Source organism: Squalius cephalus, assembly GCF_949319135.1.
Source record: "Squalius cephalus genome assembly, chromosome: 2".
NCBI classification, from domain to species: domain Eukaryota; kingdom Metazoa; phylum Chordata; class Actinopteri; order Cypriniformes; family Leuciscidae; genus Squalius; species Squalius cephalus.
Genome location: NC_137123.1, coordinates 29706831 through 29995188, shown reverse-complemented (window position 1 = coordinate 29995188; position 288358 = coordinate 29706831). Strand labels below are relative to the sequence as shown.

Here is a 288358-nt window from a genome sequence, read left to right as displayed (position 1 = left end):
ATTTTCAGAACCTTGATGTCATTTTTCAAAACTCTAGACACAAAACTCAAAACGGTTATCACTTGTAACACAGGCTGTCTAATGTTCAAAACACTGCATTGTGCATTCACATATTTAAAGAAATCTTGCACTTGCACAATCATTGGTTCAAAAAACTAATTTACTGTGAAATACCATTGAAACATAACTATAGATCACCCACACACAAGCAACCGATAGTTTCACTGTGTCATTGTTCGTACAATCATTAAATATTGTAGAACAAAATAGGTGATACAGGTTTCATTATGGTACTACATGTACAGTAAATACATCTCTGTAAAAGTACTGCAGTAGTAGAGAGAATACTACAGACACAGTGGAATCATTGAACAAAGTTTGTAATATATTGATGCAAAACACTACAGTAGGCTACAATCACAACATAGGTTTATTTGAATCAAAGCAAAAATAATTAGCAATGAAATAGAAAAGTAAAGACAGTACTGTAAAACATCAAATGCAGTGTTCCTCAACTTGCTTGCTTGTACTGTAAGAAACAAAACAGGAGTGATTATCTATACAGTGCAGTACTGTCAATACTGTATAGTCTGAAAAGGTGGTACAGTATTTGGGACCATATACACAGTCTGATGAAGCATTATGATAAAATATTAGGCTACATCCATGGATATTGTAGTCTAATTGGTTCATGCTCCACGCTAATTGGTGACAAACAATGAATCTTGTTATCTTGAAACTTTCATGATTTAAACATGGAAGATTGTTTGTCTGTTTCCATACAACTATGCATTAAGAGTAATGCAACAGTTAGCCTACTTATCATTTTGAGCAGTTGTGTCAATTGATAGTTAGATCATTGTAAGGAAATGAATAGACACTCATTTGAAATGTAATGTGTGAATTGCCTTTTGAAATAGTAGTACTTTGATGTTAAGTTGTGTCATATTGAACAGGTGATTTTTGTTGAATGAACAATTGATCTAAGTTTTATGTGTATTGTATCCATAGACTGTAAAAAAAGATGGACGACGCCCCTTCGCTCTCTTCCATTGATTAGAACTGAAGCCGCCAGTGTCCCAATATGGCGCTGACATATTGGAACTTGAGTCTGCGCAGTAATCTCGGGACCAGACCTGCGCAGGGAGAGTGCATTCTGTACACTTTTTTAAAAATTGATTGCAGTACGACAAGAGGCTTGTTAAAATAAAGTAAATACAATCTCCTCAGTCCTCCGAAGATCCCCCAAAAAATGTCCGTTGGTGCTTCAGTGACTACTTCGCTCAGAGAACCTGTCAATCACAGCTGTCAATCATGACGTTACACCACCGCATCACGTAACTAACTAAAAACCAACTTATTTTTGAAACAGACACTTGAACTTACATCAGCGTGATAAAAACGACAGCAAATGAAAGAAACCACCTTTGGGAAAAAAGATATTTGAAGTGTAATTTAATTTAATTTGGTCTCACGTCCCGTTGAATAACACAGGGAGGCGGGGCTTATGACCTATACTAGTACAGTCACCGGGGGGCGATCGAGACGTTTTGGCTTCACTTTTCAGGGCTTGTGCGGCACGCTTGATTGTGTTTATTCCACACATGTAGCTGTAACAAATTAAATGCATAAATAAACTTACATACAACAAGTAGCTCAGTGGGTAGCGCTATCACCTCACAGCAAGAAGGTCCCTGGTTCGAGTCCCGGCTGAGCCAGGAGTTTGCAGGTTCTCTTTGTGTCAATGTGGGTTTGCTCCAGTTTCCCCCCAAAAATCAAAAACATGCAGCATAGGTAAATTAACTGACCAATCCATGCTGTGCAACTTCACGACCCTAGAAGGGATGAGCTTTGTAAACAATGGATGGATGAAAAGAAGCAATGTTCCTGGGGGAGGATTTTTGTATAGAAAGTTTTATTTTTTAATGAAATAAAAAAAATCTTAAAACATTTTAAAAACTAGATGTTTTGAACATTCAGCATTTAGAAATAAGGGTTTCATAACATTTTCAAAATTATAGAATGGGAGTGTTCCTCTAACGCATAAACCAAGAAAAAACATTCATAAATAATGTTTCATAGCTTAATGGTAATGTTAGCAAAACATTCTAAGAACATATTTTTGTTAGCTGGGACCATCAAAACAAAGGGTAATTAAATAATCTTTATTCCTTCAAGCTTTTTGTATCTGCTTTATGGTATTTTATATTTATACATTTTATTGACAGATTTTTTTATATATAAGTACAATGTAAAAACATGTATGTACGCAATAAGTGCATTGTATCAAATTATTAATAGTAGTTAAGACACTTAATATTAAGCAGGACCAATACAGCTGATAAAGACACTGGCTCTGAAACCTCAGATAGTGGTTCTGAGTGAACGAGGAATCAAAGATGAAGAGCAACCTCTGGTGGAGCTCAAAATACAAAACACCTGAGAGAAGCTTAACTTCCTCTACAGAAAATAAAGTTAGTACTGAAGATACATATGTGCATGTCTTTTAAATAAGCTTAAATTTACATGTCACTGAGCATTGGGAAGTGAACTTTGAAGGCATGGAAGATTTGCATGCTTCATGCAAGCACAACTTGATAGACACATGACTCATCATCCTCCTGACACAGTGTTGCGAAGACTAAGACAGCCTTTGGTCTCACGATATCCTTCGATAGCTACAGAAAACACAGATCTTCTTTGCCAATGCTAAAATCCAGGTCAATCAAGGAAAACAATAATCTATGGAAGTTGCTTGAGACCCAGGTCCAGATTAACCAATTGGTGCAAAAAGATTAAATGGGTTCTGGGTATTTATTTGCATATATTTAAAATTATTTTTCAGTTTTAGAATTTACATTGTACACAGGAAATACTGTCCCTGAGAAAACATGTTTATATATTTTCCGATCTCCTTAATAGCCATACTTTATATCAAACAATAATGTGGTTTATTTTATATTGGGAGAAGAAGAAAGAAGAGTTACGAGAGGATACAAGTTTGGAAATATCTAATTTAATGTTTAAAAGCACTGAACAGTGAACGGAACCGCACTGAACTGAACCATTCTCTTTTTGACATGGCAACAATAACAACAACACAGGAAAACACTGCATCTAATACACTTTTTAAACACAGAGACAGTGCCATTTGCATCTCCGATAAATTATTTGGATGAATTATGATAAAGCAACCTGCATAGAGATCTTATGCGAACAAGGGTCAGTCAGGAGAAGTGTAGCGGACATTTAGGATATTAGTTTTTTCAGGTAAAATAAAAATGACTTTTTTTTACAGCTTATACTACAAACATTACACATTTTTCATTCACAAGAAAAGCACTTGTATCATCATCTCTCACAATGTGAAGACATTAATAAATTCTCATCAGATTTATTTAACAATAGGCTATCCAATTGTTTCTAGAAATATTTCACTGGATTATACTTGAAATAATTTATCTCATTTATAGAACAAACTTTTCTCTTCTTCATTTCCAGTCCCTATTAACATTCTTTACTGATAGTACTGAAAACCAAACTGAATCTGTCAGTGTTTTTAAAGGTTTGAAGTACATCTGAGTGAAATCAAGTGTAGCGTTAGTTCTGGCACGTCACGTTAGTCAAGCTCACATCAGCTGACAGCTGATTCACGTCTACCTATAGGAATACGACACCTATAACTGTATTAATATATAAACCCCTTCAGTATTATCAGCAGCTATCACGTTTCTCAGGAGCGAATTACCCTCCTCCATCCCCAGCTCCTCCTCTCATCAGTCAGGATTTGGCATTTTGATTTCCCTTTGAATCAGACTAATTGCTCGAATTATGTTGTACATTACAATATTGACAATGATATCTGCAATACATTCTTGTTGGTTCTGTTCTGTTTGCCCTAAGGGGAGTTATTGCTGCGCTCCCTGCTCTTATCCATGCTAGGCTGCATGGATGCGCAGGGAGTGCTTGCCCAGAACAGAACTATACCGCCAATCCAAACTGTATGCTAATTGTCAATCATCTTTGACGATATTGGATCTGACAGAAACGATCTGTTCTTCTCCAAAAAAAAAAAATGTTGGGCGGGACTTGATTTTGGGAATTGTTTGGATCTGGGCCTGTATGTCTAAAACCTCTCAGAAATGCTAGAATAGTTTAAAACTTTAACTTAAGTGTCAAAACATTCTTAGTAAAAAGTAAGACTTGTCTAAGAGTAGGAGACGTTTATAAAGCTAAAAGCAACTTTCAGTAAAGTATAAGACTGATCTTAAGTGCTGACTGCTGTGGCACTTAAGTGCTGCAAACTAAGGACTACAATGATGTCAACCCAAAATGGCTGCCCTCAACCTCTGAATCAGTAATAATATTTAATGCAATTGTTAAATCATTTAATTAAGACACTAAAACATTAATTTTGATATTTACATTTATTTTAAAAAATGGATTTGCATTAAGCAAAATTGTGACAAATTAGTATTGATGCTGTGGAATCCTTTTCTATTGATATATGTCTCATCATTTACAGTTGGACCGATGCTCTTTTCACAGTGTCAATCAACTTTTCAGTCCACAAAATCAATAAACATTTCCCTTAAGCCCTCTTTTCCCCTCCCCACAGTCCATGGCTCAAAAAATTTACAAAATAGCCACACCTTCACGGATTCAACCTTTCAAAAGGTTTACTCAGTCCACCAGACCGGGTATGAAACAGTCCAGTCTGTGTGTCTGGCGGTATGACACTAGGGTGTTGGTAATGCAGCGTCAGCAAAGACTGCGGGGTCAGGCTGCTGTGTGGCAGCTCCTTGCTGTAGTCCATCTGGAGCTAGAGGGTGTGTATCTCCAGCCGCCGGAGGAACATGCTGCAAGTGATGCCGTTTGCATCTTAAAGTTGCTCCCTGAGGTTTCAGTAACAAAGGAGCGTGGTGTGATGCTGTCTCCAGTGACAACGGCAGGTGTTCTCCAGGCTTTCTGATGGTCCAGCTTCATGAGGACAGGATCAAAAGGAAAGGGCCTATATCCATTGTGCTGATTAAAGTAGAACGCTTGTTTCCCCTTTTCCCATGCAACCTTAGTCCTGACCGTTTCCAGATCAGGCCATCAGGGCTGTAGATTTGTCTCCAGTGTTGGAATGGTTGTCTTTATCTTCTTCTGGCCCATGAGTAGCTCTGCCGGGCTCACGCCAGTGGTGGTGCAAGCACACGAGGGCGAGCAGAGGGTCTTTCTGCTTCAAGATTCTTTTAGTGGTCTGAACCCTGACTTTATGTACTGCAACACCAATTGTAGGTTACAGTTGGCTGCTGTTGCTGTCTTTATGGCCTTAAGCCTACATGGGGTTGCAGGCAGGATGTATACAATGGCTGTTATAGCACTCTACGTCTGAGTGAGTGTCAGTCTCCGTTTCCAGGCACTGTAGTGGACTCAGTGAGAGTGTGTTGGCCACTGTTAAGGTCTTCCCTGGTGCATATTCGGCCTTCAGTTTAAATCTCATAAGTCTCATGAGTAATCTTTGGCAACGTATTGACACGTTGTCCAGGAATTTCTGATTCATGAGTGCCACCAGAGGTTTGTGATCGGTGACCAATTTGAAGCTCTCAAGGCCACACAGGTACTTTTCAAATTTCTCACAGGCCCAGACGCTCGCCAAACACTCCTTCTCAATCTGTGCATGTCTGGTCTCGGCATCAGACAGGCGACATGAGCAGTATGCCACAGGTTTCCATTCCCCTTCATGTCGCTGCAGCAGTACTCCGCCTATGCCATAACTGCTGGCGTCAGCTGAGACAGAAGTAGGCTGGTTCACATCGTAGAACTTCAGGACTGGAGAAGTGGACAGGATGTCTTTAATCCGCTGGAATGCCTCCTGCTGAGAGTGGTCTCATGTCCATACTGACTTACTGTAGACAAATTTGGAATGTATTTCCCTAAGTAATTGAACATGCCCAAAATACGCTTTAGGTATTGCACGTTCTGTGGTGGTGGGAGCTCGTGGATTGCCTTGACTTTGTCAGGGTCAGGTCTCACACCTGATTTGTCAATGACATGACCCAAGAAGTGAAGCTGGTCCTGCCTAAACTTACATTTTTCTTTGTTTAGCTTCAGGCCGGCTGACTCGATCCTTTCCAGCTGAGACGTTGGTTGTGCTGCTCTGGAGTATCTCCATACACGAGGACATCGTTCATGAAGATAGCCACGCCTACCAGGCCAATGAGGGTCTTGGTCATTTTGCGTTGGAAGAGCACTTGTGATTCCGAATGGGAGTCTTTTAAACGCATATCTCCCAAAGGGTGTTATGAAGGTGGTTAACTTGGTGCTTTCTGGGTGTAGAGGTATCTGCCAAAACCCGGAGGCGGCATCCAGTGACGTGAACATGATTGCGCCACTGAGTTTAGCAGTAATTTCCTCAGCAGTTGGAAGGACATACCTCTCTCTCCTTACAGCCTCGTTTAACCTCTTCAAATCAACACAGATGCACACCTTCCCATTTTTCCTTGGAGCTGGCACCATAGGCACACACCAGTCAGTGGGCTCAGTCACAGGCTCAATCACCTAATTTTCCTCCATGCGTTTTAAATCCTCTTTTACTTTTTGCGCTAGAGGCAACGGGACGCGACGAGCAGTGTGCACTGTGTATGGCTCAGCATTATCTCTTAACAGAATTTTAACAGGTTTGGATTTGAGTATTCATCAAGCCAACGTGCAAACTATCGCAAATCAAAGTGAAAGTAGGCTAAGTCACAGACGCTTAACACACAATCATCGTTATTAAAAGTAAAGAAATGAAATGATCTTACCAGGGCTTCGGATTTAAATCCGTTTCGCAAAAACACATTTATGTGACCAGGTGTAAATGGAATCGTTTTGATAAATCAGATAGCTATCCGATCTGAGTAAACCTATTTTTTTACAGTCTATGGAGAAAATGCATGAAGTGGCCAGTAAATAAATCTCTTATTTGTAAACTTGTTTGCGTTCTATGTTGTTGCGCTTGCTTGTAGTATGTCATTTTTTTATGATTCATTCATCCATTGTTGATAATTAGACCAGTCCAATAATTTCCACATATGTCTAGCTTTCGATTATCAGAGCTGTTAACAGACTTGCTAACAAACACTCGTTTCTCTTACGTGTTTTTTGCGTTATGTTTTATTGCCTAGCTCATACCTGTCAACATTTGGTTTTCAAAATCCGGGAGATTTGTGAGGGGACCGTTGGGGGGGGGGGAGGAGATATGGGGGGGGGGGACACACCTCATGTACAGTAATTAACAGCTCATGCTGTTAAATGTACTGCACATGTTAAGGGTATTATTTACATTGCAATAACCATAAATGAAAAGCTCATTTATTAATATAAGACTCAAGGCCCCGGCGCGTAGTTAGGGGGGTTCGGGGGCATGCTCCCCCGAGAAAATTTGGATTTTTCTGATCTACATATGTGCAATTTAGGACTTTTGAAGGCGAAAAAATTATAAGAAATAGGCTATCTTTAAAACCTTGTCATTAGATTATTTGTCAATACCTGCTCTCTCCTCATCTTCATATTTCTTTTTCTCTCAGTCTTCTTATCCTGGCCTATTTCTTCTCCTCCTAAAGCTGAACTTAATCTTTTCATTTTCGTCTGTGTCAGTGACGAAAGTAAACATAGGCTCAACTGATATTTATACTTTTTTTTGAATCATTTTCTTAGACAAGTTAATTCACTCAAGGCTACCAGGAAAGCTGTAGCCTAAGTCAGTATTGCCATTAGGAACCTTCTGCAAGCTTTGGAATTTGAAAACGTCTGTTTTTAAATGTTAAAAGTAATTTTAAATAATACAAATTATAGACTACGTTTACCGCAGTTGGTGGAATTGGCAGACGTTCCCTTATTGTGCGCTGTGGAAACGCGTCAAAGCATTCTCAGGTATAATTATGCAGCATTAATGCACGAATGATTTTGAATGAATATTTCATCCATGTCGATATACAATGGTCACATAATGTTAAAACTAATCTTGCTATTGATATCTTTGTTAGACTACCGACCCTATAGAACAAATGTCCGGCTAATATCGAACCTAAAACGAACTTTACCGCGCTCAACCAGCGGGAGTGCATTTCACGAATTAGTAATCGCTGGCATTCAGCGGGGAGGGAGGAAAGTCTGCGTGAACCCGCGTAGATGCACTTTATGCAGTGAAGACTGTAAAGTGTTTGATAACTTTATTAAATTTCTGTGTATTTCATCCTACCTGTCAGAGTCCCTTAGATGTCATGTGCCCCTGGGCAAGTGACCAGTTGCCCTAATGGTTAATCCGGCCCTGCCTTCACCTGCCATGTCTATCGGCTCGCTTTCGGGTTATACTTTCCGCGACTGCGCAGCTGGTTTACTTTATAGGTTGCCAGGTTGAGGTTACAAACGGGTTGAAATTGTATATGGTGTGTGGATTGTGTGAATATAATGCATTTAATACAAGATCTGGCAACTGGTCAACATTAGACAAACTTATTGGTCCGATTATTCATAAAGGAGTTTGGGCCATGCAAATTACGGGAGTTTCCCGGGAGAAATAACAAACCGGGAGGGGTCCGGGAGATAGGGCTAAAAAACGGGAGAAACCCGGGAAAAACGGGAGTGTTGACAGGTATGTCCAAGCTTGCCTCACGAGCTAGTTTGCCAGCTGAACTCAGGTGTTGTGAGGTGTATTTATCACGTAGTCCTGAGGGATATCAGATAACGCTGGTGACGTTGATTCCTGAGATTATCATGAGAACAGTTTTCAATATCTCACATAATTATCAGGACATAAATAAGCCTAACGTAGAGGTTGTAAATAGTGTTTACGAGCACAATTTGCAAACTATTACGATAAATTGCAATAATCATGTCTAATGACATCATAACGGCCAATGTTATGAAATAATGCGACGTAGCCTACATTTAACTTTATTGATGTTATCTGGCATTTTGTAATGTTTACATTACAAAAAAAAAACAAAAAAAATTAAATTATACAGTAGGCCTAGACTATAGGCTATTTACTTGTGATTTAGCTGCAATCATGTAAAAACGTTATAAGCCAGCAAACGCGGTAGGTAGGCTATTATTATAACACTTGACATAAACTTATTATTATCTTATTACCATCATCAGTAGTTCAGTAGACTATGCAGTAGCCTAATAAGTATGAAATCGTGAAACATTACCTGGTCAATATCTTCGGAGTCTATCTGTGCCTGTTCCATGCCCAACACAGGTACCGGTGTACAGGGTGTGGGGGGGATATTTACGACAGTGCAAGTATTCCACAGCGACTCTAGGGGTCGCTGTTTGACAAAAACACGATTTCTACTTAGTGTTGCTTTAACTCTCCACAACCATGTGAGTCTCTGTTAGGGGTCAAAATAGGGACCCTATATAGGGACATCCGTAGGGACATAGCAGAATGACCTTAAAGGTATAAAAGCCACATTTACATGTGCACATTGTATGACATGCGCTAATGTTTACAGTGGATGTATCGCAATAGCTTGTAGACATGCAGTCGTTTGAGCTTTCCAGTTTGACCCAGAATCTGATCCAGATTGAGAAGCACCTGAAGAAGTTGCAACTCAGCGGCTACAGCAGGATGTCTCCGACTGGTTAGTTTAAAATATTGTGTCTGGAAACAGTATTTTAGTTGGTTTGTTTATGTATGCTGTTGCAGTTATTATCATGTAGCTAACGCTAGCCTACGTTGTTGGTTTTTCATATTGCTCTGATTTGCTATCGTTCTAAATCTGTATTAGCATCTATATCAGTAATCTTTGTAGTTTAGAGAAGACTGTACTCTGGCTCATTTTTCAATGACAAAGTTCTCAATGTCCACGTATATAGAAGTCATGTTACACACACAGCAAAATCCCCAGAGTAATTTTAACTCTCTGTAGAGAGGGACCAAATGTTCTCTGAGCAGAGTTAAAATAACTCTGAAACAGAGTTAAAGTTAATGAGATACTTAAGTGATTAATTAAGTGATGATTTGGCATTAATGGTGAACACCTAATGTCAACAAGCAGAATCACTGAAGGAAAGAGAAACAAGAACAGAAAAAAAGAGAAACACAAGAACTACAACTGACTTCAGCCACAGCCTTAGATGAAATCAACTGAAGACAAAATAAGACATTAAATCTGTCAATATCAGCAGAGGAGGATTAAACAACTCCACAAACAGCATTACCAGCTTCACTTATTACTAACCAGACTGACTTTATTTCTGTCACACGTCTACAGAAGTTATTATTGAGAATTAACAGAGGTTTAGATGTTGACGATTTATTAAAAATGGTTGGTCACCATTATCGTGATGAGTGTTTCCTTTAGTTGGGCAGTTTGACTCTTAGCTTATTTTTTTGAGTTTGTGGTTTTTGTTACGGCGTTTACCAAAACATGTAATTTGTTGCAAAGAATGCCAGAAGCAAAGATGTTCAGGTGATCTAGTTTTCAACAACAAAAAGTAGAATGATGCACTTACATCATCACTGTCCAAAAGTGGTCATTTGATGTTAATAGATATTATTCACTAACAATACTCTCTTGCCACAGATTGGACATTTTGAATTTTTTAAATACATAATGGGGGATTTTTTTTTCTTTTTATAAGACACAGACATCAAGAATCAGCATATGAATCTCAACAATGGTGACATGTTTCATGCCGCAATGCATCCTGGGAGCCATGAGTTTTATACTATTGTGGCTCCCAGCATGCATTGCAGCATTAATCATGTCACCATTGTTGAGATTCATATGCTGATTCTTGATGTCTTTGTCTAAAAAAAAAAAAAAAAAAATCCCTATTATGTATTTTAAAAATCTAAATTCAGAATGTCCGATCTGTGGCTAGAGAGAATTGTTAGTGAATATAATCTATAACATCAAATAATCACTTTTAGACAGTCATGAGATAAGTGCATTTTTCTACTATTTGTTGTTAAAAACTATATCACCTGGGCCCGGTTTTTCAAAAGGTTTAATCCGGATAAAATTGATCCGGATTTAGTAATCCTTTTTTTTGCGATCCGTGATCACGTAATCCATCTTACTTTTGAGCCAGTTTTTCAAAGCAACATCGGATTGGATCAATCTGATCCGGATAGGAACTTTTCAGGATCACCAAATCCTGTTTACTAGAGCCTTAAATGGAACCAACAGTGTAGCCTACTGGCTTAGCAAAGAACAACAGTTGGCAAAATACCGGTGGCCACAAATAACCATTGTTTATTTTAATTTTAAGAAACAGAAACACTGTAATAAACAGAAACATTTTACTTTCCTTATTTTGTTATAATGTTAAATTGTAGATTTAGTTGTTTTACCATATCTCATTAGATGTGACATGCTTCATATATGCTTCAAATATGAAGAAATGTATATCATCAGTAAACATTGATTTTGTGATCATTCACTTAAAAAAAAAACCTCTCTGGTTTTATTTGGTTCGAAAAATCACAACTGAATCCACCCTTCTGATGGGATCAGGATAATCCTGTTTTTTTGGATCAAATAGATCCCAAACCGAGTTCAAAGTTCTGAAAAACCCAAAGGGCAGGTTTGATCCAGATCAAATTTAAGATCGGATTACATGATCTGATCTTAGTTCAGAATCCCTCTTTTGCTTTTGAAAAACCCATTTCCAAGATTTGATCCAATCCGTGATCCGAAATCCCACTGGATTACTTTTGAAAAACTGGGCCCTGGGGCCTGTACCATGAAGCCGGATTAGGTGGCTAGCCAGCTATGTTTCAGCTTAGTTTCCGCCAACCCTGGGTTTTAGGTAGGCTACTATGAAAGTAGCTCGGCTTTAATCTGTGTTCGTTGCCATGGTATCTTACGCTGCACGGCTAACCTGCTCCGGGGCAGGCTATGTTCTGGATTCAAGATCTCAGACTGAAGTTTGACCAATCAGCTGAGAGCAAAGAAACATATAGGTGACGTAACTTATTCCAAGTGTCTGTTGCAATGACTTCACATTTTCTTCCAAATCCGGTGGACATCTCAGCGCAAATTGTTTGACGAGCACTTCGTAGAGAAAGAATTTTTAGCCAGACAAAATCCCCTTGCCTTTCCTAAAAGTTACTTGTATGAAAGATACAGATTTTCCGCGGAAGGAATGTCTTATCTTTGAGAACCTCTTGAGCCGCACATAAATAATTTAACACGTCGAATTCATGCACTTACTGTACCGCAAATATTGCGTTGCGTTTTTTTTTTTTTTTTTTTGCAAGTGGTACATACTTGCACGGTGGGTGACGCACAGAAGCTATGGGAAAACACGGTTTGTCAAACCATTCGTAAGGTGGTCCTCGCTCTGCAGGAGTACATGAAAAGTTTCATTAATAGTGTTCCCCGGACATTTATTGACATGCATGTCCATAAAAGAGGGCTTTTATAAAATTGCCAGTAAGATATATTGATAGGGTGACATCACATGAACACTTTTTTTTTTTTAAAGGGGGGGTGAAATGCTCATTTTCACTCAATCTCCTGTTAATCTTGAGTACCTATAGAGTAATATTGCATCCTTCATATCTCCAAAAAGTCTTTTGTTTTATTATATTTTTAATTGAAAGATCGACTGTACCGAGTCTTTCCGGAAAAAAACGAGCGGCTGGGGGCGGGCCGTGTGGGCGAAGCTAAAGATGTGCTTACCCGCCTAGCTAACAACACACAGAGACATTTGTTCAACAGTTTTACTCACCGTTCCAACGCACGACCGCGAAACTTTATCATTGTGACTGCTCGATCCTTAAGCATTAGACGATCTGCAAATCCGTAGATCTGGGCTTTGTTTATAAAACAATCATCGTCGAAATGCAGGGAACAACAGTCTTACACAACTCCGTTTATGCTCAAGAAAACAAACTCCATCCACGGGTTCCTTAACGCTGGGTTCTTTGGGAATCTGTGCAGGGTTGTCTTGCCCTGGCAACCAAAAACATTGACTTCCCAAAAGCTGGGCAGGGCGCTTTGATGGCGAACTGCTTTCACTCTCTTGCTCTGTTCTACGAGTGCGCGCGCCCGCGATCTTACCGGAGAAGTGCCCTTAGGACCCATATAAGGAAATTCCGCTCTATCTTACGTAAGACAGAGCCATACTCGAAAAAAACTTTCCGAAACTTGTGACAAACCGGAAGGAGTATTTTTGGAACAAAAATACTCCTTCAAACGTACAACTTAGTTTTTGAAACTTTGTCCATGTTTAGCATGGGAATCCAACTCTTTACCAGTGTAAAAAACTCAGTATGCATGAAATAGCATTTCACCCCCCCCTTTTCACAAGTGTATACAATATTTCACAAGTGTATACAATATAATACATGTTAAGAATTATTTTGAAATTTTTTTTTTATTCTTCTTCTGTTAATCTTTTGATAGGATTCCCAAGTCATTGCATGTATGCAGTCTATTGCTCCAGTCTCCACTGCTCTAGGGGAACATGAGGCAGATTATGTTAATAGGAAGTCCTATCACAGCCTTAATGTTCAGGTAGAGATGATGTGAATATGTGAGATGATTATTTTCTGTGAGATGAATCTTTAAATTAATAGTAACATTAACAGATATAACAATGATTTACTAAACATTTCGTCTGCAGACGACTTGTGGTCATGAACATATATGATCAAGTTTGGATGCCAAATGGCCTGGCTCCAGTGCTTGTCTCACAAATTTTCTGTGAGTCTGTGTTGTGTCAGCACTTTGAGGAAAGCAAGTTAAATTTGGTACAATACAAAACACTGTTAATTTGAACTGAGCTAGAAAAACCTACACAATAACCCCCTATCATGACCCTCAGACAGGGCCACAGCACCGCTTCAATGTGGCCGTCAGTAAAACCAGAGTGAAGATAGAGATGACCTTTGGCCTCCTAAAGGCACATTTCAATGGTGTTCGGCCCTTAAGAGTCACCAGAGCGGGCATCACAGATAGTGTCTGCATGTGCCATTCTGCACAATATAGCCACCAGTAGAAAGGAGCGAGAAACACCACAAAACCAGCTTCTCCCCGATGACACTGACCCGATCACACTTGACCACCCAGCTGGTGCAGATGTAGATGCAATCACCATACAATATTACACTTAATAAAAGTTTTATTGGTTTTGTGGGATGGGAGGGAGAAAGAGAGCAAGAGAAAGTTGCATTAATAAATATTCATACTAAAGTGTTACTTGGTTAAATAAGTTATACTAATATATATATACATACTGAGATCAGTTTTATCCAGCTGTTTGATTTTGTTTGGAGCCTCCTCAGCTCACAGTCAGCTCCTTTAGTGTGCAGTCTAGTTCAAGACTCCTTTAGTGTGCAGTCTAGTTCGAGTCTCCTTTTGTACAGGGCCCTGGCTGAGTCTGTTTCCACCTGAAACATAATTCCACCACAAACATGATCATTACAAGTTTTCTGGAGGCTCATCAAAATCACAAAAAGTTCCTTGACTTCCTACAAACACAGGACTGACTGTAATTTATGTCAAGGGTTTTAAATCCTTGTTCACATTTCTTCTGAAGCCCATTGAGGTAGAGGCTTCAGTTTCTGGGGCAGGTTGTGAAAAATCCTACAATAAAAGAGATGTGTAAGGGCCAGTCCCTTTATGCCACACATTCAAATGTTTTCCATAATAAAAAGCCCAGAGCATTCACCTCAGCAACTGTCTGAGAACACACAGACAGTGTCTTCATCATTTCCTCCACCCTAATAAATAAAAATAGGCCAATGTAAAGCATAACTGTTGTAAAGCAGGTTATGTTTCTGGTGTTCTGTCTGCTGCATACTGACCTCTGTGTGGGAGACTGTGTGTGTGTGTGCTGGCTTCAACAGGGACACTGTATTTCCCTCTACTGCAGAACATACAGTCAGCCATATTTAAAACTTAAAAAAGTAGTGTATTGCACACGTACCCAGTGTTACTTGCTTAGAGGAGCCAGCACCAGGGCCAGATTGTAGCACCTGTAATCCCATCCATAATCGTCCGTCCCTTATTGCCTACTCAGAGCCAACTCCTCCGCCAGTGTATTCTGGCTTTCTGAATTTAACTCTTTATTTCTGTTTTCTGCAAACAAGTGTTTGTGATAAAATGTTCACAAAAATAATAAAAGGTTGTGGTAAATACTCACCACTTTGAATTATATTTTTTATATTTTGTCTTTATCTGCTGCCAAGAACATTTGGAGTTGGGGTTGCATCTAAAAATCAATGAATATTAATTTTTCTTAGTACCAGTAGGCTACATGCACATTTTTATATTCTATGAAAATAGGCTATAGGCTATATTACACGTAGCCTATAGGCTACACATACATACATAATTTTACATAAATATAGAACGTATTTGTTTAACTTACACATTAACAATCAGCAATCTTTCTCCAACAGTCTTCTCTTGCTTTGGCAGCAGAGACCGTATTGTTTCGAGCTTGAAATACATATTTAAATTCATCGTAATTAGGAATGATTATCTCTTGCTCATCCGCGGAAAAATTGCGACCTGCGATTGGTTGTTCAGTGTCGACGTCACTCTTTTATGTGCACGCGCGCGTGGAGTAATCATAGCTTGAGGATCAAAGCCTGAGTTGACAGAGAAAGTTGATGAGCTGCATCATGGTACCAATAAAGCCTGATTGCATCGGTTTGGTTTTGTCAACTCAAAACTAATCCTGTAACCCCGAGTTTGTTCAGCTACCTTCATGGTACAGGCCCCTGATCATCTTTGTTTTTGGTTTTCTTTGTAACAATTTAAGTGTTTTGGTAAAAACCGTTACAAAAACCACAAACTTGCAAAAAGAGTCAAACTGCCCAACTGAATGAAACACTCATCACCATAATGGTGATCATACATTTTCAATAAATTGTCAACATCTAAACCTCTGTTAATTCTCAATAAGACCTTTTGTAGACGTCTGACAGAAATAAAGTCAGTCTGGTTAGTAATAAGTGAAGCTGGTAATGCTGTTTATGGAGTTGTTTAATCCTCCACTGCTGAGAAATTGTTGACAGCAGGTGTTCATCATCAATGCCCAATCATCACTTAATTAATCACTTAAGTATCTCATTAACTTTAACTCTGATTCAGAGTTATTTTAACTCTCTGTAGAGAGGGACCAAATGTTCTCTGAACAGAGTTAATTTAACTCTGGGGATTTTGCTGTGCATAACCCATGATTTTTTATAAAATTAACCCACTGGTTCTTCAGAGGCTCAGATGAAGGAACTAAAAAAAACTTTTGTGTTCATTTGTACATCCAAACACTGAGCAACTTCCATGCTTTGCTCGTTTGCAAGCCATGATCTCTATCAAGGAAAAAACAATATCGCGCTTACACGGTCGTAGCTCATTTTCTCATGAGCGGGCCAAATTCTCTGAGCGGGCAAAGCAGAGAAAGGGGAGGTAACCTTTCCCCGTATGACGACATATAGGGAAGATTCCAGATTGGCCCATCTGAGCTTTCATTTTCTCAAAGGCGGAGCAGGATACCGAGGGCTTGGTTTACACCTATCGCCATTTCTAGCCACTGGGGGACCTTATTAATGTTAAAAAACCTCATAAAGTGAAATTTTCATGCCATGAGACCTTTAATAAGCAAACATTCAATAGGTCTGTGTGGTATGTGATGTTAATGAAACATTTTCACATGTTATAATGCACTGTAGCAAATGCACTGTTGAAAGTAATGAGTTGAAGGTATGAATTCTTTATGTCTACATTGTCTACAAGGTTTCTTCTTCTTTCACCTATGGACTGTCATATAAGCATCAACATACATTGCATGCAACATGTCAGGCCCACATCATTACTATTCATTTTGTACCATATATATATATATATATATATATATATATATATATATATATATATATATATATATATAATTTTTTTTTTGGGGGGGGGGGGGGGGGTCATTTGTGCAATTGTTACTTTGTGTTGGGTTTATTATGCTTATTAAATGGGTTTGTTTGGTTTATTATTAGGGGCCAAGCACAGAAGGTGCGTAGGCACCTATTGTATCCGTTGGCCTACTTATTATTAATATTCTTCCAACTGGGAGTCTATGGCAGCCTTAGAACTGTTTGCGGGAAAGTTAAGTAAGGGAGCTCGCTGGACAGATCGCGGCTGTGGCCCTGGATAGGTTCGACTACACCAGGAGGTTTTGTCTTCTCGCTGTCACCAGCTCTTTAAATGATGAGACGATCAAGGCGTGTTACCGGCTTGGGGCCAAGGTGGTTAGGGATGTCCCGATCCGATCACATGATCGGAAATCGGGCCCGATCACGTGTTTTCAGACTGATCGGAATCGGACGTTACCTCCCGATCAGGACTCGGATATATATATTCTCATTATTTTTTAACACATCAATATTTATGCGGTGGCACAGAGTTACGCCGGTTTCACATTGCACGCGTTAGTAAGCAGCGCAGGAGCAGTGCGTATGGTGAGCAGGAGCAGGACACGTGCATTTTGCTTTCACACTGGCAGCGTTTGTCACGCGCGGCTGAACCGCGGGTTGTGTAGGTCACAGACAGAGTACTCCATAATGGATAAGTTGGCATTGCTTTTTTTCGTTTTCAAATACATTTAAGAGAAAAGACTTGTCAAGAAGCTTATTTTATTAATAATTTCATTTATATAACTTTTGTTTCATCTTTGATTTTATTGTTATGGCAACAAGTTTGTTTTTGGACATTTGTTTTCTTTTTAAATTGCTGTTGGTCATTTGATTGACTGTGTAAAACACAATAGATATCATCAATGCACTTTTTGGATAAAACTGCGGTGTATTTTGGCCATGATCAATGTATTGTCACTTTAATTCAGCAAAAGCGGCGCAGCAAAAATAGACTCGGCGCCGAAACGATCGCGGCACTGCTGCTCTGCTCTACTACGCACTGCCGCGCCGCCTCTGCGCGCGGTGTGAATGCTCTAAAGCCTGGTTTAATCTGTTAACATGGGCGGCGAAAAAAAATACGCGCTGCACGCTCTGCTAACAGTGCAGTGTGAAACCGGTGTAAGAGTTAGGAGTGCAGTTCCTAAAAGCACATTACTGGCTTTGCAACCACTGTAGCACTTTTATTTTTTATTTGTTTACATGCCTGCCGGGTATTTTAAGTTGAGGTGCTATTTGTTTATATATTAGACTTTTTTTATATTTACTGTTGCACTAAAGTCCAAAAGTGAAGAATTTATGTATTTCTTGATTGTTCAAGCTACCTCACAGAAGTGCTCTGTTTGTTAACAGAGTTGTTGAATGTTAAAATAAGGTGAATTAAATAAAAAATAAGGAACATCCTGGATCTGTTTTTTCGCTCTTCTTTATTCTTTTTTTATGTATTAAGTATCGGATCGGGACTCGGTATCGGCAGATACTCAAAATCAAATGACTCGGACTCGAGGGCAAAAAAACCTGATCGGGACATCCCTAAAGGTGGTTGATCCGAGGGAGCTTCCAGATCTCTCCGGTCTGGACTGGAGAGAGGCACTCTCCAGGTGTCTGGAAAGCTTGATCCCGTGGCACGCCATGATACCACCTGATCGTCACATCACCGCCCCGGTGTTCACTCCCGGTCCTGAGTCTCGTCCAGCCGAGCCTGCACTTCACGCCAGTCCAGCCGAGCCTGCACTTAACGCCAGTCCAGCCGAGCCTGCACTTAACGCCAGTCCAGCCGAGCCTGCACTTCACGCCAGATCTGCCGAGCCCAAGGCAGTATGCGTCATGCCCGCCGCCCCTGAGACTGTGAGCGTCATGCCCACCGCGCCTGTGACAGTAAGTGTCATGCCCGCCGAGCTAGAGACTGACAGCATCCCAGTTCCTGTCCCTGAGCCTGTTCCAGAGCCTGTCCCAGAGTCTTGTCTGGACGCCGTCACTCTCCCCAATAATTTTTTTGAGGGGGGGCCATAGGTCCTCGCCGTGGCCACCCAAGGGCCCACGGCCACCAGAAAAGTCTTCTCCGCCGTGGCCACCCGAAGGGTCCTCTCCGCCGTGGCCGCCCGAAGGGTCCTCTCCGCCGTGGCCGCCCGAAGGGTACTCTCCGCCGTGGCCGCCCGAAGGGTACTCTCCGCCGTGGCCGCCCGAAGGGTCCTCACCGCCGTGGCCGCCCGAAGGGTCTTCACCGCCATGGTCTCCTCCTCAGCCTGCTCCGCCACGGTCGGCGATACCATACTGGTGTCTTCTGTCTGTCCTGTCCCTGTTCTCCCTCCGTTCACTGACTCCAGGATGCCCACCCCCCCCCCCTCCCTCCCTCCCTCCCTCCCTCCCTCCCTCCCTCCCTCCCAGGTTCTGCCATCTACGGCGCGGGTCGCGCCTAGCGGGAGGGGGGAGTTATGTCACATTCACCGCCTTCTTCCTCGTCTGTGTCTGCACTACACTTCCCAGAATCCTCCGTCTTCATCACCTTCACCTGCACATCGTCATCATCATCCTCATCACCTGTGTTCACCCATCATCATCACCATCACCTGTTGTCGTGTCATTATCACCTCTGTATTTAAGTTCCCCTTCTCACTCATGTATTGGTCGGTTATTGCTTGTGCACTAGCACACTGTTTCGAGTTTGTTTGGATTTTGCCTATGGAAATAAAATATTGAGTATTTTGTATCTTCGCTTGACCTTCGTCTTCTTCTTCAACCCGCTGACGTTACATCAGTATAAGTCAAGTACACTTAAGTGTAATTAAGTATATTTCTGAGAAGTACATAAAAAGCAGACTGAAAATATACTTTCTTATATTTATTTTCTTATACTTCTTATAAGGATCCGATTTTGCCCTCAAAGTTGTGTCAAGTCACCTCATGACTTGAGGGCAAAGCATATGCAGCAGGTCAGTCTTGTGTAGCCCTGCACACAATGGCATTGTTGCAGGCTTACCAGGCTGACGTGCTGAAGGACCTAAATAATTGGCAGGGATTTTTGCCTGAAGCAGTCACCGAACTGCGGCGTACTACGGATTTGTCTCGCCACACCACTAAACAGAAGGCCACTCCATGGTGGCTATGGTTGTCTCGGAGAGGCATCTCTGGCTCAATCTGTTGGGGATGATGAAAAGGGAGAAATCTTTTCTTCTTGATGCCCCGTTATCGCCCTCTAGACTTTTTGGCACTACCGTTGAGACTTCTGACCCGTCTCTGGGAACGAGCCAGCTATGACCCAGCTAACAAAAATAAGTTGTCAGAACGTTTTGCTAACATTCCCATTAGGGTAGGAAAACGTTATTTCGTAATGTTTTTTAAACATTGAAAACGTCCATTTTTTTTAATGTATTAACAACGTTTTTTTCTTGGTTAATGTGAACGTTAAAGTAACATTCCATTCACTCATTTTGAAAATGTTATTAAAACGTTATTTCTGAATGTTTTTTAAACGTTGAAAACGTCCAGTTTTTTATATATATATATTAAGAACGTTTTTTTCTTGGTTAATGTGAACGTTACAGGAACATTCCATTCACTCATTTTGAAAATGTTATTTCTGAATGTTTACATCACCCTGATGTGGTTGGGCCATCCATCACCAGGCTTACTCACAGACACTCAAGTATCGCTAATTAACCTATGCTGCATGGGTTTGAACTGTGGTGGAAACTGTTGTAGCTTACCTGAAGGATATAACAGAGAACCTGCTAACTCCTGGCTCAGCCGGGACTCGAACCGGGGACCTTCTTGCTGTGAGGTGATGGTGCTACCCACTGAGCCACTGTGCTGCCCTGTTTTTATTTACATTTATATGAGGTCTGGATTTCAAAGTAACAGGATTTTTAAGTACCAAAACCTGTTGACACATTTGTCCAGAGTGTTTACATTTTTCCAGAGTATAAAGTTTCTAAGTGAATTAAATATTTGAATTACAAAAATAACAGAAAAGACTTTACTTCAAGATTCACATTTTACTGTGTAGTACACAACATTTTGTACGAGTCTCTGGGTAGTACACAGTCCAAATAATGGAATCATAAAGAGGAAAAATTAAATTTTCTAAACCAAAAACACAACCCCACCACAAGGGAAAAAAGAACACAAACTCAAACATACAACTAGACAAGTCAAATCTAACAAGACATGTGGAAAACAACACAATAGAAACCCAGCTAACAGGGAACGTTCCCATAACTTTCACTAATGTTATGTAAAAGTTATGTAAATGTTAGTAAAAAACTTTCCTGAAACAATGTTTCTGGAACGTTCTTATAATGTTTAGAGATAAAATACGTTACATTCTCGTAACGTTGACTAATGTTCTCATAATGTTGAGTGAAAACGTTCTTAGAGCAGTGTTCATGGAACGTGCTTGTGATGTTTTTTGTACTTGACTGATGTTCTCATAATGTTGAGTGAAAACATTCTTAGAACAAAGTTTTTAGAACGTCCTTGTGATGTTCTCATAATGTTAAATGAAAAACGTTCTTAGAACAAAGTTTTTAGAACCTCCTTGTGATGTTATTTGTTCTTGACTGATGTTCTCATGTTATGTTCTGCATAAATGGTTAGACAAAATGTTCTTAAAACATTTTTAAAAAACCCCGGATGTTTTGAACGTTTAGAAAACATTCAGAAATAACATTTTCATAACTTAATGGGAATGTTAGAAAAACATTCTAAGAACATATTTTTGTATCTGAGAATGTTGTTCTAAGAACGTTCTCAATAGTATGTTCTCAATAGTATCAATAGTTCTAAGAACTCTCAATAGTATGAGAACACCAGTCAAGAACAAATAACATCACAAGCACGTTCCATGAACGTTGTTATAAGACCGTTTTCACTCAACATTATGAGAACATTACAAGGACGTTCAATGAACGTTGTTCTAAGAACGTTTTCACTTAACATTATGAGAACATCACAAGGACGTTCCATGAACGTTGTTCTAAGAACATTTTCACTTAACATTATGAGAACATCACAAGCACGTTCCATGAATGTTGTTATAAGAACGTTTTCACTTAACATTATGAGAACATTACAAGGACGTTCCATGAACGTTGTTCTAAGAACGTTTTCACTTAACATTATGAGAACATCACAAGGACGTTCCATGAATGTTGTTATAGGAACGTTTTCACTTAACATTATGAGAACATTACAAGGACGTTCAATGAACGTTGTTCTAAGAACGTTTTCACTCAACATTATGAGAACATCAGTCAAGAACAAATAACATCACAAGGACGTTCCATGAACGTTGTTCTAAGAACGTTTTCACTCAACATTATGAGAACATCAGTCAAGAACAAATAACATCACAAGGACGTTCCATGAACGTTGTTATAAAAACGTTTTCACTCAACATTATGAGAACATCACAAGCACGTTCCATGAACGTTGTTATAAGAACGTTTTCACTCAACATTATGAGAACATCAGTCAAGAACAAATAACATCACAAGGACGTTCTAAAAACTTTGTTCTAAGAACGTTTTTCTCTCAACGTTACGAGAATGTATTTTAGCTCTATAAACATTATAAGAACGTTCCAGACACATTATTTCAGGAATGTTTTTTACTAACATTTACATAACTTTTACATAACATTAGTGAAAGTTATGGGAACGTTCCCTGTTAGCTGGGGAGGACACATAGGTCTGGACCTCTGTACAATTTTCATATTCAAAAATAAAATTTGAAGTTCTCTGAATGATTAATTAGCCGTTTAAAACTCCTATGAGTCTCTGCATGTATAATACAGTTTAGACAGTTTGCTAGATTGTTTAGTGGTGTGAAAATAAGGGAGTGTCACTGCGGAGTAAACTGGGCTTGAGAGACAGTTGTACGTAAGTGAGGCCGCGGGTTCAGCCTCCACCGTGTTGCCAGATCCAGTTATTATAAGCAACTTTGGAGTTGTTTTTTCCACTTAATGTGACCATTTAGGAAGTTAATTTCGTGGGAAATTGCAAGTTAGGGTTAACGATATCTTTATCTTATTTCCAAAACACAATATTTGAACTTATTTTGTTCTTTTTGGGGGAGGGGGGCTTGTTTGTTTTTTTCTGAGTAATATCTGGTAACACATGCATCGCCGGCACTTAAATAAAAAAAAGACCCATAGACAGCGCAGGCAAGTTATTGTTGGGATACCACATTCGGTAAGACAAATGCAGTGATTATCATGATATTACAGTATTATCTGTAAAAAAAAAAAAAAAAAAAAAAAAAACAATCAATTTTATTTGGTTTAGTAGAATAAACCTTTCACAACCTCTAACCTTTCACAAAGTCATACTAAAAACATTCATAAGAGCACAGACAAAGTTTTTATTTATTAATCCATATAGCAACACTTTTTAATGAAAACTAATACAATAATAAGTATTGTTGCATGAATATTAAACAAATAAAATTACCTAGCCTATTGTGAAGTATTAATAAATTGTGATGCAATAAACAAGGTCTCAGAATCAGATTAATATTTCAGGGTTCTCCTAACATTTTTCAACTTTTCATTCAAGTTTATGATACCATGCCATGGGGTTTGTTGGAGAAAGTAGCCTAACCCACTCAACTGTGATTCATGTTTTTTATTTATCATTTCATTTCAACTGGTGACATCATGTACACAAAGGCAAATATAATTTACTCTCATTTGAAAGAGGACTGTGGATACACATTCCTTTGCATGCGATAAGGACAACAAATGCAAACAACAACTATATTTGTTTGATGCGTTGATGTTCGAGTTCGAGTTCGATGCGTTGATGTTGTTGTCTACTCAATGGTTGTTTCCCCTAATTTCTTAATTAATTAATTAGGGCCCGAGCACCGATGGTGTGAGGACCCTCTTGGAATTGCTCTGTTTATTATTATTATTATTATTCTTCTCCGCATTGAATTGCATTTTTGAGGGCCTAAACATGCGCGAAAACTCACGAAACTTTGCACACGCGTCAGAACTGGCGAAAATTTACATCTGATATAGGTTTCAGAATTGGACGGGGCAAAATGGCTCGATAGCGCCACCTATAAAAGTTCAACGGAGTGCGCCTCCTGCAACGTTCCACGTACGTGCACGAAATTCGGTACATACGTGTAATGACCTAATACCTACAAAAAAGTCTCTTGGAGCATAGCCCTAAACACAACAGGAAGTCAGCCATTTTGAACTTCCTCTCAGATTTTTGTGCAGTTTTTGCCATTTTCAGGCCTCGTACTTTAACGAACTCCTCCTACAGTTTTAATCTGATCATCTTCAAATTTGGTGAGTGTAATCTTAAGGCCTTTGCGACGTTAAATTGCGAAGATCTTGAGTTTTCGTCGAAGGGCGGGTCCTCGGCGGCCTTACAAATTTCGATGTTTCGCCATGAAACAGGAAGTTGCTGTAACTCAGGCATGGAATGTCCAATCTCCCCCAAACTTCACACGTTTGATAAGAGTTCTGTCCTGAACACATGGCCATGCTCATATTCAGTTATAGTCATAGCGCCACCTGCTGGCAACAGGAAGTGACATGTTTAACACTGTTATGGACTCCTAATAACATATAAAAAAGTGCCAGCAAGTGCGAAACATGCTAACAACATACTAGAAGCATGCTAAAACATGCTAGCAAACTCTTAGCTAAGTGCTAAAGCATGCTATTATTGCAATTAAATAGGAATTTGCTGTAACTCAGGCATGGAATGTCCAATCTGCCCCAAACTTCACACTTTTGATAAGCGTTCTGTCCTGAACACATCTACATGATAATATTCAGTTATAGTAATAGCGCCACCTACTGGCAACAGGAAGTGTCATGTTTAACACGTTGATGCCATTCTAGCAACATGTTAAAAATGCCATTGAGGTCTAAACATGCTAGAAACATGTTAAAACATGCTAGCAATACTTAGCTAAGTGCTAAAGCATGCTAATTCAATGAAACAGGATGTTGTTGTTACTCAAGAAGGCAATGTCCAATATGCGCCAAACTTCACACTTTTAATAAACGTTCTGTCCTGAACACATGACCATGCTCATATTCAGTTACAGTCATAGTGCCACCTGCTGGCAACAGGAAGTGACATGTTAAACACTGTTGTGGACATATAAAAACATATAAAAAAAGTGCCAGCAAGTGCTAAACATGCTAACAACATACTAGAAACATGCTAAAACATGCTAGCAAACACTTAGCTAAGTGCTAAAGCATGCTATTGCTGCAATTAAATAGGAATTTGCTGTAACACAGGCATGGAATGTCCAATCTGCCCCAAACTTCACACGTTTGATAAGAGTCATGGCCTGAACACATCTACATGAGAATATTCAGTTATAGTAATAGCGCCACCTGCTGTCAACAGGAAGTGACATGTTTAACACTGTTGTGGTCTCCTAATAACATATATAAAAGAGCCAGCAAGTGCTAAACAGGTTAGCAACATACTAGAAACATGCTAGCAAACACTTAGCTAAGTGATAAAGCATGCTATTACTGCAATTAAATAGGAATTTGCTGTAACTCAGGCATGGAACGTCCAATCTGCCCCAAACTTCACATGTTTGATAAGAATCATGGCCTGAACGCATGCCTATGCTCAAATTCAGTTATAGTAATAGCGCCACCTACTGGCAACAGGAAGTGACATGTTTAACACGTTGATGCCGTTCTAGCAACATGTTAAAAATGCCATTGAGTTCTAAACATGCTAGAAACATATTAAAACATGCTAGCAATACTTAGCTAAGTGCTAAAGCATGCTAATTCAATGAAACAGGACTTTGTTGTTACTCAAGAAGGCAATGTACAATCTACCCCAAACGTCACACGTTTGATAAGAGTTATCTCTTGAACACATGTCCATGCTCATATTTAGTTATAGTCATAGCGCCACCTGCTGGCAACAGGAAGTGACGTTTAACACTGTTCTTGACTCCTAATAACATATAAAAAAATGCCAGTAGGTGCTAAACATCCTACCAACATACTAGAGACATGCTAAAACATAATAGCAAACACTTAGCTAAGTGCTAAAGAATGATATTACTGCAATTAAATATGAATTTGCTGTAACTCAGGCATGGAATGTCCAATCTGCCCCAAACTTCACACTTTTGATAAGCGTTCTGTCCTGAACACATGACCATGCTTATATTCAGTTACAGTCATAGCGCCACCTGCTGGCAACAGGAAGTGACATGTTTAACACTGTTGTGGACTCCTAATAACATATAAAAAAGTGCCAGCAAGTGTTAAACATGCTAACAACATACTAGAAACATGCTAAAACATGCTAGCAAACTCTTAGCCAAGTGCTAAAGCATGCTATTATTGCAATTAAATAGGAATTTGCTGTAACTCAGGCATGGAATGTCCAGTCTGCCCCAAACTTCACACTTTTGATAAGAGTCATGGCCTGAACACATCTACATGAGAATGTTCAGTTATAGTAATAGCGCCACCAACTGGCAACAGGAAGTGACATGTTTAACACGTTGATGCCGTTCTAGCAACATGTTAAAACATGCTAACAATGCTTAGCTAAGTTCTAAAGAATGCTAATTCAATGAAACATGACTTTGTTGTTACTCAAGAAGGCAATGTCCAATTTGCACCAAACTTCACATGTTTGATAAGAGTTCTGTCCTGAACACACATCCATGCTCATATTCAGTTATAGTCATAACGCCACCTACTGGCAACAGAAACTGACATGGTTAACACAGTAATGCAGTACTAACCACATAATTATTCACAAATTTCGATGTTTCGCCATGAAACAGGAAGTTGCTGTAACTCAGGCATGGAATGTCCAATCTGCCCCAAACTTCACACTTTTGATAAGCGTTCTGTCCTGAACACATGACCATGCTCATATTCAGTTACAGTAATAGCACCACCTACTGGCAACAGGAAGTGACATGTTTAACACTTTGATGCCGTTCTAGCAACATGTTAAAAATGCCATTGAGTTCTATACATGCTAGAAACATGTTAAAACATGCTAGCAGTACTTAGCTAAGTGCTAAACCATGCTAATTCAATGAAACAGGACTTTGTTGTTACTCAAGAAGGCAATGTACAATCTACCCCAAACTTCACACGTTTGATAAGAGTTATCTCTTGAACACATGTCCATGCTCATATTTAGTTATAGTCATAGCGCCACCTGCTGGCAACAGGAAGTGACGTTTAACACTGTTCTTGACTCCTAATAACATATAAAAAAATGCAAGTAGGTGCTAAACATCCTACCAACATACTAGAGACTTGCTAAAACATACTAGCAAACACTTAGCTAAGTGCTAAAGAATGATATTACTGCAATTAAATATGAATTTGCTGTAACTCAGGCAAGGAATGTCCAATCTGCCCCAAACTTCACACTTTTGATAAGCGTTCTGTCCTGAACACATGATCATGCTTACAGTCATAGCGCCACCTGCTGGCAGCAGGAAGTGACATGTTTAACACTGTTATGGACTCCTAATAACATATAAAAAAGTGCCAGCAAGTGCTAAACATGCTAACAACATACTAGAAACATGCTAAAACATGCTAGCAAACTCTTAGCTAAGTGCTAAAGCATGCTATTATTGCAATTAAATAGGAATTTGCTGTAATTCAGGCATGGAATGTCCAATCTGCCCCAAACTTCACACATTTGATAAGAATCATGGCCTGAACACATGTCTATGCTCAAATTCAGTTATAGTAATAGCGCCACCTACTGGCAACAGGAAGTGACATGTTTAACACTTTTATGCCGTTCTAGCAACATGTTAAAAATGCCATTGAGTTCTAAACATGCTAGAAACATGTTAAAACATGCTAACAATGCTTAGCTAAGTGCTAAAGAATGTTAATTCAATGAAACATGACTTTGTTGTTACTCAAGAAGGCAATGTCCAATTTGCACCAAACTTCACACGTTTGATAAGAGTTCTGTCCTGAACACACATCCATGCTCATATTCAGTTATAGCCATAACGCCATCTACTGGCAACAGAAACTGACATGGTTAACACCGTAATGCAGTACTAACCACATAATTATTGTGTACTAAGCATGCTAGAAACAGACTAAACATGCTAGCAACACTTAGCTGAGTCATGAAGCATGCTATTATCACCATTATACAAAACATTTTGTAACTGACTTTGACATACTCTTACTATATATACCTCCTTAAATGTACATTTCCCAACCATGCTCTGTCTTCCTAAAGCCACCGAGTGTTGATGGCACGGGTGCGAGGGCCCTTTCATCGCTGCTTGCAGCTTTAATTAATTAATTAATTTCTTGCTTGTTGTCCCTTCTTAAAGGGAAAATAAAACCACAGATAAATCTTACGCATCTGCGGTTACGGTTTAAAATCAGAACACTGCTCATGAGAAGATTTCTCTTTGATTAATGCATATGATAAAAATAAAAATAAACAAATAAAAATGATGAGAAAATATACAGATAAGACTTTAGTTTTTTTTCAAGCTGAAGATTGAAGCATAGAAACAGCAGTGAGAGATAACATCAATCTTGATACGGATGTGAATACACCCTTGAAAACGTTTGCATTTGTTTCCTGTATGCAAAGAAATTCTACATCTTCATGCAAAATCTTATTTTAAATTAGATGAAATTTGACTTCATGTACCTTGACCTTACCAATCATGCTTAACCTTATGGTTGTTTGATACAAATATGTTACTGTTGGTACTTTATCCTGTTAATGTTATGAATGAGGTCAGTAATTTTGCATGCAAACGATTTTGGTAGTTCAATTAAAAATGTACAAAAATCACAATTGCACTTACTAAGCCAGGATGCCAGCGCAAGGCACATATGCTTTTGTCACAATATATCTAAGACAGTGTCCATTGTCTTTTGAGTTTACCTGAAAATTGCTTTCAAGTGACTCAATCTAATCCAATGACTGATCTCCCACAGCTGTGCAGCGATTGCAGTTTTCTTAAAGTTGGCATACAATAAAAATTCACCCTATCTGTTTTCTAAATGCATGTTATTGTGAACAATTCATCTGTGCATACGTTTCATTTTTTAAGAATGTTATGACCTCATAAAGTTTAATCAAATTTAACTTCCAGTGAAAACTTCAGACTTCTCTCTGGTGACGTATGCAGGACTCTCCACTTAAACCCGCCCCTTCAAACTCACGTTCATATGCTCCTTTCGGTGCAATGCCACATCTAAATCAACCAAACAACAACCGACACATAGAACCAAGTCACCTGTCCGACATTTTTTTCTTTTTCAAAAATCCATTACACTTATGTACTGTACATCATAATATGGAAGAGAAGATCTCTCACTACTTCCATTTTATCGCAACTGAGACAGGCATCAATATTTATCCTACCAGACATTGCAAGCCTTTACAAATGATCTACATTACATTCTTTATCTAATTAATCCAATCCAATCTAATAAAGATCCTTCAATTAATAGATCATCTAATACTTTAAGGCCTGGTTTCAAAGACAGGGCTTAGTATAATTAGAACATGTACTGTAAGTAGCTGTCTTAGCAAAATACATTACTGGTGTGCATCTTGAGACAAAACAATGGCACTGATATATTTTAAGATATGTCAGTGCAAGTTGCGTTCAGTTAAAACAGCTCAAACATGCATTTTAATCTGGGACTAGACTTAACCCTTGTCTGTGAAGCCAGTGGTATGTATTTTACTTGTCTCATTCCAAGGATTACTTATTTTAATCTAGTCACATCACATCAAGTCACATCAGATTTTTTGGGTCAACTTCCAGTATCTGACTTCATTTTTTAAAATAAACAAATTTATCAGGATTTGAACATGGATTCCCTTGCGCATACACAAACATAAACGATTTAGATTACACCATCTTAGTTTTTTAAGTTATGTAGTTAACTAAACCATTTACTAAATAATGGTTGGAATAGCATTGACTGAACTGCATCAGTAGATCTTGTTTTTTACCTGACAGGCTTCAATCTTTTAGACACACACAGTATATGATAATTTTGGCATTTACACTCCTTCACATTTTAAGAGAGAGAACATTACGTGAATAACTAATAGCAGCTCTTCAACACAAAACCAACCGACACAGTGCTCCTCTGTGTGCTTCTGTCCATGTTGTGCATGTCAAATCATAATAAATAAATGTCATTTTTATGTTTCACAAGAATATCAGTATTTATTTATTGATCGTTATTTATTTCAAATACACTTTATGAATGTTATTTACATATAAAAATAACCATTATGTTATTCTGAAATTAAAGGCATTTCGGAAAAACTTTTGCTCGTGTATTTGAAGGATACTATTGAATCACTGAGGGTAAACATCATATTATGCAACAATGCATTACTTTATGGAGAGCTTACGACCTGCTAACTACGTTCTGCCTTAAGAACAAATAGGCAAGACTGAGCTAATCTAATCCCGAAGACCTTTATTAGCTGATTTGGTTGTATTTAATTGGCATTCCTGCTCTATGTTTCAATAGGGTTTCCAATCATTTCAGTAAATACAAGAGTAAGATTACATGTTAAGCTGCTTGAGTACTTTTTTCATAGATGGACCATTGACAAACATATATAAGGTTATTTTTACTATCAGAGATTTACATATCACAAATACATCACTAAACACTTGAAGTATTAATAGTCAACATTTGGCTAATTTTGGATTGTGCAAGCTAAATCAAACCACACACAAAAAAAAAAAAAAATCCATCAAAAACGTTGACCCCAGTAAAAGTGCTTTTAGAATTTGCACACTGATGCCAGGGCATAAACTCCCCTTGATGATGAGTCTGTAGGATTTGCATGTCTACGTCAACACCCAGTTAGAGCTATTTAAAAATAAAAAAATGCGCCCAACCATCCTTAAACTTCAAACCAGCACACAACAGAGTAGAGCAGAGATGAAGTTATTTCTCACTATATTTTTTCTGGTTGTCCTTTATAGACAAACAACAGGTGCAGTCAGAGTGCACATTTATGTGACCACTCCAATGAACTGCACTGAAGCTCGAACGTATTGTCAAACACATTATACAGACCTGTCTACAATTACCGGTGAGGAGGACGTCCAGATGGTACAAAAGGCAGCTGGAGGAGCTTATGACCAGAGTTGGTTCAGTTCACTGATTCAGAATACTGACAACTCGTGCACATTAATGAAGCATCAGGAATCAAGAAATCCAGCTTTATGGATTGCATTGTGTGGGTTTCCTTCTTGGCTGTGCACAAGTACGCATCCTTTTTTCTGTTCTAAGAACTTGATTTTAGTGCAGGAGGAAAAGACATGGGAGGAAGCTCTAGAGTACTGTCGGTTCCGTTACGTTGATCTGGCCTACCTGGATTCTAAGGTGATACCAAATCTGAGTAATGCCCAGACAGAGAGTGTGTGGACAGGCCTGCGTTTCCTGGATGGAAAATGGTTCTGGGTGAGCAAGGAGAATGTTGAGACCAACATCGGTCTGCCCTCATGTCCACGTGAGCCGTACCGGTGTGGAGCCCACAACAGCCAGCATGCGCAATGGGAGAACAGAGACTGTGAGGAGAAGCTCAACTTTCTTTGTTTTTAAAGATAAAGGCAAGTGATAAAGTATCATGTGAGAACTGTTTTCAATTTCAACTGACTTGTAATGCATGTTGACAACCCCAAAACGTAAAAGCACTTAAAAGTGTCTTTATAAAATAAAAGTGATGCACCATGGATGTTATTTACTCTGAGCACAATAGCCCATAATAGTGTATTCCTTAACAGAACACTGAATACAAAGAAGAATAGGTCTGCATTTTTTTTCTTTTTCTTCTTCTTCAAAATGTGTTTTAGGTATTTACATATTTGTTTCCTATTTTATTTGCTTTTTATTTGTTTTGAATGAAATGTTTCCTATATGTTTAAACAAGTTTGAAATACAGGCCGGTGGCTGATATGGAATGGCATAATAATTATTTTAACATTTAATTAAGTTCAATTTAATATGTTCATGTTTTCAATAGTAGTGGAATTTTATAAAAAAAATAATTGTATTTGCTTTTTATTTGTTTTGAATGAAATGTTTCCTATATGTTTAAACGTGTTGAAATACAGGCAGGTGGGTGATATGGAATGGCATAATAATTATTTAAAAATTTAATTAAGTTCAATTTATATATATATATATATATATATAAAAATAGGCCTATATTATATTTCAAATATATTGCAGATACAGGTACTAAAACAAAGTGTGTTACAACAACCTCTGATCTTCTCTGTATGTAATATAAGTCTTAAATTGTCAAGAGATGGAGAGTTCTTAAACCCATAAGCCTAATAATTTCTGGCTCTTGCTGGCTTTTATCTGAAATTCTTTATTGTGCAGTTGCTGCCCTTCTTTTCTCTTTGTTTGGCATCCATCACAGCAAAGTTAACACCAGAGGTCACTATCTCCTCTGGTATTAAGGGTTAGTCGCTATGGTTAGTTGCACGCCTGTTTGTTCACGTGAATATCCTGCATATTTCCATGTTTTACAAGCATTTTCCAAGTTCACATTCTTTGTTCATGCTTTGTTTTTGTTTTACCTTCGATACGATGTAATGTTGATTGTGGTTATTTTGCATGGATTAGTAGATTTATGAGATTTGCATTGTGTATTTGACTGTCATTTAAACTGCACATATATCTTAATGAAACGTTGAAGTCTATATTATATAAAAAATGCACATTAAATATAATAACATAAGTTTAACAAAAGTTTTGTTGTCAGCTCTAATTTATTTAGTTTTGTCATTTATATAGTTTGTGTTGCTTCCACAGTCTTTTAGGAAAGGGAGGAGTGACTAAAAATTAGCTCAGACATGTAAGAAGATCTAACACTCACCAGGGGGCGGAAGACACAAGGCTTTAATGAACGTTTAGACATGAATTGGATTACACCTCACATTCCATTGATATTGTTTAATGGTATGGCAATATTGATTGTATTTAGTCAGGAAATGCAGTTTGAATGATGTTTGCCATTACATCAGACCAATTTTATTTTGCCATGATTATTGATTGCTCCACTGCATTGATCAGATATCAAAATCAAAATGATCAAAATAAAATAAAATAAAATAAATAAGTCCTATTTATTAACTTGACAAATGTTTTACATGAGAGAAGTTTTAAGTTTTACGTTATGCTTTCCTCACTGTTCCATTTGACAGCCTGTTTATTCAGGTGCTATTAGTACACTGTAAACCCAAATAAGTTGGCAAAACTCAAAAAAATGCAAGGCAGACCCTGCGTGTCAATCACCATACTATCCATCCTAAACAGTATTAGAATAAGAGTGTTCCAAAGCATAGTATGTTGAAAAGAGTGTGCCAGAAGGCCCCAGATGGTCTACTATTTCCGGTGGATTTTCGAAGTGTGGATCCGTGCTCACTATGGCTGCGTTCCATGTTGCGTTCCAGTCCAAAATTGTCATGCCCTTCACTCGCTAACTTCCCTCCGTCTCGTTCACTCGGATGTACGTCATTGCTTACGATGCACGAGTGCCCACTACTGGCGGAAACTGCGGTGGGCTGAGCTGGAACGTGCTAAGCCCTTGATCACTTGGAATCAGCTATGGAGTTGATTTATTATTTATTTATTTTTCCCTTTAAGAATTTGTTTAATGCAGCATCCAAATGTTTATAGGTGTGTTTGGGTTGTTTTAAATTAAAAAAAATTTGAATTAATATATCATAGAGTTGTTTGTTGTGGTGGTGATTAGATGAGATCTGTGGGGACGTCAAAATCGTACTGCATTGTGGGACATACAGGTGCCTGAAGTGTAGCCTACATATGAAGGCTGCGTTCCAGTCCACTTTTAGACACGCACTTGCGAACTTCCCTAAGCACTTCCCCTCGGGGGAATCCCTGCCGCCATTTTGAAGTGCGTTCCACTTCGTGAAGTGGATGAGGGAAGTTTATATGGACAGACCCTGGCTCCCTCGATTTTGACCGAGGGAGCGAGTCTACTTCATATGTAAGGGTAAGGTAAGGTAAGGTAAGGTAGTTTATTTATAAAGCACAATTAAAAACAACGGGTAGTTGACCAATGCGCTGTACAATTTGTAAAAACATGCAAAAAGCAAATGTACAAAAACATGTATACAATATAATACAAATATCTAACTACTCTCATAAAACAAACAATCAACTAACTCACCTATTTGGTTTAGACAGGAAAGCCAGTGAAAAAACAGTGTACACTTCAGGCACCTATATGTCCCACAATGCAGTACGATTGTGAAGTCACCACATATCTCGTCTAATCACCAGCACAACAAACAACTCTATGATATATTAATTATATATTTTTAAATTTAAAACAACCCAAACACGCCTATACACGCCTATACACTTGGATGCTGCATTAAACAAATTCTTAAAGGGAAAAAATGTGAATAATAAATCAACTCTTTAGCTGATTCCAAGTGATCAAGGGCTTAGGGCGTTCCAGTTCAGCCCATTGCAGTTTCCGCCAGTAGTGGGCACTCGTGCACCGTAAGCAATGACGTACATCCGAGTGAACGAGACGGAGGGAAGTTAGCGAGTGAAGGGCATGACAATTTTGAACTGTGCTGCGTTCCAGTCCACTTTTAGACACGCACTTGCGAACTTCCCTAAGCACTTCCCCTCGGGGGAATCCCTGCCGCCATTTTGAAGTGCGTTCCACTTCGTGAAGTGGACGAGGGAAGTTTATATGGACAGACCCTCGTTCCCTCGATTTTGACAGAGGGAGCGAGTCTACTTCAAATGTACACTTCAGGCACCTATATGTCCCACAATGCAGTACGATTGTGACGTCACCACAGATCTCGTCTAATCACCACCACAACAGACAACTCTATGATATATTAATTATATATTTTTTAAATTTAAAACAACCCAAACACACCTATAAACATTTGGATGCTGCATTAAACAAATTCTTAAAGGGAACAAAATGTAAATAATAAATCAACTCCACAGCTGATTCCAAGTGATCAAGGGCTTAGGATGTTCCAGTTCAGACCATTGCAGTTTCCGCCAGTAGTGGGCACTCGCAATGACGTACATCCGAGTGAACGAGACGAAGGGAAGTTAGCAAGTGAAGGGCATGACAATTTTGGACTGGAACGCAGCCGGGGAGGTTGCCGCTTGGTCCCGATATGGCGCTGACATATTGGAACTTGAGTCTGCGCAGTAGCGATCTCGGGACCAGACCTGCGCAGTAGTGAGCAGGAAGTAAAGCCGCGAAATCAACGCTCCGCCCTCACTCTCGCCGAATGCACTCAGGGAGAGTGGATTCTGCACACTTTTAAAAAAATTATTGCAGTACGACAAGAGGCTTGTTAAAATAAAGTAAATACAATCTCCTCAGTCCTCCGAAGATCCCGAAAAAAATGTCCGTTGGTGCTTCAGTGACTACTTCGCTCTGAGAACCTGTCAATCACAGCTGTCAATCATGTCATTACACCACCGCATCACGTAACTAACTAAAAACCAACTTATTTTTGAAACAGACACTTGAACTTACATCAGCGTGATAAAAACGACAGCAAATGAAAGAAACCACCTTTGGAAAAAAGGTATTTGAAGTGTAATTTAATTGTTTAGTTGGTCTCACGTCCCGTTGAATAACACGGGGAGGCGGGGCTTATGACCTATACTAGGACCAGTCACCGGGGGGCGATCGAGACGTTTTGGCTTCACTTTTCAGGGCTTGTGAGGCACGCTTGGTCTTAGGGCGTTCCAGTTCAGCCAATTGCAGTTTCCGCCAGTAGTGGGCACTCGTGCAACGTAAGCAATGACGTACATCCGAGTGAACGAGACGGAGGGAAGTTAGCGAGTGAATGGCATGGCAATTTTGGACTGGAACGCAGCACAGGTAGATTCGCTCCCTCATCGAGGGAGCCAGGGTCTGTCCATATAAACTTCCCTCATCCACTTCACGAAGTGGAACGCACTTCAAAATGGCGGCAGGGATTCCCCCGAGGGGAAGTGCTTAGGGAAGTTCGCAAGTTTGTGTCTAAAAGTGGACTGGAACGCTCCTTTTTTGTAAAAAACTACAAAACATGGCGGATATGCGCGACCGACGGTGAGAGGTTTAGATAGGTTTGAGTGACTAATCAAAGTTTAACCTGCTAAAAAATATATTTTTTAATGTTCTCTGTGTTATATTTCATCTGCAATAACAATGTGGACATTTATACAGAATCCATTAACTTTTAAATGCATCATTAATAATGCATTAATATGAGGAGCGTCTCCACATGAAAGACACGTGACTGCAGATTAACAAGCTTCTATATTTCTCTCCGATACGGTAGGAACTGAAATGAAATTAAATGTGGAGGATTTTAACTGTGACAAGATGATTGGCAGGTCAGTTTACTGTGACAGGATGTGACAGGGAGCAACTGTTTAAGACGCAATTGTATGACGTGATAGTATGTCCCAAAGCTTGTCTACTGTTCTGCTACACACTCAAAAGTATTTACTTTTTCTTCACAAAAAGAGTACAAACTTTTAGGGCATAAGGCAAGGCAAGGCAAGTTTATTTATATAGCACATTTCATACACAATGGCAATTCAAAGTGCTTTACATAGAAGAAATTAAAATAATAAAAAGAAATAAGAATAATTTAAACAGTTTAGAAAATTAAAATAAAATACAGTACAGCACAGTACAAACAGTCGGACGAACAGCGGCACAGTGCTCATTCAGTAAATGCATATAGCTAAACAGATGTGTTTTGAGTCTAGATTTGAATGTGACTTGAATGTGTGTAGGAGCACATCTGATCTCTTCTGGAAGCTGGTTCCAGCTGCGGCTGGCATAATAGCTAAAAGCGGACTTGCCATGCTTAGAGTGAACCCTTGGTATTTCTAGCTGATATGATCCTAATGATCTGAGTGATCTATGACGGTAACAGTAGTAAAAGCGTAGTAAAAGTAGACGAATTGAGATGCAGCAAATCAGTTGCCTCAAATTTTTTAAGTTAAAGGGATACTTCACCGATTAGCATTAAGCTTTGTATCAGTAGAAACCCGGTAGTATTTTTGAATGACGTGCTTCCCTCCCTCATGTCCCCCTGATACAAGAGATTTCTGTATTGTGTGTCTGGAAAAAACCTCAGATGACGCAAAAATCATCATTTAGCCTCATCGGAGGCTTTTTTGGCCAGAGGCTAGAGACCACAGCCAGTAGTAGGAGCTAGTTCCGCATCTTTTCAACCCGCCCATAGGAGGTGGGATCTCACAATAAAACAGCATCTTTTCAGTTTCGAGTCAACTAGTAGCCTAGTTGTATCATTTCTTCTGATACTGCCCTCTGTAACCGGTAGGCGTGGCTTGGGAGTGGCCTGATAGGGCAGCGAAGCAAGTGCATTCTGGGAGTTGTTGTCTTTCATCCACATGAGCCAAAAATACATTTTCTGGCTTTTCTCAGTCTAGAAGGCACCAACTTCTAAAATAATTTAACATTTCTACTACATAAATGACCCAATTCATAATACACATTCATCTTTCCAGCAGTGAAATTTCCCTTTAAGAAATTCTAAGTTTAAAGGTTGTATCAGCGATTTCAGGCCCAAACATAAATGATCACATTCATCTAATCTTTCCTAACGATCCGCTAGCTGCCCGCCCCATAAGCAGGCCGTCAAAAAAACGCGTCTCTGTAGGCAGCCTAGGCTCTGAGATCTGCACACAAAAACAATTGGTTTCACCAACCACTCAACCAAAATAAATAGTGTTCCAACCAATCACCGACAGGGGTGGGTGTTGTGAGATTTTCGCGTGCAGCCGTGCACGAGCGCAAAACCTCACAACACCCACCCCTGTCGGTGATGTTTTCTCATAGCCTACTAGCCGAGACACCTTCTTTATGTGATGTGACGTAATGATGCAAAGACATGCTCGAATTTCCCGCGGAAATCCACCAGTACCACTGGAATTAAAAACGTTATTACAAGCTTACTGTTTTGAATCGAGCTAAGGCAAGCAGATCGTTTTGAACACTGGCTGGTTATGTACTTACTCAATTTTATTTTGGATAATTTTTAAATTAAAAATCCTCTCCCGTGGCCTCATGGGATAGTAAAGTGACCATGCACACTTCAGAATCTACGGTGGAAGAAGGTCATCTATGTACTTTTTGCCTACTCTTTTATAAATACTGTGAATTTGGATATATTTATTTTATCACATACTGTTTTTCGCCTACTATATAGGGACGTAGCCTATGTGATTTTGAATGCAGCCATATAGTGTCCCAGTGAATAAAATATATACTAACATGTATTTGAAATGCATTTATTTTGTGCCAAGTATACTACAGATACAATTACATTTTTATGTACTTACCCTGCAATTGTACAGTACTTTTGGAATACTAAACTGGTATTGGCTACTTAAAGTCTGCTAAATTGGAACAACAAATTTTGCACTAAATGCACTTTAATTGTGCAGAAGTAGTGAAGTCCAACTAAAGCTATACTTAAGTATACTTGATTGTGCTAAAGTGGAACTATTGCAAGTATACTTAAGGTACACTTTAAATATCTTGCATTTAAAGACTGATATTATACAGAGATCATGCAATCCTTATTAATAATGATGATATGAAAACACATATAGGCATAATATTAAGAAATGAAATAAATAATTAAGAAAACATTGTGCAATAATGAAATACTCCAAATAAAGTTTACTTATAATTGTGATAGCCTATGTCAATAAATATGTTAATGGATTTGAAGTGTCCTTAGTAGCCGAAATACATTTGTAATAAACCTCAAAGAACAGTCCTACGGTGGTCAAAAACTCTCAACAGCCAGCCGGTTTGATCAAAAAGGGTTTACACTTTATTTCAGATAGAAAAGATAAAACTCATATTCACGGGCACAGATAGAGATACGGAGAAGGGGAAGAGAAACACGGGAAGACCCGCAGGGCACACATCACTTCATCTACACACAGTGAGTTTCACGCATAATACGTCACACAGTGTTTTATACTCAACGTAACACCCCAGCCTGCACAGCACACAGTGGACACAAGTAAGGCATGTTTTCTCCGTTCTCAATTCCCCGACCTCCCTCCTTAACTCGCTGACCGTTACACAATCAAACCAGTCCACATGAATAGATTAAAAAACACTTCCCTCTCTCAGGGCAAAGAAGACCCATCCATATGGGGTGGATAGTGCAGGCGCTTCCCGTATCCTCAGCCAAGGACGCTAATCCACCATCCAGGAGCGGCGTTTAAGGCGTCAGAGAATTCTCATTCGCAGAGTCTCAGTGGCATGTGGGCGTCAGCCGAGCAGTATTCCGAGGTAATTGGTGACTCTATAATAATTTCCCCCCCTCTAACTCCACTTTCTCACTCAAAGGCAGCTAACTAACTATCTTCATCTCCAGAGGACCAATAGTCCCCGAGAGACAGCCAAAACGTTCTCCCCAGGTCACCACCTCAGAGCCCAAAAAAAAACCCTGCTTGCCCCACGCCTCTTTTTTTAAAGTCCCTTTGTGTACTCCTTGCACAGGTGAATGCCATCAAAGCAATCATGAGATCACCTAGTGACGACACACTACACATTTTTAATTTTTTTGTTGTTGTTGTTGTTGTTATTTTTTTTACTAGGGGTAATGTTTAATTTATTCAACTTGAAATATTAAAAATGTAATGTACAAATTAACATTGCTCTTCTCAGTCAGGAACTTTTAGCTACAAATAGATAAATCTGTTGAAAATATGTTTAATATTTAGCCTACTTGTTTGCTTACTGTAGATGACACTGTCGGTATCTTAATCTAAACATTAGCATGTGCATGTTTATGATCAAGTGCAAGGAACAAGTTATATATCAAAATTAAGAATTACACCAGGTTACTTTAAACAAGTTATCTTAAATGTAATTGTGGTCGTTGGATCAAGCACTCTGTTCCGAAGAAAAAAGCATTCAAGTTTAATTATTTGTAAATTGTTTCTAAATATTTAAAAATATTGCAAACCTTTGTTGGCTTACATTTATTTTAAATCACCATTTAATTGTTGATGCATATGTAAAGACCACTGAAAGTGATATTTGTTATCACTTCAGAGCAGAGTCCTGCACAGGTCCGATTTTGTAAATCCGCACCCGCCCGTACCCGCAGTGCTTCAAACCGCATCCGACCCGTTTTCCGACAGCAGCACTAATTAAAATCCGCACCCGACCCGACCCGCTTAAAATAGAACCGACACCCGACCCGCACCCGAAATAAAATAAGTTTAGCCAATCACATTATAGACACAATTACAAAAATGTTTATTGCCAGGTCATACAGAAGTTATTACACGGCAATTAACACAAGGACAACTTCAGCCGAAGCTGTAAAAAGGCCGGTACATGAAAAACATGGCTAATGTTACCACAAAACTGAGTAACGTTAGCCTTATCACATTTTACCAATCGAACAGACGCGGCTACAACACTACAGTATATCTGCCACGCAATTTCGTCTAGCCTACATCTAACAATTTTGGGTTCAAACCTACTGTCTATGGTTCAAACTCGCCCTGCACACCACACATACTTAACAGTGTTAAATTTGAAAAATACTGTTCGATAGAACTGCTTGGTTTGTTACCACAGTTCCTGCGTGCTTCCTCGGCGATGAAGTTCCACGTTTGCGGCTATCCAACACAAAAAGCATGCAGCAAATAAGCCTTTCACAATATTTTCTTCAGATAGGCTAACTTCAAATTTCTCCCACACACTGGACTAGATTTCTGATGACGTATTGTCGCCAACTTTACAATCTCCACTACACTAGCTATTCTTTTCTTCAACTCCTCAGCATCCATCTCGACGACTGCAAGCAGATCGCGCGCGCGGTTATGATGATTTTTTAAAAGTGAAAGTAGCCTAGGTAACGTTATAGATTCCTGGGAGGGCGTGGCGCGTGGGCACAAATAAACTGATGTGGATTTTAAATTATTTTATCAACTTGAAATACAGGCATATTTTTGTAGATGTGTTCCTAAAAATATGCATATATTTTTACGTTTGCATGTGATTGTTTTAAACCCGTGTTTAGACCCGTGTTCCCCCTGTGTCCGACCCGACCCGCATCCGTATCCGACACAGTTGGATATTTTTCACCCGTTTGAGCAAAATTTGCGGGTCACCCGTCGGGTAGGCCTACCCGCGGGTACGCGAACCCGCAGGACTCTACTTCAGAGTGAATATTATTGGGAAAGACTTCAATAAATCTGTTACTCATGCTTTTTTCTAGCAGATTATTTTTGAACATCTCCTCACAGTCTTTGGTCCATGCACCATCTGTTATCTGTTATCACCGACAGTATCTTTTATCAGGTCTAAGTTATACTGTGCTGTTGCGCTGGGCAGGTCTGTGAACTTTGACCTACAGTATTTAAAAAGCATCTTCCCAAGTCAAATTCACAGGTACAAGCCTCAATTTAAGTTGTCTTAACAGAGGAAAAGACGTTCAGCATATACACAGTAATTATAACTAATCATAGAAGAAAAAAACAGAAAGCATTTAAGTAATGTGATTCCAAGCTTCAGAAATGTTTCCTCCTGCTACTTCTACCAACATCTAGTGTTCCTTCTTATTAGTGATGATGGACAGATATAGAACTTATGAATAAGCACAGTACAATATAGTACAGTATGAATAAGCATAATTCCATGCCATTGGAGTGGACACATAAATGTGTACTCTATAACCTGTAGTCAGTCCATAAAGGACAAACAGGAAAAGTCCAGTGAGAGTCAACTTCATCTCTGCTGTAGTGAGCTGGTTTGGTTTAAGGATGGTTGAGCACTGAACAGTTTATCAACCTCACTGGGCTGCTGACACGGAACATGCAAATCCTACAAAATCCCACATCGTCCACATCCAACATCATCCAACTTATTTCTGATACAACAGCATATACTGCAACTGCTTTGTTTATTTAAAGAAAGCCAAACATATCTAGAGTAACTGAGAGTAACATTTTAGTTTATTAAAATAATCTGAACAAAATCTACACTATAGTCATGGCAAAAACTGGGCATAATAGCATGGTGAAAAGTGATACATAGTAGACCACACTAAAAATATTTATTTTATTTATTTTTTTCATCATTGTGCAATATGTCTTAGTGAGTAATATGTCTGCGTGTCAATCAGCACTGAATGTGTATCTAAGGTGCAAACTGATGACATCATGTTCATGCTAAGAAATGTAAATGTATAGACAAAGGCAAATCAGCATTTCTCTCATTTGAATGAGGATTATGCATGTGGAGGTTCTTTGCATGCAGAAATGGATCCAAAGCAATGCAAACAACAGCTACATTTGTTTGTTGTGTCATTTTCACAGCAACTGATATTTTACAAACAACCAAAATCAGCCACAGAAGAGATATTACCCCTTCATGTGATTTGGTGTAAAACATTTATAAACATGAGAGGGGGAGAAATTGCTTTTATAATGAAATGTGTTTTCTTTAAGTGTGGTTTTATCTTTGCATAGTCTGAACTTGCATATTTGAAAATAATCCAATGAAAACTCAGTCTGTTTATATTTCCCCATTCATTCTGCATGCAAATAATTCAAATTCACAGGATTGGACTTGATGTACATTGACACTTGTAATCATGAATTTAGTGTAAAGTTTGTTAAATTACAAAAACATTTTTCATGGTGTTTTTTCATACAAATATATTTTTGACCCTGGATCACAAAACCAGTCACAAGTAGCACAGGTATATTTGTGGCTAACAATAGCTAACTATACATTGTATTAGTCAAAATTATAGATTTTTATTTTATGCCAAAAATCATTAAGATATTAAGATCATGTTCCATAAAGATATTTTGTAAATTTCCTATCATAAATATATAATACATTTATTTTTGTGAGTGAATGCAGCACAATTGCGAACAGAAATGGACAACTTTGAAGGCTATTGTCTCAATGTTTAGAATATTTTGCTACCTCAGATTCCAGATTTTCAAATAGTTGTATCTCAGCCAAATATTATCCTATCCACCATACATCACTGGACAGCTTAATTATTCAGCTTTCATATGATGTATAAATCTCAATTTCAAAAACTGTACCCATGTGACTGGTTTTGTGGTCCAGGGTCACATTTGTCAATTCATTTAGCAAATTTAACATTTAAACTGCTTCCCATGCCTGTATGGATTTTAGCCATCCAGAATTTTAATTTGTAATATAATTATTGTAGTAAATAGTAGTATGTATAAGTGTACTGATACAGTTTAAAATGCAGTGTATGTACCTGCTTTGTTACCTTTTTTCATGTGTGCATAAATAACATATTTACATTAAAAATGTATTAGGCGTGATCTGTTTGGTCTTTGATTTCATTGCATTCAGTTTCTTTTTGCCTGTTTTCCTTTGACCCACAGTTTTCCCATGTGTTTCTTGGTTGATCTAATTCACCTGTCCCTCGTTAATTAACTTATCAGCTCCTTTGTTTGTCCTCTTTATTTAAACCCCCAGTTTCATTTTGTTCCTTGTCCTGGATTGCTTGTTGTGAGTGTTTAACATTTATGTTGAAGTGATTGTACTATTTAGTTTCTCCAAGATATCTCCTGTGTGTTTCCTTGTTTGAAATTACAATTAAAGACTATTTTGAGTATCTTCTTTGTCGTGCGCATTGTTACAGCCACCTAACCATGACAGAATCCAGGATCCAAACAAAAACTGAAGAATGGACTTACCAGCGGTGTGCATGTTCTGCCTGGAACAACAGAAAAGAACCCTTGAGGACCAGACAGATTTTCTACAACTGTCATGCTTGACTCCATTTCCCGACCGCTCATTAAAGGTATTCTATCACACCAGCCTTAAAGGAGAACTCCGGTCAATTTTAACATTGAGCTCATTTTATTGTACATTTGGAGTGCTGTCAATACAGAGAACAACGACAAAAATCGGTGTTGCCTACACCGAGTTATTCTATTTTTAAAATTTGCACCCTGTTGACTTCAATGGGGCAAGTACTAAACCTGCTTTTAGCCTCTTAACATCCTTGATGTGTCATTACAAGTGCACAGAAAATGTGAGTGATTCCTTCTGAGTGAACACGAGTGAGTCTGACTGCAGTAGATGTGAAAGATATGTATAAAAATGATGTTATTTAAGCCAGCGCAAATACCTTTGTTTACATCCTGTTTTTCGGTTGAAGTCCAAAGTAGTCGATTGCCGAGTTCACGCGCGTGATCATAGGTATTAAACCTATGCGTGTGAACTCTGCAATCGACTACTTTGGACTTCAACCGAAAAACAGGATGTAAACAAAGGTATTTGCGCTGGCTTAAATAACATCATTTTTATACATTTCTTTCACATCTACTGCAGTCAGACTCACTCGTGTTCACTCAGAAGGAATCACTCACATTTTCTGTGCACTTGTAATGACACATCAAGGATGTTAAGAGGCTAAAAGCAGGTTTAGTACTTGCCCCATTGAAGTCAACAGGGTGCAAATTTTAAAAATAGAATAACTCGGTGTAGGCAACACCGATTTTAGTCGTTGTTCTCTGTATTGACAGCACTCCAAATGTACAAAAAAATGAGCTCAATGTTAAAATTGACCGGAGTTCTCCTTTAATGAGCAGACAAAGGCACGCCTGCCCATCGATGGTCCTCGGGGGACCTTTTCGGACTTTGTTGAGTGGGTGCTAGCCACCTGTTGATCCTCGTGTCCTGAGTCCGTTCCAGTGAGAGAAATTCCGCGCCTGTTCCAGTGTGTGAGATTCCAGAGTCTGTTCCAGTGAGAGAAATTCCAGAGTCCGTTCCAGTTAAATTCCAGAGTCCGTTCCAATAAGAGAAATTCCAGAGTCCATTATCCCTGGCCACATTGTGATTGAGCCAAGCTCCCGGGTCAAGGCCTTGTCCTGGATTGTTTGTCGTGAGAGTTTAACGTTTATGTTAAAGTTGTTGTACTATTCAGTTTCTCCAAGTTATCTCCTGATTGGTTCCTTGTTTGAATTTACAATTAATGTTATTGAAATGAAATTAATATTCACTAAATGATTCAAGCATAAAGCAATTAAATTCCATCCCAACATTTTAATATTTTATAGAGACACATTGTGAAGTAATGAGAACCAACGTACCATTTTGTTCAGATGAATATTGGCCCATTTTCCAAACATATTTACTCCAGGTTGTTCTAATTGAATGACTCATAAATAATATCAATTATGTGTATTTATTTTGCTTTAATACATGTGATGTGTGTGCATATAAAGATGTGTGTATATACAGATTTAGCAAAAAATAGCAGCTCCTTACTAGAATTTTAGTAAATGTTGTTTAAGTGTTTCTATGAACCATAAGCAAAAGTATGCATATATACGTATCTATTGCTTATAGTTTATAGAAACACTTAAACATTTACAAAAAATAAACTAGTAAGGAGCTGCTATTTTTAGCTAAAAACTGTCATTTCATTAGTGATTTAATCTATGCATCAGTATGTTTTGTCATGGCAGCATATGACCAACCAGAAGAGGAATTTATATGTGGATGGTTTAATGTAGCTAATATACCCATTAATAATAGAAACAGATATAGATGACAACACTTTTCTAGTTTTTATTTGCTTTTCACTACACATGTGTTTCATCTTTATAAACTTACAAAACAAAAAAACTACCTTTCATAATTCTATTACTATCAAACTTTTCATTTGCATCACTTCTCACATAGTTAAATGCATTTGTCTATCATTTAACCCAGCTTATACCATGGTCTGGGTGAATACTCGATTCTGATTGGCTGCAGGGTGTCCGTTAAAAAGTGATAATGTACACCTAAATAAACCGTCAGGCGTAACCAAGGAAACCAAGTTATTGTTTGTAACTTGTAACTTTAGATTTCGATTGTAAAACTAATTAAAATATAAACTAATGTTTTAAAAATGTGTTATTTGGCAAGTGACCATGGTATAAGCGGGTTAATGCCCTTCGAGGTGTCCATTATCAGGTTTTAATGGACTTCAGCGGAGACTCTGCTGCGCGTCGGACGGTTCACGCCTCGCCGTCGTCCATTAAAACCTGATAATGGACACCTCGTCGGGCATTAACCCTTACTGATCTAAATGGTTAATCAATAACTCTATAGATTTCCATATATGATACATAGATTCTGTAGCATTTAAATGTAGTGGTCTTATTAATTTTGTGATCTTAGATTAATAATCTCTTTCTTACCAAATATAATGAATTGTTAAAAGAAAACATTTGCAATTTGTTAACATGCAGTACAAGGGAGAAAAGAGAGAAAGGGGGATGAAACAATTAATGACTTTGTCCTTCAGAATGATCAGGGGATCAACAGTTGGAATCAAATACAGCATTTTACATTACAGTATGCCATGTGATACTGTAAATAGAAGCCCTGGTGGAAACTGACAAATTACTGTAAAACCCTTCATTTAAAAAATTCAATTACAGTATATAGATTCAGTCATATGAACAGTGAAAACATTTACAAAATGGTAGCTAAAAACCTCATGGCCATGTATCTTCAACACACCTTTTGTTAATGTCACGGGTGGTTGCAGGAAGGCAGACAGAGACGACGATATATTTTCCAAAAACAAAGGATAAATGTAAAAAAACGCAGAACAGGTAGCAACACACACTAAATGTAATGGAGATCGGACGAAGACTGACAAAACTTAAATACAAACACAGATTAATGGAACACAGGTGATACAGATGAAGATTGACTAAACAGGTGATACAACTGAACGTCTCGGTTACGTGTGTAACCCTGGTTCCCTGAGTAGGGAACGGAGACGTTACGTTGTGACGACGAATGGGGTTTCGCTTAGAAAGCCTCTCACCTTCGAGAATTAGAAAACGAGCCAATGGCAATGAAATGCCTTGGGTCTGCGGAATTTGCATTGCGTAACTCCGTCCCACCTCGTGGGTATATAAGGAAGTACGCCGGCAACATGCAGTTATGCTTTCTCACTGAGGAGCCGAGACTGAACTCAGGCGTTTCCAGCGGTACAGTGGAAGTGGCAGAGAGACGTAACTCAGGGAACGAGGGTTACATACGTAACCGAGACGTTCCCTTTCGTGGTCACTACGAGTTACGTTGTGATGACGAATGGGGTTCCCAGTCTAATCACGCCACCTCGGCTGTCTTCCAGTGCCCTGCGTAAGTCTGAGCTCCCTGTCGTGATACTGGCATGGAGGAAGGACTCCTACTTAACACATGAACACCAAGGTACACTGGGAAGCATATCTCAGTGGAAATATGCAATTATTGCCTGCCCGAAGGGGGGGGGGGGGGGGGACTTAAGAATACACTTATGACATGAGAGGGGGCTGCATATGGAGAAACACTGGGGTGTCCACAATGTTTCAACCCCAGGGTGGCTTGCCAAGGGAAAGACACATGCTCGGAGAGGCTTACAGTCGAAATACACATGTGGGGGTCGCGCAGAGGGGGAACCATGCACATGGCGGCACCAAGCCAATCGCGAAAGCTGCCGGTGGCATAACTCTGGCGTTGACGTCAACAGTGCTGGAGGAAATCAGGGCCTCTCGGGGAGGCTCACCTGAGGGGAATATCGCACGTATCCAGTCCGTGGAGTGGAATGGCGAGCAAGCGAAGACACCTGAGTAGATCCTAGTACCGGCTGGTTGAAGAGAGTACATGAGAGGACACTCGCTCCACTCAGAGATTGTAGAATCTTGTGAATGTGTTGGGTGTCGTCCAGCCTGCAGCTCTGCATATGTCTGTTAGCGAGGCGCCATGCGCTAGAGCCCAAGAGGAGTGAGACAACCTTTGCTTGGAGAGAGCCTTTCCCTTCAGCTTCCCACCATAACAGACAAAGAGCTGGTCTGAGGTCCTGAAACACTGCGTTCTGTCTATGTAAGCATGGAGGGCACATACTAGACAGAGCAGTGCCAAAGCTGGATCTGCCTCCTCCAAGGGAAGCGCTTGCAGGTTCAGCACCTGATCTCGAAAGGGAGTGGTGTGAACCTTGGGAGTGTATCCAGGCCGGGGTCTCAGGATCACGTGAGAGCAAGCCAGCCCAAATTCCAGGCACGCTTCGTCAACGGAAAATGCCTGCAGGTCCCCTACTCTCTTAATGGAGGCCAATGCAACCAGGAGCACTGTCTTAATTGACAGGAACTTAAGCTCCACTGATTGCAGAGGCTCAAAGGGAGCACTCTGCAGGGCAGTTAAAACCACTGAGAGGTCCCAAGAGGGAACGAGAGGAGGGAGAGGAGGTTTCAGTCTCCTCGCTCCTCTCAGGAACCTGATGACCAGGTTGTGTTTTCCCACGGACTTACCCTCGACTGCGTCGTGATGTGCGGCGATAGCGGTAACATACACTTTCAGGGTGGAGGGAGACAGCCTTCGCTCCATCCCTTCTTGCAGGAAGGAAAGCACAACACTGATCTGGCATTTTCTGGAGTCGTCTCGGCGAGAAGAGCACCAGGTGACGAAGAGGTTCCACTTCAACACGTAGGCATGTATCGTGGACGATGCTCTAGCAGAAGTGATGGTAGCCACCACGCGTGGAGGTTCCAAAGACCGGGACGAGGGTGCCATAGGGTGCCCCGTCTCTGAGAAAGGAGGTCCTTCCTCAGAGGAATTGGCCAGGGAGGTGCTGTCGCGAGGAGTACAAGTTCGGAGAACCAGGTCCGGTTGTGCCAATGAGGGGCAACCAAAATGACCTGCTCCTTGTCCTCTCTGATCTTGCACAGAGTCCGTGAGAGCTCGTTGGCTGCACAGTTCAGGTCTCCTGGGATATAAATGGCTCAAAGCGACCTCAGATGCTTCTGCGCCTTCCTGCGGCTTCCTCCACGATGTGAAGGCTGCTGCCGGGGCCGTGCGGGAGGGGTGGGAGCTGCGGGAGGGCACCCTCGGCGGCGAGCAGGCTGAGGATTCTGTGCCGACGGCTGGGTGGAGGCAGCAGCGTGCCGTCGGGGCAGAATGTACTTAATAGCCTCAGTCTGCTTCTGGGCGGTCGAGAACTGTTGAGCGAAGTTCTCGACCGCGCTGCCGAAGAGACCAGTCTGGGATGTGGGGGTGTCGAGGAAACGGGTTCGCTCGGCCTCCCTCATATCGGCAAGGTTTAGCCAGATGTGTCGCTCCTGGACCACATTGGTGGACATTACCTGGCCCAGGGAGCGTGCAGTCACTTTCGTCGCCCGGAGAGCGAGGTCAGTGGCGGCACGCAACTCATCAAATCAAATCAATCAACACACAAGCTGAGAGTTCAAACACTGACACGTGACAGTTAACACAATGAATACTATTACAAACATTAATAGTAAATGTATTTCCAACATGACAACTATAGTTTGTATCACTGCAACATCTTTAATTCACCAACAAGGGTGATTTGAAACGTATCTTGCATTGTTTTCTACTGAAAGAACTGATTGTTAAAAGTACATTGAAAAAAATATAATTCTGTTGTTTTTCAGTGATTAATCCAAATGTTCTTATTTCATTGTTATTTTGTGTTTTTAAACAATGGTTATGCAGACTGAAAATATGTAATCTAATGTAAGCATGAGATCAGGTTTTGAAAGATTGGCTAGCAGTTTTACATGTGTGATCAGTTGGGTTGTTGATCAGTTTGGATTGTTTTGGATTGTTGAGTGTTTTGAAAATCTAAACCTTTAATGTGAAAATAGTACCAAAGCTAATTTTTTATTTTTATTATTAAAAATATTTAAAAAGTCTTTACAGGATGCCACATGTCTGACTTCCCAACTTCTTTAAATAAACAAAATAAATGATGCTGCAGATTTTGAATGTTCTGTGTCAGCAGCCCAGTGAGGTTGATAAACTGTTCAGTGCTCAACCAACCTTAAACCAAAGCAGCTCACTGCAGCAGAGATGAAGTTGACTCTCACTGGACTTTTCCTGTTTGTCCTTTATGGACTGGCAACAGGTAGGATTGGAGTTAAAGTGCACATTTATGTGACCACTGCAATGAACTGCACTTTTGCACAGAATCATTGCAAAACCTCATATAAAGGCATGTCTATAGTCTCTGACAATGAGGATCTTCAGATGCTTAAAGAGGCAGCTGGAGGAACATACACTATTAGTTGGATCAACAGCCAGGAAAACTCATGCAAGTCACTGAAGTATGAGGACACCCAGACTTCAGCAGTGAAATACTTATTTGAAAATCCTTCATTTTGTGCAGTCGCTGATCAGAGTCTTTGGACAAACAAATCATGTTTGGATAAAATTCCTTTCTTCTGCTATGAGAATTTCATTCTGGTGCAGGAGAATAAGACATGGGAGGAAGCTCTGGAGTTCTGCAGGACTCACTACACTGATCTGGCATATTTTAATTTTCAGTGGCCAGTAAATCAGATTAAGAATGAGACCAATAATACCCAGACAGACAGTGTGTGGACAGGTCTGCGCTTTCTGCATGGAACTTGGAACTGGCTGAATATGAGGGACGCTCAGAGGATCTTTCTGCCGCCATGCCCACCTGAGCCGTACCGTTGTGGAGCCCGAAACACTAAGACAGAGCAATGGGAGAACAGAGACTGTGAGGAGAAGCTCAATTTTCTGTGTCTCAAGAAATAAAGGCAAGTGATGAAGAAACATTAATATTTCAGATTATGTTTGATTCTAAAGCAATACGTGCAAAAATCAAAGCACATAAAAAGCACATTATGTAAAAGCACATAAAAGTGTCTTAATACACCTGAGCATTCTAATCAAATAAAATGCAAGTTGGTAACTAATTTACAATGTCTTTCTTGCAGAAAACTGAGCACACAGCGGCATTGTTATGAAACCAAGATGAAGTGGCTGCAATCATTTTTGTTAATCTAATGACTCGTTTTGTTTTGAAAATTGTTCCATTTTATTTTCTTTGTAATTTACTGTGATGTTTGTAATGGGAACTTCTAATAATATATTCTATCAGTTAGTAAGTGGACTTTTTAAAATATGAAAACCAGATTTTCCTTAGAAGAGTAGTACATTTAATTTGGATCAGACATGAAGAGACTGAGACAAATTACCATTAACATCTTAGACATAGAAAGATTAGATAGCCTCTAACCAGGATATTCAATTAAAAAAGCTCAAACCCATTGAAGGATTATTGTTATTTTAGAAATCATCAACTGTTGAGATGCCTCTCCAGAAAGTTACTGCAATCCTTGGATCATCAGTGGAAAGACCATTACTGTAGTTTGTGAATGCGAAGACTAAACAAGCACCTGTAAAGTCACTGCTGTGATGCTCATGTTACACAATGGTTAAACGATTGATATCTCCACCTCAGTGAACAGAAAATGTTTTGCATGTGCATGTCAAATAGACAAACCGATGATCATGTACCAAATGTCCATGTTTCAGGTGTAATGTAATCTCTGATTTCAAATGTCTTCATATTACTGTGGATTTGTACCTTACATTCAACATCATAAACTTCATAAAGCTTCATTTATCAAATGTACTCTCTCAGATAGAGTACAAAGGCATCAACACAGCTAAATTCAAACAGGGTTCAAAATATTGTTGGTGATTCCTTCACTTATACCACATTGGTTGCGATAGTAATTTGTGACCACATTGTAGTGTAAATTCGCTACTCACAAAATCTGCTCAACTCACAAGACCTTATCAAACATCTTCAGTAGCTATGTCTGATATCAACAGACAGTACAGTGAAAAAGATTGTGTTACTATAAAAAAATAAAAAAAGTTCACTAAATACAGGTATTCCACTAAATTTAATGACATTATAATTACCAATCATTTGTTTGTAGAATATTTAGGATTTTTTGTGCTTTATCAAAACACTAAGGTAAATAATGTATGAACTCACAAAATGAAACCCCATCCCTTCAAAATTATGTATTATCTGGGATAATAAGCACTTAATAATTGGGATAATAAGAAAACTAAACAACTTAGAGAAATATATGTCTACTACCTCAGATTTAACGTTTGATCTGTACATCAGCATCGGGGAATAACATTAGCCTATAATCTCGTTCACGGTAGAGAAAGCTGCTTACAAACTAACTGTGAAGACTTAAATGTAAACACAGCTTTTGTGTCTTTATCAGCTTTTCCATAGGCTATATAAATTTCTATATTCACTTGCTCCATTTCTGTAAATCCATTTTTTATGAATGAATGAGTCTCTCACCCGTTGCTCTATAGTTTTCTTCGTCAATAGCCACTTTTACCCCCTGCTGGTGAGGAGGTACACTAACAGCTATGGAGATTATCAATCGGCAATCTACCGATATTCCTGCCGTTCCCGGATGTCAAATGTTGAATTTTCTGTCAAATTTGAACCATTGAATTTGTGGAGGTGAATTTGTAAAGCGAAATAAAATGGACCGAAAATTGCCTGTCAAATATTATAGATTGTATTTTTAAACAGAATTAATATTTTGGAAGTGAAATCTGAAAGGTGAATATTGAATTTTTATTAATGAAAATGTGTGTGAAATATTTTGAATTGAAATATTCACAGCTTAAATATACAACCATGTTAAATTTCAGCCCATAAAAATGCAAGCCCTAAAAATGCAATGCATTAAAATGCAAGCAGGGTTAATGCAATGCATATTTTTAGCGCAATTTTCCACCGGACAAAATTGCGATTGTTAACTCATGATTTCTGTTCTGTCTGTGCGCACCAAACTTGTACTTCTATCTACTCCTCAACCAGACCACCTAGAGACTTCGGGTTTTCGGCATTATGTTAAGGAAGGTCTAATCTCGGGAACGCACAAAAAAAATCCAGGAAAAGATTTACTATCTCTTACGCCGCCTTCACACTGGCAGTTGAAATCAGCTCCGTAATACGCAATACGCCCCCAGGGGACGTCGTACACAACGGTGAAAAGCGTCGGAAGCACTGATCTATATAGAATGACATTATATATATATGTCATGATATAACGTTAGATCAGTGGTCGGAAGCCTCGGAAGCGAGTATATTTAAATATTGAATTATTTCATTGTATTAACTGCCCTAATAACGTTAAAACATCATGAAAATAAAAAAATGACATGACAACTAATCGTTATAAAATCATTATTTATTTTATTAAAAGTTAAGAATCCAGGTTTGTTTATCAGTAGCTACCATAGCAACGCAAACTTCCGTTGGGATTTTCGGATAGAAACCGTCCGTAGCCTTTTGCAAGAGTTCAATTTTTTGAACGCATCCGGATGGCCAACGGACACGATTTTTTTCGCACCGCACTCGTTCGCATAGACATAATAAATACATAGACGCCCTATTGGCCGCTTTAGAACGTTGCTGCGATACGTCAACGCGTCCGCCATTTTGTGGAGGGCAAGACTGCGCTGTAATCAAATGCAAGTAAACTGGTGAGCTGCGGTTTTTCTGTATAAAAACCAAAAAAAATTACATTTATCAACCGATTTCGGTGGTTTGTATGTGGTGTACAAAAAAGTTCCATCTGTAGTTAGTTAAACTCTCGATAGTTAGACTTATAATTTTTTTTTTTTTTTTTATAAGGAATGGCCAAAGCTCAGACTTGTCATGTATTTAGCTTTTCATTCTTGGATAAGAATTGTGAACACCCCCATACTGAGATATAATTTAATTTTCACATTAAATTAAATAAAGGTTTCTTATTGTGGGAAAAGCATATTCTGTCATTGACCCGATTTTAGCAATAACAAAGATAACTGATGGATCCTTTATGGTAATACATATGATATGGTACAACTACAGTGCAATGCAAATAGTAAATATAAGATAAAGTGAGAGGTAGGCTAATAGTAAATAGTTTAGTCAATAAAATAAACAAACAGTATACAGCAAATAAAATAGTAATGAAAAGTATAATTATATAATATCATATCATAAGTACTAATATAATAATAATAATAATAATATATTGATAATAGCATATAGTTTATGTATAATACTATAATAATAGCAATAGAATATGAAATATCAATTACAGAATAGACAATAAAAAATAATAAGTTAAATAGTTACTATGAATAGTAAAATAATTTAACAGCATAACTATAATAGATTGATAATCGCAAGTGGTATATTATTATAATAACAATAATAAATAATGTAAATTTATACATTTTAAAATATTATTACATAGGCTATATAAAATAAAATGACGCAACCCTGTCTCTTTTTGTTAAATTTCAGTTTTTAAAAGTTATAAGAAGCTATCAAGAAATAAAGTAAACGATCCAGTCAAACATACAGCAGGCTACACTGTTAGCCTAAATATATAAAGTTATGAAACTTCACTTTGCCCTCAGCCAAAACAATCTGCCAAGGAACAAATTATAGATTAATGAAACCAAAGATCGCCCGTTAGATAAACACAAGACGAATTATTCTCACTAGACTGACAGCGACGAACGTCAGAACTCAGAAGCACAAGCGAGGCAAGGCTGTTCTCGGCGGGGTACATGAGCGCTGAGCGCCCGCGGTGATCGCTGGATCTCACAACTCCGAAACCGTCAGATAACATTTTTAAAAAGGCGCTATCTTTATAAATAAACCACAGATTTGAGCTTTAAACAACTACATTGTCGACTGAAAAACTCTTAAAACTACATTTCGTGACACAATAACAGTAGTATTTTTAAATTTCGTGGCCTTTCTCCTCTGAAAATAAAAATAGTAAATGAAATGCAACCAGAAACAAATTTTCAGTTTTGCTTGTGAAAGGTAATTCCCTGAGACCTGTTTTCAATTGTGTGGCGATTTGTAAAGCCCCAAGCAGCACAAGAAATAGGCTTTTTTCTCAATTCTCGTTATGAGAGGTATGGGAAAGTTGCCCTCCGCAGTATGGCGGCGCCGTTGACGTACGATCCAGCGGCCAATAGGGCGTCTATGTATATTATGTCTATGCTCGTTCGCACCTGGTTCGGACCCATTCGCATGCGGTCTGCGAATCTCCATAGGAAATGAATGACTTCCGGTCGTTTCGCTGCCGTATCGGAGCTGATTTCAACTGCCAGTGTGAAGGCGGCGTTATAGTGTTGTGATCCCATGACGTCAGAAAATTGCGCTAAAACACTCACTGAGTTTTTATTACTTGTTTCAAGTGCAATTCAACAAGCTTTTTTGTTTCAAAAACATTTGTCATTATTTTACTTCCATACTATCAAGTTCCCGCAAAAATATGTTACCTTCTCCCGCTCCCACCCGTAACATTCATGTTTTGTCCCGCTCCTGCCCATAAAGGCCTGCAGGTAAAAGTATAAATAGATTTTTTCAGTATGTCCATGAAATTTCCATTTCCATGAAAGAGTTAGACTGTCTTGCAACAACCTACACATCCCAGCATAAACGCTCACAATATTGTTTTGTTATTAAAGCATCTACATTCACAAACCACTGTTAATTTTAACAGAAAAGCAAGTATAGGCTATTGCATGAGTGATTTGGCATGGCAGAAAGCGTGCAAAGAGTGCTCCCTTTATAATCACTAAAAAGCTGTCACAGTTAATCTCGATCTCATAAAGCTCCGTTATAATCAGTGAAGCTGACTGAACAATGAATCTCTCATAATGTCTACACTTTGTTTGTCAAGAGGATTCACAAGCATGCAGAACTCAACAGAAACCAGCAGCACTGAACAAAACCTCCAGCGTTTGAGTGGTGAGTGGATTCTAACGTAAACACCTCTGATTGGCCATTGAATTCAAGAAATCAACAGATATGCTAATTACTCACTGGATCGGTTGCCAAATCTGTTTCGCCAATATGCTATTATTATGGAGAAAACTGATCCTAGACCAGCAGTTATTATGGGCAGATTTTCCCTCTAAATGCAATCAGAAGAAGCAGTCAAAGCAGCAGGCAAAGCTTTTTCCAGGCTCCGCAGATGCTTGTGTCTGTAAATCATTGTTATTTTTTATTGTTGTACTTGTTGCTCTTGTGTAATAGGTGCATAACAAGATTTTTTTTTATTTATATTTATATTTTGAGGGAGTCCTGCAAATCATTTTATTCTCCCGCAACCAGCACACACATGGTTGTCTAAAACGTGTTTAAAAAACCACAAACATGGTGGATGTGCATCATCACAGCGTATTTAATCATTTTCACAAGAATTTCATGGACCCTAGAATATTTTGTTGAATGAATATCTAAACATGCAATCAAAAGAAAGAATAGACCCCCTGCTTTAAAACAAACAAACAAAAAAATATATTTTATTCTAGCTTCAAGCTTTCTTTTTTATCATCACTTGAATATAGGTAAGTTTCATTAAAGGAGTCATGACCTGCAATTTTCACTTTTCCACGAGAATCAATGTATGCTATGATTGCCTAACGATTATACACTGGCCGGGAAGCCGATATTTAAAAGTGAAGCGTTCGTTTACCCCAGGGTTCATAAACCAGCGCGCGTGCACGCGCACTCAAATACAAGATTTTGATTTCAGCCCCGACTTGACGTCATGACGGGGCAGGATATACCATATATGGACACCGCAGACCTGCCGCAGGAAGTGCGCCCTGGCGTCCCTCCTCCCCTCATATTCAGTCGAGAAAGAAGCAGAAACGTAGTGCACACTGAGTTGCTCTGTTGTTGACTGCCAGAATCAACATGTAAATGTGTTTTCTCTCCCAAGAACGGACCAAGCTGTCAGGGACCAGTGGATTAAATTCATTTTTAATGACGCGGTTCCTACAACCCTTCCCACTGGCTTAACGTTATGTGTCTGTGCTAACTAAACATTTTACGCCGGAATCCTTCACAAATTTGAGGCAATATCAGGCGAAGTTGGCATCGAAGCTCGGGAAAAGGGGCCATTTTCAACAATCAGACACTTGCCTGCAATTGAAACAGTAAGAATGTGTTTTTATTGCTCTACTCTGTGTAACAAACAGCAGCTAACTGCTAATGCGGCTATTGTATGCTAGCGGGAGTATTAGCTTCGAGGTAAACATGGGGAATGGCTGCTAACGTTACTTTGCAAACAACAAATGACTGAGATCATCATGAATTCGGCTATTGTATATTGATTGCCTAACGCTTATATATGAGGCGCCGTCTAGTTTGTGTGTGTGTGTGCTGTGCTCGCGTCTCATATGAGTATGTGCGCGAGTTTGTGTGTGTGTGCTCGCGTCTCATATGAGTATGTGCGTGTTGAGTTCATATTAGAGATGCACCGATTGATCGGCTGGTGATCGGAATTGCCCGATTTTCACGTGATCGGCCATGACCGGCGACCGGCCGGTCAGTCTGACATATGCCGATTTTATGCCGGTCAAATGCACTCGGGCACCGCATGATTAACCTTTTGAGCGGTGCGGTCTCATATATGGGATTTTTATTTCTGTAACCCTGAGAGTACGGTCACCGGTGCCACATTTATAATGTTCAGTGACGTCGCATAACTGCCAGATTCAAACTGTGCTTTCGCGCGTTGGCTGGCGCTGAGCCAGAGTCGGACGCGTTCAGCGCTGTCATATATCACAACTAAGCAGTGTTTTCAACCTCATTTTTATTTTAGGATTCAGATATTTAAATACACATAAGCACGAGTAAAACAATACATTTGGAGTTTGTAAAATACACACTGATGTCTGTGGAAGCAGCAATAACAATCTATTCAAATATAATTTGCCGACATGTGTTATTCATATCAGACAAACATAGTGGAAGTAACTATAAAGTTTACAATATTCTTCTCAGTTCACCGGCCACTTTCTTGCATTTATTTCGGGAGAAACTGATGAATTCACGTGCTGTAAATCCGACTGACAGGACAACATTGCGGCGCCCATCTCATGGATCAAGATTATTTATAAAGGTTTTTAAACGACCAAACATACTCACTTAAACGTGTTTGAGAATCGGAATATCAGATAGGCTAGTGGATGACATGGTAAGAAAGTTTGTGAATACTTTGTTTGAATAAAAAAGGAAAAGTGAAATAAAAGCGACACATCTGTCATACAGTAGGCTGCGGTGTATCGCGTGACGCGTCGCCATGGAAACATTAAAGGGAACGTTCGCCTTGAAAAAACTCACTCTGGGGGTGGGGGTGTCAGTTAGAATATTTTAAACTTACGCGTGAAAGGGTTAAAGAAAAGATCGAAAATAAATATTTGTGTGTGCTGTAAAGTGGTTAGAAAAAAAATTAAATCGGAATCGGCTAAAATCGGTATCGGCAGGTCAAACTCAATGAAAAATCGGAAATCGGAATCGGCCTAGAAAATTGTAATCGGTGCATCTCTAGTTCATATACATGTATGTGTGACTACTTAGTATGTATGCAAGCGTTTTTCATATATGTGTGCGTGAATGAAGTTTGATTTAAGCCCTAAACGGCGCCTCATACTTATACACTGGCCGGGAAGCCGGTCGCGGCCAGGTCGGGTTCATTCATAATTTGCGCCATGATGTCATTTTGTAATGATATGCTAAAGCGTCACCTGCGGTGTCAACCCCCTCCTTCCTGCCACCAATCAACGCGCCCCTCATTTGCATTATTAAAATGACTGTCCACGACAGCCAAAATATCGCATCAGATCTCGCGAGACAATAATGCCTTCAGAAATAAGGGTCTGAGGAGCTCTGTGTTTATTTTTTTTCCACTTTTCTTTTTTAGAAGGGCCTGAAAGACTATAATACAGCAGTAGGTATCCAAGGTAATACTAGGTCATGACTCCTTTAAAAAAAGCAACTTTTTGAGCAAAAAGATGAAAAGGTTACATTTTTGTCAAAGACTATATGTCTGGATGGGATTCAGAAAGATGATCTAAAAAAGATGGAGTAAATCAAGTCATCACCCCAAATGCTTGCACAGTCCTGTAACTCATCCTGGGTCAACATTTCATTCAGTAACATTAGGCAGTATTGATTTATATGCTGTTTAATGTTGATGATCACATTATTTTACGTATGCATATGATTACATATGAGATCGCTTGTTTGTGTTTTGATCAGGAGATTCAGTACTCTTTCATAAGATGCATCATAGCGCCCCCTAGTATAACAATGAAAACATGGAAACCCGGAAAATTACGTGTTTGGCAGGGAATCGCTTTCTCACAAATAACGGAAAATTCAGTGTTTAAAGAGTTTAACTTTAAATGCATCCTTAACACACGAGGAGTCTCCGGATGAAAGACCCATGACTGGCAGATCAACATGCTACTACATTTCCCTCCAATACAATAAAAAATTTAAATAAATTGAATGTGGAGGATTTTAACTGTGACAAGATGATTGACAGGGCAGTTTAAACGGTGACAGGATGCATGTAACTAAGCGAAAGAGCGGCCTGTTCAAAGACGCAATTACGACAAAGTAGTATGTCCCAAAGCTTGCCTCCTATTATGCTCCACACTCGCAAGTATGTACTTTTTCTTCACAAAAAGAGTACATACGGTTAAGGCATAGTATAAGTACCGAATTGGGATGCAGCATGAAGGATGGAGGGCGCTATGATCAGAGCTGTGTTTTTGTTGTATGTCGTGGGTTTTGTGATAGTGGAGATTCATTTTTTGTGGCAGAGTTTGCATCATCTGAAGTCCTCGCAGGAGTTGAAGTCATCTGAAGTCTTCATAAGTGGCTGAATCCAAACTGGAGCTGACGTACTCTCTGGGCATCCTGAGATAAAACACAAAAGCAAATGGAAAACAATTAGCGTAGCTGCTGTTCATAACATTAAGTAAAGATAACCAGTTACTGCTCGGGGAAGCCTCCCCGAGGAGGGAACGGAGACGTGAGTCAGAAGTGATTCTGACGAATGGGGATCGCTTACGAGAGCCTATCTACTTCGAGTGAAACTAAACGAGCCAATGCACATTGGCATGCGATAATTACAATCGCATATAATGAGCAACAGGTGCCTCGTATCCTTGTTTTTCCAGACCTGTGACTCGGCCGTACAGCGGAAGCTCAGCAACTGTGGCGAGGGGACTCACGTCTCCGTTCCCTCCTCGGGGAACAAGGGTTACCATGCGTAACCGAGACGTTCCCCTTCGTCAGCTCACTATGACGTGAGTCAGAAGTGATTCTGACGAATGGGGATATCTACCAAAACGCCACGGCTGCTGTTTTAAAGCAGAACAAATGGCCGTGTATGTGAGGTACACAGAAAAGCTAAATAAAGGAAATATTTCTAGGATTTGTTGACTGTTCTGAAAGAGTTGATGCTACTGGAATTCTTGAACACGTAAAGCACTTTTTGGGTGCGTGTGGAATATACACTTTACCCATTTGTTGCACAAAGTTATGATGGATCGGCTGTCATGTCTGGTCATGTACAGTGCCCTCCACAATTATTGACACCCCTGGTAAATATGATCAAAATTGGCTGTAAAAAATAAATCTGCATCGATTATCCTTGTGATCTTTCATTCAAAAAATGTGCAAAATTCTAACCTTTCATTGAAGTAAAAGAATTGAAAGTGGGGGGAAATCACATTATGAAATAAAAAAAATTCTCCAAAACACGTTGGCCACAATTATTGGCACCCCTAGAATTTTTTACGAGTAAAGTATCTCTGAAGTATATTCCCATTAATATTTACCTTTTTTAGTACACCAGGGTGACTAGGAACATGAAACTGTCCAGCTATGACTTCGTGTTTCACAGGAGTTTAAATATGAGGAAACACAAAGGCCAAATCCCCTTAATCATCCATCACAATGAGTAAAACCACAGAATACAGTTCTGATGCGTAGCAAAAGATTGTTGAGCATCACAAAATAGAAAGTGGCTGTAAGACAATAGCTAAAGAATTGAAAATCCCCATTTTGACCATCAGGGCAATAATTAAGAAGTTATAATCAACTAAAGATGTTATGAATTTGCCAGGAAAAGGACATGTGTCTATACTGTCTTAATGCACGGCGAGGATGAAAGTTTGAGTGGCCAAAGACTCTCCAAGGATCACAGACGGAGAATTGCAGAGATTAGTTGAGTCTTAGGGTCAGAAAGCCTAAAAAAAAATTATCAAACAACCCCTACATCCCCACATGTTGTTTGGGAGTGTTTCAAGAAAAATGCTCCTCGCTCCTCCAGAAACAAACTCCAGCATATTCAGTTGTCAGACATGACTGGAACTTCAAATGGCACAGGGTTCTGTGGTCAGATGAGACTAAAAAAATAGCTTTTTGGCAGCAAACACACTAGATGGGTTTGGTGAACACAAGGATAAAAAGTACCCCATGTGTACAATTTAATATACCATTGGATCTTTAATGTTGTGGGCATATTTTTCTGCTGGAGGTCCTGGACTTCTTGTTCAGATACATGGCATCGTGGATTCTATCAAATATCAACAGATAAAAAATCAAAACCTGATGCCTTCTGCTAGAAATCTTATAATGGGCCATGGTTGGATCTTCCATCAGGACAACGATCCAAAACAAACATCAAAATCAAAACAAAAATTTGTTGCAGAGCACAAAATGAAGCTTCTGCCATGACCGTCCCAGTTCCCTGACCTGATGAGTGGGCTGAACTGAAGAGGAGAAGCACCAACATGGATCTGGGAATATGAAGGATCTGGAGAGATTCTGTATGGAGGAATGGTCTCTGAACTCTTGTCAGTTATTCTCCAAACTCATCAGGCATTATAGGAGAAGACTCAGAGCTGGTATCTTGTCAAAAGGAGATTGCAAAAAGTATTTAATAAAAGGGTGCCAATAATTGTGGCCAACGTGTTTTGGAGAAAAACATTTATTTCATAATGTGATTTCCCCCCCACTTTCAATTCTTTTACTTCAATGAAAGGTTAGAATTTTGCACATTTTTTGAATGAAAGATCACAAGGATAATCGATGCAGATTTATTTTTTACAGCCAATTTTTATCATATTTACCAGGGGTGTCAATAATTGTGGAGGGCACTGTAAACGGAGTTCAGCAGAAACTGTGTCAAGACCATCCATCTGCGGTGTACATTCACTGTAAGGCCCACAAGTTGAATTTGGTTTTGGTTGATGCCTGCAAGGTAAATCTTACAGCAACTACGTTTTTTCTCATCCTTGAGAGTCTATATGCGTTTTTCTCACAACCAGGCACACACCATGCATACCAGAAGCACCAAAAGGAGCTCAGAGTTAAAGCTGAACTGACAGAACTCAGCGACACGAGATGGGCGTATCAATGGAAAAACATAGCCGCTGTAAAGCCCTGCCCTCCACCCTTTCCGAGCTCTCTGTTCCACCTTAGTGCAGGTTTGTTGAGGCATCCGGTTTCTTAAACCATCTCAAGAAGGCCACGTTCTGTGTGTGTCTTGTGGTGTTTTACCATGTTTTTAGAATGATCCATGTTGCACACAACAACACTATCTCAGGCCTCAGATGTCATGGAATCTACAATGAAGGGCCTTGAGAGCATGAGGACAGCTGAAAAGTGGGAAGAATTATGGATCGAGATTGAAGCTTTCTGTAATTCACTTGACATTTCAGACAGTGAAGATGTAAGCGATCGCACACATAAGTGAAATATTACTTGTATTGGCTGCCAGGCCAAATCACGCATACAGTACACTATTATTACAGAAAGATACACAGTGTATGTTCTCGCTAAATTGCTCTCAAATGTAAGATTGTTATATCATAATAGTAGAATACCCCTTAGTTCTTTCATACTTACAGTATAAATAATTTGTTAATTTTCCTGGTTGTTTCCTGAGGATTGAAGATGTGGAATTTCTTTGCATGAAATGGATGAAAAACAACTACCAAACAACTACATTTGTTTGCTGTTTTTATGATATAATTTTCATCTGTTTTACAAACAATTTGTCAGTCAGGGCAATGCCAAAGCTGCAATGTCCTTGAATGACTGAATCTGTATTGGACGATGTAGATTGACACTATGAACATGAATTGCACGAGAGGATAATATACGTCACAGCAGTCGCTCCAGCTGACAGTGACGTCACGTGCATATTCAAATCAGTTAATTAAACATGTAACAAAAATGTATCAAATTTATCAACAGTTCACAAGAAATTTGTTTTATTGCTCTTTTGTATATGCTTCATTATAAGTATTGTGCTTGGCAATTATTGTAATAAATAGGATGTATTAATTTATTTTATATTAATACATCAAGATTAGTATGCAAAAGGTTTCACATAGCTAATATTGTCATGGTTGCAGGTCTATAGATTCTTCCTTGTCTGTTGTGGTTGTGTGTGTGTGTGTGTGTGTGTGTGTGTGTGTGTATTGTCACCTGTCGCTGGGTAGCCATGATCACTGATTAATGATCGGCTTCAGCTACGGCTCATCAGCCTAGCTATATATTGGGTCTGTGTTTGTTCATTCCTTGTCAGATCGTTGTTTTGCTCACAGCCTGTTCTTTTTTCAGTGTCTCGTGTATCCTGCACTTCAGTTCCTGCCCGTTTTGTGAATTCTACCAGCCGTGTTTGGATACTTCTCACTGGACTTCTGCCTTGGATTAATTTCATCATTTGCCCATTGTAGTCCCTGCGCTACCGAGGATCTTCATCGGCACCACATCATTTCGACTCTGGCTTTACTGGTTTCATGTTTTTCCATTAATAAACTGTTTGTGCACTTGCAAGTGAATCTTGAAGACATTTATCCTGACATATCCTGACAAATATACCCATAATAAAATAGACATTTGCTTCTATGAAGACTTTAACATATTTCCTTTAAAAATGTAAAGTTTTTTTTTTTTTTGTTCAGGCTGCCTTCCCAACTTTTTTAAATAAACAAAATATATGATTGTGCTGTTTGATTTGCATGTTCCATGTCAGCAGTCCAGTGAGGTTGATAAACTGTTCAGTGCTCAACCAACCTTAAACCAAAGCAGCTCACTACAGCAGAGATGAAGTTGACTCTCACTGGACTTTTCCTGTTTGTCCTTTATGGACTGGCAACAGATAGGATTGGAGTTAAAGTGCACATTTATGTGACCACTCCAATGTCCTGCACTTCTGCTCAGACATACTGTAAAGAGTTTTATCAAAATCTGTCTATAGTCTCTAACAATGAGGATCTTCAGATGCTTGAAGAGGCAGCTGGAGGAACATACCCTATTAGTTGGATCAACAGCCAGGAAAACTCATGCAAGTCACTGAAGTATGAGGACACCAATACTTCAGCAATGGAATACTTATTTGAAAATCCTTCATTTTGTGCATTCGCTTCTGAGGTCCGTTGGAAAAAAAACATCATGTTCGCATAATTTTTCTTTCTTCTGCTATGAGAATTTCATTCTGGTGCAGGAGAATAAGACATGGGAGGAAGCTCTGGAGTTCTGCAGGACTCACTACACTGATCTGGCCTCTTTTCATTTTGATTGGCCAGAAAATCAGATTAAAAATGAGACCAATAATACCCAGACAGACAGTGTGTGGACAGGTCTGCGCTTTTTGAATGGAAACTGGTATTGGCTGAATGTGAGGAGTACTCAGACCGACCTCCCTCTGCCGTCATGCCCACCTGAGCCGTTCCGTTGTGGAGCCCGAAACACTGAGACAGAGCAATGGGAGAACAGAGACTGTGAAGAGAAGCTCAACTTTCTGTGTCTCAAATAAAGGCTAGTGATGAAGAAACTTGAATATTGCCTTTACTTCATTTGTAGATTATGCTTGCTTGATTCTAAAGTATGTTAACAGCTGATAGAGATATATAGAGATATAGACATACATATATACATACACACACATGTAGCGACAATGAGAAGGAACCAACCACAAACTAATCTTCTTCCAGAATATTAATTCAAACAGAATATTAATTCAAGATTTGGTCAGGACTTCGTATCCTCATCCATTTTGTCACGGGATCCAGGCGCCAACCAGTCGGGCTGTTTAAAACTGACCCCCAGCACTAACGAAATAACTGGTCAATACTATCTTTGTTGCCGAAATACTGACTGGTTAAGAGAAAGACAGAGACCAAGGTCCCACACAGGGAACTCAACATCCCAGAGCCATAAGTCACCCATCCCGGTGCCAGAGAGTCTGCAAAAGACCCTTCTAATGACCAAACTAACGGAAAAGCTTGTCAATGTGAGTTTTTTTTTAAAAGACAAATTGGTGCAGAGATGGCACAACAACATTCCAGACCCCCTCCTCCTTAAAGACCTCTGAACGAACAAACAGAGTTTCTTTTCTCTTCAAACCAGAGAACTGATTCTTACCAATAACTATACATCAAATCATTCAAGAACAATTTTCAATGGACAACATCATACATCATTCTATGTGTTTCTACGATATATGTGTCCGTTTAATATGCTTTAATCCCATATAATTCATGTAATTGTATAACTATTAGGTGTGTGAATGAAAGTGTGTACTGTTTAATATCAATGCTATCTTACGAACACAACTAGAAAGATGGCTTGAATGATATCTGTGTAATATGTTTTGATCTTCTTTTAATTAGAAATCATGCCTAAACTGTTGCATCTGGTCTTTTAGTTTCATTAGAGGAACCCCCAGGGAATACATGATTTATGACTTTGCAAACAAAGCCAGTGTCTAATTGGTCCACTCTCTTCAGGAGGGGGGACAAACTTTTAGTTTAAAATCTAAGTTCTCTCTGTGCGCTCTCTCTCTGTGTGCTCTCGCTCTCTGGGTTCACCCTCAAACGCTCTGCTATCACTCTCAAGAGAGATGGTCAGAAAAAGATGAAGATCTAAATCAGCAACCATGTAGGGCGAAAAGACAAAAGAACCCAAATTAAGATCAGAAGAACGGGTTCAACAGCTTTATTCAAGCCATCTTACTACTCTCGTCTAAATCTTCTTTTCTTTTCTAAGTTTTCCTTTATTTTCCGAATGAAAGTCTCGGTTTTAAGTTAAGTTTTGCTGCAAAGTTTCGTTCCACGATTCACGGCTGCAACGCACGCTTTCAACTTCAAAGACCTTCAACCATCCGGCATCCACGCCACAGACATCTATCCAGGCACGAGGAGACAACCAACCAACGAACCCCTTTGACGCTGACCAAAGGAATTCCCAAAAGGAACGCAAAAGCAAAGACGCAAGTACCTCCAGACTAAAACTGAACTGGTGCATTGATATAAATTTAATAACCTGTCTAAGAAACGATAGAAGGGTTAATTAATGATTGATGGTTCGTTCCAGGTCATGTCTTATAAGTGCATAGAATCGTGAGATTTCATCATCTCACTCTTCCCTCACACATGACTATTAACTAATTGTTAAGTAATATGCCATTTTGGTGCCATGTAAACCCATAAATGGCATATTACTTAACAATTAGTTAATAGTCATGTGCCTCAACAAGTAAAGTCATAACATAATGATACATTTGCAAATCATTAGTTAATGATTAATTAAAGCAGACAGCTGGAAGTTGAAGTACATTGCCTTGACCAACTGTGGTAATTAACACATTAATTTACACTTTTAGTTAATAAAATAAGTTATTAAGGAATTAATACATTATGACACATTTAATTAATAACAATTCATTTATTACTTAATCTATTAATCATTTAGAATCTTTATTAGTTGCTGATGCAGTAATCATTAATTAATGGTTTAGTTCTTCATAAATCATACATTAACACATGATTATCTGTGCATTAGTTAAGCATGAATTAATGCAGATTAGTGCACCCGTATTGTAAAGTGTTACCCAAACTAGTTTGTAACCTGTTGATGAAAATGTAATGTGATGCCGCCGGCGCCATTTTAATGACGGACAAAATGCACATTTGCACACATTTGCTGGTCAAAACCCCCTAACTGCATTTTAATTAGAATTTTGTAAAAAATGTAACAATATATTGATAAGTAGCCTAATACAACAACATATAATTTGTTTTTACCATCGGAAAATCATAAGCACGGTGCGCCCCGGCGCTGTTACACAAAGCGACTGAGTGATCCCCGTCACCTATATTTCTAAGAAATTTTTCCTTTGATTTGAATTCAAGGCTGTTAATATAAATGTAGTAAAATATGTTTTTGTTTTTTTTTAGGGCTTTAGAAGCCCTGAAACCCTGTATATCTATATAATCTTGATTATTATTATGGTTCTTATTAATAGTGAATAAATCTAAAGCTTTTGAGACTATTATTTTGTGTTATTGAATGTGACCATTTCTTCTTTTTATGTTGGTTTACTAAATAATCTTAATATAAAATTTAAAAAAGGGAGGGGGGTGCCCTTTTTCAGTTCCAACACATGCCCCTCAAAAATGTCAATGTGCTTTACACTAAATCATAAAACATAAAACAAAATATAGGAAATTCTTTCTTTTTTTTAAAAAAACATTGCAGACAAACATCATATATGAAAGGCATGTGAGTATATATCAGCATCTAATGATCTTTAAAGGCCAGAGAAAAGAAATAGGTTTTAAGCAAAGCAAAGAGGAAGGGATGGTGCGGATCTAATCTGGATAGACAAGTTGTTCCAAAGTTTAGGGCCTGCAACAGCAAATGCACGATGTCCCCTTTGCTATAATATGTATCTAGGGACAATAAACGCTGCACATTTTGAAGAATCTGAAGTCATGCCAAAGTAGTGGACCTTATACCATTATACAAAGAGTTGCAATAATCTAAACGAGAGGATAAAAATACATGAATCACCAATTCAAAGGCTTGAGGACAAAGCTTGGACAGCTGACGAAGAAGCATTTACACAAGCATTTACTAAAGATGAAAGGTGATGTAATTGAGGATGGCGCATATATCAGGTGGGCCAAAAAATAATAATCTCAGTTTTATTTTCACTTAGCTTTAAAAAGTTAACGGACATCCACACTTGAATATTGTTTAAGCAAGCCAGCAAAGGCTTAAGTAAATAATTTTCAGAGCGTTTGAGTGGGACATAAATCTTTTTATCATAACAATGGAATGAAAGCTATACATCATGTTTCCAAAAATGGATCCCAAAGAGAGCATACATAAAGAAAAAAAAGACAGGGGCCAGGATGGATACCTGAGAAAAAAAGAAAAGAAAAAAAAAGAAGAAAAAAACTCCACCAATCCATTTGTTTGTGGATGAAGCACATAAATTCTTTTAGATCTGTATATAGCCTACAGAGGAACACAAATCTCAGCTGTTAAAGGAGAACTCCGGTCAATTTTAACATTGAGCTCATTTTTTTGTACATTTGGAGTGCTGTCAATACAGAGAACAACGACAAAAATCGGTGTTGCCTACACCGAGTTATTCTATTTTTAAAATTTGCACCCTGTTGACTTCAATGGGGCAAGTACTAAACCTGATTTTAGCCTCTTAACATCCTTGATGTGTCATTACAAGTGCACAGAAAATGTGAGTGATTCCTTCAGAGTGAATACGAGTGAATCTGACTACAGTAGATGTGAAAGAAATGGATAAAAATGATGTTATTTAAGCCAGCGCAAATACCTTTGTTTACATCCTGTTTTTCGGTTGAAGTCCAAAGTAGTCGATTGCCGAGTTCACGCGCGTGATCATAGGTATTAAACCTATGCGTGTGAACTCTGCAATCGACTACTTTGGACTTCAACCGAAAAACAGGATGTAAACAAAGGTATTTGCGCTGGCTTAAATAACATCATTTTTATACATTTTTTTCACATCTACTGCAGTCAGACTCACTCGTGTTCACTCAGAAGGAATCACTCACATTTTCTGTGCACTTGTAATGACACATCAAGGATGTTAAGAGGCTAAAAGCAGGTTTAGTACTTGCCCCATTGAAGTCAACAGGGTGCAAATTTTAAAAATAGAATAACTCCGTGTAGGCAACACCGATTTTTGTCGTTATTCTCTGTATTGACAGCACTCCAAATGTACAAAAAAATGAGCTCAATGTTAAAATTGACCGGAGTTCTCCTTTAAGATTGGTTGGTATAGTACCAAGAGATGTCTGTTGCCCTCATGTGGCTGTGAAAGGAAATTCACCTCCTAAATCACATGTGTCAAACTCCGCTCCTGGGGTCCGTTCTTCGTACGTCGCTAACTCACTTAGCTGGATTTGATTGTTGGCGATTTGGCATGATCCTGGATTGTTTGGTTCTTCAACGCTCATCCTGGACTTGCTGTCATAGCAACATGTGCGCAAACTTAAACCTGCTCGGGAGCAGGCTTATTTCATGTTAACAGGATTAGACTGCGGCTTCATAAGCAGAGCTGATACGGGAAGTCCAGCGCAGCGCGATAGTGCACTTTCTGAGATATATATATATATATAGCCTATATATATTTTCTCGTGATTCGTGAGATTGTCGTTTTTTGTCGCTTTTATGTTTAAAAAAACAGGTTTATTTTTTTTATTTTTATTTTTATTTTTATTTCCAAGCCACTTAAGACCCAATGTTGTAAAGCAGTTTTTTTTTATTATTCTTTTTAGGTTATCATAATTTTTTATGAAGATCATACAATCATGACCATGCCGATTACAGATATGTCACTCAGGCTTCACTAACGTGATTGGTACTATAGACTATAGGCTAAACCATAGACTGCCATCAAGGCCTCAATGAAGGGGATTATGTGAACAGAAAGGGGGTTCACAATGTAAATGTGCAGCCCAGTTACTATTGTGATTCTTAATATTCCAGATTAGTAATATTATATAAAATAAAAAAAAGGCAGTTGACTAAAATCTTCCATATCACAAATGTGAAAGCAAAATGGCCAGGATCTGTGCATGACTTAATCATTTTCAGAGATTCACATGTATGCACATTATTTGCAAGTGGTAAGAAAAGTTCCACAATTAAATATCAAGCTCACTGTATTACATACACTTATGCTGATCCAAACAGAACTGCATTTTGTTCATAGGTGATTATGACATGTTCCTGCAGACAGGTGTTTTATGACCCCATTCCCTGACCCAAACCAGTTACAATGCAGCTCTAGCCAGGACAAGGGCACACAATGAAATGAACTTTGGCTAAGGGAAGAGTTCAGTGTCTGAAAAGTCTGAGGGTTGCACACCTGACAGGGCCTGTGATATTGTTGCATGTGCCATATTACACAACATTGCCAAAAAAAAAAAAAAACAAACAAACAAAAAAACACTTTTCATTAAATGTCTAATAAAAGACTAATATGCTTAGTTCCTTGAGTTTTATTTCAATTGTTCTTTGTAAAGAAATGCCAGTGGTCAGGTGCCTGCAACAAGAGATATTAGACACATGCCTCATGCAACAAATAAAAAGTAAAAGTTGGCTATACACTGCCCACCTGTAGGCCTATGTCTCCTCTGTCTGTGCAGGCTCTTCTGTAGGCCTTTCTGTAGATGTGGAATCCTGCAACTTATATTGCAGCCATAAAGCATACAAGTATAAATGAAGTAAAGTTATGTATGCACTTGCAGGTAGGCTAGTTCCTCCATATGACAGTTATCTGAGAGGGTTTATTCACTGTCCAGTGCAATGGAAACAAATGGACATTACAAAGTCTTATACTTTCTTTCCTTTGGAGAGTTAGAAAATGTCCACTTACTGCACATATTTCAGCCACCACTTTCTTGGGAACAGATACAAGTGTTGGTGTATTATGTAAAAGTGCACAAAAGAGGAAAACACAATGTCATTACAATGAACTACACTGGGGAAAAATGTGATCAATAACTCATGGCAAAATATTTTTACATTAACATAAGTTTATCAGTTTTCACTTTCACAAGTCAAAGCAATTCATCATTACTCAAGATTTAACAGTTGAAATGACTATACGGCCTTAATTTAATGCAGCAAAAATTATTTGACAGTGTAGGCTACTAAGATCTTTTCTTTTCTTTTTTTTTCTCAGCCTTTTTCTTGGTTGCTTTTATAAACAGAACACCATTTATTTAACAGTGCCTTTTATAAAAGAGACTACTGTATAATATAACTAAAAATTACCATTATGTAGAATATTTTTGTACTTCACTTTTATTAGTTCCCATGTTCTAGTGTGGTGACTCTGACATTACAATGCACAAAGTAATTATGCAATTATTAAAATAAAATAAAAATAAGCTAATAAGTGATAAAAACATCTAACATGGCCACTTCTAACGGATTTAAATTGTCTGCTACTTTTTGCCAGCCCTCTCTCCTGGCTTTTGCAGACTCTGAGGTGTTCCCTGGCGTTTTGATTAAACATTAAAATTCCGAATAAACTTCGACTATTAGTTCTTGCTCTGCTGAGGAGAAAAACTGAACAGCCAATAGCAGCGTTGCTGATCAATGTTTCTACTATCGATACATATCCCCTTTTAACCAGCGCATGAACGCGCAATTATCTCAGATAACACAATCCAGCGATACTAATCATATCCGGCAAGTGTGTTCGAAGAACCGAGTTAGCCAGATCATGATTCGCACGATGATATCATCTTGGATGTGTCATTTGATCTCGGATGTAATAAGCAACGTACGAAGAACGGGCCCCTGGAGGGCCACTGTCCTGCAGAGTTAAGCTCCAACCAGCTCTCACCTGCCTGGAACTTTCTAGTAATCTTGAACATAGATGTATAAATAGACTCCTCATTGGCAGATGGATCGTACGTCAACAGCTCTGCCATATTGGTCCAGGCAACTTGCCATATCTCTCATAATTGGACCGAAGAAAAGATCCCTGATATATTAAGGTTTTACAAACGTTGTGTAATCCAAACCATTTCTCTGGGAATTACCTATCACATTAAAGTCTGAACAGTTTTATTTGGTCATTATAACATTATGTTTACCAGTAGGCTAGGCCACCAAAGTCACACTTTTGATAGCTAGCAATAATGCTAGTTAGCTATGAAAACTGAGACTTTATAAGAAATAATATAAAGTTTACATGATACTTATAAAATCTGAGTTTATATCATAGTTTATAAGTGATACGATCTGAGAAAACCCAGTAAGGTCTAAAAATAGGTTGAATGTCAGGTTGTTGTTTTTTTTGGTTGTTTTTTTGTGTGTCAAAATTGTGTATTGTGAATATTTTCATTAAATTATTATTACATTTTGTCTACATTACTATTACATCATCTCTGAATATATCTTGGCAAAATTCACTAGTTTAGTGCAGAAAAATAGCTATAGTGGCAAGCTGAAAAGACTATGTCTTTCTCTTTAAGAACATGCACGGAGGTGCAAAAAAAACCTATAAAAAACTTTATAGTGTTTTTTTAAACTTTATTTTTTTTTTTTTTTACTTTAAACTTTATACTGTTTTTATAAAACACTGTTTTGTGTTTTTGTGTTTTTATAAAACTTTATAGTGACAAGCTGAAAAGCAAAAAAAAAAAAAAAAAAATAATAATAATTTAAACCATGACAATTAATTAAACCTGCTTTCTCAAAATTCCATTCCTGAAAATCATAGCGATCAGCTTCAGATAACCATAACTTTTGTTACAGACAAACGATTAAATAGGCTAAATAAAAACAGTGTGATGCAGAGTCAGAGACGTTTGGATCCATTTGCAGTATTTATTAAGAATGGTCAAACAGGCAGTGGTCAGAGTACAGCGTAGACAATAACGGAGGGAATCCAAAAACATAAACAATACCAGGCAGAGGTCGAGGCAGGCGGCAATCCAGAAGAAGAAACGGTAACTGGCAAAAGGTCAGGGCAGGCAGCAGACAAGGAAACAGGAGTCGATAAACAGTGTAAGATATTTGTAATTTGTAGTGATTACAATTTAGCTCAAAGGAATTATTAATTAATTTATAGGGAATTCAAAAGAGTCACTTATTACAACCGAGCAAATTACTCGTTCGCGGTTCATTTGAACTGGCTGTAACTATCAACTCTGCAACGGATATAAATATCCGAACTATAGTGAAACACTATATAGTTAGCAAGGTAACTTAGATCAGAAGTTTAAGACATTACATTTGTAAGCACAATAACACAAGTAATATTTCTCTTTAAAATCCAAACAAGACTTTATTGATTATTCTAACACATACAACTAATATCTAACACAGACACACACATTCATACGCGTTGCAGAAAGAAAGAGAGTAAGGAAAGATTAAGTTTTAAGAGTGAGTTTAAGAGTGAGATGATGTAATCCCAAATTTCTATGCACTTATAAGACACGACCTGAATGAACCATCAATCATTAGTTTAACCCTTTTATCGTTTCCTAGGTTATTAAATCTGTATCAAATACACCAGTTCAGCTTAAGAGTCTGGAGGCAGTACTTGCTTGTCTTTGCTTTTGGGGATTCCCTTTTGTTGTGTGTAAGGGGTTTTCCCGGTCCGTTCATTGGCTGGTCTCCTCGTGCCTGATGTCTGGGGCGGCCAATCACGTGTTGTGCTGGCGGATGAATTGAAAGTCTTTGTCTGAAGCTGGTTTTGTCGAAGAAGCGTGGCTCGAAATCTTGTCGCAAAACTTAACTTAGAACCGAGACTCACAACGGAAAAGAAAGGAAACTAAGAAAAGAAAGGAAATTGAGAGGAGTAGATGATGGCTTGAATGAAGCTGTTTAACCCATGTTCTTCAGATCTTGATTTGGGTTATTTCGTCTGCGCGTTTACATGGTTCCTAGTCTGAGAGAGCGAGAGCAGAGAGAGAGCTTTGTTTCTGTCTAAGATTTTTAAACTCAAAGTTTGTCCCCCCTCCTGAAGATATCGGACCAATTAAACACTGGCTTTGTTTGCAAAGTCATAAATCATGCGTTATCTGGGATCTCCTTACTAGCAGAGAGAACAGAGGCTACAGTTTAGACATTATTACTATTATAAGAATACGAACATTTTACACAGACTTCAATCAAGTCATCTTTTGAATCATGAGCATACGATCATATTGATATGAAACACAACACACTTTCATTCAAACATCTAACAGTTATAACAATTAAATGAATTATATGGGATTACAGCATATTAAATGGACACATGTATTGTAGAAACACCTAGAATGATGTATGATGTTTTAAGTCCATTGAAAATTGTTCTTGAATGAGTTTTACGTATACTGTAGGAAGAATCTCAGTTTTCTGGTTTAGAGAGAGAAAGAACTCTGTTTGTTCGTTCAGAGGTCCTTAAGGAGGAGGGGGTCTGGAATGTTGTGGGCTCGAGCAGCTTCTGCTGTTATCTTGATCGGGCTGAATTGTGCTATCTCTGAGCCAATCATTATTTTCCAAGCTATCTCACATTGACCAGTTCTTCCTTTAGTTGGGCTCATCTTCTTTGAAGCTTGCATGGCCATAAAGTTCTTAGCTGGGGTTTTTCGTTGGTCAGCGGAGACTGGCTGGCTGGAGCCTTCTTTTATGGCTCTGGGGTTGGTGATTTGGTGTCTGGAATGTTCAGTTCTGTGAGAAATTATGTTTGAACAATTCACCTGGAAGATTCATTTGTGTTTGTTTCACACTCAATCCTACAACAGTCACAGGTCAATACACGGAGAATCAATAACAGAGAGTAAACGCTTGGAAATGTTAGCCGGGGCAGAACAAGACTTCGCAATGTGTGAGAGTCAGAAGGCAGTTTATATGGAGATGAGAATTGGGAACACCTGTGCGGGTGATTAGACCTAGGTACGGGGCTTATGGGAAATGAAGTTCAATACTCCGGTGAAGGTGTTCTTTGATGAATGGAGAGAGCCACAGAGGTGCGATCTATGACAAACAGATTTGGAAAGGGCTTGAAACAAGCTTTAAAGGTTCATTCAAGGAGGTCACAAGCATCATTTTGACTAAGTGAGTTTACAGTTTATTCAATGCTTTACTTTGGAAAACAGTGATCATCTGATCAACCATCATATGTAGTTGGGCCAGTCTGGGCCAAAATGCCAGGGCGGAATTTTGTATATATATATTTTTTGTCCCAGTCCAGCCCTGTCTATATAGACTATAGAGTCTTAATCAGTTATTTGGGCGCAGGCGCGGGAGACACCCTAGTCAGATGGCATGTCAATTATGTCATTATAAAATAACACAGATTTTTATTATTTCTTTATGCTTTATATTAACAATGTAATGCTATCAAAAATGTTATTTTTACCTCAACTACTTATATGACTGGATATAGATCTGTCAAAAGTACAAATAATTTCGTTTGAGTAAAACTTTTTTCTTTTTTTCTAAAATGTCATTCAGTACATAAGGACCCTCTGGGGGCGACCATATGACAGGGACCTCTAGCCCTCTGGGACTGGATCAGCTAAGATGGAAATGGCTGAGACAGGAAGCTCTAGCAGTGGGAAGGCCATGGGCAGCAGCTCTGAAAATTACTGAAAGAACGAGCAGAGACAGAGCCCCCACGCCCCCGGCCGCACACTCTTACCATCTTCAAACTAAGCGCTTGCTTGCTCTCTGTCTCCCTCGCACATATTATTCAAAATCAATTGACACAATGGTAAAAGACTGGAAGACCGAAGTTTCACGTGGAGCATTCAGAGATTTTTTTCTGTTAACCGAAAACCGCAGTTTTCCCTCTAACCCATGCTGGGAATGTGAATATGAGTGCGCCCGCTGTGCAGCGCGCACCTCCGCTCATAAGCGCTGTACACAAGGCATCTATAGCCCAAAACGGCCTGATGGCCGGGTCCCTATCTCACAGCGACCCGTCCCCAGCCTTTATTCAACCCCTAGCAATACGGACCGGAGCCTGGGAGGCTCCCCCCAGGCATATCAAAATGGGTGTTGAACATGATAAAACACGGCTACTCGCTACAGTTTGCTCGCAGACCACCACGCTTTTCAGCCGTGGTCGAGACGAGAGTGAGAAAAGATGTTTCACATGTTCTCCGCACCGAGGTGCTCAAATTGTTAGAAAAGGGTGCTATCGAAGCAGTACACCCCTCGCAGAGCGAGTCGGGTCTGTACAGCCGCTATTTCCTCATCCCGAAGAAGGATGGTGGTCTCCGACCCATCCTAGATCTCAGACGTTTGAACAAAGCATTGGCGAAGCACCCGTTCAGAATGCTGACAAACAAACATATCCTCGCGCAAATTCGCCTGGGAGATTGGTTTTTCTCAGTGGATCTGAAAGACGCCTATTTTCATATCCAAATATCGCCTCATCACAGGCAGTTTCTGAGATTCGCTTTTCAAGGGACAAGCATACCAATACACGATTCTACCGATCGGTCTATCATTGGCCCCCCATACATTCACGAAATGTATGGATGCAGCATTTTCCCCCCTGAGACAGCGGGGAGTGCGAATACTAAACTACCTCGACGATTGGCTGGTTATAGCACAATCAGAGGCACAGCTAATAACACACAGATCTTGGATCATCAGCCATCTAGAATGCTTGGGTCTGAGGATCAATTTTTCCAAGAGCACACTATCCCCTAGACCAGGGTTTCTCAACCGGTGGGTCGTTGATAATTCTATAGGGGGTCGCAAGACTTCTGTGTTCACTAGCACAGCTAATAAATGGGCTTCACAATAGTCTCATTGCAATAGACTAGGTTTACATGCAACAAAATAATCCGTTAGTAAACGCATTGGCGGCTCAATCGGACTAAAAAGCCTCAATTTAAACACCTAATCATAAACGCGCACAGATTGAAACAAAGGTTTGGCATGTAAACAGCCAGTCCTCCAACGAATCTGATTTTCGAATGTCGTAGGCTACTTCATTATTGCAGTGACTTCTAACGCTGTATTCAGGGTGCGATTTGTGAGAAAAAAATATGTTTTGAATGTATGGATGTTTTGAAACATTTTTATTCATAAAAATAAATCACGAGAACATGAACTTCATCACTGCATTTGCAGGAATTGTGAAATATTTTTTCTTATTAACTCATGAAGTAGCCTAACGCAATATTTTTACTTTTACTTTAAAAAACATGCAAGAATTAAATCTCCCTCCCAGTACCATGGTGCCACTCGGCTAGACATGTCAAAACACTTATTTATGAATGGCAAAATTAAATGGCCCAGTTTTACTGCTGCTGTTAAAGTAATAACGTTAACTTTACATCGCGATGCTGAGCTACAGTGAAATGATAGAAAAGACAGATGCATTATCTCGTGTTTCGCCTCATTCGCGCGAACTGGACACGCCCGCGCCGCGCTAAACGCCTCATTCGCGCCGCAGTACCTCTAGACGCGCGTAAACGCGTCTTTACATTGAATTGAAATCACTCGCGCCAGACGCTCAAGAGTGAGTGAGTAATCAAATAACATTTGCTTTAGCCTCAATTAAGTGAAACTCCGTATGTGTGTGACGTTTGTCATCATAGAAGCAGATAATCATATTGTGATGTTTATTCCCGCTTCAGTAGGCTAATATCCTGAATATGCTGCCTTCCAGCTATATCAGAGCCAGCCAAAGAAGCGCATTTTAAAATAAAATTGACTTTAATCAAACCGCACGGATCCGTGATAAGTTTTGTGATCCGTCTCGGTCTCGTCACTATAGTGTCTCAAGTGTCACATTAACGTGAGTAAAAAAAAAATCATTTTGCCTCATAGTCTGTCTATTGAAAATGTTTCTGTGTTTTTGTGAAATTAATTATAATAAACATATAGGCCTACGGAGTAGTAGCCTATAGATCTGAGAGGCATTTCAGTTATTGAATTATTTCCAGCCTTAGTGGGTCGTATGACTGGCATACAAAAAAAAAGTGGGTCGCAGTAAGCAAAAGGTTGAGAAACCCTGCCCTAGACAGAACATTTCCTTTCTGGGTATAGTAATAGACTCTATACATATGAAAGCGCACCTCTCTGCGGAGCGTGCGCTCTCTGTTCGGCGCCTCGCGGCATCTTTCCGAGCGGGCGCCCACGCCCCCCTCAAAAGATTCCAGAGGATGTTGGGTCTTATGGCCTCGGCATCAGCAGTGCTCCAGCTCGCATTACGGCAAATGCGCCCTCTCCAACGCTGGCTAAACAGCCGTGTCCCAGCTCACGCGTGGCGCTCCGGCCACTTACTGATCAAGGCGAGTCGCGGCTGCATCAAAGCCCTGACTCCCTGGAAAGCTATCGACTGGTATCAGTCGGGCGTGAGTTTAGGTGTGATTTCGAGGAGAAAGGTGGTCACGACAGATGCCTCCAACCTAGGTTGGGGAGCCCTCTATGAGGGCAGGCCTGTCTCTGGCCTTTGGTCGAGCCCAGAGAAGCGCCTACAATTTGCTCCCGTACCTGAAGGGCGACCACGTCCTAGTCCGAACGGACAACATGACAGTGGTGGCTTACATAAACCGCCAAGGCGGCCTCAGGTCAAACACCTTGCACACCATGGCCAGGAGTCTAATTCTGTGGGCTCAGCACAACCTGCGCTCCCTGAGGGCGGCGCACGTGCCAGGCATTCTGAACCAGGGTGCAGATATGCTATCAAGAGGCAAAGTTTCCCCAGGGGAATGGTCTCTTCACCCTCAGACGGTTCAGCTAAAATGGATCACCTTCGGCGAGGCAGAGGTCGACCTCTTCACCTCCGAAGACAACGCTCGCTGCCGATTATTTTATTCAAAGAGCACGGACGCGCTCACCCACGAATGGCCAGACTGTCTGCTGTACGCTTTCCTCCCGGTCGCGATGCTACCTCAGGTCATCAAACGGATCAGGGAGAGCAAATGTGCAGTGTTTCTTATAGCCCCCCTCTGGAGGAACTGACTATGGTTCTCCGAGCTGCCGATCCTGCTGAGGAAAGATCTCCTCATGCAGGCAAATGGAGAAATCTGGCTCAGAAATGGAGAGTGTTCTCTAGCTGGTGCACCGCTAGAAACCTACACCCACACTCGTGCGAGATACCGAGTGTACTCTCCTTTTTACAAGAGCTGCTGGACGCGGGTCGCACCCCCTCCACGCTTAAAGTATATGTGGCGGCCATAGCAGCAGTCACGCTCCCGTGGCCGGGCAATCACTAGGGAAAAACGACCTGGTCGTCCGCTTCCTTAAAGGGGCAAGGAGGCTAAACCCTCCGCGTCCCCCCTCTGTGCTTATCTGGGACCTCTCCACGGTCTTGGAAGCACTGAAGGACGCCCCGTTTGAGCCACTTCAGTCTGCCGACCTGAAGCACCTCTCGCTCAAAACCACTCTTTTACTGGCGCTCGCATCAGTTAAAAGAGTGGGCGATCTGCACACGCTGTCTTCGAGTGCGTCCTGTCTCGAGTTTGGACCTACGACTGCATAGCTGTCCTTAGGCCGAGACATGGGTATATTCCTAAAGTGCTCTCTACCCCCATCAGAGCACAGGTTATTTCCCTGACAGCTCTCTCCTCACCAGAGGACGAAAGAGACGCAAATTTACTCTGTCCCGTCAGGGCTTTCAGAGTGTATCTGGAGCGTTCTGCCTCATATATATATTTATAGCCTCTGACCACGCCCATTCTGGTGGGCTATGATGCGTCAGGGCGCGAATTGCCCTGATTGGACCGCGCGTCTGAGCTGCCCTGTCATAGGTTCATGCAGTTGCCGCAGCACAGCCAATGGCCGCATCTGTGTATGCTGTGCAGCTACACTGCGTTTTAAAAAAATTTGGCTTCATATTCTCGAGAAAAGGAGTTTTCCCATAGCGTAAGCTACTTGCGCAATAGTCGTTGCCTCTTCTCAGGGAACCGAGGTTACGTTAGTAACCGAGACGATTTTTCTCCTGAATTTCCACTGGGTGTGAATTGTGCTATTAAAAAACATTGCCTTATCTTCTCTGAAAAGCGTTCCGCACATTCAGCAGACATAAACCACACTTTCAATAAACGAAAAAAACTATCTAGTTATGAAATGTTTTCTGTGTTGACACAAATCTTGTGCGATGTCCTAACTGCCGGGATAATCACATAACGTGTGTCGTTGCCGCTAATGACACGTCCGATTCGCGAACAAATGACTCATTTGAACCGATTCACTTTAATGAATGGTTAAAGCCATAGAAATATGTCTATGGTTAAAACAACTGATCTGTCCAACACTGACACGAGACGTCTGAATCGAAACTCTAGTAACTACATTAGTTAACATTAATAAAAACTGCTCTTCTACAGCATTTATTGATCTTTGTTAATGTTAATTTAAACATTTATTAATAGCCTACATTATTGTAATCAAAAGTTGTGAGGTGAAACCAGAAATAAAAAGTGGAAAGCAAGTTGTTGTTAACATTAGTTAATGCACTGTGAAGTAACATGGACAAACAATGAACAGCTGTATTTTTATTAACTAAGATTAACAAAGATTAATAAATAGGCTTCAGTAACAAATCTATTGCTGATCAGTGTTAGTTAGTTACAGTGTTACATGTTAGTTAGCCTATTAACTAATGTTAACAACTCAAACCATTGTGTTACAAACAAATCATTTACTCAGAATCTCTTAAAATGAGAACGTAAGTGTGCTTACACCATTTTTTTAGTAAGAGTGGTTTGCAAGATTTAGCCTTAATAAACTACAGTATTTTCAGGTTATTTACAATGTGTAGAAAAGTTACCTAAAAAAAAAAACATTTAGTTTAGACTGGAGAGAGGTGAAACCAGAAATAAAAGTGAAAAGCAAGTTGTTGTTAGCTAGCTGCTAATTTTATTCAATTGTATATGATAGAAAATTAGACTAGTTAAAATAAACTTTTTAATGCTACTTTTTTAATCTACTTTTTAATATTGATATGATTATATACCATAAGAATTATCAGGTCTGGCAAAGAAGGATTTAATCTTATAAAGCTATGAAATCCAGTGTTAAAAATCACAGCTTTTTTTGTAAAGAGGGCAAGAAAGGATGACAGTGTCTGTCGGCCACCACCGAAGACCATTTTTGACCCAGGAAAAACCCTGATTATACGGAGCATTAATAAAAAAGTGGCAAACAAGCTATGTAGAAAAAACTATGTACACATCCCTAGGCAGCAATACCGCAAGATGCAAATATTTATGCCTCAACCTTGGTGCCAGATGCTACCAGAGCTTGCCAGCCTAGCAAGACGCTAAGGACTGGAGGGATGGAGAAGCCACTTTTGTCAGCTTGCCAGATGCTAAGCTGAGAGCACTTCCTGGGTGGCCGTGACAGGGTGCTCTTGTCTCCACAACTTATAGGAGGACCTAAAAAAAAAAAAAAAACGGAAACAAAGTTAGAACAGATCTGATTTGGCCTTTTTTTCTAGCAGCATATGAAAATTCTAAAAAAGATGTGACATTCTTAAAGTAAAACATAATTAGAAATTTTAAAACTTAGGGAAACATGTTTCATAACTTGTCATCTTTACATAATCATTTTTGATGATCTTAAACCAATCATGGAGAAAGAGCCTGTCAAGAAGAATCCTCTCCTCAAGATCGGGATGCAGGCAGACGTTGATCAACTATTACCTTAACTAAAACTCTTCGTTGAAGATGCTCCCACAGCTCTCTAAAAAGTCAAAGAGATTTTTGCAGGGCAAGGGGCATGATGTTGTCAAAGGCGGATTGTCGATTGAAAAATAATTTGCAGTCTATAATTAATGTTAATATAAAATTAAAAACAGACTGAGAGGAGATAACAGAAGGCGCAGCCTATGTTGATATATGTTTTCCTGGCAAATTTCAGTGCCAGGAAATCAAAACAAATTAACATGTTAATTGACATTAAGTCATTAATCCTCAACAGACAAGTAAAATGTCCTATCATGAATTTCAAAACCATGTAGAGCATGTTTGGTCTGATAGTTTAAAGTGCTCTAAATCACATATGTAAGACAAGAAAAAGACTTTACCATAATTTGTTAGATAGATATTATAAAAAAATACCGCAAGGCTGTCCTTGCTTCAAACTCCCACAAAATGGCACCAAATCCTCCTTCCCCCAGTTTATCACTGATATCGTAATTAAAGCAGATGTCTGTTAAAAATACAAATAAATGTAGTTGAGATCAAATTTGCAGTTTCAGAGACAGATAGAGTGACCACCTGGTTATTGCTCTGTTGCAGAACAGTAGATGTGATTTTGCGGGACAATGCAGGACACGTGTGTGAAAGACAAATCTACACTGTAAAAATAAAAGGTGTCTGGAGGAACCTTTTGGGGTTCTTCACTTCGCCACACCGGCGGAACCATCTGTAGATCCTCTAGGCACCCTTTAAAAAGGGCCGGTTCTCTGAGGAACCACACAGGTTTCCTGAGGAACTCTTATATTAGGCACTGTGTGGAACCACTTTGGGTGCCTCCAGGAACCAAATTTCATTTTTGTTAAATATTTAATTTCACGTTGTTACTGTGGTTACCTTTGACTTCTATTATAATAAACAAATTTAACCAAATACAAAATAAGAATTGTTTATTACATATTTGATATTCATTTTTATACATACACTTCCATGCACATGGGGAAAAAAAGCTAACTATAGATTAATATCAATGAATACACAATAAAATAGTATAATACATAAGCAACATGAATAATCAACCATGTATATACAATAGGCTATACAAGAAAAGACATCTCAACAAAATGCATGGAAACACATATGTTCCACGAAATAAATCAATGTAAAAAAAATTACATTTTGACTAATTAAAAATGTCCAGCTTTACTTAACTTTAAAACATTTGTGTTTCAGTCCGATGGTAAGTCCAAAAGCTCTATCAGATGCCAAAAACAAACAACAAACAGTGCTAATATACACTCATTGTGCTGTAATATTCCTGAAAAGTATGATCCTAACCTTTATCTCTATACCGAAATCTCAAATGGTTAGTTATTAAATGTTAAAATGTTGAAGTCTGGGATGCCGTTAGACTGGAAACTGTAATGTACACTATGGCTTTTGAAAAGCTTAAATGTGTGACTTGAATCAACAGTGTTCATAAATGGTTGTTGAGTATTCTCATGAAACAAGATAGAGGAAGTAGAAGTAGAGGCTTCGACCCGGAAACAGTATTAAGGTGCAGTAAAATTATCTGTTGTTCTGTGAATATTCACTGGTGAATTCCAGTCATTTCAATAAGAATCCACACGATCAGCAATTTCGTTTGTGGTCAAAAATGTCACTATGGGACCAAGTTGGTGTGAGGTACTTAAAGAGTTAGAAAAGTGAAAAGGTACAGCAGATTCGTTTTCCGTTTGTTTTTCCTCTTTTCTGGTGGATGGTCCAGGCACTTCAATGATTTTCAGGTCTACAGGAGGATTTTTATTCTTGTTCAAACTTGTATTTCAGCTTACCACGATCCCTGCAAAGTACAAAATGTACTGTTAGTAATGTTATTAAAGTGATAGTTGTGAAATTTAAATATTTTCCTCAGCCTTGTGACGTTCCAGACCTGTTTGACTTTCTGTCTGTGGAACCCAAAAGCAGATCTCAGGCATAATGCAACCACAGTCACCATTCAATTTCACTGCATGAAACACAAGCAGAAAAAAATCATTCATGAAACCATTCTTATGTACACTTGTCTAGCTCAATTCAATGCAACAATTTATGTAAAAATGGTTAAGCTCCAAAAATGTCCCAGAAAAGATCCTAAAAATAATCAATGAGTTCACAACTCATGTGTTATGGGTTGTGTTGTAAGTCTTCTGAAGCCATATAATAGCTTTTTCCTTTTTTTTTGTCGAAAAAGACTAAACTTGAAGTTAGAATTCAGAGTTAAAATGTCTTATATTCAAATGCAAATGATAAAGATATAAGAAAAAATGCATAGCATTATTTGTGAACCAAACCTGTGATATTTTTGAGCATGAGGATTTTCAGAGAATAACTGATTAAAAAACACAAGTACACAGTCAAACAATACAATTTCACACAGAGAAAGTTCATAGTAATAAATTACTTGCATGTGATGCAGGTAACTTACTGTAATTCAATGTTGCCTCTGATATGTTCAGCTTATTTTAGAAATGTACTGGTTGTTCTGGGGAAACAAAAGAACAAAGCTGATTATTCACAACATAATATTTATTGACCAGTAAATGGCTTTAAAATGGTATGTGAGAGAATGAGGGAACATGTAGTAAGTAAAGTTAGGCTAAACAAAAAGACCAAACTATATTAACCTGCTTTTGTTATTCATAACAAACGCCAATAAAAACAGCAGGAATAAGCTAAATTAGTTAGGCTATATCAGCAATTTGAAGACACAGTTGTACAGAATATGTTGAACTGAATGACTAAATCAATCTAAGACAATAAGTCAATAATTTCCGTTTGTGCATTAGATCAACGTAGTTAGCATCGCGGCTAAAACCTTCATACCAGAGACTGTGCAATAAACGAGTGGTAAACACTGTAAAAACACTGTAAAAACGTAGTGTATAATAAATTTAGTTTATATGTGTGTTTCAATATATAGTGAGTAGACTCTGTATGTATATTTATTTGGCGAGTTTACAAACCTTGTAACGGAGAGCCGAACAAACGGCGGAAGCTTTGATGAGGAGAGCCGTTACTTTCAAACCCGATGACGTCGATCAGCTGAGCTCTGTTGCGCGCGAGCATCACTGAAGCGACGACAGCAGAGGAATAGCAGCAGTTTCGTGACAGAATAAAACTTCTCTCCTCCTGGTTCTTCTTCTTCATATTATTAATATTATTATTATTTAGTGTTGTTGTTTAAGGTTTAAATGAATCAATAAAATAGGCCTATATTAAATAAATGTAAGCTACCCAAGTGAAAAAGACGTAGGCTACTGTTAAATGTATTAAAAATGCATTAAAGTATATTTGTATTGTAGGTCTACTAAACACACACTCAAGTACATTTTTAATACATTTAATAGTATGTCTTTTTCACCTGGGTATGTATACTGAATCAAACTTAATAGCCTGTAATAATAATAATAATAATAATAATAATAATAATAGGATACTAATAATCTTATTCTGGCCTCACTGAACCATTGGGTTCCTCCAGATGCTGGCTTTAACATAAGAGGTCTTCCAGGAACCACTTAAATGTTAAAAGATCTTCCAATAACCCTTTTTTCGCATTCAAGTTCCTCTATTTTCCCCCAAAGCACTTCGAGGTCTCATAGTAATGAAAAGGTGACTCCAGAACCTTTGAACTAAATACAAAGTGCTTAAAGGATCCCATAAGTTCCAGCAAGAACCTCAAAGATTATCAATGCTCCTCCAGTAACCCTACTATAGGAGAAAGAGCTTTGAGGCACCTAAATTACATTATGAAGTTCCTTGAGTATCCGACAGGATATTTGAGGCTCCTTTACAGTGTACTATAGTAAATATTGATTTACATTTATTAGATGATAATGTTTTAAATCGCCAAATGAGCTTTGTTAATTGTGACCCTGGACCACAAAACCAGTCTTATGTCTATTTTTTCTAAAATTGAGATTTATACATAATCTGAAAGCTGAATACATAATCTTTCCATTGATGTATGGTTTATTAGGATAGGACAATATTTGGCCGAGATACAACTATTTGAAAATCTGGAATCTGAGGGTGCAAAAAAAACGAAATATTGAGAAAATCGCCTTTAAAGTTGTCCATTTCTATTGGCGATAGTGCTGCATCCATTCACAAAAATAAATGTTTTATATATTTAAGGTGGGAAAATTTACAAAATATCTTCATGGAACATGATCTTTACTTAATATCCTAATGATTTTTGATATAAAAGAAAAATCTATAATTTTGACCCATACAATGTTTTGTTGGCTATTGCCACAAATATACCCGTGCAACATAAGACTGGTTTTGTGATCCAGGGTCACAATTGTGATCGGCTCTGTGACTGGCTCTCAATTTGGCCAGGTTCGAGTAATACAATGTGATTTACTATGGGACCTATTCGGTCTACTAAATATGTAATGAACTGAATATTAGGCTAGTAGATAAAAATCACATTTTATGCTAAAATAAATTTCCTTAAGTATAGCGACTAGTTTATTTTCCTTTATGAGGCTATGGAAACAATAAATGTATTTTACCAGATTCAGTGCATTTTGAATTTGTATGGTTTTGTTGGATCTTTCAGATTGAATTAGAATGTTATCCAGAACGTGTCTAGAAGATCTCTTGGCTGGTGTAGCTGTATTTGGGTGAATGATGGATAAGGATTTAAAATGTGAAAAAATAAAACTGGCAAAAAAGTCACATTTTAGGACTTTCTATAATTATTAGAGTGTTTTATATGTAATGCAATGACATGTAATTAACAAGAATGTAATTAACCATTTCTTTGGTGAATCAGATCTTTTTCCCCATGAAAATGTCATTAAATGAATTGCCTGTGTCATTGTTAGACAGAAGGACATTCTGCAATATTTTTCAGGATTACCATAAAAACCATCCTCAGTATAATTTTTCTTTACAACACTCAAACTTGAAACAAAGTAAGAGAGACTGACAAGTTTTTAATGAGTTAAAAATCTGTAAAATTTACAGTAAATCTGTAAAATTATAATGTTTCATAAACAATGGCTAAGTGTATAGTCCAACACATTATAAAGCTAAAACATTTAGGCTTATTGCAAATGAGTGTGAACCTATTTTGATTAATATTTCAAGTTTGCTTGTTACACGCAGAGGTGGGTAGAGTATCCAAAAACTGTACTCAAGTAAAAGTACAAGTACTTATAGAAATATTTACTCAAAGTAAAAGTAAAAGTAATAATCTTAATAGTTACTTGAGTAAGAGTAAAAAAGTATCCAATGAAAAAACTACTCAAGTAGTGAGTAACTAGTTACTTCGGATCATATAGGCCTATATATATATATATATATGAAGACTTCATGATGCAAAAGCCTCTGAGTGCCATCTGAAATTTTCTTCTAAAACAATCATTTGTATCAAGCTCGTATATTTAAGTTCAGTAATTTCACTTTAATGACAATTAAAGGAGAACTCCGGTCAGTTTTAACATTGAGCTCATTTTTTTGTACATTTGGAGTGCTGTCAATACAGAGAACAACGACAAAAATCGGTGTTGCCTACACCGAGTTATTCTATTTTTAAAATTTGCACCCTGTTGACTTCAATGGGGCAAGTTTTAAACCTGCTTTTAGCCTCTTAACATCCTTGATGTGTCATTACAAGTGCCCAGCCAATGTGAGTGATTCCTTCGGAGTGAACGCGGGTCAATCTGACTGCAGTAGATGTGAAAGATATGGATAAAAATGATATTTATTTAGCCAGCGCTCATACCTGTATTTACATCCTGTTTTCGGTCAAAGTCCACAGTAATCGATTGTCGAGTTCACGCGCATGATCATAGGTACTAAACCAATGCGCGTGAACTCGACAATCGATTACTATGGACTTTGACCGAAAACAGGATGTAAATACAGGTATGTGCGCTGGCTGAAATAACATCACTTTTATTCATATCTTTCACATCTACTGCAGTCAGATTCACCCGCGTTCACTCTGAAGGAATCACTCACAATGGCTGGGCACTTGTAATGACACATCAAGGATGTTAAAGGAGAACTCCGGTCAATTTTAACATTGAGCTCATTTTTTTGTACATTTGGAGTGCTGTCAATACAGAGAACAACGACAAAAATCGGTGTTGCCTACACCGAGTTATTCTATTTTTAAAATTTGCACCCTGTTGACTTCAATGGGGCAAGTACTAAACCTGCTTTTAGCCTCTTAACATCCTTGATGTGTCATTACAAGTGCACAGAAAATGTGAGTGATTCCTTCTGAGTGAACACGAGTGAATCTGACTACAGTAGATGTGAAAAAAATGTATAAAAATGATGTTATTTCAGCCAGCGCACATACCTGTATTTACATCCTGTTTTCGGTCAAAGTCCATAGTAATCGATTGTCGAGTTCACACGCATAGGTTTAATACCTATGATCACGCGCGTGAACTCGGCAATCGACTACTTTGGACTTCAACCGAAAAACAGGATGTAAACAAAGGTATTTGTATTTTCACAGTCTTATTTTATTTTCACAGTCTTATACCTCAGCAGTTTTACATCAAGCTGCGACTTTCTTGACTTTAAAATGTATCTTTTAAATTGACAAACATCATATGTGTAAATCAGGGCACAATTCAAACGAGATCAAAATATTTGTTGTCTCTCGCCATTGACTCCCATACAATATTTTTCCGAAATAAGGTCCCATGGTGGTCGACCGGAAGGGGAGGGACTTAGGCTCTCTATAGCAGCGGTAGTCATGGCGACGGAGAGTGACAGTCGCGCAAGCCAATCACTTGTTTCGTCCCGGTAGGAATTAATGAGCTGTGTTTTTTGAAGATTAAATACACTATAGTCACTCAATTTTTATACTCTCTTTTTCAAAGTACTTACATTTTAATTATGTATTGGTATATAAAGACAGTTTAAGCCAATTTGAAAAAAAGTTCTTTAGACAATTCTTACCTACCCAACCTTTAACTCCTGCAAACACTTTTTTTTTTTTTTTTTTTAGGAATTGCTAATACACCAGATATTGTTAACATCTCTCAGAATGGCAAAACAGTTACACTATTTGAGGTGTCATGTGTATTTGACTTGTTTATGGAGGACTCATACTGCTCTAAGATTCTAAAATATCAGTCATTGATATCTACCATTGAGAACCTTGGGTACAAATGACAGCTTATTGTGCTGGTGTTTGGCAGTCTAGGTCATGTACACAGGCTGGCGATCCGTGGACTTAGCATTGAGGGGATTTCTAAAACAGGACCATTACAAACAAAACAAGTTCTAAAACAAGTACTGTTCAATCTCAGCAACCATAGCATGTCTATTTGGAAAAGGCGATGTTTCCTGTATTTAGAACTGTATAATCCATAACAATGTGCTGATTTGTTTTAATCTGTTGGATTATTAAAAAAAAATTGATTCCTAGTGAAATTTGATTTGTAATGTGGAATCAAATAAAATATGTAAAATGTGTGCGCGCGTGCCTGCTTGCTTATTTGCGTGTATGTGATTCAGGGATTACCTACTTTGTGGGGCAAAATGTAAAAATGCTGGGTAGGGTTAGTTAGGGCATAGAATATATAGTTTGTACAGAATTTAAACAAAAATGTAAGGACCCATAAAACGTGTGTGTGTGTGTGTGTGTGTGTGTGTGTGTGTGTGTGTGTGTGTGTGTGTGTGTGTGTATTTACCTACTTAATCATATTTTGTGGGCAAAAAAAATACACTGAAGTGACAATCTGATAAAAACCTCCTTTTGGGAAAGTCCTCACTTGTAAAAACAGTAATAAAAAAGATGAAATAGTTTTTTTGTTCAAGTTTTTTTTTTTTTTTTTTTTTAATGGAACAGTTTATTGAACCATTATACAAAGTATAAAAGAAAATCCCCCCAAAAATGTTTGTTTATGTATTTTATGTTTTTTAACAATATTTGATACATCAGGATTATATGACAAATTGAAACATATGATGAGAATAGATTCAGAGACCCAAACTGAACAAAAATATGCAATTTGGTGGAGTTTGTGTTATATATAAATTCTGGAATTCCAGTTATGTAATGTACTGTAATTCAATGAGAGCTTTATTATAACAGTACTAAAATACACATACATATCAATTATTTTATATCTCCAATAATATGTCTTAGTAAAATGATTTTGTTTGTTTTTTTAGGGGGCAAAATATGCACTGCAATACAGCTTTGATATGGAGATGTACAAATAAAACATTCATTTGATGCTCACATTTTAACATGATTTTTCTAAAATAAATAATGTATGGATTATTAAGTAAAAAGTTGTTTCAGTCCAGTAAATGTTCATCTTGAAATATAACTAACAATATAAAAGTTATTCTTATGTTTACTTTATAAAAATGTGTAAAGATTTCACAGCAAAAAATATGGGACTTTTTAAGTCCCAAAAGAATAAAAGAATATATAAAGAATTAACTATCAATCAAACAACAGAAGACATGTAGTAGATTGTGTACAACAGGCTTTTGAGCTAATTTTGTTGATAAGGCCATGCAAATGTACATATCAAATATGATACAGTAAGCTTTATAGGGTTAATGCAAAAGCCATAGCTAACAATAAACAATAATTTTACTGAATTTATTAATGTAGATTATGTTTCAATTCATTTCTACGTATGATACACCATAACATTTCAAGTTCTGTAAATTAACATTATGAAGGAATGAATTATATAAATGAACATGACCTACATTAAAAAAATCCTGCAAACAACTGTTGTTCGTTGTTAAATGTTAACAAATGTTAACTAATTTAACCTTACTGTAAAATTATATACACGGGCACGCACGCACGCACACACACACACAGAAAACAAAATAAAACAAAATATATTCAACCATGGCAAGTAGTTAACATAAAATAATGCATATCCACTCTTTTTAAGCAAAGTGTTAGGTCAAAAAAGCTTCAAAACATTCAAATGATTAAACAATTGATATATTATTCTTCAGTACTTCAATTCTTCAACTGGTCTGCTTGACCAACTTCATATTTATGTGAAGTTGTTCTGCTGGGAAACCTGTGTGAAATTGAACTTCATCTTCTGCACACCGAGTATTCTGTTCAGAGGGACATTTAATCAAGCTTGATTATTACAATATGCATCATTTTTAATATGCATTTTTTTATACATTAAATAGAGAATAAACCTATTGAATCTGCAATTACTGCAAAATCTAATTTAATTTGGGAAAGACTAACTTGTACATGGTGAATGTAAATTTATGTTACTCACTTTAACCTCTAGAAACAGATGAAGTTGAGCATCTCGTCACAGTCCCTCATCTCCAACTGTGCAGTTGTGTTGGTGTACGCTCCACAGCGGTATGGCTCTTTTGGGCATGAGAGCAGTGAGCCCTGGTATGGGATATGTGTGGAAGTCTTGCTCACCCAGTGCCATTCTCCCGCCAGGAAACGCAAGCCTGTCCATGCACTGTCTGTTGTGGAATCTTTGATTGTATCTTGCATAAGCTCCAGCTGATTCTGTTCTGTTGCGCTGGCCAGATCAGTGTACAAATCCCTGCAGTACGTAAGAGCATCTTCCCAAGTCATATTCATCGTAACAAGGCTCAAATTATAGTCGTAATAGCAGAAGAAAGGACGTTTATCTGGACAAAAACCATTATACCATTCAAGCTGTGTAGCATATGCACAGTTATCATTTTTGTTTGTGTAAATGTTTAACTTAGTGAAGTAATATGATTGTCCATCAGACCACGTCCAGATGTTTGGATTTCCGCTCCCTCTGTACAGACCAATCCAAGCTTCAGAGACGTTTCCTTCTGCTACTTCTACCAAAATCTGGTGCTCCTTCTCACTAGTGATGCTGGACATATCTTTATAATATATAGTACAGTATGAATAAGCATCATTCCAGGCCATTGGAGTGGACACATAAATGTGTACTCTATAACCTGTTGCCAGTCCATAAAGGACAAACAGGAAAAGTCCAGTGAGAGTCAACTTCATCTCTGCTGTAGTGAGCTGGTTTGGTTTAAGGTTGGTTGAGCACTGAACAGTTTATCAACCTCACTGGGCTGCTGACATGGAACATGCAAATCCTACCACATCATTGTTAACGTAGTGCAGGTACAACAGTCACAGTTAGTATTATTGTTTTTTATGGATTTGGAAACAATTTATGAGCTTTAGCCTGTAAAACTGTTTATGTGCAGATATCCCAGCATTTGTTTTGCATATATATATCCAAACAACTGTTGGATTTTACAGTATATATATATATATATATATATATATATATATATATATATATATATATATATATATATATATATATATATATATACTGTAAAATCCAACAGTTGTTCTAACTAACACTTTTTAGTTAACTGTAATTTATGTCTTAATTAATAGATATTTATAATATATTTTTGAGTACAATCAACTTGGCTGTTTAAATCATTTCAACTTAAATTACATTAAACTGACTTTTTTTTAAAAAAACTTGTTTTGATGAGTTAAAGCTATGTAAACAATATATGTTGTCATAACTTATTGATCATATAATTGTTTATAGTGAAGTAATCTGTACTATTCACATACTATGCCTCGGTTACTCAGAAAACCAAAGTTAATTGACTGGGGTGCCATTTTGTCAAGCAAAAAATAAAATAAAGTTTTTGAGGTGGGGCAATTCTTAGTATAGACTTTTTACTCATTTCCTACACTTCTGCAGTTATCTTTAGTTGCAATCATTTCCTCATTATCATCTTGAATGTTGAATTGTCAAAACAATAAAAAATCTGAGAGAACATCACATAAGCTGACTATAAATTTATGTTGATTTTTCTAAAATGATTAGTTTCCCTTTGGTTGGGCACTTGGAACTTCATTTATATTATTGTAATTATCTTCCTAGATGCAGCGATGCAACAATAAATCACAATTATTTGGTTTCAAAGCAATAGTAATAATAGGTTGCTTTTAAAAGGGGACCTAACTAAATCATATATTTAAGGGCAAATAATGATTTTACAATTTGTCATAAACACCCTGTGAAAATGTTTATTTGCTTGACATAATCCCTATATATTTGTGACAATATCTTGCAGTTGACCATGCTTGAGTCACACACAGATTTCAACATTCAGCATGCAAAACACAACAATGGTAACTACAATGGTAGCTATAAGAAAATAGTAAATCTAAAGAAAATTATCAAGTACTCACTACAATCTTAAAAATGAGGTTTCCAAAAGGGGGTTTTCACAGCGATGCCATAGAAGAACCATTTTGGGTTCCCAAGAACCTTTCAGTGAACCTTTCGGTGAATATTTTATAATCTGAAGAACATTTTTCCTCTATAAAGAACCTTTTGATAATTGAAAAGGATCCATGGATGTTAAAGGTTCTTCACGGAACCATAGATGCCAATTAAAGAACTTTTATTTTTTAATGTACTGTTCTTTTTTATTGACTAACTAACTAATCATTTGTCAGTACAACATACTATTCCTATTTCTCTTTACTTAGCCTTTGCAAGGTAATTCCTTTGCATGGGGAAATTAATGGAAAAATGCAAATGACAGCCATTTGTTTTCAACGTAATTGATGTTTTACATTAATGCCATTGCTGTTTACATTGTAAATCTGTTGGAGTTAGGTTTACCTTAGGTTTAACTCATGACTCACAATCACCTGCATGTGACAAGAGTGCATATGTCAAATAAAATAATTGTATTGGTTAAGATAGCAATACTTGTAATAACTGACTTGACATTCATTCATTGAAAATGATGTGGTATGTAATAAAACCCAAATTATAGTCACATTTGAGGGAATATCTAAAAGATATGCTTAAAAGTAAATGAGTATATCATAACCACCCTAGTGAAAAAAGAATATATACAAAAATGTATTTGAAATACATTCATTTTGTGCTAAGTATACAACAAATACCTGCTAATGTACTTTTGGTATTAAACTGGTATACTTAAAGTCTGCTAATTTTTTTTTTTTTTTTTTTTTTTGGACTAAACTAATTTTATACTAAATGCACAGTGCAGTAGTAGTGCTGAAGTCCAACTAAAGATTCACTAAAGTACTGATTGTGCTAAAGATGAACTATTGCAAAGTTAAACTTTAAATATCTTGAATTTAAAGACTGATATTATGAGATCATACTGTCCTTATTAATAATGATATTAAAATACATTTTATATCAGTAAGTCTTAAGTGGTATGTCAGTAAATTTGTCGATTGGATTTGAAGTATAGTATGAAATAAATGTATTTTAAATAGATTTGGGTATAGTTTTTTTTTCCCTTGGGCCATTATTCTCTTTGATTATTATGTAGTTATTTTGCTTTTGTCTCGAATGCTCTTCGGGAGATATTTGTTAATTGTTTTCCTATTAATATCCCAGTTTCCTTTGTTTTGTTTTATGTCTGTCTAACTTGAATACAAATAGCATCCTGTTTGCTTTTTCACCATCCATTTATCCATGCAAAGAAATTCACATAAACCTGGATGCACTAACCATAAAAAAAAAAAAAAAAAAAAAAAAAAAAAATATATATATATATATATATATATATATATATATATATATATATATATATATATATATATATATATATATATATATATATATATATCATTTATCAGTGCTGGACAATGAATATTCAAGCATTTATATTCTGTGTGAATAAAATTCACATGGAATACCAATCTGAAGATCCACTGAATGCTCATGAGGATCATTGGCAATGTCCATCAACTTCCTTTGGTTAGTGAAGACCTGACAGGAAAGTGAATGAGGAGAGGTCGAATGGGATCAATTCGTAGATCACACCCTCATAAAACTTCTTATACCCCTTTATAACCAATCTGTGCTTTTTCACCAAAGAAAATGCAGTTCTTGTTTAAAAAAATAAATAAAAAAAATAATTTCTCATAAGACAAAAAATGGGTGAGGGAATTGAGACTTTAACCCATTTGTGCCCAAATTTTTCTGAATGGTTTCATGCATATAATCGTGTTAATAGTGTCCTATGTGAACATGTTCTGCATTTATTTTCCCCAGGTTTTTTTTTTTTTTTCTTTCTTGAGAATCATATTTGAATGTGCGGCAACTATAGTTGCCAGTGGGCAAATATGTTGTATGCACCCCTCAATGTAAAATATGAATAGGAGGAGAACATTTGGCATTTATCTCAAAATAACTGCTTTCAACAGATCAATGTTTATTCATAAACAAATTTATTATGTATAAAAGTCGAAGAACATTTGATGCAAACCCAAAAAAACTGCATCTATCTTATAATCTCTTGAATATGAAAACGCAACAAACAACAAATCCATTTGTTCAGGGTCTTTTTGACCCACATTTCTAACTTTCATTTATGGGGATAACATGGATAATTTGACATGGTTTAGTGTAATATTTTTGCCCATCTTTTGGAAAATACTGTTTTAAAAGTAACAAATTATCACTTTAACCAGTAGATGGCTGCAGAAATATTTGCTATTTGACTAACTGAAAGACATCTTTTCACAAGTTTTTCCAGTTGTATTCATCTACATATTATGAAATCACAATTATAATAATAAAAGTTACTTTTTGTCAAAGTTCAGGCACTTTTTGTACTGAAAAAAAAAACTGTTTTTCAGTAATGTTATATTATGATTAGAATCAAATGAATTTTATCAATGGACAAAATTCATCCTCAAAATAAAATCAGAAACAACACAGAACACACATAGACAGAAATGAAGTGGCACACTTTAAATTTGTAGAATTAAATGAAAAACAGATATTTGAAATAAATGATAAACTCTAAAAACTCCAACTTTTCTCTTTGTAACATTCTGATCAGGTTTGATTCTAATTACAATGTAACATTATTGAAAAACTGTTTTTTTTTTTCAGTACAAAAACTGCTAAACTTTGACAAAAAGTAACTTTTATTGTTATAATTGTGCTTTCATTATATGTAGATATGAATCTAACTGGAAAAACTTGTGAAAAGAAGTCTTTAAAAAAAAATGTTAGTACTTTTAGAGCTCTGCAGCCATCTACTGGTTAAAGTGATTTTTTATTTTTTACTTTTAAAACTGCATTTTCCAAAAATATTTCACTAAACCATGTCAAATTATCCATGTTATCCCCATGAATGAAAGTTAGAAATGTGGGTATTTTATAAGGCGAATTTTACATAATTGTTTTTTTTTTTTCTTTTTGGAGAATTTTTCTTTTCTTTTTTTGAATATTTTGTGGAGTAAAAATGTCCAAATGTGGAGTAAAAACATTAATAAACTGAGTAAAATTACATTTGTTGCCTGGGGTCTCTCAGACCCCAAACAGCCTGACTGTAAACCGCAAACGAACAGCGCACAAGGGTTAAAGTTGTGGAACATAGTGCAGAACAAAGTGCAGCCATAACAGGGCATTGTGTATCAAAAAGTTAAATGAAAATAAATAAATACAAATAAAGAGAATGAAGAAAAAAATATATCTATATAACAAAAAAAAAAGGCAAATAACAAAAATAACAGTATATACAATTTATGAACAGTAGAGATGTCATTTAATGGGTTAAGTTATGTTTATGCACTAAACAAGACCAATAACCTTGATTTATTAACCTATTAACACATACCCCATTTTCCCATGATATATGTACTTACAAGGCATTTGCCCACCTGACTAAGTATACAAAAAAACTATAGATCTCTTGTAAGATTTGTTTTGTTTGGATGATTCTAGAGACCTTCATGATTATGTAGATATATATATGTCAACAAAAAATACTTATTAGTAATATGAAAATGACCTTTCTTTGGGAGGGTTTGCCTTTGACATGCTTCCTGGAAGTAGGGGTAGGAAGTTGACAGCCTCATGTGACAGGGAGGAAGTGAATACCCTTTTTTTTTTTTTTTTCTTGAAATCCTTTATTTGGTTGTTTGCTTGCATTTTCATTGAGAAATAAAACATGGACTACATCTAGAAAAATACTTACAAAAGGAAAATGACAACTATGCACTTGGCAACTATAGTTGCCTTAATCACTTAAGATGTATAAGCTGCATGTTTTGAATATTTAAAAATACAATGGAAAAATTATGTAAATGGGCATATATTTGTTTAGTGGATGACTGGGGAGAATGCAAAGAATGCAAAGTCAAATATAGCAGAAATGCAAAGAGGAAGCCATTTATAGGGTGTATTATAAATATTATTTTATTATATGATAAGTATTGTACAAAGCAGAAAATATGCCAAAACCGGTCATGTGTTGATGCAATTATCTGTGTTGTGTAAGAAAGTTAATAAGTCATCTTTGCTGCTTACTTTCAATAAATGCTTTTGTTGAACATGGGGAGGAGAATCTAATTCCAAAAGCTGTGTTTGTTCATTATATAATGAACGATTTTATCTCAAACTAAAAATGATGATGAAACAATATGGCATTACATCTACAATGATGAATAAAATAACTGTTAATTAAATCCATGTTTTTATAATAAGCTTTGTAAGCATTGTGATAAATACTAAATATAGCCTATAAGAAAATAGAGCTTTAAAGGCACAATATAATAATAATAATAATAATAATAATAATAAATTTTATTTATAAAGCACTTTTCATAAAAGAATCTCAAAGTGCTACAGAGACCGTATTAAACTAATTAAAATCAAAAACAAGATAAAAAAACTAGAGCTAAAATCTAAAGGCAGAAAACTACTAAAATATAGCAGGGAAAAATTAGTAAAGCCTAAGGACAGCTTAAAAAAACGCCTGCCTGAACAAGAAAGTTTTAAGCTCTTTTTTAAAAGAGTCCACAGACTGGGGTTCTCGCAGATGTTCAGGGAGGGAGTTCCAGATGCGAGGGGCAGCAATGCAAAAGGCTCGGTCTCCCATGGTGCGAAGTTTTGAGCGTGGCTGATGGAGGCGGTTTGTGCTTTGAGACCGGAGGTTACGGGTGGAAGAGTGAGGGGTAAGGAGATCTTTGAGGTATTGTGGGGCGTTGTTATAAATGCAGAGGTGGGTGATGAGGGCAATCTTGTATTGAATTCTTGAGGTTATGGGGAGCCAGTGAAGATTCTGAAGAATGGGGGTGATGTGTTCATATTTGCGGGTTTTCATAAGAGTTCGGGCAGCACAGTTCTGAATGAATTGAAGTTTCTGAAGATGTTTATTTGGTATACCAATAAGCAGGCTGTTACAGTAGTCCAGCCTGGATGAAATTAAGGCGTGGACCAGTTTTTCTGCGTCAGAAAAAGTGAGGAAGGGGCGGAGTTTAGAAATGTTTTTGATATGAAAAAAGCAGGTTTTGTAGATGGTTGATATGATTTGTAAAGGTCAGTTGTGGGTCCAGCTTAACACCGAGGTTGGTAACAGTAGTTGACAGAGGGATGTCTTGGCCAGAGAAAGAGATAGTGGTTATGGGTGATGACTGGACCTGATGAGGGGTGCCGATTTGGATGGCTTCAGTTTTTGAGCTATTCAACTGGAGAAAATTATGACTCATCCATGCCTTAACCTCCTCCAGGCAGTTAGAGAGGGCTAGAGATGATGTTGAAGAGGAAGCAGAAACTGTTGAGGGAGCAGATAATACTGGAAGGACCGGGGTGGAGCATAGGTTTGAGTCGGTTCGCAGGTATAACTGAGTGTCATCAGCATAGCAGTGAAAGGAGATGCCATGACGGCTGATGACACGACCCAGTGGCAACATATATAAAATGAAAAGCAGGGGCCCTAGGATAGATCCTTGGGGAACACCACAAGTGACAGGAGCTGTACGGGACCAAGCAGATCCCAGGTTGACGTACTCTGTCCTGTCAGTGAGATATGAGGTGAACCAGTCCAGTGTGGAGTGACAGAGTCCAATGTCGGTATGAAGACGGCTTAGGAGGATATGGTGGTCGATGGTATCAAAGGCCGCTGAAAGGTCAAGGAGAATAAGCAGAGAGGGTGATCCAGAATCTGCAGAAATTAGAAGGTCGTTAGTTACCCTCAACAGCGCTGTCTCTGAACTATGGGCGGTACGAAAACCAGATTGGAATGTTTCAAACAGTGAATGACGTTGTAGATGTTCTTGTAACTGTGCAGCAACAGCTTTTTCAAGGACCTTGGACAGAAACGGAAGATGTGAAATGGGTCGATAGTTAGAGAGGCATTCTGGGTTGAGGTTGGGTTTTTTCAGAAGAGGTTTGATTACGGCAATTTTAAGTGTGGGTGGGACATAACCAGAGTTTAATGAATGATTTATTATTTGTGTGATGAGAGGACTAATGGCCGTCATGTTTGATTTGATGAGCGCAGTAGGGAAGGGGTCCAGGGGAGAGGTGGAAGGCTTCATCTTTTTGATGAGACCCTCAACTTCGGTCTGTGTGACTCTAGTGAAAATACTGAAAAGAGAGGGTTGAGGGCCGGCAGATGGCACTGATGGAGCTGGGGAGCCAGAAAGCTGAGACCGAATGGAGTTGATCTTGTCTTTGAAAAATTCAAGAAACCTATTGCAGAGTTCTACTGTGGGTTCGGTATGAATTTGGTTATTGGGATTTAGTAGATGATTTATTGTTGAAAAAAGCTGTTTGGAATTTCCTGGATTGTTATTGATAATGTCAGAGTAGTAGATGGACCGGGCTTGTTTAAGGGCTGCTGCGTAGGCCTTCTGATGCTGTTTGTAGGCCAGCTTGTGTACCACCAGGCCAGATGATTTGACACGCCTCTCAATGGCACGGCCACCAGCCTTCATCTTGCGCAGTTCATCCGTGAACCAGGGGGCCGAACGGGAGAAAGACACAGTTCTTGTTTTGAGGGGGGCATGTGTATCCAGAAGGCAGTGAAGAGAATCATTGTAGTGTTCAACTGATTTGTTGACAGATGAATGGGTGAATGAGGCCATCAATTGGAGATCAGAGTACAAGATGGCAGGGTTGATATTTTTTATATTGCGAAAATGAATATCACGTTTAGGCTTAGGGAGTGGTGAAGGGCAGGAAATGTCCATTGAAATGATGCTGTGATCAGAGACGCCCAGGTCATATACCAACAGATTTTTGATGGAAGGAGAGTCAGAAATAACCAGATCTAAAGTGCGCCCCCTGATGTGAGTAGGAGCATCAACATGCTGTGTAAGATTGAGACAGTCCAATACATTTAGAAATTCAGCTGCCAGCGTGGAGGTGGGATTTTCAATATGAATGATCATATCGCCAAGTATAATGTTATTGGATGAAAGAGAGCAGAAGGAAGTGATGAGGTCTTGAATCTCAGCGATAAAGGATGGGTGAGGTTTGGGTGGCCGGTAAATCAGTACTGCATTTATCTTGGAAGGGGGTTTTGATTTAAAAGCCAGATATTCAAAAGAGGACACATCAGGGAGAGACAGAAGAGAAAGCTTGAGACTGTCGCGGTAGATTACTGCCAGGCCACCACCACGACCAGTGCAGCGAGCCCTGTGCATGTAACTGTATCCAGCGGGACAAGCTTCATTTAAGGATGAAAAAACCTCAGGTTTATGCCAGGTCTCAGTGAGGCACATCAGGTCAATATCTTTCTCAAGAATGTGATCATGTATCAGGCTAGATTTATTTGCTAGGGATTGGATATTAAAAAGTTCAGTTTTGATGTGGGAATTGTGGGAATTGTGGTCAGTGGACCTCTGGATGGGGCGGAGCAGGCTGAGATCCACTCCTCGCCTTCCATCATACACAGCGATCAGTGGTTTTAGCGCAATTTTCTGACGTCATGGGATCACAACACTAAGAGATAGTAAATGTTTTTATGTTTTTTTTTTTTTTTTTTTTTTTTTGTGTCCGTTCCCGAGATTAGACCTTCCTTAACATAATGCCGAAAACCCGAAGTCTCTAGGTGGTCTGGTTGAGGAGGAGATAGAAGTGCAAGATTGGTGCGCACAGACAGAACAGAAATCATGAGTTAACAATCACAATTTTGTCCGTAGGAAAATTGCGCTAAAAAAAATCAGTTGCTGTAGCATCCAGCTAGGGCTGTAGTCAAGACCACCTTTGTCGAGTCCAAGACAAGTCCAAGACCAGGACTAGTCGAGTCCAAGTCAAGACCAAGTCCAAAGAGGTTCAAGTCCGAGTCAAAACCGAGTCCAGGACATAAAAAAGTCTTATGACATTATCAAGACAATCATTGTGGCCTATTATTTGTTGATCTAAAAGCAAATGTGTCAAAGAGCCGACTCTATTTTAAAAAATATAGCCTATAGAAATTAAATCATTATGTAATAATGAAATAATGAATGATTTTAATTTTATTTAAAATAATTGACTAATTCAAAGAACAACAAAAAAATAATTATGTAGGCCTAAAGGCGCACACACATTCGTTTCGACTGTCTGATCAGCCTCACATTCTGTTCCTGTCAATCATACACGTGATGTCAACCAATTAAACTGCATGAGGGAGGGCCGAGCCAACTCACACACACACACACACACACACACACTAGAGATGCGGATAAACCGCGGATCGGGCGGATGACGTGACGTGACGAAAAATAATATTTTAATTAAATTCGGACGGGTGGCGGTTGAACCAATCAAATGAAAAAAGTTTGCCACTAAGCAAACCTGCAAGCTATGAGCCCAGCTGTCAGTACTATTGGAGGAGGCCGCCCATTAATTAGATGTGCATGGCACGCAGGCAAGTTTTCGGGTTGTTATGGACAATTAAAAATGTGAATTTTCACGTTGCACTAGCGGTGGACTTTCAGCGAGTTAAAACATTTATTTTTTAAAGAGCCGTATTTGTGCTTACTGGGAACATAATAAAGACATCTGGACTCGGTCGAGACCAAAAGCTATATTTGGCAAGACCAGTGGCCGAGACCGAGACAAGTCGAGTCCGAATACCAGCGAGTCCAAGACAAGTCCGAGACCATAGAAAAACGGTCTTGAGTCCAAGACCGGACTCGAGTACTACAGCCCTACATCCAGCACTCCACTCTGTTGTTGTTTCACACAGTCAACAGTTGTCATAGACCACAATTTGTTATCATTTGCAGCAGGTTCTGTCGCCAAAGATAACTCCAAGAAAAGTAAATACATGGGTGAATCAAATGGAGCTAATTATGTTATGAGAGTGAGAAATAGCTGAAGTTAGCTTGATTCCGACACGGACAATACAAGCGAGGTGAGTAAGGAATATTCAGGCTATAATAACACGTATATAGCAATATGCATTGGTGCCTCATAGCCCACCTGTTCTAGATTTTTCCTACCTGTGTGGGCAAACCAACAAAGTGATAATGGCTAGCCATTCTAATTGAGTGGAGTTTGCACTGAATGAATCTGCAATCATTGTAAAAATAGTTCCTGCAAGAAAAAGGGCAACCAAGTTGGCGTCAGAAAGGTTACAGATGAACACGATAATGACCAAGACCATCTCTTCAAAGCTGAACACTCAGAATATGAAAAACCGCAAAACAAAGTAAAGATGAAAGCCATCATGGTAGACGCTGGAGCGACATCTCATATTGTGAGCGACATCAGAAAGTTCAGAAGTTTTGATAGCTCATTTCAACCAGAGAATCATTCAGCGGAATGGTGCAACAAAGAGGAACAGTGGGCAGTGATTTATCTCCTAGATGATGCTGGAAAACAGCACACTGCACAGCTACGGGATGCGCTATACATGCCTTCGTACCCGCATGACATTTTCTCGGTAGCAAGAGCAACAAATGGAAGAGCCACAATCATTTTCAGCCACTTGATGACCAAAAACAGAAGCAGGTTTGATATCAATATCCATGAAAGTGGAAACTTGTACTATTTGCCAACACTAGAAGAGGGCATTGACAGTGCAGTGCAAAGTGTGTCATGATTTACAAACCTGGCATGAAATTTTGGGACATTGTAACCATGAAGATGTACAGAAGCTACAAGGTGTAGTAAGAGGCATGGAGATAAGAGGAAACAAAGTGAGACAGGAACAGCTATGTGAAGTGTGTACAAAAGGAAAATTCACGCAGGCCAGAAACCGGGAGCCAGACAGAAAGGCAAAGAAACCCCTAGAACTAATTCACACGGATCTGGCCGGCCCCATGCCAACACAGAGCAAAGAAGGACACAGATATGCACAGTCATTTACAGATGACTATTCAGGTACTATGTTTGTGTACTTCTTGAAAACTAAAGGTGACACAATACAAGCTACAGAAAAGTTTTTAGCTGACATTGCACCTTTTGGAGAAATCAAGTGCATTCGTTCAGACTGAATTCATGAGTCGAGATTTCCAAACGCTGTTGACAAGGAATAAGATTAGACATGAAACATCTGCACCTTATTCACATCAGAATGGCACAGCGGAGAGAGGATGGAGAACACTCTTTGATATGAGCAGATGCTTACTGATAGAGAGTGAGTTAAGATGAGTTGTGGAACTACACAATGCAAACATCAGCCTACGTGAGAAATAGGTGTTACAGGCAAAAAGCCAGATGTTTCCAAAATGCAGAAATTCGGATTAATATGTTTTGCTTACAAACAAGAGAAAAGCAAACTGGACTCAAGATGCAAACAAGGTGTTTTCATTGGCTACGACAAGAACAGCCCAGCTTATCTACTATACTATCCTAACACCGAAAAAGTCCAAAAACATAGATTGGTGAAGTTCACAACACAGACAACCAGTGAAAGAGAAACACAAACATCTGAGACACACACAAGATATGAAAATATGAATCCAAAGATCTTCAGCAGTGAAGTCAATGCTGATGAAAATGTTGAGGATGAACCAGATCATGGTTTTCAAAGTGATGTTTCAGAGACTTTGCCCCAACAGGCTGATCCCAATCAGTCAGGCAGAGCAACAGAATCCGTGATCAGAAAGAACCCCCCAAGAACCAGGAAGATATACGTAAGACAGAAACAGGATGTAAATGCAATAACGCTCTTTATTAGTAATAGCACACTGGTCAGAACACTGAACACAGACAACCGCCAACACAGCAGGACAGGCGGGCAGACACAAACGCAGGGTGGAACTGTGACGCAGGGACCTTGGTGGGCAACAGGTGCTGGTGCTCAGTCCAAAGATGATCCCTCGTGATGGTGCTCAGGTCCAGTGAATAATCCCTCGTGACGGTGCTCGGTGATCCAGTGCAGAGTGCAGAGAATCCAGGGACGAACACGACGAAGACATGGGGAATCCAAATCCACACGAACAGACACTTTTTGACATTTGACATTTCAGTGTCTGTTTATTTTCTTAGTTTGATCATGTTTTGGATGGGACCCAATCACCAGATGAGACCAGAATATATATATATATATATATATATATATATATATATATATATATATATATATATATATAATTATTATATATATAATTATTTTATATATATCTATTCAAAATATACTGGAACTGTTCACTTTTTCCATATAACTTTCACCCCCAGTTTCACAGACAAGGCTCAAACTAGTCCCAGACTAAAATGCATGTTTAACTGAAAGCAAATTACACTTGCGTATCTTAAAATATCAGTGCCATTGTTTCTTTTAAGATTCACAACAGTAATGTTTTTTCTAAGGCATATTTATAAAAGTCCTAATTGCACTAAGGCCTAATCCTGGCATGATCTAAACCCTATCTGTGAAACCAGGTTTCAAAGTTTTACATATTAGTCCAGTGGTTCAGTTCAACACTGTTCTCTGGCTTTATAGGCATAGACAGTGGCATTTAAAAAATAAATTACACCTGCTCCCTAGTTCAGGTATGCTACTGTCTACTGCTGCAACATGGCTAAGTGGTTCAACACGGAGTTCATCTCTCTCTTTCTCTCGTGTGTATAAAATAACTAACTTTTTCCCCCTTCTTTTTAAGCTCAATTGCAATAAAGATGGATCCGGGATCTTGGAAGCTTGTTAAAAGTAAGTTATTGATTTCATGTTACAACAATTTTGATTTCTTTGCTATCTTTAGTGTATAAATAAAATGTTAGTTTTTCCATTTAGATTTTTTTTTTTTTCCAGGGTGTTCCAGCTCAGTTGGGATCTGTGGACTGCAGTGTATTCATGCTAATGGTAAGTTATTACGGTGGTTTTGTTTCCCCATAGCAACATTTATTTTACGGATAACCCAACATCCATAATAATTGTCATCAAAAGACATCAGGCTGATCCCAATGAATTTTGTTTTTCAGGTGTGTGTGTGTGTGTTAAGGTTAGTGATGTCACTAGCCCAGGAGGAAGCTTGTGTAGTCCCCACCAGTTGTTTGTTGTAGTCCTTAAAGTGATTTCTGTAAAAAAAAAAAAAAAAGTCTCCCTTTGCTTTGACCTTTGATCGTCGTAACTTATTCATATTGCACATATTGTTTATGCTCTGACAGCAACATTACTCTAAAGTTTCTTTCTTTCTTTCTTTCTTTCTTTCTTTCTTTCTTTCTTTCTTTTTCTAACATCTGTCTTTCTTTATTTTCTTTCTTTCTTTTTCTAACGTCTGTCTGTCTTTCTTTTATTTCTTTCTAACTTATCTATCTTTTTCTAACATCTGTCTTTCTTACTAATCTTAAGGTTACAGGGGTTAAACACTATGTGATCTGATTCACAGAATTGTACTTTATGTATTTCTTTAAAGTGAACATTATCTATACTGCTTTTGGAGGAACTGCGATTCCATTGTGTTTTTGTGTGTGTGCGTTGAATGCTCTGTGCAGGTCTTGTGATATGCAGCAGCTGACCCCAAGACGCCTTTCTACGACCTCCGAGGTCATCACCGGACCATCTTGGACTCGGATGACAGTGTCGACTTACCCTCCTATCTATCCATAAGTGTAGAATTGTTTTAACTTTGTTCTTTTGCCAATGAGAAGTAGCCAACCTGTATGTACTGATGTCAATCATGCCCTTGGAAATGGTATAACTGGTGTGAGATTTTGTGTACAGTAGAGTCTCTGGCCTGCGACCCCGTGAGACTTTGACGCCTGGCTCTACCGATGAAACTATTCCTCAGTAAATTTGTACTTATTTGATTGAACCTCACGACTCCTGGTCTTCTTTCATCATATCTGGTCCTGGGTATTTAAGCTGTTATTCCCTAACACTAGAAACATTGTAAATCATGTTAAACCATGCTAGAACATTGTAAAACGTTTTCAAACTTTCTGGCTAGGCTTTTTCAAGCCAACTTAGTTTTTCTATGAACTTTAACATCTAGTTCAGAATTGTTGTTCATTCTGATTTCAGAACAACAAATATCAAGCCTGTTTTCAAAGTTACAGCTGTTTTATAAAACAAAGACAAGAATGTATTGAAATACTACAAATGTAAAACTGAACTTAAATGATAGCAAAATATGATTTTTAAATAAAGGTCATTGAGAACATTTTTTTTTTTACTTTTAGACAGGACTTTCATTATTTGTTTAATGTTTATGTACGTTTAATAAATATACAATATTATTATATAGGCATTCATTTATGTATATACTTCATTATTTGACAAACATGTACACAAATTATATTTATACACGTACAAATTCATAATTTCAAGTGTAGCTTTAAAATGTTTGTTTTTTGTACTATGTCTATGATCTTCGTTACTTAATTTATATTTGATAAACCTTTTTAAATCAATTACAAAATAATTACAAATTTAAGTATTTTATTTAAATAAGTACTGAAATTATATATTTATACATTGATATAATAATTTATTTGCCTTGCTAAAAGCGGCATCCACCTCCGACTTCCGGTTGTTAGCGGCAGCTACTTCCTGCTGCCAGCTGCCAATTTTTCGCTGAACCCCTAACTTACTGGGATTTCGGACTCTGTGCGCCGGAAGGGCAGCTGATTTTGCATAGTTTTTTGTGCTTGTTGTTTATTAATAATAATAATTTGAAACGTAGCAAACTGGCAGCTCCAGTAATGAAAAGATTTATCTTGAACTCTGACATAGAAAGTAGCATATAAACGTTTCTAAACTATTTAATAACAAACTAAAAAGGAATTTATACATGTATGATATCTCGCTGGATATAATATAATATAATATTATATTATATATATATATATATACACTGCTCAAAAAAATAAAGGGAACACTTTTTAATCAGAGAATAGCATTAAGTCAGTTAAACTCCTGGGATATTGATCTGGGGTGCGTTTCCCGAAAGCATCGTTGGCCAACTATGGTCGCAAGTTCATCGCAATGTCCATTGAACTCTATTGGTAACGACGGAACTTGCGACCATAGTTGGCCAACGATGCTTTCGGGAAACGCACCCCTGGTCAGTTAAGTAACAGAGGGGGTTGGTAATCAGTTTCAGCTGCTTTAGTGTTAATGACATTAACAGCAGGTGCACTAGATGGGCAACAGTGAGACAACCCCCAAAACAGGAATGGTTTTACAGGTGGAGGCCACTGACATTTTTTCCCTACTCATCTTTTCGGACTGTTTTTCACCAGTTTTGCATTTGGCTAGGGTCAGTGTCACTACTGGTAGCATGAGGCGATACCTGGACCCTACAGAGGTTGCGCAGGCAGTCCAGCTCCTTCAGGATGGCTCATCAATACGTGCCATTGCTAGAAGGTTTGCTGTGTCTCCCAGCACAGTCTCAAGAGCATGGAGGAGATTCCAGGAAGACAGACAGCCACTCTAGGAGAGCTGGACAGGGCCGTAGAAGGTCCTTAACCCATCAGCAGGACCGGTATCTGCTCCTTTGCATGCGAGGAGGAACATGATGAACACTGCCAGAGCCCTACAAAATGACCTCCAGCAGGCCACTGGTGTGAATGTCTCTGACCAAACAATCAGAAACAGACTTCATGAGGGTGGTCTGAGGGCCCGACGTCCTCTAGTGGGCCCTGTGCTCACTGCCCAGCACCAGGGAGCTCGATTGGCATTTCCCATTGAACACCAGAATTGGCAGGTCCGCCACTGGTGCCCTGTGGTTTTCACAAATGAGAGCAGGTTCACCCGGCCTCATGTGGCGAGAGCGTGCAGGCAGTTCCTGGAGGATGAAGGAATGATACCATTGAAGGGCCACCACACTCACCTGACCTACGTCCAATAGAACACCTATGGGACATTGTGTTTCGGGTCCATCTGACATCACCTGGTTGCACCTCAGACTGTCCAGGAGCTCAGTGATGCGCTGGTCCAGATCTGGGAGGAAATACCCCAGGACACCATCCGTCGTCTCATTAGGAGCATGCCCCGACGTTGTCAGGCATGCATACAAGCACTTGGGGGCCATACAAACTACTGAGTACCATTTTGAGTTGCTGCAATGAAATTTCAGCAAAGTTGACAAGCCTGCTGCATAATTTTTTCACTTAGATTTCCGGGGTGTCTTTGAATTCAATCCTCTGTAGGCTGATCATTTTCATTTCCATCAAACGATGTGGCATCCTTTCGTTCATAACACATTACCCAGTCCATATTAGTATAGATATCCAGCATGATATTTTTCCCCATTGAGATCTGATGTGTTTTCAAAGTGTTCCTTTAATTTTTTTGAGCAGTGTATATTACGCTGGACCAGCGCGGTTTGGATGGGTCATGGGTGATTTGATTCAGCTGCAGCGCCATCTCCTGGCGAAACACGGGAATTCATTCAGCGCTCAACTCAGTGCATTATTCAGTGCGGATTATCTAGTGATTACAATTTCAAAACACTGCTACATGTGCTTCAACTGTTCAACTGTTTCAGTATTCCACGAAGCCTCGATCTGCCCACCACTAAGTTAGTATTCTCAATCCGTTGCGTACATCGGTTGTACACTCGTTGTTGCGGTGCATTGTGGGATTGAATGAGTGCACTCAATAACGTCCACTATGGTTTCGGACACCACTACAAATGGCTGTTCCCTCAAATAGTGCCATATTTAAGGGTATAGGGGCGATGTCGGACACAGGTTTCGAGGAGGACCTGATTTGTCACACAGCCATAGTGGGGTCCTGACATCATTCGTGCGCGTTCTGATGACGCGCGTGTGTATGTGTGTTTCAACAGCTGATTGAAAGAGGTCGCAGTTTTCCAAACAGCTCTCAACACTAATCTGCTAAAAATATATATATTTCAGCGTCTGATGTGATTTATTTCTTTTTCTACTCCAAGACATTTTCGGAATGACTTAATTTGGTGAGTGTCGGTGGTTGTTGTCACCTCTGAGTAAGGACAGGAAAGTAATATTTGTTTTTGCCAAGTCAGTGCTCTGGCATTTGAGAGTATCTGCTTTGTTTCGATTCCTGAGTTAGCCACTTAGCTGGAGATATTGTCGATGACGATAGAAAGAAATGTAATGTTTAACCTATAAACAGTGTGTGCTACTATTTCGGTTTCGTTTTTTTATTGTGTCGTGCTACTAGACGTTTTAATTTATTGCTACTCTTTGTACTAGCAAAGCTAGCTAGCAGAGTAGTTAGCAGGTAACTGTTAGCTCTATCTCAATGACAGCTTCAGAGAAAACCCTTATGATGTTGTTTGTCGAATGAGAGAGCATACGTTGCTGTTTCTTTCTAGAATATTCTGTCTAGCTGAATAACACAATAAATACACATTTGTAATAACTGTGTAAACAATGTCTTTCTACAAAAATGAACTAAGAAAAATGAAATATTATTAGCAGTTGGCATGTCCCATCATATAAGCAGATTTAGGCGCTCTATAGACATAGGCTACTACTTTAATTTAAACATCCTTATATGAATATTCATGTCAGGTGTTTTTTTTTTTTTTTTTTGCTTCTTAAAAAAATACAACATTTACAAGCATAAAGACAATTTTATAAGATGGTTACAATACATGAAATTCTGAAACGAACGAATGTATATTATATTACAGATATTACAACCTCTTAACGAATCATCTTTCTTGAAAATAAAATAATATATATTTTCTTTAAAACTTTACATTTATGAATTTAACATTTTGCAATGAATAGTAGTAAAATAATCATAAACATGAAAAGTGTCAGAAATACCCTTTTACAAAATCAGTTAGTGGGCAATTGTTTTGTCAAAGTGGTGACAAAAGGAGCAATTGGTGAAATACTGTCATTCAACTTTATTTTATTTTCAAGTTTATAGTTTTATTGGGTAACCATTTTGGCCGAAGACATTTTTGTCGAACAAGCCCGAATTCTTCTCATCTAATGTCACTGAATTTATTATTTCAAAATCTTATACAGGCAGGCAAAGCTATCTGAGTTCTGTTTTATTATTTTAAAAGCTACTACCCATGAAAAGATTTGGTCAATTAATAGATTAGAGTTGTCAAAATTAGAAAGGATCTTTAGAGCCAGACATGACTAATAATGTGAGAAAATCAGGAATTGCACTGAAATTAATAGCATTCTCTCATCTACAGTTACACCTCCTTTGGCTTACCTTACCTTTCCTGTGGTTCAATACAGTCCAATCATGGATAAGATTTTGGAGGCGCTGGTGAGCTCCTCCCATCCTCTGACTGTCAAACGGGCTATTGTGAAAAAAGTGATAGAAGCTGCAGAAAAGGAGGTGACAGAGGAGCAGTGCCAGGCCTTGTACCATCTCACCACCCGCTTTATTCTCCTGGGTGAGGATGCTTTTCAGCGACAGGTTGGCCTCCAAGTGCAAGAAGCATACGCACGCTACCATCGCGATGAGTTTGCCCGCTTCTTCAGCAAGGAATACGTGCTTGGTCTCCTTCAGCAGGGCTACAGCTCTTTGGACAGCAGAGACCCTGCCATCTTGGACTTCCTTCACGGTTCTCTCCGACTGCTCATCAGCTGCCCGGCTGTGTTAGAGTTGGCACCGCTGCTACAGACGGAGGTCCTACGCATCATCTGTGAACGGCCAGAACCAGCAACCTGTGCCAAACTGGCCACCATACTGACGGACTTCCCGCAGTGTGTCCCACGAGAGAAGGCAGGAGTTCTTTTCTGTCAGCAGCTTGTGCGCACCTTTGCGTACTTCCACTGTCCTGCCACTGAAGAGCGGGAGTTGCGGGAGTATGTGACCCAAGTGACCAGGGTGAGTGCTTTGCTGCAGGGCATCTGGAAGGCTGAGCCGGCCACGCTGCTACCGTCGCTGCAGGAGGTGTTTGCCATCATCTCATCCACAGGTTAATAAGCTCTGATTCCTCTCATGATGGTATATTAGGTTAAGGGAATAGTTCATCTAAAAATTAACATTTATTTACTCACCCTCATGTCGTTCCAACCTGATATGACTTTTTTTGGTACTATACGGTTATCCAGACCACACGTGACCACACGTAAATGTACTATACGGTTAACCTAACCCTAACCCTACCCAAATAGGTGTGGTCCGGATAACCGTATAGTTCCCTTTTTTTTTTTTTTTTGGTGGAAAATAAAAGGAGAAAAAAATGATTGCTCTTTTACTTGTAATTAGAATGAATGGATATGGAGCTTTAAAGAGTATGCGAAAGCACAATGAAAATAGTTGTAAAGGGTGTAGTTGTAAATTTTTGGGTGAAATAATTTTAAAAGAGTTTTTTTTTTTTTAAATAAAAATGTCCAAATAAAATAAGTATTTTTAACATAGAAATAATAAAAATGCACTTACAATAAAATATGAAATATTGTGTTTACCTGCTTGTCATGTGACCATTAATCAACTTCAGAGAACCATGAACATTCAAATGTCTTGGTAAATTATTGAAATATTAAATCCCAGGGGTTACTTTAAGTAAAGATGACATCAGTCAATCCAATAGAATAGGTAATCTTCTTAATCAAGAAATGTGAGTCTAAATATAATAATAAGAAGAGATGGCTCTGTGGCACATCAGACTACAGTACAGAATATGGACCTTTTCACAACACTGGTAAATCTGAATCACATTAAGCATTTTTTGTTCTCAGCAAATTTGTTTTAAACCAGAGTACCTATGCATATGTTTTTTTTAAATCATTATGAATCTCTATAAGCATGTAAAAAAGAAAGTTGATCACTTTTCAATATCATACTGAGTAGAGTCGGAATTTGCAAATACTCATTTACTATTCATGCAGGGGTTTCTTACTGAAATATGTTATAGTTTGTGGGCATGCATTTCGAGGGCATGCATTCTGTGGGCATGCATGACCGAAAGGGGTGTTTAAAAAATAAAAATAAAAAGACAGAAGCAAAATAAGGTCATTCAAATCTAGTCAGAGAGGGTTCAAAATGGCCTTGGAAAACTATTTTTGGTGTAATTTTTTTTTAGAAACCTAAGTGGACCTTAGTGAAAAATAAATAAATAAATGTATGATGTGACCCTTAAAAAAAATCCTAAAAGTGGTATATACAGTACATCAAAATATGAAATCATATACAATGCTACCTCATAATCTCTGTACAATGTGTTTTTTATCATTTCAGATCCTTCATTTGAACCTTCCATTGCTCTAGCAAGCCTGGTCCAGCACATTCCTCTGCAAATGATCACAGTCCTCATCAAAAGCCTCACCACTGACCAGAATGTTAAAGATGCCAGTATGACACAAGCGCTCTGCAGGTCAGACTCTGTGTGTGTGCTGTGTGAGCTTGTGAATAGTGCTTTTGTGTCTGTTTCAAAGACTAAGCCCTTGATCCAGCTGCCATCATGTTGTTTTCTCTACTACTTTTGCTCTTAAAATATGTGGTAATTGCATTTATGCAAGTCATTTGGAAAGAGTGGAGTGTCCATAATGCCTTAACTGATTTTAAATGAGTAGTGGTTGTTTTGCTGTTGTTTTTCCAGAGTTGAATCAATGACTACGTTTACATGCAGCCAATAACCCGTTCAAAACCGGTATATTAGCAATAACCCGGTCGCGCACGGCCATGTAAACACCGGCAAAACCCCGAATATGCTCATATCCCGGTTTTTAAAAACCCGCATATGAACCCTGGGGTACCCCTTTTCTAACCCGAATATTTGGTCATGTAAACGCGTATCGGCATATCCCCATCAAAAGGAACATTGATTTGTGTTCTGCGCATGTTCAGTTCGCAAGGAATCTTGGTCTTTTGAGTAGAGACGGCGCATACAGAAACCCGCGTGCAGTGTACCGGAAGTAAACAAGAAGTAGAGGTAAACATGGCGAGACGCAGCACAGCAACACACTTTTGGAGCGAGGAGGAAAGCGCAAACAAAGGCGATCGCTATCTGCCCCGAACTATTCATTATCCACGTGCTGCTGCTATCGTTGTTGTCTTTGGATACAGGAAGAAGAATCGGAAATGACGCATATTGCGTCTTAAGGTTGTCCGTACGTCCAGACGCTAACCGTGCGTCGCCGTTTACATCGGGATATTGCCAATTGATTACAAATTCCATGTATACAGGAGCAACTCTCTCTGCTCACGCATGTAAACGGGTTATTCCGAATGTTTCAGAAACCCAAATAGTGACCTTAACCCGACCATAACCCGAACATTGACAGCTTGTAAACGTAGTCAGTGTTGCCAGTTTCTTTCCTGTGGTGCTGTTACAGTTATGTAAGGGTTTTATGTTGCCTGTCCTTACCCTCTTTTTTCTCTCCATCTTTTTTTAGGATGATTGACTGGTTGTCCTGGCCTCTAGCCAATCATGTGGACACTTGGGTCATTGCTTTATTAAAGGGACTTGCTGCTGTTCAAAAGTTCACCATTCTCATAGATGTCACACTGTTCAAAATCGAACAGGTTTGTGTATTTACTCATAAAATAGCTTTTAAAGTCACATTTTTAAAGAACAACTCCAGGATTAGAGTACCTGCCAAAAGTAAAGAATATGAAACATCATTTTTTATAAGGTATTAGATTGATTAAATTCAAATTTAATTCAATTGTTTCAGGACATTTACCATTAATCATTCTTTGATACCTAAGAATCGGTTAGTGAGACTTGCTTGGAGAGACTTTTCTTTGTGTTTATGTGTATGAATGTGTGTTTGTTTGTTTGCAGGTTTTTAATCGTCTCTGGTATCCCATTGTGAGACAGGGAGCGCTGGTGGTTCTTTCACACATGCTGCTTAGTTTCCAGCACTCTCCTGAAGCCTTTCACTTAGTAAGCCCACCATAAACTAGAACTCACCAAAACATTGCTTCACCTTTTCCACCTCAAAAATATTCTAGCTTTAAAAACCCTATGTGTTAAAAACTGAGATTTTTCCCATTTATAAGGGCTCAAAAACTAATTAAAGCTTCATAGATTACTTTTATTCTTCAAGAACATATTATATTATATATTAATAAATCTCTTATTTTATTTGTTTTATTTTCTGTTAATATTGTATCAAATGAGTTAGAGCATTCTAAATGTTTGTAGTGCTTTTAAAGAGCTGTTGTTTTAGTATATTTTGTAGCATTTTATTATAATTTCAATGTGATATGAATTATGTTACCCCTGTCATTTATACCAGGTGGTCCCTCATATAGTCCCGCTTGTGAAGTCTTTTAAGAGTGATGGCCTTCCCAACAGTAAAACCTTCCTGCTGCAGTTTGCAGAACTCGTTCACTGCATGATGTACCAATATTCTGGCTTTCCAGACCTCTATGACAGCATTCTTGAATCCATTAAAGTAAGATAAAGATGGGTTTAATCTCTCATGAACTAACTTAAGTTTGTAAAACAAAGGACATGTTACATGTATCACTGCTGAAATGATTTAACATTTTGTGCTTGTGTGTAATATCTCATTTTATACTGTTTGGTTCGATAAGGTTTTTTTATGTCTTGAAATCTCTTATGTTCACCAAGGCTGCATTTGTTTGATGAAAAATACAATAAATACATATATTGGGAAATATTACTACACTTTAAAATAACTGTTTTCTGTTTTAATATATTTTAAAATTAAATGTATTCCTGTAATGGCAAAGATGAATTTTCAGCATCATTACATCCTTCAGAAATCATTCTAATATGCTGATTTGATGCTCAAGAAACATTTCTTTTTATTATTATTGTTTTAAAACGGTTGTGCCGCTTTTGTTGAAACCAAGATGCACAGATTTTTTTTTAGGATTCTTTAATGAATAGAAAGTTTGAAAGAACAGCACTTATTTAAAATAGAAATATTTTGTAACATTATTAATGTCTTTACTGTTACTTTTGATCAATTGAATGCCTCCTTTCTGAATAAATGTATTCATTTCTTAAAAAAACTTACTGAATGCAAACTTTTGAGCAGTACTTTATACTTCATTATTCTATGTCCACCTCTGGTTCTGCTGTAGGACCTGCCAAAACCTAGTGAGGAGAAGATCAAATTTGTTCTGAACCAAAGTGCCTGGACCTCTCAGTCAAATTCATTTGCCTCAGGCCTGCTCAAGATCACCGGCAAATCAGAAACGGGGAAGACAGGACTTGTAAATCTGGGCAACACATGCTACATGAACAGCATCATCCAAATTTTATTTATGGCTACAGAGTAAGTTACATATTATCTGATCTCTGTACCAACCTTTCTATTGTAATTAATCCAACTGTAATTAAATTCTCTCTGCAATTACCAGTACATGTAATTGCATGTTTTTAATGATTGCTTGTAAACACAAGCAACGTGTAATGCATAATAAAATAATCCTCAAGCATTTAAATATTTATAGTATTATGTATTTTTTTTTTTAACTTTTTTTCAAATGCAGGATATTTCTCAGGTCTAATAGTCTGTCCTTTAAAGTTTCAGGCGACATGTTATGTCTCTGCATTTGAATGGCAGCAACAGCCTCATGAAAAAGCTCCAGCTTCTATTTGCCTTCTTGGCCCACACACAGGTTTGTTTTCTGTCTGTCTGTTTCAGAACGTTGCAACACTCAGCACTGCTGGGTGGGTGTGCTTTCTGTTTCTTAAATGAGAGCATTAAGAATACCAGTTAGTGATTATGTATCATTTTATATGCCCACCAGAGAGCAGCATATTCGCCAAGGAGTTTTTTGGAGGTTTCTCGGCCGCCATGGTTTACAGCCGGATCCCAGCAAGACTGCTCAGAGTATTTGCGCTTTCTTTTGGACAGGTAAACTCAGAAAATGGCAACAGAATCCTTTTCCAGAACTAAAAGAAATATATAGCTATTCCTGCATATGTTATATTTATGAGTTACTCTAGGCATACAGTTTTGCTGGAAATGCCAATGCTTAACGCAGGACTTAGCAGATTTTGAAACTTTGTTTCTCAAAACAAAGAAAGGGCTGTTTAACACATTCATTCAATTTGTCATTAATACTGCTTTATTTTGTCATATGATTTCTAAAGAAGGACCAAAACAAGCTGAACTTTTGCAAGAGCCCCTCCAGGGATGAGTGTTCAGTACTTCAGTATGCATACACTTAAAGGCTGATTTATACTTCTGCGTCGGACCTACGCCGGAGCCTCTACGCTGTAGGCTACGCATTGGTTTTCCTTTATACTTCTGCGTCGTTGTCCGCGTTGACGTGCAATCACACATGCAGAGGCAGCATGTGAAACTTGAAGGAGGGGTTCTAGCAGACCAATCACAGCGCTTGCGTCCGCGTAGAATTGACGCGTTGTTACATTTTTAGAGAGGTGCACGTCAGGGTACGCCGAAGGGTACGCATGCTACACACAGCCTACAACGTAGCTATGGCGTGAGTATAAATTGGGCTTTAATAGACACAAACACATGACAGAGAAAAAAAAGACTTCTGGTTCCTGTTGATCAGGAATTATTGAAAAAAGGCCTCTAACGAAAATCATATTAATTAAAAACCTAAATGGGATGTTCAACAAAAGTATTCATTTTCAAAGTCTTTCTATAGTGTTTAGTTATCATTGAAGTATAAAGTATAAATGAACAAGTGAACAACTAGTAAAACACACCTTAATTTGTACAAACATTAATGAGAAGAGTGTCAGAGAACAGCAGGTCATATAAGTCCATAAAGTGTGGGGGAAGTTGTCATAAGCCCTATTCAGACTGTAATTGTTTCTCATGGGGAAAATCTGTGAATTTATTGACATTCAGAATTTCTGCCACCACCTGCATAAAAATCCACATCTGAGTTTACAAGAAACCAGTTTACCAGAAAGTCTTTTTTGACCACTGCCAAGCACTGTACTGTGTATGCATTTTAAATATAGACACTTACTACTGAAAAAAAGTGAACAAAATAATGTAAACTTCTGAAAAGTGCCAGTTAATATGGCTGCAACAAGTATGCAATAAAATGTTAATAATATAATCCTAGTCGATCAAGTAGCTTGGTCAAATGTTTACCTTATGTAAATAAGAGGTTGTGTTTAATTTCTACATTTTTAACATGACCTTCATCGTTTTGAGAGATAAAATGCAAAACAGAAAACAATTTACACCATAGTGTAATTTTCCTATTAGTAAATAGGATATTTAAATAAATATCATGTTGATTTAATATTAAATTAAATATTAATTTCTTAATTGTCCAAGTAATAACAGACATTTTGTTTACATGTGACTGACCTCGTGAGAAGCACATTTCCAGTTGTTAGGATCACAGAACTTGCTTTCCCACCACAAATCGTCATTCGAACGTTTTATTTCTGAGAAGCCATGCTGATTTATTTTTTACAGACGTCCCCATGAGAAACACTGCTCTCCGAATAGGACTATATATCATTGAAACAACATTTATGCATAGGCCTATTGTTTTGTAATATTGTGTATGTTATCATATAAATAGGATTTAATCTGTTAACTACACATAAATATGAGATTAATCATGAACGTGTAACCCAAAAAACAATTTAATAATGACAATAATGTCTTTCCTTATTTACAACAGCAGGGGGAGTTCATGTATTTCATAGTCTCCATAAAGTTTTGTTCCGTCTTTCTGTGTGATATTAAGGTTGCATGAGGAAGAGAAGACTCTCTCAGCCCTTCAGCTGACCAGCCCAAAACCTGAACCTGCAACCACTTCTGCTGAAACTCTCCACAGTGCTGTAAGTCAGCCAGTCGCTGATGTGCCATCACACCCAGATCCCGTTGTAGCCGAGGGAGATGGTCGCACTCTAGTGGAGCGTATGTTTGGTGGTAGACTCTCTACAGCCATCCGTTGCATGCAGTGCCACAGCCTGTCAGAAAAAGAGGAGCCTTTTACAGACCTCTCTCTTGCCTTCTGCCCCTCGATGTCACGTGCACATGGTCCCACTGATGAGCACAAAAGCTCCTCTGCTGTGGGACCCTGCCAAGGGTCGGTAAATGGAGGCAGTGAATCCTCAGAAGGCTCAGTAAAAGAAGGTTCAGGAACCAAGATGGAGATGCCCGTGGTGGAGCCCACGCTGTCTGTGACCGATTTAGTGGACTATTTCCTGGCTCCGGAAATCCTGGAGAACGAGAACTGCTACTTCTGTGAACGCTGTGCCTCTCTACAGAGGGCCGAGAAGGTCATGCGGGTGGTGGCGGCACCTGAGTACCTCATTCTGACTCTGCTGCGCTTCTCGTACGATGCCACCTGCCACGTGCGTCGCAAGATCCTGGACAACATGGGCATTCCGCTGCACATGTGCCTGCCTCTACACCAGCACGGTAGCCCTGCTTCATCACCTTCCTCAACTGCAGTTGCTTCCTCATCTGACTCCCCTGAGAGTGGCGAGAATCTAGCCAAAAAGCTCAAGCCTTCTCAGAAAGAGGAGGGGATGACGGAAAGCAGAACAAAAAGCAAGACAAATGATGTGGAAATGCTGTCAGTGCCATATGTTTTGAGTTCTGTTGTAATGCATTCTGGAATGTCCTCTGAGAGTGGTCACTACTACTCGTATGGAAGGAATGTGAGTAGCACTGATGGTTATGTTGCTCTCCCATGTCCTAAGAACGGGGAAAACTCCAGCCTATCGGAGACCTCGACAGTCACACAGGAGAACATGGGGTGCACTGACCAGAAGTCAGCGGACTGGTTCTTGTTTAATGACAGCCGAGTGACTTTTACAAACTTTCAATCGTTGCAGAACGTCACCTGTCGCTTCCCCAAGGACACAGCCTACGTCCTGATCTATAGGAAACAAGAGGTCAGTGGACAACCATGCAATTCAGGGCCAGTCGTAAATGGCTCAAAACTGAGTGGAGAGCCACCCCTGCAGAAAGAGCTGATGGATGCCATTACCAAAGACAACAAACTCTTCCTACAGGTGAGAATATTGTACATTATCAATGGTGCTTTTGGTTAAAGCATAAAATTAGTCCGGTCAAAAGCAATAAATTACATAAAATAAAAAAAGCCTCATTTGATTTGCGTATATATACACTACCATTCATAAGTTTGGGGTCAGTAATGTAAAGTCCCTTATGTTCACCAAGGCTGCAATTATCTGAACAAAAATACAGTAAAATACTAACATTGGAAAAAAAATATTACAATTAATAAAAAAGCTGTTTTCTGTTTTAATATATTTTCAAATGCAATGCAAAACAAAACACAATATTCAGCAGTCATTACTCTAGTCTTTAGTGTCACATGGTATTTCAGAAATCATTCTAATATGCTGATTAGCTGCTCAAGAAATATGTTATCACAGTTGAAAACGGTTGTGCTGTGTAATCTTTCTGCTTAATATATCATTTTCTTTGATGAATAGAACGTTTAAAAGAACAGCATTTATTTGAAATAGAATTTTTGTAACAGAATAAAAGTCTGTACTGTCATTTTGATCAATCCAGTGCATCCTTGCTGAATAAAAGTATTCATTTCTTTCAAAAAAACTTCTTACTGACCAACCTTTTGAACTGTAGTGCATTTTTGTTTCATAATGCTGGCATAATGCTCAATTGTTTTGTCTGGTTCTATCAATTTATTTAAAAGAAAAAAATCTGATAATTCCAATTATTTCATTTTGAATAATAAATGTCATTAAATACTTTTTATATTGAAGCATATTTAGGCTTTTTTGGATGTGATGAGATTAAGATAGACTCTAATGTATTGGTGAAAGGAACATTTTATTACTTGATGGTAATTCCAAACGACATTTTTAGAGTCATTCATTTTAAATTGTAAAAAATGTTTTTCAAAATCATATGAAACATTTTCCTTAATCTTGGACAGTAATTAGAATTTAACCTGGAGCATGGATTTAACCCCTTGTTCGTTTCCCTCCAGGAACAGGAGCTGAATGCCAGAGCTCGGGCTCTCCAAGCAACCTCTGCTTCTTGTTCGTTCCGACCCAATGGGTCTGATGACAACGAGCCCCCTGGCAGCTGTGGACCCTCGGGTGGGGGTGGGGGAGGGGGTTTCAATACCATCAGCAGACTCGTCTTTTAAGAGTCACTGACATACCCTCAGAGCACTGGACAGTCCCACTGACAACACCAGTCCTAATTGTCCTAATTGCCCACAGTCTGGATAAATGTGCCACCTCAGAACAGATGTGTCTTAATTTTTCCGGTTTGCATGCTTTTTCCCTTTACATCGACTTGTTCATTTGAAGTGAAATGAAGCACTTTTCAGTACTATAGGTCAGAAATGGGCATGCAATAAATTTGTACAATACAGTAATAATTTTGGTCTCCTCCTGGAATCTTAATCGTTTCATTTTCTAAAAATAAATCATTAGGCAGAGAATGGTTTTAAAAATGAAAGCAAATATTTTTGGACCATAATATACAATGAACTACTTGCATGAATATTTTTAACTGGAAGTTTTTCAACTTCTGGTTTTAGGATTACTGTTATGTCAATTATTTAAGTACAGTTAAGTTATTTTATTCATTCAGGGAATACTTTTTTTGATTTTACTTTTTAAATGTTTAAGCTTTTTTGAGAATTTTATGTGCCTTTCAATACTTCAGATTTTACAGATTTCTTGGACTGAGTATACAAAAAACACCTTGCTCTTGCTGTACAGTGTTATTATGTAATGATTATGTTTTTGCTCTATAGTAAAGACTCATCATTGAACATGGTCTTAATTTTGTTATCTAAAATACACACATGGTTAAAATGTATCACTGTATCACATTCTCTGTCATTTACTGGTTAAAACATTTAAGAAGATTGTACGTCGGAGTTTATAACAAAAAATTATAACAAAAAAAAAGCTGAAATTTTGGAAAATACATTAAGAAGGACTCTTACCCAGCTGACACCAGCATAATCATTAACTAAAACCATTAAAAATGAAGATTAATATTTACTAAAATAAAATAAAAATATAAAAAGCTATTTTATTTCAGATGTTAACTAAGTAACACTTAATAAATCGTAATAAAAACTATAGACATAAAAAAAAAAAATACAAAAAAAAAAAAAAAATTACTAAAACACCATAACAGTATGTTAATGATACTTAAATAACACTGGTTTACACGGAGCACCAAAGCAGCAATTCAATTTATCCTTGTGAATATGATATGGGAAGTTGCTGAAGACGTATTCTAAGACTGTGTAATCAAGGTCTGTTTTCACTATCAAACATGAGACATTTGTTAGACACCTTGTGGCTATCAATCCATTAGTCCACCCCCAACCTCCCAGTGTCCTCAGTTTGAACCACTGCACTCCTGTCCTTTGGTAAACCCACAATGCTCTATTTTTAACCACAAAATGCAGTTAAAATTAGTATGCCATAGTCTTGGAGCATTAGTAACTGAGACACTTAAGGTTTAAAAGCATAAGATCCCTTCCTTCAGAGGGCTCTCTAAAGCCACACCTCCTCCAAAACACATGAACAGCCAGAGCAGAGTCTGCATAGTGTCACGAGAGACGGCGTTAAATTACCTCATGTCTCAAAGCACATAACAATAATAATGAATGTCAACAACTTAAAGAGCTCTGACTTGTACCACCTGATTGCTGCAGATTCATTTCATTTTGATAGTATTGCCGAACGCACAATTCCGAGGACGTGAACGTCCGAGAACATCACAGGTTGCGCTCTCTTAATAACGGTAAATACGATATGGCGTGAACGCAGCATAAGCTCATTCTTTTGGTTCAGGAGGAACTGTTGCTGCTGTTTGTTTGTCTGCAACTCTGCATAGCCTCATGGAACGTGCTGATGACGTGTGAGTGCGCGGAGGAATGGAAATACATACGTTGACAGGCAGGTATAGGACATCCTCATTCGGACCGAATGCAATGATTGGACGCAACTATTTTTTGGTCCTGATTCTTCCTCGGATGATGCATATACTTTTTATTATATATTTAGATGACTTCTATTATTGGTTGCTATCATCAGGATGCATGTGAAAGAGAGTTTCAACCAGTATAACAAAAAGTGTTTATGAAAAACATTGTGGTGAAACACTCTTTCTGTAGATGCACATTTCTTAAATGGAGAACTAATACATGTAGAAAAGTCGGCCTTGTGGTTTTCAGATGAGGGCCCCTTTAGCTCTTCAATCTCCCCCAGAGCCATAATAGCTTTATAACATGTGCGCTGCAGTGTTGCTCCACTCACGCAGTCTCTAAGACCATTGGTAAAATCAATGACTCTCAATTATTCAACAACTGACATACACATTTCATCGCTACAGTTTAGGCCACTCCCACTTACAATTTATTATGTCACATGTTATGTGAAATTTGTAGGAATGGTACATATGTTAAAATAATATTAGCTTATAATGTAATAATATTGTAATAACAATATGAATGCCCACTTGCATCATCTTTGTGTTTTTACATAAAAAAAGGAAGAAAACAACCAAGGTGTTGATTATAAATTATACCCAGAAACCTAATGGTCAAACATCACTGTGAGTTGCATATTGTCAATATAAAGTGATTCACCACTTCGTTTTTTGGCTTCATCCTTGTGTCTGCTTTAAAAAAAATTGTGCTATTAGATGAGTAATTTTAATGACATACTTTATTTAAGTTGTTGTAATTGGATCTGGTGAGACAATTTCTGATGAAAAAGCATGAAAACGGGGCATGGCTTTTCAATTTAAGGCAGTTTTTTTCTGCACTATAACTCAACTAGAGTCTCATAAACTATCCATTTGTAAGAGCTCAAATCTCTAAAACTTTCACTGTAAACAGAATTGAATAAATCAAATGCTATCTGTGCTCTTTCTGTCTCCTCTCTATTTCTTTTTTGGATTTATTTGTAATGTTTAAATAGCTACATTTAAATTAGTAGTTGTTAGGCTACTTTTAAGAATAAGCTAAATCCTTCATTAATTGTATACCTATAATAATTGTGTATTTGTGTATCGTGTTTATCACTGTAAAGCTGACTTGAAACAATTGTATAAAGCACTATAAATAAATTATAATGCCTGTACTGGAATGTCAGTGCAATTTTTCACTTTAATCCACAACTTGAAATCATATGATGAAAGATTATAGGATAAACTGACTACTGAGCTGTAGCTGAGTAGGCACAAAGCTTCAGAGATAACTGAGTAAGGCGTTTAGCGTTTCAATAACATTCCAAAGATACCAATCCCACAAGAATGTTCTTTACTGAAACTGTTCACTTTTCCTCATAATATCCCAAGTAATTGATCAGTGAAAACTTGAGTAGGCCTCCCTTGTACGCTTTTAAATATCAATTGGCTATAAAAGTAAGCGGTATAACCGCAGGATAAACCTAATACTAGTAGCGTTACGTGTGTCGTTCAAGACGTTTGCATTGCGCACCACTTTTATTGGAAGCGCGATTCGGTTCTTTCGAACAAGTTCATTATAGAGTCGGTTTGAAAAACAAATTCAGTGATTCTTTTACGTCCTGGCGTAATTACGTCATCACGTGTTGAATATACATGCTGTAACGTCTAATACAGATGTAGACAGGCATTGCTGGTTATTAGGTTTTGGGTTTTTTTTTTTCGCGATTGGGCTTTATTCATATCGGTGCTTGGTCAGTTTTTTGCAGCCTGAACTCGTAAAATATAACGTAATTTAGCATTTACATAAAAAAACAAAAAAAGTACACACACTGTATATGTGGTTCGACTCAATGAGCCAGCTACTCTTTTTCTACCATACTGAAATTATAAGAAAATAGTTGATACTTGTTTGAATGTAGCCAGAGTTGCTAACTCAATAAACGCTCGGAACGATTCAATCCGATATGGTTTTAAAAATTACGGAGCGGGTTTGTGAACCGGTTCAATAGAATCGTTATAAAGATTAGAATCAGAAGAACAACTTTATTATCACAGTTTTAATCGGAACTCACGTTTTATTTGGGACATGCGTTAGAGATTTGTTTACACCGATTCTTGTAATACGAGCCACAGTCTTAGTGTTTTCCCACTGACGGGTATAACACTCAAGACTACATTTCCCATGATGTAATGTTCTTTATTCTCTGTCTTGACCGACTTCTCCCTGCCTCCATAGGCCAGAGGAGGCTGAGTTTAGGGAAAGTATCGACGTTTATGCTTGTCAATCAGCAAGGAGCTGTGGGGAGTGAAACTGGAGGGAAGGTCGACGATCGGGGAAGATTTCTACTTCAAAAAGCACTTCAGTGCGAATGCGACCATAATGTTTTGGAAAAACAAGGAAAAACTGTATATATTTTCAAGGAAACTGTTTTGTTTTACTTGGAAATAAGATAATCAAGCAAAGCTTTCACTACGCCGAACTTGGCGAGTATCACTCGCTGCCTCGTTGCATTTCAGCTCGGAAAAAAAAGAAAACAGCGGATTATTTATACCGAGAAAGTGTGTAAACTAATAGGGAACTCAGCTACAGACGGATATTGCTGTTTAAACACAGTGTGCTTGGTTTATTACTCTCGCCAGAGGAGAGGACTTCATCCAGAAGAGTTTGTAAGAGCCGACCGTGTCGCTGTCGGGAAGCTCTTCTTGTGTGGACGTGCTGGAAACCAGGAGTGACGGTATTCATGTTGGTTTAATACATTACACGTACTAAAAACACTTCGGCGAATCTTCAACTTCATATTTTGGGACTTTGCTTTGATATGTTGCAGGTTGAAACACGAAACTCAAAGCGCGTATTTTCCTGGAAGATTATAAGAAAATGAGCGGAGGAGATGTGGTGTGCTCGGGGTGGCTCAGAAAGTCTCCACCTGAAAAAAAGTTACGGCGTTATGTAAGTAATGTTTTAATCTTATTCAAATGCACTGACAGTGTTGTAACCGCAGGACTGTTGAGGCAAGATTCATGCAAATTTTTAGTACGCTTTCCAACAACCGCAGGTCAATCAGTGCTCGCGGTCTGTCGGTTAATGCCTTTTCTTTCTAAAATGCCGAGGATCCGAGAAGTTTAAAACTTGTTTAGTTTCTCAAAAGTAACTTGTGTGTGAACGTTGTTTGTGTTCAAAGTTGTTTGTTTTCTTAAACGCATGTGCAAAATCCTTATTTATGGCGTCTTGATCGGTGCTGTAGGACACACCTACCGGTGTGTTAGGAGAGAACTTTAGTTTTGTTTACTTATTTTCTAAATAAAGGATTTGCACACAAATAAAGAGCACTTTTGAGAAATATCTCTAATTGATGTACTCTATGATACTCTCACATACTAGCTTTGCAGCAAAGGATTTTTTTTATATACATAGAGAGGGTCGCCCCCTCATGGGTGGCGCCATGTTAATATCACGTGACAAAATTGACCTAGGTAAGAATAACAACAATACAAATCATATGTATATTTTATATATCTCTTTTAGCTAATTCTTGTGGTTTTACCATACAAGTACATGTAATTCCTAGTGCGAACAGAACCCATGATGGTCACAGCAGTTGCACTTCCCAAAATGCCTCTGTCCAAGGCAGCCATTGCTGACTGGGAATATATATGTATATGTATATATATATATATACAAAACAAACTTAATGCATCCATGCCAGTAGTTAGTAGTCATAAGTCCAAAGCCTCTGCTAGTTGGGAATGAATGAGAACCAGATGAGCGTAAACCTAAGTGATGCTTATTGTTTTAATGGAATGTGGCTTGACCTGCATACACCACTATTATATGTCCATCTAAACACGTTTATGTTGTATGTACTCATGCAAAAGTTGTTTGCAACATTCTTTTATGCAGCAGACTCTGTAAATAATGCGTGTTGTGCCTAAATTGTTTGCAGTAGGCACAGATCTTTTAAAATCAAATGACAACTATTTAGTGCGGTTTAAGCCAAAGCTATTGTTGACATGCATCAAGGTTGTACAAAACAGTGCTGGTTCAGATAGATTACACTAATGTTCATAATTTAGATTCATTTTAATTATAAAGATTCATTTTTTATTTTAATTGTTCATTTAACTGCTTGCACCAATGATCATCACACAGAATACTGTCTCCTTAATCTTGTGTAGGCTATTTCAAATGTTTTTCTTTAGTTTTATATTAAATACATTGTCACATTTCATTTTCAAGGATGTTTTTGGAATATTTATTTTTCACTAAATCATTTGAAAAAACGACTTTGTTTGCTGCTACTTCAGTTGCCAAGACAACAGAACTTAACTCTCCATTCTGTCTGCTCTGGATGAGTCAATGCATTTAGTCATTCACACATTGTATGTGTACCATGGGGTCTTCCCTTCCTCTTAGTGGTAATATACACCAATAATCTGTAATGAAATCACTCACTTACAGCTCTGCCTGCTATCGAGCTCCAACCAAACATGTTAGAAATCACCTCCAGGCTCATGTGATGCTTTTTTTTATTGGATTCCTTTAATCTAGTGGAGCTCTGCAAGGAACATTGCTTTTGAATTCATGTTTTACCTCATTGTACAATCAGCAACAGTTTAGACTCAAACAGCCAAGTCATTTGCAAAAGTGGGATATTTGGCATATTTTGCCATTGTTTAAAAGGAACTATCGAATAACAACTAATGCATATTAACAACTTGTTGTTGTTGCATATAAGCAATGACAACTAGGCTAATCCTTGTTGCCAATGCATGAAAATACGAAGGCTTGAGAGACAGGGTGTGATTTCACATGCTTTGAGCTTTCAGAGTAAACGGTAGTCTGTTGAATGTGATGAACAATGTTTCATGGCTCCAAATCTAATTAAAATGATTTCTGAGCTCATCCACACAATGCTATAATAAGATTAGATCCAAGCAAGAACAAGTGCTTTGTTGTACCACAGCATGTTCTCAGAAGTCATTTTTAGATTTCCTTTTGCTTGAGAGGCATTTAAGCAAAGTGATGGTGGACAAAAGCCTTTGCCATAGTTTGCATCATGCAACTTAGTTGTTTGGCTGGTTTTTAAGAGTAAGATAACAGAAACTTCATTCTTTCCTGTTGCAGTAGTTTTGAAGTGCTGTCCTCAATATTAGTCTTCATTCTTATCCTGTTTTCTGGTGCATGAAGGTGGAGTGGTCTCAGTGTATCACATGTGGTGCTTTGAAAGTGGCTGATTAGGACCAGACTGTTTTTATTGGAGCCGAGTGGCTAATAACTAAAATGCTTCTCTTCAAGAGGAGGAGCCCCATGCCAGGTGTAGGCCTATTGGAGACTGTATATGTGTGTTTGACCAGTTATACTTTTATCAACATTAGCTCTAATTTAAGATGCATATCGAAAAAGTTTTGTGCTTTCGATTGCGTTGGACGCCGCTGGGAATCTTCAGATGACCCTGTAATTTTGATAGTCCTGCGATTGTTTTTTTTCATGTCACTTGTAGACATCCTCCAAAAATGTACACTACCATTCAAAAGTTTGGGGTCTGAAAGAGTTTTTTTTTTATTATTATTTTTTATTAATACTTTTGTTCAGCAAGCATGCATTAAATTGATCAAAATTGACATAAGATTTCAATTTCAAATAAATGCTGTTCTTTTGAACTTTCTATTCATGAAAGAATCCTGAAAACCTTGCCTACTCAAACTTTGAACGGTAGTGAGCGCCTTTCAAAATCCATTGTTTATTATCTCTCATTCTGTGCGGTCTTATGTCTAAATTAAATTGAGTCTTTGAAGATTCTTTTTAGGTAGCTCATATCCTACTCATGATTGAAACACTTTTGAAACAGCAGAAATCATGCATCCTGCAGCCTCAAAACAGAATACACTCAGTTATTTCATAAATAAAAAGATGGCTATTATTTGAATGCTTTGAACATGTTATGGAATCATAACAGTAGAGGTTGCACAATAGCACTTTGTTTCATTGTCTGAATGACCCGAGGTTGTGTCTAGCTTCTGACAGTAAGTTTTTGCATTTTCTATTCTAAATCATATCTTTGTTAGGACTAAAAGAAAACAATAGCCTAGATCAGCTGATTTATCTGAGAAGTTCACTGCACGTGCTCTGGATCCTCTAGCGCTGCAAAGCTTTTAGTGGCATAGGGTCAAAAGTCTGATGTGTTTTTGACGGTTTGGCTGCAGTTCAAGAGCAGAGCAGATCATTTGACTCGACTGTTTGCAGGGAATGCTCTTGATGGCTCAAAGTGCACAGTGCTTTACTGAGGGTCTTCTCAGACCGGTAACTACTAGCTATAACAGTAGTATATTAAAAGTGCCTACACAAGTATACATTTTTTTTCTTCTTCTTTAAGGCCTGTCCATGTGAGACATCTGACTGGTGGCATCAGAATTTCATAAGCTATTAATCCCCACATTAGCCACACAGTATTGCTCAAACTGGACTCTGACGTCAGTTGAAATTGTCCATGTGGGCTAATTTTTTAGAGTCTTAGCACTTTCCATTTGGCCTCATCCTCTCTTCTTTGTAAACTTCTTCTTTCGCACCCTTCTCGTAATGCTCGCAGAGACTAATTGTGAAACCGCCAAATGAAGTTGGGAACACATGTACGGTATGGTAGAGTAATGTGGGAACTCACATTGAAGTCTGAAGTATTAATAATACTCACTTCTGCTATTGAGACCATGTCAGTCATCTCATCATTCATGTGATTTATCACTTAGAGCTCATCTTGAATGTAGCCTACTTGCTTGGCTGTGCGATTAATCCAAACTGAGTTTCGATTTTGGCTTACATCGATTATGTAAATGCGATTAATCGACATAGAACAACTCTCGTGCCCTAAATGGTCAAATGCACGGTAAAGTATGTCAAAATGCTGGGCTTGGCGAGTGTTCACACAAACCCAGTCGATTATGTCTTAATATGTGAACGTAAACAGAATGTGAATCAGTATACTGGATCCATGCATTAGGTATAAGTGACTTATTGTTTGTAATTTGCATTTTTTGTATTGTATTTCTGAGTACTGACTGTTTACTGTTATATAAAAAAAAAAAAAATAGGACTTATTTCTTACATTAGTTAGCCTAGTATTCTGCTGTGGTATAGAAATTGGAATAGAGAATTGTGATTGGTATCGAAAATGTAGATATCAAAGCAAACTTATTTACAGCAAATATATAGGCTACTTGATATATATTGCTATCGATAAATAAATGGCTCGTTTAAGGTTTTGGCCATATGACCCAATCATAGTCATGTTAAATAATCATGATTACGAAATTAACCCAAATTGTAATTGTGATTTTGATTTTTGCAATAATAGAGCAGTCCCACTTGCTTAGACCTATTTATTTGCTTATATATTTGTATGTCTGTGTAAACATACATTTACAAAATTCTGTTTTATTTATTTGCATGTTTTCAGTTTTAAATGTGTATTTAATCAAATCGAAACCAATCAAATGTTTATCAAAATCAGAATGTCCCTCCCCCTGCATTTTGTAGCCAATCATTGTTTATGGTGGTGAAGTAACTTAAACCTATTGGCTAATTAAAAATGTAGGGATGCATTTAATATAAAAATTCTAAGCCAATAATTATTTTCATGTTATGACTGATAACCAATAAATGTCAGATATTAAAATTCTATACAATTTTGTCTAAAAGTAAAAATAAATACAAAAACTAAAAGTGAATTTAGGCATCACAACATTATAATGTACAGTAAAAAAAACGAATATTCATTGTGAGATTTGCTAAAGATTTCAGTGTTATTAAAATTATTAGTTTTTTTAAGTAACATGATCTATGTAAAAATACAGGAAATGAATGAGCATGAATGAAATGAATGAGCATGAATGAAATGAATGAGCATGATATATCCAATTAAAAATTGGATTGGATCAGTATTGACTGAAAAAAATGTATGAAATAAAAAAAATAACATTAATAATAAAAAATACTTGCAAGTAGCTTGTCGATATATATCCTGCCCAAACGTCCTGTTTCAATAAGAAATGTCCACAAATGACAGACAACTACGCAGAAAACTACTATGACCGTGGTATTGATTGAAATGTGTCCCAATGACAACAATGTGCACGACTGTGTTTACTGTTGATTTTTTCAGTCCTGCTTTGCGGTAGCTTATTTCTGAGATTGTGAAATTATTGTTTATGGTTGGTAGTACACAGCAGCTTTCCACAGTGCAATAAGCGTCAAGGAAGATTGAGAGGTTGGAGCAAAACAGGGAAAGAGAGCCAGAGGGGAAAATGCAGAAATCTAGTGATTTGTGCAGCTCAACCTATCTAATCAAGAACACACTCCACCCTTTTGCTTTAATGCAACTCGGCAAGCCACTAGGTGCTCCAAGCATTTACAAAGCAAGCCATTACCCATGCCATGCAATGGCTGTTCTCGCTCACGGCTTTTAAGCATGCAGTTGCATTTTAAAAGCTTGCTGCACTGAATTCAGTGGAGTGCACAGAGGAACAAAAGAATTATTTCTTTTAGTCATGATTCATTAAATCTGCTTAGTTGGGGGAAACGTAATCGTGCCACTTTTTGCAGAAACAAACAGTGTTTGTGGCTGGGGTTATCGGCTTAGCTAGGTGCTGGTGCAGACATTTTTTGCTCATTTGTTCATTTGTCGTTCTCTCTCTCTCTCTCTCTCTCACTCTCTCGCTCCTCTCTCTCTCTCTCTCTCTCTCTCTCTCTCTCTCTCTCTCTCTCTCTCTCTCTCTCTCTCTCTCTCTCTCTCTCTCTCTCTCTCTCTCTCTCTCTCTCTCTCTCTCGCTCTCTCTCTCTCTATTTCTCCCTTTCTCCCTCCCCCTCTTTTTGCCAGTCTCCCTCCCACCCCGACTGGTCATTTGTGTCCAGAGTAGTTCTGTCAGGGCTGAGAGGGGCCCTGATAATGGATTGCCTCTGCTATCAATTATTAACTGTAACAAATAAGAAAAAACCTTTTGCAATATTAATGTGCTCCACTCCTACCCAATATAGCTTTTCAATAGTGATGGACCGAAATGAAAATTCTTGGCTGAAACTGAAAATTCTGGACACACTGGGCTGAAAACCAAAACTGAAAATCCTTTTTTGGAATTAGCCTTTGTTTTAAATGCCTTGCAGTACAGAGATGATTATGATTATGAACACTATTATGATGTGCTGAAGAAGCAGGATAGAATTATATTAATATTAAACTATTTTTTATTGCCAAAAGAATGGTATTTAGTAACAGAAGCTTCTCTGCCTTGTCACATGAGAGATGATTCCTCTTCTGGTGAATTGCATGAGATGTTACGCTATATCGCTTTACAGCAAGCAAATATTATTTATTATTGTTAACAACCTAGAGGGTGATGGGGTGTATGTTAAGTTTAGAGAATTATTGAGAAGTTTTTCAAGAAATTATTTAATTATAGAAGAAATGCCCAAAGGCCCGTGATGACCTTTGATTTGACCTACCATTCCATATCACTAGGGGGGGGGGGGGGGGGAGAAACATGCCACAAGTCTTTGTCATCAATATCTATTTGTTTATTCAGGTACTATTTTATTTTATGCATGTTTTTGTTAATCAGCCATCGTCATTTAGCTACTTCATATCCAATTTAAATTGAATCTTTTTCTCTCTCAAAGATTCTGTTATTGGCAATTAAAGTAACAGTTTCTGTTGACATTTTAGGCTGAAAAGGGCATTTCTGTGGCTTAGTCTTTTTGGCTGAGGCATTTTGTGGTTGAAATCCCTAGTGTCCAAATCCGTAGTTGGACCATCTCGGTCCAAGCTAACTTAGGTGCTTTTTCTACACTCCTGGTGATAAGCAATTAAAAAAAAAAAAAAAAAAAAAAAAAAAAAAAAAGAGAATAAGACCTTAGGTAAACATTGATTTAGTGGAGTGCATTTCAGTTATTTCAAGGTCTTGACAAGCAAGCGCATCTTTTAGTAATAATGGCTGTGATTATTGTCTGAATATTTTTAGGGAGGATATAATTGATTTTTTTTTTTCAAATGGCCAGAGAACGAATAGGTTTGTCTGCATATTTTGAAACAGCTGTGGAGTGTCTAATAATATGTTAAAATGATTATTTAAAATGGTTTCCGCTCACTCAACCTCTAACTAACGCACAAAAATCCTCCATGTCTGGTTACTATCGAATGTCCTATTTGTGTGGAAAACACACAATGCAAATTTGTATTTTGGAATATTGCTTTATATAGCATTATTAAAGGGATATTTCACCCAAAAATGAAAATGATGTATGTGTTTCTTTCTTCTGTTGAATACAAAAGAAGATATTTTGAAGAATGTCATTAACCAAACAGTTGATGGGGCCCCATTGACTTCCATAGTATTATTTTTCTCTCTCTCCATACTATGGGAGTCAGTAGGGCCTTGGTCCTGTTTGGTTGCTTCTTCAAAATATCTTCTTTTGTGTTCAGCAGAAGAAAGTAATTGGAACAACTTGAGGGTGAGTAAATGATTTTTGGGTGAACTATCCCTTTAACTGTTACCGTAACTGTTTATTACTGCCATATATCTAAGACTCAACTCTAGTTTTAACCTATTCAAGAACATAACAGAAATAATGTTTAGAGACCTCATGGGAAACAGCTGATATGATGCTGACATTTTGGAATACGTACGACTGTGTACCCGCATTTAACGTGATCTGTGCAGTTTTTTGCAGGCCGATCTCTAGTGCCTTAGGTGTATGCAGGTTCTCACGAAAACATTACATTAGTATTGGGTAAGCATTTGTTGCTCGGTTGATTTGATTTTATTGGCAGCGTGGTGTGTGTTTTAGGATTCCAGTGGTGAGGGAAGAGGCCTCAGCTGTCGTAACTCATTCACACAGTCTGCTCTCTAGAGGGCCTCCAAAGGCAGCCTCTGTCTGGGAGCAGGGAAGGGGACGTGCCTCTTTAACACACACACACACACACACACACACACACACACACACACACACACACACACACACACACACACACACACACACACACACACACACACACACACACACACACACACACACACACACACACAAACATAGTCTCTCCCTTTACTCTACGACCTTTCTATTTTTGCTGGGAAGCTCAAGAGTTTATTATTCACCAGGGCTCCATCAGTTTGATCCAGAGCACAGAACTTTATATACAGACTATTTACATCCCTTCCTGGTGGGAAAGTATTTCGGAAACAAAGTTGCATTTGACTTTTCCTGTTGTTGTTACTGTACTAAACCACTTTCATGGTAAGGCTGCATGATTTTAATATTGTATTGACTTTAATATTGTAATCAGTGGTAATAATTTCAGTGAATAGAATGCTATGTGTGGCAACTGCAGTCTACAATCTAGGTTACACATCCAGGATAAAGCCAGTCACACTACACTTTGAGCACACAACATCAAAGTGACGTCACACACCGCAGTATCTTGTTTATAAACGTAAATTCAACATATAAAAAACAATAATGAATCCAAAAAGTAAAAATATACAATTTACTCTGCTTCACCGCAAAAATATGCATTCTTTTAATTCAGGCAAAGTGTAGTGTGACCACCCCTTAACTGAGGAATTTTACTGTTTGTTGCTATTTCATGAATAATAAATTCAAGGTCCCGTTCTGCGTGATCCCATGTTTCAAACTTTAGTTAGTGTGTAATGTTGCTGTTAGAGCATAAATAATATCTGTAAAATTATAAAGCTCAAAGTTCAATGCCAAGCGAGATATTTTATTTAACAGAAGTCGACTACAAAAAACGGCTCGATTGGACTACATCCCTCTACTTCCTTCTTTAATGATGTCACTAGAACCGTTTCTTGACTAACCTCCGCCCACAGAAATGCTCCCTCAACTCTACTGGCTACTTGCGCACTTCTTATAACTTAGGCTACTGTGTTTACTCAGCTCTTACGGTGATTTTCTGAAGTAAAACTGACGCTTCATCTTTTGTGTTAAGTTCAGTACATGTTTGATCATCATTCAGACAGCAGACTTGTAGGCTATTAATAAATAATGGATACATAGCCTACAAGCAGATGACAAATACGTTATAATAACCGTAATTAAACTACTAAACCATACCTGTTTCATCTCTATACAGCACTCTGACTCTGTAGGCATTATTGTCCGACTCGAAATGAACGCCGTTACTGAGAGTTTCTGATATTATCATCATTCCGTGAGATGAATTTTTCCTGAGAGACTGAGCGCGAGCTCATGAAGCTCCGCCCCCTGGGTCGTCCAGCAGCACCTCATTTGCATTTAAAGGGCACACACTGAAACAGCTCGTTTTTCTGAGCCCCAAAAAATGTCAATTTAAACATGCTGTAAAAAATGATCTGTTGGGTATTTTGAGCTGAAACTTCACATACACACTCTGGGGACATCAGAGACTTATTTTACATCTTGTGAAAAGGGGCATATAACGGGACCTTTAAGATGTTGCCTAAATGACAAACTCCACATTCAACCTCTCAGCACTTAGCAGTATAGAAAACAAAACAATATATTTATATAATATACATATACATTAAAATATCTATATATATGCAACAGTTAGTTCCAGTCCTCTAATCTGACAGTCCTCTAAAGACTACTGATATCCTACCAGTATCAGCAACTCCATGTTCTCGACTGGACAGTGCACACATAAAGAAAACCCACATCATTTTTAAAATGCTACTGTTGTTATGTCACAATATGTAGTTGTAAGAGTTTTTTCTAGGTGAGAATTTAGTTGTAAATTTATATCATAGTTTGTAATTTTTTGTAATTGTAATTATAGTTTGTAAAACTACTGGCCTGCCTTTTTGTCTAATGATGTGCATGTGCAGTGTTTAATAGATATAGTCTGATTGCTTAACATCTTAAATAAATTATTTAATTTTTCATCTTGGCACCTATGTGTCTTGGTCACTTTTTTTAATGAACGGCTTTTATTTCACTGTTTTCTAGAGGCCTGCTACAGTCATGTGCTCCTTATCTATAGTGCTTGTTTGTAGTGTTCAGTCATTGAGCATGACGAGCTTAGCTAATTATAACCTACTGAAGTGCTCAGTGGCCCTTTGCTTATCGATGCCTTCGAAATCTGATTCACAACACGTTTGATAAGCTTTTATACTTGCATGTGTCATTGTCTGCATATCTAGACTAGCGTTGCTTTGTCAGCTGATCCCGAATTAGCCTTTAGCCTGAGCGCTGAACTGCAGAAGTATGTACAGCAATGAGAGGCTTACAGGAAAAGGCAGTTTGTAAACAGATGTGAGCTTTTATTTACTGGGGATATTTGTTCAGTCTTGTTCTTTCACATGCAGAGATTAGATAAGTCTCACACTTTCATTTTCTCCATTTTTTTTGTCCTCTGGTTTCCATATAACATAGTTTGTGTTGAGGTTTTCCAAACTCCTCCTGTACTTTCACAATGCCCTGCATGAGGCTTTGAAGTTATTTGATTAAATTGAATGCAGTTGGCCCTGATTACAAGCCGTATCGATTGGATTCGGTCTCTCTGAAGTAGGTGCTATGAATTTGTCAGCACCATTCAATTTAGACTGTATACTTGCATATTTTACTTCAGTGCATTATTTAATGTATGAATATAATGCACAAAACCATTTTTTATTTGATATTTAATATTTTTTCAGAATCAAAAACAGACAGAGATCGTTAGGTCTAATGCCGTGATTTAAGATGTTTAACCTGACACAATGTTTTACAACATAGCAAAGCTGCCCTTCTGACGTGAATAACATTCAGAAAATAGCCCAGACGGAATGCAAGATCAATGTGCAGCCATTTCTACCAACAGATATTAACAGACTACATATAATATAACTTCATAATGCACAAAACTAGCAGGTTTTTTTTTTTTGACACCTATTTTTGAAGCTGATCAATTTGTTTTAGTGATTCTTAAAGCATTATTGCAAAGTTGCCTTGATCTTTTAACATATAAAGTTTTAAGTATAAATTCAACATGTCGAATCGGCCGAAAAAAAGCCGACGAGGACCAATTTCAGCCGGTGGTGCGGAACACACTGAGAAAACTTTGTCGGCCGACACACAAAAACTGCCCGGTGGTGTGTTCCAGGCTGAAGAGGTCTTTGTACCATTAAAACATCCTGCAAGTATCAGAGCTTATAACATCCTCCTCATTATAAGCAACGTATTTAATCAAGCTCCAAAAACAGCTCTTTGGATATTGGGGTACTTGTGATGTCACATGGTCAAATGCATTTGCATATGCCTGCCGCTAGAGAGCAAGACACTGACGAATATTTTTACATCATTGCACCATAGGCCCCACCTACTGCCGTTCAGTCGCTTAACACCGGATGCGAGAGTCACGTCAAAAGCAAATTGAACCCATTGCAATCACTGACTGTGTCTACACTGGATACCAAATTCAGATGTCTGCTCACTTTACTCCACACGCTTGAGTCTGCCGACAAAAGGACAAATAGAAGAGTAAAGCGTAAAGGAACGTTTGCTTTGATGGGTGCAGTTTAAACGGCTCTGTACAGATTGCAGAAGGATACCAGCGTCAGGAACAAGTGGATGGCTTTGTAATGGCGTCATGGATCGCTTCTGAGGATTATAGGTTTGTTCAGAGAATTTGACTGCGAACTCTCCATTACACTGTGCCTGCAAAGAAACTTTTGTTGACAGCTGAAGCAAACAAGCCTTAAAGGAGCCATCCCTTAAAAATAGTTAATTTCAGACAAAGGGTCAGAATGAATTTTGAAAATATATATATATTTTTTTGTATATTTGTTTTGTTTTTTGTGCAAAAATAATTAACATTATAAGTGAACCTCATATATATATTTACATATATATATATATTTATTATATGACCCCTCTAAAGCACTATCAGTGCTACAGATGGTGGCACCAGCACCTGATTTGGTTGCTCTGTGGGGTGGGGGGATTTTAGTCATAAAATTACTATTGTTTGTTTTGCATTAATAAGTGCAGTAACTAATGATATTACATGTTTATTTCTTGAAAATGCACATATGAAAGTAAAGCACTGAGCTTGAGCTGAGATTGATATAAAAGTAACTTTTTAAAAAATCACCTTATTTTCATAGAGAAAAAACGACAACAATCTTTTCGGCCATCTCAAAATACATTTAAATTGGATAATATTTAGAGCTTTGAAGTGCTGGGAAAAGTGTGAAGCACTTGAACGTCATTGAAAAGTGCTTGAATTTCACTCTCAAAAGATTGTACGAACCCTGAAATGAATAATGTAGAAAACATTCAAACATTTTGCCACAATATAATAGTTTCAGTTAGCTTTTCTACATTAAAGGGGGGGTGAAATGCTCATTTTCACTCAATCTCCTGTTAATCTTGAGTACCTATAGAGTAGTATTGCATCCTTCATATCTCCAAAAAGTCTTTAGTTTTATTATGTTTATAAAAGAAAAGATAGGCTGTACCGAGTCTTTCCGGAAAAAACCGAGCGTCTGGAGGCGGGCCGTGTGGGCGAAGCCAGAGCCATAGAGAGAATCCGTCGATCTGGGCTTTGTTTATAAAACATTCATCGTCGAAATGCAGGGAACAAACAGTCTACACAACTCGTTTCTGCATCCACTGTTCCTAACGCTGGGTTCTTTGGTAAGCTTTCCCTCACATCCAAAAACACACTTTGGAGACACTATGCAGCGCTGCCGATGATTTCCTGTTGAAGAGCGTTGAGGTGCGCGGTCTCGCTCTCCTCTAGTCGACGTGTGCGCGGCCGCGCTTTTCCGGGAGAAATGCTCATATAAGGAGTTCCACTCTGGTCTACGTCATTAGATCCACGGTCGAAAAAAAAACAGCCGAAACTTGTACCAACCCGGAAGTAAGATTTTCGGCACAGAAATTCTCCGTTATTCGTCCAAAATATTTTTAAAAAACTTTGGCCATGTTAAGCATGAGAATCCATCTCTTTAACACTGTAAACAACTCTGAATACATGAAACACCATTGTACCCCCCCTTTAAATCCATGGTGAATGTTAGTGATTTGTGGACTGAAAAGCCTTCTATAACTTTCGTTTATGGTTTTTCACGTTAGCGCTGTTTGATCTGAGATCTATCATGGTTTACAACTGAGAATTCTGCGCTGAATTTGAATGCTTCACGCTAGACCTCGCAGGGATGTTATTAATTCTGCAGAGAATTCAAATTCTTTCTCACTGGATCTCCCAGTGCTGTCACGTGATCAAGATCGGGCCGCGAGTTAACGCCACACTGTCTAATATTGGTCCGAGCTGAAAAACAGACCGCGCTGCGCAGCTAAGACGAGAAGTGCAGTTTCGTTCCAATTTCATTTAGTTTGTTTTTTGATGTTTTTCATATGCAACATAAATGCCAGCTGTTTTTAGTTTGACAAAGTGGTGGCCGCACCAGTGCGACCTCTAACAAAATTTACTCTGACCGGCAAGAAAAAGGTAGCAGTCTGGAGCCCTGAATAATTTTGAATGACTAGTTTATTAGTCGACCATTCTGCCCATCTCTATTCATGGAATGAAATTAGCAGCTAATGAAAAAAGCTTTAGAGGGGAAGTGGGGGATTTCAGGAACAGACATTTTGTTCTTGAAGTTGCCAAATCTTGTGATGCAGACTTCTTGGGTGAGCCCGGTTTAAGAATAGATTTGAGCATTTTTGTTTTTAGAAGGTGCTATTTTAAGGCTGCAGTTCTTCCCCAGAACCATACACTGACAACCAGAGATGGTGCCTTTGGTTTGTTCAAAGAATGTTCAGGGCAGAACTGTCTGAAATGACCTAAATAAATAAATAACTGAGTGCTAAAGTTTTTGGATTTGTATACAGATAAGATCATCTAAATAGTACTGCTATGCTAAATGATTATTTATCAGTTATGAATGGTAATATTTCATAATATTTATAATAAACAATAACAGCAATAATAATATTTATTACATGTTAATAATATTAAAATAAATATAATTAATACAAAAATATAAATATAATACAAAAATTACGTCATTGCGGTGTGGGCGGTCGTGCGCGTTGGGTGTGCAAGACCCCATTTCGCTTGTTGGTGTGCATGGCTTTTTTTGTAACAGCGCGCGGCGCCGCATCCGAAGATGAATGACTTCGAGCCGAATCTGGCCGAGCTCGAACTTTTCACCACACCGGCACCCAGTTTGCACGTCTAAATTAGTTGCTTACATTTAAAAAAAATTAGCATACAATAGCATAAAAAAGTATTTTTAATGAACATAAAGGTCTATGTTTAGTAAAAATGTTAACGAAACTTAATGACATGTTTAGTGAAATTAGAAAGTATGTAAGAGATCGTTAATTTAGTTATGTTGTATACACATTCTCATATCCATGTATTTTGTTTTATTGTCACGAGTAATAATCTCAGGGTTTACTGGGTTTTACACAATTCTTTTTGTAGTGTGGTATTGGTGGTGGTGTACTAAAATAAATATTGTCACGTGTGTATAGCTTTCTTCTTCTCACTGCTGATTCCTGATGGTTTAGAGGACAATTACTCGAGTCGCCCCCTATCGTTTCAAAGAATAGTACAACGGCAAGCGCGTCAAGTATATATGACTCGTCCGTTTGGGGAGGTGTGCGTGCAGTCTGCGGAGACTCGCGCTGAGGAGCCAGGCGAAAGTATAAACAAGGCTTGAGGCGCCAGACTGGACAGAAGCGAAGCGAACTCCGCGAGCGACATTGCGCGAGAGAGACCGAGTGTGTCCGAGAGTACGCTCGACAGTGCAGTAGCACCTCACTGCAGTACATGAGATCCAGGGGGCGGAGTTGGATCCAGATCTAAGGGGTGGAGATTGGTAGGTTTAGGGGTGAGTTTAGGGATCAGAGGGTGGAGATGGGATCAGTGGGTGGAGTTGGGAAGGTTTAGGGGTGGGTTTAGGACCAGGGGGTGGAGATGGATAGGTTTAAGTATATGTAAGGTGGGAGGAGTTGGATCTGGATCCAACCCCTCCCCCTGGATTTCGTGATCTGCAGTGAGGACCATCTCCGACAGTGCGCGAGAGAGACCGAGTGTGTCCGAGAGCGCGATCGACAGTGTGCGAGAGAGACCGAGTGTGTCTGAGTATTAGTAAATTGGTACATGGTAATATGTAATTACTATATAAGTGGCATGGAAGTTCGATAAATGGACAACAATATAAATAAAACCAACAATTAAATTCTTACCACTGAATTAGCAGACTGTGATTTGAATCAGATAGACAGAAGATGAAAACACTTTCTTGTCTGTCCCAAGTACCACGACAAGGGGAATATTTTTCATTCTTTACTCTAAATGTCTCTAAATGACTCTGAAGAGAAACTTCACTATATGCTCGGAAAGGATGAGCTGCAAAATACCTTACACACCATACGAGGTGGTCAATCCATTGTGCTTGTTTTTATTTTATTTTATATTGTTTTTATATTTTATATACATTGTATTTATAATTAACATTAGGATAGATATTATCTTCTGTTATATTTATTATTATTGCTATTATTATTACCTATTATTTGACTGCGCGAGACTTGTCTTTTGTGTGCATGTGCTTGTCAAATAATGTCAAACATTTTGTTAAAGATTATAACATCTTTGACAAAAAACAAAAAAACAAGTTTGTGAGTGTGTGCATCTGTGAGTGAGAGTTTGTGAGTGTGTGTGTCTGTGAGTGAGAGTTTGTGAGTGTGTGCATCTGTGAGTGAGAGTTTGTGAGTGTGTGCGTCTGTGAGTGAGAGTTTGTGAGTAGTTTGTGAGTGTGTGCATCTGTGAGTGAGAGTTTGTGAGTGTGTGCATCTGTGAGTGAGAGTTTGTGAGTGTGTGCATCTGTGAGTGAGAATTTGTGAGTGTGTGCATCTGTGAGTGAGAGTTTGTGAGTGTGTGCGTCTGTGAGTGAGAGTTTGTGAGTGTGTGCATCTGTGAGTGAGAGTTTGTGAGTGTGTGCATCTGTGAGTGAGAGTTTGTGAGTGTGTGCGTCTGTGAGTGAGAGTTTGTGAGTGTGTGCGTCTGTGAGTGAGAGTTTGTGAGTGTGTGCATCTGTGAGTGAGAGTTTGTGAGTGTGTGCGTCTGTGAGTGAGAGTTTGTGAGTGTGTGCGTCTGTGAGTGAGAGTTTGTGAGTGTGAGTTTGTGAGTGTGTGCGTCTGTGAGTGAGAGTTTGTGAGTGTGTGCGTCTGTGAGTGAGAGTTTGTGAGTGTGTGCATCTGTGAGTGAGAGTTTGTGAGTGTGTGCGTCTGTGAGTGAGAGTTTGTGAGTGTGTGCATCTGTGAGTGTAGTGTAGAGAACAAGTTCTGACATTCAAACAAATTCTGTTAAGTATTCTGATTTGTATTTTTCTTATTTATTTATAAATTATTTATTGTTCAGACAGCTCAGGTCCCTTTAAACAAAATATACATCTTTTTGTGCACTATTTAAAAAAAGCCTATATATTTGGCAGATGTAAAGCGTCTGTATGTTTTTTGTTTTTTTATTACTTTAACAGCTCAGGGATGTTCAAGGAGCAACCTGTTTGTGCACTTTGCACTGTGAATTTGCACTGTCAGTTCTGTTTTTGAATAAAGGTTTGGAAATTAATGTTTTTATCCGATTAATCGAAAAAATAATCGACAGATTAATCGATTATTAAAATAACCGTTAGTTGCAGCCCTAATAACATTAAATAATAATGAATATTAAATAATAACATGTATTATTATATTAATTATATTAATTAATTTTTAATACTTATTAAACAATAATGATATGTAGTAGTTATAATAATAATAATAATAATAATAATAATAATAATAATAATAATAATAAAATAAATAAATAATTATAATAGTTATTGTTGTTATTTAAAGGTTGCAGATTAAAACTCATATTGGGGGAATTGTTGAGCTGAAGGGCATTAAACTGCCAATACACAAATACAGTCCCATGCTGCACAGGAATCCAAGTTTGTCAATCTCTCTCTCTCTCTCTCTCTCTCTCTCTCTCTCTCTCTCTCTCTCTCTCTCTCTCTCTCTCTCTCTCTCTCTCTCTCTCTCTCTCTCTCTCTCTCTCTCTCTCTCTCTCTCTCTCTCTCTCTCTCTCTCTCTCTCTCTCTCTCTCTCTCTCTCTCTCTCTCTCTCTCTCTCTCTAACGTGTCGTTCGGTTGTGTTCTGGGGTGCCTGACAGCAGCATGGCGACCATATCCTGTGCTACCACTGCTGATGGTTCCCAGATGGCTGTAGAGAGCACTTTCTCTCTCTTTCTCTTTTCTTTATTTGGAATGAAGCCTAGTTATAGGCTTGAGTACATTGAGAGGAGGTGTTGGAGAGAGAGCGAATGAGTAGGCTGCAGGACCTGCGCTGGAAAACAGAGCCGCGTGGGATTGAAGAATCAGTTTTGGCTATTGTAGTGACACTCCAGAATGACTGACATAATAATCCAAATTTACTCTCATAGACATGCTATAACGCGTGCACTCTGAGCATTACATCAGCTGCATCAACAGTGCCACGGCAAAAGGAGTTATACTAAATTTGAGTACGTTTAATTGAATCTGATTATAGTGTGTAAACTTCTGTAGTGAAATACATCAGACATTGGACAAGGACAAAACTTTATAGTGTGCATGTGTCAAATGCATGTGTTTGCGACTGCTATCAAGTAGAGTCAGGATCTTGTAAGGAAGGACTCACACGTTAATGATTTGAATCACCTGTGGTTACTGAATTAAAGGGATACTTCACCGATTAGCATTAAGCTTTGTATCAGTAGAAACCCGAAAGTATTTTCGAATGACCGTGCTTCCCTCCCTCATGACCCCCTGAGACGAAAGATTTCTGTATTGTGTGTCTGGAAAAAAAACTCAGATGACACAAAAATCGTCATCTTGTGTCATCGGAGGCTTTTTTGGCCAGAGGCTAGAGACCACAGCCAGTAGTAGGAGCTAGTTCTGCATGTTTTCAACCCGCCCATAGAGGGTGGTATCTCACGATAAAATGGCGTCTTTTCAGTTTTGAGTCAACTAGTAGCCTAGTTGTATCATTTCTTCCGATACTGCCCTCTGTAACCGGCAGGCGTGGCTTGGGAGTGGCACGAGATCTCGCGAGACTGAAATGTGATGAGATTTCTCGTCGAGTGAAAAGCTGTCTCGTGATAACGCCATGATGGAGCGTGAGGGTGAAATTAGCATAGAATATGGCACCGGTACATTCACATTACATGCCTCCACTGTCATTTTGCTGTTCTTACAAAAAAAAATTAAACGTAAACGTCTGCTCTGCTCATGCAGCATGAGTTGCAGTCACACACATTGCAGAACGAACAAATCACATTTCACTGATCGCATGAAAATGGGGAAGGATTCGTTGCACAATAAACCGTCTGATAAATGTCATATCTTGTAGAATGCGCGCTCAGCACCGCCGCTGCCTTTACACAGAGTACGTGCAATCGCAAATCCAAAAGTGAAAATAAAACGTGAGCTCCTTGGTGCGCGCAAATTAGGCTGCATACAATAGCCCGTCTCCCAATATCAAACCTATCTCTGGACTGTGTAGTTGTGGCTCTGGTTTCTGTTTTGGTCTCTGTTTGCACTTTGAATATTGAGATAGTAGACTACTGTAACGTCTGAAGAACGACAGGCAAGGGAGGCTCCGTTTCTGAACTTTTAATCGGAACGCAAGAACAACTGTACGCAAACGCACCAGCCTAACTCACTCGCCCGTTTTTCTCTACCCGGCCTTTTCCGAAACTCTCCGCCTTAAGTGCAAAATAAAACAACAATTATAAAGAGTCTGTGCGCTGCAGTACTTTGATTATGGTTGCACTTGCACTTATTGTTTGCACTTAATAAGACTGAGAAAACTGTTATTTATTTTTGTTATTTATATTGTTTTTATTTCTATGTTCAATTTGTGGAAAGGAGTTCAATCAGGAGGTCACACACAGCCTCAATCAGAAGTTCTGGAAGCTCATAAATTAAGGTCTGTAAAGTAAGGTAAAGTAAGGTCTGAAGAGACTCATATGAAATCATACAGGAGAGAAGCCAGTCAGTTGAGTTTGTGGCAAAAACATTTGCGGTGCTTGTATATTGTTGTCTTTCAATGCATATGATAATTCATAGTCATAAAGTAGAACTGAAATAACATTCATTAGGCCCCATTTACACTGCATGGTTCAAGTGACCCAATTCCGTTTTTTTCCTCTCATGTGGCACAGATCGGATATGACCGGTGTAACGTGTAAGCAGGAAAAAAACGTATGCGATTTTCTCCGATCGGGTTTCAGGCCTCATTCATATGTGGTAATAAATCGGATATGAATCGGATACGTGCATTTGCGTCTGCCATGTAAGCAGATGTCGCCTTGGCTACGGCAGTTCATTGGAACGAATGTCTTTAATGCGAAATCTAGTGTATATATATCTATGGACCAGTCTGCGTACACGTCACACAGCAGGAAGCGCCCGCGCCCTCAGATCACTTGGACGTGGGTGTGTTATAAGAGGTAAAAACAATATAAATACTGTTCGTTTTCTCACACAAACCGCTCGTTTCGTGTCTTAGGCCATCAATGTGTACTTACGATGGGGAACTGTTTAATTTGGACGATGGGGAATTGTTTTAATTTGGACTCTGTGCATGCTCTTTGAGACCGTGACCATAGACCTGCATGATATGACTGTCAGACAAGAACAGTTTGACCTAAAAATATCAAAATTGAAACTACTGCTGAAAAAAAGACACCTACATCTTGGATGCCCTTCAGGTAAGCTAAAACATACCAAAATTTTATTTCAAAGTGAACTATCCCTTTAACAAATTGAAACTTATCGTAAACCTATTCGTAAACCTCGTAAATCGTTACCTATTTTTAAATATGGTTTGGACCGGTTATGGGGGGGTTGAACCATCGAGGTGGATGAGGGGCTCCTGGTTTGGACCGGTTATGGGGGGGTTGAACCATCAGGAGGTGGATGAGGGGCTCCTGGTTTGGACCGGTTATGGGGGGGCTGAACCATCAGGAGGTGGATGAGGGGCTCCTGGTTTGGACCGGTTATGGGGGGGCTGAACCATCAGGAGGTGGATGAGGGGCTCCTGGTTTGGACCGGTTATGGGGGGGTTGAACCATCAGGAGGTGGATGAGGGGCTCCTGGTTTTTGATTTGGCTGTGGATCTAATGGCCTAAATGCTTCCCAGGTTCTCCTTGTCCCTACTTAGGATCGTAGTGGGCTACTAGTGTGTGTAGGAGGGGTCAGGCTGGAGACAAGCTGTGAAATGCCGCCGCCGCCCCGTGTAATTTCTCAGGTTACCGTGAGTCTGCTGTGGCCTGGCTCACATTGGACTGCCCTTCCCCCTCACTGCGAGCGTGTGTGTATGTGTGTGGAGGGAGAGAGCTCTCAGCGACCAGTGTCCTGTGAGAGTGCTCTTTTCTCCTGATTGCATTAGAAGGGCTGCTCAATGTGGCTTGATATCTTCAGCCTGCCATCATGCCAACAGAGATACAGCTATACAGTATACAGTGTAAGTCCAAAAGACCTCCAGTATAGACCATGCAGTGCTCAGGCTCGTTTCTGAAGTGAATGCTCTCCACTCGCAGTGCTGATTCGGGATGTGTTGTTTCCAGTCTTCATTTGACTTCTGATTTACTTGTTTGTTCCACAACCTTCATCGTCCTTTTCCCCAAGAACTTTGGATTAAGTTTCATTCCGCTAAATCTGCTCTGCTCTCAAGGTCAGTACGGGTTCCTTTCATTTCCTCATTGCACGTTTTGTTGATCTTACGGTTCTTGGAGAAAGACACCTGGCTTACACTGCAGATAAGTGGCTCCAGAGTTTCTTCTGAAGTCTCTATACGAGTAGGTGCTGGTAGCCTGCAGGTTTTGTAACTGTAAATGCTGAGAGGGCATGCTTGACTTTGGAACCTGAACCCTTCACTAAGGTCATATTATCTGCTTGATGAAGAGCATTTACTTATTTTTCATCAAATTTAAATTCACTTCTGCAGATTTGTCTGAAAGCTTGAACATTTTTCAGGTAAATTTTTACAGCTTTATTTGACAACTGTAAGTGAGTGATTTGCAGGTTGATTTCTCTAAAATATGTAGACACTATCAAACCATTGTTATTTGCTTGCGAGACTAAAACTGCAAGTGGCTCAACCAATGAGTTTGGGGCAGGACTGTCTGTTTGACCAGCCAATGGAAACCTGTAGGGAATGTTCAATGACGCTAGATGAAATTACAGTTCTGTAAATTATTAATTCTGAGTTTTGTCTCCTTTTAGAATATTTTTTTTTTTTTTAAGTTGACATGAAATGAAAGCATTTTCCAATGTCCTTGTTGTGAATGATTGATCCATGCATACATGATTTGTTTTTTAATTGTTTTTTGATCCTGTTATTTTTTATTAAAATAACATAACTCGATCGATCTTCTGGTGAAACGACTTCTCTCTGGTGGCGAATGCTGGACTTCTCCAATCATTTAGTCTGCTTAAAACCGTACCCGGACCGTTCTTAGAATTTACTGCAAGCTCACATTCAGGTTTGCCTTCATCCAATCAACAACCGATGGATGGATAAGTCCCGGCCCTACATTTTTTTAATTATTAATCATTTTTACTCGGATGTACATCACAATGTTGTTAGTTACTTCCATCATGTTGCATCATGAAAAAAAATAAAAAAATAACTTGCAGCAGTCTTTTGTGTTTGATTTTCAGGGTTCCCACGGTCATGTAAAACTTGAACATTTTAAAATCGTGGTTTTCAGGGCTAGAAAAATTGAGGAAATTAATAATATTTGAAAGTCATGAAAATTTGTTTCATATAAATAATTTTAGTTATCACTACAAAACATTTGTCTGTGGAAAGTTTCTCTTTGTGAGTGCTGTTGCTATTTTTGATGCAAAACAGGAAAGTAAAGTCTTGGAAATATCATGGAAATTCGTTAAAGGTGTGAAAACTGGATTTTGTGGTATGCATATTTACAGCCCTTTCTAGCTGTTATGGTTGCCTTTGGTGTTCTAGATGTAGCGACACAAACTGAAAAATTCAGAAAGTCCTATGAGAGTCATGAGGATTTTATACCTGACACTAGAGTTGGGGAGGTCACTGTGCATTTTGGGCCCCTTTGACAGAGTGTTTGGTACTAAAGAAGAGGGAATTGTTTGGGCAGGCTGTCGGACAGACCTAAGCAGTACTCCAGTCATGTGAACAGAGGCTGCCCAGGCCAGAAGAATGTGTTGAATGTGAATGACGCAGCTTTGACGAAGACATGTGACTTTGAGAGCGATAGATAGAAAGGAAAGAGGAGCGGGGAGGAGAGCAGTTGACTCATGCAGGCAAAGTGCAACCCCGCTGACCTTTTTATGCTAGCGTAACCATCGCCCCCTTGGATCAAAGAGCAGGGATGGAGGGAACTGAAGAAGAGAGGGGCAGTGAGTGAGCCTGCCCTGTTTGCGTATTTGTTGATGTCATGCCCCTTTGTTTCTCTCCATCTTGGTCAGATGACTAGCCCATGCCTTACCACTTGGTGTTCCACAGCTAGTGCTTAGACGTAATCTATAACCTTTGAAATGCCTTTTGGATGGCCTTGTAAAGGGTACACACACTCATAAAGACACTTGCAAACTTTTGTGCCTTTGTTTTTAAATGCCAACATTGTTATACGTATTAGTTGCAAGTAGTCAGGCATGACAGTGCTTATTTCAGACTGATTTATTTATTTATTTATTTCTACATTCATAGAGGCATCAGAACCAAATAAAACACTGCAAAACAGAGAGCCTCATTGCTTGTATTGAAATTATTTATTTTATTTATTTATTTTATTTAATATTATTTTATTTATTTTGTTTATAGTTGTTTCATTGCAATGACCATGTGTATGACTGTTTGGAAAAAAAAAAGTTAAAATTCATAAAATTGGTGATAATTGAAAGAAAGGTAGGTCTCTCAAGAATAATAATTGTAAGTGTTTTTTGATATTATGAGATATTGTAAATTACCAAAATATTGTAGAATATTGTAGAATTTCATTATATCGGGCATTTTTGTTTTTATTCAGTTAGGATAGTGATATGGGAGGGAGAAAGGGAACAGAATTTTATCTCGAGTCACCAGAAGCACGACTGGACAAATCGACTTAGGCATAATGCACTTTTTATCTTTTTTTTCTTTTTAAATATGTCACTCACCCCTACAACTGCTCTGTAATCTACTCCAACATACTTTAAATGATATTTTTTTAATTATGGTACATGCCCAAAAATGTTAGTATGACAGCACTTTGTAAGAGAATTATATCCACTAGCTGAACTGAAATGTCTTTGTATCTAGCAGAAACCTGAGTGAAACTTTACATTGGGCTAATAGCTATTGATCAGTAACCTGGTTTCTACTTTGACAAGCACAATATAGTGCAACGTCACAGTTTAGTTGTCCTTTAGAAGTAGAGATCGACCGATATTGTTTTTTTACATTTCTTTATTAACAATATGTGCCGATAACCGATATTTATTTATTTATTAGCATATTTCTGTTTTTGACAATTATAACAGCACTGAACTGGACAAACTGTTTAACACTTTTAAAATACTGTAATTTCTGCAATTTCACTCCATCCTTGTATACAAAACAAAAAACACGCTTTTAAATCAATAGTCTGAAAGAGTGCATATATATATATATATATATATAGTGCACTGTCATTGTATATATTTTTTAATAAAATCTTCAGGTATATATATAAAATTAAAAAAAAACAGGTAACGAATATATAGGATGAAAAACAAACCAAAAAAGCATTAAATATTCTAAACTGCCTGAATAAATAAAAAACATAACTACTTTAGTGTAGCTTAATAATCCCAGTTGCACTCTGACTAACTTGATCACATCTGATTGGCCATTGTGTTCATGCGCTCAAAAGATGTTGTCAGATGTCTGTGATTGGTTCAAAGCTTAACACTGCCAAAGCCATGACACAGCCATGTTTAGCGGGATCCGTGAGCTAGTGTCTGTGTGCGAGTGGTGGTGACGTTTCAAACGCGTCGAAAGCAGCGAAGAGTTGTAGTCCACAAAGTGCTCTCACACAAAGTCTAACTTGTACCCGCTAAATTGTAGCATTCTTTACACGAAAAGTTATATAAAAAATTCACAGACAACATATGTTCACATTCATGGCACAATTCAAACGGGACCAGAAAATAATTATTTTCTCCCATTCATTTGCATTGACGATTTTTCAACCTAGAGGTCCAGTGGGGTTAGCGGAAGGGGCGGGACTTACCAGCTCTATTAGTGGAACTGCAGAACGGCAGGCATCGTCACATTAAATGGTCAAATAAATCTTTGGTGGGACAAAGATTAATTTTGTCAGCCGCTAAATTATTTTCAATTCAGGAAAAATCCTGAATATAGTGTTCAAAAACATAAAATATATTGTATCACATATAATATTTCAAGTTATGTTTACATAATTATTTTATATATATTGTTTAAATATATTTGCTCCCTCACTGCAATTGACTCTTTTGCCTCTTATACTGTATATTTCTAAGAAATGTTTTTTATACTTTAATGTGACATCACTGACAGACTTTCTCAAATATTCTCTAATCATAAACAACTCATTATTCTTCTATCAATTGATTAGATTAGCTCCATTCCCACCTCCGCCTCCATTGCCATATGCTCATTAGGAGATCACAGCTATGCACCTGTAACTAGTGATTTGCAGGCATGTTTTCTCCCAGTCTGCTCCTGAACACGATGTTCTCCTGTAGGGGGTCACTGCTTCTAATGGGCTGAAATCATGTCTCGTACACACACCTCTCACCCCTCACCACCTGCTTGGACTTTAACAAGACTGTAATTTATGTGTGTGCACAGCCACATAAAAAAAAAAAAGAAGTGGTTTGGAGAGGTTTCTTTTTTTTTTTCATGTCTAGCTATTTATATGATTTAGGAATGATTACATTTGTTTAAATTATTTTATGTCTGATGATTATGATTTGGGCTGTTTATAAAACAACCCAATTTGGAGCATTTTTGCTTTTGGTTTGTCCCATTTTGACCCAGTGCTGGGTTTTCGGGTTGGTTTAAATGTTTGGCCCAACACGCTCGGCTGTTTTATTTAACTCAACTATTATTTAAAAATTACAATACTGCTAGGTTAAAATTAACACATATCTCAGAAATGGGCACAAGTATAGGGACAAAAATGTGTAGGCTATGTGTGTGAGAGTGCAGAAAATAACGATAACTCAACCGTTATAAAGTTAATGTATACTGTGTACTTACAAATCATACTGCAAATAATATTGTCTAAACTGCACAGACCTTTGTAGGCTCTCTTGATGTAGGATGTCTTGATGGCAGCGTTCATTAAAGGATGTCTCAATATGTTCAAAAGTCATTCAGATCCAGTTCTGCTGTACAGATGTGGATGAGATTTCAGTAGAAAAATCTGGTCACAAGTCATCTGTCTCTCACAGTCTTTTGGGACACTAATGCTCAAGGTTAAACAAGTCAAAATGACTTGCAACATGTCATGCATTGTATTTACCACTTAAGAAGTCTTCCTTTGCTCCAGAGTTATATGGAAGTCATAAATAACTAAATGGAAAACACCAGAGCTGGTGTTTTTTTGGGACTTATCTAATCAGTGCCAGAGAAATGTGTGAAGGATGCTCTGGGATGCTGCCTCTTTTTCCTTATCTCCACTATGCCATGGGTCCATTTCCTGTACCACTGTCTTCTTTAGGTATATTGGGACAATTAGATTTGGCCCAAATAAATTCTAGCCTGTGCACTAAATGTGATTTTCCTGTGGTTAGCATCGGGCTGAGATTGGATTATGTTGGGTGACTGGGATGACATTATATGTTATCACAAGAGGCTACTGGAGAGAAGTGAGAAAGACTGCAAGTGTGTAACACACACACACACACACACACACACACATGCACGCACACACGCACACTCAACTTCTATGAATTCTGCTTGCATTCTGATCTTACATACAGTAACTATAGTTATCTCATAGATCTTATATCTGGATTCTGTTAGTATTTCATTTGCAAAAAGCATAATTAACCATTCGGTATTTCCTAGTGGGGCTTATTTATATTTATATTATTTTATTTTTGTACAAATTTTCAGCAGCCATTACTCCAGTCTTCAGTGCCACATGGTCCTTCAGAAATCACTCTAATATGGTTTGATTTGGTGCTTAAGAAATATTTCTTATTATGATCAATGATGAAAACAGTTGTGCTGCTTAATTTTTTTCTTTCATAACTTTGTTCAAATTAACATCCTTTATTTGAAATAGAATTTTTTGTAACTGTTGTAGTCTTTACTTTCATGTTCGATTCATTGAATGCATCACTGCTGAATAAAAGTGGTAATGTCTTAAAACAAATCTTACTGAGGCCAAACTTGTGAACGTAGTATAATACTTATTATTAATTTATTATATTTAGCATACTTTTTTTTTTTTTTTTTTTTACCCATTACCCATAGCATAGTACTTACATTCAATTACGACTTTAAAAGAGATATCTGGAACTTTATATGCAGAGGCTTTGCATCAGCAAGTTCTTTCTAATTGGTATGTTGTGTTTTGATGTGTATGGGAAAAGACCCAATGAGCTTATTTTGCAATCCTGGCGGAGCTACAGAGCAAAGAGTCTCAACAGGCATCACTTGGGTGACTGCGACCTTTCTTCTTCACTGTGTTGAAAAGGGTGTTGTTGTCCTCTAAGGGAAGGTGGAGTGTAGGAAAAAGAAGAGAGGGAGAAAGGGGGGAGAAGGAGGCCTCTCGTTATTTTCAGTCTATTGTGTCTACTTCCTGTTGGTCATGGGTTATTGGAGTAGGGAGTTGCAGACTAGCAATGGAGCAAAAGTGAGACAGAACTTCCATATTTTCAGAACATCAACAGCGCAAAGGCAAGATCAGTTTGCCAAACACTTGGGATTACCAACAATCAACCTCAACAGGTAAATACAAGACTAGCTGTTTGAATGATGCTCCTTTATGCTTCAGATTCTTTCCAGTTCTGTGTGCCATGTGTTCCCGGGCTGCCAGTCTGGTATCCTGTTTTGGAAGAGCCATAGTATTTCTATTGAACCTTTTCAATAGAAATACTATAGCCATAGTATTTCTATTGAACTTTTCCTCCAGCGTTGCTCGAAGAGGACTCTCACTTGTTCTACAGTCCATTTATGAGCGTTTGTGGTTTTGTGTGTGCATTAGAGCGCTCATCGATGTGTTTACTGGCTTTACAGTCTCGTGACCAGAAGTGGAAGAGATCGGAAGAGGTTGGAATTGTTTTTGAAATGTCTCTTATGTAACTCGTGGGCTTCCTGAGAGCAGCCATATTAAAGCCCGGTTAATGGAGAGAGGGAACCTCTATACCATTAGCCAATATGGCCATGGCCAAATCACATTAATGCTGGACTGCAGCTCTGCAGGGAAAGATGCAAATCAAAAACAGTGTCGCTCCTTCTAGTCCTGCATCATGTCTTGTGTTTTGCTATTAACTGTAGCTTTAAGTCTTGATCATTTTGATGACAGAGGTAGGAAAATCAGGTTGGGGACTATGTTGTTTTGATTAGCCGAGTTAAGATGTGTTGCAAAATGTCCAGCTAAATATTTAATGGTGTGATTGTATTTTCTACTTAATTTCTAGGGCTACTGAATGTAAGCAACTCAACTTTGAATGTTGTGCAAAGTTTTTTTTTTTTTTTAATTTATATTCATTAGTAGTAGTAGTTGTAGTAGCATAAATAATAATTATATAATTATAATTAATATTCAAAATTGTTCAAACATAAGAAAAATGTAAACACAGTTTTTACAAAATATATAAAAATATTAAATACTAATATTTGAAAATATTATTATATGATTTATTATTAGAAACATATGATAAAACATCTTGCACGAAAAAGCACTCACGTGGTTGAACTAAAAATCCTTTAGGCCTAATACACTGGGCTAAATCATTAAAGCATTAGTTTAACCATGTGAGTGCCTTGGATGACTTTGTTTCATCATCTGTTAAATACAAGTGGTATATGTATATATTCCAAATTAAAACAATGGCATGTAGCCTTTAAGTATTTCTCAGTTAATCAAACATTGATTAAGAGTAATTATTCAAGGCAAGTGTTCATTAAGAAATATGTTCATGTGTTCATAAAAAAAACAAAATATGTTCTGCTATAGCTTTGTTTCAAACTATTTTCATTGACGAAATAGAGCAAAAACAGCCAATATTGTGTCTAAAATGTAAGTCACATAATATTACTTGTTTGTTGAACTGTTGTATAAAGTCAATATCACATTTGCAATTGTGTTGATATTTGGGAACATGTGTTTGTGTGATGTTGTTTAAATCTATAATATGTTATAAATATAATTTTTACCGCAGTATGTTTCTGTGAGTTTTGTTGTGTGTGCTGTTGCACTCATTTGTTATGATTTCTCCACGAGAGTCTCTCTCAAACACAGACAAGCTGCCTGAACATCAACTGTTGCGAACTTGTAGATGTCAACATATCCACTATCAATCAATATTATCAACAATTTTTGGTGACTGAAGTTTCTGGGCTTTCCTGGTAATTTTTCTTTTCTTTTCTTTTTCTTTTTTTTAAATCAGGCTACTTGTCCGGTCGGGCAAGTAAAATTCTCTTTCACTTACCCGCCCCTTCAAAAAATCCTGTTGAGCTCTGTATTAATATTGTATATAATAACATGCAATATAATATCATAAGTCAGGTCACAGAGAAATGTCTTGTTGCTAGTCCTCCTGGCTTAAAACCTGTTATTGCACAATATCTAGAGATAGATTGTGATTTAAACAGCAGCGTGTTCCATTTGCAACTGCATGTTAACCATTATTGTTTTTGCAACTTATGTGTAACAAGCTAAGGATACCCTTTTTCATTTGGAGACTTTAAAAAAGCCCCCCCTTTCCCCACCAACATAAACCAGTCTAAACTTAGTCGTGACCAACCATGTAGCGAACGAGTGACAATGGAGGAAAAACAGGATGTCTTTTTCTCAAAGTGTGTGTTGGGAACAGATGACCAGGAAGATGAAAATTGCCAGCGAAGTGGAAACTTCCACTTTTGTATCTGTGTGTTTTTGCTCAGTTGAGACCGGTTGCTCATCTGTTGTCCCACAGCCAAGCGTGATGGTAAACTGTAAATGATTAAGTCCCTCTCTGCTTCTGCTTACGTTTTTGCCCTGTTCCGCACTCTGTTTAGCTCTTTAGTTAATGTTTGAATCCCATCTAAGTGCAGCTTTTAGAAGTCCAGACATTGCATCTGTACTGGCTCTCATCTCACATTTCTTCTGCTGAAGGAGAGATAAAGAAACTAAACCAACTGTAGAGAGGAAATGAAACCAGGCCATTCCCCTGGGATTGCTGTTAAAGGCTATCGATCACTCTCTCTCTCTCTCTCTCTCTCTCTCTCTCTCTCTCTCTCTCTCTCTCTCTCTCTCTCTCTCTCTCTCTCTCTCTCTCTCTCTCTCTCTCTCTCTCTCTCTCTCTCTCTCTCTCTCTCTCTCTCTCTCTCTCTCTCTCTCTCTCTCTCTCTCTCTCTCTCTCTCTCTCTCTCTGCCCAAATGATTGATATGGAATGACCTCGACTTGAAAACATGCTGCCGTTCTTGTCCTGCGTATCTGCCACATTGGCGGTAATTTGGAAAGGGAGCCGTGTGGAATAAGAGACAGAAGCTATTTAGAACAATATCCAAGGACTGCCACAGCCGGGATGGTTTTTAAACACTATGGATGGTGGGTCTCCTAGTTAAACTGTACTAGTTTGCTTTGAAGGTAATGTTGTTGATGGAAACAGCTGGAAGTAGGACCATGTGCACTTTTGTGTACTAGACTCTCTAGCTCCATGGTTTCATCTTGCATACTTTTCAATGGATCAATAGGTGAAGTTTCACAATACCGGATTTTCCCAGAGAACACGCCACAATTGAAGGCTTAAGGTGAGAGAAATGTTATTGCATAGCTTTATTACGGAGTCATGTTTCGCCATAGTTTTTGATGCGTGTCATTTTTTCAGCAAGCATATGCACCGGTTAAGAAAGCCCTAACCTCCGTTCTCCAAGAACAACAACTGATTGTGTCAGCTGTAGTTTGTGGTAGCCTATGTACATCAGGTTTTTTATTTTGACTGTTGCAACTGGTGTTATTTTCTAGCCTTGTACATGTTATTTATTCAGCTGGTCCTGCTGCATAGGATGTTCCCTGCATTACATGATCTTCTACTGCTAAGGGCTGTTGTTGTTTCTCATAGGCTGCATTCACAGTCTGTGTTTGTGATTGTCAATGGTATTGACTCTTAAATCGTCCCGTTCATAGAACAGCTTTCAGTAGCAGCTTGAATACACTGCCTGAATGAACAAGCAACCAAAGTGAATCCCCTTTTAAATTATTGCAATAAAGTGTGTAACCATAATGACAGTGAGTGAAAGAAGTAAATATCAAAGATGGCGACTTCAATAAAGGCCTGTTCAAACTGAAAGTCTTTTTAGTCAGATACTAACTCTGCCACCCAGTCTTTTGCCACTCAGTGAGTGTAACCGCAGTAACTTCCACCTTCTGTGACATCGTGTGCATACCCTCTAAAGCAGGGATGGGCAAACTCGGTCCTGGAGGACCACTGTCCTGCAGATTTTTGCTCCAAACCTAATCAAACACACTGCATTTTCGTTTTTTAATTTTCTAAAATGTGCTGCGACTTGCATTCCAAAGCGACTTATATAATGATTTTAACATCAAATAAGCAAAAAGTAGACACTTAAAGATTTTATAGACATACTTTTCATGTCTCTGCTAGTTAATCAAAAGAGCTTTTCTTAACCAGTTATAATTATGCTAACCAAAAACAAAGAAAGGAAAATGATTCATTGCACTGTGTGTTCTGCCGTGGCTTTGTTTGGTACTATTTTCGTTGGTGAAATAGAGCAAAAACAATAAAATCTAAAATGTCCAATTGTAAGTCACTTAATATTAAAAACACCATGAAATAAAAATTGACAATTCTTATTCAATTCTTAAAAATGAAGGAATAATGCAGTAGCCTATTTATTTTTTAAATGGTTTATCCATGCACATATGTTCCCTCGTGATCTTTAATCAAAATAATCCTCCCTCCTGCAGCGGCATCTCTTCTCTGATGACATGTTTACTAGCGGTGGGAATCTTTTGGAATCTCACGGTTTGATTCAAAACGATTCTTGGGCTCATGATTCAAATATAAAATGATTCTCGAATTTTGAATCGATTTTCGATTTGCTCCAGAAACGGGTGATCTGAAACATACCTACTGCTCAGGTGTGATTAAACTTTTATTAAAGTTTTGTTAAATTATTATTAGCCTATTCAATCTCATTTTACTTCACCAATCAATTTATAATATCGTCCATTGAACTTTTTTTATTCATATTTTGAAGGATATTAGGATTCTAGTTATATTGTAATTGTTCCCCGGTATGGTTTTGCCATGTCTGCTCTGCTTATTGTTTTGCATTTTAAGGAGCTTGTTTTGCTTTTTTGTGATATCTGGCAACCCTTCACCTGGAGCTTTAATAAAGAGAGGGAAGAGTTCATAAGAGAGTAGAAGGAGAGCAGCAGTATACAAACTTAGCAGGTACTGTTATTGCCAATTGGTCAGGAGTTATTTAATAAAGTAATTTAAAATTATGCACACCTTGTAACCGTGTTATTTTACTGTAGCCTGGTGGAGGCAGACACTGCTGTCACTCAACCTCTTTTATTCCTCTCTCACAGCATTAGCACATGCTCGTCTTTTGCACCAGAGATGGTCTTATTATTGGAAGCATAGACTGTAAAAAAGATGGACAACACACTTTTACTCTCTTCCATTGTAGAACACTGGTGCACCGCTGCTCTCGCAACAACCTGTCACTCACATGAGTGACTCACATTGATCCAAAATCAATTCCCATCCTTGATTGAATCGGAATTGAACCAGGAAATCTGTATTGATAGCTGTACCTGATGTTATGTTCAAGTGTGTATTCATTAGATGCAGTTTTTGTACAATTTCAAATGAAGTTTTACCTTTTGTACCTTCTGGACTGGATTGAACTTATAGTTTTATGGTTGTTATGATAGGATTGATTCAAAAGTGTTTGTGGGTTAAGGACTAGCATGTTAGCTCTCTGGATGACCTTACTAAGGGCTTGGCTTCATATAAAAAAAAATACCATGATTGAGAATGGGTGTTCTGTGAGGGCAGGACTGCACAGCTGCCTGAATCATTCCCAAGGTTATTTGAATCAAGGTTGGGACAACAGGCCCATCCCTTCTTACATACTGACTATCTTTTTTAACTTTCTCTGTTTCTCTTTCTCTCACATAATGTCCTGACACAGAGGGGGATTTCAGATTTCCTCCCAGATCTCCCACAATACTTTGAACTTGCTGCTTTTAGAGTCCAGGTCATAGAGCATGAAGACAAGGGAGACTGAGGAATTTATCCAAGAGCACAGTGTTTTATTTCAACCTTTCTTCTGCTGGACCTTATACTTTCATGTCTTCCAGACCACAAATACTGAAAGTGGATTGCAGAATAAAGCATTCCAGAACAAAGCAGTCCAAACTTCATGTTTGGTTATAGCTCACTTCTTTTTTGTTTTGTTTTTTGTGCATATTGTTTCTGCAGAAAAAAAATTAAGCACATGGTGGCAAACTTTGTCAGGTGTTGATAGAAAACAAACCCTGCTTTTGCTCAACTGTGTGAAAATATTTCCACCAAAAAAAAAAAAAAGTGAGAAAAGGCATTAACGTTTGAGGTTGGACATTCTATCTCGTTATTCACATAAATGTTTTGTTAGCAACTCATGTGTGGCCTGACCTGAGGATCTTGCTTGTCATTAGCTAACTTCACTCTGTCCTGCTTGTTTTTACTGTTGTTTTGGCCATTCCAGCACTGGTGTGTGGTGTCAGTATAGTTCATGTTAAGGTTGCAGGTAGAGAAAACAATGACAAATGTGATAATATTCAAGTAAAACGGCACCAGGCCAATTGAGACGCACATGGAAAATAAGAGTTTGGGATTTTGCACACGACTGAAGCAATATGTAGGCTAGGCGCACCTTTCTTATTAGTCACAGGTGAGTGCAGCCATATTGGCTGAGCCTGTACGGTCTCCAACATTCCGTCCTAGTGATTGCTTTTAAAATAAAAGGTTCAAGACAGCGGCAATGAATATATTCCTGCACATTTAAGATAATGATGGAAATTTGCATAAAAATGGAGATGCACTTTTCTTTTTCCATTTAGTTGACCATTGATTTAAAAAAAAAAGTGTATGTATAATAATTCTAGGATGAATGTGGAGATTTCTAAAAGATGAGACATGAGACACCCATATTGCTTCACCCATGAAAAGTTATTTAGCAGGTGACCTCATAATATGGCAGGTGCTTTATAAATCTCTCTAAATCTGTTCTTCTAAATGGTCTGCTCTTTTTGTGCGGCTAAGAGAATCACTGTGTGATATAGCTTCATTTCGGTGGGTCACTCTCGCATTCGATTAGATTACACAGGCCTGGAAAACATTAGATTGTAATGGGCTGGTGAGCTGCTCAGGGGGCAGAGCTTGAGTGCTTCAGAACGCTGCTTTGAAATATATTACAGGAATAAAGCACCCTCCTTCAATTCAATGGATGCAAATATTTTAAATTGTTGTGGTTTGTCAAGTATAGGCATTTCATTCTTGATAACACATGCCATTTTTTTTTTTTTTTTGTACTTGGGAATGCTTCACCCCAAAATGAAATTCTGTCCGTTGACTCACCTTCATGTCATTCTAAACCTGTATAACTTTTCCATTGAACACAGATACATTTTTGAAGAAAATACTGGCACTTTTCCATATTATGAAAGTGAAAAGTTTTTCCATATGACTAATGCACTATATTCCAAGTCTTTTAAACCATGCAATGTATTTTGGTAATGTATTTCGGTAATACTAATAACCTCCACCACAACTCTGAAATTGACTACATAAATCTTATTGATTATAAAAATGTCATGTTGACAGTATTTGTTGCCAAACTTCACTGGTTTTTGCATGTCTTGCAACCAAATGTCATAGTCATAACCACATAATTTCTAATTTTCTGTAAGGTTTTCAGTGAATAACAACTTTGAGTATCACATTTTGGTGTTTTCCTCACACAAAGCAACTATACAGCTTCAGAAGATGTGGTATAATTAATAAAGATGCCATAAAGACTGTTATTGTTGACTGTTGATACTTTTATAGTGCTTTATCATTTTAGAGCTTTACAGTCCCAGTCCCCATTCATTTTCATTGTATTGTAGTGGGTTGAGGTTGACCCAATAGTGAATTTGATCGATTACTAGTCCATATATATATATAAATAAACAGGACTGTACCATGAAAATGAACTGTACTTTTTAAATATAAAAAAATGAATATATTAATTATACCTTGATTATTTATGTTCATTCATAGTGCATTGACTAATGTTAAGAGGTACAACTTTAAAATTTGACGTCCAAGTAAAATTCAAGTAATTGTTGAAATTAACAGTGAACAACACTTTTATTTAACCTTAGTTAATGTTACAAATTCATTATTATTGTAGTGTCACCATTTCATGTAAATCCAAACAGTCATGCTTAAAGATGGCCATCTTAAAATATCTACACAAAAGCCATAGCATTGTAATTAGACACAAATGTATATTGTATGTATACTCTCTCACTTTATTTGCTTCTATTTTAGAACACTTGATTATTATCTAATCAAAATATGCATTACAGTAATGATGAAAAAAGGAACTGAAATTAAATGCATTTCTGATTTATGTTTTACTAGCTTTAAATATGCAACTTCGCTGCATATCGAATGCAAACAAATGGATATAAACTAATGCAAATAGATTGTAACAATCGTGACATTAAATATTTGGGTCGGTATTGAGTGTATTTTTGTCAAATGTTAGCGCCCTCTCAGCCTCAATGGCAAACATACTGCTGTTTTCCACTAATGCAAAATCTAGTTTCAGCAATCAGTTTTCAGTGCCGATTAATCGTCAAAGCGATCAATCTGTCGACCTCTAGTAGTAGCCATTGTATTCTTTAAAAATTTATTTTGGAGTTCCAAAGAAAAAAAAGTCAGTTTTAGATCCACATAAGGGTCATGAGTACATGATGACACAATTTTTATTTTAGGCTGAACTAATCTTTAAGAAATTTTTATTTTGAGTTTTCTGACTCTAGGACACTTCCAAATAGTTCAAGAATATGTTTTGCATGCTTTTTCTTTCTGAAGTGTTCTGTCAGCAAGCATGAGTATGTTTGTTTGTTCTCCACGTCTGCCTTCAGTCCACCCTAGCCTCTCTGATTTAGTGGTCGTGGTTTTAAGGCATTCTGGGAGGGCCTGATTACCCATACACAGGAAGTTAGAGGTGGGAGAGGTCCCTTCTGAGCTCCATGTAAAAGACTGGTATTTTTGATAAAGACTCACTCGTGCTACACATAACAGACACATCCCTCTCGGCTCTGCCCTGACTGCCGTTGCAAACTGTGTTTGAAAGGTAAGCTCTCTGCCTGTTAATTGTCTTAAGGTCTGAGTTGACTTGAGTTGGACGTTTTTTTTAGGGCTACGGTTTCGCACATTTAGCGCCATGTAGTCTTGCTTTTGGCGGCTTGCTTGTGTAAAAGCCCTGCAATGTTGCCATGCTGCATTAAGGACAACCTGGTTGGTGTATGAATACGCCACCACAATTTTTAACAGCTTATTGGAAGCCTGGTGGATTAGACAGAACAAAATATCTCGCAAAATACTTGGACAGAAGGAATTGGAATAGATGTCACCTCTGAAAAATTCTTTAGTTTACATAAAGTTAAGGAGTCCTGCTGTGAAAAAGAAAAAAACACAGTAACAAAATCATCCCACAGTTCCACTGGCTCGAGAGCTGAACAATGATGTAACTGACTATGTTACTGCAAAACCTGCATACACACACAAAAACTGCTGCATCATTGTTTTCATCAAGTCTTTGCTCCGGAGTCTTGAAAACATTTGAACATTCCAAATAATTTAAGTCGGCTTGTAAACTAATACAATTCAAGCAGTGAATTAACTTATGATATTTGTTAATAAAAAAACAATGAAAATAAAGTTTACACCTTTTAGCATTTAAAGTAATTCGATGTCTTCATGCCATCACTAACTTTAGCTGCAACAGTCAGACATTATTTTATTAAGTTAACATATATTTCCTAGCAATATATTTAAATTTATGATACTTATAAATATAATAATAGTGGCAGGAGCTAGTTTCAAACGAGACACTACCGTGTGGTACGTATGATTTGAAAGAAATGAATACTTTGGATAAAAGTATTAATTTCTTTCAAATCTTACGTACCACACGGTAGTGTCACATTTGAAACTAGCTCCTGCCACTATTATTATATTTATAAGCATCATAAATACATTAAAGGATACATTAAATTAAACAAAAATGTCAATGAAGACTCCATACATTATATTACTGATATTCTTATTTAAATAAATGCTTTTATATTGAATTTTATATAGAAAGAATTCTTGAAAAAAATGTATCATGATTATTTCTGAAGGACTTTGCCAACACAGGAAATTCTGGAATAAATTACTTTTTTAAATATATTATAATAGAAAACTTATTTTAAATTTTTATTATTTTCCACACTGTTTTATTTCTGTTTTGACTGTCTTTTTGATCAAATAAATGCGGTTTTGATAAGAGACTTCTTAAACAAATAAATCTTACAGACTTTTGAATGGTAGTGTTACTTAAATTGGAATGGGATATCCAACAATTGAATGTGTGTTGCATCACCACATCTGCTTTCAGTGTAAACAGTTTCATTTACTATAATGGTTGCAGATTAGTTTCATGCAATTCAGTTGCAATTCATGACGTTATTTTAAAAACCTTGCATGGTTTGGACATTATCCTACCTCCTGGCCTTTAAGACCAGCAGGATTTAGGGGCCAGTGCAGCCACATATTTTCAGCCTGGAACCACCTTTTGGCATTCAAAATAAGCAAGGGTAAGATTGACCAGGCTGCTGTTTGATCATTGGGTAAGAAATGGAATGAGTCAAAAAAAACAAAAAACATACAGAGCGAAATGAAGATTGAAATGGCAGGTGATTTAATCGGCTGGAATGCAGCAAGAAACCTTGAGAACTGTTCTTTCTGCTCCATTGATACTGTGTAGGTCTTTATCAGAAGAGTCTACTTAGCTATTTACTCTGCAAGGCCAGCGGTGCTTTTCAGAACATTGGTTTTTGAAGCCATCTCAAGGGTGCAAGACAAGGGTGGTCCTCCTCCATGCCATAAACGACTATGACAGTGATGATGATGAACTAACGTGACAATATAAGGGCAAAGCATGCATCAGTACCTGTCATTAATGCTGCATCTGTTTGACACACAAGTGCGGACGTTAAAATAGCCACAGCTGTATCCCATAGATAAAAAAAAAAATTCTCACGGACAAAGATTTTACAGAGCTATTGGAACAAAACAGAAGGTCTTTGTAGCTTCCCCTCCTTCTAGTCTTCCTCTCTTCATGTGGCACGTTAGCGAGGCCAGGGTAGCCAAAAACTCTTGACGCTCCAGTGCGAAAGTCTTTCAAGAACTGCATTGTTCCTCTACACCCTAGGGGACTTTAGAATGATTTGCATGGTTGTAATGTGGAATGGGGTTGGGTCTGATGTTCAGAATGCTTTGGAGAGACCCCAGAACTGTTATACAATCTTAAACTCATTAGAAATCAACATTTCCTTAATGCTTTTACAAAAAGGTAGAATACATTCATTCGTTTTCATTAAAAATATCTAATATGAATAAAAGTTTGGAATGCGCGAGGGCATAATATTACTTTTGTGGTTGAACTATCCCTAGTCTTCCCTGTCCTTTCAAGAATCTCCAGGTCTTTATGGTAAAGCAAAATATTTGACCATTTATTTGGGTTCATTTGTTTAGTTGAATAGTCGTCCAATATTTGGTGAACACCTATCAACTACAGTTGAGACTGTTTAAATATAAGAATCTGAAGATTGGTTCATATGAACCACAGTATGGTTGAGTTTGAGGTGAGCACAATATGGAAATAAATTGTTAGCCTATTAGTTACACTCACTGGCAACTTTATTAGGTAAACCTGCTCAGCTACTTGTTAATGCAAATATCTAATCAGCCAATCACAGCAACTCAATGCATTTAGGCATGTAGACATGGTCAAGACGATCTGCTGAGGTTCAAACTGAGCATTACAATGGGGAAGAAATTGAAGTGATTTAAGTGACTTTGAATGTGGCATAGTTGTTGGTGCCAGAAGGGCTGGTCTGAGTATTTCAGAAACTGCTGAGCTACTGAGATTTTTACGCACAACCATCTCTAGGGTTTTTAGAGAAAGGTCTGAAAAAGAGATAATATCCAGTGCATGGCAGAAAATCCTTTGTTGATGCTAGAGGTAAGAGGAGAATGGCCAGACTGGTTCGAGCTGATGGAAAGGCAACAGTAACTCCAATAACCACTCGTTACAAACGACCAAGGTATGTAGAAGAGCATCTCTGAATGCACAGCACATCGAACCTGAAGCAGATGGGCTACAGCAGCAAAAGACCACACCGGGTGCTACTCCTCTCAGTTAAGAAAGAACAGGAGACTGAGGCTACAATTCGAATGGGCTTACCAAAATAGGACAATAAAAGATTGGAAAAACTTTGCCTGGTCTGATGAGTCTCGATTTCTGCAGCAACATTCAGATGGTAGGGTCAGAATTAGCTGTATACATCCTGCCTTGTATCAACGATTCAGGCTGCTGGTGGTGGTGTAATGGTGTGGGGGATGTTTTCTCTGCACTTTTGGACTCCTAAGTACCAATTGAGCATCGTTTAAACGAGTGGTGTTGCTGACCATGTCCATCCCTTAATGACTACAATGTACACATCTTCTGATAGCTACTTCCAGCAGGATAACGCGCCATGTCACAATGCTCAAGTCATCTCAAACTTGTTTCTTGCACAGGACAGTGAGTTCACTATACTCAAATGGCCTCCACAGTCAGCAGATCTCAATCCAATAGAGCAACTTTGGGATGTGCTGGAATGGGAGATTTGCGTCATGGATCTGCAGCCGACAAATCTGCAACAACTGAGTGATGCTATTATGTCAATATGGACCAAAATCTCTGAAGAATGTTTCCAGAATCTTGCTGAATCTATGGCATGAAGAATTAAGGCAGTCCTAAAGGCAAAAGGAGGTTCAACCCAGTATTAGCAAGGTGTACCTAATAAAGTGGCCAGTGAGAGTATATGTGGTGGTGGTAAACAGCTTCTAGGGTTTTCTCATTGATAACAAAAGCATTTTGCAAACGTAGTGCAGTTCAAAACAACATAACATTGTGAATTGAGACTCTAGTGTGACAAAAAAACAACTTATGGTTCTTTAGCATTTTGGTTTTCCAAATGTTACAAAAACATTTACATAAATCATCGTGTCTTTTGATAAGAGTTATTATTACTTTTTAATTTTAGATTTGTTATACAGGATAAGAATCAACATTATAGTTTCCTGCAATGGACACTAGATAAGTTTCAGGTTGTTGGCCCAAATTGTGTGTGTTCTGATTTGAAACCATGTGTGGAAAATGGGAGAAATGAGAAGTAGAATCTGCTCCTCTCAGTTCTCTTTTCTTATGTTTTTAGTTTTGGATGGAGAAATGCAGAAGCAATGTGCCACTTGCAAGTGTGAGCTGCTTTCAGTCATTAAGTCTAAGAGAAGTGCTGGCCACTTGCTTTACTAAGGCCCTTTCAGAGTTTTAGTCTTTGATGTTTGTATGCTTATAATTAGGGCTGGACCCGAATATTCGAATAATCGTTCGGTGGGTTGGTATTCGATTTGAAAATTTGACATTCGAATATTCGTTTATTTTTAATAATTTTTTTTTTTTTGCACACCTGGGATCCCCCGCGAAACGGTTCTCATTCGCACTTGAATAAGGCCGGCGACTCACTGGCTGCATGGCGTGTCCGTTTTTACCGGCTCCCATGTTAACAGGTTGGAGTTTGCACACTGCCTGCGTGAGACGCGTCAGGCGCGGCGCGGAAAATGTGCATGCTAGAAATAGAACCGACGCTTAAGTGTTCCAGCAACGGGAGTGTTCTGCGCAGAACAGCGGACCGAAGTGCATGAGCTTGTGTTTTGGGTTAAGCTGCATTGCTTTGACATTGTGGAAAATAAAATAATAGAAACAAAATGTATTAGCCTTTTTACCGTTATTATCAATCTAAATTAATCTCGTTTTTAATTTAACTTAATTTCGTTTTTCTTTATTTAAATTTTGTTTTTCTTTATTTAAATTTCATTTTTTCTTAATTTAAATTTCGTTTTTCTTTATTTAAATTTCGTTTTTTTATTAATTTAAATCTACCCTTTACTGTGTCAGTAATTACAAGTCAGAAAAATATTAGACTAGTCAGAAAAACCTTACCCTAAAAGTATTGCTTAATTTAACAGACCTGTGTGTGCGCGTTTTATATCACTAGTGCAGTGTCCGTTTTCAGAGAATATAAGCCCTGCCCGCGTGAGGTGCGCCGCTTCCCGCTCGCGCTGTTCTGTAGTTTTACTAAAAGTTTAAATTCTGAATGTGTCGCGTCTCGCGTGTCCATCTATATTGCACCAAATGCAACACTGTGACTGCACTCCCGTGTGAAGTCGATTGGATGAACGGTTCTCGAAATAATAATAATAATGCAAATGGCCAGACAGACACATAGAGATTCCTGCCTTTAATATTCAATGTCGATTACTACCGAAGCTTCGAAGCTCAAAAAATGGTATTCGGACCAGCCCTAATTGGTTGTACAACAGTATATATATATATATGTATATATAAATTAAACAGGACTGTACCATGAAAATGAACTGTACTTTTTAAATATAAAAAAATGAATATATTAATTATACCTTGATTATTTATGTTCATTCATAGTGCATTGACTAATGTTAAGAGATACAACTTTAAAATTTAAAGTTCAAGTAAAATTCAAGTAGCCTAATTGTTTAAATTAAGAGTGAATAACACTTTTTTATTTAACCTTAGTTAATGTTACTTAGTCTGCATTCGAAGAAACCAAAACGAGATTACATTTTTGTGCTTCTGTCTGGTTACTTCCTCCTAGAGATTGGAAGTTGTGTTCACCAAACTCATTACAGACTGCAGGCTTTTCTGACTAAGAAGGCTTCCATCTATGTTAAATCTGGGTTTACATCTCTTCAGACTAACATCCCTGTCAAGCCATCATTGGAAGGTTTGTCTTGACAAACTTTGCTTTACAAGTTGTTGTTTATTTCTGTCACGTTTTTAAGTGCTAGCAAGTTGGAGTCATGTGGTTAGTTTTAGAAAGACATTAGGAAAACCATTAATGCTGAAGTCAGCAAAGGGCTTTCAAGCACAAAGTTTGTTTGCACTGTTCTTATTCCATTATGATGCATCTGAGATCACAGAGCAAGAAAGACTAGTTCTGGAAGGCAAATGTTACAGTCAAAGACATGATTCTGTTTAAACCAGTTTAATGCCAGCCTGTGGTGTTAATGATGTTGTTTTCCACATTTTCTAACAGTGTGGATATGTTTTTTATCACAACATTGTAGTCAAAGCAAATCTGACGCTTTACCTATTCAATTGATCGATTTCAATTAAATTCGAATAGTGTTTTAGTAATTTTTGACAGTATGAGTGAGTTTAATTCGTTGATTGATCAGTTGTTAATCTAGTTAACGATTTAATGCATTTTGCATTTTACATTGCATTTTCTAAAGAAATGGGCAGATGTGCAGTCTACCAATAGCATTAGAGCGATAGCACTGGGAACGGCCACAAGCGTCTTCACAGAGACTAGCAACATACAGTGCCAAAGTCCCTGGCGGTGTGAACAGGGCTTAAGGAAATGTTAAAAGTTAGATGGGTTAACATACCTCTCAACATTAAAACCTTATACTTGCAGACCCTTTGAGAGCTGAGTACTAGTATTAGTGAAGCCTGTCATGTTATTTTTACTAATAGGGAAATAAGAAAGGAACATTAACTGAAGGTTCCTTTCTAATACACATCTGAAGCATCCTCATAGAGTTACAATATAGAGGGACTGCGGTCATGCCCACTGAGTGGCAAAAAGACTGAGTGGCAGCATTTGGTTTTCAGTGTGAATGCCGCAAGAAACACACAAAAAACACATCTAAAATGGGAAAGAGTTTTGCGATTGACTGTACAACTACATTTGACAAGAAATCTGAGGTATATTTTCATATCTGACTCATACTCAAACGAGTATTTCACTTGCAACATGTCAGCGGGAAACTTACAGCTCGTATATTATCCTCTCATGCAGTTACCTGAACCACCTCTACTTCTACACGAGACGAGAGCACATTTTTATCCTTTTCTGGGTCATGAAATAGTCTGCGTTTGTAATATTTCCTTCTTCCTTTCCTACAAAACGTTCGCTTTGTTTGGATGTGCTTAAATCTGCACTTAAGGATGCGTTCCTGTCACATTTCACACATGCGCACTTCAATAAGCCGACAGAAAGCAGGTTAATGTGTTTACATGCCGCACGAAATCGGCGTAAGAGGCAAAAAAACTACCTGTGTCGACCGGTTAATGCTTAAGCTGTTTATTACTCTGATAAAAGAAAACAGATTTCCACGTTTACATGACCACGTGCGTTGTCTGCTTATTAAGCTTAATCTGATGTTTTTAAATAAACACTGACAAAAACTATACAAGTTTTAGGGCTGGACGATATGATGATATAACATTGATACGAGTGATCACCCGGATTTAGAACTAACTATATTGTATTCATGTAAAGCGATCACAGGCAAATTTGCTTTATGTATTTCCCTGGCGTCAAAATCAGGCACATATCAATGTCAGGAAACACGATTTCTGGCTGCATTTCAATATCCATGGATCATTGGATCTTTGGTAAGCTGTAAGGAACACTATATCAAGTCCAACCTTTAGTTTAAACTGATAATAGTTTGTTTTACTCGCGTTTTCGCAGATTCACCAATTAAATCCAGTCACCCAGCAGCTCTTTTGCCACTCAGTCCGGCTGAGGGGGGCGTGTTCCGGCGGGAAAGTGACGTCAATGCATTCCCTCTGTAGAATGCAGCATCATTATAGAATTAGGAGTCCAGGCTGTTTTCTAGTTTCATGCTGTCACTAGTAAAAAAGAAAGTGATAGAGAGAGAGCGAGAGAGAGAAAGAGAGAGAGCGAGAGAGAGAGAAAGAGAGAGAGTGAGTTGGATGGTGAACAAACAAGTGGCAGGTGTGACCCAACCTGGGCTTTGCCCTGACATGTAGCTGACAGCGTGTTCTCTGCAGAAAGGCATCCCGACACACCCCTCTTTACGCTGGAGCATTTCAACTGCGACATATGCATACTTGCACATGCTCTCATACCTTATGTTATTTCTGTGACCAACCTGATACCATACACTTCCTCTTATCTCCCACATCTGTCTGTAAAGAGGTCCAGGTTTGAGTACAGGTTGTAACCATCATGTTAACAAAATCCCACAAGCTGACACCCTGACCACACGCCACTGCCAATATTAACCGCACATATGCGTCATTGTATCTGCTGGAGGTCACTCATGTGATGTTGTCCTGTTAGATTACGTTGGTGTTTAATGAGTGCAAAATCACCTTTGTTCTGCCAGTCAAAATCCAATAAATGAATCCGTTTGCATGTGGCTTGGTTAGCACTGACGATCCTGGTTACTGTGTACAGAATGACCTAAAGACAGGGCTGTAGCATGAGGAGATGGATGGGAATGAGACTTGAGAGGGTGATGTCATCCAAAGAGCTATTAGATGGTGAGGGGGAGGTGCCCACATGTGTGTCTTCATGTGTTCAGGTCTGGACAGGCCAGTTCTATTATTATACACTTAGCCGTCATCCCGTCGGTTAATAGCCTTTAAACCCAAACACACAGGGCTGTTTCCTCATGTCTGGTAAAAGAAAAAGAAAAAAAAAAAAGAGCTGGTCTGGTTAGATTCAGTCTCATAAAAGCATGATCAAGGAAAAAAGTTAAATATTGATTAAAGATGCACCAATGCTAAATTTCTCCACCAATACAGATAGCCGATTATTCCGAATGATTTCTGCCTCTTAACGAAAAAAAAAACTGTTCCATCTCATTTGGTGCATTACTATAACATTAGAGGTTAAAATTAAGACCAGAGCCCAACATATTATATTAATTTTCAGATATATTTACACTGAAAAACTGAAATGTTTGTATACAATACTCAGTTGTACTGCACATAAGGTAGTTTTTATAAACAAGTTTATTCAAACAGGCCATGAAGTGTTTTTTATAGCTAGCTAACGAACTGTGAACACTGGATAACTTTCCTCGGGTTGTTTTATTGACGAGATTGAGCGATTGCATGAGACATGATAGATTTCTTTAAGTTGTACTTTATCTTTCAACATACCTTTTGATGTTCATGCATGTTTTTTCATGCTATAACTTAACTTGTATTAAAGTGAAAAAGCTCATGCTTGAACTGAGGTGCTACATTGATCTGTCATGTCACATTTAAGAGAATAAAAATGCCATTTTTTGTTTGAGTTTTGTGGTAAAATACACTGAATCTGAAAGTGGAGACTTTGTTTCTTATCAGAAGAAAAAAGCACAATGCTCTTTGCGATTATTGGATGGGTGGCTCACTACAGATAATTTACGCATTATATAATTATATTATAATTTTACGTATTTATAGCTGTAACCTCATTTATTGGATTAATTGTGCAGCCCTACTGCAGGGTGATTTATCATTGATTACTCAAGTTACTAAATAGTAGGTGCATAAGTATGTCAAGTAAGTCAAGTGTTTGAATAGTTGTTTAACATTTTTCCACAAATCAAACAACAATATTATAATTATATTTATTTTCAAAATATTTTTTTTTAGTATTATTAATCAAAGACGATTTGAAGTCTGCTTTAGCAGAATTTATATTTCTCAGCATGTAACTTTTGCATTTCTCATAGCTCCCCTGTAAAGTGCACACCATGGGTCTATGAGTGTTTTGAGCACACACACACGGCGTGCGGCGCTCATCACTGTACAGTCAGGATGGAGTGGCTTTGGCAGGCAGATGCGAGCATGTCACGGTTATTCCGTCTCGGAACGATCTCACACTTGCAAATGATCCAACTGTCAGTTCTCACACACTCTCCAGCTCTGGTCTCCTTAGAGACCACTGAACTAATTTGTTAGCTAGAATACTGAACCATCTCAACATACTGGTGGGTGATGTTCTCTGGATTGAGTTTTAAATGAGTTCAAAAACTTAAAAATGCAAAGAAGCTGACTGTCACATTCTGAATTTTGCCTAAACCTGATTAAACAATCTAGGCTCATTATAAATATGTATCTCTAGCTACATTTTTGCAAAACTCGTATCAAAAGCGTACCTTTACATTTGACTGCAGTTTCCATCTGAAAGAAACACTAGAAGCAGTAAAACAATAGCTTTTATTACTTTCCATACAAATTATGAATATAGGGGCAGATTATATCTTGATAAAGGTTTATTTTTGCTTGGTTCTTTGCATAATAGTTTGCTACAACCTCAAAATGCTTTTGTATTTGAATGCATGATTTGTAAACTAATACTTTCATCAATCCATATGTATGGCTTTTTCTGACGTAGTAAACTTGCTTGCTTGTTTACCTGGGACAGCATTGCATTTGCAACGAGAAGCACTTGGTACAAGTCCCATGAAACAAATCATGACTACATGATCTGCTAAAAGACTCGTAGACGCAAGCTAAAATTCCATGGTTACTTCAGCAAATGCGTTTTTTATCTCACATATGCTTTTGTTAATACTATATATCTTTAGTGTATAGTGGTGCGTTATTTTCAAACGCAAAAGAGCATTAACTTTTTAGTGCCACTCACAAGACATTTCATTTACGAACTGCCACGATACGTACATTAACCAACATAATGAAATGTTGCCAGATTCAAATTCATCTGTTGTTGTGTAATAAAACTGAACACACTATTAGCACCATGCACTCACTGGCCATTTCGCTTTGAAAGTGTTGCAAAAGGTGCATAAATATCATAATGCAATGGAACATATTTCCAGTGAACCTGGGTTGTGATTCAATTATATATGTTTACTAATGAGAACTGTAGGAGAGGATGTTGTGGAGTGAAGAAGCACAAACACTTTGCATGTCTACATGCTTTAGAAAGCCCAATCTGATTTTACACCTCATCTAAAATGCAGTGCAGGGTAATGCACTTGGAATTTCAGGCATGTGATAAATGATTGCTGATGCATTCGCGGTCTACGCGAGTTGTGCCGTTTTGCTACGACAGCAGAAGCTTGTGGGTCTCGCATTGCTTGGCATTTTTTCGAAACATCATTTCTTTCTGTTCCTGTACAGTTTCTGTGCCTGATTGCGTCAATTATCCACAGAGAGACTGACCAGTGAGTGATTCAGTTCGGATGGCATTCCCCTATAGTTTGGCCCTCAATGGCATCTCTGTTAAGTCAAGACAGTGACACTGTGGCCCTTTGCCTCTGTATGCATCACACTTGCGTGTGTGTGTGTGTGTGTGTGTGTGTTTGAGGCAGACAGCTGCTGCCACACTTGGAGGGGCCTCTTCAATTTCGTCCCACCCTGTACTCACTCCCTCTCCCTCCTTATACACAAACACATTCATTTTACTTCTCTTGGAGCTGAAGGACTTTTGAGAAGAGGACTAAATGACCCGCGCTTGAAACTCAATAGAAGTGTAAGGGAATATTACAAAAGGGTCCATTTGGATGTCTTTAGGATTTAAAGGTGACTAGCTGTGGCCGCCCTGTTGTTCCTTGGGAAACAGAGCATCTCACGTGTTCTCCTCCTTAGATCAGTCTTCATCTGAGAGTCTGGGTTTATGTGCTTCTGCTGGCTTTCTGAGATTAAACAATATGGAACAGGCACTCACAACGGGTGGCTAAACACTACACTCCCTGCGCTGCATTCAGGAGCCGGGACTCAAGGTAGGATTGACGTATCACCAAACCAAAGTAGCATGGCTGGATTGGTGTCATGTGGGAGTGTTATTGTCTGAAATGAGGACATTTTACTTTACTAACAAAGGCGAGTATGTCGGCTAGATACCAGCGTCGTAAAAGTGAGAGAGAGAATGAGATGGAGTTATTGCACAAATGGAAGAGTGGTGTTTATGGCTCACTCAACTTGGCCACTTTCCTCCAAAAATGAAGACATTTCTCCACTGAAATGAAACAAGGCTGACATTTCTATCCCCTTCAGATTTCTCTGCAGCTTGCCAGAAGAAACTGTTTAAATCTATTCTTGTACTTTTTAAATTGTTACCCTGGCCTGGACAGAGAGAGTAAAGTTGACTTTTTTAGGGGTCAGTTTTAAGATTGTCCAATATTCAACAATGATAATTAAATATATACAAATCTAGTTTAAAATGAATGTGCCAAGTAATACTTGTATTCATGTTGGTTTCAAATATTGAAAAATAATGAAAAACTTTTATACCATTTTCGATTAAATATTTGAATTGAATGACTCAATAAATGTCATGTGGTGTAACTATAAAGGTAAACTTATAAAAATGTTCCCTAAATGTTAATTACATTTTCAAAACCATTTGTTCAACTTTTCAGTGTAAGAATGATTTTAATTAATTTTTTAAAGGATTGTACCACTTGACATTTCACAACCAAGCTTCCTATGTCATGAGGAGGTTGAATTATATTCGATTTTTTAAGACACTTACTGACCTTGGCACTCTGCAGGGAGCTCTATGTCCTCTCTATGTCATTTCCTGTTTTATTTTGCCTGCATTTTTCTGTACATTGGTTGCACCACATGACTTTGATTTGGAGGACAAATGTTTTTCAAATGTTTAAATTAGTATAATATTATCATAACTGTTTCACTGTTTGTATTTTTTTCAAAGAAATAATAAGAAGATTATGCTCACTTTGAGTTATGCTATCATGACAGTTCTTGACACCACCTTGATTTTTTTTATTGTTTTATTTTTTTACTTTTTACTTTATGCCACAGAAATATTGAAATGAATTTAACTTAAAAAAAAAAAAGTTGTTCATCATAAAAGGTGTATTCAAGCCATTGTATGGATGAATTGCATTTATGATTTTTTAATAAATATTTAAAGTAGATTTAAAATAAATAAATACATGATTTGGACCAAAAATAATTTAACTGACACTTAAATTGTATTTTATTGATTTATTAAATGTTCTGTCTTATTTTGTTGGTTTTTCACTTATCAGTGTTCTTGTTTGACTCTGGTTCTGCTGTATGTTCACGGTTCACTGACACAGTTCTCTGGAAGATCTTGTGTTCCGCCTGTGTCGCTGTACCCACGTAAGATGATCCATGTGACAGGTTAGCCGGGGCTCTCTTCTGCTAGTAAACATACACATGCACACACTATCTGTGTAATTTGAGCTGCGAGTGCTTTGTTTTGAAGCGGCGTGTAGAATCTAAAAGGCCTTTGTGTTGGTTTAACTTTAGTACAGGAACAAAGCTAAAGATGTTAATTGTATGACTTGTTCTGACACACTCCTTCTGACACGTTTTTACCTTTTATTGTTTAATCCTGATTCTGTATTGCAATCAGAATGTTCTGAAGAGTGAAACAGTCTCAGCCTGAGACTGTTGAGCTTTCCAAACTTAACTTAATATGGGTGACATGATGCTCGGATGATACTTCACTGGAAAATTTAGGTCACGTCACACAATTAGGTCTATCATGCTGATCAGTTGTTGAGTGTCATGTTGTGTGTGTGTGTTTGGTTTGACGTGGCGGGGCTGTTGCCGTGCAGTGGGGTGATATCCAGAGGGCCAGAGCTTGGCTCTCTAACAAAGAGAACCCTGTGGATGGAAAAACAGCTGAGAGGGGGTGAGAGAGGGGGTAAAGTACAGCATTGTTAATCCCCTCCAAACCTGATGGTAAAAAATAAACAACAACACAGATTGAGCATTCCTGGCAGTCTGGCGGCTTAATTACAGAAGCCAGTGAATTTTTCTTTCTTTCTCCGGGTTAATTTTTTAATCTTGTTTAAGACAGTGTGGTCTGTTGACGTTTAAGGGCATATCTAAGAAAACCTTTTTTCATGTATTTCAAACTTTTTCTTATATTGTAGTAGATATACTAGGATTGTGCACAAGTAATTAATCGAGCACTTTTTCTGCACCACTAAATGATTAACTGGTTACAACACTTCAAATATTGCAAACTGGTTTTCTTTTGCTCCTTTGACTGTCATTTGTAATAATTAAATGTACTTTACTTTAAATGTACTCCTCTAAATCTCTAAACAGCTGACATGTTGTGATGAGATGCCATTATTTTTGATTAATTTCTCTCCTGGCTGATCATTACCATACAGCATAATTATTTATTCTATCCATCTTTATGTGAATCGATGTCTTTTCACACTTCCTTTATTCCCTCCACCTGATGAATTTAACCTCTCATTCTTGTGATTCGTTTTGTTTTGTTTCCACCATGTTTTACATCCACCCATCTGATAGATGGACTCATCATTGCTAGTTTTCAAAGACCCCATCACTTTTTCACAATCCATGACATTTTGAACTCTGTTTTTTATGCAAAACATGCATTTGCATTTTCCCATCATTTAAAATGAGGGGAAGAAAACATATTTTATCACAGCTTAAATGCATATTTAAGCTGTAATTGTCAATTTCCTCTTTTAGCATAAGTGCTTTGCAGGCTTTTGGGTGGTGTTATATTAAAAATATGTCTGCAGAGAGTTTAGCCAGTATCTCCAGGCAGAGTTTTGTGTGGATTCTTGCCAGACTGAGTCGGTCAGATCCCACGGTCGCCACTGCATGTGGCTAGATCAACAGGATCAGGTGTCACAAAAAGACCTATAATGACTTTTAGGACTGAAACATCTCACAATGCTTTTCCTGCAGTTAGTTGGTGTTCATTTGGTACAGTTCTCATATAATAAATTTGCATAACAACATGCTTATTCTTGAGAGACCAGTCTGAAGAACTGTTTGTAGATGGTGGATATGTTAAACAGTCTATAAACTCCTTTCTGTTGATCTGTTTGATACATGTATGGATAGTATGAGGAGGTAACAAAACAAAAGAGTGGGACAAATCACAATGTTCAATATGGCCGCTGTAAAATAAAAGTTATGACTTAAAATAATTAAAATAGCCTTTTTGATTTATAGTTGTGGATTTATCAGACTCTTTTTATCCAAAACGTTACCAAGATGGCTGTCGATTGAACTGACTTGCCTCAATGGTACATATTAGTGAAATTGGTCAGGATAATCATTCAATGGCTTCTCCATCCAGACATGGTAGTACATGCAGTGTCATTTAAATGGTTCTCCTCTCTCCTTTCAGGCATGGAAGAAGCGATGGTTTGTTCTGCGCAGTGGGAGGCTGACAGGAGACCCAGACGTGCTGGAATATTACAAGAATGACCATGCCAAGAAGCCCATCCGCGTGATCGATCTGAACCTGTGCGAGCAGGTGGACGCCGGTCTTACCTTCAACAAGAAGGACCTGGAGCACAGCTTCATCTTTGACATCAAGACTATCGACCGGATCTTTTACCTGGTGGCAGACACTGAAGAGGAGATGAACAAGTGGGTGCGCTGCATCTGTGATATCTGTGGCTTCAACCCCACTGATACGGAAGGTAAATCATGCCAAATGCAAACACACACCAGAGATATCTAGGGATTATAATTATAAGGATTTTAATAATGATTTCAAACAGTTTCATGAGGTAGAAATGTATATATATAAAAAAGATATAAAATGCTAAAATATTGCAAGTTTTGCAATTGGAATTTTTGCCCAAGCTGTCCCTTTCATGATGGGCCATACATTTTCAATAAGAGACAGATCTTGACTCTAGACAGGCAGTCAAGCACATTCACTTTACGGTGTAGAGTGTCTGAGAAACCACTCTGTTGTAGCACGTGTAGAATGAGGCCTGGCATTGTCTTGCTTTCCATGTCTCTGTACAATCCCAACATACGCCTCCATGTCAATGGTGCCTTCACACATATGCACATAAGTCACCCATGCTGTTTGTACTGATGCACCCCCATACCATGACAGATGTTTGCTTTTGCACCTGTCGCTGATGAAAGTCTGGATGGTCCCTTTCGTATTTGGGACTGAGAACTCAATGACAGTTTTTCGTCAGTGACAGAGAGAACTCTGATTGGCTGTTCAGTTCAGTGAATGAGTCAGTACATGAGAATAATAGCAAAACAGTGAACAAAGTTGTCTAGACAGTACAGACAGAAGGCTGTTCTAATTTACGTCATCTTACCTGAGTGTTCCTGGGCGGAATATAGAAAGTGGTCAGCATGATTGATATTCAAAACGGTATGCACGCGCTGCTTTATTTACGGTTTGTGTATCTGCAGCCTGCAGTGTCGGTTTCCCTTTTTGAATGACGAATATAGACGAATATATCTGCAGAAATAGACATCTCTAAAAGATATCTCCTTTACACGCAGGCGCAGAACGTGCATGCTGGCTGACAGTGGGCTGTAGTCCTTTCAATGTGTTCAAGCACTGCTTTTTTCGCGAGGCGACATCACAGTCGGCTTTCATCAGCGCTAGATTTTGGCATCGGTTTGGTGTGTCCGTACCTAAAAAGAAGCTGAAACGTGGACTCATCTGACCACAGCACACATTTTCATTGTCCTTAAGACCATCTGAGATGAGCTCGGGCCCAGAGAACTTGGCGGCATCTCTCCATATAATTGATGTATAGTTTTCTCTTTGCATAATATAGATTCAAGTTGTATTTCTTGATGCAGTGGCTGACTGTTAAGTGACAATGGTTTTACAAAGTACTCCTGAGCTCATGTGGCTATATTTTAAAGCTGCAGTATGTAACTTTTGGCGCTCTAGTGGTTATTAAACAAAACTGCACGCGTCTTGAGGAAGAACATTGTAGCCGGCGTAACTTCTCTCTGTTTATGTCTATGACGAGTCACGCAGGTACTGGGCTACTCTGCCGCGGTGGCCACCCGACCGGTCTAAAATAGTCCGAATATAAACACTTATTATAGCTGTACCGTAGTGACTCAGGATAAGACAAAAACACGGTTTGGAAAATGGATTCATGATGTACTCTTATAAATTTTTAACACAAAGTTACGTAGTGCTGCTTTAACAGTAGCATTATGGGTTCATCTAACTTTTATTTAGCCTCTGTCAACTTTTTTTGGAGTGTGTTGCAGCAATCAAAATCTAAATTTGTTTATATTGACAAAATACAATTAAGTTGGCCAGTGAAGTTTTGTACTTATGTCAGTTAAATAAAGGTTCAAGGGAATTGACACATCCCAGATTATTGATTTTTATTGTGTTTTACAAAATGTCCCAACTTTTCTGGAATTGGGGTTGTACTAAAATAGTTAAAAAGATTTTTAAAAAGAAAAATCGTATTGATTGATTCATGCACTCCTTGGCCCTGCTGGCATAATGGTCATTCACTGTAATGCAGATACAAGATCGAAGTGCCAACGACTAAAGTGTCCCCCTAAAATTGATTCATTGTAGCACCTCAGGTCTCCATCAGCTCAGCTGTATTGATCTCAGATGCTGTCAGCTCACTGTGGCCTTCTTTAGAAGTGATGTGAAGTCCTGAAGTTTGTGAATGCTGTTGTGGTAAATTATGCTCATGTTGGTTTCTACTTAGGAAGTGCTAATACTTGAGCTACTGGTTCAGAAAACATTTGTGGTTGTACATCTGGCCTTCACCGTTTTGTGAACTTCTACTTGTTTAAAGGATAGATAGTCGAGAGAAGACAGGACATTTTGGAAAGGAGGAGACAGGGGTGTAACGATACATAAAAAAATTGTTTAATACGTACGGTTTGGGAATGTTTTCATTCCGGTGGCGGAAAATCTAAACATAAAATTACTTATTTTACAATATAATTATTGCCCTCCCATGCTATTAAACTTTGTCTGTTTGGTGAGCATTATTTGTGCCAGTGCTCCTTCATTGAAGTCTGAATTTTTTAAGCTTTCTGTCAGGATGAGTCTTAAATGCAAATTGGAAATACTTGCACAAATTTCTAACATTTATAGATAAGAGCACAACCGTAAGGTGCAAATTACTGCAATACAGTGCACATGACTCTTTACTTGTTCATTGACATGAACTCTTTAACAGCATCAGGATAAAATTGTGTTGTGGTTGTTGTTGAGACAGCCTTGTTGATTATTGTAAGATAATATCTAGTTTTGTTGCAGCGTTAGTGTACACTTTTATGGCCTGCTATTCATTCTTTTTCATGCAAGTCCACAAAATATGTGTAAATTACAGATAAATTAAAGTGGAAATGAAGCAGTCAGTCAAGTTTGCAATATTTAGTAAACTGATTTCCACTTTAATAAAAAAAAAAAAAAAAAATGTATAACAAACATGATTAATGTAACCATTTTAAAGAAAAAGGGATGTTTTGTGCGCGTGACGTCACAGGGTTGGTTGTCTTAGCTGAGGTAAATAGATATTCTCAGAGTTAAAAAAAAAAAATCCCATGCACACTCAGCTTAAAGGTATAGCGGAGGCTTTTCCTGAATTTTAGAAAAGAACCGCCCTCTCCACTTTTTGAAAAAATGCACATGCGCAACACTACCTGCTCCCGAGAGGGAACGCCTATTAAACGTGTGCACGAGAGAGCATGCACGAGCTAATCATAGCTTACATTAACTTTTACTAGCAGTGATTTTAAATGGATTTCTCCAAATAGCATGCCAAACTTTACCTGTCAAGAATCTTTGCGACTGAGACATCAGTGGGAAGCCCAACCTGTGTTTTGAGCGCACGCCATCGTGTGAATCGTGTGCACGAGCACGTACGACTGCCTTACGTAAACATATCACCAGAATGATTGACACTTAGGAGGACCTATAGTCTTGATGATCCACTCGGAAAAAGAAAATCCTCCGCTATACCTTTAATAAGCATTTCTTTACTTTTTGAACACACTATCATTCTCAAATGGATGAAGACAAACTTGAAAGAGCTGTTGAGCTCATTGCTTGCGCATTTGAGCCGATACTGCAATGTGCCGTCAATTTGCCACTTCTGTAATTCAAAGTGACATCAAAAACCACAAATCCCTTTACTGTAAGGCTATAAATGTAATAATATGATGTCTTTCATTCACTCTGATAAACAGTTTAAATCAGTGTATTGACGGAGCACTGTAAAAAAAAAAAAATGTTTTTAATGATTTAAAACAACTTTTCATCGTTTGCCAAATCACATATATCAATAACTACAGACAGAGTGTCTTCATGTTCTGTTTTCGCTGGAGGAAAACAATTGTGTGATGAAGGGTGATTCGTGAACACAGCGAGAACCTGATTGGTACCGGCAAGTGCTGGACGGTCGCTAAAGCGCACATTATAGCCAGATAAATTTAAAACAGATAGAGCAACTTCAGGCTTAAGGTTGTTGGTGCGGCGAATTACTAAATTGCCTGAATCAAAGGTATTTCCCTCAATGTAATATTCCCCCCAAAAATGTTCACTGCATTCTCTGACATCAGCACCCATTGAAGGGGTTTTCCTTTTCAGTGCTGCTAGCCAATGAAGCTGTACATTCTCAGTTTTAGTGGCAGTTTATGGAAATTAACTCTTTTGCCCTTTGCTTTTAACGCTGTAAAAATCATTTCTACAACCAGGAGAAGTACAGTCATTTCAAATTGAGTAACTGAATATTCATGAGCTACTAAATTTGACAGCTGACTAATCAATAAGTTAAGCCTTCTGGAAAAAACATCACATAGCATAATTAATATTCATGAACATTTACACTCACCTGTAATTAGTTGTAATTATACAATTGGGTAGGCCATCTTTTTGCATCTCAAACACCGCTTCGGATGTTCTCCTTTCCGGGATGGGTGCGTTGTTGCCAGAGGGAGGTTGTGCCCCGGGGCCCAGAGAGCAGCGTGCAGGGGGACTGGCGCCGGTGAGCGGGGCTGAACCGGCGGTGCGCTTTCCAGCGCAAGAGGTGAGGAGAATTTCATCACAGGAGAACTTACTACTGCGCGTGTGCCCTGATCCAGTGGGGAGGTTGTTCAGCCTCGACAGTGGAACATTGTCCAACACCATGGAGATACAAGCGCAGAAGGACTTGGGAAATCATAGTTATCCATATCGGAATGAAGGACAGAGGCCCGAAACATTTTTAAAAGTAGTGAGTAAACATGAATCGTACCAGTTTTTTTCCACTGTGAACCATTCGAAAATTTTATGGGACAGCAAAAGTAAACCAAAGGGCATTTTTGGAGCGCATTTGAACATTAGGAGCCTGTTGCCAAAGCATGATGAGGTTAAATCACTGTTAATGGACTCGAATTTACACTTTTTAGGTCTGAGTGAAACATGGCTTCATAGTGGGATTCAAACTGGTTTAATTGATATTCCAGGTTATAAATGTTATAGAAATGACAGGAAAACTGGAAGAGGAGGAGGAGTGGCACTTTATTTAAGAGATTACATGACAGGCACAGAAGTCACTTTTGATCATGAATTAAATATTGAATACATCTGTGTTGAAATCACATTATCATTAAGTATGCATTTTAAAATTGTGGTTTTATATAATCCTCCCTCTTTTAAAGATGTATTTTATGATGAGTTGAGTAAATTGATGAAATTGGTGGCCCATAAGTCCGAAGTAATTGTACTAGGTGATTTTAATATAGACTGGTCTAATGCTGGTAAAAGGAAAAAACTCAAAACCTTAATGACTAAATTTGATTTCACCCAAATAACCAAGGGTGCCACAAGGATCTCAAAATCTTCTAGGACACAAATAGACCTAATTTTTTCGAATAAGGAGGATCGGATTTTGAAATCATATAATTTTCTAACTGGTTTGTCAGACCATAACATGATTCTCGTTGCCCGAAAATTATCAAAAAAACGTCTGTTAAATATAAATAAAACACAATCAAATATACTGACCATTTTAAAGCGTGATTTTCCTGCTATCGATAGTGAGTTAGATGCTCTTGACTGGAGCTCAACTTTAGACAATGATGATGTGCATAGCTGCTGTAAAGAGGTGATGAACAAGGTTGAACGGATCATTTCTAAATTTCTTAAAAAGCAAAAGCATTTGAAAAAGAGAACACTACCTTGGATTAATGAGGAGTTGAAAAAACTAATGAAGGAAAGAGATTTGGCTTTGAAAAAATCTGTTAAGACCAAATTAAGTAGTGATATAAATATTTTTAAAAGTCTTAGAAATCGAGTCACTAAAAATATAAGAAAAGCAAAAGCGGAGTATTACATTACAACAATAACAGAAGCCAAGGGAAGCCCTCTTATAATGTGGAAGCAAATAAATGGTATTGTGAAACCGTCAGGCAAATCAAAGAACATCCATGAGCTTAGAATTGGAGGTAGGCAGATTAGGGACAGTAAACAAATAGCACTGGAATTTAATACGTTTTTTGTTTCATCAGTGGAAGAACTGGTGCAACAAGTTAATGTAGAACAGCAACTAAAATTCACTAATCATCAATTAATAAAACAATATTCTTCATTCTCACTTCAGCAGACCAATGAAGCAAAAGTGCTTGAAGCAATACATTTAATTAACAATAGCTATAGTAAGGATCTTTTTCACTTAAATTCTGTCTTTTTGAAACGAAATAAAAACACTTTTGTAAAGCCGCTGACACACCTGATCAATTTGTCTATACAGAGCGGACAATTTCCTACACCTTGGAAACAGGCAAAAGTTATGCCATTATTTAAGTCAGGAACACCTGACCAGGCATGCAATTATCGGCCTGTAAGCATCTTACCTGTATTTTCAAAGGTGTTAGAAAAAATTGTGTATGGTCAGCTTATGGCGTTTATACAATCAAATAACATTTTACACCCATTACAATTTGGCTTCCGTCCTCAATACTCCACCGAAACCGCAAACTGCTTTTTTATGGAACAACTTAAATTTGCAATAGATAGAGGAGAAATTGTTGGTGCCGTCTTTTTGGATCTCAAAAAGGCGTTTGATACACTAAATCACGACATCCTTATTAATAAACTGTCCAACTTTAACTTTACATCATCAACTTTACAGTGGTTTAAATCATATCTTGAACAGAGAGATCAGTGTGTGGTGGTCAATAATGAAATGTCTACATTCTTAAAAATTAATACAGGAGTACCGCAAGGGTCCATTCTTGGGCCCTTGCTCTTTACACTGTATATTAATGATCTGCCAGACTCATGTCCTACAGCTGGATTTCAGATGTACGCAGACGATGCAGTGGTTTATGTGCGTGGGAAAAATGTGAATGCAGTTTCTGATGAAATGGCAAAACACCTGCAAACTGTGGCGGTGTGGTTTCAAAATGCAGGTCTAACATTGAATTTTAAAAAGACTTTGTCTGTTTGCTTTGCCTCAAGATTCAAGTCCATATCAGAAGAACTAAATTTACGAATAATGGGGCATAAGATCCAACAGGTATCAGAGGTCAAATACCTGGGCCTTGTACTAGACTCTCATCTTCAATTTGACAGTCATATAAAAAAAATCTGTCGAGTAGTCAAAGCAAATCTTTATACATTCAGATTGATCAGGGATTACCTGCCGTTCCATGCTGCTCACACTTTCATGCACGCCATGATCTTCTCGCATATGAGTTACTGCATCTGCTCATGGTCACAAGCTACTGTATCTACAGTTAAGCCACTTCAAATGATTTATAACAGAGCGGTTAAAGTCTTAGATAGGAAACCCATTAGGGCACATCATTGTGTTAGTCTGAAGAATTTAAATATTTTATCTTTTGCAAATTTTATAAAATTTTCTCTGTTGAAGCTGATGCATAAATGTTTAAATCAGCAAGCCCCACAGGTCTTGAGTGAATGCATAGTTTCTCTTAGCGCTGTGGGTTCAAGGACTAGAGGAGCTCAGAACCGGAACTGTCAGATCCCGAAATGTAAAACTTCATTTGGACAATCAGCTTTCTCTGTACAAGGCACTAAAGCCTGGAATTGTTTAACCACTGAACTGAAAGGAGTGTCAAACTGGGTTCTCTTCAAATATAAACTTAAAGACTCTTTAATTAGTGGTCAGAATTGCGACCACTGACCGTTCATTGCATTAGTGTGTTACACTGTATTATTATTATGTTTATTTTACCAATGTATTGTTTGATTTTATGTAAAGGCCCATTAGGGACGAACATTGAGAATTAGCTTTGGCTAAAATGTTGTAGTATGTAACATGAGTTTATGTAACATACTTGTCCCTATTCAAATAAACTTAAATAAAAATAAATAAAATTGAAAAACAATTATAGGTAACACTTTATTTTACAGTGTGCTTGTTACACGTATACTATAGCAATAACTATAAATTATGCATAATTATGTGCAACTAACCTTACAACAAACCTAATCCTGACCGTAACCCTGTAGTAAGTACACGTAGTTAATATTGCTCAGTACTTAAATGTCTAATTACACTCTAAAAATGACACCTTAAAATTAAGTGTATCCCAATTCTATTATGAATACAACTTTAAAATGTGTGTAGTTACTTAAGTAACATTGGCTATAGTCGTTTTATTAGTATATGCTCAATACGAAACATTTTTAATATGTAATAAGTGCATTAAGTTTACTAAGTTCGTTAAGTTCTTAAGTAAAAAAAAAAGGTTTTGAGAATGAAGTCTGGTATGAGTCCTATTGTTGAAAATGTGAGACACATTCTCATGCTCCTTTTTGCTACATTGATAATATATCATATAAAGAAATGCCCAAGCAGTTTCGGACATTTAATTTGGTCTGTTTTGAGACACACAGGGTTTTGCCATTATTAGCCACCAACACTAAACAGGGTACAGTGATTGCAAATATGTAGGGGGGTTTTCCATGGCTTGGATGATTCAGCAGCTAGCCTGACAAACAAGAGCGGGAGGGGGAGAAGAATGAGGGATGGAGGAAAATGGGAAAAAACTGAAGAGACAGAAAGAGACAAAGTGGCCCTGACAGCCTTGAGCTGCCTGCACTTAGAGAGAGTCAAATGCAACCCAGTGAGTGAGTGGGTGTGTGTGGGTGTCAATGTGTGTGCGCACAAGTGGTGTGTTTGTGTGCGTTTTACTGAATAACTGAAAGCAGAGTTTGAAGAGAGACTTGTACAAAAACACGCACAACCACCCCGTCAGCTGCACTCCACTGACCTTGAGAGTAGGCTGTTCAAAGAGAGTTGGAAATAAAAATAAAAAGTCAGAGATAAAGAAAACTCTTTTAAAAGAACATGGACAAAAAAGCTTTACAAGTTATCGTAGATGGCACATAAAAACCGAGACTCCGTCATGGATTAGTGGCGCTTTCTTATTAGCGTCTTGTATTCAGGGTTCCTCTCTACGCAGTTCTGCACGTTCACACGGCCTGTGTAGGATGCCAGCCTTAACCTTTATCAGTTCCTTTACAAAAACATGTAATTCTTCTTTGCTCTCGATTTGAATCTTTTCTTCAACATATCTAAATATTTGGGCATAATCTGGCCATACAATACAAACTCAACCCTCTGGGGTCTGAGGTGTTTTCTGGAGGTTTTTTGACATGTCGTGACATTTGTGCTTATTTACGATACAATTTCATAGCAAAAGTCTGATTACACTGTATTCAGCATAAACTCTGCGAGCAGCAAGAATGTAAAAGTTTGTAGTTTTGAGAAAATGGCGTGAATGATCATGCATATTGATGTTTCACACCTGGGAATACAAAGACCCCTCCCCTAATGACCCTGTCAGCTGAATGGGACTAGAAGTAAGAATGCAAGGAGAATAAAAAATGTCTTTTTGATTGATTGTATTTTATTTACAACACAACACAATCCAAAAACATAACGAAGGACAAAAGGCACATTATTGAGCACACTGATGAGACTTGAACAGTCACACTCCTTTGTGCCATTCCTAGAACACTTTCCTGTTCAACATACCTGTCATTTCCAAAGTGTTTGCTTTTTCTTTTCCATGTTCATGTAGAAGCTTGCTGATGTTGGAACAACTCTCTTAGAGAATAACAGTTTGAAGAGACTTTTTTGAAAGTTTGAGTCAGCAGGACTCATCAGTGGCATCTGGTCCCTGTAAAAAACAACAAAACAACTGTGAACATGCTGATATCAGGAGCAAATAGCTGCACGATTTGTGGGGTGGGGTGGTGGTGGTGGTGGTGGTGGTGGGGGGGGGGGTCGGGAATCTAATTGTGATTTTTCTGGTAAAATTGATTTAAAATTCACAAACAACAAAAATATAAAGAACACCAGATTTGTTGTATCTACATGTAGGGCTGCATAAAATAACAACAACAATAATAATAATTTTACTTTACAGAAAACATTTATTTTTTAGGAAAATGCAGGCGGTCTATAACTATAAATCATTAGAAAGGAACTCTTCAGTACACTAGAGAAAAATAAATGAATTATCATGTTACTTCAAACTCACTTTATAACGTATGAAAACATTTGGAGTAAAAATATGTCTGGCAATAGTTCAACTAGTACAATTTTATGTAACACATTATCTAATGTAAGCAAATTGCTTACCTCCACTGGATCACGTTCGTCGTCTTCTGAGGTAAATCCTAAGCTTATTCCTTACAGCGCGTCTTCCAAACTTGGTGAAAGGAATGAAGAAGTTTGATGCTTTGTTTACTGAGATGATGGGGGCGTTTACAGGTTTGCGTGCCTCACACGTGGACGATTAGCGTGTCAAAGGCTGCGCAGCCTGTGAGCGTGGTCACATTAAAAATGAGCAAGTCTTGAGAAACTGAACCCCTCGTTGGTTTCATACGAATTGTATAAACAGAGAATTTTTGTTTTTGATATGAATTACTTCATTTAAAAGAAGCTTCAAGCTTTCCAAAGACATATCTCTCATGTCAGTGTGGCAAGTATTCACTGAGTTACAGTTCGTTTTTGGATGTGTTTCAGAATGGACTTCACTGAGAGCGAGACTCGTTTGTTTTCTTTATTTTGCGAAAAGCACAACATTTTGTTTTTGTTGCGAGTGTACACAACGTGACTGCCGACCCCAGGGGGTTAAAGACACCATGAAATCAGATGAGGAGCTTTGTTGTTTTTAGTCTATATCTATTAGCTTTTAAGTTAATGTTAATGCTAGTGTACTCATAAAAATGGTAAAATGAACTTTGAGGATACACACATTTTAATTTTAAAACCATTTTGTCCAATCAAATTTTCCTTCTCCCAATTAAACCCGTAGCCGATAAGAAGCCCCAAGAAGCAAATCATCACTTGGACTATGATATAACTTAAGCCTATTGGCGTTTTATTTTTTATTATTATTGCAGCCTTCAATATTGCTTCATTCACACCATGTCGTCATTGACAATTACAAGATAACAACACAATGACGTTTTTCTGAGCTCTCTGAAAATGTTGAGTTTACAAGTTGTAATTACAAGTTCTACAAGGACGGGAACTCTTTTTACAAGTCGGAATCTCATAATTTTGGTAATTTGGACCTTTTATCCGTCACTTTTAAAGAAGGGCTCGACTTTAAGCCTTTTCATGTGCTTGTCCTTCATTGAATCTATCATTCACAAAAAAGTTACTTGTCCAAATTTTTTAATTTTTTATTGTTTTGCGTTGTAAATATGATTTATTCTGAACCAATATTCTCATCAGTGTCAAATAAGCTTTGATATATTAAACCTGCATCTTTAAAGGTGGGCAATGTATGTTTCATCTTTCATTTTAAATTCCTAAATTTGATCAATAAATTCAATTAGAATAAGATGACACTATAGGTCTGTTACCTTAGGTAGGGCTGATCATATTAAATCATTTACTTTAAATTACTAAAAATTACTAATGAAATTGTTTTAATATTTTTGAATATACAAGTAAGAAACGTTGGAAAAAATGATACTTTTAAACCTGAAACTAAACCACCAGAAGGTGGCGGCAGGCGACCGTCTAAATGAGCGAGTCATTAATTCAAACGATTCGTTCAAACGACTAATTCATGCAAGAATGAGGCAGTTGTTTATAAATGGGTCGTTGAATCTATGACTCAACCAATTTGTTCAAAATGCTGAATCATTCAGTAATGAAAACACAGTTGAGAAGTGCTGTGAGATGCACCATCATTCTACTTTGATCTTTGTTTGAAACTATTTTCGCTGCTGAAACAGATCAAAAACAGTCAATATTGTGTCTAAAATGTAAGTGACTTAATTTGAACTGTTTATTGAACTGTTATATGAAATCAATGTCACATTTTCTATCGTGATGGTATTCAGGAAATTAGCACTCGTCGTGTGAGGTTGCTTAACTGTATCATACATTTACTATCGATTGCAACTTACAATAATTGTAATAAAATCATTCTCTTGTTTTATTGATTCCCTAGTTATTATTATTTTTGTTATTGACATTTTTATCAGGCTACTTGTCCGGCCGGGCAAATAAAATTCTCTTTTACTTGTCCCTTCAAAAAAATCCACTTGTCCCAGACAAGCGTTAATGTCGAGCCCTGCGTAAAGTACACAGGAAGTAAAACTGCACTTGTCAAGCAATTTCATGGGGTATTTAAGCTTCTTTGCATTTAAGCTTTTTGCATACATTTTTGCATGCAGTATGTTGCTCGCTGTTGATTTCCATAAATAAATGCAACATTTAGTTTTAAAATAAAGGAAAAATGTGTACATTTGGAGGTGCATTTGGAAAATGTCTGTGAAATCACTACGATAAGGCAAACCTTTAAATCAAACAGGGTCATGGAACTAAGACCTAACTATCAATTAATGTCATATAAAACTTGGTAACAAATGTTTTTATTGACACGTATCTGCTTATTTTTCAGTTGAATTTGTAATTATGAAATATTCTATAAATATTCCAGAAAACAGAAGGCATTAATTAACAAATTGTTTTTTAATAAAATAATGAATAAATACATGCATATATTAAATAATTAATCAATAAAACTGCTCTATTTTTCTTGTTTTGTTTTTTTACGAATATACCTCTCAACCATACATCTGAGTTTCATTTGATCAGTTCACACTTCTTTTTGCACTTAGCTCACCAGATGTCAGCCCGTGGAGACACTTATACTAATCACAATACTATTTTTTGTTTTGATACAGGGATGTTTTCAGTAAAAGCTTTTGATTAAAGCAGTGTTATCCTTAGTTTGATCTAATCTGAAGTGTATCTAAAAGCTTGTGATCTCCTAAAGTGTAAAGCCTAATGCTAATCTCTCCTCTCTGTTCTTTCTAAAGACTCCACAAAGGTCTCTCACCAAGTAAATGTTCCAGGGGGTCTGGTGGTGGATATGGCCCCTAGTGGAGGGCCGGGAGGAGCCTTAGGGGCTTCTGCACTGGCCAACCTGCCTCCTCCTTACCAGCCCGTCAGCATTAGACCCCTGGGGTCCTCCTCCAGTCTGGATGAGCCTCAGGACTATCTTTGGCTACTCAACTGTGAGAGCAAGAAACCTGAGCCTAATAGGTAAGACTTGAAACACATCACACTGCATCACAGATTAGAACGTGGCTCATCCCATAATTTTGTAATATAGGTCTGTTACTGTTTTGAGTTTGTTTTTAAACCAAGGGTTATGTAATGTGAATGCCACCCACCTCTATTAAGAGGCTCCTAGGTCCATTCAGGTGCTATGGGTGAAAATCTGGATATAAGGGGCTCATTGTGTGTATTTGTGTGTGGTGTAGTCCAGTCGCTCCTCTTTCTCTAGGGGAGGAGGAGCAGGAATACCTGCTTTTGGAGGAGTGTGAGAGCCGGAGCGCTGCTCCTGACAGTCAGTGAGTGAAGAGCATCAGTGTGAAGAATACAGTACTAAACCACACACATTTGGCCAGCAGCCTGCACACTTATTACAATAACTTACTAAAACAAATATTTTACTGAGCAAAATGGGTTGGTATTTGTGTATGTGTAGTTTTAACTGGGACTTGTGTGAAATGTGATGTGCATGGTTGTGTTTGGCACTAACCTTGCCAGTTCTAGCTGTATATCTAGAAGCTTATTATTACACACACTTCGAAATACTTGATATCGATTGGTTAAACGTTGCCATCTGTGGTCAAATATTGTGTAATGATCATTAAACTGGATATTTGACCATTGTCACTGGCAACCAGTCTGTGGCACTCGACTAGTTTGGTCTTCAATGACACTGTTGACTATACTATCATAATACTTCTAACATGACAAATCAAAATTTTAGGTGTTTTTTGTAAAGGTGCATTTAAGTAGTTGTTTAGCTTGCGTTGGTATTGCTGTTCTTCATGGACTGTACAGATGCCACAGTGCTGTTAGACGCTGCACTGCCATCTATCACTGTGGATCAGCATGATTGTCTCTGAGTTTTATGTTAATTACACTGATAGTAGTGAGTTTAAAGCCCGGGACACACCAAGCCGACGGTCGGCCGTCGGGCAGTTTTTGTGCGTCTGCCGACTTAGTTTTCTCAGTGTGTTCCGCACGGTTCCGCACAGTCGGCTGAAATCGGTCCTCGTCGGCTTTTTTTTCAGCCGATTCAACATGCGTCGGGCCGTCGGTGAGAGAGAACTCTGATTGGCTGTTCAGCTTAGTGAACGAGTCAGTGCACGAGAATAATTGCAAAACAGAGCAAAGAAGTAAAAACGGTCCATATAGAAGGCTGTTCTAATGTTACGTCATCTTACCTGAGTGTTCCTTTGCAAATATTTCAATATTAACATGAGCAGAGTGGACTAAAGAAAGTGTTTAGCAGGATTGATATTCAAAACGGTAAGCACGCACTGCTTTGTTTATGGTTTGTGTGTCTGCAGTCTACAGCATCAGTTTCCCTTTTTGAATGATGAATATAGATGAATATATCTTCAGAAATAGACAGTTGTCTCATTTACACACAGGTGCAGAACACGCATGCTAGCTGACAGTCGGCTGTAGTTCTCTCGGTGTGTTCATGTGCAGCTTTTTTCCCCGACGCAGTTGACGCGAGGCGACAACACGGTCGGCTTTTATCAGCGCTAGTTCTTTGGCGTCGGTTTGGTGTGTCCCGGGCTTTAGAGAGTGTTCTGTTCTATAATTAATTCCCTTTACCTGTCCAACAAAAAAGAATCAACATGGGCATCACTGCTTAGGATTAGGAGAGGGGTGATCTGCTCCATTAGAAAGTTCTTATAGGTGACAGTCTTTATCTCATTTGAATACACACCATTAAAGTGACTCCTCACAAAAGCACTTTTTATTTTTTAATGTGTAAAACTTTTTAAATTAGCACCAGCCTATTGGATGCACCTTTAAATGCCAAGTTGCTGTGCAATAAGTTGGATAATATAGTCATCTTGTCATTATTTCAAAATTAAACCACTTTAGGATTCAGTTATTATGCAGTAATTACCGTCTGACTGTACATTACATTTTAAATGCCAGTTAATTCGAACTGAGAACAAAAAGTTATTTTCAGGCAGCATGTTGACATGAATAGCGTGGTATGTGTTTGAGGAGGTGTTTTCATCTTTGTAGTGATGAACAGCAAGTTTGTTGTAATATATTCAGTTTGTGTTATTTAACTGACAGTTGGTATCTTTGCAGGGCCCATGGCGACTGCTCCAAGTCTACCTCTTCCGAACCCGACTGTAATGACAACCTCCCTTCCCACTACACGCCCACCTCCTCCTTTTCTAAGCACGCCTCGATCAATGGTTTCTTTCCTACCCAGCATGCCGCTGGGCTCTATGATTCTCCTCCTTCGCGCGGGCAGTCGTTGTCGGCCGACTCGCAGGCCCTGTACCACCTGCCCCGAAGTTACTCTCAGGACACTGTGCTGCTGCCGAAGTCGGCATCCTCCCCTCCCGCTCCTGACAGTGAGCCTGGTGAACTCTATGTCTTTAACACGCCTGGTCGTAAACCCTCCTTAGAAGCCCAGTTACGGAACTTGTCGGTCAGCTATGATATTCCACCCACACCTGGAAGCAACTGCACCTACCAGGTTCCCCGTACAGCCGGGGTGGAGGCTGTTTCCGGGGCCTCAGACGTGGTACCGCCCCCTCGCCCGCCCAAGCCTTTACTGACCGCTGGATCAGTCCCACCTGAGCGGTCGCCCACGGACACGTATGTGGTGCCACGGTCAGCGTCTGAGACGGATGGGAATTACTGTGTGCCGTCTAGTGCAGGAGGGAACAAAGCACTAAGAAGCAACACTATTGGTACAATGGATTCTTCACGCCTGCGTAAAGGTGAGAGGATGTGAAAATGTTAAAGCAAATGTTCAGTAACAATATACGTAAGCTACAATTCTAAAGAAGTCTAATTATGAATGCAGGGAATGTCACTTTGGCTTCTAGATAACGTGCATAGATGTAACGGCAGTATGTACTGACTCCATGCAGAACTTTATAATGGTTGAGTAAATGGAGTACTTTTTTTAAAAATAAATAAATACTTATTACAATAAATACTTGTTTCAATACATTTCTGTTTTAAATAAATGCTGTTCTTTTGAACTCTCCATTAAAGAATCCAAAAAAGAAAATCACAGTTTCCACAAAAATATTAAGTATCACAACTGTTTTCAAAATTGATAATAATAAGAAATGTTCCTTGAGCACCAAAATCAGCATTTTAGAATGATTTCTGAAGGATCATGTGACACTGAAGACTGGATTAATGGCTGCAGAAAATTCAGCTTTACCATCACAGGAATATATTTAAAAAATGTATTAAAATAGAAAACGGTTGTTTTAAATTGTAATAATATTTAGAATTTTGATCAAATAAATGCAACCTTGGTGAGGATAAGAGCATAGCGACCCCAAACCTCTGAACGCTTGTGTATAATAATTATTTATATTGTAAATATTTGGGGCTGTAAGGCATTTTGCATTGTAGTAATTGATTTTACTACAGGTTTGTTCTGTCTGTTTGACAGATATGTGTTAAGCATAATAAAGCATTAATGTACGAGTGGTGTAATTAATGGGATGGGATCGCTTGGAATTTGGAAAAGAGACAGGGCCTAGGGCCAAAACCTTTACAATATTTATTTTTATAAAAATTCTTATATATTTGGTTTCTTGCAGTTAGCCAGAATGTACTGTGGATATCTTTATTTTGGGATCCTAAATATTGCTTATTGTCTCATTGCCTCACAAATCATTCTCTCAGGATGTTTTAATAGAAGGCCATCAAGCTGTTTGTGCTGCAACAAAGGAGTCATGTAGTCATGAGTGAGGACCTCTAGTGTTGTTTGGTGGTATTGCAACATCTTGTTTACATACACTCCCTTCTTTACAGATGCCTCCATAATAATGCACAACCAGATACCATAACTATGTATGTATGCATGTATGTTTGGGGGATAGTAAGAATTTTTTTAAATAAATTAATATTTTTATACAGCAAGGATGCATAAGTTCACCAAAAGTGACAGTATAGACTTTCACATTGTTATAAAAAATTGTATTTAAAATAAATGTTGTTCTTTTGAACTATCTATTCTGAACTAACTAAGACTATTATTTGATAATCCCGAAAAAAGGGTTTCTACAAAAAAATTAGCAGCAGTTTTCAACATTGATAATAATAAGAAATGTTTCTTGTGCACCACATCAGCCTATTAAAATGATTCTGAAGGATCATGTGACCCTGAAGACTGGAGTAATGATGCTGAAAATTCAGCATTGTCATTAGAGAAATAAACTTCATTTTAAATTGTATTAAACCGAAATCAGTTCTTTAAAATGGTAATAATTCACATTATTACTATACTGTTTTTACTTTAGTTTTGATCAATAAATGCAGCCTTGGTGAGCATAACAGAGGCCTATGACTTTTTTTTTTTGACATCGTTCAGTTATTTTGTATTTATTTCACAGATTACGGATCTCAAGACTGCTATGATATACCCCGTCCCTTCCCCCCAGACAAAAGTTGTTCGTTTGATTTTAATGAAAGCTTCAACAACTATTTTGTAAGTTTTCTTACTTACTAAATTGTATATTTATCTATTCTAAAATGTCCCATCTTTCAAGAGTCTCAATTATCCCTAACAGTTTCTTCCCTGTTCTTTGATGCATGCAGAAGAATAAAGGCATGGTGCCAGTAGGAGGTGTTTCCACTGAGGAGATGGATGAGAACTATGTGCCCATGAGCGTCCACTCTTCGTCACATCACCGCTCCGGCAGCCTATCAGAACCCATTCAGGAGCCCAACTACGTGCCCATGACACCAGGCACAGTGGAGTTTTCCTCTCTCGGAAAACAGGTGCCCCCTCCAGCCCACATGGGCTTCCGCTCCAGCCCCAAGACCCCGCCACGCAGACCAATGCACATAACTGAATGCCAACCGCCACCTGTAGACCGCAACCTCAAACCTGACCGTAAAGGTGAGCCCTGAGGTTTGTTTCTTTTGTGGTGGGTGATATAAGTGTGTGAATTTGTATGGTGCTCGCATCTCTTCAGCACAGCAACTCTCATTAACACATTTCTCACTAACAGGTGCCGGCCCATGCTTATGCAACATCTCGTCCGCATGAAACGCTTCTGAAACTAACGTTGATCGAGTTCTCTTTTACTGCTCGTCGTCATACGGTCATAACTCACATTGCAGATCTTTCAACTTGCTTTGCGAACTAGTCTGCACTGCTGTTTCAGTGGCCTTTGCCTTTTAATCGTTAGCATGTGACCTCACAAATGAAAGAAGCTATTGTCCACAGACTCTGAGCCTTGGGTATGAGGGAGCCTGTCTGCGCTGTTAGCCTGGAGCGGTCACCTCTGTCCCCATTGTGCCTTAGTGAAAGACCTCTTTGATGGCCAGACCTGCAAGGGGAATTTCAATCTGGTCTGAGAGAAAAAGGGGACGTGCTTGAAAGTTGCACAAGCAGGCCCGAAACATCAGCAGACAGCTGGGACAGCACTATTGATCCTAACATTAATGGCAGCAGCTCTCTGCGCTCATTCGTGTTACTGTTTCTGAGCGCTGACTAATGCAAGAGGCAGCAACTTGCATGCAGAGATGCACCGCACGGCCATAACTATGCTTAAACCAAGTATAGTTAACAGGTTTGGTTATTTCAGAGACACCTTTGACTAGCAGGTGCATAATATCAAATCTCAAAACCCGAGAAATGTAATTAGATATGCTCATAAACTACCATGAAAATATATTTACCAAATAAATAGCTTGATGCGTATAAAAAAGGTCTGGTGACGTTGCCTCAAGTCATGTGACTAAATAATTAGCGCAGATGATTAGCTAATATTACCTGACGATCTGTCACTCAGACATAAGGCATCTGCCATCGATCAGTAGCAAACCTGAAGCGTGCTCTAAACCTTCAAGACATTTAATACATTTAAAACATTTAGGGCCCTATTTTAACGATCTGAAACGCAAGTGTCAAAGCGCAAAGCGCAAGTTACTTTGTGGGCGGGTCTTGGCGCTGTTGCTATTTTCCCGGCGGGATAAATTACTCTTGCGCCCGGCGCAAATCTAAAATGGGTTGGTCTGAAGTAGCTTCATTATTCATAGGTGTGGTTTGGGCGTAACGTGAAATAAACCAATCAGAGCGTCATCTCACATTCCCTTTAAGAGCAGGCGCGCTTGTTCTAAAGCGGATTCCTATTATAACGGCGGATTTGCCCGAATACATTAGATATGGACATAAACTACCATGAAAATACATTTACCAAATAAATAGCTTGATGCGTATAAAAAAGGTCTGGTGACGTTGCCTCAAGTCATGTGACTAAATAATTAGCACAGATGATTAGCTAATATTACCTGACGATCTGTCACTCAGACATAAGGCATCTGCCATCGATCAGTAGCAAACCTGAAGCGTGCTCTAAACCTTCAAGACATTTAAAACATTTAAAGTTGCAGAGTGATTTTTCAAAATTCCGTCCGTTTTCAGGCCTTCCCGCTTAAGTCTCTCCAGCGCTGGAAAGCTTGTCTAACGCAGGTTCTAAAGCTCTTGCCTGATCATAACCCTTAATTTTCCAGTAATATTCCTTTGAGTCTTTCTCTTTTGTAATGTCTTTCTCTCTCAGCCATCTCTCTTTTCTTCAAATCTCCCTCTTGCTCACTCTCTCTCCTCCCCCATCATGAGTGGACACGCCCCCTACTGCTGATTGGCTACAAGCTTGTTGTGGTGCTCGGTCCAATGCACTTTCAACGGCGCTGTTCTAAAATTGCTTACTGCACCTTTAATAAAAGACCCCAAATGCCATTTCTTTACTCATGACCATTTTATTCTTTTGAATGGATGGAAAGTTGCATAATTTCCAATTTCTTTCCATTATATACATTTTAATTAACAAAATTGTGCGTAAATTAAATTCCAACTATGCATGGAAACATCGCTACTACAACATAATGCCAATGGTTTTAAATTGAAATGCTCAACAAGCACATACTGGTATGATGTTAGGTTGTCCACACACATTTGGCCAAGTAGTGTATGTACTGTAGGGTAATAAATAGGTCGTCTTTAAAATCAGTTTTCAAATTTTCTTTAAACATGGGCCAAGCACAATTTTCACTGTTCTCTCATCCTTCTCAAACGTCCAGTGTGTTGTAAAAGGAGTCCTTTCTGCTGCTCTTCAGGCCACAGCTTATGTTTGTTGTGTATATGCAAGCTTTTGCTGAACATTGTGTGATTCAAATGGCTTTGGTGGCATTTCATAGGCAGTTGTTGGCTACTTTGTGTCTTAGCGTGTTTGTCTTTGCTCATTATCCTTTTTAGTGGCTACTCTATATTAGCTTTCTGGCTAAATTCAAATTTTAGTGTCTGTTCTGTCTGGTTTCTATCTCTCCCTTTATCTAACTTTTTACCTGAACATTCACATCTTGGAAATAAATTCTTCTTCTTTTGTTTTTGGTCTGTTTAATTGTGGCCATCATCACTGTTGACTTGTGGTGTTTTCTTGTGGCATCTACATGCGTACAGCAGAAAAAAAATGTTGGTTTAATTTTTGTAATATTGCTAAGACATTACTGAACCCTTCTGTTTGGCTGAGCCACATGCTGGCGTGTCGCCGGTTGGTGTGAATGCTTTACTCACCCACGTGTGTCTGTTTAACCCTGTGCATGTCTCGCCCAAGTCCGTCTTTGTGGGAAAGCCTTGTTCATCGCATGTCTTAAATGCATGAAGAGTTGTTGCCATGGCAGCAGCCCAACTCATATTTGTGCGGAAAAAGAGATGAGGCCAGGTGATGCAGGTGGCCGTGTGATTGTGCTAAATTGCATGGGTGTGAAGTTTAGAAGACAACACAAGACCGATTTCTCTAAAGAAGACATGTAACAAAGAAGTTTTCTCTCACCAATTCAGGTCAGAGCCCTAAAATAAACAGAGCAGTCGGTCTTGAGCGAACCGACTCCCAAACCATAGGTGAATTCTCAAGACGGCGTAAGGGTACGTACCTCGACAGAATGCTACTTTTATTGTCTGCGGTGTATTTTTTTTTGAAGGTTCCAGCAAGCTCTAATTGTGAACAACACAATGTATAATAGAAGAAATCTAATAAATCTACTTATAAACTGAGCATATGGCTACCGTCACGCAGCAAAAGAATATGATTATCTCTCTTGTAGGTAGCTGTTAATATTATATATATATGTGTGTGTGTACACATGACACCTGCTATTGAATCTAAATCATATCTAAACGTAATAAAATGATTTGTTTTAGTTATTTTGTATTTTAAGTTATGAAATATAATAAATATATTATATTTATATAAATAAATATAAATATATATATATAAAAAAAAAAAAAAATATATATATATATATATATATATATATATATATATATATATATATATATATATATACATGCATACATACATACATACAGTCAAAATTTAGAATTTTAATTTCAGCCATTTATTGTTTTTTGGCCATAACATGAAAATTATTATATTGGCGACTCCTTTAGTACTAAATACAGTTCTGTTTACACACAATTTGGTTATGAGAGTGAGAAATGCATTTTATACCCAAAGTGACACATTTTAAGGACTTATAATCACATATTTTACCAAATATTTACTTTAGCCACTGTTATTCACACCTTTATAGAATAAAAAGCACTTGACAGGTTATACTTTCATACAGAGAGAGACCATATTCAAGCTTCTTGTGCTATTGTAAGTTGTTGTATGATCAGAACAATTTAACACAATTCATTGTAAAAATGGCTTCCAATCCCAAAGACTAACTGTGTGAACATAGTCTATCATACAAACACGCATAGCTTCATTACCTGCAGTGTGTGAAGGAACTTCAGTTTCATGTTTACTACGGATGTCTATCCGTTGCATTGGTCTGTTGTGTGCACAGATTCCGGTCCATCTGAAGGCTTTTGGATTTGTTTCTTAAATGGTTGGTCAGCTGGTTATTCACCAAATTAATTTGTGATGTGTGAGTTGAGGTTTCTAGGTTCTGGTTGAGTGATGCTTGTTGTGTCTGGGAGGGAAGCTATCGCAGGTAAAACTAACTGATTAATGTTTGACACTCAATCATCAGAGTCTCTACAAACACCTTTCACTTTCAAACCGCTCACTGACCCCACGACTCATAAACATCATAAACACTTATCCAACACATTTGCAGAAGCATTTTTGAGTCATTTTGACAAGAGCTGGCAGTGGGCGGATGAATCCTATCATGACTAATAGTCTGAAGTGCGATTCAGGTGTCTGGTTAGAATCTTGGGAGCTTCCTGATGCTGCTTTATTTAATGGCATCAGGATATATCTGCCATCAGGGTTTCCAAAGATACACTACTGTTCAAAAAGTTTGGGGTTTGTACGTTTTTTTTTTTATAAGTCTGTTATGTTCAAGATACAATAAAGACAGTAACATTATGAAATATTATTATAATTCATAATAACAGTTTTCTATTTAAATATATTTTAAAATGTAATTTATTCCTGTGATGGTAAAGTTGGATTTTCAGCATCATTGCTCCAGTCTTCAGTGTCACATGATCACATGATTCTAATATGATGATTTGGTGCTGCTGTAACATTTCTTATTATTATTAATGTTGAAAACAGTTGTACTGCTGAATATTTGTACTGAGGATTATGTAATGAATATAAAGTTCAAAAGAACAGCATTTAGAAATCTTTTCTTTCACTTGTGATTGCTGAATAAAATCAATAACATCTTGACAAAATTGCCCACCCCAAACTTTTGAATGGTCGTGTATCTGCCATCAGGGTGTCCAAAGATACTTTTTTTTATTATTATTATTAATTATGTGTTATTAATATGTGTTAAAAAAGTTTAAATAGCAGCGATAAGCATTGGAGGTGAAAGTCTCAAATGCATTGAAGGAAACACTGGTGATGTTATCTATTTGGACAGTTTTGAACCCCCAAGTTAAGGAGGCTCTGAAGTAAATATGCAGTGCCACATGTTAAATAAAATGCCATCAGAACAGTGCAAAGAAAAAATACTCTGTGCACCTTTAGATTGAAACATAAAATATATATAATAATACATTTTGTGATGCATTTCTTGTCATCACAATTCCATATATTAGTAGAATATTGTACTGTGGTACAATAATACAACAGTTGTCACATATAGATGAATCCCCATCTAGTGTTTTAGAGTAAGCACTTTTTTTTTATTTTTTTTTTTAACAAAATTCCTCAAGCCACTTTATGTGCCCAAAAAGTTCACTTAGGGCCTTGAGATGCATACCAGTCTGTGCTCTCTTCCCTCACACACTGGCACCAGCTGGTGTGCGTTTCAGCCAACTACAGCTACTCCTCAGTTGCCAGATTGGGCGCTTCTCAGCTCAGCAAAGTGTCGGGCCAGCTGTGATGATAACTGAATCAGATGCTTCTTATATGAGAGAAAATGCAGAAAAGAGGATGTGTATGATTATCACTCGTTTTACCCTTTATTTAGCTGTGGCCTTGCTTTTCCCTCAGGTGTGATTTCAGTTCTAATGACTAATGATCCGTATTTTATTTAATTGTGTTCTTAAGGAAAAAATGGAGTGAAACAAACTTATCCCACTGAGGAAAGGGTACTTATTTACTTCTCACTCCCATGATGTACTACATAACAGATATCACCTCCTACTGGCTAAACACCGACCATTAGCTGCATGTGGAATTCCTCACATTAATTTTAATTTTAATATAATTTGTATACATTACAATTAAGCATTATTTATTTTGTACATTTATATTTATTATTCAGGGTTTTTTTATTTTTTTTTATTCTTTCAAACAACCTGAACCCTCATAAATTACACGCAAATTTGTTTGTAAATATTTATGTTAAAGTAACTTGTCCCATTGAATTCATTGCAACAATTTATGTTTGATTGTTTCTTTGAAGAATGTACACACAGATTTGTTCTGCTTGTTTAACTCTTTCCCCGCCAGCGTTTTATTTTTAATTTTTTTTAAAGTTGCCTGCCGCCACCAGAATTTGATCATTTTTACAAAACTTTCATGGGCCCCAGAATATTTTTTTGTATGAATATTTGAACATGCAATCTATCAAAAGATACAAAGAAATAAAATTATTTAATTTTTTTTTTTTTTAGCAACACTTGAATCTGGGTACGTTTAATTAAAAAAAGCAACATTTTGAACAAAAAGTTGAGAAAATCACATCTGTCAAATACAATGTGTTTAAGCAATGCTTCTACCGCCTGTTTCTGCTTCTTTTTCGTCTGTGTTTTGATCTGGAGATTCTGTACTTTTAGAAGATGCAATATAGTGCCCCCTAACGGATAACAGTGAAAACATGGATTGCCGTAAAATTCCATCAATGGCGGGGAAGCACTGTCTCATAAATAACGGAAAATTCCATCAATGACGGGGAAAGAGTTTTTGTCATTTATTCATTATTTTTTTTAGATTATATTTAGTTACTATTATTATGTTTACAATATTGGGCTGAACCTTTGGTTGGTATTATGTCATCTGAACATTTTTCAGAATTAAACTGGTGTTTTTCTTGCAGTTAAGCCGGCCCCTTTGGAGATCAAGCCTTTACCTGAGTGGGAAGAGTATACGGCACCGGTCCGTTCCCCCGTGACCAGATCCTTCACGAGGGAGTAAGTGTTGGGCATGTTTCCTCTGAAACAGATCAGCAATTAAGCATGGTTCTGCATGGCCTCCACGCAACAGACACCACAGGCTAAATAACTAATCATTCATGCATTCCTGTAGTCTTGTCCTAACATGCCATTATAGTAAAATAGTAGTGATGATAGTAAAACGCCACCATTGTAAGTTATTTGACTGTCATCGCTACCTAGCACCACATAATAGTTAAAGTGGTAATGATGACAGTCCAATGATGCCATGAATTGTGTTCTTGAATTATTTATTGAGTTAATACATTGATGTAAGTGCCACGTGGCTCATGTATCTGGAAGGCTGTTGAAAGTGCGTGTGTGGATTTTTGTGATTGCCAGTGTGTTTTGGGTTCCACAATATCAGCCAAAGAGGTCCAGCTCAGAACATGCATTAATCCAGACAGCCAGAGTTTGTGTTGCTGTTCTTTGTCTGTGTGTGTGTGTGTGTGTGTGAGAGAGAGTGAGCGAGCGGCAGTGTAAATGTTGTCTTGCTGCTCAGCCCCTCTAGGTGTACCACGGCCCCCAGACCGTCCTCGGGGCATAGCACTGCCTCCAGCAGCGACTCCGACGACTGTGATGAGAATTATGTTACCATGCAACACGCTAATATGTCTTCAGATGAACCAGTATGTAAAAAAAAAAAAAAAAACACCACAGCAACTTTTCCACAAAAATATACATTTATTGCTGTCAGAATTGGAATATATTCAGTGTGTATATATGTATATATAAACGAAAACTTTAGAAGTAAAGTTTGGGGTCGGTATGTTTTTGAAAGAAGTCTCTTTTCACAAAGATGCTCACCAAGGCTGCATTTATTTGATCAAAGATACAGTAAAAACAGCAAAATTGGAAAGAATTAAAAGAGCCGTTTCATGATGCATGATACTAGTATCGGTATCGTGCCCGATACTGCGCTCGTGTACTCGTACTTGTTCTAGGGCTGCACGATTAATCGGAATGAAACCGCACGCGATTTGGCAAAGGCTGCGATTATTTTCTGCGCAGCTTGTCAGTGCAGCGCGGCTGATCTGTAGTAAATGCTGCTCCATCTGAAAGCCAGAGGGCGCTCTCACGCAGACACGCCAAATATGTCCCTCCACAGAAGTAAGACAACACGTGTCATTCCAGAAAATCCCTACGGGCATCATAGTATCACTGTACCTGTATAAACAGACTATTAAAATGCTTTGATTGATTTATTAAATGTTTTCTTTTGTTGGACAAGAGGTTCATAAATGCTTCTCATGTTTGGAAAGATGTTTGACGCGTGTTGCTTTTTCAAATGCACGTTATAAGCGACTCAAACTTGCAGTGCTTTCAGATGGAGCAGCATTTACTACGGATCACAGAGCCGTACGTCACTGACAAGCAATGCTTTAAAAATAATCGCAGCCTTTGCGATTTCATAATCGCATCAGTTAAGCGCGATTTCCATGTTAATTGTGATTAATCGTGCAGCCCTAACTTGTACTCATTAAAATGCTCCGATACCAACAATCAATACCACACAGTGTGTACAGTACAGTGCTTGCGACAAAGAAACACTTACAACAGAGCAAACAGAGAGCAGAATGGATATATCAAAGGATGACGTCTATGAAGTAAATGTATCAAATTAATAAAATGATAAACAAATTCAATATTTCAACCCTATATAGCTGCTGTCCGCGAGCTGATAAACGAAAGGTGGAGTTGATTGAGTGCTCAGCGACATAGACGCGCAAGCTTGTCGAGCGCACATCCCTTTTTCACTGACATTGCTGGAAAGTTTGTGGTTCGGTCAGATATGGCAATAGCAAAGTAAAATGAGGAGCATATTACTAACGTTATCTAACGGTAAAGACAGGGAGAGGGCTAGCACTTTTGCTGAATGCTCTTGAGTGTTGATCATTCACTCAGCACACATGCATTATTTTATTAAAACTAAATCGTATGTAAGTAAAGACATGAACTGTTACGTGATTTGTGTATAATGAGTGGCTCCCTACATTTACATTAAGGCGGTATAGTAATCACATGACGTTTTCAAGAGGTTTTCTGTGCGCAAAACATCCGAAGCACGGACCCAGAATGCTGCCTCTCAGACAGCAAGCGAATATCCTATTAAATAGAGTTCTCTTTCATGTCGTCTTGTGCTTTAACGGACAAATTCACACAAAATTGTCAAAATGCCCGTATAGGCATGTAAAATATAGTCGGTCGTGTCTAAAGTAAACTTAAACAGTTAAAAAGAAAACGCGTGTGTAACAGTATTTTGGATATGAGCAGCTCTTAAAGTGACAGCAGCCTAATAAATCTACTGCTGTCTTTGTCCTCAATGTTAATCTAACAAAAGACAGAGAAAATGAAATTGGAGCAGCTCAAAATATTGTGCCATACATTTAAAGATAAAATATGATAGAGCAACAATATGAACAGTGAAAGTAACAGTGGTTCCTACAATACATTTTAACAGGCATAACTATGAAAATAACTGAAAGAAATGTCTATTGGCTAAGCCAAATGCAATGAAAACACAGGTATCGGTATCAGCAAGTACTAAAAATAAAAGTATCGTATCGGACTCGTTCTGGAAAAAGTGGTATCGGTGCATCCCGTATTTTTCAACTGGTCAAAAGTTCAGTAGATTTTTGGGTAAAAATGTAAAGAGCTTGACTGTCTCTTTTGATCTTTTAATGTAAAATATATATATATTTTTTTTAAGTTTTACTGACCCCAAACTTTTAAACGGGTAAGTAAAATTGATTTGAAAATATGATAGCAACATTAAATGATTCTTAGAATTCTTAGTTTTCTTCAAAAAAATTTTCATCAGATTTGATTTTGAAATAAACATTGTCATTGATTCTATTTTTTTTTACATTACATTTTTACAATCTATATAAATATATATATATATATATATATATATATATATATATATATATATATATATAATATATATATATATATATATATATATATACAATCTATTCAGTGTTGTTGCTTTTCATTATTAGGGACAAAGGCTAGATTGAGAATTAAAGTTCCCAGAAATCTTAAAGGGGTCATGAATTGAAGAATCAAATGTTCCCTGATCTTTTGACAAATAAGAGGTCATTGTACTATAAAAATATCGTGTAAGTTTCAGAACTCATGACTTTGTTAGTCCAAAAACAGCTTTTATTGAAGGAAGAGAAAAAAAAAAAAAAAAGCCTGCCAAACCGACCCGCTTCAGATTTTTTCTCAGTATGACATCATAGTGCGATCAACGCCTACTTCTACATCATTGCCTCTTTAGCCCCGCCCACCGATTTGTGCATTTAGTAGAGGGTGAGTAAAGGTCCTTGCACACTGAGTCCGAAATTTTCGCATGCGTTTTTTCATATTCGTGATTCGGTGGCTATGAATTATGCGAAAGAGGCAGTGTGCAAGCGTGATTGACGTAACGTGAGGTCATATTTATTTTTTAACGTGCGAAAATTTCGAATGCGAATTTCGGACTCAGTGTGCAAGGGCCTTAAATAAGACAGCGATGCAAACACAGGATTACTCGAGCAACAAAACAATAGAGATGCCTCCTAGATTCCTAGAACTACAAGATGTTGTGGGAAAACACAGTCTTTCCATTGCCTTCCTTGTGATCCAAACATTAGGAAAGCATTGATGAACTTCCAGACCGCGTCAGTAAGAGACTTGTTTATTTGTTCACTTCGTTTTTAGACAGTTCAACTTAAGCTTTTCAGAAAGATGATGCAGTGCCAACTGTATTAGATATGGCAGTACTAATGGTGAACACACAAGTAACAATGATTTAACCAGTGTTGTGTGTATCTCATCACATTGTAATTAATTACTGTAATTACTTTTCCCTTGAAAAAGTAAAGTACGGGATTACTCTTAATTTTTCTGTAATTTAATTAGTTACTTCTGATGTACTATATAGTTACTTCTAAATACTATATAGACTATTTAACACATCTATATTAAACATTATTGGATTTAACATTAAAATGAAACATCTAATGATAAAATGTATGTTTTTAATTAAATACTTTGGTCAGTTCAAGAATAATTTATTAAAATATTATATTATTTATTTGAAATAATTAAATGAGCAGTTTCGTTTCAATCATTGTATTGCTCAACTGGTCAAGATTGTTATGGGATTTAGAAAGTAATTAGTAATAAGTAATGCAATACTTTTTAGAGAGTAATTAATACAGTAATTTGTTAACCTGTTGAAGATGTAATTAGTAGCTATTTAATAATTTTTTTCAAATAACTTACCCAACACTGGTTTTTACCGTGTGTCACTATTGCTTGCCTATTACAGATCGTTTGATATGTACTCACTTTACTTTCACGCCACTGAAAATGATGAACAATGACTATATGAACGATTTTGTGTATTCATAATTCGTTTACACAAAACACCATAAGATATCCTGTCAATTATAGCTGTGATAACTTCAAGTATTTCAACTTTGTCAAAACCAAGACTATATGTAATACACATAAATGTTTCACAGTTGGCAAATATATTTCTGGAGCATCTTTGTTTAAACGCTATGGAATAAATATAAATAAAGATGATTCATTTCCATGCTGTTGCAGACTGGAGTATCCTTGATATTTGAGGTGTAGGCTCGTTGTCTTCTGATTCAGGCTCAAATTTGTTTGGCTAAATTTCATCGGTTGCCATTTTTCAACATCAGAGGTTTTCAAAACAATTCCACGTGTAATGGTGGGGAAGTTGAAAATTATTTGAATATGCAAAATTGTTACCCAATCATAGCAGTTGGCATTTGTGTCTTGAATGTGGCACGCCTATCAAAACAGAGTGTTTAAAAGAGAGGGTCAAAAAACGGGATAGAAAATAGCCTATTAATTCTAAATTATGTTGTTTATGTAAAAAGTCTTGCTAACATAAGTGGACCTCAAAGAGCATAACATAAAAATAAACAAGTTCATGACCCCTTTAATTGGTGGGTGATATTTTGTGATCTGTGAACTGGATAGAAGGACCCCTCGCTGCTTTTTCTACCTTTACTTTTCTTTTCTTTTCCCTCCAGGTTTTCTGCTATTTTTGTTGTCTTTCTTCCATTTCTTTTTTGTTTCCTTGGTTTCACCTGAAGGGGCATCTTTGCTGTTCCACTTTCGTGTTTATTAATGTGATTCTTATTTCTATTAATGGACCATTTTCTTGATATGGAGCTTTTTGTGCATGGCTTGTTTTGTTTGCTAACATGCTAACATGTTAGCTGTAAAATAACAAGCAAACGGCTTACAGCTGTGATGTTGATAACACTGCACAGTGTGGCTTTTGATGCACTGGATTCAGCTGCCAAATACTTGGGAAAATATTTTCTCTGCCTCTTTTTCTGTCTCTCATTTTCTACATTCTGTTCCTTGCATTCTTTTGTGCATCCTTTTGTCTGGCTCATCTGTGTTTTGCATTTTTCATTTCTAGTTCCTCTGCTTGCCTTTGCTGTTTGTTTCCTGTTTACTCTTTGATTTTTTTTTTCTGCTCCTCCTCTCCTCCTCTCCTCCTTGTTCCTCCGTTCCGTAGAGAGGAGTCCTTCTACTGTACAGTTCCCATCACTCCTATAAAGAGAGAAGTGTCAGGTCTAGACAAGCTGGATGAGGTGAGCAGGGTTGCAAAAGAAGACTGAACTTAGTGTATGACCTGACAAGTTTTCTTTTTTTTTTTTTTATATTGGGTTTACAATCGTTCATTTCAACATGAGTGAAACCTAATTTGAGAGTAGATGAATTTTAAATACAGTCATGTCCAGTCCATTTTTTTTTTTTTTTTAGCTCAAAGATGATAATCTTTCTAATCAATATTTTGTTATTGTTTTTTATCAATTATATACAGTATGCATTATATTAGCAATGCAGTGTTGTTCCCCTGACAGTCACTTGATGATTTGATTTGTACTGAGTTAGTAAATAATGCAGAGTGAAATAATGTTTCATATATTTTGAAGAACATGCATGGAAAAACCACATCATGCAATACACACCTATTACATTTATGACTCATACCATGGAAATGTAATGAAATCATTTTGGAAACGACACTTTTAGAGGTCGGATTGTCATCTGCAGTGGTGTTTTTTCAGCAGAATCCTGTAGAACTAATGGGGCATTATTTAGATGGATCATTAATGAATTATGAAGCTCTCAGATCAATTTGAAACAGTTTAGAAAGACCTATTTTTCTCTGCATATTTTGATATGAAGGTAAGCAACTCAGTACCGATTTAATCATCAGAATGAGTGTTGGGTGAATGACCACATGTAGATAGGTAGATTAGAAATATAAAAAAATCTGACTGTTTACTTACATCACCTAGTAGCATTGTCGTAGATTAATTTACCAATAGTATAAATCTTTTAATAACTAATTCTGATGACCTTTTTGACCATTGACTCGGGTAAACGTTTCATATTCAACCTTTTTTGTAATAATTCTATATTTATTTTTGATATCTCAGAACATGAAGTTAGGAGCACCAATGAATGCTGATGGAGGTGGGAGTCCCATGGTGAAGCCCAAAGGAGACAAGCAGGTGGAGTACCTGGACCTCGACTTGGACCCTGGGAAATCAACTCCTCCTCGGAAGGTAAGACATGACAAATCATTTCTCACAACTAGACAAACTTTAAAATAAGTTATTATGGATGGATGTGTTTGTGTGAGGTTTTAATCACCAGGAGTCAGACTACCTCATGCTTTTACTGTCTATAGCTGACAAGCTTAACAATAATATATGTTGACACCAGTGTTATTATCCCCAGGCTCTATGATTATACACCTACTATAGCTTTTTTTTTTTTTATCATTATATAGCAGGAATAAAATCTGCTCTTTTGTCAGCTTGATGGAATATGGTCATTCTCTGGCCTTTTTTATTAACAAAGTCTATTATACACCAGTTGAGGATTATTGTTTTTCCCATTGTTCTCTGCAGACAAGAGACTGTAATGAGTGGCAGCTGTTACATAATTTCCCCTAATTTCTAGCTTTTTAAATAATGTAATTATCCCTACTCCTTTATTTAAAAAGTTAAATATTAATATTTACTAATTAAACTACAACAATGTCATGCAATGTCAAGTATTATTTACACTGTAAAAAAAAAAATTACATCCCCAAGTCAAAATTTTCTAGTGACTGGTCACATCTAAATTTTTCAATTAGTCTGACGTATTATTTCTCATTGAGCCAATGTTAACAGACTATTGCAACAAGAATTGCACTTGGGCCAATTAAAAAATTTAGATGTGATCAGTCACTAGAAAATTTTGACTTGGAGAGGCTAAGTTAAATATCCAATATCATCCGATTACTGATATTGTATCGATATATTGTGCAAAATTCTTTACATTTCCAATGAATTATTCATTAATAAGGTATATATTATTTTATTTTTAATGAAAAAGTCAGTTTTATACATTACTGATATTGGAGAAAAGAATCGTAGTATATTTTTTTTATTTTAGTATCAGTAATCTAAGCACTGGTATTTTTGGCAAGACCGGTTTTGACTGTCTGTCATATCTTCACCTTCCAGAAGAAGAGTAACGGGACTGGTATTTCAGCATCAGATGAGCGGGTGGACTATGTGGTGGTGGATCAGCAGAGAACGCAAGCACTGAAGAGCACACGAGAGGCCTGGAGTGACGGACGGCAGTCGACGGAGACAGACACCCCCAGCAAAGGGCCCAAATGACACCCACCTCTTTCCTCTTTTCTGCTTGGTCAGGACTCGTGGGAGGCCGAGGAATGGAGGATGTTTGATTTTAGAAACAGGTGTGTGACAGCGACTAGGTCACAGCTCCCAGATCAGCTAGTTTACACTGCTTCCTGCTAGACGACAGCACCCACGCAGGGGAGAGCTGATCCGAGGGATCCTCATGTATAAGCTGACAGACTCGAAGTAAGATGGACAGAACAGGGGCTGAAGGACTCACAATGCCTTATTGGCTGAAAGCCCAGTAAATATTGCGCTAACAGAGCAGCATTATTCGTACTATAAAGATACACACTGCCCCTCCCTCACCCATCCACTCAGACAGTTTCTGATTCATGGATATCGGTTTTCCCCCATCGAGGTGTTAAAGCACATTATTCCACGGGCTCGGGGTGCATCAGGTCTGTTGAATTTGTCAGTTGTTTATGTTCTGTTTTCACAATGTTCCATGTTCACAAATCTGCCAAGGTGGGTTTTTAGGATGTGTTTTAGGAGGCCAAAAGGTTTTTTTTTTTTTTTTTTTTTTGGGGGTGTATATAGTTCCATGATAATCTGAAACCTTTAGACATCGAGGTTTCACTTGTTTTCCAATTGTTTTATTCTTTTGGGCCTCAAGTGTAATTCGGTAGTGCAATCAAAAGGTTTTGAGTTGCTTGAACCGTGAATCTACTTAGGTGAAAGAGTTAGTTTGTTTGAAAATTATTTTCGTTTGCATGTAAGACAGCAGGCAGACTGTATAGTGTTATGTACATGAATAAAAGTGTCCTTTATTTGTATCTAATATCTAGTATGTTAAGGCTAAGGTGTGGATTCTGCAGGATAGAAGTCTACACGGTCTGAGATGGTATCAGAAACTATGAAATGTTATTGGTGGAATCAGGAACTGTGATAGTTTTTAACAGAGAAGAGAATTCTCTAAGTTGTTGTGTGTTTAATGTTTTTGGTTTTATCTTCTCTCCTTTGTTTTCAAGCAAGGTATCAATTTACAGAAAGCGCCGAGGTCAGGTACTCACTGAAAGGTTTAACAGAGTTCATTTATTTTATTTTATTTTGCAGCCATAGATGACGTCTTTAGTGTTGCAGTTCGTATGTTCTCATAGAAACCTTTTTGAAATTGCTTACGACGCAAGATATTATTACAAAGGCTTTGTGCTGTATGAGATGCCTTCATAGAGGGGAGGAAAAGCCGGTCAAGTAGTTTCAGGAATTTTATTTTGTTTCTGCATTCTCTGTGTGACTGCTCTATCAATGCATTTTATTGCCACTTCGATAATTTATTTCAGATGGAGTTCCACAACTCTTGGAAACTAACTGCCTTACCATTGCAACTTTTTTTGAATGTTGTAAATATGATCAGTTCAGTGATTTTTAGCTCAAGTCAGAATACATCTATACAGAATACATCAGCATAGAACTTTACTGTGTGTGTAAAATAAAATAGCTTTACTAACTACCATTCTTAAGCCAAGAAGACACTTGAAGTGTTGCAACACCGTTGGTGGCTTCTGCTGTATATATCAACAGGCTTTCCAAGCATGTCTTTTGATTCAAAGCTGTGCCTATATTGTTTCCCTTCTACTCAAATCTTTTTCTTTTTCTTTCTTTGAGCCCCCAGACCCTGATGCTTTATATCTTTTTTTTTAATGAATCTGAAAGAAATGTACATTTTAAAATAAACTCAATAAAAATGATACTTCAGGAGATTACTGCTGACATTGCAACTAATGGAATCTGTGATGATCTGTTTTCAGAACTGTAATTTCAATGGCATTGAACATTATGGGTTAATATTACACCCTAAATGAATGGTGTCCTGATGGATATCGGTCCCTGTAAGTGAGCCTCAACTGCAACCACGATGCACTTGGTTTTCACTTGGAATTAGACACAGGAACATGTTACATGTTAAATGACAGAAATTCAACTCGTCACAGGTTATAGAAGTAGGCATTTATATTTTAAACACTTAACAGGCACTTTATAATGAAACAAGTATCTTAACAGAATTCCTTTCATCAGCAATAAAGAAACAAAAAGAAATTAAACAATTCTCAAAAACATATTCTGGTTTTTAAAAACACAATGCTAATTGTGTATTAGCTGACATCATTTAAATCTGTTGGGTTTCCTGGTGTTATTTGGTGTTAGTGATTTCCATTATAAGGTGAGATTTAAATGACAAAATGTTGGCTGCTTTGTGTCTGACAATTAAATTTTAATACATTGAAAAATAACTAACATTAAACAATCAATTGAAAGAATTATCACCAACTGGGAAGCCACAAAATAAAATGGAAAAACTAAAATGCTAGTATCAGTTTAAAATTATAATTTGAATATTCAGAATTCTTTGCTTCTATTTTGTAAATCTGTAATGATTTTTTTAACATGGAAAAAAAACCCATTATGTACGTGTGGTTCACAAGTTTTCAAGTTTTATCAGGGTGTATTTTATCATGTTCTGCCTTTTGTAACATGTAACACCAGTCTCTTCTTTTTCAGATAAAGAATAGGCAACTATGTACACATTGAAGTAATGTGTGATTCTGAACCACATTTTAATATCCTGAAAATGTATAAAAATAAGTACATTCTGAATAGTTATGAACTTGAACTTCACGCTCCCTTTGCATAGCAACACATCGATCATGTGGGAACGCTGGCCTGTGCTCTTGTACACAGCAGTTCATGTCATGGAACATATAAAAATAGATACATTTATTACATAAATGTTCAAAGACGCCAGTTCTTGCATCTTTCAATTTGCTTAAATCTCTCACACACACATTCAGAAGAAGAACTGTTACATATCGAATGAAATTAAAATGGACTGATTAAAAAAAATGAAAATAAAAGACACTATGATCCTGAACATTTAAATTGCCTGGGTAACTGCTGAGATTGCAGTTTTTGGCTATTGATCCTCAACATATGCCATTCATGCTGGGGGTAAATTTACCATTACATTTTTCTATATTTTTCTATTTATTTATACAAGGAGTATTTAGTTGAGGAGTTTTTTTTTTTTTTTTTAATTTGGAAAAAAAATCAAATGGGTTGATTTAATATAATGGAGCAGTACTTGTTAAATTTGCAGATAATTTGAGCTTGACAAAAGCTGAAGCACAGATTCACTCTGTTTGTCTGACAGGTTTTCTGTGGCCAATTCTGGTTCACAGATCTACTGATTGGAGCACGCTAAAATAAAATAAGTACTACGAAGCTCAAACTTAATCTTAAGAGAAAGGCAACAAGCAACCTCCTTTTGTTTGACCAGGTTGTATGAGTCGTCTTGGAGTTAAGATGTCTTCAATGAAACTGTGAAACCTTCCACAAAAAAAAAGCCATATATTGGATGGTGTCATTTGGCTTTAGATCTCAAAATATTTCCGTCTCCATAACTTCAGCTGCTTCTTGACAAGAAAGCACCATGGTGAGAGTAAGTTTTGGCATGTCTTAAATGACATGCCAGGAACAGGGATGGTTTAAACCTCAGAGCTGTCCACATTGTGTCTTGTGGGCTGCTTGTTGTATGCTGTGCAGGACGAAGTGGAATAAGATGGGTACTTTTTCTCTTTCCGCTTGCGTCGCATCAAGAGAACCACCAGAACTACAACCAGGCATACCAGCAGGATGAGCCCAGCCACCCCGAGCAATGTGGACATGCCAGCGGGAAGAGAAAAATCTGAACCAGGCCCTTTACCCAGGCTCCCCTCCACCAGGGGGTGCTCTAGGTCAGTCTCACGACCCCATGGCTGGCTCACCCGGAGGCGGTTTGAGCGGTCGATGGTGATATGCTGAATGTTGGTGCCTCGGTTATTCTCAGCACCAATGTCAAAAGCTTCTGGGTCGGGAACTGCACGACGAGTACGGGATTGGGTGCCAGGGTCAGCTACGGCGGAGGATATAGCGTGGTGGTACTCAAGGCTTCTTTTACCAATGCCTCGGTTGGCGTTCTCTCTAGAACGGAGGGTGTAGATGGTGTGGATGAACCATTCCCGGCCAGCAGCGACCTGAGAAATTAAACATTCTTTCTTAATATTCTAGATGAAAATTGGACACCTTTGGGTTTCTCACTATTGTTATAAAACAAAGTGAGTCTCTGACCTGGAAGAGGGGAGATGATGACAGGGTGAAACCATCTGATCCAGTTTGTCTGACCAAAGGCAGGGCTTCAGGGTTATCCAAAGCCAAGCTGGCATCAAACTGGACATTTCCAAAAGTGGTGGCCTGAGTTTCTGGCTGAGCTTTGTCCTTAAGTTCAAAGACCAACATGTTAATTGGTGATAAACAAAATGTATTTAACATGCAGTTACATACAATTACTTGAAAACACCCAATCTATGACGAGCATGTTTTTAATTTCTGAAAACAAAACATTTTTTTTTAAATAATAATGTCAAATTTTCAAGGTGATACATCGATCATATAATAATAATATAAAAAAATCATTTTATTATTAAATTATCTTTTATTATTATTCCTTTGAAAAAAAAAAAAAAAAAAAAAAACTGCTTCAAGGCTTATTAATATTTGAAAAACTTTTGTCTGACATATCAAAATCCTATGGTGCAACCTACATACAAAAATGTGCAGTAAAACACCCCCCAAAAGAGGAAATTATATCATAGAGAAACTGCAGTCCTTCACGACCATGCCAAGCTCAATAAGTTTATAATATAATATAATATAATATAATATAATATAATATAAAATAATATAATATAATATAATATAATTAATATGGCCTTGACAAGGCAAGTTTAGTTCAGATTGTAAATGTCCAACGACCCAAAGTATTATGTTAAAAAAGGGTAAAACCAGGAGGATTTTAAGAAGAAAACTTTTTTGAAACCACATACAATTTTTGAAGACATTAAATTTATAAAATGGTATAAGCATTTTCATTGGCTATTAAAAGAGGAAGATACACATAGAGGAAGGATTCACATTCACAATGAATGTTTGTGTGAAAGGTAAAAAAAATCAGATACCAGGATCTTGAGTCTGTAAAGCAGGGATGGAGCATCAGCCAGGCATCCATACTCTTTATTTGTAGGGTTGTACTTTGGCACATAGCCATCCGTACCAGTACAAAGGAACACTTTCTCTATGCTGCAGGAGAAAGAATCACCCAGGTTCTGCACTGGGTCCACCATCACACGCCCAAAGATCTTAGAACCTAGAGGAGAACCAATTTGATTCAAATAGTTTTACACTCAATACAGGGACTGAATGAATAATGAATTGAAACTAAATTGAAATAATTATATTATTAATGTTCTTGGATGTCTATTACCTTCCATGAAGGCAGTGTCTGTGTCCTCTCCAAAGCCCATGGAGCCATCAGACAGCCACAGCTCCTTCTTCGACAGCAGGAACATCTGTGTGTTCAGACTAAACTCTGCTGCTACAGGGTCACTCACCTGAGAAACAGCACAAAACCAGCAGGTGTTTATGCATCATGTATGTATATTCGTTGTGATTGACAGGATTAGACGAACATGCTGTTACCTTATAGTAGGTCTGTAGTTGAATTAATAAGAAACATGTCAACTACATTACTCTCATAATTTAAAGGTAAATGAAGAAGCTGAAACCAACCTGCTGGAAGCGGATGTCCATGTCGAAGGTGAGGGGCTCCCTCGGGTGGCACACAGGGGGTATGCTGAACTCTCCATTAGGTGAAGCGCTACATGGAATCATCTTCACAGTATAGGTGCCGGAATAGTCTCTCACCTATATGCACATAGAGTCAGTTTACCTCTTTAATATTCATCAAATGTATAACCAACATCCATGAATTGTATGACTGACAATATGTAAATGAAATAAAAGGTAAAAAATAAAAGAAATAAAAATGGGACTAAACTTACAGCAAAGTCAGAAACAAAGCTCCATTGTTGCATGGGCTGGTTGTAAGTGGGCTCAGTTCTGACCAGGGAGAGAGTGAATGTGAGTCCAGGGTGGTCCGCTGACATTACCATAGAGGACAGAGTGGTTCCTGAAAGCCAATACACATCCCAGACATGTCAAATTCCATATAAACCTAACTTCAGAAAAACATCAAATCAAAACCAGTTTTGAATAAAAATAATATTCACAGTCACTTGCATTCAATCACACATTTAAAGATACTGTACCTGATATGTTTTTTCAAAATTTTGGGCAAAATGGTTTAAACCCAAATAATATACTTTAAAAGCAATCATCTGTGAAAAAAAACAGGCTGTATGATGCCATCTACTGTTTATTATAGAGGAGGATTGTAATAGATGAGAAGCTCGTCCCAGGGATGGAAAGCCTTGGCCAATAGCATGCTCAGGAAAAAGGGGGTTGCGCATATTGAACTCAGGGACAAAATTCATGAAAAGTACATCATGAATCCATTTCCCAAACCGTGCTTTTGTCTTATCCTGAATCGTACGGTCCACCTGTGATAAGTGTTAATATACGGACTATTTTAGACTCGTTCGGGTCGTACTGCTGCGGAGTAGCCCAATACCTGCGTGACTAGTCATTGACATAAACATAGAGAAGTAGCTCCGGCTACAATGTTCTTCCGCAAGACGCATGCGGTTCTGCTTATTAACCGCTAAAGCGCCAAAAGTTAAGGACTGTAGCTTTAATAATTTACTCTATAAAAATGTTAAATCTATTATTATTTTTTCTATTATTTCGTAATTTTCTATCTACACAAATGTTTTTTTTTTTTTATCTACAGAAATCATATCTTGCCAGTGTGCAACTCATCGACCAATCACAGGCCACGCCCGAATAAAGCTACTACCGCCTGGCCTGACTGAAGCTGAGAAGATAAGATAAATGTAAACAGATATGAATTTGTGCTGACTGACGAAGAATTAACCATCTTTAGTTTGGAAGAATAGAGGACACTAGGACATCCGTGAGAAATGCATCGCAATGAGGTAATTTTAAGTAGTTTCAATGCGACACACGATAAATTAATGTCGTAAGTCCATTTGACTAGCGCTCCAAAACAAACCCGATCCTAACCTAACGTTAATGATTGCATTTAAACTTTACAGTAACAGTTGCATTTACAAGCGGAGTGCCAAGAGCTCAGATAAATAACTGAGACTAAAGCCCTATGTGCACTGGATTAGCTAGTATTATCTGGGGACCTCGTGTGATTTAGAAAATACCCAGCCACATCTGAATTTCGTGTGGCGCATTCGCACGGGATAAGCGAAGCCTGTGATTTTACTCGAATTGACCATAGACAGTATATGAATTGACCATAGATTGACCATAGACTGTAAAAAATATGGACAAAGCGTCTGTGACGTCACCCATAGACTTTATCAAGAACGGTTTTGAAGCCGTTTATGGGGGGTATGGGCGGCGCCATCTTGGGAAATCCTAACCCCGCCCACCTTCTGGCCAATAGAGCTGGTAAGTCCCGCCCATCCGTAAAACCCCAAGTGGACCTCTAGGTTGAAAAATCGTCAATGCAAGTGAATGGGAGAAAATAATTATTTTCTGGTCCCGTTTGAATTGTGCCATGAATGTGAACATATGTTGTCTGTGAATTTTTTATATAACTTTTCATGTTACGAGTTTGACAGTATATGGTATGATTCTTTGGCTAGCAGTTGTGGAAAAGACATAACGAGAAAGACTACATGTCGCCTATGTGACGTCACCCCATAAAGTTGACTTACCTGTGGTTTTCGCCAACCTCAATGATTTTGTCCTCTCCCTGAAAGAAGGCGGTGAAGTGCACCAAAGACACAGCCATGTTTAGCGGGATCCGTGAGCTAGTGTCCGTGTGCGAGTGGTGGTGACGTTTCAAACGCGTCGAAAGCAGCGAAGAGTTGTAGTCCACAAAGTGCTCTCACACAAAGTCTACCCGTATCAAACTTCTACCCGCTAAATTGTAGCATTCTTTACATGAAAAATTATATAAAAAATTCACAGACAACATATGTTCACATTCATGGCACAATTCAAACGGGACCAGAAAATAATTATTTTCTCCCATTCACTTGCATTGACGATTTTTCAACCTAGAGGTCCAGCGGGGTTAGCGGAAGGGGCGGGACTTACCAGCTCTATAGGGATCTCCCAGTCACATGACCCTTAGCCGCCTGTCAGCCATTTTGACGGAATACATCCGTCAGCTACTCAGTGGCTCTATTATTAGGGTGGGTGGGTAATATATTAGTGAGTATATTATTATACTACTAATAATATAATTATTAGTATAGTTATTTTATAATTAGCCTAAATATTGCAATACTTTGCGCTACAGTATTGATATAATTGCGTGCGCAAAATATCTCGATACTGAACAGAATATATCTGTATCTATTATTAGCGCAGCAGCCGTCAGCTAACTCTTTACGTCATGTCATCGCACTTATTAGCATCACAAAAATATATATATACATAGAGGAAAATAAAGGAATTAGATCCATATGAAGCACCACAAGTTATTTTTACAGGCATTAAATGTGTAGAAAAACTTCCTGACATTGAGTTCGGTGACATTTACAGCTACCTTAAGTTATTCACTTCCCATCACGCTACACCAGATCATTAAAAGCATACAAAAACTTAGCAGGCTATCGGTTGTCATGGACATGTTACAAAAACTGAATAGACGTAAAAAGTCAAGTAACCTTGTATAATTTCATCTAAACTTTATTGTATATTTTACATGCACTTTTACACTTCTGCAAATTGTAAGTTATAGTTGTATCGTATCATGGTGTATAGCGATATGACCCAGCACCCAAAATACTATCAAAACACTTAAACGCAGCCTCCATTCTTCGCGAAAGATGGATAAAAAAGCGCACAGGAAACAAAAACCTTTTTTTAAAAATTATAAACGACCCCGCCAAATCACAGAGATGCCGATTTGCACGGGACTAATATTATCACAGGACCTCTGTGTTCTGCGAAATATGTAGCTACTAACGTTACGGTCATATGCGGGGGAATTTTTTTTTACTTTACAAATTACAGACATGGTTGATTCGGACGGGATTAAGATCACAGACAACCTCTGCAATTATTACAAATTACTAGAGGTCACCAGGTAATACTTATCCCGTGCGAATAGGGCTTAAGATGATTTATAACAACCTATGGTGTGTGTTCATATCATGGAGTCCATATACTGAGTTAGTAAAAGGGAATGCCAAAATATGCTACAGACAGGCTATAAAATGTACAAACATATCTAACTGAATTTTGGTAAACAATTCAACACCAATTTATTTTGTATTACCCTTAGTGGGAACTAGAAATGGAGAAAAAAGTTTTGAGGGATTAATGTCACCAGTAGAGGGCAGTAAAGGTTTGTCAGGACTCAGGAGGGTATTGACAGAGGGAGTTTACTGTCGTTTTACTGTTTGTTTACTGTTGCAATCTAGGCCGACTGTAGCTTGTAGATTTATCTCTTTGGGGCAGAGTTTGACAACCCAGTGGAAGAGAGTTAAAGGATTGCTTGCGGGCTATGTGTGGGTCTGTATCCATCTGCACATTACCTGGGTGAGACATGACAAACTGTCCCCTAAATCGAGCCTCAGTCTTGAAGTTGACAACAAGACGTCCTTCATCATTTATTCTCATGCTGGTGGGATACATGGCACCTATAAAAATAATCACACAAATAAAAACATCAGACAGGTAACTGTCATTATCATTAATTAAATAAATTTGTATTCATGTCTATTTGAATTCACCATGTATAAAAATGTCTGATGCATGGCGTCCAATATGGCATTATGGCATATCTATACTACCTTGTAGCTCAGCCTCTGGTGGGCTTCCAATACCATCTTGCCATAAGATGGCAGTGTCATACACAAAGGTGAGCCGCAGCTCAGAACGTAGGTCAAAATGTTGCCAGCCGCCAACCGCGACGGGAGAGTGAAAGACATAAGACACAAACAGAGGCACCCGCAGGGTTACATAGGACTGAACCAGATTCAGCACCTACGGACACATGAACAGAAAAAACACCAAATGTAGCCAAACATTTAGACAAGTAGCCTAATCAAGTATAATGTTTCAAAAGATTTCTATTTCAAATAAATCCTGTTCTTTCTAGTCATTAAAGAATCCTGGGAAAAATTCTGCTTCTACAGAAATATTAAACAGCACAACTGTTTTAAACTGTTTTAAGAAATGTTTCTTAAGCGCCAAATCAGCATATTAGAATGATTTCTGACGGATCACGTGACACTGAAGACTGGAGAAATGACTGCGGAAAAATCAACTCTGCCATTTACATTTTAAAATAAATATGAATGGAAAACAATTTTAAAATTGTTTTTTTATTCTTATATATTTTCAGTGATTTCACAATACTACTGTATTTTTAAATGTGGCATAAGAGTCTTCTTTCCAAGACATTCAAACAATCTTATCGACCCCAAACTTTTTGAATGAACTTTAAATGAGCATATTTGAATGATTTCTCCTGAAATCTGATTCCTGAAATACCTGTCCATCTGTGCCAATCGATCCCCCACAGTCATTCAGCAGCTCTGACATGTCGTAGTAGCTACTGAACTCCCACAGACATGCCTCGAGGTTAAGGTTGCGGTAGAATCGAAGGGAATTGGTGCTACGCATGGCCACGCTGTACTGGTACGGTGAAGTCTCGCCAATAATTTCTGGGTTCTTTGTGGCGTCGGTGATAAAACCATGTGCTGTTTGGATCTCGTTGAAATCCAAGAGGTTAGAGCAGCGGTGGTTTCCTACTCGTGTGCCATCTGGACTAAGGGTTAGCTCAAAGTTTGAAAGGGGACGTGTGGAGATAACAGGCAGCATGCCTGAGGAAAAACAATGCAGTTTAATATCCTGGATTTTGTAGACATTTTGATTGATATTTGCTTACTCAACATTGCATTGTTTGTGATGGAGGTGGTCACTCACCATCCATGTGTGGCATTGTAACAGTGAGTTTGATCAGATTGGGGTAGTCAGGGTCATCTGGGCCAGTGTAACGGATTTTAGCTGAGAACGGTTCAGCACCCACTGTTCCAGGTATACGAGGCTGACACAGGCCTAAGGATAGCAGACACCTTGATTTAACTTTCAAAACAATTCATTTTCCTAGACACCCCAGAAAACAGTAAAACAAACCAACATACAAACAAAACCTTGTGCTTTGTTGAATTTGGTATTAGTAATTCAGCAGTCCAAATTGTGGTAGTTACAATAGCCTCACCCTCCTCTCGGCTGATGACCACAATGGGCGAGCTGAGCTCCAGCCCAGCATCTCCATTGGCGTTGAAGGCTCGGGCGGCACACTGCACACGGGAACCAGCCTGGAAGTAGATGGAGTCCAAAGTGATGGACTTGGTGTTAGTGAAGAAGGTGTTGGTATCCACTTCGCGCATGGGGCTGGTGACTCCATCCGGCCCACTGGGGGCACTAACCATCCAGCGGTACTGAGTTAGTGTGTCATTGATGTTCTCCACTGAACAAATGGAGCCAGTCTTGTCAAAGTCAAAGTATTTGGGGTTGCAGGCCTGATGGAACACAGACACAAGAAAACAATCAGAATTATAAAAGTTTCAATTACTTCATTAAGACCATCTCCCTTTTTGCAAGGTGTATTTTTACTGTTTCTTTATTTGTCATACTCTTTATATGGTAAATGAAAGGGAAACGGTAAGAATAAAATGAAACAAATCTCAAAAAGTGATTAACTGAGAATATCATTGGCATCACTCACCGTGACACACACAACAGGATAGCCAGTTGGAGGGTGGGGATTGTCTTTAGCCCGAATCGTATCATCATACAGCAGCAACGACACCACCTGAGGCACTGCTGGGAAGGTGACATCAGCCACACTATTCATCTCTTCGATGTACACAATAGCCTTACTCATCTACAGAAAGTAGGAGAGGAAGAAAACAACCATTTAGACTATCAATGAAATTTTTAGGAACAATAGAGTATGTAAAACTTACAATAATGTAAGCAGCAGTAAAAAGACCATCCACTCATTGTGGACCTTTTTTCCCCCAAGTATGTAGGCCTAATTGACGTGTTTATGACAAAATGTTGCAATTCTCTTCTTATTTTCTACTTAAGAATAAAGTTATTCCTAAAAACATTTCTTCAAAAAATTCTTATTTTTTTAAGAATTAGAACTGCCATACAATCAAACAACACCTAAGACTGTTTTTTTTTTTTAAGAAGAAAAAATATGTTCTTAAGGAAATATTTGAGAACTTATTAAGATACAAGAATAGTACTTGTCTAAGTAGTACAGCTCTATACACATTTTAAATGTTTAGTCAGAGACGTGGCTTGATGTGTGATGTTTATGTGCGTGCGACCCAAGTTCAAGCTCTCTTCTCAATTTCATTTCCTGCCATCTCTCAGGCTGTCACTGTCAATAATATAGCAAAAAGCACCCCAAAATGACTCTTAAGCCCTTGACTGTGGATTGTGCACATGTTCAATAGGGCTGCACGATTAATCGGAATGAAACCGCACGCGATTTGGCAAAGGCTGCGATTATTTTCTGCGCAGCTTGTCAGTGCAGCGCGGCTGATCGGTAGTAAATGCTGCTCCATCTGAAAGCTAGGGGTGTCAAAATTTATCGTTTCTACGATGCATCGCGATGCAGACGAGGACGATTCGGTATCGGTTCAGTAATAGACCATAACCGATTATAAATTTGACGCTTTTCTTACGTCATTTGTCGCGTACGTGCACATTCCGGCTTTTATGAACAACCTGGTAAGCACGACCTGCAGAAGACACGCGCTGTGTGCGCTCATGTCACGCACAAATATATGCAGGAGGTAATACCACTAACTTAATAAACCATGTTAGCCGTTTTCACCCCGAGCTGTTAACGCCTGGCAGAGTCTGACTGCTTTAGAGATGCGCGGATGAGCTCCAACGCCGAATCCGCAGCCAAAAATAAATCATCCACCCGCCCCAATAATTTTCTCTGATTTAAGTATCCGCACCCGATGCTCAAATTACAATTATTCTGTGTTGTTACGCGTGATTATAAATGGATGATCGTCACCTTCAACAGCGGATTCGGCGACGGTTGATGCACGCATCTTTAATGGTAACATAATACATTGATTAATGAGCGCTGCTTTTAAATGAACATTTCTTTAAAACAAAATTTATTTGACAGATTTTCCTTTTCTGAATGGCATAAATAGATATACTCCCTTGAAACTTAAACTGGAATGTCACTGTTTCTGTCACTGTGACTTCCCGAACAGGCGAGCACACGCACACACATAAGCGCACACATCACTTTTGAAGTAAAATTTAAAATTGAGGATGCGGTGCATCGCGATGCATTGTGATATCGAATTGAACTGAATCGATGACATGATAATCATAATCGAACCGAACCGTGAGACCAGTGTAGGTTCACACCCCTACTGAAAGCCAGAGGGTGCTCTCACGCAGACACGCCAAATATGCCCCTCCACAGAAGTAAGACAACACATGTCATTCCAGAAAATCCCTACGGGCATCATAGTATCACTGTACCTGTATAAACAGAATATTAAAATGCTTTGATTGATTTATTAAATGTTTTCTTTTGTTGGACAAGAGGTTCATAAATGCTTCTCATGTTTGGAAAGATGTTTGACGCGTGTTGCTTTTTCAAATGCACGTTATAAGCGACTCAAACTTGCAGTGCTTTCAGATGGAGCAGCATTTACTACGGATCACAGAGCCGTACATCACTGACAAGCTGCGCTTTAAAAATAATCGCAGCCTTTGCGATTTCATAATCGCAATAATCCAAATCGGTTTAAGTGTGACTTCATGTTAATTGCGATTAATCGTGCAGCCCTAATGTTCAATGTATAACACTGTTTAGGTCACTGTGACCATTGAGGCCCATTTACATCATACAGACTTCTCTGAAAGAGATTGGAGACAGCGATTGGCTCTTGCTGACATAGGCAGCTGCTGCATGGCTATTTTAGCAAGAGAGGCACGTTAGCGTGCGTCTATGCGAGTGTGCGAATTGGCGTCTTTGGGAGTATTTTTAGAGATGATGGTCTCTGACCTGTGTCTCAGCCACCATATACTCGTCAGGCTTCATGTGAACCGTGAAAGCCTCACGGATCTCTCTTTGTCCATCATACAGAACCTGGATCTCCACCACATGCTCTGTCTCACCCTCCTTAAATTCCACATCTGTAGGGACATACAAACAAAGATGTACAGAGAGGAATTAGATAACCGTTCTGGTTATCTGTTACTGTAATTGTATCAGATATCCGCTCCTTTTGTTCAGGATTTGCCATACTTTATTGATCACGTTAAAATGATTTGCGCTAGTATTATGGCATCTCATGGGATTTATATTTTGTAGCCTTCGTGAGTCTTCTGCTGACCTTGAGAAAGGGGATTGTAGTCCTCTCCTGATGTTGCAGAGCCGTCCTTGGTGTGGATTCTCACCACAGAGACCTTGGAGGTGTCACCCTGACGCAGGACAGGAATCTTCACTACAGCAATCTCTCCAGGAAGTTGTGGCTCTCTAACACTGTATTTGATCTCAGCAAACCTGATGATGGACTCTGAAGTGGAGAGGTAGTTTTGTTTTCTTTGAGATAAGCTCATCAAGAACATAATGCTGATGTTTGTCAAAAATAAAGAGAAAAGATACTCACTATCCTTATGGTCAGTGATGGTGACCAGAGCTTCTTTTTGTTCTCCTACTGAAGCTCCATATGGTGATTTGCTCTTAGCTGTCCCCAAAACCAAGCGGAACTCCTCATCCTCTTCATGAACCGTGTCATCCACTAAAGTCACAACACATGGCTTCTCAATCTCTCCTGTAAACAAAGAGATACAATTGATGAGCAAATCATGCAGACATGAATGAAAGGCTGGTCAAGGAACATGTTGAAAAACAAATGGACCTGGTAGGAACACGATGATGGATGCGTCAGTATTGGGTCGTTCATCATAATCCATCATGACTTGGGCAGATCCCTGGCGAGTGTAACAGAGGACTGTGGACCTATGACTAATGTCGCCACTGCGGTACACCATCGCCTTCACCTCTCCATCAGCCTCATCCACCTTGTACTCTTCCTCCCTAAACTGGACTTTGGGTACTGCAGAAATAGCCAGCAGTTAAAAACAGCCAGCATCACTCATCAGAGTGTTTCAGTTATCTGCAGTTTAATGCCCTCTGAAACTTAAGAAAAAACTGATAGGTATTTATTTATTTTTCATAGATTTGTTTGAATCCTTTACTCACAGTCTGTGACAGTGTCATTAATAGTGATGACAGTTTTGCTAGGCTCTCCAAGGACTGCATTCATGGGCATACGCAGCACCAGCTCAAACGTCTCTGGCCCCTCCAGCTCTGGCTGGCCCAAGTCATCGAGAATAGTCACACGGAAAGTCTGCATGGTCACACCTGGAGCAAAGTCCAGGTTACGGCTGATTCCCACATAATCTAGACCCGCTGGACGGGAGAGGAAAGGGTGGGGGAGATGAAAATTTCAAATAAATGAAAATTACTGATTAATTATTACATGAAATATTTTATTTTAGTTGACCAAAAATTAAGATATCAGCAATTGTTGTTTTTGACAACTCTGACACTCTTTACCTTCTGCTGAAACAGGGTCGCTCTTCCTGGAACGGACTGTGACGGTGGCTGTCTTCGAAAGGTCAGTTCCAGTCCTCCACACTTTCACCTCCACATAACCATCACTCTCATCCACCGTGTACTCGGTCTCCCCAAAATAGAAAGATGGCTCTGTACCAAAGGGATTTTTTTTATTATTATCATTTTATTTAACCTGAACCATCTATGTAAAAATTTGATTGCTTTTTTTGTTTGTTTTTTTGCTTTAATGACAACAGAACTTAGGCTAATATACCTCCACAAGTTGGCACAAAACCTGATAATCCATGTCATCTAGGAAACCAGTTATAAATAAGTCCTAACAATTGTTTTCAAATAGAAATCACCAGACTGTATAAACGAGATGTCAAATCAGTCACACAAGACTTACCCATGTTTATTGAAAGGGGATTTGCCTATTTTATTTATTTATTTTTTATTATTTTTTACTCTTTATGATTATAAAACATATTTTATTTGAATGTCCTGCTTTAAATGATAATATAAATAAATGCTAAGTTTATATGATAAGTTTTTATCCAGACTTTTTTTTTTTTTTTTTTAATATCGAATTGAAAGATTTTCTATAACTGTTTTTGTTATTATTGGTATTATTAAAATATTATTGTTATTATGATTATTTTAAATTTTATTACTATTGAGTTTGCCATGAATATAGCCTTTGATGCAGATATGGCATTAAATGATGAATAAATAAATCCATGTCATCCTGTATGATTTGATAATGTTTTAAAGAACATCTTGTCCTTCAATCGAAGCAAGTGCATCTGAACTCATCTAAACCAAAGTTCACAGACTCACAAGTGTTTTGCTTTTGATTTAATTAGTGACCTAGTAAAAGTATGAAATATTTCTTACTTATTTTACTGCATAATGATTCTTTATTTAATCCTTTTTAACCCAAAAGCTACCATAAGAAACGAGCCGAGAGGTGCCATTTTTTTCCTCAGAATTGTTAAGTCATGTTTCATCTCACACAGAGTTGTTCTGACCCATTGGTGTGACAGCACAGGAAACCTACCATCATTTCTAATGTCCTGTCTGAGTGCTGAAACCAGACTGTTGTGTCTACTCCAGTCAAGATGCACTTGGTGAGTGTTTATATTTGTGTGTGTGTTTGGGAGGTCAGAGAGACTCCCAGAGCGATATCAGCATCATGGTAAATTAATGCAGAGGGGATAGGCCCTCCCAGGGTGGGGGTAGAGGCCGTAAGTTTGAGGGGCCATACAAAGAAAAGCAAGAGTAGTGACACCTCCATAGACAACAAGTCAGAGAAACAACAAAAAGATTTCAACTCTGGCTGGCATCCAGACCACAAGTCTATCCAACATCCTCCCCCCCTTACAAGTAGACACAAATATACCACTGGGCCCTTCCAGACCCACCAAGACGCTGAGCTACAATAAGCACATTAATCTTAACTTGCTTCTTCAGACAAATAAGGTCTAGGCATGTACATACATTATTTACACATAAATATCTTTTGAGGTAATATTCTAAATTGTGAAGGGTGGGATTGCAGTTGGTGGAAGTGTTTACAACTATTAGACTGTTTTTATGAGTAAGGAAAAACACTCTGAGGATGATATTTACTGAAAATTAAGAAATGAAACAATATTTAAGATATTCATTTTAAGTTGAATAATTTCAAACTGAAGCCTGTGCTTTGAAAGGCAAATTCCTGGATGAATCTTTGAACGTAATGAATTCACAGATGGCAAACTATGCTCTTGTTTGGACTATGTTCCTTTTAAGTAATGCACACAAATCCTAAATCCTTGGACAGGATGTTCACAAAGCTCTTTCAGTGCCCTCACTGAGGTTTATGGGCCATTACAAAGGTCATAGGGGCCTCAATTGTGCTCTCTCAACTTGTTTTGGGTTATCGTGTTACCATGCTGCCAAGGACAACAGTGGTATGACCACAAAGTAAAGATGGATCGTTCTGTGGCTACCTATCCTTTCAAAGTGTGAATAATAAAAAATAACATCTGTAAAGAAAGAACAGGTGAGGCATGTCAGTATAACCACAGAAAATGGAGGAGATAGTTTTTTCTTTATGAGGATGAGGATGTAATTTTTGAAATAATGTCATGAAAGGGTTTGTGGTTTAGAGAAAATGCACAGAATATAGTTGGTCTGACTATAGTTGGACTACTATACGCATATTTATAGGCTCAAAACTATATTAAAAACACTTTTTGAACATAAGAAAATGACAGTAACACTTTAAGTAGCACTTTATTTTACAGTCCTGTTTCCCATGTACATACTATGTATTATAGTAATTACAATAACTGAGTAATAACTAGGTACTACTAACCCCGAACTTATCCCTAAACCTAACCTTAACCCATGCAGTTACCTTATATTACCCAGTACTTTCGTAGGTAAGTACTCTTTAAGTACACATGAGTGCACGTATTGTGAAATAAAGTGCGACCAAAAATTATATTTCAAATAGATGCTGATCTTTTGAACTTTCTATTCATCAAAGAATCCTGAAAGAATTTATATATGAGAACAGTATTTATTCAGATGTTGTTTCTTGTCAACTCACCATCATCACTATCGGGCAAGATGACCACTGTGGTGTTTGGGAACTTGGCTCCCACTTGGCCACCCATGGGCATACTGAGGGACACATTGAATCTCTCCTCTTCCTCATAGAGGGAGTCGTCAATAATTATGATGCGACACGACTTCTCCCGCTCATCTTTATCAAAGCGCAGAACACTGGTGTGGTCCTGGGGTCTTGTGATATAGTCTGAATAGGAAAGCACGGTGCTGGGGGTGGTTCCGGTTGCACTGCCTGTATAGAAGGATTTCTTGTTTTTTTTATACAAACAGACTTTCAAGTTCTACAGATGTACAGCTGAAGTAAGGTCATGTAAGGTTCTCAGTTGTAATAGGTTATGAGTCATAAACTAAAATAATGTCACGCAATATTCAAATAATCGTGTAATTAGATATCTGTATGATTACTATTATCTCATAACATTATACAGAAATAGTTAAAGGGATGGTTCGGAGTAAAATCAACCTAGGGTCCTTTGCACCATGATCTCGAGCCAAACACCCCCCCCATAAGCTTTTTTTCCCTTGATCGAACATTATTAAAGTTAGAGCTTATTTAGAGATATAAGCCGAATGGCTTAGTGCAGGCGCTAATGGATCCAAGGTTGTATCTCGTAAATTATCCCACTAATAATGCCCAGAATGGTACCAAACTTCTACAGTTGTACAAATAGGTTCTGTACTCATAAAATGAGACATTGGAAAGTTTGTAAGTTCATCAGGAGTTTATTTAAATAACACTTGCCTGATGGCTCATGCTACAGCTAACCCGGACGTCGAGCTCACTTCCGTGATTTGGGAAAAGCCTGTAAAAGTCCTGGCAGAAAGCGATGCATAAGGATGTAGATCCATTAGCGCCTGCACTAAGCCAGTCGGCTGATATCTCTAAATAAGCTCTAACTTCAATAATGTTCGACCAAGGGAAAAAAGGCTTCTGGGGGGTGTTTGGCTTGAAGTCGTGGTGCAAAGGACCCTAGGTTGATTTTACTCCGAACCATCCCTTTAATATTGTGATTAGAAAACTAGGTTTCATTAATCTTACCTTGTTGTGTGTAACAAATAACCATTAGTTCCTGGCTGACGTCTCCTGATCTGCGGACCGGGACTACTAGTTCTCCTATATCCTCTTCAATACGATATTCTGCTTGAGGGAAGAACACTGTGGACTCTGAAAAGAGATACATTTCAATGCTTAAATTTGGACATATATAATTATAGGATATATATTTATTTACAGTAAATATTAATATAAGCCTAAGTAGCCAAAAGTAAATGAACATGACCACGTTTTTGCTTGTCCATTTAATTTCAAAACCATTGGCATTAATAGGAAGTTGTTCCTCCCTATGCCATTGTGGTGCACACACTCTGAAAGCAATTATATAGATATATGTGTTTTACACTATATGGACAAAGTAGGAAATCATTAGGCATTGCATAATTACCATCACCAGGATCCACAATCTCCACAGTGGCTGTATCAGGGTATTCAAGAACAGCCATCACTGGCTCTGAGAGCTGGATTTCAAACATCTCTGAAGTTTCAAACTCTTGGTCGGTAAATATCTTCACCCTCCAGGTGGCGGATGTTTGACCAGGGTTAAACTGGACCTGTTTCTGAGATTTTCCACGGAAGTCTTTGTCCTGTTTTGCTGTGCCGTCCTTGGTGGCAATGCCTTTGAAATACAAAAACATTCTTTGGAGATCTTAAAATATAAAAGTCTCTCAAATTGAGTAAATTGTTTGAGATGCGGTTATTGACTATAGCTGTGAGAAGTTTAAGATGTCTGTTGACTACTTAATAACCATTTTAAAGAACCGTAAAAGGCTATGGTACAATTTAAGACATTATAAGTCACAGTTAAAGGGCTGTGAAAATACCAAACACAGAGGGACCAACTTGTAACAGCTGCAAATAAACATTGTGTATCTCTAAATATATGCAAGCATGACAATGAAGCAGGGTCTGTTTGTTTTTTTATTAGGATTCCAGTATTTAATGAACTGTATTTTTATCTCCACAAAATAAGTCTTGGTCACAAACGATTATGTACTGAACATTTTGTTTGCAAACAAATTAAACCTTTATTGTTTTTTAACATATTAAATATATATAACATATATTTTAAATGTATTAATTTAGCACATATTTTGAATTAACTGGGAAACTCCTTCACTTTGATAAATACTTACTGACAAATGATGTCTCTCCCAAGTATCCCCGGCGTTTGAGGGTGACTTCCAGAAACTTTGCATCCTCATCCACAATATAATATTCCCTTTCCAGGGATATCCAGGCCCAATTCAGACGGAACGGCTGTGGCTTCAATTTGTTGCCACCTTTTTAAAACAGAGAAAAGCACAATGAATTGAATTTGATGAAGCACAATGAAAAAAGACAAAGTGTATATTTGATCTCCTTGAGACACACAATTCAATCGTTTTCTAATGATTTCATCTAGTTCAAGTTCAGAATGTAGAAAGAAAGAAGGGTCAAAATGTGCGCAATTTGATCCTGAGTCCTGCTTTTAGATGTCCTTGGGGTGGTTTTGTTTTCTATTGACACTCAACACCCTTTTTTGTCTTTCCTTCATTACTACTGTAAAATTAAGACACAATATATGTTCACACGGTTTTCTTCTTTTACTACTTTTATTGGTAAATGAATGAGGTTCAAGAGAAGTGAGTCCAACCAGGTGTCAGGTTAGTGCTGAAGCCCAATGATAGTGTTAAAGAAAGCAGTTGTGGAATATTGTAGTTGGTGCAGATAAACACAAACGATGGAGAGTTTTCTTACCACTTCAATCACTAGCCATGAATACTGTAGAAGGGACAATAAAGAAGATCTGACCTTTTGTCTCCAAGACTTATATGTGCTGCACTTACTTACATACAATATGTGCTCCATATCGCTGTGGAGTACTTGGTTTTAACGTTACTGTCGTAAATACCACTCACACAGAGCCGTTTGTTTTCTTCATCAACTCTGACATGATTCACGTCTGAAATGTGTGCTAGTGTCTTCCATAGAGGCTGCTTCATATGTTGTTGATGTATGTGACATTGTGCCGTAAAGCAAGGTGTGATTCTCGCGAGATTTGGTGGGGCGCCACCTCTCAAACTTGCATTGCTGGTTTTGCCAGCGGCTCCCCCCCCAGATTCATCCCCCCCAGCTTTGCTATCGGGATGATTCGCCCTATTACGAGTTCGTTTACCATCAAAATGATTTTGAAGCTGTTATATTAAGGTACAAATCTTACAAAGTGTGCCTTTAACTTTTCTTTTCTATAGAGCTATAACCTTAAATATATTGTATATTTCAGCATTATTCTAGCACTCTTTCATCAAATAATACATACCCCAGTGACTAATTATCATTTTGAGTAATCAGATTAAAGTATAATCGGATTAGACTCTCTCCATGGACTAAATGAGTTAAGCAGAGAAGAGATATAATCCTGAATCTTGACTGACTGAAGTAGGATAAAGAACTGTAATGACTTAGAAAGGATCCTCAATCCTATCTTGCCATAATCCATGCTACCCCGTGACTTTGATTATCCCTAAAGAGAAAGGGGATGTTACATTCTTTTACACTATTTCTTGGTACAAGCTGTTCTGATTTTCTATAGCTGGCATTTGTTTTACTAAATCATTTCTGAGTCATTGATGATATTGCTTTAGATGACAAAAACTTGTAAGCAATTTTAACAAAATTGCAATTTTAAATGTGGAACCAACCTGAAAGTGAAACACTATTTCTGGCAGTTTGTGTGCAAAACATGACTCAGTTCATAGGTATTGCTCTCTGTTTTGTAGTTTTTACACACCCTGCTGAACACATGAGTTGCTCTTTTGATGTGAGCATATGCAGAAACAATATTGCAGTTCAAATATGTGCAGTATGCAATATGTGTAAAAAACAACAACAACAAAAAAAAAAAAACAGTAGTTTGAAGTGTTGGAAATAGAAGTTATGTTGTGAGATTGATTTACGGTAATATTCAATGAAACCGAATCATCATGTTGCCAATTGGCCATCATCTTTACAACCCTCCTCAGTTTAGGAAACGGCGCAGCCTGACATGACAGCATTGGCCTTGACCAAGCTCAAGTGTCTGACAGCTCTGCCTAAAAATACAGAACTCATTTATCATATTTATCTTTGCCCTAGATTGCTGAAGGGCCGTTAAAAACATTAAAACTGATTGACAGAGAAGATGTAAGGGAGCCTTTACAAATTAGATGTTTTATCTCTTGTTAAGCTTTCACAGGAGTGTGAATACTGTGCATATCTCATGAACATTACTAATGCACAAATTAGAAAGTAGCTGAGCTTATTAACACATTAAAAACAAGCTGATTTATTAAAGCTTGTTTTAAGCTGTATTAAAGGCACAATGCAAAGAAAATGAAGCATGTATCAAAGGCTTAATGGAAGGTGAACCATATCGTAGCTCAGCCAAGTGCCTTTTTCTTTAGGAGACAATTTTCTCAGGCACACTGCCCAGTTTGAGTATGAGCTGATATTGAGCTTAGTGAGGCTATATCAGAGGATTATCAAATGGACAACATGCAGACAGAAGGCTCTCTTTCAGTTAAAAACCCAGCAGTCACCTGTGAGACGCAGGACCCTGTGACGTTTCTCTGGGCCTGGATAAGGGCACTTTGTCTACAAGATTATGGAAAATAGTTCCACTTGCAGTGGAGACAATGTCTCTCTATTCAACAAATTCTGTGCGCAAAATAATTTAGCATGATTATTCTGTAAAAATGTATAGGAACAATTAAATGCATAAAAGCATCAAAAAGACAATCATAAGGTACAATACTTGGTCATAATTTTTTTTAAATCAAGAATGTAATTTGTCATTGTATTAAAGCCATACTGACATCTGTTTTTCCTATCCTCTATTAGAGTAATGTTATTGTTATTTTTTAATTCAATTAATTTTGTGTAGCACATTTCACAATAAATATCATTCCAAAGCAGTTTTGCTGAGAATATTGCTTTACAGTGAACAAGGTGACAGTAGTGAAGAGAAACCTAGTGAACTGCCTATGTAGTTAACTTTGAACAGACCCTTTATAACCCCTTTATAACTGGGCAGTCTAAAGAAATGCATTTACAACTGATGTTTCGATCCATTAGCACAAATGTACTGTTATTTCCAAAGTGAATTTAGCTGTTCGAGTTGACAGTCATCTGAGGAGATTTCCTAAATAGTTTTAATGCTATGTTTGGAAGGCAGGTGCTGTTTAACAGTGATCGTGGGGGCCACCTCAGTTTTCTGACTTTGCACTTTTTCTTCTCTTTCTCACACCATTTCTCAGTGCTTTTTAGATTCCAAGAGAGGGAACTGACAGCTGTATCCTCACTCCCTGCACTTATCCCCTCCCTTGTTCTCCCCTTTTGTCAACTTTTATCTGTGCATGGGAGCAACAACTGAGGCGGACAGCAGGCACTGTCTGGGTGGCCCAAACCCACTGTCATGGTTCTTACTGCTTCTTTCTACACTCTAGGGGGATTTGTGTCTACAATGAACAAACAACACAAAAGTTTCTCCCTGTGAAAGCAGAATGTTTTCTCATGAGTGTTTCAGACAGTTTTCTCAGAATGTTGTTTTTAGTTCACTATAAGTCATGAGAATCTGAGCAGTGCAATAGCAGTTTTGTGGTGTTGCGAAGCATTTAATTTAAGGGTTTCTGTTGTAAGCTGGAGTGGGAGTAAAGCCCAGTAAAGATCAGCATCAGTGAGTGGTGCTAACTCATTGAATAGGTTCAGGCGTCACAGGGGGATGTCTGAAGCTCTGGAGGTATTTATGACTGCAATAATATATAAAAAGAAAGCAGGGCTAAGTAATGGTTACGTTCTCACTCATTCAAGTCACCCTAGCCTTATAGCTTTTGAAAAAACGTATTCCTGACTTTTACATAAACTAACATTTACATTTCCAGCCGTAATTATGTCTTTGTTTCTGGCTGGCAGTAATAATTCCCCAAGGAATGAATGACTTTGTTGCTATTATTCGTAAGAATACAACTTAAAGTCCCCCTGTAGTCAACAATTTTATCCCTTAAAACTAACCTTTGATCACTACCAAAATTAAATATTTAACAGTTTTTTTCCTGTGAAAATAAATTTCATAATCTTCATGCCTTAAAATAGTTAGAATTTAACCCTTGCTTCATTTAGTATATGTGGATCTTAGTATAAATTAGTCCCCGCCTCCACTCAATCACACGAGCTCATAATACTTGATCCACTCAGTCAACTTTACTGTAGTAAACGTTACACAATGGCAAGTGGAAATTCAGCCATATATGTTTGAACCAGAAACTGATTCAGAATTAGAAGTGGAAGAGCAAATTACACTGGCTCGTCAGTGTATCAGAATGGTAACACGTTTTATGTATTGATCTCTACGTCAGACACAAAACGGTAATTATTATGATTAGCCATTGGCTTGACTATGTTATCAAACAGCTAATAATGTGTTACTAATGTTACACAAACCATGTTCCAGTTTGCCATTTCAGAGTCAGACAGCTGCCTTCTAAAAATCAGCATCCTTGGAAACTCTTTGAACAACTTAGAACGTCGGTGAAGAAAGTAATTTAATTCATTATAACATCATAATATGCATCATACTCATAATTCACTCGCTATATTATAAAATGTGCCCCAATTTTTTCATATCAACAGAAACATATACCGGGTATGAGCTGATAGTTAATGATATGCTAAAGTCCGCTGGCACATTGACGTGATTGATTATAAGGTAGTTTGTGACGAATTACCAAATGTCTTTGGTAAACTGCAGTTTTAAGGAGAAAATACTCAGCAATAGTGTTGACTTATGAATTTGCAAATGGTTTGCATTAAAGCATATTAAAAACCCTGCATAGACATATAAACAACATTAAAAACTTGATTTTCACCACAGGGGGTCTTTAACAATTTTTGCTTGTAAAAAGTCTCGTGTTGCATACATCAACATGGTGGTAAGTGTAGAGTTTGATAGTTCTGATAGATCTTTACCTCAGTGCCACAGGTCAATAGAATAGGCTACCGTAGTTACAGAGAGCCTCGGGCATGGGAGGATATCAACATTCACTGCTAGAAGCATATTGCAAGACTAAACTGGCTTATATCTATATCCTTTTATATTCATCAGAACTTCTAGGGCCATGTTAAGTATCCTAAACATGAAATGCATTACCATGCTTCAGATTAGACCCAAAATTATCTGACTTCACGAGGCAACATGAAGTCATATTCAAATATGGGTCAGATCTTTCTGACCTGAGAAGCTTAAGCCATTTCCTCTGCATCTAATAATGGCATCTCACAAACACCAAGCTTGGAAGTCTATGTTAGGCGTCTCATGTAATTCCAGGCATTCCACTGGGGGAATATTTGACAACTGGACACTGGCAGGTACTGTACTTGTCCACGTGACATTTGCAAAAGCCAGGCACCTGATCCCCAAACTGCAGGGTGATGAATTATGGCATGGCAGACCAGCCACATCTCTTTTGACACCAGTCACCTAAGTTGTCTGTGGTAGGCAGAAGGAGATATATCAAGAGAAAGTGCTCTTTAAAGGAAAAGGCCCCATAGGGTGATCTTAAGGCTCAGATCACAGGAAGCACTCTGCCATCTGTAAGAGATAAGAATAACCCCAGAACCATACATCATATCCTCTAGCACTCTCACAAAATATCGTAAATCTGAGAGTTGCAGTGACGATGTGGGTCTTGTGTTTAGTGTGTTTGTGAAAGCCACTGGCACCATAGAGCAGTTAATCTTTTGTGTGTTTACATGTCTGACACACAGATTAGGTGCAGACGACTATGATGAAAAAGAAACCTCCAAACTTGAGAAAGTTTTTGTAAATCTCTAAGATACAGCTTTCTTCAGATTTACATTAGACTTGTCTAATGTTAAAATTGTCTATGGCTCTATTCTAAAACCTTGTGAGCTATAGTACCTTACTGTCTACTGCCAACATAGGCAGTTTCCTTCTAAGGCAGCATCCTAACTGAAAGATAACTTTGTATGACACTGTTTTGGAACGTTAAACAGGCATTCATTTGCACAGGAAACAACAGTAGACTCACAATTGATTTCAGTCTAGTTTTGGTGTTAGCATGTTGCTAAACTAATGTGATACTCTAAAAAGCATAAAAATATACCACACAATATTGAGGCAAATTTAGTACAAAATCTATTTGTTTTCATGTTGAAAGCAGTTATATCATTTTTCCGCCCTCTTTGATTATTATTAGGGATGCACCGATACCCCTTTTTCCAGAATGAGAACGATTCCAATACTCCCATTTTTGGTACTCGCCGATACCAATACCAAATACCGATACCTGTATTTTCACTGCATTTCTAATTTTTAAATGTATTAGAAGATAAACCAAAATAATATAAATCAAATTAGTTGACTTAATTTGTTCATCAAATATATATTTCCTTCAGCTGTTACATGCTTAATTAAGCCTGCTAAAATGCATTGTATGAGCTTCTGTTACTTTCACTGTTCATTCTATTGCTCTATCATATTTTATCTAAAATGATCTAACATCTAACATCACATAGTTAGAGCAGCTCCAGAAGGGCTCAGTGCTGAGGATTCTGTCAGTGGTACAAATGTTTAGACACCAGTGAAATATCAATTCTTTATTACAATTTTGATACTACAAAAACTACCAGCCTAATTAATGTGAATTTATAAAACGGTTAGTTCCAATCCTTGATTCTGATTGGTCAATAGCTGTGCTTTATTCACGATAAAACACGGCTATGACCGCTTCACCCAACGGTTCTATTTATCACTGCCCCCTTAGCAACACCCTTAGCAACCACACGTATCGACATAAACATAGAAAAAAACGTAAGAATTAAAAAGGCTAAAATGTTTAAAGTAAATTTCGATTTAGGCTACTAGGTGGCATGACGATGGATGAGTGGTTTGAGGAACAATTTGGAGAGACTTCTACAAATATGAACCGTCATGCTGAAGTGCTGAAATGTAACATTGATACATTCGAGAAGACTCGTAATGAAAAAAATACCGTGCAGCAAACCCAATGGGAAATGCTTCGGTGACTGGTGTAGTGAAAAGTGTTGCAGCATTGATTTTAAACAAATCACCAAGACGGAACTCAACGCACTTCTCCGTGACTCCTACGGAACTGTCTGAAGCTCCAAAGGCGAAAAATATGGGATCAGTAGCTATGTAGCGATACGTGCGGGTCTGAACAGATTCCTGAATGATCCACCTTTGAGTTTGTCCTGGTGTCTGATGAGAGACAGCGAATTCATCTCATCCAATAATGTTTTCGTTGGAGGCGCCGATTGAAATGAGACAAATATTTAATCCGTGCACAATAAACGGAGATGTTCAAACAAATTTAAATAAACAACAATAAAAAAAGTATCTCGTTAGGCAGCATTTTAGCGACTAAATTAATAACATTAATAAAATAGATTAAAGACCTACATGTAACTGTTATCTATCAAAATATGTGCCCTTGTGTTTTTATTTAGGCTATGTAAATATTTAGTTTAGTGCAGAGAGAAAATAACGGAATAAACAAAAAATAAACGTTTTCTCATGCTGAGAGATAAGCTATGCCTATTTGTGAAGAAATTTCACAAATATTGTGTTGTAAAAAATAAAAAGAATGAGACAAAGTTTGAGAACGGTTTGTTGTTTTTATTTGAGCTTTCATGCATACCTATTACACATTGGAACATTGTTGTTCACGGTCAGGGACTATTTTTTTCTAGCGGAAGGAATGCTTTTATTGATTTAACTTCATGAAAGTTGCACTAATACATTTTTTTTTTTACTTTAATATTGTGTGGTAACCGTTTTATAAAAGCAATAAGGTACTCGAGGCAAGTGCTGTATCGTGAATAAGTAACGGCTGAAGGGGTTGCGAGCACTCCGCTTCGCGTCGTGCCTAACAACGTCCTTCAGCCGTTACTTAAAACATTACGTAATAAATAAACGTAATAAAATAAGAACAAATAATCAAATTACACATATATAGCACAAATAAATGCAATAGAACAAAGAAACGCTACAAATGAAGTAAACAGTGTTTTTAGAGTTTTTCGGGTATCGAACAGGTAGAATCAAATGTGAAAAAACATTGCATATTCTTTACTGTATAAATTAAATATAGATGGACATTTTTGTAAAGTTGAAAAGGGTAGCTATTCTTGACTATTTAGTCAAGAGCAGTGAGTAATTTATTTGTCCATTGTTTGATTAACATTAAAACAGCAGCAGGTTAAACTGCTGCCCCTTTTAGACCGAATGCACGGACCCCATTTGAATATACTGTCTACTGTTTCACTTGAGATATAACCGACTTTGTTTACTGGGATACTTGCCAAGACGGGCGTTTTTACATAAACTTGTGTGAATTTGTTCGTACAAGCGCAAGACGCGCTCTCTCTCTCTCTCTCTCTCTCTCTCTCTCTCTCTCTCTCTCTCTCTCTCTCTCTCTCTCTCTCTCTCTCTCTCTCGTCAGTGAACGTTAATAAGCTACATGCCTCGTTTTACTTTCTTTGCCATTGACATCCGACTGAACTACAAACTTTACACTGACGTCTGTGAAAAAGGGATGCGCTCGACCAGCTCGTACGCGTCTGTGCCGCTGCGCACTTAATCCACTGCGCGTTTTTCTTTTATCAGCTCGCACACCACAGCTAGGCGTTACTAAATTTCATTTAATATTCCACTAATAAGATACATTTACTTCATAGACAGCCTTCTTTTTTATCCCCATTGTACCCTCTGTTGTCAGTGTTTCTTTGTCTGGACACAAACACTGTTTACACGCTGCCTGAGCATTTTTACGAGTATGAGTACATGAGCTCAGTATCGGGCCGATACTGGTATCGGTGCATCCCTAATTATTATAATTCTTTTACAAAGCGTTTTGCAGAACAGATACATGCGATGCCTCCTTTTTTGAAGGCATGTTTTGGAACAATCTCCAGAGAGCGCCTATGATGCCTCAAAAGTTCACAAGGTTTAAGCTCCCTGGCTTTTCACAAATTATTTATTTTTTTTTAAATAAAATTGTTGGAAGAAAATCCAAACCCAACCTAGCAGTATGATATTTTACATCTCAAAAGATGAATTAGGCAAGGGGAAGCCCCAAGGTTTTCAGCATATCTTGTGATGGCTTTGAGTTTCAGCCTGGCTTAGAGGGATCTTTGAAAGGAGATCTGTTAGCAGATCAAGGCTCCTTGACACACACACACACCCCTGACTGCAATGACTTCTACACTTACACCGGGTCAGTGTAGCTGGAGCCACAAATCTGGAGGAAATGCATTCCACCATCTAACAAATGATCATATAACATTGCTTTGGATATGATTTATGTCCCTAATACGAACAGCTTAAATTCTGTAATGAAACCTAAGCTTGTATTTTATAAAAGTATTATGTGAATGCTGACAGCAAATGGAAGTTACATTATAACGAAAAATGTCATGATCTGCAACTTGCCAATAATTAAACAAAGCCTGGTGAATTAGAAGTGTAAATGCTCAATTGAAACCTGTAGGCAGTTTAAACTTTATTCTGATAATTTTAGACTTACAAAGCAAGTAAGAAACAATACAAAACTGAATAATCAAATATAAAAATAAAACTGCATAGTCTTCATATTATTAAATGTACATTGTTTTATATTAAAGCTACAAAAGTTATTCAATCAACTATTGAGTGATTTTTCTCTTTTTCTCTTGTTGTTTGACTGACAGACAGCAGCAGGTATACTGTATTAGGCTGCTGCCACTTTATTACCTGATGCACTGATCCTATTCACATCCAATTTCTTTCCCAACTGTTTATATTCACTTAAGACATAACTGACTGTGTTTACGTGAATACTCGCCAAGACAGGCATTTTGACATAACTGTGTGTGTAGCTGAGTACAGAATATAACAGAATTCAGGATTGTGTGCTGTCTTAGAGGTGGTTTTCTGTGCATGTGCTTCGGGTCAGTTTTTTTCCACAGCTTATTGCACTTAATAACTCTTTTTAAGCAAGTTACACGTAAGTAACAGTCGCGTACCCAGTCTTTTTTCTGCTATATGCGTCAACCTAAAACGTTGACTTTTCATGACTTGTCTTAGTCTCATTAGAACTGATTATTTTTTTAAATAAAATGTAATCTCTGAAAAGTGCAACCTGTTTAAATTATTCAAACAAACAAACTAAAACCCCCAAAATATCACGTTTTGACTACATCTGAGAATTTGAAAGGGGAAAAAAGAATAATAAAAAAAAAAAAAAAAGATTAATTTTGAAATGACTATTATTGCTTTTACAGCATTGGGGTCTCTGAAACGCCAAACATAAAGAATATAAAGTCACCCTCTACCGAAGATGAGAGTTACTTTGAGAAATGTATATGTAAACACACCTACAACATGCTGTCTCAGTGTCCAGAGAGTATGTGAACCTGTTCCATTATTTTCTGTTAGCTATAGCTTATAGGAATTTTAGACTGTGTAATGTGGCAATTTGAGGTTTTTAAAATGTACACAAACAAACAAACAAACAAACAAACAGTTTCCTCCAAATAGTAATAATTCTTAATCCTGGCTTCTTTTGAATCTTTCTAAATGGTATTGTTTCTACCATCTTGGCTAGGCCTCTGACAGTGTGTATCTTTTCCTGGCTCTTATAGCAATGACTGCCTCCAGCTGAAATGCTGCCAAAAAGATGAAGTGCCAGCCCTGGTGCATGCTCCAGTTCCGACACAGCTAAAGAGCCATAAGTTAAACTACTAACAAGCAAATGTCTGCGACTTTTTAATTTACGATTAAGGAATTCACACAGATACACAAACTCATTTGTGCTGATCATATGAATTAAAATCGACAGTGAATTCAAATATAAGTAAAAAATAAAATTTTGGACAAAAAAACTGCAGCCTTATTTAAAGGTACATTGTGTAGTTTTTTTTTAAAGTATTTTGTTAGCTAAAATCAATGTCTTTATTCATAAATATGTCCTCATTGGTGTAAAATTACCTCTGCCAATGATCTGACTTATCCTCGTAAGCGAAGAATTTCTTATCTTTATTTACATTGGACGGTTAAGTCAAAGGAGACTTCCATGTCGTTCCGCCTTTTTGAAAAACTATAATAGCAGAGAGGGACTAAAAGCACTAGCCTACCTCAAAGCTTTTCAGTAATTGAAACACAGCTTTCATAGAAAGAGATGGCTGAGGACTCACAACTCACTTTCCAGATGAGTGTGTGTGTGTGTGTGTTCTCAGGTCAACGGCAGATAGAATGGACTGTGCTGTCATCATCTAAGTCAATGTTATGGTCTAAATTACAAGCTTTTTTTCATTGGTTGTGTAATTCATTATATAGGCAGCATAACAATAGAACATGTAGTTAAACTCGATGAAGTGCTATTGGAAGACATGTTGTCATAGCTTCTTGGTACATAACGGCTACCGTAGTTGCAACACGCATTTGAAAAAGTGAGGCGCTAGAGAGCACTATTTGTTTTAATGCAAAATATAATTGCTAGATGGGAGAAATTCCTACACAGTGTACCTTTAAAGTTACTGGGAATTACTTAGATACTCAGTCAAAAAAAAAAAAAAAAAAGAAGCTTGATCTGCACTCCAAGCACGTTAGTGTATTGCTATTATTTGCTGACCACCAAAGCTCTACTTGTCCAGGCTCATCCAAGTTGAAAAAAAGATTATTTGCTTAATCCTTTTTTTAAAGTGTTTCCTTTTTCATGTTTCTGTGTATATGTGTCATGCTGAGGGGGCATACAGTAGGATTTCCAAATCTCACAGTTAAACTCAGAAAGTTTTGAAAGCATTGAACCACCACATAGTTCCAATCTTTAACTATCACTGTACTATTAAAAAAAGTGTTTTGTTTACTTTTTATATTGACTGACAAAGAAATACTCTCCTAACCTAGAAAAGTCCCCTTCAGCAAAATTGATTTAAATAAGCACCTGAAAGCTTGGGAATTCCAAAAGCAGCTTTACTGACACATGACACTTTCAGTTAATGAGAGGGGCAAGGAAGAGACATTCTTACCATTGTCTTCCACTCTGAAGTAGAATATGTCACTTGTGGCATTGGACCCATCAAGAAGCACATAGCAAATCTTCATATCATCAATATCAGCTAATGACGAGAAATGAGAGTTGGAGAAGTAGGAGATTAATAAATCTTAAATAACAGTGACAGGTTTTGCATAAAATATTTAGGAAACAAAAAGGAAAATAAGTATAACTTACCCTGTGAGAAGGAATTGATGCTATCATTCCCCAAAGCAGAATTCATGATAAAGCCATGAAGAGGGGTCTCGGTTACAACATACTGAAGCACTTTGTTTGGGCTGTCTCTGTCCTCAGCCTTTAGAGCTTTGCTGGTAATCAAAAATCCAAGGTGCCCAGTATGAAGAACCCTAAGAGTGGGTGCTGCTTTGTTTACTATGATTTGAGGCACCCCATTGTCCACTGTGCTAATATGAATAGTCATCATCTGAGGCTTACGAGTTTCATATACAGTATCAGGGAAAACATAAAATTCTGTGTGAGTCCCATCAGTAACTGTGAAGGAGAAGCTGTCTTCATTCGTCTCTGTGCCATCATGCCTATAAGTAATACGGTTTTCATTTAGATCCTGCTTGGTGAATGATGTAATGACTTGTGTTCCATTGAACAGAAGCTGACCGTGAACTGGCACTTGAGTTACTACAAATCGCAGCAGGTTGTCTGGTGTGTCACGGTCCTCCACTGTCAGTTCAAATGGTGTGATCAGCTTGGTTTCTCCCTCCCCCAGCACAAGCTTGTTGATCGTCAAGACTGGCTTCTTGTTGTCGACATCTGTAATGGATACACGGAAGGTGCGGAAGACAGGGTTATAGCCATCTGTCACCTCAAACTCAAAGCTGTCCATCTTCACTTCATCGTCAGATGTATGGATGTAGTAGACCTTGTTTCCAGCTAACTGCAGCTGAGTGAAGGTGGAGATGGGCACCCCTGGGAGATCAGTACTTTCAAGATGGCCCCTGCTAGGAGCACGAGTAATACTGAAACTTAGATATTCATCTGGACTGTTGATGTCAGTTGTGCTGAGAAGGTCTGTGGTCAAGGTGACCTTACCTCCCTCTTTGAGTGTCACACCCTTGTTGATAACATCAGGGAAGACCATGTCCATGCTGCCAATATTAATGTAGAAGTACCGATCAATGAGAGGATTGATTCCATCAGTTACGTCAAACTTTAGCAGGTCACGGACACCCTCCTGCCCTGTGTGAACGTACTGGATCAACTGTTTGTCAAGTTCCTCTTGAGTGAAATTCATTCCAATACTAATGTTGCCAATTACAGCTCCATGTTTGGTAATTCTATGAAGGTAGCCTTGGCCAGGGCCATAACGGATAATGTAAGTAAGCTCTTTGTCCTCAGAATCCAGATCTGTGGCCTTCAGGACTCTGTTACTAATTACTTTGGTTTCTCCAATTTCTACTTCCAGGCCATCATTGATGGCCATCCTTGGGGTTTCATCATCAACAGGAATGACCATTATGATGACCTTCTCTTCAACAGTGTGCTTCCCATCAGTGAGTCGAATATCAAATCTGTCTTCCTTGGTTTCAGAGTCATCATGCTCATAAACAATATTGGAAGCCTCCTTGATCTGATCTAAGGTAAATGTCACCACTGGGACTGTCCCAGTGCTCAACTGCTGAACTATGTTTCCATGTTTTGGGTTTTTAAGTATTTCAAAAACTAATTCATCACTTGGGATATCTGCATCTGCAGCATTCAAAATAGGTGTGTCAATAACCAAACTCATCCCCTCCATGACAACAAACTCACGAATGAAAATCTCTGGCTTTTCGTCATTGGCTGGGATAATGACAATGGGGAAAAAGTGCCTTTCTGAAAAGTTAATGCCATCTGAGCAGCGGAAAGTAAATCTGTCCTCCACTGGCTCAACACCCTTATGAATGCTTTGGACATAATAGATGTGGCCTTGACCAACATCTTTAATGGTGAATGCAGTGATGGCAGTGCCTACTCTGGATTTTTCAGACCCAGGAGCTGGAGAAATGTTCTCCACATAGCCAGATGTGGACTGAACGATGATAGTACACAATATATCATCATTATCAGTGTCAATGTCCTCAGCTTGAATGTGCTCCAATGTGATAACATTTTTCTCACCCTCGACTACTACAAATTGGCCACCTACATTAACAATAGGTGGAATGCTGTCTACAGGAAGAATGGTGACTTGGACGCGGACCCCTTGAACTTTGTTGCCACCAACAACCCATTCATCTGACATGTCAGATATTGTGAGATTGAAAGAATCATGCTCTTTGATGGGGCCAATTTCACCACTAGTGTGAACATAGACGACCACGCCATTTATTATGTCTTGCTGGGTGAAGCGCTCAGCAGGAGCTCCATTCACCATTATTTCTCCTAGCTTAGGAGGCTCCTCAACTATGAAAGTCAGCATGAGGTCATCTGTGTCTTCATCACGACCCTGAATAACATTGCTGGTGATTTCTGTTGCACCATTCTCAAGTACATCAATGGACGTGCCTAACAAACCTGCCGGTAACATAATTTTTGGAGTTTCATCATCGACAGGCTTGATGCTGATTTTGACAACAATGGGGACTTCATGAAAGCCATCGCTAATGTCCAGCTTAATGACATCGTGAAGAGATTCTTCACCACTGTGGATGTAGGCCAGTCGGCTGTTTTCAATGTCCTCCAACACAAATGTTTCCCCATTAGACATGTCAATTCCTAAATATTGCAGCTGCCCAAACCTGGGAATCTGGGTCACTATAAATTTAATATTCTCATCCTCTGTGTCCTGGTCAGAGGCATCAAGTTCATTTTTGGTTATTATATAAGTATTTCGCTCCAGAACAGTGAAACCAGTATTAGTAATTACAGGGGGTTTGTTGTCAACAGGCTGTAAAAAGATTGTAAAAAGTCCATCAACAGAATTACTAGCAGTGTCCTCCACACTGAATGAAAACTGGACCACTTTTGGAGTAATACCGAGCTCTTGGTCTGGGGGTTTGTATGCCACTTTATGGTGGTTGACCTGAGCTTGTGTAAACTCACTGATTATGATGTCAGGGCTATCAGTCAGTACAATGGCGCCAAGAGGAACAGGGCTGTTTTCATCTGTGTCAGTAGGAGGTTTGACGATGGTGTATTTAAGATCCCTGTCATCACAGTCCAGATCTGTGTAACGTAGAAATTTCTTCTTAAAAAATGTCAGCTCATATTCTTTGACTGTCATGTGTAATGTGGTGCCAGAGTAAAGTTCTGGAGGAATGTCATCCACTGGGTGGATTTTAATTATGAACACATGCTCTCCTGATTGATTTGGTGGGTCATTGTCATCCTGGACTCTAAAGGCAAACTGGTCAATCACAGTGGTGGTACTATGAGGACCTTTGTGACGATAGAACAGCTTCCCATCCAGAATATCCTGCTGAAACCATTCTGTCACCACCTGTTCAAACATCTCATCTGTTGCACTAAATTTCCATGCAGATGGATCTGGAGGAGGCTCCACCTGTTTTATGAGCAGCTCACCAATTGCTGAGAATGGCTCTTCTAATGTGAATTTAATTGTTGAATCCTCAGAGTCAATATCAGTGGCACTCAGGATAAAGGGTGATATTTGCATCACTTCATTTTTAAAAAGCACAATACCAGTGTTTGCATTTATAATAGGGGGTTCATCATCAGTTGGAGCTATTGTGATGGGGAATAAAAACTCTACTTCATCACTTCCATCAGTCATTCTGAATATAATGTTGTCACTGTAAGTGTCGCTTCCATCGTGCTGGTACACAACAATGCCTGCATCTAGATCAGCTGTAGTAAAAAATTTTCGTTGAGACCCTAGCACAGTCAGCTCTCCATGTTTCAAGCCATCAATAACAGTAATCTTCACATCATCAAGATTATCTTCATCACTGATCTCTAAATTTTGTGAGCTGGATAGTGGTCTTGATTGACCCTCAAAAAGCAGCTGTCCTGTATTTTTGGTTACTACCGGAGCTAAAGTGTTCATTGGCTTCACAACAATCATGAATGCAAAAGGATCTGAAACAGTCCCATCAGTGTCAACAATTTCAAATTCAATCTGGAAAATTCTTTCTATGTCTGAATCCTCAGAGGGAGGCTTGTAAGCGATCTTAAGATCTTTAATATCTCTCTGATGGAAAGAAGTGATTGGCTGGTTTTGATCATCTGTACTGATAATATGGCCCTGCTGATAGCCCAAGGGAGATGTTATGTTAAATATTAATTCATCAGAATCTGATTCAATATCCTCAGCTGCCAGCATATCCAAAGTAATTGCTGTCATCACAAACTGGTCAATCTCCATCATCATCATAGATATAAAGCTAGGTTTTGGTGGTGTATTTTCATTACCCTCTTTAATTCTAACCATTATCTGGAAATGTTCTTGTTGAATAGTATTACCATCATTATCTTGTACTTCCACTAGCATTGGAATGTAGTCTCTGTTAGGAGAGTTGGTAGTTGCGGTGTGTTGATACTGAATTCCCTTCTTGACAAAATCATCGCAATTAATCATCTGTCCATTAACAGAGTTATCAGTAAGACCACCATACCTGGGAAGTTTGCCTGCACCAACCAGTGTGGTCACCTTGCATGTAGTGACACCATCTTCAAATGCAAACTCCAAAGTTTTTTTGTCAATTGGGTTGCTTAGCCCATTGAGCTTGTCCACAACCAGAGGCATGTTACGAGTGACAATCTCCAGTTGCTGAAAGACCACTTCTACTTCAAGAATCAGAGGAACCACCACTGTGTCTGTGTTGGAGTCATACCTCAGTTGTAGTTTAATGTGGTCTTTGCTTGGGCTCCGGGAACCAAAGTGAGTATATTTCACCTCTTCTGCACCAAAAGCACAGGGGAACTTCTTGGGTGTTAGCATTCCAGGTCTCTGAGCCAGTGGGTCATTGTCCAGAACTGTAATGTGACAGCGGTCTCCTGCGTGCACTTCAGTCACAAGGTCATTGATAGAATCCAGATAGATGGAGCGTCCAAAGGGAACTCTAATCCCATTGTTGGCTACCAAGATTGTTTCAATGGTAGGTCCAGGTCTCTGACTATGGCGGAAAGCTGTGTCGAAAGGATCTGCGTCCACTTTAGAGAGACAACATCCTAATGAAATAAAAATAAACAGGCACTTCAGAGGTGCTCCTGCTGCACTCATTCTTCCTCTTTGCAGACAACCAGCCATATCTACAGCAAGTTGCACTGCATGAACTTGCTAAAATAGATGCACTGCAGATTTAGGATGGTGCCCTTGATTTCTCAAGGCTTGGTTTTCACTGCTATGTATCCCCACTCTCTGTCCTTACACACAGTACAAGTGCAGCCAACCTACTGAAGCACTGCAGGTAATACTTAGGGAGATAGTGACAGCACAAAGCTCCACCCTCAGTCCAACCTCTCCCACGGCTAATTTAAGGCAGCACATTGGACAGCCCCCCAAAGTGTTGCATTCACTCTACCCCTCCCTCCCTCCCTTTTTCTCCTTCCTTACCCACTGAAAGCAAAAAAAGAAGTTCATATTAAGAACAGTAACATACATTTTCCTATAGAAATGAAAAGGAAAGAATAAAGACATAAACCAAGACAAGCATGTTCTGTTGTGAAATTCTGATGTCCATATTTATGTGGCCTCTGATTTGTGATATGTTTGACAAATACTTCAAGGAATAGAAATGGGTGTGGTTGCCCTAGAACTTTTTTTTTTCATGGTCTAAAAAATGGTCAGGGCATCTTATGTTTAACTTCTTAATTCATGAGAATGTATTCTTTAAAAGTATCCAATTAGTTTACCTTGCCAAACTAACTATAGATATAGCCATCAAGTAGTGACAGCGCCTTCTGTTGGAGTGGTAGGGACAAAATATTTAAATATTCAACATTTTTGGAATTTGGCATCTCATAAATTATATTAAAATATAAACAATATTAAATGTAATACATTCCCATAATTGATTTAAAATAATTATTTAAAAATAATTGCATTTGTGGTTCTGGCATACCCTACACAGCTTATAAATCTTATAATACCAATTATTATTATTATTATAATATTTTTTTTTTTCTGTGATTGGGTAGGTTTAGCGGTAGATTTAGGGTTAGTGGACAGAATATGCTGCTTGTACAGTATAAAATCATTATGTCTTTGGAATGTCCCCATAAAACATGAAAACTTGTGCGTGTGTGTGTTTGGTACTTTTTTTCTAATAACACTTTACAGTCAATAAATTCATTCTGTTTAGATGAAATTGTGTTTATTGAGTTACTGTACAATAGTTCACGTGCTTATAACTTGGGTGGGTGTCACTTCATGGGGCAGTTGAAAGGTCAAGCTACACAATACACGGTCCAAAACAGGTGGACAAAGGCTACCCAAGGGCCCTGTATTTTAATGAAATGAAGTGTTTTCTTTTTGATTTTCCTTAATTCTTCCAGTTACACAAGCGTCCATGCAAATAATCAGCAGCACTAAGTTGTTGAAAGGTTGAAAGTTGAATATTCAGGCACATTACCTAATGACACTTTATTTGCCAACCATAAGCGTAGTTTGACCTAACAGGCATGATGTCCTGCTGCCTGCCTGAAAAAAATCCTCTCATATAATTTTATTTCTAGAGAGTCCAAATATATCTTTTGCAATTGCAGTCACCGGGGATGGGATTTTAAATGCGTCCACCGGATGATGATGGAAATCCCCCATGGCTGTCAGGAGTACATTGAGTTTATCTCTTAATGTGACACATGATATAGCGCGCCAATACAAGCATCCAGCATCAATTGCGAAAAAGGTGGATAAATAGCTTTCATTCTTTGATTAGGCCTTATTTATTCATAATACTTTATCTATAAGCCTTATTTATGAATACTTATTTAAAAAAAGGAAAGCTTTAAAACACTATTTTGTTCATGTTTTATGTTGCGACTTTAGCTTAGCTTGACCTAGCTGAAGTGAGAATCAGGGTAGATACTTGAGAATACATACTGTGTATGGAAACCTTGTGGTCACATCTAGATATAAATACCCTCTTTCCATTTATGGAGCAGTGTGGATACCACCTCACATATCCGATTAAATGACCGATAATATTTTTGTTTTGGTCATCATTTTCTCTGATATCTGACATTTTCTAGTTTATTAGTACTAATCAACTCCATTACTGTTCACTCAACAAGAGTAATCTACTTGAAGCACCATATTTCTGAACATATACATGTGTTTTGATGTTTAAGAATGCCCCAATGTACAGTTTTTCCTGGTAACACTTTATATAGTAAGGTTCAATTTGTTAACATTAGTTAATGCATTGGTTTTCATTAACCAACAATGGAATTTTTACATTTATTAATCACACACATAATTTAATATAATTAAAATATAGCATTTACATTTCCCTCTGACCCAGTGACCCTCACTACGTTCAGATGGATAGGAAGTTTTATGAAATACCAACCAAAGCTTGAATTTATGGGTTTAAATTTGCTGTGATTCAGACCTTTCAGCACATTGTGAAGCAGAAATCCCTTGGAGAACACAAAGGTCATATATCTTCAAGGAGAGTAAATATACACAGAATTTTACAATGCAAATCGTACAACTACAGTTCCGCTAATGAATTGTTTGATGCCTTTAATAACATGAACCAAAATAAAGGGCACTCCGTTTATTCGAATACATGTTTTGGACAACACTACCCCACTCTTAGCAACCCTTGTGAAAAAAACCCTGTTAGCATTCGCCGAATAGCCAGCATGCCATGGGTGCTTGATGAGTCTGTTTCTATTTTGTTACTTTGCTAAAATAACTTTTGGTGCACTTGTAACCGATGCATAGTCAAGCACCTAAAGTGGACACTTGGTGTAGTACTGAGTGATTAGTGGAAACCAGTCAGCACAGCAAAATAAATGTAAGATTTGTCATATTAAATTAAATGTATACGGTTGTTCTGATCTCGAAATCACAGAGCTCCACAGAAAAGGTGGAGCATATACATGTAGTCACTAGACTAACTAAAAACTTGATTTCTAATGAGTGTCAATCATTTGCTTATAAACAAAAGTCATATTAATCATTATTGGCAGTACTATTCCCAGGTCCAGTAATGTTATAGCGGTTTAAGATCTCCCAGCATTACATCTGACATTTTAACCTATGGCTACATGCAGCTGTACGCCACAGTTGTGGCCATGCATCACTGTCTAAGGATACATAGATTACAGATGAACGCCTCTACCAGCACTCAACCCCTTCACCTCTTTAGCCATAGTACAAGTCAAGCATGCTAACATACAACATGCTACTATGTCAATACAGTCACGGTTGGGCACAAGAAGGGTGCCTCTACATGTCCAATAAAGTGAAAATATTGTCAACAAGCATGTTGACAGCCACATGCTAGCCAATCAGCACTTGTATATAAATTATGTCACTTTAAAGCAAAGCGGGTAACCTTTAGTACCTTGTTTTATTATTGGGTTTCTAGGAATGTCAGGATTTTCTGTCATTTACATTATTATGATATTACTTTATATATATATATATATATATATATATATATATATATATATATATATATATATATATATATATAAACCTGAATAGAGTAGGATTGTAATGAAATAAAAATAAATTTCTGATTCATTTCATTTAAACTTCGACTGGTTTAGTTCAGGGCAGGTTCAGTGGACCAAGCCCTCAAAGTCATGGCAGTTATGTTATTCAGCTTTGCCAGCATCAGCCAGCATCAACTCTCTCTCTGCTTCAGAATAACTCTTTCCCAGAAAGGATGGCAACGTTTTCGCATTGCTTTCACACATTGCAGCATCCCAATCATCCACTGCTGTAAATATACACACTGTATAAATAGAGGATCCTAGGATAATTTACCCCTCTGGATCAAGCACAGGGTGAGCTGGGAGAGGGGAGGCTTTCTGCCTGGCCTGGCCAGTGGCACCGTTCCTCTCGCACTGCGGTCACGTCAGCATTCCTGTGATAACTCCTCTCCATCTCCTCCCTCTTTCCCGACCACACTCCCCTCTGCCCATCGGCTGACCGCGTGGACTGTACAGTGTTACATAGGTGTGCTGTGGACATAACAGTCTCTGTTGGGTCATGTCTTTTCTTTTAGAAATATAATTAGAATATATTAGAATTATATAATTTCAGAGCACAACCCAATATAGTTATTGTATATTTAATAGCATTCTCCGCTTCCTGTCTTTTCAGTTTTTGTCAATGTTCGACTCAAAACTTTTTTTCTTGTTCAGCTCAGGATTTTGATGAATAATGGATGCAAATACTGTTAAGGTCTCTCTTAAGCTTTGTATTATTATCAGCAAGGCAGTATATATGCCCTCACTATACTGTACATCACCTACTACTTCCTCACATTCCTCTTTCTTTTGTTTTTATAAACATGTCAGTTCAGAGACTTCTGATGTTCAGGTGTTTTTGAGGTGACAACTAATTCCTGTCTTTTAGCACACAGCACACATGGTTTGAGGTGTTTTAGTGTGCACCTGGAAGTTTGCAATCGATGCAATAAAACAAATTTGCTATTATTAAAAAGGAGGTAGTTATTAAAATTAACTACTTTAAATCAAAAATAATAGTTTTATTGTGAGCTCCTTGCGTAACCATCTATTTTGGCATCTGCTTGTTTACTTAGAGCAATTTCTAACACAGTTCTGATACAATAATCTTTCTTTATTACACATAGAACATACACCTGACAAATTCCATTTAAGGTTCAGTCTTACACAAATATTACACAATGTTTCATCTAACAGCTCAGCTAACTAGCAGTAATAGTAGTTATTGTTGAACTGTTGCTGCAATAATGAGCAGAGTAAAATGGGCAGCCAGAACATGATATTTAATATCATAAGCCAGAATTTGATACATAAGAAATAGCCTTAAACATAAAATGTAAAAACTGAGACTCTTACTCTAGAAAAAGATTTATTGAAACTAAAAGTAATGATAAATGACAATTAAGGTAAAAATTGTATTGTATTATTTGACATTATGGTATTAGAAGGGAGAAGCAATTGATTATAAACCCACGTTGCACCCGACAAGATTGTCCTTAAGACTGCGTAGTTTACAGAAGTTTAAGAAAACACAGTTAAAACTAGCCTATAACACAAAATATAATAATCATGAGATTTTAAAAAAGGTACAGTGATTAAAGTTGTTTTAGCATATATATGAATATATAGCCTAAGTTTTATAGATCACAATTATAGGCATCAATAACATACATACAACAAAGGAACAGTGAGCATTATAGCACTCTTTTAGCAGACTTTTGTTGTATACATTTTTTCATTTACATAAACTACCTTCATAATTACAATGCAAAGCTGGTTGAAATTCGGCAAGCTTAGATTAGATTAGATTTTCATCTGCCAGGACATTGTTTACTGGCATTTCCATTAACCTTAAAACACAATGCAATGCATAATAAAAAAAATAAAAAAATCAATGTATCCACCAACAGTGTCTGAAATGAAAATGATGACACATAATTTACAAATGGATATTCTTTTTTTCTCCATGTTGCAATGCAGTTTTTATTTACTGGTTCAAAAATCCATCAGGCAGGTTCAGATATCTGTAAAACAGAGTTGATATTTTTTTAAAGACATTAATTTATTCACATTTATTCAATTTGTAGATGTAAATAATTCATTGTTTTTGACCAAAACAATGAGATAATTATCCTACTGATAAAAGAAAATGGTTCCAAAATGATCAAAGCCACTTTGCTATTTTTCCCATGAGTTGTAAAGCCAGCTCATAACCTCCTATGTATTTAGCCTTTGACATGACGCTTTACCTCACATAAAACCTCTGTTTGATGGTAGACATGCACCTAAAATGTATTGATTTTATTTGCAAAAAAAAAAAAAGCCTGAAGGTGAAGGTTATATGCCATGGTTTGTCAGTATGGTATAAATGCAGAGTTTAAATATTTTATAATATTTCAGAACAAATTTTTGGAGCCATTTATGGACATGCTCACATTCATTGAAAATTCATAAGCTTCATGACTTTAACCTGTTGGCTTGTTCACAAAATGGCGTGCAATGACATCTGTATTGAAAAACCACTCAATTATCAGTAGAAAGGGTAGTATCCAATTTAACAATACTTTTTTTACAGGCTTACACAAACGCACAAGTGGACCATACACATTCAAATAGACTCATTAGGCTGAGCTGGCATATGTAAACTGAGCCTGAGATAACAATCTCCCAACCCACCCCCATATAGAGAAAGGAAAGCAGGTAGCTGGACATTCCTTTAAGGATCTATCAAGACGAAACCAGGGGACTAATCTAAGAGTTCCAATCTTTTAAACTGAAGTGGAACCTCTAATTATATCAGAGCTGTTAGGGCAGGTTTGTAGAGCGATCCCAGTGCCATTTCCACCCTAGATTTACCCAAGATACCCAACTAAACTTTAAATGTAACAGGTAGAGTGTAAAGCAGTTTAATTTCTTAAAATTCATGAATTGGGATATGTCTGTATAATTTTAACGTCACTAAGCCAAATTATCTTTGGTTTTTACTTATGGAATTCTTTTAAAAGATTGTTGTTCCAAAAGTAAATGATTCAGTTCTCATATTTGCCTCCAGACCCGAGGCTGAGGTGACACTTCAAGTGCATTTCTTACAGCCTTTTGTCTGGTTCCAGGTGTGGAAATCATGATTTGTGTGTCCCAAAATCTAAAAAGGACATGTCCTGAAGGGATGGGTTTTTGAATATAGTTTCACATTTTACACAACAGATTCATCATTCAGTTTTATCTGCAAAAAAAATCTCTTCTGACAGGCCAACACGATCAACCGATAGTGAGCATCAATCAAAAGATTTTTCTCCAGTTGCAAATTAATGTTGTAAACTGGAACTTTATTTTTCGTAATTGCCACTTTATCACACAATGTGACTTTCTATACAATGTGATTTTATATTTCACAATTTCAACTTTGTCTCTTGTATTTGACACTTTGTTTCTCATTTGCAACATTATTGTAATTGCGACTTTGTATCTGGCAATGTACTATTTCTAATTTTAACGATTCACAAGGACCTTTTTTTCCTTTTTACCTTGGGTCGGAAACGGCTTACATACTATTTTCAAACGATAATGACAGCTGAGCAAATAAATAATTGAGGATGCTTTTGCAGATGACTGAATAAGAGGATATTTAAATAAATGACAATAAGGGTTCATGGCATAAGAACATGGCACAATACATGCATCATTCCAAAGCTGCCTTGTGAACTCTTTTCTTCTTCTAGGAGTTAAAAGAGTCTCAGTGGAGTCTGTCAATCCCACTCAGAGGAATGTGTATACGATGCCCAGGGCAGATACGGGCAGGTGAAGGAATCTATCTTTCAGCAATGGCCTGATCACAGCCTGGCCTGTGAAGCCGCTGCTCTAGGACACTCACTGGGAATAGAAAACTGGAAGAGAGAGAATGTGCTATTGGATGCCCTTCCTTTGAATTTTGTCTTTTCAGAGCCCCATCAGTCAAACATGTGCTTGAAACAGTGTGTGAGAATGGTCAGCTGTACTTATTTAAAAATAGCACAGGATATTACAGATTATAGGAGTTGCTTTGTAGAGTTGTTTTTTATTGTATGTATGTCACAAACCAAAATATGTTTAAAAGTAAATAATATTTAGCTTCAAACTATTCCAACTAAAATGTTATTTTTTGGGGTGAACTATTACTTTAATTAATCAGGCTCCACAATTAACTCTCATTAATATCTGCAAACACGTTATTTAGATTTTCCCCCAACAGACATTCTACTGACTATAAGTAACTTTGTAATATATTAAATGTGCTTGTGTCTGCAACAACATGAATTTGTACCTTGTAGAGTTTTTGTTTCTTTGTAGGGTTTTGAATTGTGGACCATTGCTATCTATAGGCTTGTTCAGTAAAACTACTGGAACGTCAGAAGGTTTGATTATAACAAATGACCATGAGCACATTGACAGGCTGCTCTTTAATTAGATTTGCTTGACCTTTGTCCTTTCGTTAAGTTCTCACCAAGAAGACAGACCACAGGTTGAGCAAATGAAGAGAAGTTGTGTCACAATATTTAACATAAGCACATTTTTATTTTTATTTTGCTCTTGATTAGTTTAACTGTTAAAGTAATAAAGTAGAAGTACACATCAGGCTGCCTTTTAAGCCTTTCAGTCCAGTAAAGTAAAAAAAAAGAGATTTTGGCTCTATAACATAATCTCCTAAACAGCTGTCAAAATCAAACAAAAATAATATATTTAATTTTAAGTGTATATATATATATATATATATATATATATATATATATATATGTATATATATATATATATATTGGATATATCTGCATATAAAGTACATTGTCACAATCATGGCTATGGAAGCTCTAGAGCAGGGGTGTTCATTCCTGCTCCTGGAGGATCTCTGTCCTGCAGAATTTAGCTCCAACCCCAGTTACACACACCTGAACCATCTAATTATGGTCTTATAATGCATACTAACCAAAGCCACTGGAAGGCAAGCCTGCAACCTTTAGCCAAACGAGCGCAACGTCTAACGCTAACGCTGCGGCTTTGGCGGTATGCAGGGAAGGAGACCAGAGGCTGTTTTTTTTGTGTGGATATCAATGGAGGAGAGGCTTGACTACACTGAATAAACAGCTTTTGTGAGGAAATAGCTTATTTAATGAATCGACAAACTGTCCGCTAAACTTCAACATGTCTTACACTAAATAATACTTTCGTTGGGAACTTTATGTAGATTTTACCTTGATAAAAATCTCTTTCATTTACGGTATTACCACCACCAGCAAATGTAGTAGTATTTTATAATAGGTGTTTTGTCATATTGAGTGATATTGTATATTGTCTAAAGAAAATAAAAAATATCAATGTTTTATTTTATTGGCCTTCAGTTTTTACCTATTATAATAAGACTTTAATGACTAACTGTCATGCACTATGATGCTGATATAATTCATTTAAATGATTAAAGAGAAAACTAATGATTTAATTATAAATATTGTTGTTTAATGGAAAAATAAATACAATAATGTCTTCTCTCTAAGGCTTCTAGGTTTCAACAAACAAATTAGACTTGAATTGTAATGATTTATTACTGCAGTGTATGCCTAATAATGATATACAATAATAACACTGAGCATTTTACTTTAGGAATACTGAGATTCAACATATGGAACTCAAATGCAGTGAAATGTTCCCTTCTGGGCACTTCTGTTTGTCTAGACAAACGTGACCAGACATCAGTGGTGGTCAAACTTGTGTCGGTTGTTCAGAACAGCTGGTTGGTGTTTAATTGCTTGTGTTAAAGAATTTCATCCTTGTTTGTGTTAGAAAAGATATTTTTTCTACTTTGTAAACCTTAACCAACAGTGTCTTCACCGATGTGAACCCACAATAAGAGAGTCTATACTTCACAGAAAGGAAATTGACTTTGCTGAATACACACTAGAAATACCAAAAACAAATAGCTGTATAAGTTGGTTGCCTGCTAGTTTCAGGTTGTTCGTTTTCACAGAACTAGCTGTATATCAACAAAACTACTACTATATAAATAAATCAAATAAACTCCAAGAATGAAAGAAAACCCATAAAGTAATTGGAAAAAGTTCCAAGAAACTCACAGGAAGTTTGAGATATACATGTATGTTTGCCATGAACTAATTATCACCCCACTTAAATTACTTCACTGCTTGTAAAGTCACCCAAGCAAATTTATCCTCACTGAAAGTGGCCATCATTAAATGTATGATGAGTAGCACAGGATGGATAAAAAAAGCTCAAGCGAAAGGACAGCTGGAGAAGGACAAAATATAGATGAACTTTTGAGTCTGACAGTCACTGTATGACAACAATGCAGAAAGCATCCTGTAACTGAAAACATTCTGCTTTTTTTAAGTTTACAATTTTTGTTAGCCTTTGACATCGCCAATAAATAGATTATTAAAGGGATAGTTCACCCAAAAATGAAAATACTTTCATCATTTTCTCACCCTCAAGTTGTTCCAAACCTGTATGTCAGTAACCAAACAATTGACGGGATCCCATTGACTTCCATAGTATAGTATTTTAGTATTTTTTTAGTACTTTCATCGTATATATATATTTTTTTTTTCATACTATGGGGCCCATGAGCTGTTTGGTTACCGACATTCTTCAAAATATCTTCTTTTGTGTTCAGCAGAAGAAATTCATACAGGTTTGAAAAAAATTGAGGGTGAGTAAATAATGACAGAATTTTCATTTTTGGGTGAACTGTCCCTTTAAGTGAAAAAGAATGACAGGAATTATTGTTATACTTGATCAAAAAAATGAAAGGTTGTATGGTCTTTGAACTGGTAGACGAGAATGAGCTTCAAGTTTTCTGCCTCCCAACTGTGGCAGAATAGAAGTCATTGGCTTGACTCGGGGGCCGATTGCATTTCTTTTATCCCGTTCTACAAAAATAGCTGCAATCAAGGAAGGTGTGAAGATTTACAGGAAGATCAACAGGGACATTGATGCATGTTCCCCATATGAATAAAATGTAGGGTTGTTGGGTTAGTGTGGTGGGATAGACCTACATGGGTGTGGTCTCCACATAAAAAAACCCTTTCATGACTTCTCACGGAGGGAGAATTGGAGAAGATTTAGAAATATGAGAGGGGATGAAGTATCTAAATATACGAACACACACTCCCAACAATCTAAACCTAAATTCTCCAGTCTTATCTTCTCAAGTCTAATTGCTTAATGGTCTTGAATGTTCAACCCTTTAATGGTTATTTCACCTGTCATTGTCATCAGTGTGTACAGAAAAAAAGGTTTTGCACAACTTTAAAATAATAATTCACCCAAAAATAAAAAAAATGCTGTAATAATTCACTCATGTTGTTTCAAAATCATGGAAGTTTTATTTCTTCTGAAGAACAAGTGATGATCTTTGAAAAATAACATCAAACCTGAAACCTCATTGGTTCTGGCGTTTCATATGACTTGACATCATGACGTAAGCACCAATTGGGTTTGATGTTGTTGATGGCGGGTCACCATATTTGATTTGGGCTTTGTATATATGGTTTGATCAATGATTTGATTTGAGAGTGAATGATCACTTAAATTTAGCACTATTCATCAAACAAAGAGAAGATGTGGATTAAACCACTGAAGCTGTTTGGATTACTTTCCTTTCTGGAGCTTGAAACTGACCCCATTGACTTTCATTGTATGAAAAAAGAAAAGAAAAAAGCTTATATCTTCTTTGCTGTTCATATTTTTTTTGTGTGTGTGTGAAAAAAACAATAAAGAAAATTGAGATGACACAAGGGTGAGTAAATGATTACAGATTTTTCATTTTTGGGTGCTTGACTTTTCTTGACTTGGTCTAAAGTGCAAAGAGGAAGTCTATAAAAACACTCTGGAGTTGCTACATTCATGTCCACTTTGCAACATTGCCTTTTATGACTGTCCAAATTATTTTCACTTGCCTACAATACAGTCATCAGTGTTTGTGTACATACAAACACTGACATCCCAATGAGCCAAACGTGTGGTTAATCTAAACCATATCAATGTAACCATGGAAATAACTGGCGCTAAACACCAACAAAAGAAAACCAAACTTCACTAATGACCTTCAAATGCTTCTCAGCACAATTTCCTCACAAACACTTTCAGATATGGTGAAACAACATTTTTCCGTTCATGTTGCAATTACTGAGTAAAAGATTACAAGAAAGATTGCAGGGTTCAACTCAAACCAGAAGGCACCACCTGGTACAGCTCTGAGTTTCTCTCACTCCCACTCATCCCAAGTTACACCTGGCCAGGTGATGTGATAACCACATCAAAATGCTGGCGGTCAATAACTGCATGCATACATACGCAAACACACATTAGTTCTACACCAAAGCACAGTGTCTAATACTCTTCAGGCCCAGGCGAGTGTTAGATTGTTACTGTAAATCTAGCATTGACTTGGTTTCTTTGTCATTAGACAGTATTTTACAGACCACACCTAAAACGGTTTTTGAGTTTTCAGATCTTTTTCTGTATTTTTTTAATCCAGATTCCATCAATGTCATGGACTGTTACTAAACATCTGCTGTCAATCTGTAGCAATTTAAATTGAAAGTAGTGCATAACGTGCTGTTAGAGCATACAAAGCACTGTCAGCCACCAAGTTTTTATTTCTCTCTGTTGAGTAGACAAAGAACTACTATAAAGTGAAAATATAGTAGTAAAATGCACAGGTACAGCTGAAGCATTTACAAGAGCTCTATCAGCTCCCAAAACGTGGAAACAGAGCCTCCAACAATGACCGGAGAGCATATAAAAGCATACACTCTTACTGGAAAATAATACCCTATATATTCCTTGGGGCTCTGGCTAATTATACTGCTTTATGAGCAGTCATGGTCATTAGCTGTTATCTATGGGGGTGGGAGAACATGACCTCTTTCAAGTTCATGTCTCCAACCTTCCCATCAGTTCCAATCCAGCTGGAATGAATGAGAGGTTTTCTCTCTGTTTCCTCCCTTTGATTCTTTTGCTGTTGCTGTTTTTTGAATGAGTGGACTTTTCCTTATTTTCTGCTAATTATAGTTCATCCGTGTGTAGCCTTTTTATGTTCCAATATGTCCTGTGTGTGTATGTGTGTGCACTACCGTTTTTTGAAAGAAATTAATACATTTATTCAGTAAGGATGCATTAAGTTGATCATAACTGACAGTAAAGACAGTTATGTTACAAAAGTTTTCTATTTCATTTAAATGCTGTTCTTTTGAACTTTCTATTCATCAAAGAATCCTGAAAAAATATAATAAATATTATTTTAATATTACTGTTCTTTTTCAAGGGAACTCACGCTGCGTCGATTGATGCTGTGGGAACACTCTGCATGATAGCGTTGTGATGCACGTGTGAAATCAGCCAATGGTGTGACGAGCGGGTGACGTCACGAACATGGAAACTATAAATCATGCCCAAACAGTGCAACGCTATAGCTTCTGTGTCTTCAGTAAGCGCCTAATGAATGTGAAATTGTGTGTCTTAATTGGTGTTGTCTGTCTACCATCTATATATATATATATATATATATATATATTAGGGGTGTAACGATACGCGTATTCATATCGAACCGTTCGGTACGAGGCTTTCGGTTCGGTTTTCGGTACGCATTACGTACCGACAGTTCGTGGACAATTTTTTCTGCCGACCAAAATTACGTTATTTCAAACGAAGGCGCGTCGCGGGTGGCAAGCGCGCTCATAGAGGCTGCCGCGACCACAACATCAACTGGCAAATGCAATGTAAGGAACGAAACTGAGCTACTCTTATTGTGTTTGTGTGGACCGTTTATCAGTTTTGACCTGTGAAGCGGGACTCGCGAGCCCTATGCGCGAGCCTGATCAAGCAACACCACACAGCGCTAAGAGATCCAGACCAGTAAAGGAAGCATTTGAATTTCAAATGCTTTTTGAATTCGCCACTGAAGTAATAACATCGCTGCGAGATCTAGTGAGAAACATGCACATTTCTCTGTTATTAACGGATCAAACTGCGCTGACTTGGAAACCAGGAAACATCGTGCCATGAATGAACTGGCCGGTGTCCACAGATCAGCAACATTCACCGCGGAATGGATTTGCTGTAGTAACACTAACTGCAAGGTATGGAAGTTTGTCAGGAATAGTGGGCTATAATGCTTTCAAGTAACATTACGTCGGTTTTATTTTGACATTATGAATACAATTGCTGCCCTCAAATGTTAATCTGAACTAAAATAAACCTTTGTTTATAACTAGTCTACTAGCCTACTACAATATTACATTTCATTTTGCCCAAGGAGCTGTTTTGTTTTATATGCTCATAAGAAGAGTCAAGTATAGCTCCATTATTGCTCAGTAAAAAAAGCACCAAAAAAATAAAAAATCATACTTTATGATGTTAGTTTCATTAAATAAATTAATAATAATAAAAAAATAATTCAAGGAAATTTCTCTGGCAATGCTGTATGGAAAACGTACCGAACCGAACCGTACCGAACCGTGACACAAGTGTATCGTATCGAACCGAACCGTGAATTTTGTGAACCGTTACACCCCTAATATATATATATATATATATATATATATATATATATATATATATATATAGGTGGTAGGCAGACAACAAACACACATATATATCTTGAGAGTCAGAAAGTCATATGTGTGTGTGTTCATCCCTGCCCACGCTACATCACGGGTGGGGATACACACGATCTTTGTGTTGTTTGTTTGGGAATGGAGCATGCACAAGTCAGCGCTCAAGGGCACTGGCTGTGTACATTGTGAACATCTTCCACTACGGACGCTCTGCTCCCGCCTGGTGCTCTTTGCGGCGGGTGCTCAGGCTTGCGTTCCCCAGGGTGTGGGTCCCGCTGCTGCTGAGGCAATCTAAATCATGGGGATCTAGATCCAGTCCCTTTTATAAGTGTTCGGAAGCACGCTTTGCGGTTCCTTCCGCACAAGTATCTATTTCTGAGTAGTTGGAAATTGAAAGCATCGAGGCAAGAGAGGTTGAGGACTTGCCACCTCACACTACAGCCAATGCGGAGCTGGTGGAGGTTGTGACTCGCGCTGTTGCCAGATTAAATATCGACTGGCCAGTTCAGTTGAGAAGCAGGACGTCTGAGAGTGCAGTGGTCATCAACTGGACCCAGTTAACTGCCCTTTTGGTACAGTGCTGGAGTTCCTGCAAGTGATTCACTGCAGGGTTATCCTAGTCAACTTTCATGGTCTATGTGGCAGCCATAGCTGCCTACCAAATTCATTTGGGTGGTATGTCTGTATGTCTTTAAGAGAGACCCTTAAGAGAGAAAACTTACCAACCCCAAATGTTTGAACAGCAGTGTACATTATAATATAATATACATAGTATAATATAATATAATTAAATTTTAATTCAAAATTAATTAATAATTTATGTTATAGATTTAATCATTATATGAAAATTCTTCTATATATATTTAAACCAATCTGTATTAAAAGCTGTAATAATAGCCTATACAGTTGGGTCCAAAATATCTGAGACCACTAGAGAAAATGCTCCTATTTTTATATATTTTTTTCTCATTACATTTTAAATGATAATAACATTTAATATGCAGTAACGAAATTTAAAAATAGCAGCATTTTCACTATTGGTCTCAGACTTTTGAAAATTGAAGCTGAAATTTTTCAGAATGTCTTAGTATTTAGTGTTTCTGAAAGGACACTGAAAGGACACTGTAAAATGTGGAATGACTGCAGTAATAAAACCATCAGCATTCTATTGTCCATACCATTGGCTATCTTGTACTGAAATGCTGATGAGTGTCTCTCATCAGCTGTTAACAGAGAAACACATTTTCCTGGAAGCTGCAAACAGAAATAATGCTGCTGGGGCACAGGTGTGCAAAACTCCCTGACAGGGGGAATTAAAACTGGTTTCTCTCACAAGTGTCTGATGACATGAGACCTGGAGTGGCGTCTGTGATTGAGCTCAGTGGATATGATGTAATGAGAGATGGAATGCTCTATACTGCATTTATGTGTGAATAGAAAAAGCATCTTGATTGGAATGACCAATATAAATCATGATATAAATGGGTGATTTATGCCCTATAAGTGCTTTTTAGTAAGAATAATCATCTCTATATTCAGTTTTTTTCTTCTTCTTTTTTTTCAGGAACTTGCTTTAAAAATCCAGTGTTTTAAAATACTAGAAGTATTTATTTTACATCTCCAGTAGAGCACAGCACTGTATGTATCTGTGTGGTCTACTGGAAAACATTTATCTTTGTAAAATGTTGTGAATGTGCTGATTTATTTTAAAGTAGAACATTTAAGAGAGATGTCAGTGAATTTATGCACTTTGCCATTGACTGAAACAAAAAGAGGGAGTGTTAATAGAGAGAGATAGTATTAGAATATCCAAACAATTCAATAATCTCAATAATAATCACTAGTATGTTGTATAGTATATTTGTTTCTCTGTTAAATGGATTGTTCACCCAAAAATGAAAATTCTGTCATTAATTACTCACCTTCATGTCGTTCCAAACCCGTAAGACTTTCTGTCCTTCCAATGACAGCTACGCAACTGACACTTTGACGCTTCAAAAAGTTCATAAAGAAATCGTAAAACTAATCCATATGAATTGTGCGGTTTAGTCCAAATTTTCCTGAAGAGACACAATCGCTTTATATGATGAGCATTGAATGTAGGCTTTTTTTCACATATAAACATTCATTAACTCAAACATCAGTTGTGGTAAACGGAAGCTCAAGCATGTTCACTTGACGTAGGAGAACCAATGAGGTTCATTCTTGTGTTACGCAGCACATTTGTGAACCTGGACTACAAAACCAGTCACATGGGTCAATTTTTTTTATTTTTTTTTATTGAGATGTATCATACTATGAAAGCTGAATAAATAAGCTTCCCATTGATGTATGGTTTGTTAGGAAAGGACATTATTTGGCCGAGATGCAACTATTTGAAGATCTGGAATCTGAGGGTGCAAAAAATCGAAACATTGAGAAAATCGCCTTAAAAGTTGTCCATTTATGTTCGCGATTGTGCTGCATTCACTCACAAAAATAAATGTTTTATATATTTACGGTAGGAAATTTACAAAATATCTTCATGAAACATGATCTTTACTTAATATCCTAATGATTTTTAGCATAAAAGAAAAATCGATAATTTTGACCCATACAATGTTTTGTTGGCTATTGCCACAAATATACCCGTGTGACTTGTGACTGGTTTTGTGATCCAGGGTCACATTTGAGCTTCTGCAATAGGTTTGTTCTTGCGTGTCAAGCAGGTTCAGTTGAGCTTCTGTGTATGTTCGCTGAGGTTTAAATGTAAAAAAAAAAAGCCTAAATTCAATCTGTTCATCATATAAAGTGATCGTATCTCTTCCCAAAATTTAGACTAAACCGCTCATTCATATGGATTAGTTTTATGAACTTTTTGAAGCATCAAAGTAGTAGTTGCATAGTTGTCTATGGAGGGACAGAAAGCTCTCAGATTTCATCAAAAAGATCTTCATTTGTGCCGAAGACAAACGAAAGTCTTATGGGTTTGGAATGACATGATGGTGATCTAATTTTATAACTTACATTTTTGGGTGAACTATCCCTTTAATCTTATGGTATACAGATCATTTCTCAGTCCACACAACATGGACAGTGTAACTGGCATTAGAAAGTTCTCACATTTCCACTAACCTTTAGCTCTTGTATTGTTGCTGTTGTTTTCATTGAGAACATCATCTAAGGATTCCATTGAAGTCTTGGTGGAGACCGTAGGTTCTACATCAGATATATCCACTACAGTCATCTCCTCTGTTTTGTCCTTTGGGATCACTGTGGCCTGAGTGCTGGACAAATTCTGGTTTTCTTGTTTAACATCAACCGATTCTGTAGGGAAAATGTATTTGAATTTGTTTTTGGCAATGATTCTTATAATGGTTCTCAATTATTTCTAAAATAATTATGTGTCACACAATCAAGTTTAAAGTACATAATTTTTACATCAAACAAAACACTTATTTTTCCACTGGGTCACAAATTAAGGCCCCTATAAACTTCAAGCAAAATCAAAGAACAAACTGGTGGGACGTCATTTCGAACAAAATCGGGTTCTTTTCGGGAGTTCGAAACCGCTTTCCAAAGCTAACGTTCTGGTAAAGTACCTTCAAACCGTAAAACTACCATTTGTCTGTGGCGATTATGTACGTAATAGATAGGTAAGCTCTGATGCTCCACCTTCTTTGACGTGGAAATCAGTTTGTCGAGGTCAGACGTAAGTAAAATCATGAACATTAAAGAATTACAGATTACATAGAATTTCAAACATTGAAGTTGTATTTCTAAATGACAGCGAAACTGTCTTCTCTCTTGTCATTTTTGTTGTGTTTATATTATTATCGAGAGGAAAGCACACAGCACATATTTACATATTTATCTAGCCTAAACGCCGCTCTCAGCAGCATGGATGGCATCAGGATGTTCGCTAACAGTATACTTCTGAAACAGTATTTTGAACTTCATTTTACCCCTAAGCAAAGAACAAAAATGTTGTAAAGCTTCTCTGAGTATATCGGGACCTTTAATTCATAATTGTAAAAAAAAAAAAGTCATAGTCACTTACAAGTGCCTGAAGATCAGTTCAGATAAAGAGCAAAATTAATATTCACAAAATGTCTGTTCACACCAACTAAATGAAAACCAAATTCACAGTATAATAGGGGCCTCTGATCATCAAACAAATTTACTCTGATACCTTTCAAGTGTGAAAAGAACTAAAACACTAAAGCATATTTAAGTTGTACTATTGGATACTTGCTTCTTACTACTCTAAAATCACAACTGCACACAAAACACCTGGGCGTCTGGCCTTAGTGGTCTCAAACCTTTTGTGTTCCTATCATTTTCAGTGCAGTAAATCTTGAAAATTAGCAGTGTGAGAAATGAGCAGGTGGTAGAAACAGAGCCTTATGACTGGAAAGTCAGCATTTACTAGATGAAGGGGCATCGTAAAACCATTATCAACTGTGTCATTTCAATGCACACTTCTGTTACATTTTCTATCCTTCTCTCATTGTTTCTCACTCTCTCCCACTGTGTGGTTGATTTAGACTTGGATGTGGTTTTAGTTAATAAAGCCGCTAAAGCCAGGAAATGGATTGAGACCCATTAGTTCCTAAAGTGGAGCCTGTGGAGCTTGTCAATGACAGGCAGTGGATTTTGGTTTAATTACAGGGAGCTTGAAGAGAAACTGAGACTATAGGAAGTATTGCTGTGCTGTTAAGCAATTCCAATTGCTTGCTTTAGGCAAACAACCCCACTATCCCCTTTTGTTAGTCGTGCTTGTTACTTTTACTTTGTCATTTTGTCTAACATTTTACAAGGTGTTCACAGCCTAATCCATAAACGCAAGTGCAGGTGATATTGTAATTGGCCTCAAATGAATCAGTTTGAAAGGGATAGGGACTTTCATTGAATGGAGAAGAAACAAGGAGCCTGCGTTTGTTTTAAATTTACTAATATAAATGTTTTTTAATAAAATATATTTTCAAAAAGCATAACATGTTGGGTCACTTTGAACCCCTATACATTCTAGGAGTAATCTTGTGTATCTCCGCTGCTGAAAAAATGACAATGCTGTTATTAGCGGAACTTCTAAGGTTCCTTAAACTGCTAGACTGCTAGTCAAATAATGTAATTTCCTGTTGCAAAAGTTGTTAGGGTGTAATGCAGCTGTCATTATTTCCAGTAAACTGCAGTCACATTTACTCTTCAATTTTCAATAGATTGTTGGATAAAGAGCTCTCTCCGAAATATAAACACATGCACATTAACAAATTAAAACAAAACATTTTACCAAACAGAAATCTGTAAAAGGAATTCAATTTTAACCACCTTTATTACTTTTCATTACCTCTTTTGATTAACTGAATGAACATGAATAAAAAGCACTACGAGCCCACCTATGAGCAAACCCAGACAGCCAAAGTCATCTTTATTTCTGTTATGGGTCTTCCAGATGGTATGGATCAGACACAAAGACCAGTTGGTTGCCTCTGGTCAAAAGTGGTAATTTCCTAACTGCTATAGGCATTGACACATGTCCAAGCAGGCCCACTTCAGATAATGGTTGCTGGTAGAGACTAGAATATCATTCAAGATAAATAAGTTTTGTTCAGAGCTGGGGCTCTCACATCTCTTTGCTCTTTCAATTTTGTTTTGTTTATTGTGTGTCAGAATTGTGCACAGAGATTCTTACAAAGAAGCTGAAGTTGAAGGTTCATGGATATTGCAAGGGTTTAGTCATTTTGACATTCATGGATTTTACATGAAGGGAGTACGTTTAAGAAGCTGGATCTATGGCCCTAAATTTGACAGTGCCACTTTTTTTCCACCACTGTTTTGTCATTGGTGTAAAATCTTTCCTGAGAAGAGAGTATGGCGGATATTTACTCTTGTCTTAGAAGTCCATCCAGTGGAGCTCTCTGTTATTGCAACTAGTTGAACAAATTATTGTTCTTCTTCAGGTTTCTAGTCACCGGTTTTACTAAAGGAACTTCGGGGATTATGGACAAAACCATTTTTTGCTGTAGTTTAAAGCACATTAGACGTGCATTTTGGAGTTTAGGACAGTAGTTCAGATAGCTTAGGAACTTTCAGTACAGTTGGGGTCGGTAAGAAGACACATGATCCTTCAGAAATCATTCTTATAATTTGGGGCTCAAAAAACATTTCTTATTATTATCAATGTTGAAAACAGTAGTGCTGCTTAATATTTGTGTGGAAACCATGATATTTATATTTTTCAGGATTATTTGATGAATAGAACATTTATTTGAAAATTGTATTCATCCTTACTGAATAAAAGTATTAGTTTCTTATTTTTTTTTAAATTACTGACCCCAAACTTTAGAATGATAGTATTTATAAAATATAATTTGATTTATTAATTTAACAACAACGATTCACTTTTGCAGTGTACTTCGGTTCAGAAACATGGCAGCTTTCTCCTCTCTCCTCTCTCTCTCTCTCTCTCTCTCTCTCTCTCTCTCTCTCTCTCTCTCTCTCTCTCTCTCTCTCTCTCTCTCTCTCTCTCTCACACACCACACACACACACACACACACACACACACACACACACACACACACACACACACACACACACAGTTGTTTCTATACTGATTTCCTTGTTTTTCCTTGTAAAATCATAATGTAGGATACCACTACATACATTTGTGGTGAAATTACTTTTAGCTATAATGCATCTCTCACGATGAAGTGATTACCAGACAGTATTTGACAGAAATCAGTTGCCTGTTTCATACCTTTCCCTCCCTCAAGCTTTTCTGCTTCCTTCACAGGGTCAGGGTTCTTTAATGGCTCAGTGGACTCGACAGGAGTAAATGTTTGCATATCTTTGGGAACAGTTATAGCACAAGGTCAGTGTAGTTAGAGAAATCCCTGTGATAGAGAGTTAGGAATATCTGGTACCTTTGACTGATGTGGTGTCAAACACTTCTACATCCACTGCGCTGAGTGGGATCTGAGCATCTTCTTGTTTGGGATGCAAGTCCACAGAGTACTTCTGCATTAGACAAACATGATTAGTATGCAGTTCGTATAGCCAATGTAATAATTATAATATATAAAATGCACAAGAAACCATAAATTAATACTATTAAATGCTATTATTGATTTCCTCCAATTAATAAAATAAAAATAAATTAAAAATCTCTTACCCTGGACTTCTTTTGAAGGCAACAATAAACTACTATCCCAGATATGCATACAACAACAACAATCAGGATAATTATGTAAACTGTTGAAAAAAAAAAAAAACCCAGTAAGAATAATCAAGAACAACTATAATTTTTTACGGCAATTAAAAATAAACAAAACTGAAATGAAACATGAATAAACAAACACTGACAATAAATTGAAAAAATCACTCACTTGCTCCATTGCCTTTGACAGGTTCTTTTGCTGGAGTTGCTGTAATAATAAAAATAAGGTGAATAGCTGAATGGCAAGTTTATGCTATAATTTTGGTGGTAAACAAAGGATTAATTAACCGTTATTCAGCAGACTTTTGTTCCTACAGTATATTGCTTGTTTTAGGTAGTTGATATAAATCTTTTTTTTGTTTTTTTTTACTAGTGATGACAGTTTTATATTGCTTAGCCACACGCTTCCTTCCTGTGTACGAATGACTCAGACTCAGGTTACAGTTGGATATTAAAACAGAATTCTCACATTGCTCGTTTGGGCAAAATAAAACCTGTTATCATTGCTTGAATTTCACAGTATTTTCTCTCTTACTGGTGGTTTTGCTGGTTGTGCTTTTAATCTCTTTTGTGCTGGATGGAACTGCATAGTCTGTGTTGACTTTGGTCTGTGGATCTTCTGAAGTAGAAGGAATAGGCAAATCTATTGGCCAAAAAGAAGGGAAAAAAGATACCCATATGTGACCTTATTTTAGCTAGAGGTTCTCATTTATGTATCAATGAAACAAGCAGCATTACAGGTGTCCTACCAACCATGTTGCTACATTAGGTGTGTAGACACATGAATAAAATAAAATCAAGCAAACTGAAAAAGCTACCTGGTGTGTAATCTGACATATTCACATCCGTAGTGCTTGACAGTATGTCGGTGGAGTTCGGAGGGAATGAAGTGGTTAAGTTGTTCAGAATGTCCACTGAGGTTTCATTTAATATGGTGGTGTTGTCGATAGAAATTGAAACCGGAGCAGTGTTGGTTTCTGTGCTGGTTATCATGGTTTTGGCCTCATTTTCAACAGCAAGAACAAGTAAGGCACCTGCATTGTATACCAGAGAAAGGTCAGGTCAGGTCATGAGGAACAGAACTATTTCATTTATACATTATGGAATCTATAAATTACAACTACATATGCAATAGTAGCTGAATGAACAATAGAAAGCATTTGCTACCCTTTACCCAACAAGAAATAGAAAATAAATTTAATCTTAATGAATTATCTTCCTTTACTTGATTTCAATGAGCTCTTCGCTCAAATTTACACAAAATTAAAAAAATAAAAAATACACATCTTTAAACATACCAATGAGGAGATGAAGTGATGCGGAACACATTTTCAGAGAAGGTATCTAGTCAAGTGAGTGTTCCTTCCTCAGGACAGCAAGTGATCAGTCTGAAACCGCGTAACTTCCACTTCTATGACCAGCACAGGATGCAGCAAACAGTTGCTTAAAACAGGCACATATAAGGAACTTGTGCACTTTTAGGAAGCCCCATTTGCTACAGTACATTTGCATTATTCATCTAATTAAAACATATAGGTATTATGTACTTTGTAATCTTTGATGTTATGATCTATTGTTTGCAGTAAAGCAAAAAAAGGGAAATAGCTGTATAGGAACATGTGGTGCACTGGTTAAGCGAGTGCATCTGTAATTCCCCTCAGAAGTAATTTCATCATAGATATTTCTCTTTCTAAATGTAACAGTAGTCATTTCTATAATACAATTCTATGGGGTAATAGCACTTATGATTCACTTCAATACTTTTTATTTTGTTGGGAATCTTTTGCAATAGAAATAACCAGTATTTTACTAAATTAATGAATGAATAATAATAATAATAATAATAATATGTTTTATTTATATAGCGCCTTTCAAGAACCCAAGGACACTTTACATAATATTGACAGTTACAAATATACAATCAGGATATAACAACATGAACAGGCAGACAGACAGTGATCATATTACATACGAAAGAAAACCAAGGCATGCATGGGTCTGAAATTTAAAGTATACGATCAGTTAACAGAGCGTAGTGTAAATAAATGAGTTTTGAGATTAGTTTTAAAGTCTGGAGGGAGGAGACAGCACGGAGGTGTTGTGAGTTAGTGCGCAAGACTGTCCCATGTCTTAAAAATGCATGCAGTATGGTATGTGTAAGCCTATTTTGTACAAAATTTGCAACTGTTTTATCACTTAATTAGAAGCACCACAATTTTAAATTTGTCTTCTGTTAGTTAGGCTAAATAGTGACTACCGAACAGACATGTTGAAGTTTATTTTAAAATGCAAACGTATTGAAAATATAATAAAATATAATAAAAGCTCTGGAAACACTTGCATTTTTTGCAGGACTGTAAGTGTGTCCCATCGAATAATCAAAAGTTCTACACACACTTGCAGTCTTTACGGCTACTTGAAGACTTGGGCCAAATAGAGGAAATACGTCATGCAAGTGTAGAGAGAGAGAGAGAGGAGAGAGAGAGAGAGAGAGAGAGAGAGAGAGGGGGGGGGGGGGGAGGAGAGAGGGGGGGGAGAGAGAGAGAGAGAGAGAGAGAGAGAGAGAGAGAGATGCAGGCGCGTTTCAGACAGTGCTCGAATGCCGAATTGATTCCTCTTTCGCGTTTCCTTGCCCTTGAAACAGACACATACAGACACATATTTTACCTTTAGGCCTAATTATTAATTTATGTACCTGAATACTGCTGTTAGACTTTGTAACGGTCTTATTTAGTATTCATCTCTGCTTGTAATTTGTTTATTTGTTCTTATTTTATCACTGACTGTTCACTTGTCTTTAATAATGTTTGAACTTGATCAGGTAGGCTTGTAGTTATTTGCTGTGGTATCGAACTACTTCAAGTGAGCTTTAAGTAATAAATTAATTATTACATAATAATAATAATAATTTGTTACATTTATATAGCGCTTTTCTAGGTACTCAAAGCGCTTTACATGGAAGGGGGAATCTCCTCAACCACCACCAATAATTATATAAATATATTTATTAACGCCCCATTATTAAAGTGTCATATTTTTTTGAATTTCTGGAATATTACAGTTCTTATTGTGTATTCATAGAGAGCAAACATGCCAGTTTTCCACTGCTAAAGTCATCCATGTCAAAATATTCGTTTTTAAAATAAGTTAGTTGTTTTAATTTGTTGTCTTGTCAATCAGTTGTTGTAACATCAACTGCACTACATGATATTATGTCCGATTTACCTAAGAACATTGGTTTTATATGTTTAATATTAAAGAGGGTAGAGAATTAAGGAATTTAGGAACTGGATTGTTTAATAACCCTAACCCAATAAAAAATGTAGATAATGTTTTAATGTCCTTATCACTTAGCTCATTTACTGAACACCATTTTTACATAATTAAATATTTTACACTGTTGTTGTGTGGATCAGATTAAAATGTAATTATTTGTAATGCATCTGATGAAGTTGACACAAATTAAGTTATGAAGTGAATAAATGTAAGTTTTTAGAAAAAAATGTTCCCTTACATAGTTAATTTGCTTTGTCTACAAATATATAATTAATAGGGCTGTCAAACGATTAATCGCGATTAATCGCATCCAAAATAAAAGTTTGTTTTTACATAATACATGTGTGTGTACGGTGTATAATTATTTTCTATATATAAATACACACACATGCATGTATTTATTTAAGAAATATTTGCATGTATATACTGTGTATATATATATATTTATATTATATATAAATATTTTATATATAAATAACACATTTTCTTAAATATATATATGCATGTGTGTGTATTTATATATAGAAAATAATTATACTCCGTACACAGACATAAATTATGTAAACACAAACTTTTATTTTGGATGCGATTAATCGTGATTAATCGTTTGACAGCCCTAATAATTAATAATAATGTATTATTAAATAACATAAACTAACTTCTAAAACATGTTTTGTCCCTTATCTCAAGAATCAGTGATGCTGCTTGCATATTTAAGCTTGGTATTTTATGTGTATTTAACACTTTGGAACATTATTTTACCCATATTTCGACATTTTATTTTCACTAAAGTTATTTGAAACATAAAAAAGTAGACACTTTAAGTTGTGTGTAATATATTTTTTTGTATATATAAAATCACTTTAGTAAATTTAATTTGACCCAAATATCACTGGAAGACTTGAAGACATCAGTGACAGTCTTTCTTATGGCAGCAGAATATTGATTGGTTACACTCAAGGACATGGTAATAAAACCAACTGGGACCTTTTCATGTAAAACCAGATATAGACACAAGGTGTCACTGTAGGTATGATAAAGCATTAGAAGTTTGTTACAGGAATACTCTTCAGGAACACAGAAATTACTTAATAAACAATCTTCCTATTGCATTGACCTACAATAGGATCATCTCTATAGTATCCAACACCTCTATATAAATAACAAACATTTGAGCTAATGTATACTGTTTTGCTAGAAAGAATGTAGACTAAAAAGTCTAATAAGGCTAATAAAATGCTGAAAATGTGAATTATTGTAAGTGTGTGTACACGACTGTTTAAAAGTTTGAAAAGTATTTTATATATATATATATATATAAGTAAAAAAAAAAACGTTTCCATCAAGGATCCTGAATTTTTTATTTTAAGTTTCCACTAAAAATATTAAGCAGTACAACTGTTTTCAACATTGATGAAAAGAAATGTTACTTGAACACCATACATCAACATATTAGGATGATTTTTCCATCACAGGAATATATTACATTTTTAAATATATTAAAAAAGAAAACAGTAAATTGGAAAATATTTCACAATATTACAGTGTGTACTGTATTTTTATCAAATAAATGCAGCTTAGGTGAGCATAAGTCTTCTTTCAAAAACATTAAAAATGTAAATGTGAAGTGGAATATAATTCAAAAGCCTCTTCCTTCTGATATATCTACAAATGTCCAATTTGTTTCAAGAACCTTCATAAATATGTGTGTTTAGGTCAGGCTTTGTCTGTATTGTGGGGACCAAATTAAATGTGTGTGTGATCTTGACGTGTGGGGACCAGGACAAAAGGAGAACAGGTCTGTAAATGTTTGAAAACGTGCATGGCGTGTTGATGGAGGAAGGTTGTATATTCATTTATTACTGTTTATTTCCTCATGCCAGAGCTAATCAGTGACAGGATTACTGCTAACTGCCACCCAGTTAGTAGTGTGAGTGAAAAGAGCCCACCAGCAGAACTGCACAGCAGCAGAGGCAGCGGCTCCCTCTGTGGGTCTGGCCACGCAGCTCGCCCATGAGGCTCTCTAATCTAGCTCTGAATGAATCCAGTCTGTGCCACTGACTGCCACATCAGAGCTCAAGTGCTGGCCAGAGTGGATGATCTAATCGTTTCTCTTGGAGGTGTTGGGATAGCAGAAGAACGAGAGAGCGAGCGGGTGAATTAGAGAGAGAGAGAATGGGTGTGGAGAGTGGAGACCACCCACCCAGCGGATTCAGGATTCGGGAGGCCCAGACGTGGAGCTCCATTCTATGACCCTCTGTGCCGCCCGGAGCTCCAAGCTGGACCCTTCGCAATTGTGTTGCCGCCCCAATGTCCCCCAACCCCCACCTCTTTGCCTCCCTCGAGCTAACACAGGGAGAAAGAAGGGGGTGGTGGTAAACAGCCTGTCCCTGTCATTCCCTCGCTCTCGCTCTTCTTCACAGTACAATGGGAGGGAATGCAGTGGCTGAAGCACTTTTAGAGTGGCCAAATGCTGCAAAGGCTGAATGAAACATCTGTGGAGGCTCATAGCCTAAGGGGGAAATACTATTCTGTTGTGCACCAAACTGGCAACCTGTTTTTCTGACCTTTTTTTTTTTTTTTTTTTTTTTTTTTTTACTTGGCATATGTGAGCATACTGTATAAGTGATTTTTACAAGGGTGCGAAAGATGTGTTCTTATATGTTTTGTTGTTCGGTGGGTAGATTCCAACATATGTTTTCCACATTATTTTAAATTAATACATATTAAAAGCTGTTAGAGAAATGTAATGATTTTGTGGAAGTTATAAACTAGAAACACTGAAGTAAATATTCTTTGAGAGAGAGAAAAAAATAGGCAAAATTGCCAAAGAATGTACAATAATCAACTTTATGCTTAACTTTATTTTAAACTTGGCAATGTCTTTTTTACGTTTTTACGTCTTTTAAGACTGAGATTTCAGTGAAAACCTGTTTGAATGTAAATACTGAAACCATGTGGTTTGTCTCAAGAAATGTTTTGCATAATAAAAGCATTCAAATTATAATCATATCCTTATAAAGGTATATCAGAAACATTTTTTTTTTGTGCCACAGAGCCTTTTTCCATAGACTTTAAAGCATCTAATACTACCTCTCTGAAGCACCTTTATGATACATACAATGCCCAGACATCCATCTGCCGTTTTAAGACCATTTGCCCATCTGCTATTTGATCTGTATTGTTTATCAGATGTTTGTACATAATGCGATGCTTTCCAGATGATGAGCTCTGTGACAGAGTATGACATACTCAGCCCACATTCTCCACTAGTCCTTGTTGCATTCTTTTAGAAAGAAAAAAAAATAGTTATAGTGGTTTATTTCTGGAGAGTATATACTCCATCCATATCCACAGTTAAAAACTTTTTTCCAGTACCTTTTGTGATTCCTTCATCCTTTTTGTTGTTTCTTCCTAGAAGATATACCCCCATTACAGAAAAAAAAAACTGTCAGGTTTCGGGTCAGGTTCGGCTTAATGTTTCATAAATAGCTTTGGGTTCGGGTTTGTAACTAAAGAAAAAAAAGAAACGGACTTTGGGTTCGGGCTCAAAATGTAACCGATTGGGTCGGGTTATATGATCTCAGGTACTGGCCGGGTTCAGACATTAGCAACATACACCGCTATTAAATGTTTGGTTCCATAATAAATGAAAGATTGTAGTGTTTTTGTTTTGTAGTGTTGAAATTTACATCAAATTTAAGTTGTCATTCGAAAATGTTTACAGCCGTAGACCTGGTCCTAAAATTGGAGGAAGCCATAGATTGATAGATTGATTGATTGTGTAAAAGCACATTAGATTCTTTACCAAGAAGAGAATAAGAAATCTGCAAAACTACCGTATAATCATTGTGCGCAAATGTATTCAGGACAAAAGCTGTTTTAATAAGGGTGGTCATAATACATTTCGATTTGATTTAGTTAATAGAGGTTAATGACAAATACAATAAACGTATGACTTTTTTGTTTTCAACACTTGCAGCATTTTTTCACACACAAAAAAACTTTGATTTCTCCAAGTGTCTTGGAGATGTTGCTACAGTTCTTATGGATTTAGTCTGTTTCAGTTTCCTCCTGTCTCTTCGTGTAAAAAACTCAGGGATTGTGATCATCAAATAGATTTTTACAGTTATTTTGAAATAACTATCTTAAAACGTGTGTGTGTGTGTGTGTGTGTGTGAAAAATCTAACATGCCTAAGCTATTTGCACCATACTACAGTATATATTATACTGAACAATTAATGAAGAAATTTCAGTGAAAAAAAGTTTGCACAGATATTTTAATGGTGTTTGACAGTCCAGTCTAGCAAAGGTATTACTGTGTAGGAACCTGCTGTTGGGGCTCACGTCTGCATCTGTATAGCCACTTAAGATGAGCTCAGTTTGGTAATAGCTGAGGTTTGAACTTACAAGGCTTCTAATGCCAAAAGGTCAAGAACTGTGAGCATTCAAACCTCTGGCCTGCTGCCTCTCTTTTATCCCCCCTCTCTATGAAAGCTTCCTGAGGGCTTCATTTGACAGACACTCTCTGCAGTGCCTGTATAAATCATTGTTCACATTGTTTCGCTTGCTTCTGCTTATATGCAACGCTCTGTGAGTCTCCTACTCAAGCAAAACTACGAAAGAGAGATTTTATTTGCAGGTGGGTTATTGGGGAGACGTAAATCAAATGCTTCGTAGCTGCTGTTTTGCTTGCTAATGGTGCATTGCGGTTGAAGATTGCATTAGCTGTAGCTGAATCTACTTGTGTGATCTTGCAGCAGCTCGCACATCTTTACCAGACAAACCCGAGTGACCATTTATATATTTGTCACATGTGGTTTGTTCAGCACTTCAGCACAAGTAATTTGTAAGTTTCAAGAGGTTGTCTTGAAGAATGTCCAAGCAGGAATATGAAACATTTTTTTCTTAAAGACCACACAAAACACATCCTGTTTACAATTAATGCTTCCACAAAAACACCCATAAAAGCAACATTAGAAAAGAATCTCCAGAGAGGCCAAAGAAAAGACCAAAAGATCAAGAAAAGGATAAATGGATCTGGAAGTTTGAAGGGAAGAGATGCTCGTTTTGTGTTGTCTGTATACTTTTCTTACCCTGAAATTTCTGGATACAGTCTTAATGTCATGTACCTGTATAGGAGACCAGGGCTAGTTGTCATACATTTTAAGAACCCAGTTAAATTATTAATATTATTAAACTTAAGGGGACTGAACCAGGTCTATTGTATTAAAATGGATCATTGTTGCGTATAATCACAAGGGCCTCTAGGGACAAATGGCTGATGTAGAATCCAGTTAGTGGGACCAGATGTTTCAGTTTTCCAGGAACAGTCCCTGTATTTGGTGGCATATCCTCAAAAGGTTCTCTGGAAGGTTCCACCAGAAACCCAAATTGCCTCATCTTTTCCATATTTACAGTGCATATTTTTGTTTTATTTTTTAACTGTAATTTTACGATCAATCCAAATGAATCCAATTCAATTTCAGAATCTGAACATTTTGTTTAAATGTGCCCTAAACTAAATCTGATTCACACATTCCTTTATATGAGAATTGCATGTATTCTGAACAAAATTTCAGTGCATATACAGTGACCAATTGCTGCGTTCAAAAACGTAGAAAGCAGCGCTTCTGTCGCCAGAGCTACCGAAAGCATAACTGCCATTTTTGGCCGAAATCTGACATCTCAGAGAATATGCCAATTAGTATTTTTGTCTTATTTTTGTTTTGTAAAGTTTGAAGTAAATATTCAGTCTCCTCTGCTGACCAGTTTGTAAGACATAAAACTTACACATGTTCATCAGATGTATTTAAACATACATCATGGCAATGCATATGTGCAAGGTATATTCATATTCAAGGGTCTACTTGACAAACCCATGGCAATATTTTCCTATTAATTAGATAATTCAGGATCTACACAAACCCTTTCATTCGAATTGATTGAGATGTTTAATTGAAGGCTTTTCAGTCCGATTGAGCCATCAATCTGTTTATAGACGGATTATTTGATGTAATTTTTTTTTATTTTCTTAAATATACATTCCTGGTCTTGTGCAAGATTTATGTGTGCACATTATTTTAAGAAGAAAAAAAAAAAAAAATTCTGTCTCTGTCATCTTTTTATGAAAATGTAATAAATATAACAATCAGGGGCCGTATTCACAAATAATTTTAAGGCTAAAAGTAGCTCCTAACTGGCGAATTTAGGAGCAACTCCTAAAAATAATGGGCGTGTCACTCGTAACTTTAGGACTCCTAATTTTTTTGACTAAGAGTAATTCACGAAGCACTTTAGCCCTAAAAGTAGCACCTAAGCCTGTGACAGCTTAAAGGGGTCATGAACTGGATTGTTTTATTATTTTATAATGTTGCCTGGGGTGCCCTTATAATGTTAGTATTATTTTTCACATCAAAAATTGTCATAATTTATAAATAAAAGCCATTTTTCCCAGCCTGATTTCAGCCTTAGATTTGAACGCTCTGTTTTAAGGGGCGTGTCTGCTGTGAGACTGCAGTGCAAACTCCCCCACTGCTGTGATTGGCTGACATGCTTGCATATAAAATAGCTAGTATTACATGAACTCTCTCCAAAACTTTTACTACGTTTTTACTATTACAGCTATCGAGATTAACAAATCGTGAAAAGTATCGTTTAAAGCATTATATTTAAATCTATTCCATCACATGAAAGGTTGCAGCATGATGAGCACTGACTGAGCAGATGACAGACAGTCTGTTGATCGCGTGAATAAAGATCTTATCATTGCAACACAATTTTTGCACTCTCACAAATGCTTACACCAAATCACAATGCAAACACGATGTGAATACACAGTAAGAGCTTCGTTGTGTAGTGTAACAGTGTCATTATTTCATCACGAGTTTGGCAAGTGTCCAGATAAGCTCTCGCGGCTCGCGCTGTGCTGTTTGATTGACAGCTTGGGCGATTGAAAGGGATCGTTCTTTGATCGCTTTCTGTATATAATTTAATAACAGTTTAAAAAAGATTATTTTCATAATACTACGAGAAATGATGTGAAGTTGATCGTTTAGTCACTGATGCATAAACAGTATTGAACGATTTTAAGAGAAATATCTGAACTTGAATAATTACACAGAAATAACATTACATGGGCATTAGAATGCACATGGTTACTTACATGTTGCTGGCAGATCCGTGTCGGGAAATTGTGATTGACTGATTTAATAAAGTTTAACCATGCTGGAATCCGAAGGAAGCTTATGCAGACTGTCTTCTTCCACAAACAGGCGCTGCACAATATTTAGTAAACAGCATGTTTATTGCTTGTAAGTAGCCGGTTTAGCAATTATCATGTCATCCTATGTTATTTAGCATGTTTGGGCGAATCGGTGGGCGGGGCTAAACAGGCCGTGTTGAAGTAGGCGTTGATCTTCTTTTGTGGAGGCGGTGTTTTATCCTCTTTGACGTCATAGTTCCCCACTTTGAAAAACGAGTCGTTTGCTGAGCCTGATGTCTATAAAAGCTTTTATTGGACTAACAAGGTAGTTTTCAGTTCTGAAACTTACAGGATATTATTATAGTATGATGATCTCTTATATGTCAAAAGCTCAAGGAAATTTTGATTTCTCAGTTCATCACCCCTTTAAAAGAAGTCGAGAGGACTCCTAACTCACTAAGACCTATTCACAAATCGCTTTTTGTGGCATTTCACGTTGCGATGTTTTGAAATGCGTATACGGCGGCAGGAGCTTCCAATCGCGAGGGAACAATTTTGCATTGTAGGCATAACTAGGGATGCAATAACGCCACCAACAACAACCAAAACTACTCATTGCATGTAAACTAATTGTAACGTTTCATTGTGAATCAAATTAAAATGTTCTTCTCTTTGCAAACGTAGGCAGAGGCATATAGTGACAGATTAATTCAATAATGTTGCAAAGATATTGCATCAATCCATATGTTTCATTAGGCTACTAGGCTATTTGTTTTGCCTTACTCTTTATTCATTTAGGCTATTTATTCAGTTATTCATCATCTTCCGTCCTTCACACTACTTGTGTAGCGCACGCATTCTCAGACCTGTCACCTGTCACTCATCATCGTAGGGGAGGTGTTTGGAATCATTCCCGCGTTACAATCATCAACCAATCAAGGTGGTCACTTCAGTCAAGCTTGTGCATGAGTAATGACGTCATCCATAGCAACGAAGACTCACTCTTAGTTTAGGAGTTGTCATTTTTCTTTACTAAGAGTAGGTCTGAAAGGCGTTGTGAATAACTTTTAAGAGAAAACTCCTAGCTAAAATCTTTTAGTGCGATTTAGGAGTACTCCTAGTGGTAAGATAAAATGCTTTGTGAATACGGCCCCAGATTTATTATTATATTATTCAGTCAGTTCCTCGTAGATCTGTTGATTATCATATTAAATATATTGCATTCTGTAAGAAAAATGTGTAATGAGGATTTCTTGTCTTGACATTATAATACAGTATAATATACTATTCAAAATTAAGTAAAGTACTTGTGATGAGGTGAACTGACTTCATGCATACAAACCCTAAAAATGGCCATGGGAACAATTTGCTGGTCGAAGGCAAAAATCTTAAAGAAAAGTGATGTTAGAAAAGGTCTACCATCATTTGTTCGCAAATGCCACTTTGTTTGATATTATCTATAAGTGGACTTAATTGTACAAAATGCTTCTTGAGATGTAGATTGAAATTAGTTGTATGCTGAGCCTCTTAAATACTGATTCTTTTACAAGAATGGATGATATGGGATAAGCGAGGACGAGTGGTATCTGTCTGTAAGAGCATGCTTTTACTAAGGTTTTACTCTAATGCATCACTTCAAAACATGTCAGGACAGGATCTCCACATGACCTTGTTATTCAAACAGTTAAACTAAATCCAGCATGTGTACCTGGCAGCCGGTAATACAGCTGAACGCTGACTGTAAGTTCATTCATTAGGGATGGAAGTCCAAAGCAGTTCTTTGGTCTCAATGGGAGTCCACCTGCAGAAAACAAACTCACAGGCTGAGGTTCACAGGAGGTACGCAGATGTTGCACAAGTTTCTCAATGTGAGGTGGGTCTTGGACTCAAAGATAGCTTGCTGCATATGGCACTAATGCTGGAACCTGACATCATTTCCAGTCTGAAATATGTGTGGCCAGAGAAAGGAGACAGCTAGATAAGTCAAAAACAACTGAACTTCGAATGCCCAAAGGCCATGCTAACAATAGCCATGAAATCAAATGTGTTACACATTTTTACTGCCTGTGAGTACTATCATATGTGTGTTGATGAGTTATTAATATTGTTTGTGTCCTCAGTCGAATCACTGCTGGCTGTTTTATGTCCGGCTCCCGTCCTGCAGTTTTTTAAGTCAGCTTTGGTGCTCAATCATTCCTTCAAAGATTGTTTACCTCAAGTTAACCCAGGCCATATGAATATTTTTATGAAGAAGAATCCCTCTCCACGATTTGGTTTGTGTATTTAGTCAAATCACTGTTGATTAAGTCTTGCTCTTGTCTTGTAGGTTTTCAAGACAGCGATGTCTCATTTTCCATGATTGAAAGTATATACTCTGGAAAATTGATTAGTTCTCAAAGACAATTGTTTGTGACTTTGTATACCTTGACTGGAAGTAGAGCTGGTTGTTATGCCTAAATTAATTTCTGAAAATATAAACCATCTTTTCCTACTGGCACACTGAAAATATATATTTATAAATAACTACTATCTTAAAACATTTCAAAACAGTGTGTGTGTGTGTGTGTGTGTGTGTGTGTGTGTTTTGATTAAACATCCTAATGACCAATTTACCCTTTGCCAATGCAGCGCTCAACTTTAATTAGTAAGCAGCTAAGCAGCTTTAGTTATGTTCATTTCTTGTTTATCCTTCTGAGTCTGACAAACCACCCAGAATGAGCACATAAATCAAGGCCTCAAAGCTAAAGCAGGGATTTTGTCTCCCTGCTCTACTATAAGTACAGAATAGTATTTGCTGGATAAAACAAAACAAAACAAAAACCTTTTATAATCAGTATTGTCAGTGTGAAGCTAAGCTGGATATTAAAGTGGAAATGAAGCATTCAATCTATTTAACATTATTTAGTAAATGGATTTCCACTCGACAATGTGAGCATTTCACTTTTGCGACTAAAGGTAGTTCTGTTCAAACTGTAAAATATATTTAGGAGTACGTGTGCAAATAAAAAGTCAGGTTTGTCAAATTTAAGGTAATTAAAAAGTCTTAAATATCTTAAATGGTATAACAAAAGCCTTAATTATCATTATAATAGGTCTTAAATTTAGGGCCAGAAAACATAAATGACGATATGGCTTAATGTGATTATTGGTAGTGTACACTCCTGCACTGACCCCTCAATGCTGCCCCTCTCAGCTCGTCATGTTCATTATGATATACCTAGATGGCTACGTGATTGGCATAACAACACGAGCATCGCTGTCCCCACTGCCGCACGGCTACATGGGCCAGCTCGTTTGTGTAATATACTACTCATTAGAGCACTGGCTCAGCTGTTACCCCATTATGCATAATTTTGTATTAAGTTATCGAAACTGTGATGGTGCTGGCGCTGCCCCAATTTTATGTCCTCTAATATCTCACCAGTCATCTCCACCCTGCCCCTGCTGTGGGAAAGGCACCAGCATAGCCACCGCCCCCTGTGCTTCTACATGGTTTCAACTAGGTCCTGTAGACTGGACTATATGCTTAGCAAAAGCACCAATATCATTGCTGCCCTCATATATGACTCGGTATGATATGTGTGTTTGTGTAACTTTTTGCAACTTGACATAACTCAACAGTCCTTTCAAGTCCATCTTCCTTCATTTCGTTTACGGTACAGAAATACTAACCCTACTTCGCTGGCCAACCAACCCCGTGATGTCACAGCACAGTCACAGTTTTTAATTGTTACATTTATCATGTTTGTTATAGAATTTTGTATTAAGTATGAGTGATGACTAAATGGCTCTTCTTTTTAAAAAATTATATAATTTCATCATTAAGAATCAATCTTGGGCCACATTTTGTGGGACCTCGAGGGCTAAAGTGAACTGACACCTGCTATTGTTTAAAATGGCACTAAAAACACATGCCAGGGACACTGATGATATATATAAATATGAATCTGATCAAATTTAATGAGGTTTATGCTTAACACGAGAAAAAAAAAATACATACAAATAAAATTGCCAAAAAGGGAAGAAAAACACAATTCAAGATATTTTACTCTGAAAGCAAGACTTGTTATCAAGTAAATGTATCTTATTTGGATATTTTTACTGGAAAAATAAGACTAATTATTGACAACTATTTTTTCCCTGTCCCTGCATGAAATGTAGATCCAGTTTTATGCATTATTAAAATAGTTTATTTGATTTTATTTATAGTCTATCCATGTAAAGAATTTATGTAAATTGTGAAATTATTTTACTGTTAATTCCCACACTGAACTTTTAAAGGAACCTGAATGAAATGTGTCAAATACTGTAAAGAACAGGGCGCAGCATTCCAAGCGCCGCAACCCTGCCACAACGTCACCAGTTCCTGGAGCTCTTTGATCTCTCAGATAAGTGCCATACCTAATCAGGTTAAAGCACCGCATGCCACAGAGGAAGGAAATTCCAGTCATAATGGCAACGTATCTGTTCCGCTCTTGTGCATCACATTCCTTGGGCTAATTAGGAGTAAATATCTGACCCAAGGACCGTCCGTATTAGCCCCCACCAGTGTGGTCCATCTGTTCCACTCGCTTAGCTTTTTTTCCGCTTCTAATTTGCAACACAGATGACACAAAACATAAGGAAGCTCTCCATGGCTTGCTCTCTCTCTCTACCTCCCTCCCTTCTTTTCCTTCACTTTTACTCACTCTCATGCTGCTCTCTTATTCTTTTCAGCCTCTTTCACTCACAGACATTAGCCCAGATTGTTACAGCCAGGCTATCAGTTATTATCCTGCTCCAATTATATGCTGCCATTGACCCAAAGGGTCAGCCCAGCATGTGGCTCTCCAACATACTTTCTCCAGTATTTTAGTCGGATGCACATCCTTCTTTATTGGGGTTGCCAACCAAAGATACCATCTTTCTTTTACAGAATCAGTGTCACTGGCATGTGTTTTTAGTGCCACTTTAAACACTAGCAGGTGTCAGTTCACTTTAGCCCTGAGGTCCCACAACATGTGGCCCAAGATTGATTTTTAATGATGAAATTACAGTATCATTTTTAAAAGAAGAACCATTAAGTCATCACTCATACTTAATAACTGTATGTGGTTAAGGATTGTCAATGATCCACACAATAGCAGGGCATTTGGTTCTGTTTATTGGTTCAGTTTCTATCAGCGTTCATCCGAGGTATGCAAAATAATGCGGTGAGAATACAAGAAATCTGTTCTCTGGTATTTTACTATGAGGCACTTCCTGTCTTGCAAAGCTTCCGCTTAAATTGTGACCCTATTGTGTTACATTATGGCAAACTTTGAAACTTTAACAACAATACATTTATGGTTCAAGTCCAGAGCCAGACAAATAGTGTTAATCTTGTCAATAGAATTACTGACAAAATAGTTTTTTCCTGTTTGTTTGTTGGTTAATAATAACAAAGATAGGACAAAAATTGTGCATCAGTTTGATTAAAAACATTAGTTTGATTTTATTATTTCAGGAGCACAAGTTTTCACAACAATGATGTTTTAATATTGTATTTTGATGTTATTAAACGTTGATTTTATTGATATATAGTTAAATATTTGGTTATGTTTCACACTTTCTCATCAACTAATATTATTTGTTTGTTGACAAATTAGAATGATTAAAAATTAGTCATGACAAAATATTGACTAAATTAAAAGGTATTTTGGTTACACTTTATTTTGATAGTCCACTTTAGACAATCTACTAACTATATGTAACTTTTCAACTACATGTCAGCTAACTCTCATTAGAGTATTAGTAGGCTGTAGTAGACTGTCAGTAGACTGTATGGTTAGATGTTTGGGTTCGGGTTAGTAAAATAAGTTGATTTGTAGTAGTCAGTAGAATGTCTGTTGGAGGAGCATCAGAATAAAGTTTTAGCAGGTATTAAGCAGACAGTCTACAAATACTCGAATGACAGTTAGTTGACATGTAGCTGCAAAGTGTCTTATAGTTAGTAGAATGTCTAAAGTGGACTATCGAAATAAAGTGTTACCGGTATTTTTCATCAAAAGACAAACTGGCTAAAAAAAATTGTAAAAAAAATGTGCTGAAAATGTAAGTGAACATTAATCATAAAATGCAAGAATAATGCATCATACATTATGCCTTAAACATTTTAAAAAGACACCACTGCATCACATAAGCTAATGATTCTGACCTGTATACAGTACAGCAGATATCAACTATGTTTTTCCAGTTGGATGCTACTCAAGAGCAACACTAGTCTTGGGCTGTGACTCAAAGAGGACAATTGAGCCACGGTGAGCAGTAAGAATGGATGAGGGAGACTGTGGTAAACTGAAGTCACCACACAATGATTTGCTACCCTGTATTTATGAAGCAGTCATAATTTATGAGGCATTCCTAATACTACTGCAGTGGACTTTGACAGCTGGCTGCCGATGAGTAATGGCCACGAATGGACATGGTGAGAGCTAAATGTTACATCATGCAGTTTACCACTTCATAGAAAATATTAAGATGCCTGGTATGAAGTCCAAAGTATGCCATACATTATGTTGAGCTGGATGTTGAACCTCTTTGACTTTTATAATGTATGGCCAAAGAAAGGAGACCACTTGAGTATGAAATCAATAAATATTATTTTTTAGAAATGGGCATGAATTGAACACCTATTAAAGGAACATTTTCTGTCATTATTTATTCATGTCCTCTCAAACCCTTAGAACTAGCTTTCTTTCTTGGAACACAAAATACGAAAGTTTGAAGAATATATCAGTTTCTCCTTTCCATTCAATTACAATAAATGGTGATTCAACTTAATTTGGTTCACAAAACCAATCTGAATGATTTGTTCACAAATCAGACTGATCCAGCTCTCAAGTTATAAATGTCATAAATTTTGCTTTATAAAATTTGCTTTATATGGGCCTTGACACATCAAATCGTCAGTCGGACCGTCTGTGAACGTCTGCTGGGCTAGTTTTTGCAGTGTTTTCCACATTTGGGTTCTATTCTGGCTCACATCAGTGGCAGTTCACCTGATTCAGTTGAATCAGTGTCAGGGCCATTGGTGAGAGAAATCACTCAGATTGGCTGTTCAGCTTAGAGTTTTAATAAAAAGTGAAAGTAATGAAATCGAGCAAAGAAGTCAAGACGGCACAGACAGAAGTTCAAATTCTGTTCTAATTTTACACCATCTTACCTGAGCATTCCAATACACAAATATTTTCATAACTAATATTTTCTAACCAAACTTTTCGGATTGTTAATGTTACAGAAGTAATGCAATAAAATACTGATTCTGCTACGAGTGCACCGATTGATTTTTTGTTTTCTATTGATACCTGCTGATATACAACAGTTATTTCCTTAGCTGCAGGCGCAGAACGCACATGTGAGTTGGCAGTCGCCTCTAGTCTTTGCAATGTGTTCAAGCGCAGATTTTTGGCCCATACGCAGCCGACTTGAGGCAACAACACAGTCGGTTTTCATCATCACTAGTTATTTGACTTTGGATTGGTGTGGCACGCCCTTAAGAATTACTTAAGTCATATGGACAACTGTTGGAGCACTTTTTATAGACTTTTTGTGTCCTTTTGAAGCTCAAAATCTCCTGTCATCATTCATGAAAATAGCATGGGGAAAAAGTGTCCTGTATTTTTTTTATATATATATATCTCCTTGTGTTCCAATGCAGAAAGAAAGTAATTTAATTTGTGCAGGGCTCCAGACTAACTTTTCCACTGGTTGCACTGGTGCTACCAACTTTCTCAGTTGGTCGCACCAGCATATGATTTGGTCGCACCTTTTTTTTTTTTTTTTTTTTGCTACATGCCATGGGATTAATCAATGCATGCTGATGAATAGCGGTCTTAATCTACATACCATAGTTTTGCACTGATGTAAAAAGACTGACAGTGACACAAGACCTCATGTTAGCAAAATGTTTTAATCTTTTAACTCTCAAAAAAAACTATTAAATAAACATGTAGGCCTATGTTCTGTAATGTTTGATTATAATTTTACTGTCTTCACATAGGGATGGGAATTGATAAGATTTGATCAATATCAATGCCACTGACGATTCTGCTTATCGATCCAATTCTTTAACGATTCTCTTATCGATTCTTGATAGCACTGTGTGGAAAAATGTAGTCATATGCTTTTCAAAAAAACAAGTGGTTTTATTTATTTTAAAGCTTAACTGTAGGCTACTTTTTATGTAATTTATGTAATAAATAGAACCTTATTGTAAAGTGTTACTGATTAGTTATACACCGATTCAGACGTCTCCTGAGTTCAGTGTTGGAAAGATCAGTTGTTTTAACCATTCATTAAAATTAATCGGTTCAAAGGAGTCATTAGTTCGCGAACTGGACGTGTCATGCGCGTTGTGTGATTATCCCAGCAGTTAGGACATGGACATCCAAGATTTCTGTCAACACAGAAAACATTTCATCACTGGATAGTTTTTTTCGTTTAATTAAAGTGTTGTTTTATGTCAGCTGAATGTCCGGAACGCTTTTCAGAGAAGATAAGGCAACTTATTTAGCACAATTCACACCCAGCGGTAATTCAGGGGAAAAAAAAAATCTCTGAATGCTCCACATGAAACTTTGGTCTTCCAACCTTTTACCACCGTGTCGATTTATTTTGATTAATATGTGAGAGAGAGAGAGAGAGCAAGACAGCGCTTAGCTTGGAGACGGTGAAGTCGTTTACATTTTCGCCTGGCTCCGAAGAGAAAGAGTGCGCGTGCGCGACTGGCTCTCTCTCTCTCTGCTCGTTCTTTCAGTTAAACATGCGCCCTGTCACAAGCGCAGCAGTTCATCTACATTACTCACCGATCAAATAAGACTTTGGCGGGACAAAAATTTACTTTGCCGGGCGCTAAAACAAGTTCAATGCAGGAAAATTCATGCGTGAATTTAACTGAGTAGTACTCGCACAAATGCAACCACATAAAATTTTAACTCGCACATTCTCAAAAAATGGTCGCAGTCTGGAACCCTGTTGTGTGTGAATCATTCCTTTAAAAAGAACTAAAGAAAATGTAATAAATTAGATTACACAGTTCATAAGTATAATAGCAATTATAAAAGTACAATTTCCAAATAAATATATTTGTCTGAGGTAGGCCAGTTCAGGCTGTATTGAGATTAGATAATAAGAATGAGAATGTTTATATAAAGCATAAATATACATCTTATTGCAAATACCTGCACTGCCATGTGTATAAATTCCTTGTGTATACATGAATTAAAGTTTAAAATATTCTTAAGGTACTAATCTTGAATATCTCTATTCCATAAACAGTGTGACCCTAATTATATTCTAATATTATTTTGAATATTTGGACTTTTAAATGCCTAATTTTGAATTCTTGTGGTTTGGCTCTATTTGAGCAGTTTTAGTCAATGTGTGTGGGCAGTCCTGCTAGCCTTCATGTTCTGAATTTGCCTTTGACTCATGGATAGAGGAATTCTCATAAAGGGAACATTAAAATACATAACTGTAACTCTGTCTGTCTTTATTCAGGATATGGGGCATATTGCTTTGAGCTTATAAAGCTTAAATATTTAATAATTTCATGTGAGCTCAAAAACAGGCATTGGCTTTATGCTTCTGTTTATTTCAACATGATAGTTACCTGACAAACTGTCATTCATCTATATCTATTTATCTATTCATCTATAGCAGTCAGTCAGTCAAGTGTGTGATGTGGCTGACTGATATCCTCGCAATATCAACATTTCTATCACAAAAAGTTGTCGCCATGCTCCAAAATGCCACCATAATTGTAAAAAAAAAAAAAAAAATTCAGCGGTGACATGCCTGAATAACTGTTGCCCCATTGCATTCACCCCTGCCATAGAGAAGTGCCTCAAGCAGCAGGTCATAACCCACATCAAGTCCTCCATCCCACCCACATTGGACCCCTTATCCAGTTCATTGAAAAATCATTGTACTGTGGATAGGATACCATATAATTTATCATAGACTTGGCCCTCTACCATCTATAACATCAAAACACTTATGTAAGAATATTGTTCATTGATTTTAGTTCAGCATTCAACACTAACACTGATATTAACTGACAAAACAAAGACATTTGGACTGTGCACCACACTTTGCAACTGGATCCTAGACTTCCTGACTAACAGACCTCAGGCAGTCAGGATCAATGACCAGACCTCCCAAGCCATCATCTTGAGTACCGGCACCCCCCAAGGCTCTGTCCTTAGCCATCTACTGATCAAGCTGTAGACTTACAACTTTTTCCAGGAACGTGAGCAACCGTATCATGATCTTCAGTGACGACACCACTGTGGCAGAGCTTAATGATGAGACAGTGTTCATAGAAGAGGTGAGAGAGCAAGAAATATGAACTCTCTGTATGACAACAAGACAAAAGAGGTAATTGTTGGCTTCTGGGGATGTCATGTACCCCACTCACCTCTGCGTGATAGCAGGGCAGAGGTGGAAATAGCTTTTAGGTTCAAAGTTTTACCTCCCAACCTGCAAGTTATCCTGATGCTGAAAAGATAATTTCACTATCTCCTGGGGTTGAGCAGATTTCAACATTTTCATTACATGAAGATCACATCAAATCTATCAAAGATTTGTCAATTGTTTTGATTTGTCAATTGTTATAAGTAATGAGGTGTCACATCTGAAGAAAATATATTAATATCCCTTAATTTTTTTATAGAATATTTTAATGTGTAACATCTTTTCTTATGAAATAATGATTATAGCATTATATTTAGACCTACTCCGGTTGCATGAAAGGTTGCAGTGATGAGTATTGTAGCCGATGACAGACATGAATGCAAAGATCTCATAGATTTCTCCCCTCTCTCAAATGCTTTCATTATAACTAACAGTGCAAACACGATGTAGACAGCATCATTGATTATAACGGGAATTATAAACAGGAACTCAGTCACTGATAAACTCGTGCTGGGGTGTGTTTCCCATACAATGGCCTAACTCGCTGGTTCACTACCATAGTAGCTTACAATGCATTCTTGAAGAAATCAACTAGCCAGTCACGACTGTTTCCCGAAACCGTATTGTCACAAATTGGTTGTTCAACCACGTTGGTTAATGATGTCACGCAGGTGGTGGAGTAATAACTTTATTTAATGAATCTGTTTGAGATCGAATTAATGCTAGATGTTTTGCTATAAATTATGAACATGGCATCTGAGGACTATTTCTCATTTTTCTCAATTATTTTGCTTTATTTCCAGATTTAATCATAGGCTCATTCTTACGTGGTAGAGCACATTCGCACATGCTCTTCAAAAACGGTGCTTTAAATCTCTTGACAAACTAAAAGACGTAAATGACTTTTTTATGTACTCTAAATAAAAGACACGGGTTATACTGAATGGCAGCTTGCTTATTTTGCTCAAGATAAGGATTTATTAAGTCCACATGTCATGCAAACTAGAACCTATGCTTCTAACCACAGGTCGAGAGCTGTCGTTCCAACCACACAACTTTGCGATGCTGTTTGCGAATGTTCAATGGAACGATGGTTTCGGGAAACACTGACTCGTTGAACTATGCTGATAACGACGGAACTTGTGAGCATAGTTGGCTAACGATGTTTTTGGGAAACACACCCCTGTGTGATTGACAGCTCCAGCGTTTATAAAGAGAGGCTTCTTTGATCGCTTTCTGTATATAATTGAATCACAATTTAAAGAACAGATTATTTTCATGCTACTAAGAGAAACAATGTGAAAATGACTGATTAATGAACTTTGAACTGATGCATAAACAGCAATAAACCATTTTGAGACAGAACGTCTGACTGTACATGCATATCAGAAATCA

The 288358-nt window shown here is 37.8% G+C and overlaps 4 protein-coding genes and 1 long non-coding RNA gene across 13 annotated transcripts; 3 read left to right on the top strand and 2 right to left on the bottom strand.

Moving 5' to 3' along the window:
• Window positions 1-108139: 108139 nt before the first annotated feature.
• On the top strand, window positions 108140-120111 carry usp38 (ubiquitin specific peptidase 38). Its single transcript, XM_079854176.1, has 11 exons — window positions 108140-108292; window positions 109520-110254; window positions 111520-111655; window positions 112677-112806; window positions 113069-113170; window positions 113526-113684; window positions 114343-114536; window positions 114789-114882; window positions 115015-115121; window positions 116953-118231; window positions 119200-120111. Exons 2-11 carry the CDS (start codon window positions 109573-109575, stop codon window positions 119359-119361), a joined length of 3045 nt encoding a protein of 1014 aa, XP_079710302.1. The 5' UTR covers window positions 108140-108292; window positions 109520-109572; the 3' UTR covers window positions 119362-120111.
• Window positions 120112-123205: 3094 nt separating this feature from the next.
• Window positions 123206-210302, top strand: gab1 (GRB2-associated binding protein 1). Of its 8 annotated transcripts, none has more exons than XM_079854186.1 (12): window positions 123206-123892; window positions 123986-124107; window positions 174750-175047; window positions 187683-187908; window positions 190000-190643; window positions 192282-192376; window positions 192487-192790; window positions 195737-195820; window positions 199405-199498; window positions 200022-200148; window positions 206008-206136; window positions 207091-210302. In XM_079854186.1, the coding sequence occupies exons 2-12, from the start codon at window positions 124036-124038 to the stop codon at window positions 207244-207246; spliced, it is 2229 nt and encodes a 742-aa protein (XP_079710312.1). In that variant the 5' UTR covers window positions 123206-123892; window positions 123986-124035; the 3' UTR covers window positions 207247-210302. The 8 variants fall into 8 exon arrangements, with proteins under 8 accessions (XP_079710312.1, XP_079710313.1, XP_079710311.1 ...); XM_079854185.1 differs by having other exon boundaries at window positions 123211-123892; window positions 207088-210302; XM_079854187.1 differs by lacking the exon at window positions 195737-195820 and having other exon boundaries at window positions 123210-123892; window positions 207088-210302.
• A 148-nt stretch (window positions 210303-210450) lies between these two features.
• On the bottom strand, window positions 210451-244955 carry frem3 (Fras1 related extracellular matrix 3). Its single transcript, XM_079854161.1, has 24 exons — window positions 239819-244955; window positions 239616-239705; window positions 227687-227833; window positions 226939-227169; window positions 226536-226661; window positions 225477-225728; window positions 222878-223027; window positions 222521-222730; window positions 222177-222374; window positions 221925-222089; window positions 221649-221831; window positions 221318-221448; window positions 218987-219145; window positions 218477-218780; window positions 218182-218313; window positions 217747-218078; window positions 217044-217236; window positions 216786-216890; window positions 213144-213271; window positions 212872-213006; window positions 212567-212693; window positions 212262-212449; window positions 211375-211521; window positions 210451-211280 (listed from the first exon to the last, which is right to left on the bottom strand). The coding sequence occupies exons 1-24, from the start codon at window positions 244845-244847 to the stop codon at window positions 210753-210755; spliced, it is 9390 nt and encodes a 3129-aa protein (XP_079710287.1). The 5' UTR covers window positions 244848-244955; the 3' UTR covers window positions 210451-210752.
• Window positions 214080-223985, top strand: LOC307148602. Its single transcript, XR_013819464.1, has 3 exons — window positions 214080-214196; window positions 222893-222938; window positions 223897-223985. It is a non-coding gene; the product is annotated as an uncharacterized lncRNA (long non-coding RNA).
• A 4388-nt stretch (window positions 244956-249343) lies between the features above and the next one.
• Window positions 249344-268468, bottom strand: LOC307149696 (uncharacterized protein). Of its 2 annotated transcripts, XM_079856206.1 has the most exons (10): window positions 268390-268468; window positions 267347-267459; window positions 266867-267082; window positions 266584-266691; window positions 266218-266256; window positions 266004-266083; window positions 265756-265849; window positions 265590-265679; window positions 261964-262155; window positions 249344-250272 (listed from the first exon to the last, which is right to left on the bottom strand). In XM_079856206.1, the coding sequence occupies exons 2-10, from the start codon at window positions 267375-267377 to the stop codon at window positions 250265-250267; spliced, it is 858 nt and encodes a 285-aa protein (XP_079712332.1). In that variant the 5' UTR covers window positions 267378-267459; window positions 268390-268468; the 3' UTR covers window positions 249344-250264. The 2 variants fall into 2 exon arrangements, with proteins under 2 accessions (XP_079712332.1, XP_079712333.1); XM_079856207.1 differs by lacking the exons at window positions 265590-265679; window positions 268390-268468 and having other exon boundaries at window positions 267347-267509.
• Window positions 268469-288358: the final 19890 nt, after the last annotated feature.

Bases quoted from the DNA above. Each gene is read 5' to 3' on its own strand.
- usp38 (XM_079854176.1), top strand. From the start codon at position 109,573: ATGGATAAGATTTTGGAGGCGCTGGTGAGCTCCTCCCATCCTCTGACT. The intron at 113,685-114,342 runs GTAAGATAAAGA...GTTCTGCTGTAG, and splicing joins GCATTCTTGAATCCATTAAA to GACCTGCCAAAACCTAGTGA. The intron at 115,122-116,952 runs GTAAACTCAGAA...TGTGATATTAAG, and splicing joins TTGCGCTTTCTTTTGGACAG to GTTGCATGAGGAAGAGAAGA.
- gab1 (XM_079854185.1), top strand. From the start codon at position 124,036: ATGAGCGGAGGAGATGTGGTGTGCTCGGGGTGGCTCAGAAAGTCTCCA. The intron at 192,377-192,486 runs GTAAGTTTTCTT...TGATGCATGCAG, and splicing joins AAAGCTTCAACAACTATTTT to AAGAATAAAGGCATGGTGCC. The intron at 206,137-207,087 runs GTAAGACATGAC...TTCACCTTCCAG, and splicing joins AATCAACTCCTCCTCGGAAG to AAGAAGAGTAACGGGACTGG.
- frem3 (XM_079854161.1), bottom strand. From the start codon at position 244,847: ATGGCTGGTTGTCTGCAAAGAGGAAGAATGAGTGCAGCAGGAGCACCT. The intron at 217,237-217,746 runs GTATTTCAGGAA...ATGTGTCCGTAG, and splicing joins CGATTGGCACAGATGGACAG to GTGCTGAATCTGGTTCAGTC. The intron at 216,891-217,043 runs GTAGTATAGATA...TTATTTTTATAG, and splicing joins ACCAGAGGCTGAGCTACAAG to GTGCCATGTATCCCACCAGC.
- LOC307149696 (XM_079856206.1), bottom strand. From the start codon at position 267,377: ATGTGTTCCGCATCACTTCATCTCCTCATTG. The intron at 267,083-267,346 runs GTATGTTTAAAG...TATACAATGCAG, and splicing joins ATCACTTCATCTCCTCATTG to GTGCCTTACTTGTTCTTGCT. The intron at 266,692-266,866 runs GTAGCTTTTTCA...TTTGGCCAATAG, and splicing joins TATGTCAGATTACACACCAG to ATTTGCCTATTCCTTCTACT.